Source organism: Acinonyx jubatus, chromosome D1 (genome assembly GCF_027475565.1).
Source record: "Acinonyx jubatus isolate Ajub_Pintada_27869175 chromosome D1, VMU_Ajub_asm_v1.0, whole genome shotgun sequence".
In the NCBI taxonomy this organism is placed as follows: Eukaryota; Metazoa; Chordata; class Mammalia; order Carnivora; family Felidae; genus Acinonyx; species Acinonyx jubatus.
Window position 1 is genome coordinate 94,513,607 of NC_069390.1, and position 288,358 is coordinate 94,801,964.

Below are 288,358 nucleotides of genomic sequence, written 5' to 3' on the forward strand. Positions count from 1 at the left end.
AAAGGAAGCTGTACTGCTCTATGCGACCACAGGAAAAAGGAACGTGGCTGAGTCTAAAGGGGGCAGGGTAAGGGGTGCCTGGGTGGTTCAGTCGGTCGAGCATCCAACTTCCGCTCAGGTCATGATCTCACGGTTTGTGTGTCCGAGCCCCCACGTCAGGCTCACTGCTGTCAGCCTGTCAGCACAGAGCCTGTTTGAGATCCTCTGTCCCCCTCTCCCAGCCCCTCTCCCACAGGTGCTCTCCCCAAAATAAATAATAAAATATTTTAAAGAAAGAGAGAGAGAGAGAGAGAGGAAGGAAGGAAGGAAGAGAGAAAGAGAAAGAAAGAAAGAAAGAAAGAAAGAAAGAAAGAAAGAAAGAAAGAAAGAAAGGGTAAGACTCCTCAAGGCTCCCATCCAGTTGAGAGCTTAAGGACAAGTGGGCAGGACTTATCTAGTTGAGGGGTGCGTTTCGCATTATAAGGCCCCAGTGGGGGAGAAGAAAGCATTTTGAAGGAACCAAGGGAAGGTCAGTGCGGCAGGAGCCCTCAGTGCAAGGGAGAGAGCGAAACAGAAGATGAAGCCTGGAAGGTCAAATCCATGTCCTGGGAGGGGAGCAACTCAAAGGAGCCTGAGCAGGAGTGATGAGGTCAGACCTCGAATCGATCGGGGGTGGGAGGAGGACATGAGAGACATACCCAATCTCAAGCACCTGGAGGACACTCACCTGGAAAAGTGCTGAAACGTGGAAGATGTGGGCTGGAGCTGTGGTACCGCGGCCATCAGGGAGGGACAAATCATCAAAGACTCGGGGAGGATGAGATGGCATAAGCAGAGGTACGAGGGCAGAAGAGTAGGGGCCCAAGACAGAGCCCAGAGAACTGACAATGGACGCCCAGCCAGAGGACACAGGTGCCACAAACCACAATGACCAGCAGGGCCTGGCAGGTGGGAAGAGAAGCAGAAAAGTGCTCCACCTCAGAAGCAAAGGAGGCGTAGAGACCACTTCAAGGCGGATGCAGTTGGGAACGGCACCCCTTCTATCTCAAGGTTCTAGATCCGTTCACGAGGCCGGTGGGTGGTGATGATAATGAACGTCTAATGTGATTGGGTACGCTCTAGACCCTGTTCTAAGCACTTTGCGGGTGAATCATCTGACCCGATGCTCCAACAGCAACAATGGGTCGGAGAGGGGAAGCTCTGCTCTAGATAGATCACCCTGCCAAAGCCAGAACTCACAGGGGACACCCAACTGCCATCCCAGCATTCTTTCCCCCTACTGCCTTTTCACTGGCCTGGCTTGCCTGGCTCTCTATTTCTCCAAAATTGCCCCTCGGGGCTAGGGGATCCAAATTCTCTCTACCATGGCATATGATATAGGCTAACCTATTTCAGACTTTGGACTTCCGGGTCTCCTCCCTGGCCGGCCCTGAAGCCAGCTGACTCTCAGGCCAGAGGAGGAGACAGCTGCCATGCACGCCCCCAGGGAAAGAGCATCTATTCCTGCAAATGCCTGGTACAGCTGCCCTCCTGACCCCTCCCCGCCCTTTATTATTTCTTGATTATTCCACAGTTGGTCACAGAACTTCTGCAGGAGTTATGATCCCTGCTGCAACTTGTGGGGGGGATGGATAAGGGGAACATCTCCAGCCCAGCCCCCTGCAAATTCTCTCCCCTCCCTTGCCATCCCATCCCTCGGGTTGGCACCCTTCTCTTTGCTTCCCGGGCCTTATATAGTCATGCGGTTTCACAAGTACCAAGGCAGACTGTCAGCCAGCACCTCTAACCGCTCCGCTGCCAAGGCGATGGCTGAGGCGAGCTGCAAACTCCCGAGTCTGAGCCAGACACCAAATATATCTATTTTCTGCTTCTCGAGCAAGGCACCCGAGACGGCCTCCGGGGCCCTGGGTCCCTTCCCACCGGTGCCACAGGCACTCCACAGACGCTTACAAGGAGACCAGGGTGCCAGGGTGCGCGGGCCTCAGCACCTAGCACTGGGGGAGTCCGGGGTACGCGGCTGGCTGTGCTCGGTGCACGCGGCGCGAGCAGGTGCTAACCACCGCCCTCTCCCTCTCCGGGCGCGCGCAAGGCTGCAGTTCTTTGTGTCTGCGCCTCACCGCTCGCTGTCTGCGCTAGACTGGGTGGGGTGGGGGAAGCCGGAAGCGGCAAATCAACGTCTGGGTCTTGAAAATTGCCTTGAAGGGTGGACATTTTCATTAGAAACCCCTGCACACTCGGAGAGAACGAGCCTGCATGCGCAGCAGCCTTTTCCTCCCCGGCCCCGCCCTCCCCCGCCGCCCCTCCCCGCCCCTATCGCCTCACCTCCCCCTCCTGATTCCTCCACCAACCTCCTTCCTCCCTGGTCATCTGGATCTCGTTGTTCCTGCATTTTCCCCAGCTGCCTGTCTGCATTTGCAGCCCTGCACGTGCACAGACACACACGTGCTCACGGCACTCCCACCCTGTAGCCCCTCACCGCGACAACCCAACACCTTTCAAAGATTCATAAGGCAGTTCCTAACCTGGCTCCAAGACCCCCTTAACAGAATGAGCCCTTTATTCCAAAGAGCCTTGGGTATAGTTAACCGCAGCGAGAGGAGCCACCAGGAAGGGCTGTATTTTCGTACGGGAGAGTGGGTGGGCAACTTCTGCGGTTTGGGATATTTTAGTCACTTCCCAAAGAATATACTATATGAACAATCTATTTCTCCACTCCGAGGGCTTCCCTGCGAGAGGACTGTTAAAGGGATCAGGAAACACAACTTATGAAATGTTTTCCCCTCGCTTCACCTGAAGACCTTTCAGTACATTTAATTACTGTTCATTTTATATTGTATATATTCACCAATGTGCTGGAAACACGCACACGCACACACACACACACACACAGGCAAAAATCCGGGACATTGTCGCTTTAAGAAACTAGACGAAAACACCTTAAATGAACTCTGCAGCAGATGAAAAAAAAAAAACAAACCAGAGAGAAAGAAAGAAAGAAAGAAAAAGAAAAAGAAAAAAAAAAGGCCCTTCTCTGGCCCTTGCTGCTTTTGCCATTATTCATGATGTAATTTTTCAGGTGTTAGTTTGGCAGAGAAAGATTGGAACAGGGCTTGTTGCTAGGACATGAATGAAGAAGAGGAATCCCATTGGTTCTCTGGAACTCCGCAGGAGCCAATGAGAATGAAGGGGTTGGAGGGGGGGAAAAGCCACCCCCCCCCCCAAAAAGACTCTGGCTGGACTATTATTGTATTTGCTATGTTAAAGTAGAGTGGGGTACTGTAAATTTACGGGAGGGTTGTTATTTTTTTTTTTTTTGGTCTATTTTTTTAAGTTGTAGGTGGGTAGTATTGTCCGATGGACTAATGCTGAAGAATGAGCACATTAGAGGCAGCTTTGTTCACACTGTCCTGGGTTTCACTAATAGCTCACTGTCACCGGCAGTCTGGAGCAGTATGCAAACGAGACCAGGCGCATTTCACACCCTCACCCTGCCACACACCGTTCAGGAAACGTAATTATGCTAGGGCTTCGGGGTGGGGGGAGGCTTTGATGCGTCCTCTAGTCCTGATCACAATCGGGTGAACCCCAAACAACCTTTTGCAATGTAAGTGAAACGGACGCCGCGTGCGTAAAGCAGGGGCTCAGCATGTTCCCTGCCTAAGGCTTGGGAGACGCCTCCCAACACGCTGCCCTGGCATCTCTGTGGGTCACAGCAAGATCTGGCCCAGCGAAACCTCCGGTTCTGGTAACAACCACGTGCGCGCGCGGAGAGGCAAAGAATGTCACCCCCGGCTTTCCAGACCCGGGCAATAAAACGTTCACCCACTTAAGCCGTTTGAGTCTCAGCCTCCAGGCTAGGAAAGTGAGCAGTTCTGTGTGCCAGTCATGCTCAGCTGCTGGGTTCTAGAAAGTTCCTTGCAAACTTGGGCAGGAAGACAAGCTTTGATCCCTGCAGGCCCCCTCTTTCCCTCCACTGACCGTGTAGAGTTGACAATCATCCACCTCCCTTGCCATATTCCATTGTCTGGGCTCCGGCTGTAACCCACACCTTTTCTTTAATAAATGTGCAGGGTTTGGGCAGGGTGACTTGAAACACACATGCAATAAATTGACTTCTTATTGGGTTATAGACCTGGCCAGTTTATTTACACCCCGGAGGGGGCTCAACCTCTGCCAGATTCCTACCTCAGAGATTCCGTGGCTGGAATCCAGCAACATAAAAGGATTTCTCCTTGTAATCGGAGCACTTCCTAAGACCACAGGCAGTTTCAACCAATTAACATCTCTGATTGCAGTAGAAGATTTTAGGAGACCCAGAAGGACCAAGAGGGTTTTCAACCACAAGCCTTTATTGGATCCATGGCAAGAATTGATCCGATTATCAATTTCTTTCTTACAGATTTCTGTTGACTTCTGAGCTTATTGGAGATTTGAGGGGATGGAAGGTGGGGCATGAGCAGAAAATGGGAGGAGATAAAACAAAAAGAGAGACTTTTTAATCTGCCTTTCTTTTTCTTCCAGCCAAACAAACGCCAGTCTCTGCTCACGTCCACCCCTCAGCCCTGATAGAAAACACAGCTCCCAGTGCAGACCCTAATTGCACCCTTCAGGTGACAGGTAGCGTGTGTATGCTCCAGTTCAAAGCCGAAGTCGGGGTTGAGTAAATCTGATTTCGGTCAGCATTTCAAAATAAAAGCATTCAACCTTGAGCCCCAAACAGGAGGCCTCCTTGCAGCCTTTTACCAGGAATCCTGAGAGTTGTACTTCACACAAGGTCTCCACTCAAACCTCACTTTGTCCTCAGTTCTCATAAAGCCTCACACTGCTTACAAAGCCGCCCCGCCTGAACCAAGCGGAGGCTCCAGAGAATAGTGCCAGGGAGTGCAAAATGCATGGCAATGATGTTGCAGGCAGCCAGCCCACACTGGGGAGTGGGGGGCCAAGCAGCCACCAAGGGGGACATACTGGTCCCAGGACAGATGAAGGGAGGTCACATGGTGACTTCTCTCTCTATATCTTAACATAGGAACCAGTTAAGTGCCCTTCTCCATTTACTGGGGAAATGGATACAAATCATAAGGTGTCCGTTTTGTGGGGAAGAGAGAGAGAGAGGGAGAATTATGGGGCAAGTTGAAAAATCAATATTATAATACTGTCATTTAAGCGCTACAGATTGTATTCAAAGCCAGGCTCTAAATTTAAACCTCTAAATACGCAACTTATGTATTATTAACTCTGTAGAAAAGCATCGTCACTGCTTGGCGCAAAGAACTAACAAAGGTCCCCAAAGTTAGGTGATCTGCTTAGTTAACCCCAGTCAGCCTGGGGCAGGAGCCAGGAGGGGACATCCCCCACTCTCCACCCACAAACAAACTTCAGAAATGAGCACATTTTCATTGCCAGTGTGTGAACTATAGCTAATTATGTTTTCCTGCAAGGGAAGCAAATTATATTGATTGTACAATAAAAGCTATTGTCATTCCCAGTATATTCATCATGACTCAGAAAGATGCAAAAATATTGACTTGCTCTAAATAGCATTTTACTTTTGTCTCCAGACAGCAGTTTTTAAGGCACGGAATGACCAGAGATAGCTTTGTTAACCGGTCACGGTCAGGGAGTGTGACAAAAGAGACAGGAGTTTGGGGTATAATCTCACCCATCGTATGAGAATGACAGAGTGCTCTAAGCAGAAGGACGCACATCTCAGATCTCATGAAAGGGTTAACCTGTGCTATGACACGTATTATTTTTAAAATTTCTTAAAACTCCCGGCAGTACCTACAGTAACAAGAAAATAAGGAAGGAAGCCCACTGACATCTCTGAAAAGAAGGTGATTAATTAAAGTAATTAGGCTCTACTGAATTATTAAAATACAGAGTCTTCTGTAGGGACCATCAAAAAAAGGCGGAACATTTTTGCAGTTCAAAAATTAAAACCATATTCCGGTTCATTAGCCGAGACGGGAACTCACACGTTTTAGCCTACAATCTTATTCACAGATGCGTAAGTGTCTAATATTTCACACCTTTGCCATGGCTCTTGTAAAAATTAAAAAAAAAAAAAAAAAGAAAGAAAGAAAAAAGAAAGAAAGAAAGAAAGAAAGAAAGAGAAAACAACAACCTGACTTCAATTATTTTATGGCTTGTCGTGCAGAGACCTTTTGGAAGAATGACAACGAGACTTTCGGGTTTACTTTAAAAATGCCCCCAGGCTTTGAAATGCCAGGTGTCTTAAGGGCCTGTACTAGAATCGGGCTGGGGACAGTGAAGGGCACTAGGGCTCCTCTTAACACATTCTTCGGCTGTGTCTTCAAAGCAGTCGGTGTCTCTTTCCTTCCTACTAAATGGGTCTCCTTGGCCTGACTTTCAAATCTCTCTTATTCACCATCAGTGGCCCCTGACCCAAAGGCCCTTTATTCCTCTCCAATGGGCCCTCGTCCCCTCATCTCTCAGAACTCAGCTTCGGGTACTTCTCCACAAAGCCTTCCCCCCCTCTTCTCCAGCATCTTCACACTCGGGCCTTAGGACATTCGTGATTTCATTGCCAACCTGATTATGTCGCTGCCCTGCTTGAAACCCTTCAATTGCACCCTCTGCCTTCAAGATAAACGTTCGGGCACATTAGCCTGGTGTCCATTGCCCTCTGGGATCTGGCCCTGGCCTATTTCTCCAACCAGTGCTCAGTGGTACCCACTCTGGAGCCGGAGAGCCCAGAGGAGGACCCCAGCTCTGCCACATGCCGGTGCGGCCTTGGCCAATTCCTTCTGTCTTTGAACTTCAGTTTCAACAAAGGGTTATTGAGATGATTGAAAGAGTTAACGGATGTGACGTGCTTAGAACTGGGCCTGCTATATACTTGGTGCTCAGCAAGTATTTCTTATTAACATTGTCATTAATGTTATTTTTCCTCGTCACAAATCCTGCCCTCCTGCTCACTACCCTACTTCGCTTTTCTGCGAATATCCATGGTTCTTAAAGTCCATCAACCCCGGGGGCGGGGGGGGGGGGGGTGGGAACCACTCTAATGCCACATTCTCCGGAATCGTGTCCTGGATTCAGCCCCCAAAATCTACCCAGCCCCTAAACTTCGTCAGCACTCCATCGTCATCTCTCTGATGCCGTGTGGCACTATCTGCTTTGTGTCACAGTTTTGCACAGTGATCGAGGGTAGGGGCTCTATTTTTCCCCACCTATGGCAGAAGCTGTTAGCGGTCATCAAATATTTCATGGGTCCTGTATTTCCCAGTTTCCCTTTCATGACCTTAAGGTCATATGACTAGTTCAGATCAACAAATTATGAACAGAAGTGGCATATGTCACTTCTGGGCTGAGGGTTAAAAGCCAGTGTGCCCATCCACCTTTCTCTTCCCTTCTTTGGAAACCTCAGAGCTCACATGTCCCCAGAAAGTACAACTACAACATGGAAAGCTTCCATCCGTGTGGGCCTCCAAACACACGACTCCTGACCACACTTGTTGGGTGTGTTTGTTACCTGAGCAACCAATGGAAACCTATGTTGTGTTCAAGCTCTGGAATTTGGAGACAGTTGTTACTTCCGTATAGCATAGCTTATCCTGACTCTTATGCCTCCCCACCTTTTCAATGCTTGATAGAAGAGATTTAGCACCCAGGAGATATTTAGTATTCAATGCCGAATGAGTAACGTATGGATTCTTCTTTTTTATAAATGTGTCCAGTAGTGTCATGTGGCTCAATCCAACCTCGAGCCTTTTATTTGGACTCATTACCTCAAATGCAAACTCCTTGTGGGCTTTCTCTGTTGGACAAAGGACCTAGCATAACACTAGACGTGTGCTTAGGAAGACTTGGTGATTAATCAAGGGTCAGCCTCGGTTTACCCATTCACCAGAATGCACTCCGTCTGAGACCACAGTTTGGTAGTAAGAGTTCCAATGATGGCTCACTCCTCCAGAGCTATTTCTGACTCTGCAACTGGTCGGGGGACAGTGAGATGATGGCTGAGCTGTACAGTGGCCGTCGCAGCTCCAGGACCATAGCTCTCCAGGGGAGATCGAGGACAAAGCTAGTTTCCAATGTTTTTTTAACCCTAGCCTCATTAGTCAAGCTTTCATTAGGGCTTTTGCTAAGTGGTTTGTAGTGTCAGCATTCAATTTCTAAAGATGAAAGTATAATGAATACATTTCTGGAAAGTACCCCTTTTTTTCCCTCCTTTGCCCACTCTAAAGATTCTGATATACACCAGATGGGCAGAGATCTAGCTGGGCGCCATTTTCCACCACCTTCATCCCAGAAGGATGAACCAGGAATCACATGTGACTCCTCCCACCCTGTGGTGGGAATGTGAAGAGCCAAGTTCAAGTCCCAGATCCACCTTGGGGGTAACTCATCATTTCTAAGTCTGAATTGCCATCTGCAAAAAAGGGGAGGAAAAAAGACTCCTCTCTCTTTCCTTCCCCCTTGGGATTGTAAGGGATACAATGAGGAAATGCATTTTCTCGCTGGCTTCTTAATCAAGGCTCCTGCTCCCTAGCACATTCACACAAACGTGCTGGACAAATCTACCTTCCAGAGCTGTCACCCAGGGAAAGACTAACGTACCTCTAGAACAGAAGCAACTCAGTTCAGAAAGACAAGGGTAAATCTGGGGGGTTCTCTATTGACTGGGATTTCAGAAAAAAAGCATTAGTTAAGAGGAGGCAAATTGGGTCACCTCGGCTGGGGAAAGCTCTCCACTCTGGGATCATGCCATAAAACCAAGATGCCATAAACCCATTAGCCACCTCGCCCACTTGAAAAAGGAAAAAAAGGAAGCTGAACTCCTTTAGAGGGAAGATAGTTGAAGAATAGGCATCACTGGGGTGAGATTAATCAACTAGAGTGGGATCCCTTCCAGGATATAAGAACACTATACACAGCATCGAGGACTCAGGTAATTACCCTCATCCCGACTTGGAAAGGCCACCTGTGGTAGACTATGCCACCGGTCCCAGGCAACTCTCCACTGCCCTCTTAATTGGTTTTATCTCGTGCCAGTTACTCTCAAAGCCTCTAACTGCCGGTTTGTCCTGTGGGGGCACTGCCCGCGAGTGGACAGAACTAGGTGAGAGGTGCCAGGACCACCAGGCGGTCAGACTGCTCTGAACCCCTAAATGGGCGAATTCGGGACATCTCAGAGCAGAAGGGCTGGCTAAAAGGCAACCGAAGGCGACCTCAGCCAGGAGAGACGGGTTCATAGGGTCACAGCTTAAAATGCAACGAGGAAGCAAAGCTGGCCTTTCGAGCCAGGTGGGAGCCAAGGATGGTAATTAAGAGGTAAGTGACGCCGGAGCCAGTGGGCTGGGAATCAGCTAAGCAGATGGTGGGGGTGGACGTGCCGTTGCTTTCCCAGCCAAGTGCCCTTGTGCGCAGATGACATTGCTGCTTAAGTGTCCTACCAAGGCTCCAGCTCTCTGACATGGCAGCGCAACAGCCCTGCGTCCTGCCGTATGGAGACGTGTCCTGTCACACCCGCTCCTACACGTCGCCCAAGCGCGTTAGAAACGATGCGGATCTCCGCCATAGCGGTCTCTGCCTCCAGGGCATTTTATTCTCCTGCCTGGCCTTTGAGATTTTTTTTTTTCCATTCATTCCATTATGAGCAAGTACTGATTATGTGCCCAGCTTTGTGCTACGTATATCCTGGTGATTCTAGAAATAACTAAGACAATGCGGCTCCTGGATGGCTCAGTCAGTTAAGCGTCTGCTTCTTGATTTCAGCTCAGGTCATGATCTCGTGGTTCATGGGTTCGAGGCCCGCATTGGGCTCTGCGCTGACAGCATGGAGCCTGCCTGGGATTCTCTGTCTCCCTGTCTCTCTACCTCTTCCATTCATGCTCACTCTCAATCTCTCTCTCTCTCTCTCTCTCTCAAAATAAATAAATAAACTTTAACTAAGACATGATTGCTGCACCTAAGAAATTCAGTCTAACCAGAGAGACGGACGGGTAAACAAATACATTAAGGTGATGCAGTCTGTGAGAGAGAAACTTCACACGTCTGGCCACTGATTTTCTCTGAACACCATCTTCTCTAAGCTTCGAGGATCCACATTCACCTGGTTTTCCTCCGAAATCAGTTTCTACCTACCTATGTTTCCTTTACTGGATCCTTCTCCATATCTCTACATTTCAAGAAGCCCCAGGATTCTTCTGTGGTTCTCTCCCCCTCCTTGGGTGACATCTAACCTTGCGACTTTAGTACCGTCTACATACTGACAGTTCCCAAATTTATATCTCCAGCCCAGACTTTTCCCTTGAGCTCCATTTCATATATATACAACTGCTCACTGGCATCTGTATATGGATGCCTAATAGATATCTCCAGCCTACTTCCTGTTTACCTATCAATTCCCCTCTCCCCAGCTGTGCCCCCACCTCCCTCACCAAAATCGCTCCCTCAGTACATGACAGGACATCTACCCAATTGTTCCAATAGAAAACGCACGAGAATTCTGGCTTCTGCTCCGACTGCGATCGTCGTCATCCAGTCCATCAACAAATCCAGAATCAAATCCAGAATTTGCTGCCTTTTACCACGTCTTCTGCTCTGATACTCTCATAGTGGTTGGGGGACCCTACCCGCAAAATATGCACATATGCAAACTTTTCCCATACAGTTTCAGAAATTTCATAAAGAGAGACAGTTGTCAATAGGTTCCAGGTTAAGGACCCACGTCATTGACAGCTATAAATGAGTGTTTATATCTGTTTAACAGTTTTAGATGTTAAGCTACTTAGGGACAGGAATCCTTCATGTAATTATCTCAGTAGGACACCTGGCACAGTGCCTCCTACAGCTAATCCCTTTATTAAATCTTTTCGAATATAATATGGAGAACAAAATTAACCACTCATCCAATAAATATTTATTGAACACATACCATGTGCCGTGCCCTGTACTGGTTGCCATGGGAATACAAAGATTTGAGACAAAATGTACGGAGAAAGGGAGTCAATAACACAGAGAAAGGAGAAGCCAGTTCTAGCTTTAGGGTCCAGCATTAGCAAAGATGCGGAGGTGGAATAGGGCAAGAAGGATTTGTTGAAAAGCAAAGCAGTCCAGTCCGGCTAGAGCAAAGGGATTGGTTCCCCCAGAGGCTTAGTGGAGCCACGGTTGGGAGGAGAAAAGTGGTAGAAACAATGCTCAAGCAATACCTTTGTATGGCTGAGTTGGCACGAAGGACAATTTGGCGCTATTCAAAACCCATTACATCATCGAAAGGTGCCAGGCAGCCTTCTTTATTGCCCCATTTTTATGTTGGAAGAAGGAATATGGGTTAGGTCAAACCCCTTAGAGAGCACTGGGCATTGAGATACTGCATAAGACCCCGGGACATTGGAGAACTTATGTGGGGCATTGGAGCATTGCGGTACTCAGGCCACTGGGCATTAGGGTACTTGTAGAGGGCACTGGGCATTGGGGTGTTTACAGAGGGCATTGGGACCCTGGGGAACTTATGCACTGGGGTACTCACAGGGGGCATTGGACCTTAGGGTACTCGTAGGGGACGCGGGGCACTGGGCATTGGAAACTTTCACAGGGCACTGGGTTATCGGGTACTTACAGAGAGCACTGGGGCATTGAGAAACTTATTGGGGTACTAAAGCATTGGGGTACTTACAGGGAGCATTGGGGTCCTGACAGAAAGCACTGCGACGTTGAGGTGTTTAGTCATGGGCTAAGTGTAAGTGTTTCACACGTGTGTTTCATGGCCTTCTAGCATGACTGTAAGCTCTTTGAGGGTGCCTATAACAATAATGGCTATCATCAGCGCAGTAGTTAAGAATTAGGAAACACTCTAACATGCATTATCTTACTTAAGCCTCAAAACCTCCCACTGAAAGAGCTGTTATTCTCTCTACAAACAAGTAAGTGATGCAACCAGTATTTGAGGATGGAGCCCCCTTACCTCTAGCAAGGAGTGCAATGCTTAGACACCCAGCAGATATTTAATAAATACAACTTAAATCGGTGGGACAATGGATGGCAGAATTAATAGCGGGAAAAGTGGCTTTTGGGAAGCCTCTTCATTATAGCACAAAACACAGAACCTTCTAGAGTCACAGTAACTCAGGAAAAGGCCCCCGCAGGAAAGAACTCTGGAAAACCTGAGCAAAATTAACTTCAGACTTAGCACTCCCTTTTATCTAAGGGGGCCTTTTATCTAATGAAGCCTCTTCATTATAGCACAAAACACAGAACCTTCTAGAGTCACAGTAACTCAGGAAAAGGCCCCCGCAGGAAAGAACTCTGGAAAACCTGAGCAAAATTAACTTCAGACTTAGCACTCCCTTTTATCTAAGGGGGCCTGAGAGCTCATAGATAAAGCTGACCTAGCATCTTCTTTTAGACACTTTGAAAACTTTCCTTGCCCAGCTCCCTTTCAGTGGGTCTTTACCCAGTGCCCACAGTTTCAACTCTCCATTCTGATGGCTGTGGACCCTTGGCACCAGAGTCGAGGGAAGAGAAATGTACTCAAATAATGAAAATGGGGGCGCCTGGGTGGCTCAGTCAGTTGGGCGGCCGACTTCGGCTCAGGTCATGATCTCGCGGTCTGTGAGTTCGAGCCCCGCGTCGGGCTCTGTGCTGACAGCTCAGGGCCTGGAGCCTGCTTCAGATTCTGGGTCTCCCTCTCTCTCTGCCCCTCCCCTGCTTGCTGTCTGTCTCTCTCTCTCTCAAATATTTCCTGGGATCTCCCTCCCCTATGCCAATTTATCTAATAGAATCTGTGGATGAAATCAGGTCTGTGGTCCTACAAGAATTGGAGTAGAGATGGGATGTGCAGATCTAGAAAGCCTTGAGGAGAAGAATCCATGTCTAACCTATGATACCATGCCCCTGTCGCACCTGGTATAGTGTCTTATTCATGAGAGTTGCTCAATAAATAATCACTGAATTTCACTGAATTGAAATGAGCCAGAATGGTTCTATGAATAGCGCTCAGAAGAGGGTGTGGCAATGTGATTCTTTGGTCACAGACTTAGTCATTTGCCGGGGGAGGATTCTTGTGCTTCTGGTTTAAGGAGATGGAACCCAGAGTCGAGAATCCCTCGCTATCGTAGGGCCAAGTCCCTGAGCCCAGCCAGATCGCCCGTGTCCATTCGTCATCAGTGGAATCCGCCCCCAAAGCCACTCCAAGTTTCCCTACGTGGGATTTAAGCTGCTCTTTGATTCAGCATGAAACCTGTCTTTCCTACAAGAATCTCTTGTAGGAGCGCGGTCAGCTCGGCCCTGCAGCATGAAAGTAACTGGAGACTCATCTCCTACCCTCCAGAGAGAGGGGGTAGGGAGATAGGAGGGTGGGGACAGGGATGGAGAGACTATTTTGAAAACAGTAATCAAGGAAACACCGCCAGGACAAAACACACAAGCCAACACAATTACCCGCCATCTGTTATACGGACTAAGGATAGTTATTTAGTGATCGGAACAGACCCCATGGTTCCTGGCCTGGTCTCTTCGTGGAAACTGCTTTGTGTTCTGAAGTTGGTGCCTTTGACTCTCTACACACAGTTTACTGGCGTGTGAGACCGTGGTGACACGGCCATGCCCCTGTGGATGTGATGAGAATGCACTTCCCATACAGGCTGGACAGGAACACTGCTCTAGCAATCTGGTGATTTAATTAGTGTTTGCCGTGTATTTGCTGGATCTGCCGGTGAAAAGGGCCACATGTAGGAGCAAAGTTATTATGATTATTATGGTTTATGACTCAACTCCTTTCCCAAGCTCCGTGTGGATACATTTTGAAATCCCACTGTGATTTCAAAGGCAGAGTTGATCTCTTTTACATGCATCCGATAAACAGCTTCCCACTAGAGACTCTCACTGTCTTAGGGGGCCATATTTAAAATTCGCACTAATACAAATAAACACAGAGACGGCGCTTCAATACGGTAGACTCTCTGTGACCTATTTATGGCTGTCGGCTTCTACGCAAATCGTCAATTCTCAATTAGGCACTCAAATAAGGAACTAATGGGGCAGACGCCTGACTGGATGCGATCGAAAGATACTTTTCTTTCTGCCCATTCGTTTACCCACTCATTTTGCAGTAAGCGTTTGCTGAGCACCTACTAAGTACCAGGGAGTGTGCTAAGGCATGGAGATTCAAAGCCGACTCAGACAAGGTACTTGCCCTTCAGGAACTCGCGATCTAGAAGGGGAAACGGACAAAGGAAACGCTCGCAGCACAATACGATAAGTGCTGTGGACAGCAAAGTTACCCAGATTGGCTCTGAGAACATGGAGGACTGGCTGTTGTCGAGACTGGCCTTACGTGCTCCCCACAACAAGGACGATGAGTGTCAGTGAGTTTCAAGAATGGGAATGGAAAAGGCCAGAGCACCTAATTCTATCCGCAGAGGTTGGGGGAAAATTTTAGAGAGGAGTCATGTATGCTGGTTTTAAAGAACCCACAGGCCTCTGCTATAGAAAAATCATTAACTAGACAGCTGAGTTGTCGATGGTTATACAGCAGACAGCTGTGGATGCAGAATAAAGTATATGTTTGGTTGCTCTCACTTTGAGAGAGCCATAGTTTGAATTTGTTTCCTACGTGGGATTTAAGCTGCTGTTGGATTCTGCAGGAAACTTTTCCTTCCTACAAGACTCTCTGGTAGGAACATGGTCAGCTTGAACCTGCAGTATGAAAATGGCTGGAGCTCATCTCTTATCCTTCAGAGAGAGGGGGGAGGGGGGTAGGAGGGTTGGGGGCAGGGACATTCAAGGCCACCCATCATCAGACAACAACCAATCTCTAAATCCTGGTGTATCCCTTCACCTGCCAACGATCTTCCGGTTACACCGGACTAATCCCTGTTCCCCAAACAATCTCAGGCTTGTACTTTGCTTCTATTGTCCCCTCAGCCCGAAATTCCCTTCTGGCCCTTTCCCTATGGACACAGTACACACCTCTCTATGCCGAACCCAAACACTGCCCCACCTGGGAAGACATCCCTCACCACCACCACCACCCCAGGGAAGATGAGCCAGTCTTTGTTCTGAGCTTCCCAAATGTATTACTTACACCTCCACCGGCCAGCCTTTCTGTTCCACCTTTGATTAAACACAGTGATTCACATGCCTCCTTGCCCATTCTGGCAAACAGGAAGTGGTAAGTAAAGGGCAAGCCCCTCGAGGACAGAGAGACCTCCTTTTGTGTCTTGCTTTCTTATTTTGGAAATGTCCTATCTACAGAAAAGTTGCATAACTACTCAACAAACACCAATACGCTCCAGCCTTGATTCATCAATGATCACATCTAAACAATCATCAGTCGTCCCAGTATGCAGTCTACACGTAGATTTCTCCAATTGTCTCAGAAGCGTCTTTTATAGCTTTTTTCCCCTTGGATCTAGGACCCAGTCAAGGTTCACACACTGTATTTCATTATAATGCTTCTTTGGTCTCTGACTGAAGATGGGAAGGTCCCAGAGAGCGGGGCCTGATTGCCGCATGGAACGTCAGAGCTGGAAGAGAAGCTGAAGCTTCCTTTCAAGTTTACCTGGTCACCATGACGATATCTGGATTCTCTGTCTCTCTTGTTCCCAATGACTTAGGGGCAGTTCGCTCAACCTTTAAGCATCGAAGATCTCGAAGTATTCAAGGCAAACCTATTCTCAGAAACCCTATTTCACAGGGAGGACCCAGTGACTGTTCCTTGCCTGGGCAGGATGGAGTTACTTTGGAGGGTGCCTGTTGCCTCCCGTGAGGAAAGACCGAGAAGCAAACTGTGTGTAGTCCTGGGAAAGGGTGGCAAGAGGAAGGCTTGGAGCTCGGGGCTAAGACAGGTAGGATGCCCCACGCTCGCCTCGCCTCTGCCATTTTACCCAAACGTGTCACTGAACATTAATAGGACCCGCTTGCCTCACCCATAAAACCAGATCATTTCGGACCCGTTGTCACCATGAGAGGCATTTGCAGGTGTGAATCCCTCTTGGAAACAGAAGCGATAAATGAGGGAGATCGGTGAGGGGTGGTTCTCATTTCTAACGGAGCGTAAGCATTTATTTAAACCAGAAAAAAAAAAAAAACACCTGAAAATTCCTCAGGAAGCATTTGTTCTTTCCAAATTTCTCAGAGGCAACAGCAACACAGGTGTGTGGTTGCTGGAGAGCCACACCGAACGGGAGAAACTGCCTAGAGGAGGTGGCTTGACTCAGTCCCTCAAGATTTGAAGATTGAGGAAACGCTCAATCACCACGGAGGAGCCAGAGGTCTTATACAGAAATTCCAGGTTTAGACTTGAACTTGTGTGACCTTGGCTGCACCCCTTAACTCTTGGGAACCTCATCTGTAAAACAAGAGAAGTTGAAATAGAATTGCAGTGATTTATTATTATTATTATTATTGTTATTATTATTTTACGTCTGGACGTACCTTATAATCATCTGGTTGGGGGAACAGTGGTTTAAAATTACGATGCCCATCCCTCACCTCGTTTCCATTCTGATTTCAAAAGCTCTGGAGTAGGGGCCAGGTGATTCTTAAGCAGCCAGGGTTAAGATCCTCTGGATAATAGGATCTGAAAAGCTGATACTCCAAAGTGAATGAAGTCAGGGTGGCAGCGAGAAGGAATATTGGAATTGCCTAACTGTCCCTGCCGTAAGGAGTCCGGGGTACGTATTGTGAGCACCTCGCCTGCTGGATCATTCCTCCAAAGTGAGCGTCCCCTAGGATCGAGGCGCACTCTTACCACGGGCACTCAGCATGGCCCCAGCAACCTGTGGGGACACATGTATTTTTCTAGCCGGAAGGAAAACGGCAGGAGGCTTGGATCCCTAAACATTCTGGAGGTGTTTGGCCAGCTGTGCGGAGGTCCCACCACCCTTCCTACGTGTAATCCAGGCAGGGGGGTGGCCGCCGGAGGGGGGAGGAGGGGAGAGAGGGCCCAACCACATCCCCCAAAATGGCCGATCAGTCCGCCTGCCTGCCTGCCTGCCGCCAGCGCCAGCCACTGGCTCCCGACGCGCAGGACTAGAAGCATCTGCCAGACGGGTGCCGGCTTTCGATCAGGACCATGTCAGGCCAGAGACCTGCGGGGAAACGGCCAGGCTCCCTGTTGTTGGCTGGCAGGCAGCTTGCTGCAACCTTGCGAGAGGAGCTAGAAGAATTTGTGCACGGGTTCCAAAGTGGGGTGCGAGCAGGGGGAGGAGGCCTGCCCCACGGGGACTCTCTCCTGACGCCAGAGTCTTCCATCTCAGCTAGAGGAGGCAAGATGCCCTTTCCTAGCTGGTCGTTGGAGCGGATTCCGGGACTGCCTCTGCCTATTTTGCTACCCCGCCCCAGGGCTCAAAGAGCCTTTCAGCCTCAGCTGACACATTTGAAAAGCCCCGAGACCACCAGAGAGGGTCCCCAGCGTCCCCAATGTCAAGCAGCAGGGCGTGGCGGTGCCTGACGGCAGCGGGGCCGTTTAGAAGACACTTGAGGATTCGGCAGGTCCACTGGCCAGGAGCCTTAAGGAGGGCCTCTGTCTTCTAACTGGGTTCCCCTGGGGCCTTAGGCTGGTGTCCTTAGGAAACCTGGTCTGCGTCCTCAGCAGGGAGACTCCCGGGCACCCCTCAAAGCTGTGTGTTAAACTAGGGCTGCCCCCCACCCCCTTCCTGAGCAGCCGGGCCCAGCAGCGGACAGATAGTGTGTGTGTTATGTCTGACAATGGCAGCTACGTGACTTGAGGGGCTCTTCTCTTAGAAAACCAAATGCCCACCAGTTTTGCTTATTTGCTCTAACGTTCAAAGAGCCCAGAGGTCCCTTCCTAGTTCAACAAATAAATCCAGTTCCACTCTAGCGGGCTCCAGCCCACAAAGTTCTATTGTTACGCCTTCCCTGAATTTCCCCTTTTCGCTCCCTCTCGGGCACCCCAGCCCCAAGCAGGCTCACCCTTCTTTCGTCGTTTTTTTTTTTTTTTTTGGATAAATCAAGCTCTTTTTTTTTTTTTTAATTCTTTCAAAGGGTACGGAATGTTGACACCCCCTGAAACATGCCTCTGATGTCTGGTTAGACTTCAGACGGCTGTATTTGAACGTGTGCTGACGCAATCGGGCAGATTGGGTTAAACCAAATATTACAATTGCAAGAACTCATCTGGAACTAATAATTTTGAGGCCACCGAAAGTAAAAGGGCCCTGCTTTGGGGCTGGCCAGCGGCGGAGGCCAGCCCGGGCCAATGCTGCCACCTGCCGTGGGCGCAGGGAACAGGGCGCGCCGGCCCGGCCTTCCTGTTTTGTTCAGGACGCACTGGCTCCCACGCAGACGCGTTCGCCAGCCAGCCAGACCAGGGCTATTTTAAAAAGCTAGCGCCTCTCCCCAGCCCTTGGGGTAAAGATAGCTAGTCTGGCTGCCCTGGCTTTTCTCTGGAAGGGGAAAAAAAAGACAACCTCCCAATTACAGGGCCAAGGCGGGCTACAAAGCCGGTTGCAGTTGGGGAGCTCGATTATACATGTGCCCCCTTGGATTAAACAGATCATGTGTCAGTGGCTCACTTAGGAGGAAGGCTCGTTGAAGAATTTTTATTTTGCGGGCGATGAGGAGAACGCACAACTCTGGGTTATGTCGGCACACTGCTGAACTGCAAGTCACATGCCAGATCCAGAAATGATGAAAACATCTGTTTTCGCTTTAGACCAGCGAGGCTCTGGCCGCGGGGAGGGGCGGGGGAGGGAAGGGAACGGCTCTGCTCACCGGCGCCATCTGCTGAGCCTGGTGTAGAAACGCGTGCGTCCCGAGCACAATGCAGGTTGCCGCTCACCCGGGGAAAGGGGGAGAGCAACAGGTGGGGGGGGAGGGGGGATCTCTGCCCCGGCGATCACTCTTCGTGGAGGACCGTCCCGATTTTGCCCCGGGGCTTGTGCACTTCCGTATTGTCTCGGGTGTTCACAACAAAGAGCTTTGTCCCTGGGGACTGCTCTGGGGCAGAGGAGGAGGAGAGAGAAGCAGCAAATGAATTCCCAGGTTGGGAAGGACGAGGTGAAGGCGGAGGGAGTAGCTCGTTGGTGGTTTGCAGACAGTAAAATTTGCTGTTCCTTCTGGCTGAAACCTACCAGAACAAAGAAACCGCACCGCGTCTCTAGGAAAACTCCCAAGCTGCGCTTCCCCCAGCCATCCCTCTTTCCTGCTCCGATGCCTTTTACTCAGCATGTCTGAGAATGTTCCAGTATTCACAGAGACCATTCTGGTCAGGCAGGGCTTGGCCAACCCTTTAACGTGAGATCCACCCAGCCTCCTATGAATGGAGCACCGGGGATGGATTCTGAATATAAGAGCCATACTGACAGCCAAGCCACAGCCTTCTTGCAACGTTCAGCAAATATTTACTGCCTGCCTGCTAGGTGCCCAGCACTCACTCAGCGCAACTATTTGTCATACAGTAAAAAAAAAAAAAAAAATACAAATATGTCAGAGGAAAATGTATGTTGAATGTCAAGGGAGCGTTGGAGACAATGACAGCTGTGAGTTCAGAGGCAGAGAGAGGATTCCAGACACGGATCCGGCCCTTTCTCAGGGTTCGGGGGCATTTGTGAGAAGTCTGATTCTCCCAGCTACCCCTCCTGTAGTCTAATCCCCTAAATAACCGCTTTCAGTCAACCTGCTTCAGCCTTAGCCTCTCTCTCCCAAGACCCAACAATTCAGTCCTTCTCTGTAGTTTCTGGGGAGCTCCTTGCCAGAGGAAATCACCACTAAGGGACCATCCAAACTCTATCCTATAACCCACAACCAGAATTGGGTGGGTCCTGTACTTGACTCCCTGGGTCAGAAGCAAAATTCTGAGACAGACCCTCAGGAACAGTGCTTTCCCAAATTCACAGGCCGTGAGGAGTTAATCTAAAGGAAAAAGAACTTGGTCACATGGAAAGGTCCAGGCTGGCAGATCTTGTTAAGTCCCTTTACCTCCCTTTGCGTTCATCTGTCGAACATAGCCTGAGCTCTCTGCTGGCCACTTCTGAGGTTCTCAGAGAAGTCTACTCATTTGACCTGAAGTCAATCTGTCCACTCATTTTTGCCCACCTAACCAAAAACTCCCCAGTTCAAAGGGAAACTGAGGTTCTCTATCGGAGCCCATTTCCTTCCGTTCTCCCGTTTTACCCCCACATAAGTATAGCAAGAGCTGGCCTCTGGGTGGGTCTGAGAACCGAACTATCATCTAAAGGATGAGTCAGCAAAAAAAAAAAAAAAAAAAAAAAAAAAAAAAAAAGATTTATTCCCATTCTACAGCTGGACAAATAATATGAGACCCAGCTCAGTCCTTATGGATTTTGACATACGCTAGCTGTACCCCCAGTGCCCACATCGGTTTTGATAAGACGCAAAGTTCTTCCATTGTTAGCATGTAATCTTCAAAGCTGCCTCCAAGTCCGCCCGTCACCTGCACTGCCCTGCACAAGGTTCTGGAAGATTACTAGGTCAGGGGAACCATGCAAATCAATACAATCAATTTCAGGTCTTGTTTCAGTCCCTAACGGATTAAAATAGGAGACTTCATTTTACTCCGGTCTGGTATTGATCTGCCCTGGAGAGTTTTGATGAATTTTCTTTGTTTTATAAACTGAGGAAATCTGGCCACTGACCCATATGTCTTTTCTGGATCTTTTCCCTGACCCTTTTCCCCATTTCTACCTGGTTTTGCAACAGGTCCGTATTTTGATCCCCAGGGGGCTGGAGGTGGAATTTTTCGTGCTGCATTGACATCTTTGACCTCAGAAGTTAGGGTCACTTGTCAACATGCAGCAAAATAAAATCTCTGAACTAGACTCAGAACAACAGGGGAGGAAAAAACCCTGACGGCAGGAGAAAAGAGGTGGCATGAACATCAACAGTTGTGACTTTGTGCTCTAGTAGGTGGAAAGTGCCAACCTTCCACACGGTTTTTCCAGTCCTACGTCAACTCTCTTTCCCTCATTATAAAAAGAAATTCTGTGGCCCCACTTCACTCCGTATATCTTGGTGTGATTCTCTCCACGCAGAGAAGTAACCTTTGTTCAAAGCTCTGCTCTCCTAAGCTGTGCTGAATTCTGCAAGATCACTCTCCACATACAAGATTAGCACCTCCTTTCCAGCTCCAAATAGACTATAATCCGAAAGCTGCTCTTTTAAATAGAGGTTTCTTTTATGCTTAAATTCCTAAATAAAAGGGACATCAATGCTATTGCTACTCTCCCCAGTTAAATCCGATTTGCAAGAAATGCCGCATGCTCAAAAATCTGGGTGTGAGCTGAAGCCGGGGCTCCGGAGCACATTTGGGATTCTCCAGTCATTCTCTATCTGGAGGGCCCTCCAGTGGCCAAAATAATACCTGATATAAACAAAGACCAAACAACAAACAACAAAGGCAGGGGTGGATGCTAGGCTATGTCTAAAATGCTGCGTGTAAGCCCCACGTTTTGCCCCACAGGGGTGTGTCTCATTTAAAGAAAGCCAAGACAGAATCTCTGCTCACGGAAGGGAGATGTTATTTGCATCACAAAAGGACCCTTCACTTGATAAAAAGAGGCAGGTTTGAACTCCATTAAATGACAACTCCCTCTCATGTCTTTAAGATTCTATTGAATTTGAAAAAAACAAAAAAAACAACAACCAGATTGACACAGAAATTTCCAGAATGTGTCTGTGCATAAAACGTCGTATGTTTGTACTCGATCGGCACTACTCAGCCCACCCCTCCCACATTTCCATCTCAGAAAAGCTCATAAGCGCTTCGACCATAAGACGCAGAGAAGGTGGACGGAGGTCAGAATGCGTGATGGTGAGATCTGAAGGCTCGGGGTCATGGTCAAGATCCTCTGAACCCAGCGTTGCCTCTCTGGACTTCTGTGAGAATAACAGGAAGTGGCTCCAACACGCTTCCCTCTGGACTTGGAGGACACTTGTAGTGTTCTAGAAGATGTCACGAGAAGGTTTTCCCCACTAGGCAAACTCCTACTGGTTCCACGTGACCCAGGTCTGACGCCAACTCCGCCCAGATGCCTCACCCAATTTCCCCAAACATAAGGCTTGTTTCAACCCCTCTAGGTTCCGTGTGCCTCTGCCCAGGTCACAGGTCTTGACAAAGTTGATGCCCTCTGGCCTGCAGATCGTGGATAACCTGGTGCCTCCTTTGTCTCAGGTCACCCTTGCTTAGTGTGGGGGCTGCTGATTAGATGTAGAATAAGAAGGGCTGCTCCTGAGAGTAGAGCTCCTCTCCCTCCATTCCCTGCCGATGGGGCCAGCGATCCCTCCCCCAAGCCCCCCACCCCGACCAGGGACCATAGCATGCCACAGCCAGATGCCGGGAGGAGCAGAATGGGGGTCTCTCCCCCAGCAGCTCTGGGAAGCACAGAGGGGGATGGCCTCCTAGCTAATGCTGTTAGTCACGGCATTTGACGTGCATTATCTAATGCGCCCAATTACCTAATTTAATCCTCACAGCATCCCTGTGAGGTAGGTGCTAAAGGATCCTTATTTACAGGAGAGGAACTTTCAGTGCAAAAAAGAGGTTAAGACACACCCGAATCTCCAGCTCCCCAGTCCGGATTTGAACTCAGACTGTGATCCCAGAGCCCAGAGCCTTGACTACATGTGTTTCTGCACAAAGAAAGCGCTGAAATTCTGCGTGAAAGGCTTCCTGGTGCCCAGGAAGTGCTTGGCTGACATTGGTCATGGGTTCCCTCTTGTGGTCCATGGTCCCGTAGCCAGAATTGCAGAAGCAGGCTGCTACCTCAGCTCATGGGCTCTCCCTCTGAGGGAGGACCTATATGACCTGCCCCCCCACCCCTACTCCACCCCCCCCCCCCAAGTTGGACTGTTGTTCTTGAATTTTTCGTTTGCTTTCCTTTTACGTACCAAAGACGCTGTGTGGCAAAGGCCCCTGTGTGGCCAATATCCACCCTCGCCTTCCTCCTTCCAACAAAAGCCCTCCGTCATTGGAAATGGCGACGAGCCAGGGACAAATGAACTACCTTTCCCAGACTCCTTGCAGAAAGGGAACATGACCGTTACTTGTTAGGTGGAGGTGCGGAGAAAGTTCTCTGAATGGAGCCGGTGCAGCTCTGAGGTTCTTTTCTGTCCGCCCCTCTTCCTCTTTCTCGCTGCCCGAACCTCGGACGTGATGGCGAGAAGAGGACCCTGGGTACAGACTGCAGGCCACGAGGAGACCCAAAGAGAGAAAACCAGGCAAAGGACGGCGGCGCAGAAAGCCAGGACAACCCTGGGTCTTTCACGGCTGAAGCTTCCACGGCAGCACATGAGAGCAAACAAACGTTTCACACCACGACCGTGGGGGATTTGGGCTGTTCTCTGCTGTACCTCATACTCATGGATTCATTCTTCGAGAACAGGTTGACTCATGCCTTCACTCAACCAACAGATTGACTAAGTGTCAAGGAATGTTCAAGGCTCTGTGGACATACAACGAAGGAGGAGCCCCAGTCTCAAAGATTCGGTATTTTCTGCCTTTTCGCCTCCACGCTGCCCCACGTGTCACCAGGACCCAGGATGATGGATGATGGGGGTTTTGCTCCACAATGGCCCACCTGCTTTTTGGTGAGATCCCCGGGCCTCACTCCGGAGCTCCCCACTCCAGGCTGACCGCCAACAGGAGGAGGTTGAGTTATGTCCCTGAAATGGAGAGTTCACGTTCTGTGCATCCTCTCCCACCTGGGGGGGGGGGCACTCCCACAGCCACTTCGGGCCTGTTCATATCTTTGTGCGAAGAGCCAACCCACCTGAAATCAGAATGAGCGAGGACCCAAAAGATGGCTTCCGTCTGGCCCTTATTCAGAAAGTTTGCCACATCGTGGAGATACGTCCACACTCTAACGTGCGCAGTAGCTCTAAGGAATATCAACTTGCGTAGCTGTCTTCTCCTTCCTGTTTCCCTCCCCTCTGGGACCACTGGGGCTCTGAATACGGGAAGTGCTAAAAAACCCCACTGTTGATTCCACACTTGGGACCATCCAAAAACCAGTGTAGTGGGGGGTTAAGACTCTCAGGGTCAAACAGACCTCTGCTAAAAATGGGCTTTATTTTCTTCTGTGTAAAATGAGAGGAGAGTCTCTTCACTTCAAGGCGTTTTAAGATTAAATGAAATGGTGGAGTCTGGCATACAATTAGTCCTCGGCAAATGGGAGATATTATCCACTCATCCATCTGTCCACCGAGCAAGCTTTTCCAAGATAATCAGAGCAGTGTGGTAAATGTGGGTAACAGAAAAGAAGTAGACGATATGGCCTTTAATTTTAGAGAACTTAATCTTGCCATCCCAGATAGAAGTTATGGGACTTTTTACCAAGTTCAGACGGCAAAATGGATTTCCTTTCAAAGGGTTCCAATGGCCAAGGATCTCTGCAAACAGAAAATTCATTGTCTAATGAATCCTGTAATGTGATTTATCTTAGCAATAAGCCATCTCATGCCTGAGGCCACGTGTATGTGTCATTTCCTCACATAGCCCTCCCTACCTGGAGATTAGCAGAGAAGATCTGCTCTGTAAATTAAGAATGGCACATGGCAAGAGGCTAGCCTGGACCCAGGGATATATTTCTCACCCTCTATCCTGCTGGGTCCCCTGTCTCCAAAGTTGACAAACATTCAGGGAAGGAGTCCATCGTGACCCTCCCGGGGGTCCTGCGGGGGAATGATGCTACATTCACAACAGGCCCCCTGGGTGTTAGGATGTGGCTGATTTCACCAATGTTTCCAGGGCTAAAAGGTGAGGTGAGGGGAAGAAATCCCACCATGGGGTTCAGACCAAAGAGGAAAGGGCACCTTGTTCGTTTATGTTTTAGAGGCTAATGTTCAGTATCAGTTAGTATGAATTGTAGATTTCGGGATGAAGTGGTTAGGATAGATGTATCTGCACTCCATTATCTCTGCTAAAGGAAGGGAGTTGAGAAGCCCTGGGAAAATTTTAAAAGGTGGGCTATTCAAAATTTTAGTCTCTGGGTTTTGTAAATACAAAGATTGCCTACTTTTCATATGTTTTGCTGACATTATTACAATCAGCCTTCATTTAAAAAAAATTTTTTTTGAAAGTTTATTTATTTTTGAGAGAGAGAGAGACAGAGGGCAAGCGGGAGAGGGGCAGAGAGAGGGGAGACAGAATCCGAAGCAGGCTCCAGGCTCCGAGCTGTCAGCGCAGAGCCCGACGTGGGGTTCAAACCCACAAACTGTGAGATCATGACCTGAGCCGAAGTCAAGACGATTAACTGAGCCCCCCAGGCGCCCCGGCCTTCATTTTTTGAGTATAAAAGAATAAAAAGCACAGTGTTAAGTTACAGAACAGTATCTGGGTCCTGGCATCCTTTTTCATTCACAGTCCCTTCCATTTAAGGAAGTCTACATGTAAAAAGCAATAGCCACGAGGAAACAATGCATCACATAATTAATACAACCTAGGTAAGCCTCCCATGACACACTCTCCTACCCCCGGTAGAGTCTCTCTTAGAAGCTGAATTGGAGCCCCTGGCTTAGGCTCAGAATCAAACTGGAGCCTCCTGCCTCCCCCAGTGTCGTCATGAGATGCACAAGAACAGGCTTGACTTCAGACTTTTAGACTAAGGCTGATTAGCCAGCTGATAAACCCAACTCTGAGGCAAGTCACATCACATTCTCCGCCTCAGTGTCCTCTTGTATGAAATCATTGAGATCATCTACACAAGACTCAGGACGGCCTCGCCACGCAGGGGCTCCATCCTACGTTGTGCCAGAGGGCAAGAATCCTATCTGCTATATTCTACACTGTTCTTCCAATGGCCAATACAGGACCTCAGACGGAGGACGGGCTCAACAAGGACTTCCTGAATGAACGCTGCTCTAGGATCCAGGAGCCAAGTAGGTGCCTCACTGACCAGGAAGGTTTGCATCTTGCCAGCCGGGAGCTTGAGACCTGACATTAATCTTTAATTTCTTCAGGAACTGTCCCAATCCTCAGAATTCTCTGTCTTCCTCCTGCTTGAGACCTCTCTAGCCTGGAGAGGGTAGATATTTGTAAGGGATTCCAATAGGGGACTCACGCCACATTTTTTTTTTTTTTTTACCGTCTAGCTCTGCCATTATCTACACGCTGCAATTTAACACGTAACTGTCTTGCCATTTAACACATTCCTTTTCCAGTTGAAGTGGAGAAAAAGTTCACCCTCCGACACTAAATCCCTCCAGCACGGTTCCCAATTCCCTCTTTTCCTTCCCTACGCGGGTCACGCAGACATAGGCAAACCACCTAGGCTCTAGCCATCTTCAGACCATTCCCTTCTCTCTCTTAGAATCCAGACACATCCCTCTTGGCTAGCCAGATTATTCTGTACCAAACATGCTTAGTGTGACAACCATGTTTGCAAACCATCTTCTGCTATGCATCTGTCTTATGCTCTCCTATGTCGGTTCATGCTATTTCCTTTGGTGGGAGGCATCGATGGCTGTTTCTCCCATGTTTGGAAACTAAACGGTGAACGGGGAACCCTTAGTGAGCCAGAGATAATGAAGTGACAATTCACCGGTTCCACATTTCTTCGGAGTAAGTCTCTATCAAAACTGGTTGCAGGGACAGGGGCGCCTGGGTGGCTCAGTCAGTTAAGCATCTGACTTCAGCTCAGGTCATGATCTCGTGGTCCGAGAGTTCAAGCCCCATGCCAGGCTCTGTGCTGACAGCTCAGAGCCTGGAGCTTGCTTGGGATTCTGTGTCTCCCCCTCTCCCTGCCCCTCCCCCTCTTGCACTCTCTCTCTCTCAAAAATAAACATTAAAGGGGCGCCTGGGTGGCTCAGTCGGTTGGGCGGCCGACTTCGGCTCAGGTCACGATCTCGCGGTCCGTGAGTTCGAGCCCCGCGTCAGGCTCTGGGCTGACGGCTCAGAGCCTGGAGCCTGTTTCAGATTCTGTGTCTCCCTCTCTCTGACCCTCCCCTGTTCATGCTCTGTCTCTCTCTGTCTCAAAAATAACATTAAAAAAAATTAAAAAAAAAACCAAAACATTAAAAAATAAAAAAAAATAAAAAACCATTAAAAAGTATAATCCCCAATAGAGTGTTATTTAAAAAGGTAAACTAGCTGCTTAAAATAAATCCGAATGTAGACATATCCAAACTGGGCTATCAGAAGGGACACTTGGGAGTGGCTGTGTGAAATAACTAATAACACAGACTCTGGAGCCGGGCTACTTGGGTTCAAATCCCAGCTCTGCCCCTTACTAGCTGGTGTGAACTTGGGCAACTTTCTTTATCTTTCTGGGCATCAGTCTCCTTATCTGGAACATAAGAATAATAATATCCTCCTTAAACGATCGGTGTGAGGTTTAAATGAGTTAACGTATAAGAAACCCCCAGAACAATTCCCACCGGAGCGCAATTTGGCTTTGCTACTAACATTCATCGTCAAGTCCCATCGTGGCTACAGTGTATTTGGAACCACCTTTGGGGGCAGCGTATTCAGGGTCTTAAGCACATCCACTGGAATCACTGCAACGTGCATACGTTGGGATACAATTTCGTTCAACGGTAGTGCTGACTCTTGGGAGCAATCAAGCTATTGGGGGTTCGGAATGAGGTGTGCATGCGAAGTCAAGAGCGTGATGCTCCTGCATGGTTCACCTACCGCCTATGAAGAATTCCATAAAACCCACATGCACACACACCCAGACAGTCCAGCTCCGTCTGAGGCTTCATCAATCCCAGGGCAATAACAGGTTCGGCCTCTGCTAGTGAGAGGCTGAAAACGAAATTTTAATTATGAGATCTTCATTCCGTCGATGCCGAGGGCTTTCCTGACTGGTCTCCAACCAAGGGGCAGGTTTCCTCAAAAGCTGATTTACATTTAAATCCAAGCCTTTTTTGTTGTTTTTTTTTTTTTCTCCCTCAAAGTTTGCTGATGCCAAGTTTTAAGTATGAAATGTCATTGTTTTCATACAAATATTCCCAAACATTACCAGTTGTCATTTTGGCATTAAATAAGGTTGCAGCTCTAACAATGGTACCATTAGCATTTTTAAAAGCGTTAACATCATTGTTCTTCTGTAAATTATTGCAGGCTCCAATTACCCTACACAGAATCTTTAAAAAAAAAAAAAAATTAATGGGGCACCGGAATCAAAGCCAGTTAGGGCTGAATGAAAAGAATGGCAGTTACCTGTTTTTGCTGGGACCATAATGGTCTCGTGCTAGCCCAATTATCACCCCACTGGAACATGTTGCAATGGTGTGCCCCACCGTGTACCTAAATGACAGTGAATAAGACGTACGTTAAACATTCCTTCCCCAAGATGCACGGGATTTTGATAAAATCGAACTGGGTTGTCACAAAGGAAAAAGAATTCTCTGTGGTTCTCAGCGCTGGATTCTTTACAAAAACATTTTCCAATTTTTCTTTTCTTAAAGAAAAGGTTTCACGGATCTAGCATCTTAGGGAATATTGCGTTTCACATATATGATTTTGCGAAGAAACTGAAGTCTATCTCGCCATGTCTCCAAATGTCATCCGTAATCTTCCTGGGGGAAATCCTTTAAAATTGTATTATCTGTGCCCTTAAATTCCCTAACCACATAGTATTACTATTCTAGACCTCTAATACTGAAACCAAAAGGGCAAAGTAGCACGTGAATAAGAAAATAAATTTAAGAATGGAATAAATCCAGATTCAAATCTTGACTGTTTCCACTTACCACACGTGAGATCTCGGTTACTTCCCCTGAGACTAATGTAACTCACCTTTTAAAACACAGATTCGTATCTAAATCACAGGATCACTTTTAAAATGGCAAAAAGCTGTTTCTAGAGTTTAGCAGTGAGGGGCAAAGCATAGGGGTTCAGTAGAAGGGCCCTGTTATAATGCTAATCCAGTGAGCTACTTAATGTATAGGACTGGCCCTATGGGGTCTATCGGGCTTTTTGGTAAATGGCCTCGAGTTGTCGTCGAGAGTTCCTTTGTAGAGGTTTTTGGGTAGTCTAACTGTAAGGTTCTTTCTTAGTTTTTCTTTTAGAGTCAGGCTATCTGCCTTTAGCAGTGCCTTTCCATTTTTAATTTGCTGTCAACTGGGGAACGAGACATAGCTGACAGATGAAGTCAGAATTCGGGGGCTACCCTGAGGTGGTCCCCCAGACTCCAAAACAACGCCCTCCCAGAGTTAAACTTTAAAACCAACATATAATAGGCAGAACAATCTTACAGGTGCAATGGCTGTCAGGCCACGATGATTTTATTGTAACCCAGTCAGGGTTCATTAACATCAGCTATATAATGTTTTAGTGAAGGGGTGGGGGGCGGGGAGCTTGCTTCACCCACAAAACCCAAAAAAAGAGGAGTCAGTGGCAGATATGGGCGGTGCCCAAGCCCTGGTGGAGGGAACCTTTGGCGAAGGGACGTCAAGGATCAAGACCCCACTGGCAAGACTTTCCTCGGAAACGGACAGAGTTGCAACCCAAAGGTTTCAAATACTAAGTTCATATGGGGTACGTTATTCTTGTATTGGCACGCCAATCATTTGTTCGTTCATTCAATATTTATTGGGCAACCCCTATTCTCACCTGGGTCCCTCCCATTTCCTTTCTTCTGAGTCCATGTTACTAAGCAACCTCCTAGTTGTGTCTGGCTTCCTGGGCAGAGGGCCCTGGAAGGGGGAGAATGCACTGGCCACGCTAACATTCTAAGTAACAGGACTGCTTCCCGTGATGAGCTACTCAAGGGGCATTATTTTGTCGCAGATCAGTCTCAGGAGCTTGGTTAAAGTGCACCTGCTCACAAGAGACGAACTCACTAACGTGTTGACAAATCATCTAAACCTGGAGACCCAAGGGCTAGGTCACAACCAGGTAAATTCACCGTTGGGATTCCTCTGGGTGTGACGTGTTAGACTGTGTTCTGACGCTGAACGGTAACGGGGGTGGGGTGGGGGGTGGGGAGGCAGCGTGTGGGGTCAGAAATTCTTGGCACTGGAGGCTGGTTCCGCCATTCATGCTCTGGTTTCCCGAAGCCAGGTGCTTAGCCTCTCCGAGCCTCCATTTCCTCTTCTACACAACAGAAGGACAGTCCTTCGGGGTTCTCTTTTGGCTCAATGTTTAAACAAAAGCGACAAACCAGCAGATCTGTTGGGTTAGAAACACCTGCCTCCCCTTCTCTCCCGTTCCATGTTCTCCAGGCCTGACTGATGGGCCCACCTGCCATTCATTTACCCATCAGAGGGGCTGGCAGCATCCTTCGCACCACCCCACTGCCCACGGGAACCTCCTCAAAGTGCTCTTTGACAACACAGCACATCACACTGCTGTGCTTTCTTCTCATAAGACTTGAAAACTGCCTTCTTAGCCAATGGTGTCTCAGCAAATGTAGTGACAGCTTTAAGGAAGTCACTGCCCCTGAGTAATTCTATTTACTGCGAGAACAGCTGCCTTGACGTCTCCCCGCTCCTCGGCCAACACTAAGGCGTCGTGTTCTTCAAGGATCCACCACACGAGACCACCGTGGTCATAACAAGATTATCCCAGGCCTTCGTGTTCTCTCGTCTATCCCATACACATCCTTCCAAACCAGGCAAATCAAAAGGGCGTCCGGACACTGTACAGACCATCTTTATTGCGCTCAAAAGAACTCAAGACACGCGTAGACAGTGGGTTCTCATATAGGTGTCTCCTTCACCCAGTTAAATTTTTATTCAGTGAAAAAAGTTGACATTGAGACAAAAAATTATCGTAAAACTGTGCAACAATATAGTAAAATCTTCAGCATAAATTGGTGATTTGGAAACGCATCAAGGCAATCGAAATCATAAATGCCTAATGTCACCTTGGAGAGAAACAAGTATACGCTGTTTCACTTTAAATGAGAGCAGAGTAGGCCTTTATTTTGCTTCCAATGCTTTCGATTTTGCGTAAAGTTTCTAATAATTTGTAACAAGAGTCTTTAGATGAGAGATGACATGGAATATCTGAGAATAATGTTCCCTCAGCATTCATACTTATTCCATTTGCGTTATTGTACATGAGACAAATACCATTCTTGGGTTACTTGGCTCTGAGGATTTAATTCCTAACACAGCTGCTCAAAATCGGTGGGCAGAAACATACGCACAACCTATCCTCCCTCAACCCACGTTCAATGGTGGTTCCCATTCCGAGAACGTGCTCATTGTCCATGTACCCGACTGCGCGTACCTCTTGCTATCTATTCCATATCTCAGTCTTGCATAGAAAGTAGTCTATATGAACTTAATGCACTGGCTTTTATTACACAAAAATTGTACCTGAAACGCAGCACACACTCCAGTTAAGAAAAATAACATGCTAGGAATGTCAAGATACAATCTCAACAAAGTGAAGATTCTGCACAGGATTTGAGGGTCAATTCGGAAAATCAATATGGAGATGGTATTCGGTTGATTTATCTCCCGGACCCCTTGAGTGAGGGGTCTCCCAACTCTGCCGAAGGAAGAGAAAAATCTTCTCGGAGATTCACCATGATCCCCTTAGTAGGAAAGTGACCACCCAAACCTACCAAGATGAGGTTTCTGCCCTTAAGGAAGTACCGGGACTATCATAAGATGGAGTGACCGCCAGGTGGATGCTTGAAGGTAAGATTCTCCCAGGGGAGGTGGGTGGTTATCTACAAGAGCCTCACCACACCATCGCCCTCCCCAGTTCCCCCAGAATGGCCGCTATCTGAGAAGGGTTACGTTCCTTAACAGGCTGAAGCGTAGCTTAATCTAGTAGGCCAGGATGATGGGCAGGAGAGAGCATGTAGCTCTGTGTCCCACACCTGTTCCACCCAAATATCCCCAGAGATACTAGCAGAGATGGAACCCCAGGAACCTCTGTCCCCAAAGTCCCAAGTTTCCACCAGTTTCCCAGCATCATAACCATGTACCCGGTATGCCGGGGCAGCCAGGAGTTACTGGAACTTCTCACCTGTCTGGAAATGCCTGCATAGACGTGGCTTCTCCCCAGACTCCTCTGCAGAATTCTACTCTTTGTCATGTCATCCGCATGGACCCGTGTCTCCTCAGGCTCGAGGGGCATTCGATACCCATAGGGGCAAAGTCAGCTTCCGGAGAAAACTCTGTACACAGTGCCCCTGCCTGCCAAATTTTAGCGGTCCGTTCGTGGTCTGTCGTGGTCCACGGGCATGCGGGCTGCTGACATCCTAACGTGCGCACTGGGAGAGAAGAGAACTCTTTTCCTGTACGGTGTGAACTTTTGAGGTGGCATCTCCAACGAGGTACAAAGCCCCTTCTTCACAAACAACCAGGGGCTCCAACTGGTCACAGTGAAGACAATGATCTGGTCACGTTCAAAGGCTGCACATAGTTTGCGTTCTCATTTCCTATGGTCACTCCAACCTCTGGACTCCTGCAGACAGCGTATAGACACCACAACCCCACAAAGCTACGCGGAGGGAAGGAAGAGTGGGTGCTTCAAAAGTTCATAAAAATATACAATTTGCACATAGCTGTATCTACCTAGCTTAGTCTTCAGAAACTTAGCTCTTCTGTGTATATAAAATACTCTAGCCCTAAAAGGCTGCTTTTTCTCAAACAGCACAGTGGCGTTTTCCGAGGAGAGGGGTGATGGCCAGTCTATACAGTACTGTGCACTAAGCACTGGGAGGCGCTGGAGACAAGAATTGGAAGCTCAGGTATATCTCAAGTTGCCAACTGGAGACACAGGCCCTGTAAACAAAGGCCTGCCTACAGAATAACTGGAAATAAAGCCTCAGAGCCTTTTATATCAGCTTTCACAAATGCCACCAAAAGTTGGCCGAAAAAGAGAAGAAAACATACTTTCTAGGGGTTCAATTAAATGACTTGCCTCCCACCAGACTGTTCATCTTTTAGCTACTAAAAGAGCTTCACTTAAAGGGGTGGGGGTGGGGGGTAGGCCTTGGAGATCCGAACAAAACCCCAAGACAACACGAGATAAAACCAAAGAACTTCCATTCTTTGAAAAAGTAACAAAGGAGAGAGAAAGAAGGGAGAAAATGTGGAAGGAGGCTCGTCATGACCACCACGTGTTAAAATAAAAGGGAGCCTTACCCACGCAACATGCTACATGTCTATAGTTTAAGACACTCCTCCCTGAAAATATATACATGTATAAATTAAAACTTTTAGAACGAAAAAAATGGAATTGGCTCTTTGTTTTCCAGACGATCACTAGCTAGAGCGAAACTATATTATCACCCAAGAACGATACTTTTGGTTAAAAGAAAGCAAATACTTGTGAGAAGGTGATGTAAAGCATCCCAGAGGAGATGGGGTTTTTACAAAGCTCGCACGTAAAGGACACACATTCAGAAACATGACTTTGGACTATCCCCAGAGCTCACTGCTTCTCGGCTGAGAGGTTCTGCAGTGAGGTCCGTACGGTAGGAGTCACAACAACGCCGGACATTGGTGCCTACGACGCTAGGTCTAAAGGGCGGCCATCAGTCCACAATGGATTCCACGTACCTATCAAGTGGCCATGAACTGAATACTAGGGTGGCATTTAAAGGCAGAAGAAGAAAAAAAAAAAAAAAAAAAAGCTCAGCTTGTTCTACAGAGAGAATAAACTCTAGTTTTGTTCCACCTGCAAACTGGATAGAATGGTCTCGGATTTGTCGATCTCCTGTATCTCTGTTAAGAGCGAACAGGACTCTTGAAACTGGGCAGGGGTATGGGGGAAGCAGGTGGAAGGAAACAAAAAAAAGAGAGAGAGAGAGAGAGAGAGAGAGAGAGAGAGAGAGAGAGAAGGCACTGACCCAATTCAAAATGACTGCATATATCAGTGTAGATTTTTAAAGACAGTAAGTGGCCACCTCAACACAAATACAAAATTTTACATTCGAGATTCTTCAGTGGTGAGTAAAAACAAAAAAGCCAAAAAGGACAAAGCAGGTACTATGTCTGCCAGTGTATCTATCATGGCACAGACCTAGGATTCTCCCACAACCCGGGTGATTTTTTTTTTTTTTTGCAAGGGCCATGACACCGGGGTGTAATAAAGCAGGGTTATCGTTTTTGTAGCTGTGAAAGGCGCATATAGTAAGACTCCCTTGGCGTCAGAGAAGAAACTGCTGTCTGTTTGACTGAAACGGAGCAATGACTCAATGCGCTCTCCTGCCAAATACCATCAGGTGACACACGAGTGACTAAAAATGGATTGCTTCCGGAGTGGCGACAAAACTACTGTGGCTCCCCACCCCTCGACCCTACAAGGCGAGGGGTTCCTGACGGGCAGTGTTGGTGTCAGATGACCGCTAAAGCCTTGCCTTATACAGAGTCCCAATAAATTAACAAAGTAACAGGAAAGAACCTTCCCCTATCACACACACACTTTCATGTAAACTGAATCTGAACGAAATTTAAAGTTTGAGCACACCTTCAAGGAGGAGGGAGGGATCCCACCCGTCACCCTCTCTTGAAGTTTTTCTATTAAATACATTTCTGTGTCTTAGAAAAATAAAAAGAACGGCCAGTTTATTGAATCAAAATGATCTCACAGACTTAAAAGCATGCCCAGCAAGCACAGCCCTGTAAGACTACATTAATATGAAATTAAAGCAATTTGGTTACTAAAATCAACCTGGTTGGAAGTTCACAGTTGATGACTACAAAGTGTACTCATTCCTTTCTTTCCTTTTTTTTTGTTTTTGTTTTTTGTTTTTGTCTTTTGTTTTTGGCCCATATAAAAATAACATATTGCAACTCAAAGTGCATCTTTTTAAAATAAACCATCAACTATCTTTATCAAATAAAATATTTACACCATTTGGTTTCTAGTGAGGAAAAGCTCTTTCAGGCTATCACCATGGGGACGTCGTCTGAAAATCCAGTTATCATAGGAGCATCTTCGTCATCTTCCCCTAAAGGCAAAACAGTCGGTCCTTGGTAAGTTCCAGAGCACTTGCACCCAACCCCGACACCCACCTCTCCGCCCCAGCCTCCCCCAACACCGTCGCGAGCCCCAGCCTGGAAGATTGGTACCACGGCCCTCTAGGCACAGGGGTCTAAGCCGAAACCGAGCTCAGCTGACCCTTGACGCTCTTGGGTCACCTTCTCCCCGTCCATGGGTGACCAAGCTTATTTTAGTGGTAGCTTGAACTTAACCAAAGAAAGAAAGGAAATCATTAAGGAAGGAGAACCTTATGACCTATCCAAAAGTCCAACGGGTGACTTAGGTTCCCTAATTGGAGTTATCCACACCCTGCAACAACACTGTGAGCTTCTTTATCTGTTTTCTCCTCTGAACCCACACTGCTCTGAGGCAAAGGACCTCAGAGGGGTTGAAGCTATCTGAGGGCAGCTTCCCAGACTAAAGGATGTCCCCTCGTGGCCCCCGGTACAATCCTGTACAACCAAGTCACGATCCACCTTCAGTGATCACCGTGTGGTACCATTAACTTCTTTTGCCCCCAGTAACGGAAGCAAGGAACCCGCCCCATTCACGCAAAGCAGACCAAATACTTGTACTAAGCAAACAGGAAACTGAGAAGAGGAGGGAGCAAAGCTAATATCAAATGATCAGTGATCGGGGAATATACAAATACCTTTATAAACAAAAAAATATTATAGCTGGTTTACAGGGAAAAAACTAGGTATGTAAAGTCACAGTCCACATGTCTGCGCTCAGGGACGACCCCAAAACACACCTAACTTATTATATCAAGCGGTCCACTAGCTCTACAGTATTTCGTAATTATAATGAGCACGTAGACGTTTTAAAAGAGGTATTTCTTTCTTTTTTTCCATACCACGTTATGGGTACGTAAAAAGCAGAATGACTGGGGAGGTGCCCCTAGCGATCGGAAAGGGGCACAGCCAGATGGAAAAGGCTTCTCTGGACAGAAGTCAGTTGGGAAGGCGTGACGCCTGATCTTGACCGGGCTCTTCAAGGATGCCAGACCTCCGGGTCCAGGAAGGATGGAGAGGGGTTGGGAATTCCTGAAAACCTGCTGACACCTCGGGGGTATCGAAAGCCCAGGGCCTATCGATCGACCCTTTGGTACTTCCTACTCAGGCCACCGGCTTGGAGGGGGTCCGCGCAGGGAGGAAGAGCCAGGGCACCCGCCCCACTTACCCAGGTCGTCCCCGGAGGAGAAGATGGCCGAGCCCAGCCTGGAGCTGTAGTGGCTGTTGGCGAAAGCGGTAAAGCTGCTCCGCAGCCTCCGGTGCTTCGTGTACAGGACAGCAAACCCCACCGCCAGGCTCAGCAGTATCAGGAACAGGATGGGTACCACCACGGCGGCCACATCCGTAGACCTGGCCGCCTGGGCCGCGGACGCACCCGCACCTGCCAACGTTAAGACAGCCACGCATGAGCCCCCTCCGCAAAGGCAGCAGAGCCGCCCACCGAGAAAGCGGGGAGTTTGCCGAACGGTTACCCGAACCGCCTGCCCAGTGTGATGAGTTCCTGCCCGTGACGGCCGGCTGGGTCCCCACGCCGTGCCACGAGCCGAGAGACCACGGGCCTTGTGCATGCAAATACGGTAATTACGTTAGACTCCTAATCACTGCCTTGTTGTTGATTTAGATAATCTCCTGGAAGGGAGACCTTTGTTGGGGTAGCAACACTGATTTCGTTAGCGTTCTTACTTAAGACCACTCGCTGGCCTTACATAAGAGGATGTGAAATCAGACCACTAATTAACGAGGTTGCAATTATTTCCCCCTACTTGGCACCGAAGTCACTCTGAACTGCAATTACCTGAAGCTCCGTCGAGTGATACAAACGAGATCCCTTAACTGCAACACTGACTTAACAGCTCATGAAGTTTTATGAGGTTTTTTTACCTTACTTAAATAAGAGAGAGAGAGAAAAAACCCTTCCATATATGTTTAACATTTTAAAAATCCACTTGGCAAAGCCATTTAGGTGTCTGTAACCTGACAATGATGCCCACTTCCCACTATCTTAAACAAATTCTCACTTTATGATGATGTATAGATAGATTTGTACCAATAGGGCCCGAGGGCAAAGCCATCCCCCTGCTGGGTTAGGGCCAGTCTTAAAAATCCCTGGGGAGGGGGCGCCTGTCGGTTAAGCGTCTGTCTTCGACTCAGGTCGTGATCTCATGGTTCGTGGGTTCAAGCCCCGTGTCGGGCTCCGTGCTGACGGCTCGGATTCTGGAGCCTACTTCGGATTCTGTGTCTCCCTCTCTCTGCCCCTCCCCTGCTCGTGCTCTGTCTCTCTCAAATAAACAAACGTCCAAAAAAAATTTTTTTTTGTAATTCCTGGGGAAAGTCTGAGTGAGGCAGGAAAATGGAGCTTGGGAGTCCGTTTTAGCTAAGGAAGCAAAGTGGACCTTCCCTGTCCTATGAAGAGTTGAGGCAGTTCCCTGGTTTGGGGCAAGGTGCTGTGGCACAGGCCTGTGCCTCAGAGGGAAGGCTCAGTAGCCACCCAGGGGTTCATCCCAACAAGGTGCTCAACCAGATGGGCCAGAGAACAGCCATTTCTTGCGAGCCTCATCTAACAACTCAAGACGCATGTCTTTAAATTCTTTCGTTATTGACCTACGGGGAAAAGCCGTAGCAGAATCTTACTTCATACGTCCCAACGTAACCCCAGCTGTGAAGTGGTAAACTAGGGCAATGCTCTCGCCTGGAACGGTGAAGAGGAACCAGTGTGGCAGAGGAAACAAGAATGAGTGGGCCCTCACCTCCCCCACCCTGCTTCTGTGGTGGAAAATGGAGGCCTCACTGAGAGATTCTTTCTGCTGGACGATCTTGGTTTTATAAAGGCAACAGCTGTTTTCCCCCCAGAGTCTATTTCACAGTTGCTAATTGGTTTTGCTTAAAAAGGAGGCTCTATTTAGGAACTGCTAGGTTAACAAGACTTCTGTTGTGTGTTTTCTGTAAGACCTTCTCAGAACCTCTAATACGCTATGATTCTCCAAAGGGGACACGGTCTGCAAGGTCGTCCTCCCTCAGGGAGGTGCCTGGGAAACATGACATGACAGAACGCACAACAACTCTAACGCAAGACTTTGGCTTAAGCATCGGTGAGCTCCCGGCTGGGAGTAAATGGAACTGAAAAGACCAGTGGCAAAACGTTGGCTGAAATGCTGACCAAGCTACTACGATACAAGCAGCATTTCTGTGCAAATGAAAGGTTCCTCTCCCCTGCCCCACCTCTGCCCTCGGCATGACCCAACACTGGTATCTGTGAGTGTTCTTTAAGACAAGATGCCAGGCCAAATTCAGGTTCTGATCTGGACTGGCGGCTAAGACGAAGGGGGAGGCTATACAATCGGTTACTCTATGGGAAGGAGATTATCTACTACTGACTTGGAAGAATCCCAGGGAATATTAGCATACTAGAGGCTCTGAGAAGTCCTGCAAACAACAAGCAGTAGCACTCACACTAACCTAGTGTTTCCCAAGCAGAATCTCCTTTTTTTAACAAAACCTACTGCTAACCTATGCCCTTTTCTAGGCTCTACATTCAGAATTTGGTCACACGGTAACTCCAGCTCCTCACCCCATGCCTGGCTCGGGAAATATTTGTTAAATAAATCAGTGCCTGATTACACGGATGCACAAATGACTTTTTTGAACTGAAAGAATATTTTAATTTTTTTTTAACGTTTATTTATTTTTGAGACAGAGAGAGACAGAGCATGAACAGGGGAGGGGCAGAGAGAGAGAGAGAGAGAGAGAGAGAGAGAGACACAGAATCTGAAACGGGCTCCAGGCTCTGAGCTGTCAGCCCAGAGCCCGACGTGGGGCTCGAACTCACGGACTGTGAGATCATGACCTGAGCCGAAGTCGGACGCTTAACCAACTGAGCCACCCAGGCGCCCCTGAAAGAATATTTTAAATGTGCGTAAGAAAGACACGTATTCATCAGACCACGCCACATCCTTCATCTGTTTCCCCAGAGGTGAAGATGGAAAGTGGCCACACGAGCGACTCACCAGACCCCAGTTCGTCATACAGCAGGACAGCAGGCTCCCCACAGATCTGGCTGCCAAAAAGGCATCTTGCTTGCACAGTGAAAGTGTAATTATGACCCAATTTCAGGTTGGAAATTTTAAAGAAAGTGTCAGTAGTATTCCCAAGGTAAGCTGAGATATTCATGGCTCCATCCAACATGTGTATCTCATAGCCCTGAAAACAAAGACACGAGAGATTGTGCAGGAAGTTAAGTAAGGAATCTGACAGCTTCTATTACCGGGTCCAACTTTATGTGAGCTCCTTATTGCAGGCTTTTATAGATGCGAAAGCACTTTGGGTTTCTTACTAGATCTTTTTACATTACCACTGAGGTACTGGATTCAGAAAATGACAACTTCCCCATCCCAAATAGCTACCACGCCCACTTGTGAGCTGCAAAGTGGAAAAGTATAGCCCTAATAAAAGCCATTTTAATAAATATTTTGGTACGCATTCAAAGTTCTGGTCAAGAGTCCACTCATCTCAAGCAATATGAAATGCAACAAAGAATCCGGACAATTCAGCAACAGCTTGCTGTAATGTAATGGGATTTGACTCACGATAAATCCGGGTCGTGGTGGGACTCCAGCAGCGGGGCTGGAAAAGTCAGGACATTTCTGGGGAGAACAGTGTGTGGGAGCTTCCTTGTCAGCCCACAGCTCACTCCCCAGCCCCTCACTTTCTAGCTCTTCCAGGCTGATGGTGGCCCCAGAACAACTTGGCCTTGACTAGAAAGCACTTCAAAATTAGGGTGGGGACAGAACAGACTCCTGGACTTCTCTGATAATCTCCCAATATTCCAGTGTCAAACCTATCAACTCCCACCCCACCAGCACCAAAAAAAAGACCTCCTCTCTTAGCTCTATCCACATATTGGGCCCCACTGCATACTCACGGACTCTTGGTCCCCATTCCATTGACCTGTCTATTCTCTGAACTCTAAGCCAGGGGGAGAGAAGAAGGATGCGCTATATGCTTATGCCAGAACCCTCCACTGGGAGTCAAATACTGACCTGTCACCTCCACCTAAAAGCTGGGCCATGAGGCGGACCACTGGCTGCCAAACTGGGCCTCCCAACACCCCCTCCCTGGAATCCTGTCCCTCCATTCTTCTTTACAAACTAGCATTGATTGCTTCTATCTAGCACGTATTTGCTGTAGAGAGCGTGCAACATACATAAAGGTGTAAAGAAAAACATTCAAATGATACAAACGTCGGTCATTCGCTTAATTAACTATTAAACATCCTCTTCTCTTAGACACTAAAGTTATTTCCTCTTTCTTGCTATCAGAAATAAAACAAGGCCCTCAACAGAGCCTTGTACATAAATTCTTTATGCACATCGTTTCCTGAGAATAAAATCCTGAAAGAATTGCCGGGCCAAAGGATGCGAACGCTTTTTATTTCTGACATGTATCACCAAAGTGCCTTACAGAAAGGCTGAACCAGTTTGTATTCCCAGCATGCTAATCTCCCCAACTACGGCTCATTCTGGTAATACTCTTCCCCCCCTGCCAAACTTAGCTGATTTAATGTTGAAAGGGTCCTATCTTTGTTGTTCAGATCACCAGTGAGATTGATCCTTTTCTCTTTTGCCCACTGCTGCTGGAGTTTTTACTGTGTTGCCGGTACCTTTTCCAGAATCAGAATATTAGTCTTCTGAACTGCTTTGAAAGCTTTCTTTATATTTGAGTTTATTAACCATGTATAGGTCCCGGCGGGGAGAGTTGTGAGGATTTTCAAATTTTACTCTGGCTTTGCTTCTGGCATTACAGGGTGACCATTTACAACCCCAGCGCCCTTTACCGACGCTGTGCCGCGAAAGAGCCACAGTGGGTTTGTCGTGTCTCTGTTCAGCTCGTGCTTTGCTGACAACGGGGACAAGCCAGGTCCGCTCAAGAACCTGTCCACCCTCGGGTGACAGATCGGCAGAGCTACTCGCCCTCCTCCTCCCTCCCATCTCCTGTTGCGAATACAGTCATGGGTCTGCCAGTGACAAAACAAAACAAAACAAAACAAGTCTTTTCTGTATGTTGACGGACTATCTGCAGGTACTTCTTGCTCCCTCGGACATCACCGGAAAGAAACCGCGATGCCACGGCACGGATGTAGCTCAGTCCCCGGCACTGAAGCCACGGCCCTGCTCTGGGACTGTCAGAAGGCACAGGGAGGGCTTGGCCCATTCCCCTGTCTTGCGGGGGGAAAACAAGTTCAGGAATGAAAGGTGCTTAGTGCAGGGAGGGCTCTCTTGAACGGGCAGGATAAACCTCTGAGTAATTAGCGAGCCCACAGAAAATGGCCCTTTTGTTCTCAAGTTCGCTCCCGTGCCCTTTTCCTTCTCTCTCCCCCTATTGACGCGCCAGCGGGCTGGTAACGAGCCCGTCTCTAAAGCTGCATTTCAATTAGACCCCCAAAGTCATTGTGGAGGAGGGAGGAACTCACCCTGCTTTCATTGAAATGCTTTTCCTTCAAAGCTAGACTCTTCCAAAACAGAAGGACGTGGTCGTTTTCTGTTATGATTTTTAAGGCATCAGGTGCGGACAATGAAACTGAAAATTAAAGATTCAGCAGGATGCGGTTAGTGGCTATGTATTGGAATCGCTGTTCTCTCTGGTCAGAGGGAGATTAAATAACGCCAACTTGAAAGGCTAGCTCAAGGAAGAAACGGAACCCATGTGTTGCTTAGTACAGAGCCTCACACAAGGCAGACGCTCCCTAAGTGGCATCTCTCTTGTTGCCGTTATAATACCTTTGGCCAAACCTGGATAGCACCTACTCTAGTGGCCCTCAGAGCCACAGATGGCCAAAAACAAATTGGGTCGGGGAGAAAGGGAGGGGGTGGGATGGACCACGGTTCCAGAGCCTTCCTGGACTTCTGCTCTGGTTGCAGTCTGCTTTCCTGTCTCCCTGGTCCCGCCCCAAGGCCTGAGGAGCCTGACTGCTCAGTGAGGGGCCAGGGACTGTACCCGACAAGAGAGCCCTGGAGTGACACTGGAGTCAGGCCCTGACCCGCTGCTCACACCGCCAGCCTAGTGGGGCCTCTGTCGCGGACGTTCTGACACTGTCTGCTGCTAGCCAGGTACCTGAGCTCGTGACCTGCTTTCTGAACTACAGTCTGACGGCTGAGCCAGCTCTGGACTGGCAGCAAGCCCCCTTTAATACGCTGCCCAATTCTTAGTCTCCCTCCTTGGCCGCAAGAAACCACTGTGATTTCAGCCTAGGTTCCCATCCTCGGCTTTCGTGGCAACTGCTGTTTCACTTCCTACCTCTTTGGGGCATTCCTGCCCTTGGCCCCTAAAAATGTCGAAACCAGCTAGGCAGAAGGAGAGCGAAAGCGATGCAGGATACGGAGAATGACAGCCGCCCCCCCCCCCCCCCCCAGGCCACCACCCTGTAGCCCAGGCCCTGGAACCCTGCCCTGCCCGCCAGGTGTGGATACCGACACTTCCCGTGCAGATCCTGAGAGATGTTGTGCGTCTACGGGCTTCCTAGCAGCCCTGTGGGTACCTTGCTGTGCGAGAGGGCTCCTCATCTCTCTCCTGTTTACCTGTGGTGATTTTTATACTGGAATCTTTGCTCATGTTCCCCAGTTGGACAATGACGTGGTATTTTCCTCCAGGTTGCAACTTGTTAAGGGTGTATTCCACAGTACTGTTGCGGGATCTTATTTTGTAGCTTCTATCACTCTTCCTTATCAGATCTTTAACCGCAATTGCATACAACTAGAACAGGAAAAAGAGACCTTAAGGGTAATCAGAAACTTGGCATTTTTTAACTCTTTGCAATTCGATGGTGGATGACAGCACATAAGCGCATCAGTGGCTGCGACCCAGAGCAACGATGTTTTGAGCCCCACAGTCTGACTCTGCTCTTTGGAAAGCCTTTGGGGGTGGCCAGGTCCAAATCTGGAACAGGTATTTGTTCCCAGAACTGTGCACAGAATTATCAATTCAACCCAAAAAACAAGCCTAGGGAAAGTTACATTTATTGTGGCATCAGCAAATAGGTTGGAACAGGCAAGAAAAGTCCAAATTGAGTGTTCAGAGCATCTCCTCAGCTGTGATGGTTTCGGGATGCTGTCAGAGGAGATAAAAGGACAAAACGCTCTGCTTATTCTCTCCCCCCGATTGCTTCTTACATATATGGAGGCAAGAGGAAAAGACAGGGCCATGTGGTAAGTGCAGGAGAGTCCATCACCAGGAAGAAGCTGAGAGTCAAGGAAAGCCTTAGCAACGGAGCATCTAAAACCATCCACCCCAGGGGCGCTCAGTGGGTTAAGTGTCTGACTTCGACTCAGGTCAAGATCTCACGGTTTGTGAGTTTGAGCCCCACATCTGTGCTGACAGCTCGGAGCCTGGAGCGTGCTTCGGATTCTGTGTCTCCCTCTCTGTCCCTCCCCCACTTATGCGCCCCCTCTCTCTCTCTCTCTCTCTCAAAAGTAAATAAGGGGTGTCTGAGTGGCTCAGTCGGTTGAGCGTCCATACGACTTTGGCTCAGATCATGATCTCATGGTCCGTGAGTTCGAGCCCCACATCGGCTCTGTGCTGACAAGTCACAGCTGGAGGCTGCTTTGGATTCTGTGTCTCCCCCTCTCTCTGCCCCTCCCCACTTGCGCTCTGTCTTTCTCTCTCTCTCGACAATAAACAAACATTAAAAAAAAATTTTTTTAATAAATAAAACATTTTTTAAAAATTAAAAAAATAAATAAATAAACCACCCACCCCTGGGATGACGGAGAGGGCAGCCTGGAGCAAAGGAAAACAGAAGCTGTTTTTCAGAATTAATGCCTCTTCTTTTAGACCAGGGGCCAGCAAACTTTTTTGTAAAGGTTCAGATACAAAATACCTTCAGGCTTTGAAGGCCAAATGGGTCTCTACCAGAACTATTCAACTCTGCCACGTGTCACATGAAAGCAGCCACAGGGAAGATATACACGAACGGTAAGAGTTTGGTTCTAATAAACTATTTACAAAAGCAGGCAACGACCTGGATTCGGCCTGCAGGGATTTGTCTGTCAACCCTGCTTCAGAGGATCAGGGGAGGGAAGGGGAGAAGTCAGAGAAGAAAGAGGGACCAACCAATATGGCAGCTGGAAATCACGGAGAAGCAACGATTAAGAAGAGGCACCTACAAGGACCCCATCTTTGGCCGGACAGAAACGGGGGGAGAGACCTCCTGCTGAGCTCCCGCCACCAGGGCTGGCTTTCCTGGTCCCATCACAGGACCCCCTCTCCGCTCCCAAACCATGCCAAGAGCACACATGGCCGGCCGAATGCCCGGCCCGCTCACCAGGTCCTGGTCAGGAGAATCATACGGGGATTCCCACTTGATGACAGCCGAGGTTTTGCCGGTGCGAACCACATGCAGGTGACGAGGTGGGAGCCTGTTGTCTGGGATCATCCTTACCACAACGTAGTCGGAGGACGGCCCTAGGTAGGGCACCACCACCCGGACCTGAAACAAACATCCTTGGACGCACGCAGTCTGTGCTAAGACTTTTTTTCTCCCTCCCCCCACAAAACAGTGACACACGTACCCAATTATGATTCAATCATTGCAAAAGAAGACACAGAATGTAAGAGAACTCCCCACCCATCCCAGATCTCTAATCCATTTTCCCAGAAGTATCGCTGGAAATGGTCTTAGGTGCTTCCTTCCCGGTGTCCCGTGCACACGTCCCCTGCACACGTGTGCAGATCTACACACGCGTGCCTCCTACACATGCGTGTCTACGTGCGTGTGCGTCTAGGTAGCCTCTTCTTCTTAATTTTTTTATACAAATGAGAAAATGTTACACGGCTCGTTAGGCTCTTCGCTTCTTGCCATTAATAACAGAGCCCAGAGATGTCTCCCCCTCGGTACGGGGCTCTCTGTCTTTTGAAGGGTTGCCCTGTAGTTCATTGCAAGGATCAGCCATGCTCTTCTTAACCAGCCTTGGCAGCCACGTGTTTCAAACCTTCTGCTGTCACCAGCAAGAGCGCACCAGACACCTTTCTCCAGAGATCTTGGCACACATGACACAAGTATGTGGGCTTAAGTTCCTAGAAGTGGAGTCGGACAAAGTGGTGTGTGTTTCTGTTCCTGCTGCGACCCATCTGCCGAGTTCGCAATCCCCCACCGGCGAGCTGTGGTGGGTTAAGGGGTCATTTCATTCTGTTTTTCAAGCAGGAACTTGATGCTGCCACAGAAGAGGAACTACCCTCTCCTCACACACTCAGATCCTGGAGTCCCGCATCCAGCTCCCCCGGTCTCGGTCTGAGCGAGGCGCCCAGGATCTAAGCCATCCTTAAAGAACAGAAAGTCCTCTGGACCCCCTGGTACGGGAACCTTACCAGAAACAAATACTGCTCATCCCTCCTGACAATGACTGTTTTGTTGTGGAGTGAAGTAGTCAAGCTCTTCGGACTGCGATACAGGTCAAGGAAGGATGTAGCGTAGAAAATGCCATAAACCTGGTCAAGAGGATGGAAGAGGACATCAGCTCGGTGGCCAGTGACTTCATTCTCTTGAAATCCCTAGTTTATGCCCTGCTGCAGGGGAGCTTAGAAGAGAAAAGTCTTCACGTAGCATGTATTTCATCGGCATTTACAGAGAAGGCGCACTGGGGCTGGCAGTGAACCCACGGCCACCAAGATGAACACGGCGGGTGCTCTCTGTCCTCCAAGAGCTCATTTTTTTTTGAGGAAGGAGGAGCAGAGAAGAAAAACAGACACGATTATAAATGACAAGCTGCCAGTACAGAACAGGGGATGCTACGGGGAGCGACTGCGCGAGGAGCCGCGGAGAAGGGGGCGGTGGGTCCCAGAGAGCAGGGGGCATGCTACCTGAAAAGCAGGGATGGAAGAGGGGAGCTGAGCGGAAGTGCTGATTGGGGAGGAAGCGAGTGCATTTGTAGGGGGAGGTGAGGAGGGAAGGCAGCAGGGCGGACATGGGGCGCTGCCCAGAACACACCCATTCTTCATCTCCCCCTTAGGAGAATCCTGGTTCTTAGTGAGAATTGCCACCTGGAAGAAAATCTGCACTTCCCACCTCCCCGGAAGCTGGGAGGCAAGGTGACAAAGTTCTGGCCAATGAACTTTAAGCAGAGATGTCACGTGGGGCCTGAGTGAAGGGCTCATTAACATAGGGGGAGGAGCCCTTCTTTCAGCTCTCCTCCCACCTGGAACCCAGATGATGGTGCCTGGAACACAGATGATGGTGTGGCTCCAGCCCTCCAGGACCTTGAGGTGACCTTGAAGATGGATGCCACGGGCAGCCTGGGTCCCGGATCAAACCGTGCTGCTGCTGTACAAACCCAGGCCTGCCGAAGGACTCCACCTTCCCTGTAAAAGCCACTGTCACTTTCAGCCCTGTGATATGCAGCCACTCTGAACCCCGGCTGAGGTGGGTGGAAAACTGGGAGTTTAAAGCAGGGACGGGGGATTTGATGGGCTTGGGGTAGGGGATGGCCTCTGTGGGGGTTATAACGGGGAAGGGGCAGTAAAGTGCCGAGGAGGTTTTCTTTGTCAGGCAGCATGAAAGCACGCATGGGCAGGTAAGACGGGGGCTTGAAGAGAGCTGTACAAGTCTGGAGAGGAGGTGGGGCCGGAGGGCACGGCCCAGGGACGTGCGCAGGGACTTCTGAGCCCCAGAGAGCTGTGCATTTTCTCGAAGCTGCTCAGCAGCCAGGGCCAGAGAGGGGAAAGCATACAGGGAAGGGGAAGGGAAGCCCCAAGGGGGTGATACGCTGGCAGGAGGTGAGGAAAGAAAGAATTGGGGGACTCCAGGGAGTCAGAAGCAAAGCAAATGGAACAGAACAGGAAAAGGAAGGTGCTCAAAGCACAAGACGGGAATGGGGGTGGGGACCTCCAGCCTCAGAAGCAGGCCTGGTTTCCACAGGACAGGCCCGTGGCTGCTGGGGGTGGGGCGGCGTGGGGCGGCTCCGGCCAGGGGCCAAGAGAGGGCTCCAAGAGCCAAGGTGGCCAGGGTGAAAGAAGGGCCCCAGAGATGGACAGCAGCTGTGCAGTTCCCACGGTGGAGAGGGCAACCGTGGGTGACGAACTCGCGTCCTCAGTGGACTGAAGTCGGGAAGAAGCGGAGAGCTCGCGACAGGTGGTTTCACTGGCCTTCTCGCCCTCGGAAAGCTACGCGGAGCAAGGACGAGGCAGGGCAAGGCTACTTCTCAGAGTCCACGTGTAATCAGAGACCCTGAGGTCAAGTAACGACTCCAGGTGCCATACACTAGGCCCCACACTGCGAACACGCTTGGGTGCGGCAAGGTGGCCGTTGCCTCGGCTGGGTACGCAAGCGAGAAAGGCCCTTTGTGCAGAGAGGCTACTTCGAGGGAAAGGGGGGTCCCGGGCGTGGCTCTGGGCGTCTCATCTCTGCCCCCGCCTCCGAATCGGGCTCTGGAGCCACAAAAGAGCAGAAGCTGTCACACGAGCCAGACCTGAGCTTGCTTTAGAGCTTCAGTTCTGGCGAGCCTCCTCACCCCTCTGGGCCTCAGTTTCCTCACTGGTAAACTGAGAACACGGACCCTAGGGAGCTGATGAAAGGATCGAGTGGGAGAAGGAAAAAGGGTTCTCGGGGTGTCTTACTTCCCCTTTCTTCAAGGCCGACCTTACAATTACGTGCAAACCTTGGTTCATTCCGCATCGCCCAGTCCCGCTCCAGATGCACCCTGGAGACGCCCTCAGAAGACAAGACTCAGGCTTCCATGCTCACCAGTCACGGTGAGGACTAAGTCTCGCCTACAGATTTAGTTCTATGGGCTTCTCCCTTTAGCAAACTCAGAAACCCTTCAAGGAGCTTACAGACTAGTTAGGGAGATAAATAATGCATGGAAAATGTCAACGAGGATAAAGCGGTATCTAATGAGACAGGTCTCTGAATGGCACCAACTATACACTTCTCCAGAGTTCTTACGGGAAAAGCATCAAGTAGAAGACAGTGGGATTGGACTGCAGACCAGAAGGACAGAAGGACTCCAGGAGGAGAAAGAGCATAAGCCAACAAGGTACAGACGCAGGAGGGGGTGAAAATGTGCCAAGAACCTTGGGAAGACCCACCTAAAAGCAAAGGGGAGGTATGGGGAATGAAAGCCACATTCAAAAGGAAGCACAAGTCTGATCATAGTGAGTCAAAATGCATACATAATGACAAAAAAAATGACCTATGTAACGTGCAGCAGGGACATTGGGATGAAGGGGGAGGGGGGAGGCACATGTGGGAGGAGCAGCCCCGGGGGCCGGGGCGCGGGGGCGGGGGGTCACATAGGTGGGGAGGAGTTGGAGGGTCTTGTTAGTGCTGCTAACATGTCACCACGCCCATGAGCCAAGGTGGGTCCCCCATGACAGGAACATGACCCCCTCTTGAAACTCACAGTCTATTCAACAGCAAAGAGCATGCGCATTTTCTCTCGGATGACAGGCCAAGGTGTGGAAAGGGATGCTGGGGCTGGGATGGCAGGTGCCTCTAGAAGGTAATCCAGAACTGACCAAGAGAGCGGTCTGTGTTTGGGTGAGAAACGAGGAAGTGGTAACAGAGGAGAAAGCCCTCAGGCTGCTGCCTAGCCTCCCATCAGGGCAGGGTCCATAGTGACTCTGCAAAGGTCACCCTGGCTGACTTACCACATTCCTGGGGCCAGTCCAGGTGCATTCCACTGCAGTCTGATTGATGGCCTTGGCTTTGAGGCTAGGAGCAGGTGGGCGGACTCCTTTGGTCATGACATGCTCGAACGCCAGAGGGCTATCCCCTAAATCAGTCTTGGCCCAGGCAGAAATCTCATAAGATGTATGAGCCGTCAGATTGGTAACTGAAAACAGGGACAAGAAGACGTCAGGAGGGAGCTGGAGGCATCAGTCAAGAATCTGTGTCTTGACAAACCAAGAAAGAGACGCTTGACTACAGAGAACATACCGACATCACCAGAGGGGAGGTAGGGGGGTGCTGGGTGAAACAGGTGACAGGCATTAAGAGCACACTTATTGTCGTAAGCACTGCGTAACGCACAGAAGTGCTGAATCACCATATTGTACGCCTGAAACTAATGTAACACTGGATGTTAATGACACTGGAATTAAAATTAAAAATTTCCTTAAAAAAAAACAAGAATTTGTTACTTGGTATACAACAACCTATTTTTTAAGCGTTTTTAAAAAAATCTCTACCCAGTGTGGGGCTCAAACTCATGACCCTGAGATCAAGAGTCATATGCTGTTCCGACTGAGCCAGCCAGGTGCCCCGATGCCCTATTTTTTTAAGGCAATCTCTCGGTTTAAGTGAGCCCCACATGCTGTAGGATTTTCCTCATTTTGCAAGTTCATCCCAGCGTTAGTTACTGATGACTCCTACAAATAACACACTTGCATGGGTGCTAGGTAGTTTGTTTAAAGCTGACCATCTGAGGGGCGCCTGGGTGGCTCAGTCGGTTGAGCGTCTGACTTCAGCCCAGGTCATGATCTCGTGGTTGGTGGGTTCGGGCCCCACATCGGGCCCTGTGCTGACAGCGTGGAGCCTGGAGCCTGCTTCAGATTCTGTCTCCCTCTCTCTCCGCCCCTCCCCTGCTCATGCAGTATCTCTCAAAAATAAACATTTAAAGAAATTTTTTTAAAAAGCTGTTTCTAAGAATATTTAATGAGACTAGAAAATTCTTACAACTTTACGTTAAGTGGAAAGGGCAGGATATAAAACTACAGCTGCCCCTTGAACAACACAGGTTTGATCCTGCATGAGCCCACCTGTACATGGGTTTTTTATTTATTTATTTTTTAATATTTTTATTTATTTTTGAGAGAGACAGAGACAGAGACAGAGACAGAGCACGAGTGGGGGGAGGGACCAAGAGAGAGGGAGACAGAATCCGAAGCAGGCTCCAGGCTCTGAGCTGTCAGCACAGAGCCCGACGCGGGGCTCGAACTCACGAACCGTGAGATCATGACCCGAGCCGAAGTCGGACGCTTAACCGACTGAGTCACCCAGGTGCCCCTGTACATGGGTTTTTCATAATCTGGTACTGTAAATGTATGTTGGCTCTTCCCTATGATTTTCTTAAGAACACTTTTTTTCGGGGCGCCTGGGTGGCTCAGTCGGCTAAGCGTCCGACTTCAGCTCGGGTCACGATCTCGCGGTCCGTGAGTTCGAGCCCCGCGTCGGGCTCTGGGCTGATGGCTCAGAGCCTGAAGCCTGCTTCCGATTCTGTGTCTCCCTCTCTCTCTGCCCCTCCCCTGTTCATGCTCTGTCTCTCTCTGTCCCAAAAATTGGGGCGCCTGGGTGGCGCAGTCGGTTAAGCGTCCGACTTCAGCCAGGTCACGATCTCGCGGTCCGTGAGTTCGAGCCCCGCGTCGGGCTCTGGGCTGATGGCTCAGAGCCTGGAGCCTGTTTCCGATTCTGTGTCTCCCTCTCTCTCTGCCCCTCCCCCGTTCATGCTCTCTCTCTGTCCCAAAAATAAATAAACGTTGAAAAAAAATAAATAAAAACATTAAAAAATAAACAAATAAAAAAAATAAAAAAAAAATTTAAAAAAAAAGAACACTTTTTTTCTAGCTTACTTTATTGTGGGAACACAGTATATAACAGATACGACATACAAAATGTGTGTTAATTCACTGTTCATGTTACTGGCAAGACTCCTGGTCGACAGCACGCTGTTAGTAGTTAACTCTTAGGGGAGTCAAAAGTTATATGCAGATTTTCAACGGGGTCAGTGCCCTCTAACCCCCGACTGTTCAGGGTCAATTGTATTCAAATGAAGTCCATTTCCTTGTTTGTAAGACAGAAAAGAACAACTACACTTACAGCAGCTACTATTCCCAGGATTCAAAAATAAAATGCTTAAAAAAAAAAAAAAAAGCATTCGGCAGGGTGCCTCGCATCTAGCTAGCCCTAATATATTTCAGGCAAGACGGTTACTGCTTCTGATTCTGCCAATTTCTATCGGTGCGACACTGAGACAATGAGATCATAGCCTCAGAAATCAGAAAGTTGCAGGTTCTAAAGCTGCCACCTTCCGAGGGAACTACTTTATCTCTGAACCTTGGGTTCTCACCCATGAAATGAGCATACCCCATAGATTTATTGCTGGGTTGTATAAAATGCCTAGGTTACAGAGAACGCCTAGGTAAATGCCTGCGCACAGTAGGTGCACACATATAAGAGGGACTGGGGTACCTCCTTCCCTCCTCCCTTAGCTCAGGTCACTTGTCCATCCATTCAACAAACATGCCCTGAACACCAACGATGCACCACGCCCTGTGGACCTCGCATTAGCAAAGCAGGAGCGAACCACGCCAGAGAAGAGGTGCAGGTAACTCACTCCCAGAACTTTCTTTTGGAGCTAAAAAATCATCGGTAGAGGGTTAATCTAGCTTCTTTCCAGTTTTTCCTCTTTGAAGCCTCCAACTTCCATTAAGAGCCAACAGAAGAGCCACCAAGCTAGAGAAGGAGGCTGACGAGCCAAGTGGACCCCCCCCCCCAAAGCAAGGGTCATTTACAGTCTCTTCCCTCTGCCCACCCAGAACAGCAGGCAGGGGAGAGCCTCCCTTTCCAGGCGGCCCCCACACAAACTCTGCCACCAGGAAGTATCCACCTCCTTTCTCCTCCCTGCCAACTAGCTCCAAGGTGTTACCTTTGTGCGACAAGATGTTCCCCCGGAAGTTCAAAGTTATCTTCTCTTGTTTGTGGGTGTCAAATGCCCAGAAGAGGTTCACCACATAGCCATTCACCTGCCGAGAATGAAGAAACAGGTTACAGGAACAGTACACAGTCAAGGGAGCACAGCAAACGCAAAAGGCACCCCTTGACGATGGTTGCTTTCGGCACCTCCTTTCTTACAGCAGACAGGTTGTTTCTTTTGATCTTTAGGCTGGTTCCAAGTGTGCGATCACTGAATATCTAGTTACCTGGCACCTAGTTCTAAAACCAGGGGCGCCTGGGTGTCCCAGTCAGTTAAGCATAAGACTTCGACTCAGGTCACGATCTCATGGTTCGTGAGTTCGAGCCCCATGTCGGGCTCTGTGCTGACGGCTCGGAGCCTGGAGCTTGCATGGGATTCTGTGTCTCCCTCTCTCTCTGCTCCTGCCCTGCTCACACTCTGTGTGTGTGTGTGTGTGTGTGTGTGTGTGTGTGTGTGTGTGTGTGTGTCTCTCTCTCAAAATTAGATAAACATTAAATAAAAGGAGGGGGGTGGGTGCCTGGGTGGCTCGGTCGGTAGAATGTCTGACTTTGGCTCAGGTCATGATCTCACAGTTTGTGACTTCCAGCCCCGCGTTGGGCTCTGTGCTGACAGCTGGGAGCCTGGAGCCTACTTCGGATTCTGTGTCTCCCTCTCTCTCTGCCCCTCCCCCCACTCATGCTCGGTCTCTCTCAAAAATGACTAAACGTTAAAAAAAAAATTTAAAGGGGCGCCTGGGTGGCTCAGTCGGTTAAGCGTCCGACTTCGGCTCAGGTCATGATCTCGTGGTCCGTGGGTTCGAGCCCCGCGTCGGGCTCTGTGCTGACAGTTCAGAGCCTGGAGCCCGCTTCAGATTCTGTGTCTCCCTCTCTCTCTGCCTCTCCCTGGCTCGGGCTCTGTCTCTCTCTCTCTCTCTCTCAAAAATGAATAAACATTTAAAAAAAAAAATCCAAAAAAAAAAAAATTTAAAAACAAACAGTAGACTATGTAGAATATAAAATATGGGCTTGATGAAATCAAAAACACTGATGCAGAATAAAAGGACAAGAGCCAGCTCACAAAGGCAGAAAAAGGAAAAACTTTAAAGATAATTACGTTATGGTAATTAAGGATAAATCTCAGCTCGGGCGATCCTTGCAGTCAAGGCCAAGAGGTCGCTACAAAAGGGGCTCCCTTTGAGCTCTTCTTGTCTAACAGGAGCAAACCTATCCGTGTATCAGGAAAGCCTACCTTTTCGAAGTCCTGAGTTCATAAAGGAATTTGATCTAAAGACCTTAAATATGGGACACCAGCCAAAAAACGCGTGCAAGACCAAAAACTGTCATACAGACAGGGTTTATATAAAGGCCATTTCTTACACCAACGGTCTCTGAAGCCAAGGGCATGTGCCCCCCAAACTGTAGTCCCGTAAACGGCACAAGCGGCTCTGAAGGCTATTTGTCCCCCACCGCTCCACGGACAGGGAGGGAAACGAGGCAAAACACACAAGAACGCTACGGAAGGTGGACCTCAGCTTGGAAAACCACAGGCAGGCAGAGAACCCGGGTGGAGCTGGCTTTGCAGACAGGCCTCGCAGAGCGGACGGGGGCGCCGGAAGGGGAGGGGGCGCGGTGGCTACAAGGGGGCATGTTTCTAAGGCATCCGACTCTCTCTTCCCCTGTGGGAACCTCTGCATTAGTGCTTAGCACCAGGAAATCCAATAAAGCTGAAAATTACAGGGCATACATATTCTGTTAACACCAACTCTTTATTTGCATTGTAGCTGTGAACCATTTAATTATACGGTTTAAAAAAAAAAAAAAGGAAAAAAAGGCACCGGGCTGAGGCAGAACAATTACGTGCAAAGACTCACGTTGCTCTTCGTCGGGGGAAGGAACCGACCTGGCTGTGGTATTTTGGGTTTACTGGATCAAATCACTCGCTTTTCTTCATCTCATTTGGCCCATGCGGCACCAGCTCCATACAAAGGAGAGCCCCACCCGCCGCTGTTTGGAAATTCCAACGTTACCTTGACGTCACTATCCATGGTCAGGGTGAAGCTTAGAGAATTCTCACTGTAGCTGTCAATGCGGATATCTGGTGGTGGGATCACTGAAAACAAAAAGGAATTCAGAAAGAGAAAGCACGTGACGAAAAGTGAGGAAGGCAGGGCCGAACAGTTTTCAACTCGACAGACAAAGCGATCTTTTTAGTTGGGGAAGAAAGGGCATTTCTTGGGCTGCTTTCACTCGTCTCTTTTACCGCTGTCATCCTGCAGCTGAGGTTGGGGCCACAGTTGCCCGGCGAACACGTAACCCTCTCGGCTCAGCCCGCTCTCCTGGCAATCAGGTGGAGCAGAAAAGTTCCACTGTGTAAATGCCCCCAAACAGCCCAGCGGCAGCCTGAAACGTGCGGGGATCACAGAAAGCGCCACCTTTATTGGCAATGAGGAGGTCTCAGCGGCCTCACGCCCTCTTCAAAAGTTGAGAGCAGGCCAGATCGTAAGGCAGAAGTTGTAAATGCACGTGTGGCAAGACGGAAACCACGTGGCCTCTGGAGTCTGGCAAACCCGAGTTCAAGTTCCCGTTTTAGACACTTAACGACTGTGTAACCGGAGGCAACTTACTTCCCTTCATACTAATGTTAACTCAACCAATGTGCCTTTTCTTTCCGTGTCCAGTAAAGTCTCACCTCGGACAGAGGAAGGAACTAGTAAGTCACTGGCATTCTCAAAAAGGCCAGAGCCCAAGCTGAGAACTGGGGGCAGGGAGGGGTGTGTGTGGGAAAAGAAAGTGGCAGAGGGAAAAGACCCCTCTCAGTGCAAGTGATGAGCATGGTCCTTGACGTTCAGAAGGCCTGTCCACAAGATGGCGGATGGTGCTCTGCCAGCCGTAATCCAAAGGGCTTAGTGGGATAACTATTATCAGAAGACAGTATTTAAATGACAACTTGTATACTTGACTGTCCTGTGTGTTACGTCACGAGGACACAGGATCACGGACAGAACGCAACACATACTTTCTGATTCAGCACACCGTGACCTCCTGCACGTGCCTGAACCAAAACCTGTTATGAGCTGAGGCTCACCAACAAAATCACACAAAAGAAGTTTAAGACACTTTCCAAAGCAGGTGTGATTTGCATTGAGAGAATTCAAGGCACATGTTTTATTGCTGACCTTCCAGGGTCCCTTCTTTTCCATACGTACGGCCAGCATGCTTTGATGGGTTTTGTAGAGGGAAATGACAACACAGCAAAAACCCTAGGGGAGTGTGAACTCAGTCCGTTTTTTTCTAATTACCCAAGAGCACCCTGCTACAGAATGGCTGGCTTCACTAAGTTTGCCTTCCTCTTGCCCTGATCTCAATGAGCCCCAATTTTAAAGGCAACCAGATAGTGACTCTCCATAAACCACAGCCTGTTTCTCACTGGCACAGGCTCAGGTTAAAGCTCCCCAGTCGTGTCCCATAGGACGCTTCTGTCCAGAAACAAAAGCCGCGAGTGCCAAAGCTAAGATCAGGAAACCGCCGAGGAACATGAGGCTGTAATCCGCCTCCCCCAAGTACGCCAGAAGCCTTCATTTTAATCGCTTTAATTCATTCCTTCCTCAATTATTTCATTGGCTCGCCCTCAACACCAGGGACACGAGGGCGGAGGAAACCAAGCCGGGCCCCCCTGCCCTCGCGAGGACACGTGCATGCGGGACAGGGCAGCGGGAGCACGCGTCTCGGCCCAGGGGGAGCAGAGCAGCCCAGCGGTTAAAGGCACAGGCTTTGGAGCCAGGAGGATCAGGGTCTGCTCCCAGCTCTCTGCGATTTACTGACCGCATGGGAGGGGACTTTGCTTCTTTCTACTTCCTTATCTGTTCTTACATCCGTGACGTGGGCTGATATATGCCGAGCAGCAGGTGCTCCCGAGTACCCGGCTCTTGGCGGGCAGTCAGCTATCACCAGGGTCAACTCTGGCGCTAGGAACTACCACCTACACACGGTTTGTCAGCGCCGCTGGGGAAGACACAAGGGTCAGCCTGGGGATCTTACAAACACCATAAATGGACACGGACAAAATCCTCTGTACCCTTGGCGAGAAGGAAGGAGTCCTTTGATTTTGGATATTGTGCATGAGTATAAGAGCTGGGCGCGACGGCCTCCGGAAATCCCTCTTGTACGTCTGCATCCTTAGAGATGCTCGGCTCAGGGGTAGGAGGACATTCAACAGGCACCTGAAGAAACTTTGTAGCTAAGGGAGTATGGAAACACCTGGAAATGTGTGCATGTTGGGCAGAAGGAGGATGCGTGAAGATTTCTCCTCTACGCTTCTCCGTTTCCCAGTCATACTGTAAGTTATTTCCGAAGGGTTTCTCTCTCCTCTAAATCTGCGAACGCTGGAATCATTTACCTTTGCCTTTGACGGTGGTAATGGATTTAGAATCGCTCCAGTTTCCTACTCCACGGCTAGTCACCGCAGCCACCTTTTCAAATCAGAGCGTGAATTAGTAGAAGATAAAGGCAGTACACCATACAACGAGGGTCCCCAGTGGGCTACGGGGCTGAGACCCTGGCAATGAGGGTGGCAAACGTTCTACACAGAGGGATCCGGGACACTCAGAGGCCCCAGCATCTGAAACAAGGGGCTAATAAGAGGAAGCTGGGCAAAGGGGGTTGTGACAGTGCAGACATGACGGTATTCGTGTGGACTGATGGACGTCAAGGGCAGGGGTGGGGGGGTGCGTGTGCGCGTGGAGGCGTGGGGCCATTCAGACACACAAATGAAAAAGGGTAATGGGGAAACGATCAGGGTCATGGAGTCGGTGTGCGCCCTTAAGGGACCCAACAAACATGTTCTGCACAAAATCTCTCTCTTTTCTAAAGGTATTAATAACATATTGCTTAAGATCCCTACGATATTGGCTTGTAAATGCCAGTGACCATAGCTCTGTACCACCCTGCAGCCAAAGATCAGCAGAAAGGTGGCAAGCGTAGACGTATGGGAGCTGAAACGCGAGCAGAAAATCGGGGCGAAAAGCAGGTAAAGCTGCATTTACCATAAATTCTTGGTTATCTGAGGGAAGTCTGATTTCAAGTTCTCTGTGGCACTGATTTAAGAGACTGAAAAAAAATGATGCCTCCCCCCGCCCCCCCCCCGGAGCAAGGGGCTGGGTTTTTAGCAGACTATTCGTAAGTCGTTCATAAAGGCATGCTCTAAGGCCGCCCGGATGGCCGAAACGGGTGCTAACACTCACTCGGACGGTGTACGGAGTGTTAACCAGTAAATTCTTTATTTCCGTGACGTTACTGGCAGCCCTCTGGGACGCCCACATCCTGGAAGCATTCCTGCTGTATTCCACCTGAAGCGAGAAGAAACAATTATCAGCAGGGTACCCAATGGTCTGGGACATCCTGATACCTGACGAGGAGGCAGGAGGAGAGAGGGAGGTGATATGTAAAATCCTCTAACAGGTGGACCGCTATTTACCAGGCTACCCCAAATCAAGTGCTCGTCACACAGAACACCCCGCTCTGCTGGCAGACCCAGAATCTCCTGTTCCCACAGTCGCACGTGAAGATGCTTACAATGTACTCTCGAATGAGGCCATGCGTGTGGGCGGGAGGAATCCAGTGGGCCACAATCACGCCTTCCTCTTCCCTGTGGAGCGACAGCTGGAGACTGCGAGGGGCGTCTGGCACTAGAAGAGAGTCAACGCAGGGTTAAAGCCCATCTGCGTGTTGGGTGAATGGGAGGAACTTCCCTGAGACTGACCACAAAGACCAGAAAGAATCTGGAGCCAGCATTGGCAAGAAGCCACCAGGAAAGGCCGTGAGCTTGGCCTTGGCATCGACAAACCTTTCCTCTCTTCTGGAATGTGAGGTGTGCTGTCCACACGTGAGATCACGGCTTCGTTGGTTGTGATGTAGGCGTGAGGCTCACAAGGGCTGCAGGATAGAATCACCTGCAGGCACTGGGCGTTCAGTGCTGAGATCCTAACCGCCAAGCACAGCACCTGCTGCCTCGACTTCTCGTACAACCCTCGTACCACGGGCATGACCACAGAGGAGTAAGACTTTCTAACGGCGCAGAACTTCTGCACCCGAAAGAATGGGATCACCTTCAAAGGAGGCTCTTTAACTACTTTCCTTTAATTACACGGGCACGGCCGAGACATTTCTGGATCTTTTCTCTTGTGACTGCCTTCAAGAGCTGGGTGAGACGCCACCATACATGAAAACCAGCTACGATACCTTCTGGGCAAACTTCATTCTGACTGCAGCGTACTTATCCACGTGGATAAGCCAACAAATCCAACAAATGTTGAATATTATGGGCCCTCCCATCCCCCCTTACACACCCACACACAGGCGGAAGATACTATCTGCAAACCAGAGGGACAGAGGCCTCAGAAGGAAAATCCCTGCCAGTACCTTGATCTCGGACTCCCAGCCTCTAGAACTGTGAGAAAATAAATTTCTGTCGTGGAAGCCACCCGGTCCACATCACTCTGTTATGGCAGCCCCAGCAAACCGATGCGGTGAGCATTCATCAACAATCGGTGGCTGGCAAGCCCTCCAAGGGCAGGACTGTGTCTCATTCACCCGAAGCTCCCGTATCTAACCTAACACCTGAGCCATACTAGGTGCTCAGCTAATTATCTGTGGAAAGAAAATCAATGAATGGGGTATTTCAAAGATCGCTCCGGGGCGCCAAGAACTTAGCCAAGGTCCTCCTCAGCAGTACCATACTGCTGCCTGAGCCTCCGTTTTGTTTGGCCAAGCAGCCTGCAGACGTCTTCCACTGACACCAGCCCCTCACGCAAGCGTGTGCCCCAGAAAGCAGCCTGCAGAGCCACAAGCAAATCTGAGCTCCTGACACGACTGATCAACGTGTGATCAACGGTCTCCCTTGCCTCCCCGGACCTTCCCCGGGTGTGCTCCACAGAGCTTTACCCCCTGTTTTTGGCTTGAATGGACCAATGCGGCCTCAGCACAGGAACCCCAATGTACTGCACCCGGGAGCCCTAAAAAGGGCATGTGCCCAGGACCCGCCACTCTCTCTGCCTCCACCCTGCCTTCCCCTGCCCATGTGGCCCCTCGGGTGTGCTGTGGCTCTTCCTGGGGAACCTGCGAATGATAAACCTCTCTGTTTCGATTTTCCTTTGTGGTCTTCCGTGGACCGTCTGGCACCCCAGGGGCTCTACTGAACAAACGTTAATTTAACAAAGTCGTAACCCACACACGCACTTCCTTGCTTTCTGTAGGCTCATCTCCTAGCTGCCCCACCCTAGTGCTGGAATCAATGGATTCTTCAAGGAGCCCTCCTTGAAGGTCTTCCTTTTTTGAAGAATGGCACAGAAGCCCAGGTCTTACTGACAGGTGCGTTCACTGCTACTGTGGAGTCCTCTCTCCGTCTGGGCCTTCTCAGCTGACAAAGCGTGCAAATATACGCGTGTATACCAACCCGCCTAGATACGCCTATCTGAATCTATTTCACATGTCAGCATCTGCACGGACATGAAGACCAGCGTGAGTTCACAGTGATGTCTCCCACCGTAATCTAAATGTCAGCACGGGCACTGGCAAACAGACGTTCACAAAACCTTGGGAAAGAGGATCACTGGAATACACGCACAGTCACCCAGTGTCAGCCACCGTGAGAGGGGAAGAAGCAGGGAACCCTCTAGGACACGTGAGTTTCGGCAAATTTCTTTACCACTTAGCCTCAATAGCCTTGGCGTGCCTCATGGTTTCACAATGATCTCACGATCCCGAGTACCGGGAAATACCTGGAGATGGAAGGTAGGGACGGGAACAAGATAAGAAATGCAAAGGAGGCAACGGTGGGCACAATCTGAAATTAACTTCTTAGGGTAGAAAAACATTACGTGACATGATAAGGAGAATACATACATGGTCAACCACTCGGGTGGGACCATAAACTTTCGCCACAAATCTTCTGCATGTGTGAGGCACATTGTAATTATGTTCCCACGTTGCCAAGCGTCCTTGAGAAACTCTGAAAACCCCACCTAAGGGCTTGTGCGCTCCATAAAAATTAACTGTGACACTCACATCCTTCCGGCGTCCTCAGAGTCACAAAGTCGTTGGTGTTGTGCACCTTGCTCAGGCACTGCACTTGGACTTTAACCTGATACGTGGTATCTGGCTTCAAGACTTTCAATATCATGCTTGTTTTATTGCTGTGGGTCTCCACAGTCTTCCATATGCCCTCTCCAACCACCCTGGCCAAAAGAATAAAGATACCGTCACGTCAAAGCAGCATGGGGTTGCTGGGATGCCTGCCTCAGGGAGCGGGGAGTCACGCCGTGCTCACCACAAGGGTTTTACAGAACATCCAGTGGTGGTAAGGACACGGTTTTCTTCTCCCGAGGCAAAGACGGGACCCACCTGTAGTAGACGTTGTAGACACAAGAAGCGGAGGGCATCTTCTTGGGCCGTATCCAGGTCAAAGTTACATTCCCAGAGAAGTCAGCTGTCCACTGGAGATTCTGTACTTTGTATACAGTTAGTTCATCTAGAGAGATGGAGAAAAAGGGATGGAAAGTGGTATCCTTGGATTCCAAAGGACCCAAGAGGTCCTCTGATTTTTAGGCAGACCTATCATGATCCACATTGTCAAGCCACTGTCATCATCTTAAGACATTCCAGAAAAAGAGTTCAAACCTTCCTACACAACCTCTCTCGGGGTCTCCTAAATATCCGGTCATGAAATTTTCATTATATTTCGCCTCCTTGTCTGCACTGGGGTAAGCTGTTTCTCAACAGAAAATACTGCAGGTCCAGGGACAATGTCATAGCACGATCCATTGCCGCTACAGTAGACTGAATGTTTGTGTCCCCCCCCCCCCCAAAATTCATATGCTGAAACTCAATCCCCAACATAATGGTATTAAGAAATGGGGCTTTTGGGAGGTGTTCAGGCCATAAGGATGGAGTCCGCGTGAATGACATTAGTATCCTCATAAAAGCGACCCCAGAGAGCTCCCTCACCCCTTTCCCTGTGAGAGGGCACACAGAAGGCGGCCATCTATGATCCAGGAAATGAGCCCTCACCAGACACGGAATCTGAGGGTGCTCTGATCTTGGGCTTCCCGCCTCCAGAGCTATGAGGAGGAAGTTTCTGTTGCTTATAAGCCATTCGGTCTGTGGTGTTCTGTTACGGCAGCCCAAAAGGACTATGACGATTTCTAGACACGTTCTACACAGAAGGACTGAGCTCACCCCACCACAAAGCCTGAGGCTCTGGGAGCATGGTGCACCCACACGAGGTGGGACGTCCACAGAAAACAAATCTGAGACCAGTGTTTCCCTCACGGGGATGAGTTCAAACTACCGCAGAGGCAGGACAAGCCTCACTTGACCGGGTGCTCCAAAACTGGGCAAAAAGCGGTTTCCTCTTCAGACTGAGGAGGCTCCCAAGGGTTCCTGCTGGAGTGGGGGAGGGGAGAGCTGAGGCTGAGCCCAGGGCCCGAGGGGTGGCACTCACCGCTGCAGGCCCTCTCGTCACTCTCATCTGAGCAGTCCAGGAAGCCGTCACAGCGCTCGGAGAGCACGATGCAGGCCTCGCCGTCCTCACACTTGAACTCCATGCTCATACAGGTCAAGGTGCTGTGTGTGGCTGCAACACAGGGGAGGGCTACGTTGTGGTAACGGTTTGTCGTGTTTAGGAAAAGGGATCTGCATTCTCCAAACTAATCAGCTTCTGATTCAAAATACGCCTCTGGGGGCACCTGGGTGGCTCAGTCGGTTAAGCATCCGACTTCAGCTCAGGTCATGATCTCACAGTGTGTGGGTTTGAGCCCCGCGTCGGGCTCTGTGCTGACAGCTACGAGCCGGGAGGCTGCTTCAGATTCTGTCTCTCTCTCCATCCCTCCCCTGCTCGCTCCCTCTCTTTCTCTCTCTCTCAAAAATAAGTGAACATTAAAAGAAAATTAATAAAAAAATACGCCTCCGAGATGAGGAGTGGTAACCCCCCACAATGGCACCATGATGCCTCTTTGACGGTAACCGCTGGACCCTGCCTTCAGGAAGAGCAAAAGCTTTGAAGTCAAGTGATCTAGAGTGCATGCAGTCATTTACGAGCTCCACAGCGATTCACCAGAATTGGCCAGGGTTGAATACTTCTGTTCCAGAACAAGGACAAGTAATCCCGTTTTCTACCTGAAACACCGCATCGACCTCTGACAACCACACCTTGAGACACAGGTAGAAAGAACGGATAAGGTTCTCACGAGAGAACCAGGATGGCAATGGGAATGGATAAGGGATCGACAGAGATGTTGCTAGAGATGAAGAGATCCAGGGGTTGAGGCGGGGTAGAATGTCGTAACAACCATCCTCAACTGGCGAATTAAAGATGGCATGTCTCTAGTGTGGAAGTATAGACTGCAATTAGCTACGCTTTCAAAAGAGCTCTCTACTAGAGTAATTCGCAATGAAAGAAAGGAAATGTGAGGTTTTTACAAACTATAATCCCCCTTCTCCTGGAAAACCACTGTATTATAGAGCTCTGTTATATGCTAAGTAGAAACTGGTTTGCTTTGGGGAAGTTGCAAGGGGGGCTTGGTTACAAATAAAACTGCATTAGAGCATTTAGAAAATGTCTGAGACCCACTAGGGTAAGAAACTCAAGATGGAATTCATCCTTCCATCTATCCATCCACCTACCCACTCACCATCCATCTACTCATCATCCATCCATCCACCCACCCACCCGCCCATCTAGACACCCATCTATCCACCTACACACCCACCCATCCACCCATCTACCCCTCCATTTATCCCTCTACCCAACCATCTACCCATCCAGTGAATATTCACGGAGGGCTACCAAGAATCAGGCACCGTTCAAGATGCTAAGACTATGGTGATGTGTAAAACAAAGGACCTAACCTCAAAGAGCTTACTTTCTATTAAGAGAAACAGCAAACAACTCTGGTATTTTAGATAGTGATTAACAACTACAAAGAAACATAAAGAGAAGAATAATAACAGAACGCTGGGCAGGGGTCATTTCATATAGAACGGTCAAGGAGAAACCCTGTGAAAGGCATTGTTTTAAGAGACTGCCAAGATCCCCAACACAGGATTATCCCACATGGAAAAATATAATCAAACAACAGCCTATTAAACATGTCTCAACATTTTTAAAGTGGCAAAATGTAGGTTTTAGAAACTGAGAATCTAGTTGCTATTAATCTGTGAAGATTCCTAAACTGATAACTCAACAAATGATTAACAAGCACTTAGAACAGAATGCAGTGGCCTTCCGGGGCCAGCTTTTCTGAGAAGAATCATGCCATACTAATCTCATTTCCTTTTTTTTTTTTTTTTTTAAGCTTATTTATTTTGAGAGAGAGAGAGAGAGCATGAGCAGAGGAGGGGCAGAGACAGAGGGAAAGAGAGAATCTCAAGCAGGTCCTGTACCACCAGCCCAGAGCCTTGATGCAGGGCTCCAACCCACGAACCATGAGATCATGACCTGAGCTGAAACCAACCATCTCAGATGCTTAACTGACTGAGCCACCCAGGCACTCCTCCTTTCCTTTTTTGATAGGGTTCTCGGATTAATGGATTGAGGAAAATTGGAGACGAAGCACATTTTTATTTTAAGGCTCTTAACTAGGCAACATCCTTATGAATAAGGCCAATTTGGAACAGGTTAAATAAACTTATTTAAAGAACACCAACGAGGGGATGCCTGGGTGGCTCAGTTGGTTGAGTGTCCAACTCTTGATTTTGGCTCAGGTCATGAGCTCACCACGCATGGGATTGAGCCCCGTGTTGGGCTCTGTGCTGCCAGCGCAGAGCCTGCTCGAAATTCTCTCTCTCCCTTTCTCTCTACCCTTCCACCCCGCTCCCCGACTTGCGTCAGCACTCTCTTTCTCTCAAAATAAATAAATAAACTGAAAAAGAAAAAAAAAAAAAAGAAGATCAATCAATGAGTTAATCTCACCCAGGAGGAAGGTCCTATTGTACTTCTCTGTTAATTATTTTCAGTGTTCATCTTACCGTGTGTTTGTTTCATTTGGGCCGAAACGTTCCTGCTATCATTTGGGGGAGTGTGGGATTAATCTGCCCTGTTCTTTTCATGTCCCAAAGGCCCACCTGCATTTTACACTATTCCCTATTTAGTGTCTCCCTCTGAGACTACTCACGGCAGTTGGCCTCGTCCTGGCCGTCCTGGCAATCCTGGTGGCCATCACAGCGTTTCCAGTTGGGGATACACTTCTTTGGCTGGCGGCACTCGAATTCAAATCGGTCACAGCGCCCACGCTGAGTGGGAGTAGAGGCAGCAGTGACATTTGCTGGAAGAAGAGGTTGTTGTTGTTTTTTTTTTTTAAATTCACTTTGCAGTACGGAGGGACCCGGTCGGCAAGAGCAACCAACTCGACGCATTAGGAAATTTAGGAAATGGCAGTGCTTTGGGAATTACGATGGGGGCCTGGAGACAAAGGTGAGCTCTGGATATGGAAGGTGGATCGACCAGACGTGGGCATCTAACTTTGGAAGCTGGATGTAGACAGAGAGTGGTAAGTGACCCAAGAGACCAGATGAGGCATACCTGAACTGGGAGAGAAGAGGGAGAAAGACAACAAGGGAACAGACTAAAGATTCCCAAGTCCCCTGCTCCTACTAACCCCATGAGACAATCACCCCGTACGTCACTCCCACAGAAGACTGGAGGATTGTAATGTGCAGGGTAAAAAGGGCTGGTTAAGCCTAGCTAAGAGCAAGAATGCTGTACTGAAGAAAGGGGTTAAACTCACAGATTGCTGAAGGCGAGGACCCTGGTCCTCTTCCTCATAAACCGTGGCAGTGACACCTTTATTCTCTAGGCAGTAGATTACTGTAAAAACTCTCCTCTAGGGCAACTGACCAGCCTCGGGGACAAACCCTCAAGTAACCCCAACTCTTGTTGGGGATCAGGAGTTCCCCAACAAACAGCCCAAGCATGAAACTCAAAGCTGTGGGGAGTCTCTTGGCAGTGTTTTCGTCCCCAGCCTTAAACACAAGCAAACACCCCAGGATTATGTGGGCAAAACCTTTGGCATGAAAGACAGAAACCAGTGCGGACCCTCTTCCCTCCTAATAAAGAAAATCTGGAGGAAACCGAGATTTTGTAAGAAGAAAACTTCAAAAAATAAATATCCTTAATGCGCTCAGAATGAAAGAATATAGATTTCTGCGTGAAAAAAGATGCCACGAGAAAGGAACAGTACTAGAAATTTTAAATCTCTTAAAATTAAAAACCATGGTAACTGACATGGAAAACTCAGTAGTAGAGCTGAAAGATAGGGTGAGTCTCCCAGAAAACAGAAAAAGAGAGAGAGAGAGAGAGAGAAAGAAATTTAAAAAAATAGAAAAGAGGACCACGTCAGTAGATCTAATGCATGAATGACACGAGTTCCCGGAAGAGAAAACAGAAAAGAAGATACCATTAATGGAATATTTCAAGGAAAACTCTCCAAACTCAAATACATAAATTTGAAGAATAAAAGAGCCTATCAGCGTCCATCCACCACTCTGGATGGAAAGGAAGCTGCATCAAAGCACATCGTTGTGAGATTTCAAAACACTGGAGCCAAAGGGAATACCTTACAAGCTTCCAGAGAGTTAAAAAACGAACAAACAAACAAACAAACATGCAACATGTAAAAGATCAAAATCAAAATGACTCTGAATTTCCCAAGAGCGGTTCAACGGCAGGGGAGCCAAATTCTTAAGGAGAATTACCAACAACATAAAATTCCAAACCCGGACCAACAATCATCAACCACATCTGAAGACAGAAGAAAAACACTGTTAGATAAGCAAGACCTCAATGATACCTCCCACGTTCCCTTTCTTGAGAACGTTCTAGAAAATGTGCTCTACCAAAAAGTGGGATTGAACGGGAAAGGGAGGGGAGGGGAGAAATCTAGGATACAGAAAATAGAAGCTCCAACATGAGAGAAGTAAAACAAGTCCTTAGGATGGAGAAAACATGTCCCACAAGGCACCTGTGGCCCAGGCATCGACAGCAACAGGCACAACAAATCCAAGCAGCAAACTCAGGGGACATACACGTTGAAGGCTATCCTCTCTGTGTCGTCGGCCACTGTGCCACCACATGCATCTGGCAAAACTACCAGAGGGTGTACTCCAACAACACAAGGGAGTAAACCGAGAAAAGCAAAACACGAGACCCAGGAAGCAGCGAATCTATACCAGGAGAAAGGCAAAGAGAATCCCAAGGAGGGCAGTGAAGGCCCAGGGGAGGGGCACGCAGGGGGCCTGGAGACCCCTGGGCCCAGAGAGGGAGATCTAGGCCATTAGAAGGAAAATCGCCCAGAGAAACTCTGGGGCTGAGAAATCACTGATACGGTGACCTTGGGGAGAGTTACCCTCAGAGGTCATGAAGAGAGAGACAGCGTTAGCAAACATCACACGATAACCTGAGCTAACAAACACGACAACAAAAACCAGGTACTAACTCTGGGATATTGGGCTCATTCCATGGTTTTAACTGGGTTTTCAAAGGGGCCTCTCCTACCCCCAGAACCACTCTGCGAAAACAGGGTGCATGAGGAAAAGCAGTAAAATATGAGGCTAGAAAGCCAGGCCAAGGCACATCACAGCACTACTGCCTGGACAGTGAGGGGGCCGCTAGAAAGTTCCAAACTGGGGAGGACAAGATCATGCATCAATATACGGCCTCTCAGAAGGTAAACCGAAAACGGGAGAGACACAAGACACCGAGACCAGTTAGGAGACCCGCAATAAAGAAACCAGATCTGAGAGCTGGAGACAACCTGAATTAAATTTGCCCTGATGACGTACATGCAAAAGAAATCACGGAAGTTGAATGGAAAATCCAAATAGGAATCTGCTCACTGGATTAAGCAGAATTTGCTAGAGTCTGTTAATACCCTGCTCACAGTTCCGATGATCGAGACACTCACTAACCAGATAGCTGGGTCTTGGGGGCCAAGGACAGAGATTTAAGAAATATCTTTTTTTTTTTTTAATTTGTTTTGAGAAACGTTTTTGGGACACTAACTATTTGCCTATTACTGTAATCGGCAAAGTGGGGATTCCAAGCGGTATGCAGCACGATCCCCAAAAATACAAGGTCCACAGAATCGCTTGGGGAGGAAAGATTCCCACACGTGAAATGACCAGGAAGCAGCACATGACAGATCATAGTGAGGGATCCAAAGGACAAAGGGTAAACGTGAGACTGGAAAAGAGATCAATATCAACTATATCAATTACAGGACTCGGTGAAAGCCCCATGGTGGTGGCCTCGTGACGGAAAATGATGGTGTACTTGTTCCAAGAATCTCAAACTTTAGTGAACCTACAGGTCACATGGGGAGCTCCTGAGCTCCACACAGAAATCCTAATTCTGTATTTTTTACAAACACCCCAAGTGCGGGGCGCCTGGGTGGCTCAGTAGGTTGGGCGTCTGACTTCAGCTCAGGTCATGCTCTCGCACCTCGTGAGTTCGAGCCCCGCGTTGGGCTCTGTGCTGACAGCTCAGAGCCTGGAACCTGCTCCCGGTTCTGTGTCTCCCTCTCTCTCTGTCTCTCCCCTGCCCATGCTCTGTCTCTCTCTATATATCTCTTAAAATTCAATAAACATTTAAAAAAATTGAAAAATATATTTAAAAAAAAAACACCCCAAGTGATATCCTTACAGGTGGTCTTTGTTCCATACTTTCTTTGATAAATACGGAGGGCGTATCAAGGTCTCTTTTAGCTGCAAAATCCATGCCTCCCTTTGCCGTGATGGATGGTTTCATGGGGGGTGGGGGGGAGTAGGAGGAGGACAAGGTCAAGGAGGACAGAGGTCTCTGGTGAGGCAGAAACCCTGCTGAAACACTATCAGCAGAGAAGAAGCAGGTCTTTCCAGAGAGGATGAGAAGGAGGAACCCAGCTTGGCAGAGGTGCGAAGCAATGGCAGGCAAGGAAGGGCCTTGAAAATAAGACTTAAGGACAATAAATTTCATATATTGAAAAATAAAAAAAATAAAATAAAATAAAAAAAATAAAATATAATAAAAAAAGAAAAAGAAAAGAAAAGAAGACTCAAGGGTTGGAATCTATCTTTGGGACAAGAGGAAACCACTGATGATGTTAAACAGTGAAGCAATGGGATGGATGAGTCTTAAAGGAGGAAGATCAGTGTTGACCTAGAAGTTTGCTAGGAAAAGGATTTGCAAAGCATGGCGGACAACTGTCTATTTTCTCATTATAAACTGAATATGCAACAGAATCCGGTTGAGGAAAGAACACAGCACCCTTACCTCTGTCCTGCCTGCAGTTAAGGGCATGCACTAGACAGGGGGTCTCAGGGTTTACCCCCGCCTCCAGCAACATGGTTTACTGCCCACACCTTCAGAGGCCTCTCTGCGTTGGGCCACTAGATGGCAGTGCTTACCCTCCTTTAGTAGGAGGGCCTCCAGCTAGTGGGCAGGAAAGTCGGACTCTCCCCCGGAGAGTGTTGTTAACCCACACAAATATTTTCCCTATAATTCCCATTCTAATTTCCTGTGCAGAAGGAAGCAAAGGTGGCCCAACCACAGCCAGGGTGGGAAGCAAGGCGGCTGGCCTCTTCGTGCAGGAAGATCAAAAGGCGGTTATAGGAGACAAGACACTCCAGTCACAAGTTCCACAGGTCTCCCTGCTCTGGAGGTGAGCAGCAGCCTGGCCACCGAGCACAGGGTCCCAGGAGGCAGGGGAAACCGAGCCCGGCGCCCAGGGCGCCGCGCCCAGGGCGTACCCCTGAGGCCCTGCTCCACAGAAGCAGGTGCCCCAGGAGAGGGCAGGGCCGGCACTCACCAGGCGAGGGGCAGGCTTCCTCGTCTGAGCCATCTGCACAATCTCGGTACCCATCACATACCCAGCTGTCCATCACGCACGCCCCACTGCTGCAGCGGTAGTAATTGGGCAGACACGTGGAGGGCCCGGGCGTCGGGGAGGGAAGAACGTGTGAATCTGAGCAAAACACAAGCAAGCGAGAAAACCCAGAGTGTTACAGGAAGCCGTGACCTCAAACCGCACATTGATACTGGGGCATCAGAACGGACGGCGATCTTTTCCCTTTGTTGAGGCAGATGCACCTATCCTATTGTGCTCGCTTTGGGCTAATATTCGAACGAGTTTGCTCTTACTCAATAGGGGCTCAGTGCCTTTGCAGGCTGACGGAGGGCAGGTGACTCGGAACGCACAGGGAGGGTGAGAGAGCTCATCCCACGGAGGCTGAATGCTGTTCTGGTGAAAAATCAACTACAGCACCCCCCGAGACCCAGTTCGGACGTGAGAACGCCAGAAGGGAAGGTAACGAGCTTGCTTGCGTTCCACACCAGTGCTTCTCAGATGTAGTGAGGCACACTCATCACCCGCAGGCCTTGTTAAAATGCAGATTCTGACTCAAAGGCAGCCTGGGGTGGGGTCAGACACTGCATCTCTAACAAGCCCCAAGCAGATGCGGAGGCCGCTGGTCCAAAGACCACACCTGCAGCAGCCAGGCTGCAGAGCGCTTTCCGGGGCCTGCAAAATACCTAGAAACCGGAGAAACCAGCCACACTGGTTTTCAAAGTGGGAGAGGACAGAAAAGAACTCAGAGAGTTATTACCCAACCCCCACCCCGGATCACTGAACCGGCCTGAGAGTGAGGAGACAGAACGACATTCTGTGCAGAAAGGTGGAAGGCAGTGTGCTGGTGACTCCTGGGCATGGGGCTGCCTCAGGACCCTTACCTCCACAGTCCTTCTCATCAGACCAGTCCTCACAGTCATTCTCCCTGTCACACTTCCACCTGTTGGGGATGCAGTGGCCATTCTCACACTGGAACTCGAAGTAGCGGGAGCAGTTTGGGGCTTCTGTGGGGTTTTCTGGGGGAGAGGAACCACACAGTCAGTCACTAGCCCGGCACCAAATGTGGACATAAAGGCCAAACAGATAACCAGGTCCCAGGGCAGCCTGCACAACCCTACCAGATACGGCGGGCAGCCAAAAAGATACATATCCGCAAACAGAAGCCCGTCTTCCCGGATCCCAACTCGTGCTTCTCTGAACTAGGCTTCTGTATTTTACAAATAACGCCCGACTTTTTGACACTTTACCAAAGGGATGACCTAACTAGTGACGATGCCCCAACAAGGACAAAGACTCTATTAAGTTGCAGAATCTGTTCACTTATACGTGGAACTTAAGACACACGACAGATGAACGTAGGGGAAGGGAAGGAAAAATAAGATAAAGACAGAGAGGGAAGCAAACCATAAGAGACTCTTAAATGCAGAGAACAAAACCGAGGGTCGCTGGAGGGACTGTGGGTGGGCGGATGGGCTAAATGGGTCGGGGGCATTAAGGAAGACACTTGTTGGGATGAGCACTGGGTGTCACGTGTAAGAGATGAATCACTGGGTTCTACTCCTGAAGCCAAGACTAGCCTGTATGTTAACTACCTGGAATTTAAATTTAAGGAAAAAAAAAAAAAACCCAAAACTGTGAAATCTGAAATATTTACCATAATTCCTCTACCATATTCCTTAGACATAACGTGAACTTCCCAGCTGGGGAAAGAGAAGGAATGGGCATAAGCATTCTCCCCCCGCCCTGACCCCGACCCGGCCCCCGACACTTCCTGGGGGGCAGGCTGCCCCCTCAAGACTCGATTCCTTACATGGAGACTCGCTCGCCAGCTGGCAGGAACGAGTGCTGAGGACGGAGAAGGCAGAGCCTGCGTGGGATTGTGTTGAGCGTGGCCCTCCTTGACCACAGGAGTCGCCATGACCCGGAGGCTAGGGACAGGAGGCTGGAAGCCCGAGATCTTACCACAGTTGGCTTCGTCAGAGTAGTCGCCGCAATCGTCCATGCCGTCGCATTTCCAAATCAAGCTGACGCACACTCCATTTTGGCACTGGAAACTGAACTCATCGCACACCTTGTGGAACTCAGGGTCTTGGGCTAGGTAGGGAAGAAGGTTCCAGGTTACTGCCACACCGACGAGTTCGAAGGAGTGCCCCCACTTGGAAACAAGAGGGAAGGGCAAACGTCCTCCTCCAAGAGACAGACCAGCCACCGGGCACCTTGAGAGCAAAAGCCAACCGATGGCCTCACCCCCCACCCCGCCTGCTCAGACGGTGACTGTACTCGGAAACGGGGTCTTTGAAGAGGTGACGAAGTGAGGGGCGCCTGGGTGGCTCAGTCGGTGGGGCGTCCGACTTCGGCTCAGGTCATGATCTCGCGGTTCGTGAGTTCGAGCCCCGCGTCGGGCTCTGTGCTGACAGTTCAGAGCCTGGAGCCTGTTTCAGATTCTGTGTCTCCCCCTCTCTCTGTACCTCCCCCCACTCCCACTCTGTTTTCTCTCTCTCCCTCTCTCTCAAATAAATAAGTCACATTAGGAACACCTGGGTAGCTCAGTCAGTTAAGCGTTCGACTCTTGATTTCAGCTCAGGTCAGGTTATGATCTCATGGTTGGTGAGTTCGAGCCCCACGTCAGGCTCTGCACTGACAGTGTAGAATCTGCTTGGGATTCTCACTCTCTCTCTCTCTGTCCCTCTTCCCACTCGTGCTTGCTCTCTCTCTCTCTCTCTCTCTCTCTCTCTCAAAAATAAATTATTAAAAAAAAGACGTGACGAAATTACAGTGACATCATTAGGGTGGACCCTAATCTACTAGGACTGGTGTCCTTATAAGAAAAGGAAAGCAAGACATGGGTAGGCACGGTGAGGAGACCACGTGAGAGAGAAGGCAGCCATCAGCAAGCCATGGAAGAGAGCCTCAGAAGAACCAATCCTCCTGACATCTTGACCTCAAACTTGTGGCCTCTGGACGGTCAGAAAACACTTTTCTGTGGTTTTGAGCCACCCAGTCTGTGGGCTTCTGTGATGGTGGCCAGAGCTGACTAGAAGGAGTACCTACCACGAGCAGGGCCCTGTTTTAAGATGGGGGCTACAGGGGCACCTTGGGTGGCTCAGTCAGTTGAGCGCCTGACCCTTGCTTTCGGCTCAGGTCATGATCTCACGGTTTGTGGGTTCAAGCCCCGAGTCGAGCTTGGGATTCTCTCTCTCTGCCCGCCCCCCCCCACTCGCACTGTCTCTGTCTCTCTCAAAAGAAATACACTTAAAAAAATGGGGCTACAGCAGTGAACAAAATAAAGGCCCTGTTCTCGTGAGCCCACATTCCGGCAGGGAGAGACAGGCAGGCAAATAAATACACAGCGTGCCAAGGGCTGACTAGTGCCGGGAAGGCCACAGGAGCAAGATAAGGACGCTACAGAGCGATGGGGCGTGGGAAAGGCCTGTCGGAGAAGGTCCCGCTTGGGCCAAGACCTTGGACCTTCGGCGTCTCCCCCTTATATGTATACCAATGACCAAAAAGCAACACTTCTGAAGCCACAAAGGTAAGTCTTTCTCAGGAAGGGCAAGATTGGGCACTCGAGCAAGACCTGTAAACCTGAGTGGCCCGCTCCCCCCAGAGTGTCTCCAGTGGCTCGGGCACCTCCCCATCCAGCCCACTCACAGCATCCTGCGAACGTCGCGTCCTCGTCTGAGCCGTCGCGGCACTGGACGATCCCGTCACACACCATCGAGTGGAAAAGGCACTGCTGGCGGTTCTTGCAGACAAAGTCCATGAAGCGCGTGCACAGGGGCTCTGGAAGGGGCCCGGGGAGGGGAGAAGGCGTCAGCCTCCCCGGCCCTGAGCAGATGCTCCCGGACGCGCGCGCATTCGGGACACAGTCACCAGAGGCATCATTTATTGCGCACTTCCTGTGTGCCAAGCCCTGGGTGAGAGCACCTGACACGGAAGTACATTAAACTCTGAGGACAATGTTATGAGAGATTTTACTGTCCTGTTTTCCAAATGAGACCAGAGGGGACGGCAACATTCAACGTTTGGCCAAGAGCACACGGTTAATGAGAGTGGAGCCAAAATGGACACCCAGGCCTCTCCGACATCAATGCTTGAGATCTTCATCACCACACAGAACACGGACTCTCGGGGCGCCTGGATGGCCCAGTCGTTTGAACGTCCGACTTCGGCTCAGGTCATGATCTCACGGTTGGTGAGTTCGAGCTCCACATCGGGCTCTGTGCTGACAGCTCAGAGCCTGGAGCCTGCTTCAGATTCTGTGTCTCCTGTCTCTCTCTCTCTCTCTCTCTCTCTCTCTCTCTCTCTCTCTCTGCCCCTCCCTGGCTTTGTTCTCTCTCTTACCAAAATAAATAAATGTTAAAAAAAAAAAAAAAAGAAAGAAAGAAAGAAAAAAGAATATGGACTCTCTACTACTTTTTCTGTAAAGGACCAGTGTTATGGATGGAATTATACCTCCGACGATGCGTATGTTAAAGCCCTAATCCCCGGTGTAACTGTATTTGGAGACAGAACCCCTTTCAATTGCCTTTAAAGAGATCATTAAGGTTAACGGAATTCATGTGGGTGGGGCCCTGGCCCAGTGTGGGCGGTGGCCTCCTAGGAAGAGACACCAGGGATGCAGGTGCAGACAAAATGCCATTGAGGACACAGCAAGGAGATGGCCTTTGGACTTGAACTGCAGCATCAGCCTGTCCCTGGGTCTCCAGCCTGCCAGCCTACCCTGCAGATTTCAGAACTCACCAGCCTTCAAAACTGCATGAGCTGATCCCTGAAAAGAAATCTCTCTGTATATGACACACACGTCCTACTGGTTCTGTTTTCCTTGAGAACGGGGAGCGGCACAACCAGGGGGCAAGCTCTCAAGGTTCTGAGAGTCATACAGTCTCTACCACAACCACTCCACTCTGCTACAGTTGCATGGAAGCAGCAGGAGTGTCTGTGTTTACAGAAAACTTCAGTTAATACGACAGGCCACGTACGGGCTGGCTTTCCACCCCCAAGGCCCGACTGCCACCCCTCCACTATTACATCAGTTCTGAGCCTGGACTGTCCATCACAAACACCCGGGGCACTTTTTAAAGGTCCTGATGCTTACGGAGCGCCCTGGTGGCTCGGTCGGTTAAGCGTCCCACTTCGGCTCGGGTCACGATCTCACGGTTCGTGACTTCGAGCCCCGCGTCGGGCTCTGTGCTGACAGCTCAGAGCCTGGAGCCCACTTCTGCGTCGCCCTCTCTCTCTGCCCCTTCCCTACTCATTCTCTCTCTCTCTCTCAAAAATAAATAAACGTTAAAAAAAAAAAAATCCCCACGCTCAGGCCATGCTCCAGAATTACATCAGAAATCTAGGGTTGGGAGGGATGGACCCAGGCAAAGCATACTCAGGCAGGAGCACCAGTGACCCGCGACAACCTCTACGAGTAGAAAGGAAACGGAGGGTAAGAGGGTCCCCCGGCCAAAAATGGTACCCGAGAGACAGTCGGCAACACAGGAGTAGGAGAAGTAAGCATTCAGTTCCAAACAATGGGCCAATCCCCAAACACACTGCGAAGAAGCGACAAGGTTCGCCAAGCTACAACCTCTTCCACGATCGCCCCGCCGCTGCCGGGAGGGGACTCACCGCAGTGCTGCTCGTCGGAGCCATCCGAGCAGTCCCGCAGACCGTCACAATGCTTGCTGGAGGGGATGCAGGTGCCGTTCGGGCAGCGGAAGCCATTACACTTCTTCTCTGAAATGCAATCCGACAAGGGAGGGAAATGACGGAGAGGAAACAGGCAGGCATGCACACCCATCGTGGCGGGGGGGAGAAGGGGACGGGTCTGTACCACCCCTCAGGAGGGTGGGAGATGGGCAGCGGCTGTCCCGATTGCAAGTGTACATGCGCCTTGAGCCGGCGATGCCGTTGGAAAAACGCCATCTGCCCACACAAGTGGAAAATCGGGTAGGTATAAGGCTATTCACCGCAACACTCTGCAATACCCTGAGGACCACGTACGCGTCCCTCAACAGGGGACTCTGTAAGACCTTGTTGTACGTACAACTGGAGCACCAGATTGTTACAAAGGGACTGAAGAAGTAGTTAGTACTCTGTAAAAATGTGTCCTAGATACATGGTTGTGTGAAAAAAAAAACCAAGGTGAGAAACAACACACATAGCATACGACTCGTGTAAAACAGCACAAGAATACACACTATATTTAAACGTGCACATACGCACAAAAACATCCTACAAGGGACTCCAACCAAAGTTTCCTACACGGACAGGGTGACAGTCCGGCAGATGGGGAGAGAAATGTTTACCCCCACACCTTGTGATACTTTTTTCCATTTTGAACCTGTTACCTACTCAAAAAACGGAGTATATATTTTCAAGAAAAGCTTCGGTGAATGAAAAAAAAAGGAAAGGAGTTGCTGAATCCTGATTATAAACCCTGGTCTTTTAAAGCTCTCATAAATCACCATCTTAATTCTTCAGGAATTCTAAGCCAAAGCCCTTTGGACAAAGTCCATCCTAGAAATGTTAAGAATCTTAGGTTTTACACTTAGCAGAGAATTCTTAGTATGAGGTAACCCTTTCTCATGAACACAGAGCTGCTGCTGGCCACTAGGCTTAAATGTAAGTTCTAGCACGTGAGTCACAGGCCACTGCAAACCCAACTCTTAGGAGAATGGCTCCGGGAGGGTCATGTGTAAGGCAAGAAAATGTGTTTTCATCCCCTAAAAAGCCATCATGCCTAGGAAATTATTCTAAGGACATCAAACAGAAACAGTAAGTGAGTACCATGAGTCAGGGAAATATTTAATGCCACTAACTATAAAAGCTTTCTATAAAAGTATAGAATTAAAATTACACGAGACAAACTCCCATTCATTATTACATTAGTGAAAACAACTAAAGAGATAAAATGAAGATCAAGGGAGACTTGGGGAAACATACACTATGTTACTGATAGAGATGCCTCTGGCATAATCACTCAGAAATGCAATATGGCGACACTTAATGAGAATCATGAAAACACATCAGAACCCTTGACCCAGCCATTCCATACTGAGAAAACATATCATAACGAGTACCTTCAAGAAAAACTAAACCTTCGTTTCCAAAGAAGTGAATAATTTCACTACGTATAACAGTGTAAAATTAAAAACACGCTAATGCCCGACCAGGAAGCAACCAACTAAATCACGTCAGAGAAATACAAAGTGAATATGCATCTGCCATGAAAATGCTAACTACAGAAAAATACAGATAGAGGCAAACATCTTTGTTTAATATGGTGACATGAGAGGAACAGAGTATGTGACGTGCAATGACTACCATCCCATGAAGATCCGGAACGTATGGTGTATAATAACAGGAAATATATAGATATATTGGTCTCTGCCCCTGGTTAGTGGCACAGAGCTCTTAAACCCGTACCATTTCCTAGGTGACAGGAGTGTCCTTTGTTCTAATGGGGCAACTCTGGGTAGACTCCTGTGTAGCTTTAGGATAGGGGCTGATCACCAGAAAAACCATGCCATGACCAGAGGCTTGCAACTTTGAACCCCACTCCCCATCCTCCAGGAAGGGCCGAGGGCTAGAGACAGCTAATGATCAGTCATGCCTATGCCGTAAAGCCTCCATAAACATCCACAAGTATGGGGCTCAGAGAGCTTCCAGGTTGCTGAGCACAGAGAGGCTGAAGAAGTGACAGGTCTGGACAGGGCACGGAAGTTTCACATCCCTTTCCTATACCTTGCCCTACACGTACCTTCCATCAGGACGTTCATTCTGTCCTTTTTGAATCAAGTAGGAAATGTGCTTCCCTGAATTCTGTGAGCCATTCTAGCAAATCGATGAACCCAAGGGAGGGGACGTGGGAATGTGGATTTATGGCCGGTCGGTCAGAAGTTCAGGTGGCAATTTGAGGCTTGTGACTGGCATCTGAAGTCGGGGGCGGGGGGGGGGGGCGGCGTTGGGGACCAAACCCTTCCCCTGTAAGGTCTCACACTATCCCAAGGAAGACAAAGTAAGGAATGAATTAACTGTGGGACACCCAGCTGGTACTGAAGAATTGCTTAGTGTGGAAAACACACATTTGGTGGCCAAGAAATGTTGAAGTATTCTGTGAGCAGAATATTGAGAGCAGAGGAGAAACACGGGGGATTGGTTTCTGACAGACGTTATAGAGAAAAGGATAAGGAGAGGGAACCTTAACGATATTTGGTATAAAAGAGGATTTCATACATTGTGTTCGTGTCATAGCTATTTTGTGAAGGTAACTGATGACCTCGGAATTCTCTTCTAAATCACTTATGCTGAAAATGTTCTACCTTCGGGGAAGGGTCCATTTTACCAAAGGACCATAACAGAGAACTCCCAGTCATAAAGTACGCTATTTATAGAGAAACCGTTGGCTGAGTTCTGGCAGGACCCTGGCAATTTCCGTTCTTGGTGACTGCAGTTAGCACTCTGGGTGCGTTCATTGGTTTCCATCGCTTTGCTTCAAAGTTGCGATGGAAAAGCAATGAGGCCAAACGGCTTGCCTGACAATGAAGACCGTATCACACACCCCTTTACGTCCTGCGCGATGCCATATGGAACCTGGGCGGGCTTCTTCGGTTGTCAGAGTGGGCAGAGAGAAACAGTGGAGCAGAACTCCCCGGCCCATCTGTGGCCTCTTTTCCCAACCAGCAGACACCGGGGAAGCTCCAGGGGAAGGCTGGAGCGTTTGCATTTACCGCACTTCACGGGATCCTCATCAGAACCATCCTGGCAATCCATGTCGCCATCACACGCCCACCGCTGGGGGATACAGTGCCCGTTGTGACACTGGAAGTTGGAGGCTTCGCAGGTGTGGTAGATGGCTGCCGGCAAAAGGGGAGAGAGAGTGCGTGAATGTCGCCCTCACTGCCGCTCCCCCACCAACCACCCAGGGCTCACTAAAGAGACACCGCACTGGGTCAAAAGGTACGCAAGGGGAGCACCCGAGCTCCTCCCTGGCCAGGAGCTAGGCACCTGGGGCCGCCCTGAAGGTGGGGGGGCAGCCTCCTGATGAAGCAATCGCTTGGCTCTGTGGGTCTGGAAATGTTATACAAGTGCAGATGTACACGTTAAAAACAACAACCAAAAAAATCATTCGCTTTTCACAACCACCTACGATGTAAGGATTATTCCCTGTCCACAGGTGAGGAACAGCCTCAGAGAAATGAAGAAACTCGCCCACGTTCACCAAGACGATTAAGTAATGGCTCCAGGGCTATCCCAGCCCACAGCCTGTGCTGCCCCTGCTCCGTCTTGCCACTTCATCTTCTCCCATAAACCCACCCACTCATGCAGATTCTGTGGGACACGGAGGGGCGGCGGGTGCTCAGGAGACTGGCCCTAGACCCGGTCCAGCCACCGTGCGGGGGCCTCAGTCTCATCATCGATGCTGACACGTAAGGACCCTGGTCAGCTCTGACAGGCTGTCATTTTATAATTCTAAACCAACTACCCAATTTCAGATGGGGAAAACCTCAGCTCCAAAGGGCACAGAAGATTTATCCAGGCTCACAAAGAAAAGGTCCCAGGACCTCCCAGACTCGTCTTTCTCAACAGTCAGCAGTGACATCCACCAGCCAACAATAAATACGTGGTGTCCCCGACAATCATTTCAAAAGAGGCAAGTAGAACAGAGCTATTGTTATAACCAAATAGCCCTAGCTGCATACGTGGGCTGAGGCCACCTGGAGGTCCTTTAGCAACTTCTCGAAGCCCTGATCAAAGGCTGGTTCAGACGCAGACTGGGTGCCTTGAACCCAACCAACACGACTAACCACCTTCTCCATGAGAGTTGCCCTTCCTCCACTGAAACAGAAAGCCGCTTGTGTCTGTTCGTGGCCGAATGAAAGCCAGGCCTGGCCTTTTTGACAAGTGACATAAAATAATACCACTGAGATAGATGAGCCCTCTGTTAGTTGAACTGTGTGGACAGGATGTCTGCGCAACCCAGGAGGCAAAACAAACAAAAGTGGGTTACTGAGTGCATACTGTAGTTATTTATTCAATCAAGATGGTTGGCAACTGCTACTCAAGGGTTGGGAAAATTGGCTTCCAACGCCCTCGAGAATTTCTACTGAATTTGAGGCTATTTTTTTTGCAGCAGTCGGAAATACAAAGAACCTGATCTTTCAAGCCACTTTAACACAAGTGGTGGTCCATTATCTGCTGTCTTCCTCTCTCTCTGAAGAGCAAGGATATATGCGTAGCATGCAAACAGGTCTACAGGAAGTCTCAATATTTTACAACCTTTGGTACAAGGAATCCATTAAACATCTTTTTTTAAAATATACTTATCTGGTAAGAGGAGTAACAGGGCACATGATTTTTTGCCCCAGTAAACAGCCATTGCCTGGAATACTTCTTGATCTGTTGGTTTTCCAAGTCTGACAGCCCTTGAAAATATTCCTCAGCAAAGCCTTGCTCACTTTCATAAAATATGCTGTTGCCTAAGCTCATTACCATACTGATCTACTTGTTATTATTCAGCTTATGCATTTCACTTTTAATTGAAAGCAATTTCAGAGTGCTAATGGAGTTTCCAAATGACCATTCTGGGAGGCATGTCTGAGATCTCCAAAATCTATCACAGGAGCTGCGCTCAGAAAGACTCATCAGTTTGCACAATTTCATTTTAAGTGGCCAGGTATGAATGCAATGCTTAACACATTCTCTTTTTCTGAATGTTCCCACCTCCTGAGTAACTTATTAGCTCTCTGACAGTAAGTGTCTAGTAAATAATACGTGTTCAATTAATACTTTTTTTTTTTAATCACAGGGATAGAAGAGACGGACTTTAATACAGACTAAAGAACTGGGGAAGAAAAATAGGAATCCTTCACACGGCAGGATTCACTGTGACTATAAGAATGGATGGGCTAATGGGGTAAATGACCATGAAATTAGAGCATCCTGGTTTCTAATAGAGGCCATTATCCCACACCTTACTCTCTGACTTGGACAGATCTTCTATGACTCAGCAGGACCCTCTGGAATACCCGATTGAAATTATTAACCAAATACAAGTGGGGGGCAGAAGGGACGAATGAATTAATGCAGTAGGAAAGCACTGCCACATTCAACACACAGCACTGGACTATTAGGAAGAGAACGAGGGAACACAAATGAGAATATCAATATAACTTCAATGATTAGTGAAATAAAAGTAATAACGTAAAGCATAAAGAAAAGAACCAGACAGAAATTCTAGATATAAAAAATATAGTCATGGGGTGCCCAGGGGTGGCTCAGTCAGTTAAGTGTCCAACTTCGGCTCAGGTCATGATCTCACGGATCGTGAGTTTGAGCCCCACATTGGGCTCTTTACCAGCAGCACAGAGCCCACTTTGGATCCTCTCTCTCTGCCCCTCCCCTGTTCTCTCGCTCTCTCTCAAAAATAAGCTTAAAAAATGTATATATAGTCATGGAAATAATAATAGCTCAGTGGATTTGTGTAACAGCCCATTAGATTTAGCTGAAAAGAGAACTGTTGAACTGGAAGAGAAGTCTGAGGAAGTAACTGAGACTATAGATAGTCATAAAGAGTCACAAAGAGACAGGGGATACAAAAACAGGAACCATGAACAACAGGAGGGCACAGTCCAACAAAATGGTTGACAGTAACTGCTGAAGACCAAAGCAGAGAAAGTAGCAAATAGAGCTGAAAAGATGGCTGTAGTTCCCCAGAATCGACGAAAAACAAATCCTCAGACCCAAGAAGGAACACAAGCCCCAAGAGCAGGACAAATAAAAATAATTCCACACCTAGATGGGGGAAGCTGCACACCAGCCACAAGACAAGCGAATCAACAAGAACCTACAGATAACTCGAGAGGAAAGAATGTCTGATTGTTGTTTGAACACATCACCCGACAGGAGAAATCAAATCAACACAGAAGAGGCCAGAAGGAAACAGAATGAGTTCGTCAAGATACTTACGGAAAATTACCACAAACCCAGAAACCCAGATCCATCTGAATTCAGGATTTGAGAGCAGCAAAATAAAGACACGTTTATATAAACAAAACTTAAAAGAGTTTACCCCTCACGGACTCCTGCTGCAAGAAATGGAGAAGGATGTACTTGGAAGGGAGGCATCAGATACAAGAAGCAGTGATAAATGGTTACTAAAATATAATAGCAATGGCTAATATTAGGATTTTTAAAATGTGAAACTAAAATACTAAGTATTTACTGAGTCTGTTAGTCTTGGGACCATGTGCAGAGACTGGAATCCAGGCATTCTGAGGAGAGGCGGATGTAACTAGAAAGACACACGAGACGTCTAAGCATAACCGCTAATACAACAGAAATCAAGTTTAAGTTCAAAATTCCATTCAGGGAGGTGGGGAGAAGGGAATAAAGGAAATGCAATCCCATGAAAGGAAAAAGCAGGGGGGGAGAAGAGCAAAGACCTTGCACGCAAGCTGAGGCCAACAGGAAGTCAGTCGACCCCGATCTATTTTCCCTGGCTTTGCAGATGACTTAATTTGTTAGGTCAGGAAATGAAGTGACACGCCATACATCCTAATGAGCTCACAGCTGACCGCCATCGATTCGGAGATGACAGGGAAGGAGAATCATCTTTAAATAGCTTTGGAAGAACAGCCATGGGGACAGGGGAGCAGGTGAGGTGCAAACACGCTACATTTTCCCCAGACAGCCCTGCCAGAAAAAAATCAGAGAGGAAAATCAGGAGTCTACGGCGAGCCCACCCATAGAAACGGGTTGATAATTCATCCCGGAAGATCAGCATATGCTGCTGAAACACAAAATTGACTAACGCGGTTGTGCTAACAAGATGTTCAATCATTTTGCAATTTACAAACTGCAATGCCCAAGTGCACCCCTCTAATTTATTACCCAATCATCCACCCAAACCCACAGCTTCCAGACAGCACTCGTGGTTCCTGGGCTGACGGCAATTCCTTCACGGACCTTGGTTTTTCCTCCTTCTGCAGGCCATGCTCATGTTTGGAGAGAAGCATTTTCCTGCAGTGCCCCCAGAACAGAGGTTCAGACACTGACAGATCACACCAGAAAGGACAAAGGGCAAGTTCAGGGTAAGTTTGCAAGGGGACAGAATTTGGTAACATCACAGATCATCCTGTGGGACGATAGGGCATTTGAGGAGGACCATGTACTCTTTAAGGCCACAGGAGGTCGCCTCGAAACTAAGATGACTACAGAAAAGCAGTTGTGTAAATTACCAAATTGACAAAAGTTCCCTGAACAGGCACTCTTCCCAGGGGCTGGGCAGTGGGAGAACACAAAGGGGTCAAGGTCATTTCTGCCCTACAGGAACCAAATCTAAACTAAAGCATCACGACACAAGTTGTCTCTATTTACATTTGGGATCTGATCACATAACCTTCTTTTTATTTGCTTTTACACACTCGTAGGCATGCTTCGAGCTCCCAGATGCTGGGCAGTGTAGGAACCGGTGGGGCACGTGGGGGGCGAGGGAGATTAAGACAGGGGCCTTGGAAGTCCCGCCACAAGAGCCATGATCCACACCGCATGAATGACAAGTTAATGCAGTTAACAGTGAATTGAAAACCAAAGCCAAGAAGCAGATCTGCCCTCACCACGACGAAATGGGTACGTGAAACCACCTTAGCCCCATCACTGGAGAGATTTAAACGTAGAACTGAGTGAATTTCAAGAAGTTGCAGAGAAAATTTACTCATCAGGCAGTGGGATCAGTCTTTGTTTTCCCCCTCCACAGCGTTCCCAATTCTTTGTTCTCCTCCACTCCACCATAATGTAAATGGGCCCCATTCATTCATTCATTCACTCATTCATTCATAAAAAGTAGTATAATGAACATGAGTGAACCCATCACTCAACAGAAGAATTCAAACATTCCCTCCACATCACACCGCCCAGCCTTTCTCTCATATCCTCATGCTCTTTCCAACTTTATTTTTCATAAAATCTTGCCCCAAACGGGTGCACAGTACACTTTAGGCTTTGACTGTTGGGGAATTCTCTGATGCTCCCCATTCAAAAACCTGAGCTAGGAGAGCCTGGGCGGCTCAGTTGGTTAAGCGTCTGACTTCAGCTCAGGTCGTGATCTCACAGTTCATGGGTTCGAGCCCCACGTCGGGCTCTGTGCTGCCAGCTCGGAGCCTGGAGCCTGCTTCGGATCCTGTGTTTCTCTCTCCCTCTCTCTCTGCCCCTCCCCCATTCATGCTCTCTCTCTCTCTCTCTCTCTTGCTCTCTCTCTCAAAAATAAATAAACATTAAAAAAAAAAAATCAAAACCACGAGCTAGTCCAGTGCTACCCAATGTAGGGTCCCCAGACAAGGGACCAAGTCTGTCAACTGTGTATTAACGGTCAAGAAGAAATAAGCTTGAGCCAGAATGTGAACCGACTGTATCAGGATACCCGTTTAGTCAATCCTTTTTTCACAGCAAGACCTTCTCCATGAAGAAAGCAGGATGTTGGTTTACCCGTCGGCACAAGCTCATCACAGACCAGCTCTTTGAGAAGCAGCCAATTGGCTGATGTCTACGGTCCAGTTCTCAGAGCCTAGAGTCTACGATCACGTAGGGCTGCGAGGCTAACCAGCGCACATACAGACAAGTGCCGTTCAGGGAGAGCAGGAAGTACTGACCGGTGCAGTTGGCTTCATCAGACCAGTCTCTGCAGTCATTGTCCCCGTCACACACCCAGGAGGAACGGATGCACATGCCCGAACTGCAGTTGTATTCGTCACTCCGGCACTGGTGCATTTCTGCAGGAGAGACCACAGACACACAGCCTCGCTCATGATTCCATTCTGGCGCCAGAGCCCCTAAGGGTTAGCAGGGCACACGTTATCCGCATTATCCCCAGTTATCCAGACATAGCACGGGCTTGCACCGGGGATTTGCAAGGCCGCTGAGGATTGATTCCAGCTAGCGTGCTGCAAATGGGGTACGGGTGCCCCGAGATACTCCTGCTGCTGGTTGCCTCCAGGAAAGAACAGGGTTATTCTCGGCGCACTCTGCAAATATTACCACTGTCTATGACTGCTGCCATGGGAAGGTTGGGGGCGGTGCTCTAGTTGTCCAAAAAGCAGAATTCTCAAGAAACAGAAGCCTTCTAGTATCAGCCTGTGGTTTCAGAAAGGGGGTAGTGAGAACTCCAAGGGGGCTGATTAGGATGCGATGCTCAGATAGGGGAACGTGAGGTCAGTGCCGAGCTCCCGAAACACAGGAAACTGGGGAGCTTCTGTGGGCAGAGCTCCAGGGATGTTGGCCGGCCGGCTGTCTCTAGAAAGGTGGGGTCCTGAGGCAAATGAGCCCGTGCAGCCTGGCCAAGACTTGCAAGCAGGCTTCCCTGGCAACACCATTTACAGGCCCTGGGACTCTCCTTTAAAACAGAACTTTCAAATGGAATTAAAAAAAAAATTTTTTTTAAGTTTACTTAATTATTTTGAGAGAGACAGTGAGAGCGAGTGGGGGAGGGGCAGAGAGAGAGAGGGAGAGACAGAATCCCAAGCAGGCTCTGAGCTGTCAGCGTGGAGCCTGACACGGAGCTCGAACCCACCAACCGTTGAGATCGTGACCTGAATCGAAACCAAGAGTCAGACGCTCAACTGACTGAGCCTCCCAGGCGCCCCTGAAATGGAGTTTTAAAAATTCTACGTGGGGCGCCTGGGTGGCTCAGTGAGTTGAGCATCCGACTTCGGCTCAGGTCATGATCTCATGGTTCATGAGTTTGAGCCCCGCGTTGGGCTCTGTGGTGATGGCTCAGAGCCTAGAGTCTGCTTCAGATTCTGTGTCTCCCTCCCTCTGTCCCTCCCCTGCTCACACTCTGTGTGTGTGTGTGTGTGTGCGCGCGTGTCTCAAAAGTAAATAAACATTAAAAAAAAAAAAAGATTCTATGAAAACAGAGGTAGCCAAGTCTGAGTTGCCCTCATTCAGGAGACAAGTTGAGGGTGAAGTTGGGGATTCAGATATTTAAGAGGACCTGGCTCTGAGGATGTCAGGGACTGAGACCCCAGGGTGGACTCAGGAGACACTAGCATGAACAGGCTCATGAAGGGAGAACCCGGCCATCGGATGGTCAAACTTGTGCCCAGTGAGTGACACCACTGGGGTCTCCTTCCTACCAAGCTGTGCCCTTCACCCCTGAGGGCGCTGAGGAGGAGACGGGAGAAATGCAGGGAGAACAGCACTGGATCCCGAAGACTGCTTTCCAGAACTTTCTATGTTTACAGAGATGAGGGAAAATGACGTGATCCCACAAAATTCCTCAGAGAGCCAGGCTAGGAGCATTTCCCCTGCTCTCCTCATTCCAGTCCCTGGGGTCAAACTGCCTGCTGGTGAAAATAGCAGGCCCCATCTGTAAGCACCGGCACAGCCTGACCGGACCTGCCCCGTGGGTGGGCAGAGAGAACTGGCACGGCCACACCAACTCATCACAATGTCTGGGGTCAGCGTCTGGCCTCCGTTCTCACTTCCCTTTCATGGCCAGGATCCCTCCAATCTGGTACACTGTGTGCACTGTGTAATGTCTCCTCCTTGCACAGTCAGCGACGCCGAGTTGGGTACCAGAGCCATTCACCTAGACAGGCCTCGTGAACCGGGCAGGGCCGGTGCCGGGCAGCAGCGGGGGCGGGGTGGGAAACAAGGCTCCGGGTTCCTACTCTGACACAAACTCATAGTGTCACCTGAAATATGTCCCTTCGGTCATTTAATTGGAAACTGAACTTGAACTAGAGAACTCCTTATCACGCCTTGCAATTCCAACACGCTAATTTTTCTAAATGTAAAAATCTCCATTCGGGAAACAGATGTTCAAACAACGTTCGTACCATCTGCTGGGCTTCTAACAGATTTACTGGGTTAGATTGGTTTTAAAAAATGTTGACAAAGGTATTGATCTGTGTGTTCGGGAGGCTAATCTCACAGCCACCCAGATGTGTGGGCCGAGTCTGTTCCGCATACAGCTGTTACGAACCGCCTAAATTCATTTAGAAATCTTCCTCGCTATCATACCCATGCTTACAGCGCCTCTGCAAGGCACAAGCAGCGGCTGTTATTTTTTGAATGAATCACTCCTACCATGGTGGTCATGCAGCTGGACTATCATAAACCCAGAGACGCTTTCAGAAATCCTGCATCAGGGCGCCTGGGGGGCACAATTGGTTAAGCGTCCAACTCTTGATCTCAGCTCAGGTCATGATCTCATGGTCTGTGAGTTCGAGCCCCGTGCGGGGCTCTGCGTTCGTGGCACAGAGCCTGCTTGGGATTCTGCATCTTCCTCTCTCTCTGTCCCTACCCTGTTTGCACGCACACTCTTTATTTTTCAAAATAAATAAATAAACTTCTTTAAAAAAAATTTAAAGAAAAGAAAAGAAAAGAAAAGAAAAAAGAAAGGAAAAGAAATTCTGCATCTATAACCCACAACAGCCCAGTGAGCAAAGAGAGTCACCCTGCTCAGGAACGGGGCTCCTGGATGTCGTGTCTCCTTACCACAATGACTTTCATCGCTATTGTCTCCACAGTCATCCTCGAGGTCACATTTATAGGAGAGGGGGATGCAGGTCCCGGACTCCTGGCAACGGAACTGGGTATCCAGATCACAAACGGTAGTGGCTAAGATGGGAGACACAACATACTCGTTAGGAACAATTCATTCCCCCTACCAAACACAAACATTTCCCTGGAAAGCCAACCAAGGGGGGGAAAAAAAAAACCCATGAGAACCTGAAATTTACAACCAAGGGAGATCAGAGCGTATCTTTCGGTAGACAGCTTCCAGATGGGAACCGGGCTGGGAAAGTGAGAAACCACCATCCAGCTGGGAGAGAGACTGATGGGCTGGACTACCTCCTACGATCCGCTCCGACACGGAGGGGTCTTCCTAAGTAAGTGGCAGAAACACCTTCATCTAGAAAAACTACCATTAAGAAGCCCGATGTCGCACAAGAAGCTGGCACCTCCTCGTCTCGATGACACAGGGAGTGTTGGGCAAGGATTCTGCAGCGGGCATGCGGTCCCCGTTGTCAGGCTTCAAATCCTGGCTCTGCCTCTGCCTCAAGCAATTAACTTTAACCTCCTTGAGCCCGTTTCCTGCACAGCAGGAAGAGGATAAGGTGATGGGGCCAAGTGCTGTGATGACAGAAAGACTAGATACGGATCTCTCGGTTCTGTTATCTACCACTTACTTATGTAACCTAACCGTCCTGTGCCTCTGTGTTCTCCATTGTAATGTGGAAATCGTACAATAACTACCCTGTGACAGGCTTGTGAAAATAAATAAGGAAACAGGTTTGGGACCAGAGCCCATTAGATAGGCTGTAAAATAGAAGAGGCTCCCACCAGATGTCACGTCTCTTCCTTGTCCTTCCTCTGCCCGACTGCATCCGAACAGGTACAGATTCCTCTCCCTCTTTGGAACAGAACTTATTTGAAGGTGAGCACAACCCCCTGACCCCAGCCAAAGACCCTCCAGGAAAGGCTGCTCTCGGAAGCAGCTGACACACAAGGTAGGATGTGACAGAAGAGAATCCTGGGGCGGAGGGTGGGGCTGTGCCGTGAAATGAAAAGCCAGCGCTGCCGTGACACATCCCCAGCAGCTCTTATTTGAGGCTCCATTTCTTCTCTGTAATTGAGCTCATGGTGGGAGGCAGAGGATGAATGCAAAAATGACAAGGCTGCAGGGGATTCATGTCAAAACCCAGAGCGCCTGACAGCTACCCAGCACAGGAGTGTGTGTGCGCAGGAGGGAGATGAACTGACAGGATGCCTCCCTGCCACGCCCCCTGGCAGCGGACGGGATGTTGCATTTCACTTCCCAGACAGGACTGCCCAGCCACAGCCTGCCCCTTTCCTGCAGCCCTGCCCTCGGCCGGGGCGCCTCCACCATCAGGATAAGCGCGGCTCTCCTCCTCCTTGATAAGGGAGCCGCTTGAGCAGGCACAGACAAGCACCACTCTCTTGGGTGCCCTGTCACCCCTCCCCTCTGCCACATCTGACTGGTCGGGACTTGGGCCAAGTGGAGTGAATGGAGAAAAGAACAGAGCAGCAAGTAAGTCCCATGGTCCCGGGAAGGTCAATCCCAGCTGACGGTGACACCAAAGCAGGGCGGGTTCAGAGCCAGCTGCCAACTTGACCCAGAGGACGAGTGTGAACTCTCTGGAAGCCTGTGAGGCCCGTGCAGAGCTCACGGGCTGGGCGGGAGAGCGTCAAGTCCTGAACATGGAGGGAGGTCCTTCCCTCCTAACGCTGAACCAACACAAGATCTCGGCTTATCTGTCGAGTAGACACCAAAACCCAGGGTAGAACCCTCATCACTGGACACAAGGTCATCTAGTTTAAATCTCTCTGCTTCCACCAAGCCTAATCATATCTTGGCAATCTTCACCCAACGTGCCAATTCTAAGAAGCATCTCCTCTCCCTCCCCATTGTGTAATAAAGTCCTTTCCAAGGTAGGCTCCCCTGTTGTTCATGTGGACAGTTTTTAAGGAGCTTTGGCTCTCCCCCCACAAACACCACACCTTCCTGAGACTCTGGTAGAGAAGAAAAGAAGAAACACACAGATAGCCTAATGTTTTCCCAAACCTGCCGTTCAGTAAGCTCTTCCCCCTGGGTGTGAATGGCAACCACTGAAACCAAGGAAAAAAATCATTAAGAAGAGGTTTAGTAAAAACCTCCTGTGAGCCAGGAAGGGCAATACGTAGTTTTGTCAGTGAATTGACTGCTCCTGAGGTTACTTTCTGGATGGAACAGCCTCGGAACCTGGCACAGGCCCCTTAGGTGGCCGGCTAAGTACATCCATCAGAGGCCAGAAGAGTATATGGAGCCAGGAGGCACCCATCGACCTCTTCTTACAGCACAAAATGGTCAACGAGCTTCTGGATTTCTCATGGGGAAATATTTGAAAGAGAAGCCTGCGGATTAGTTTCTGGCTTGCCTGCTCCTGGTCTGCTTCCGCTCCAGTGCATTCTTCCTAGTCCTTATCTTTCCAAATACAAAAATCTCATCATGTCATTTCAACGGTTCCCAACTGCTCCTCTGAATTAAGCTCACGGGCCCTTGCTGCTCTGGGGACCATCCCTAGGCCAACTCTCCATTCCTGTCACCGATGCCCCACACCACGCACTCTGACCTCTGGGTTTTCATACCTGTAGTTCTCTTACCTACCACGATATTCCCTCCACCTCTGCTTGGTTCACCTCTACCCACCCTTCTTCAGGGCTCTCCATAAATACCTACCCAAGTTTGATTTGTGTGCTCTTCCTGGATGCATATGGCACGTCCCCATCACAGCACTCATAGGCTCCTCTGTAACTGCCTCTCTATTTTTCCAGCTCCCCTACAGACTGTAAACTCCTGATCCACCTGTCCACCTGATCACCTGAGGCCAAGCACAGAGCCAAGCACAGAGCCTAGAACAAAGGAGTCCTCAACAAATACTTGCTGACTGAATGTCTGAACGTATTACTCACTGTCAGAAGGCAAAGCACCTCCTTACAAGGTAATGTCGAAGCTACTAAAAATTAAAAACTGGAAGTAAATCAATTACCCATGATATGTAGTTATTTGTTTGTCTTTAAACCTTGCTAAACACAATCATATATTTTAGTTGTTACCCTTAGAAAGTATACACTCTTTGGAGTGGATGTTTCCATGCACACCTATCAACAGCCCCGCATCTCATTTTTTTTTTTTAACGTTTATTTATTTTTGAGACAGAGAGAGACAGAGCATGAACGGGGGAGGGGCAGAGAGAGAGGGAGACACAGAATTGGAAGCAGGCTCCAGGCTCTGAGCCATCAGCCCAGAGCCCGACGCGGGGCTCGAACTCACGGACCGCGAGATCGTGACCTGGCTGAAGTCGGACGCTTAACCGACTGCGCCACCCAGGCGCCCCAATTTTTGGGACAGAGAGAGACAGAGCATGAACAGGGGAGGGGCAGCGAGAGAGGGAGACACAGAATTGGAAGCAGGCTCCAGGCTCTGAGCCATCAGCCCAGAGCCCGACGCGGGGCTCGAACTCACGGACCGCGAGATCGTGACCTGGCTGAAGTCGGACGCTTAACCGACTGCGCCACCCAGGCGCCCCAATTTTTGGGACAGAGAGAGACAGAGCATGAACAGGGGAGGGGCAGCGAGAGAGGGAGACACAGAATTGGAAGCAGGCTCCAGGCTCTGAGCCATCAGCCCAGAGCCCGACGCAGGGCTCGAACTCACGGACTGTGAGATCGTGACCTGAGCCGAAGTCGGACGCTTAACCGACTGAGCCACCCAGGCGCCCCAACAGCCCCGCATTTCAAACCAAACCAGGCATCATCAGTCAATTAGGACGATCACTCTAGAGCCTGGCAGTCAGCTGATATCCGCCGATTGGAGTGGCATACAAAGTAAAACCTGTTTCCAATCTCTGAAAAGGTTGAATTTACTGATCAAGGAATGTCACCTGGTCAACAGCTTTATCACAGTAGTAGGGCCACAGTTACAGCCCAGGCCGCCCCACGCCCCAGGCAGCTCAGTTTCAGCCACGCGATGCTTCTTGGTCAACCCCTTGTAGTGAGCAGTTCCCTCACCTGTGGGGGATGGGTGTTAAACAATAACCTGTATCTAAGTGGCAGTGGAGACATGTTCTTCTCTGTTCTCCAAGCCCCATCAGCCTAAACGGGCATCGCTGATCATGAGGGGCCATCTGGGGTGGCAGGTCCCCACCTGGGAGGAGCTGACTGGCCTCGCGGGTAACCACAAACGTGTAACATCCCAGACGCCCGGCCAAGCTAAGAGACTCACGGCAGTTTCTCTCATCGCTCATGTCGCCACAGTCGTTGTCAAAGTCGCACCACCAAATGCTGTTGATACAGTTCCCGTTGCTGCAGCGGTACTGGTTACGGAGACAGGTGTTCTCTGGCCGCCGGCAGCAGGTAGAAGAGGAAACGAAACCAATATTATTCTTACTGCTGGACCGCAAGACTCTTCTCTTTTGAGTTTCCGCTTTTCTTCCTCAAATAACAGGCCTTAAATGGCCAAGGGGGGGGGGGGGTGCCAAGCTCACCTGCATTACGATAGAGGCCTCCTTATTTCCTCTTTCAATTACAATTAAGGGGTAAGAGGGAGCTAGAGAGGTGCCGGGGGTGGTTACAATAATGAAAAAGGACGTGATGGTGCAGGTTGGGTCCAATGGGTAGATAGCAGCCCATCAACGTTATAAAATATTAATCATCCAAGGAACTGCTTAAGGGACTATGTCTACACAGTATGAAAACATACACAGTCAGTATAGTTATAGCCATCTGTATTCTGTACATACTATTATATATATTCATAGATCTTCAATTTTTCAGTCAAGTAGGTACCAAAGGATACACAATACTCTGAGGTTTTTTTTCTACCCGTGACACACAGGAGAAAGAAAAATGTGTTGTTTGGTAAACTGAGTCTAGAACACGTGATGACTGGCCTCTTGTTTGGGTAACCAAAGGCATTCTAATGGAAAATATAGAAAAGCCTTTCCCTCTCCTCTTGGTTAACTTAGCGTTAACTTTGTTTCTTTCTGAAACAGATATAAGAGGACGTCCAGAGCCTGAAAGAGAATCTCCCGGGTCTAAGAAGGGCAGGGTCATCTTTTTTCCATTTATATTTCTTTTTTTTTTTTAAGTGTATTAATTTATTTTTAGAGAGAGGGAGCAAGGAGGGTAGGGTCAGAGAGAGAAAGGGAGTGAGAGAATCCCAAGCAGGCTCCATACTATGAGCACAGAGCCCAATGCGGGGCTCGAACTCACAAACCGTGAGATCGTAACCTGAGCCGAAACCAGGAGTCGGACGCTTAACCGACTGAGCCACACAAGCACCCCTCCATTTGTATTTCTTATGGAAGAGGGACCCCAGGGCCGCTTCGTGTGTTCCCCTGCCCAGGACTAAGAGGCTGCTATAAGGAGGGAGGTCGTGATTACAAAGCAAATATAACCTTGGGAATGAAAATAGCAGGGGTTCGGACGCTTCCTGGCAGGGCCCCCTTCCAGAGGTTCCCCTCACTGACAGTAATATACAGGGCCAGACTGCGGAGGTGATAAGGGCACAAATTAGACAGGAAAGCAAGACGAAGACAGGTTTTCAGAGGAAAAGTTTTAGAATCTATGTATTCACATTCAAAGAAAGAATGGATGGGGTTGTTAGAGCCAGTTGGTCACGGCGTGAGGTAAAGCCTCAAGACCCTCTGCGACGTCATTCTGAACACTCTGGACGTTTCTGGGCTAGTGTTGGGGGGGGGGGGGGCGGGCAGGGTGTGGGAAAGAGCTGCTGCTGAGCCCAGGTGAGCTGTGAAGGGGTCCGACCAGTCCTTTCTCCAAGTCAGGTTTGGTCCAACTGCCAGGAAGCAGGAGAAGTTGAGAACCCGGATGTGGAGGGGTGGATGAGGAAAGGAAGAGGCAGAACGAAGGGCGTCTGGATGGCTCAGTGGGTGAAGCGTCTGACCTCGGCTCAGGTCATGATCTCAGGGTTCGTGAGTCTGAGCCCCCCGTCGGGCTCTGCACTGACAGTGCGGAGCCTGCTTAGGATTCTTACTCTCTCCTCTCTCCCTCTGCCCCTCCCCTACTCGCTCTCTCTTTCTCTATCTCAAAATAAGTGAAAATAGATAGATAGATAGATAGATAGATAGATAGATAGATAGATAGATAGATAAAAATGAGGCAGAAGGAGACAAAGAGGGGAATCCCACTGAGGACTGAAGTACCACAGGCCTCAGCCCCTGAGCCGGGATGTCTGTATGTATCCAGCGGATTTGTTCCTTACCCTCGGCAATTTCAATAACCCAGCAACGTGGGGAACGCACAGCACTGGGAGGGGGGAGGAGGAAGGAGGGTAGAAAAGAAGAAGGGACGCACCTTCTTTGACGCAGGTGCTGTTCTCCCGCTGATAGCCCTGCGGGCAGTCGCACATCAGGTCCCCGGACGGGAGGACAGTGCTGGACACGCCCTCCGGACACCGGCAGCTCTTACTGTTGTTGGCCCTGGGCAGGCAGAGCAGGCTGCACGGCCTGGACACACAGGCGTTGCTTCCTGGAGAGAAGGCAAGCGGCGGCCACATCCGGGTTAAAAAAAACATCGAACGGGATACTGACATCAACACAACCTGCTCGTCGTACAGACACACGACGGCGCGGAGCGCAGAAAGAGAGAAAGGGGAAGGGCCGAGTGCGGGGGCTCGAACCTCGCCGCCAACCCCTGCTCAGGGCCAGGCGTCCGCTGTTCCTCCTGGGAATTTGGAATTGGGGTGATGGAAAAACAACAGAGCAACTGGGGAGCCCGAGCCGGGAGAGAAGTCACACGGCGTGGGTGTCAAAGGTGAGGCAGGACAAACCAAACCCCGTGCAGGTCAAGGCTGTGCAGAAACAGACTCCAGAGAGGCAGACGGGAGAATACGGCAGACTTCCAGAGGGGAGGGGAAGGGCCACACCAGGGTCCCAAAGGGAGAAGGAGAGAGAGAGACAGAAGTGGTGTCTTTACAATTTCCTGCACCTGTCCCCACAAGGCTCACCTCTGTTTCCTCTCTTTGGGTTCCTTACAATCTCCCTTTATGCTTTCATTAGCACTTTTTACTTGAGTTAGCTTGACTGGGTTTCTGCTCCTCTGACCCAAGAGCCCTTAATGAGAACATGCACCTGAGTAACGACAGGGCCCAGACGAACACCCGGGTCTCTGCTTTTCAATTCCTCTGCGCCTGAGTGCAGCGGCCGAGCTGAATAAAAAGCCAGCCACGGTGCCCATTAGCCTCAGTGCTATCTGTCATGCAATAAATCCACACAAGGATGAGTTAACATCGATCTATCCCTATTTCCAGTCTTTTCTCTGGTTCAGCTTTCCACAGAGAGGGCCAGACGAAAGTCCATAAAATCCTTCGCTGCATTCTGGGGAGAGAACTTTTGTGGATGAACAATGATGGGAAAGGGATGTTCCTACCCTCCACATCCCTCTGGCAAGGCGGGAGAGGATGCACACACCACTGGGTAAAAGCTGGAAACACGATACAACTATGGAGCACCATAAAAGCCACATAAATTATGAAATGTAAGCGTGTTCTTTTGGCTGTGACTGTCCATCATCAAACTCGGGGGGAAATACACATAAACGCTCTGATAAAACTCAGCTGATGACAGTCCTTCAGCTGTGCTATCTCACGGACAGACAAACGCACCACAATCACATCCAGGTACCCTGTTTCCATGCGGGAAGATTTTAGCCATGTCATTGCCTATACTGACCTGCAGGTTGGAAAACAGGGCTCGTTAATGACGACTGGTATTAATATGGGTGATGATACGCTCAGTGGCTTTGGATGTGTTGGCACTTCATCAGTGTTTAACTAGCACACGCATAAAAATAAAAGTCACAATGATATAGCAACAGTGTTGTTTAGATGCTAAGGACCGGAGAGTACGAAGCATTACCAAAGACACGAAATACATTCGCAGAGGAGAATCCATATGATGAAACATTCAAAAGGGTTCTACAAATATTTAACCAACTCTAAAGGCAGAGTTTCCACAGCAGAATAACCGGTTGACTAGAGCAGAAATGCCAGAGATCAGTTCACCCTGATCTGTTCCATGAAGAGAGATTATTCCTTTTTCAGAATACACATGCTCTAGGCTACAGGGAAGAACACAGAGCTACCACTAATGCAAAACAACTCCAAAACGATCTGGAACATGTTCTTTGTATTCAGAGGACAACACAGCATTCAGTGTTCCAAGAAATGGAACGGTAACAGAATACTTAAAAAAAAAAATACTCCAGGACAGGATGATGTTTTCACATGGGCTACGTCTGTAAAAGAACACGACTAACACTTTCACATGTGGAGCAAAGGTTCCTACCCAAGGAAGCAAGAGCCAGAAGCACCGAACGCAAAATGGGGTTCTAAATTTTTTTTTTAATGTTTATTCATTTTCGAGAGAGAGCGTGAGCAGGGGAGGGGCAGAGAGAGAGGGAGACACAGAATCAGAAGCAGGCTCCAGGCTCTGAACTCTCAGCACAGAGACTGACTCAGGGCTCTAACTCGTGAACCACGAGATCGTGACCTGAGCCGAAATCAGACACTCAACCGACTGAGCCACCCCGGGGCCCCCAAAATGGGGTTCTAGACAGAGATGTATACGGTCTGAGAGGCAGTGTCCAGAGGCAAACCCCAAACCAAGCAGACCCAGTCACTGACCCCAAGAGGTACACTGGGCAGGAGCTTATGGGGTGCTACAGAGAAGCCGGGAGAGCATGGAAGGAGTAGTCAGCAGAATTCCACCCCCAGAACATGGCCACAGACTCTATACAGGAGGCTGCAGTCTTGCATGGGCAAGGAAGACAATACAAAGACCATCAATCTGATATAAAGAGTGGACAAACGGCAGTCATCATCTCCAAAGATGTGCCCTTCAAAGACCAAACAGCCCCATGATGCCTTCATTGGGCAGATTCAGAACGTATTCAGATCTCCTCTTTGGAAAATTCCTCCAGAACCAGTTTAGGACACAGAAATGCTATTATCTTGCTTAATTATCTAAACGTTTGACAATGATCGAATCAAATCCACCTCAGAGAGTAAGTGTTTGCCCTCACTACAGATATTTAAAAGCCTTAGATTACTGAGACTCTGAAGGACCATTCCATGAGCTCCAAAGTATTTTAATCCATTGCAAAATCAACTGAAAAAAATCAACAGCCTTGTAAACTAAGCTCTTTAAAGAAAAAGCACTCAGGGCGCCTGGGTGGCTCAGTCGGTTACGCTTCTGACTTCGGCTTAGGTCACGATCTTGCAGTTCGTTGAGTTCGAGCCCCACGTCGGGCTCTGGGCTGACAGCTCAGAGCCTGGAGCCTGCTTCGGATTCTGTCTCCCCCTCTCTCTGCCCCTCCCCTGCTTGTGCTCTCTCTCTCTCAAAAATAAATACACATTTAAAAAAAGAAAAAGAAAAAAGCACTCTTTGTGGGGAATAAATTCCAGTAACCCTACATGAAAACTAACCAGGGACAAAGATCAAGAAAGGCGTCTGGTTATAACCAAAATCGCCCAAATGGACAAATGCTCGGAGTGAACAAATTTTTATCACAAACAAGAATCAATCAACATCTAGGACTTCCATATCACCATCATATACCAGGGCACTGCTATTCCAACAACAGATGATAGAGGGAGCAGAGCCTAACAGTTTCGTGGAAGTCAAGCTTGGAAGTGAATTAGGCCACGGTGCAAATTCTTACCACTTAACTATACGTATGATAGAGAAACATGAACCTGACTTTCATGCTCTCATCTACAAAACAGAAATATTAATAGTACACAGGATTTGGGGAAGGTTAACTGAGGTCATTCAAGCCCACAAAGCACATTATTGTGATACTGATAACACAGGAATACCTAAATAAATGTAGGTTATCATCTCGATTATTATTTTACACTTGGCTAATAGTCCTAAGTGTGCTAGGATCTGACACTAAAAATAATAAAGACTGACTAGCACCAGGGGTCACGAATGTGCAAAACAGGGTCCAAAAAAATCAGGCAGGTTAGAGCAAACAAGTTCAAGGCCAAGAGGCACCTGCTGCATACAGGCAGTGCTGGCAGCCAGATGTCATTTCAAAAGTGCTCAGCTACCCTAAACTAGCCCTGAGAGATCACAGACTTGCTTCTCCGGCCCTGTGTCTGTGGGCAGGAGGCCGGCTGCAAGGATCCTGCTCACACAAAGGAGAAAAAGGAAATCCGAAAGGCAAATGGAGGAAGGACCAAAGAGAAGGCAGCGACCGGTCCTGAGGCTGCAGGCCCGAGTCTGTGTGCTACCCACCGTCACACATCTCCGTCCAGACCCCAGCCAGACTCCCGGAATTACTCTGGATGGTTTAAATGAAGGGGGCTCGTTCAGGCACAAAGGGGAAATCATGCCCAAGGTGAGGCTCACAGGCCCGTGTGCACAGCCCCAGGAGACCACCTATGCATATGCTTAGACCACAAACTCGCTCCCCCAGCACAACACCCCCACCCCCCCCGGGACCTCGCGGTGACTGCACATCAGCTGGAATGAAGCAAGTGACCAGCCGAGACCGGGGAGGGGAGAGCCCAAGGGTCAGCGGTTCATCTGAACGCTGCTGTGTGCTCACCAACACGTGCTTACAAGCGCTTGTCAAAAGGCAGACTTGCTTTCTAGAAGGAGTGCTAATCCAGAGGAATGCTGAGGACTCACTGGGCTTGCTACCCACGCCCATCAGCAGGGGTGGGGGTCCTCCATCAGACAAAGGCCCTGAGTTTCAGCCCCTGGAGCTGAGAAGCAGTCCTTCATCTCTCCCTGTTTTAAAACAGGCACCATGTCCGAGAAGAGAGTGACCCCTAGGTTCTGTGGCAGAACTGGAACAAAAGCCCGGCTCCTAAACCAGCGAGGGACCTTTGAGAGAGCGAATTCACAACATCTGAGATGTCATTCCCTGATCTATGATCCATGGATCCCAGTACCGCCCCCGCCCATGTCACAGGTCAGTCGCAAAGGCAGGACAAGAATACAGACTTACATTCCCAGCATTCCGTATGGTTTCCTAAGGGTGTTCTCAATGCTATCTCCACTGGTCTCCCCCAAATAACAAGGGTATCTATAACCGTATTATTTCCCTTTGACAGTCTTCTCTTAGCACAAGGCCAGCCAAAACCCACCAAACAATGTCAACATTCTAGTTCAAACCGGGAAACCTAGCAGTTTGTCAATAGAGGAGAGTCAGCAGACCCAGGGTGCTATTTAATCCTGCTGAGAAAAATAGGGTGCTTCTTAAAAGAACTATTCTTCCCGGAGCATCCTGCCGTCTCTTCTGGAGAGCCAACCATACGGGTGGCATACAGACGGAAAGGGCAGGAAATAAGGAAGGAGGCTTTCTCCAGGACCAGCGGGTCACAAGCACCGGAGCAGCTCTTGAAGCCTCCGCCAGCAATCTTTAACACAGCTACTGCGGCGCCTGGGCGGCTCAGTCGGTTGGGCATCCGACTTCAGCTCAGGTCATGATCTCATAGTCTCTGAGTTCGAGCCCCGCATCAGGCTCGGTGCTGACAGCTCAGAGCCTGGAGCCTGCTCTGGATTCTATGTCTCCCTCTCTCTCTGCCCCTCCCCTGCTCATGCTTTGTCTCTCTCTGTCTCAAAAATAAATAAAAACATTAGAAAAAAAAAAAAAAAAGACAGCTACTGTCTCCATCCACTGGCAGCTCTTCCTTTTCCATGACCTCTTTCCACAAATACCGAGCCCTACTAAGTGCCAGGCAGTGGCAAAACTGTTGAGGACAGAAGGGAAAAAAAAAAAAAAGAAAAAAACCACAACCCCCTTCTTCATGGGCCTTAAGAGTTGCAGGCGGGGCGCATTCATTAATGCATCATATATGTAGGCGCTCAATGAGCAACAGGTCATCTGGGCAACCGGAGAACAAGACACGATCCCATCAGGAGGCAGCAACTGTCTGCACACCCAGCACGGCGCTGGGCCCTGTAAGGTTGCCAAGTGGGGATTAAGCGCCCGCTGGGACTCTCCAGCTGCAACAGAAGCCACACCACCAATCAGTCAGGGGCCAAAGGCAGGGGAGGGGGGTGTAATTACCCACCAAGTATCACACGCTAGGCAGGCAAAAAACACGCTGTCTTCCAGCTGTTTGTGTACCATTAGAAAAGAAATTAAGATGTCATTAGGAAGAAATTAAATAATGTGCATGTTGTCGTGACAATAAAGATTCAGGCTGCCAGATCCCGCCTGAGCAGGGATTGCCCACACCCAGCCCCTCCTAGAGATCCACGAGAGACAGAGCGAGAGAAAGATGAAGCGGGGCACACTGCCTTACCAGTCGTCTTCCCCTTGTAGAAAATCTTCATGTCCATCAGCCCCGTGAGCTGGCTCGCCAGAATCGCCATCTGAGAGCCGGTGTATTTGGAAGCTCGGAAGATGCTGAGCTGCGACCAATCATCCCAGTAGATTTCATTCTAAAAAAAGAAAAAAGAAAACCGTGCTCGTTAGCGTAGTTCCTTGGTCTCCTGTTCTGGACCCTCTGTGAGAACAGGGGTTCGCCCGTGCGGGGCGATGCTTGACGGTCACTGGTGAATGACCAGCCTCATCGAGATTCCGCCGAAATGCAAGGCAGCGGTTTTATCCAGACCTCACCAAAGAGCCGCACAGAAGGAACCGCCCGAAGGAAACTATCCGATGAGCAATCAAGTTTGCCCACGGTCCAGCCCTTCGGTTCGAAATCTGCTTCCCAACGTTGGGGAGAGGCGACCATTCTGTTTTCTAGAGTCGAAGCAGGAGTGACGGGCAACGCAGGTGGTACAGAGCTCATCTGAAGCCATCAGGGCACGAGGCAGACAAGCCTCACAGGAGATGACACGGAGCCCAGACTACCGGCACTCAAGGGCAAACGGGGATTTTTCCGTGAAACAACCTCAAACTTTAATCTTTTGAAATGTGAACAGTGAGCAGCCCGGCAACTGTGACATCCGTAAAGGATGTCAAGGAAAGGAAACTGTAAAGGAAACTGTCTCAAATTCAGAAATGAGCCGGTTTTCTAGAAGTAGACAAGCATCTCTATAAAACAAGAGCAGCTCTTCACCTCGGTACACTCTTCCCCAGCTCTAACAGACCGCCCAAGGTGGGAGCAAAGGAGTCCCCACCTTAAAGACGGCGATGGCGTAGGGGTGGGGGAGGTTGTCCAGGATGACGGAACGCTGCTGGCCATCAAAGGTGATCCGCTCGATGCAGTCCAGGTAGGCGTCTGTCCAGTAGATCCACTGGTCATCCACAGCAATGCCGTTGGGCCACTTCACATCCTCTGACACGAGACGATGCACAGCAGAACCGTCCATGTTGCTCCGATAAATTCCTGGCTTCAGGTCTCCCCAGTCAGTCCAGAACATCACCCTGGTCAAAACCGGGAAAGAATGCACATCACATCAGACCTGGGGAAAGGTGGGGGGGGGGTGGTCACATGCTACCCCAAGGAGGTAAGAAGCCCATCGACAAACATAAGTCCAGTTCGTTCAGCATTATTGTTATAATCTGTAATTGTGAACTTAAGATACTTAACTTCTTGACCCAGGAATTCCTTTACTGGAATTTAAACAGATATAATCAAGTTACGTGACTGCAATATACAAAGCTATTCATCACGGCATCATTCTTACTAGCAAGTGCGTATATGTATACATACGTGTACACGTATATGTGTTATGTGAGTATAGATACACACACACTTTTAGGTGGATATATATGTATACGCACCAAAACGTCAATATACAGAGAAAGTGACAGACTGTGGTATACACAAAAGAGTATTACGAAGCCTGAAAAACCTACAAGCGCTCACATGAAAACGTCATCTTCAAACCACGTTAAATATTTTTAAACATGCAGAACAGCAAATGTCCTCCGATTCTGACACACAGGCGTGTACATGTGTTTTAAGGATATATGCTTGTATACGGGTAAAAGAGAATTCTGAAAGCTACACAAGAAACCACTAATCATGGCTACCCCTAGGATGCGTGAGTGAGAAGGGTTAAGAGTGAGAAAGGAGGAAACAAGTAGTTTTCATGTCATAAACTTCTGCTCTCGTAACGTTTTTAATCAGGTACATATACATATTTTTCTCTTAAAAAGCAGATCGAATTCTGTATCATAAATATCAGAAGGACTGAAAACCTAATCCAGAATTTCCTTTCAGCTATGTTTCCTTAAGTTAAGAAATTAATAAAAAGCACCTTTGCATTTCCCAGGTGCTTACAAATTGTTAGTAAGAGAACCCACCCAAGCTTGGGGGGGGGGGGTGGGTGGGTGGGCACAGGAAAAAGATGGACGGGATCAAATGTTTGCATCATGCCTCAAACTCCAGGTAAAGATCCTTAGGATATCCAACCAGGCCTGACCACGTCTAACCGAGAGACTTGCTTTCAATAATACCCTTCGTTGGAGAAAACACCCCACAGATGTGAGACATCTGGGTGCAGAGACTCTGATGCTCAGGAACGGAAAGGGAGTAGAGTCACCTGACCAGATGACTGAGCTCTGGCTTCAAAACTCGAAGTCAACAGGTTATTTCAACCATAATCATCAGAAACAAGTTTGTGTCCAGCAGTTTGCATTTCCACGAAAATCGGTCTGCTGTAGCATCTGACACATGCTGACTTCCTCTGGGGCCACACTTACCCATCTTGGGGCAGGAGGACCAGGGCCCGGGGCCGATCAAGCACAGAGGAGTTGACAATCGTGAGTCGGAAGTCACCATCTGGATTAGCTACCTGACAAAAAAAAAGGGGGGGGGGGGTGGTGGGAGCCGAGTGGGTGGAAGGCCAAGATGGATGTGAGCTCCTTGAAAGGCCCACATCACAGTTTCCCATGGGGCTGCTGCCTACAGACACGCGCCTCTATGGCTGCCTGATTCCCCTGCAGGCGCCATCTGGGAAACTTCCTGGCGGAATGAGCTGTTCCCTCCTCCGGTCATGGGACAATTCTCACGTGGTCTGACAGAGGAGCCACACGGCCGCCTGTGCCCCAGGTCTGGGGCGTGAAGATCTGCACAAAGCAACCCACCTACATCACTCCAGGCTCCAAAGCCACCAGTGGCTCTACGTTGTCCACAAAACAAATCCTCAAAGTTCCCGCCTCACGATGAAGTGTCTCCACACGGGTGCCTGGGTGGCCCAGTTGGTTAAGCTCTGGCTTCAGACCGACTTTGGCTCAGGTCATGCTCTCACAGTTCGTGAGTTCAAGCCCCGTGTTGGGCTGTGCCGACAGCTCGGAGCCTGGAGCCTGCTTTGGATTCTGCATCTCCCTCTCTGCCCCTCCCCTGCTCGTGTTCTCTCTCTCGTCTCTCGAAAGATGAATAAATGTTAAAAAAAAAAATAAAAACAAAAAAGGAGCCTCCACAGACCGTTCATTTTCTTTCCTCCATATTCTCTCTCTTCCACGTCAGCCCCTACAACTTTGGTGGGACTGGCCTTCTCGTGGGTCTCCAAGCCTGACGTACTCCTCGTCCTCGTCTGCTCTTACCATATCCCCTCCGGGCCTGTCCTCTGCCCCATAATCAAATCGTGTCTTTCCTTCAAAACTCACCTCCAGGCCCACTTCCTCGGCTTAACGCCTCTGACCTGCCTCGAGCAACGAGCATCGGCACTTCCTCACCATTCTGCACAGACGGGACCTGAGTTGTATGCTGTGTAGGGGCTTACGCTTTACTGCATCCTTCCAGCACCTGGCAAAGTGCTGACCACACACATTAAAGAAAGGAGAGGAAGGGCAAGACAGATGCACTACTCAGTATGTCCAAGGCACTGGGCACCTTCTTGTTCACTTCCCCCAGCCGCGCTGTGGGGTGGACGCTAATCACCCTGTCATCAGGGCTCCGCTCAGGTGTCACATCCTCAAGGCCTTCCTGCCCACCTCGTGGCATGCCGCCTGACTGTGCAGTCACACGATCACACTGCCCCCGCCCCCCCGCCCCCGGACATTCTCTGGAGGACGCATCGCTGACGGAACTGACAGACTTCTTTCTTCATTAGTTCGCTGCCTCCACGAAAATCTAATCTCGATCACAACAGGAACCTGTGTCTCGCCTACTGCTGTCTCTCCACCACCTCAAACCATACCTGGCACATAAGCACGTGAGGAAAAAGCACCCGTCCAACCACTGAATGGATAAACGAACCTTCGTATCGCAGACGAAGCACCCGAAGCTTCGGTGGGTAAGAAACTGGCCTGAGTCACTCAGCTTCCAGAATGAAGACCGAACCCAGGTCTGGCTCTCGACTTCGCGGGTCTCGTCTGGCAACTTCTCCCGACTCTCTGAGCCTCCCTGCCTCTACTGCACTTCCTGCGCCACCCGCGTGCCATGCTTCCACATCGGCAGTACAAAGAGGGCTGGGGACGATGGGCCTCAGCCGTGACGTCCAGGAGGTGAGCGTGCCTATGAGACCATGACTTTGGTGCTGTCGAGGCCATTCCTGACCCTCGCGTTGCCTTAGGTAGCTAAGGCACAGACAGGTAAAAATGGGATAATAAGAGTACCCGCTGTTGGGACGCCTGCGTGGCTCAGTCGGTTAAGCGTCTGACTTCGGCTCACGTCATGGTCTCGCTGCTCGTGAGTTCGAGGCCGCATCGGGAGCTGTGCTGACAGCTCACGGCCCGGAGCCTGGAGCCTGCTTCAGGTTCTGTCTCCGTCTCTCTGCCCCTCCCCCACTCATGCTCTGTCTCTCTCTCTCTCTCTCTCTAATATAAATAAAACATTAAAAAAAAAAGTACCCACTGTTAACAGGGTTGTTGTGGGCAGTGTATCACATAATTCATGCAAAGTGGTTCCAGTGGGGCTTGGCACCCAGGGAGTCCTCGTTGCTTTTAATACTAACGATGGTGATCATGATCGTGACGCTGTCTTTATACCTCTGGTCGACAACAGTCATACTAGAGCAGTGATACTACGGCACGATAATCATGCTGTGGCGTTACTATGATTATCATTATGGTTACTCCCACATGCTGCCGTTAGCCAAAACAGAACCATTCAGGGCACCTTCGTGAAATCTCGGTCAGGTGGGTCCAGGCATCCTGTTCTCACACGGGCCCTTCACGGCAAAGGGCAAGAATTCTGAACCTTCCCCCTTTTCTTCCCTTTCCAAAGGCTCCGCTGGCCCATTCTCTGGAATTCTCGAAGAATCTCCAGAGAAGTGGGTGGGACACACTAGCTGCCACCTCGGTGTCAAACGTGACTCCAGGCCCAGGTGCACCCCCTGCTCGCTTAATTACGGACAGCATGGGACACACGTACCTCAATCTTTTTAAAGCCAGAATCCACCCAGTACAATAACTGGCTGAGGGGTTCAAAAGCCAAGGCCTCTACGGTCTCCAGGCCGGAGTTGATGATCACCTCTTGCCCTGTACTCCCATTCAGACAGAGGCGCTGAAGAGAGAAAAAGAACAAAGCCTGTGAAACGTGCAGACGACCCCGCGCCAGCTCGGTTCCCCCGATGGTAACCGTTTCCTCAACTGGCTTGGCTGGCAAGGGATGCGAGGTTTTAGATGAGTCAACTTTCCACGTGAGCAAAGCCGGTTTCCGGTCAAAGTATTCTAGAACATGTCACCGCTTCCTGTTTTCAGCAGAACACCTAAACACAACGTAATCATCTGTATGACTCTGCATTAGCGTTACGAACACTGGTTACTGAACGATGCCCTATCACAATAATGAGGTCGGAGATTACTGAGAAGCAGGATTTTGTTTGCTTTTCAAATACATGAAGCCAGACTGCTGTTATCTCTGAGTTCTTGGGTCAGTTTTCAGAGGCTCTCCTCCCTTGGGATAGCTCCACCCACCAGTCCCTCCCAATGCCCATCCCCCACCCCCCATCTCCACCCTCCTCAAAACCCGGGCACAGTAAAATTGGGTTGGAAGTCCCGAGAAAGCTTGTTGGAATTGCTTTTCTAAAAAGGATTAAGTGGGCAATGAATAAAGATCAAATAGCTCTCCTTTAAAATGCATGGGTTTGAGTGTAGATGGCTATCTATCTGGCCTGTGTGGGGATCTTTAGAGCTCACTTCCCAGTTCTTGACTGTGTTCGGAATAGCTCAAGTGGATAATTACGTGGACTGCAGAGAAGTCAAGTATTACCGGGTCATGGCTTCGGCAGAAGGACGCTTAAGAGGCAGCTGGTGCGATAGTGACTAATAATCCTACGCTGCTAGTCCTAAAATCTTCCCAGCAGGAAAAGTGAGGCTTCCCTTATAAGCCAGACTGCCGACTTGGGCTCCCTCAGTCCTTCCTACAAGGACAGAAGTAGGCAGGGCAAGAAAATGCTCAAAGAGAAGACTGAAAATTCTCATCAGCCGGCCCTGAAATGAGTTACCACGTAAAACCTCTAATACCCATTTCTGATACCTGTTGGGAATTAGAAGTGGGCCATTTGGAAAGAGGCTTATCGGGACTGGGCGATCACGAGGCGTAGCCCCCTCGAGCAGACCGAAGGGTTGACGCACCTGGATGATGTCCAAGGCCAGGTCAGACCAATACAAGCAGTTCTGCTCATAGTCAAAGTCCAGGGCCACTGCGGCCCGCAAGCCAGTGAGAGGCAGCTGCTCCGTGGCTCCTGAGGCCAGGTCATAGCGGTGGATGGACTTCCGCATGGCGTACAGGATGAACTCATTCTCCTCTGCACAGACACACAAAGCAACAGAGAGGGTGGGCCTGGGGGGTGCTGAGGAGGTCTTGGCATGCCTCGCCTGTTCTCTTCTCATGCCTAAGCCTCAGAGCCACAGGCCCGTGGCGTGGCAAAGCACGGGAATCGAGATGTGGGAAGCAGAATCGCCTTTCCACTTGGGACAAGCTACTTCAACCCCTATAAATCCGTTGTCTTGTCTGCAGACCATGTCCCTCGTTACATTTGCTCTTTTTTATCTGGGTGCCCCAGTAGGCATGCTCCAACATCCACGCTTCTGAGCTCGACCTAGAAGTCTTTCAAGTTACACATGAGAACATGACGACCCCACGCAGCATGCTCTCCCTCGTCACAGGACTGTATCACACGGCACCGTAATCATGCTGACTGGAGACCCCTCGTCACGGAGACTCGTAGCTAATCTGTTTGCTCACCCATCCAACGTTATTCACAATGACACAGGGGCAATTATATCAACCTAGTGTGTTTCCAAAACAGTAAGACTACATTTGTTCTCGAATACTTAACGAAACGTCTCACCACGCGATCATTCCCGAAGATTCTATCTCTACTTAACAAATACTTACACAGTGTATATACCACCTTCCGGCGTTTGTTTCGTGGGCGTAACAACCGCCTGATGGAAGCATGACTGTTAGCTCGATTTTATACGTGAGAAAACCGACAGCAGAGAGGTTAATGCACTCAAGGTCACCCAACTCGGAAGAAGAGCCATGGCTTGAACTTGAGCAGTCTGGCTCCAGGACCTACATTTTACCCACTATACAATGCTGCCTCTTACAATGGAGATGCTCACGTGGTCGTTTTTTGAAGACACAGAAATAGAGGCCCAGAGTGTTTGAGACAACTTACTTAATGTCAGACAACCAGTCACTGGAGGAGCTGGTATTCTCTCTTCTTCTACTTAGGGAACGGCCTAGAAAATATTCAGATTTTTCCACAGCGATGGACACGAGCAGCACAGCCCCGTCCACGTCTAACGTGTCCATTTGGACAGTATGCTGTGTGTGGGACCAAGACCTGAATCTCTCTGCCGCAGGCCTGCAGGGTGACCGTTTTTCGCTCTCTCTGATTCCCTTCATTCAGTGAGTTCACGTGGACTAGCTGCCTGCTTCCCAGCTAGAAGATAGATAATGCATCCCCCCAAAAAATCTACCTACAATTTTGTTTTAAAGATTATTTATTTCGAGAGACAGCACACAAGCAGGTGAGGCAGAGAGAGAGGGCGAGAGAGCATCCCAAGCCGCTCCACACTGTCAGCACAGAGCCCAGCGTGGGGCTTGGTCTCATGAACCATGAGATCGTGACCTGAGCCAAAATCAACAGTTGGACACTTAACACCCAGGTGCCCCTACATACAATTTTTAATAAAGGTTAAGTTTGCCTACTTTTCCTTTGGTCTCATTTTACTTCAAAAATATCTAAGCCGCCACCACGGGGTAACTAATCTCTTCTTCTGGTTCTCAAAGAAAGCTTCCCACTGTAATTCCCAGTGAAGGGGGACGTTTAGACGAAAACTGCCAAGCCCGTACGTGACAGGGAAGTCAAGGACTCTCGTCGCAGCTGCCACAGGAGGTCGTGGAGGACACGTTCACAGCAGCAAGCTTTCCACCCCGCATCTCCAACATCTGCAAACCCCATGCTGGGGCTCTGGTTTTCCTTCTAACCACCTGATGCCCTTATAGCAGAGCCTGAGTCCAGAAAGACTTGCCTTAGGATTAGGGACAGAGGAACATTTCCCATTTCTGGTGTTCAGTGCTTAGGAAAGGAACAGAATTCTTGACCAATCCCAGCCTAGGAAGAGCCTAGACATCTGTGTTATTACAGTCATCATAAAGGAAGGAAGACGACTTCATTTTTAAAAAGGGTGCCCAGGGGTGCCTGGGTGGCTCAGTCAGTTGAGTGTCCGACCTCAGCTCGGGTCATGATCTAATGGCTTGTGGGTTCAAGCCCCCACGTGGGGCTCTGTGCTGACAGCTCAGAGCCTGGAGCCTCTATCAGATTCTGTCTCCTTCTCTCTCTGCCCCTTCCCCGTTCATGCTCTGTCTCTTTTTCTCTCAAAAATAAACATTAAAAAAAAAATGATGCCCAGATGCCCAGATTACCTCAATCTTTACAAAGATGCTGTGGTTCCCATCAGCCCTAGGAGACCATCCTTTCCTTTCCTGGTACGCCCCTGCCTTCTGTGCCATGCGTCTTTTTTCTTTTTCTTTTTCTTTTCTTTTTTTTACATTTGGGAGGTGGTCTACACTACAAATGTGCTTTTTTTCTACTTTGGTCCCTGTTCTATTTTCTCCTCTCAGCAAAGAAAACAGCTCTCTTACCAGTTCAGATGGTTTTCCACACACTGTTTTGTCCCTCACAGAAGTATCTTCAGAAACGTTTATTATGAAAGTATGCACTCCAGCCCTTGAGAGCAACCACTCCAACCCTACTAACCCAAACCCTCATCAGTAACAGCTCTCGTGAGGAGCATATTTGAATATTATCTGCTCATTTGCAGGAATCTGCTGAAGCCGTGTTCTTTTGAAGTCTCCACAGCGAGGGATGTTAATGACTCTGGTAATGATGGAAGATTAAATTAAGGGACTAATGAGCTTAGCATGAAAAACACCGGGGCAAACGCTGGCAAGCGGTGAGCAATGGAGGGGGGCGCTCTGCCCCGTCTGCGGAGGGCCATGCGCTTCTCGTGATTCAGCGGGGTGCCGATGGCTGTTCCATCAGACCCCACCACCACCACCACCACCACCACCACCACGGGTCCAAGCAGCCCCAACCATCCACCTTCACCGAGAGGTAAGAGCAGGAGGAAGGGCTCACAGGGAGTAAGGAAGTTCTGCAAGAACAAGAACTGGAAATAGGAGGGAAGAAAAAAGAGGCCGGGAGGTGAACTCTTTGCAAGGGGATCATCGTTTCCTGCCTGGGTTGCAAATACCTGTGCCATCACCGCTCAGTCAACTTAACGCACGTTTGGACCACACTGTCCCCTTACAGCGCGAACACTCGCTCCAAAGAATGCTTTCCCAATGAGCATGCATAATGGTCACCTAAAATAATGCGAATGACACTCATCTGCCACTGGGGCGATGTCCAAGGAAGGGCATGGGGCTTAAGAGTCTGAATTTGAACATTGTCCCTTACCAGATGCGTGACCTCAAACAGGTCGATTCATCCTCTCCTCTGAACATGCTTCTTCGTTAAAAAAAAAAAAAAAAAAAAAGCGGAGCTCATGATAGTGTCTGCTTCATTGGGTGGTGATAAGGGTTAAAATGGCAACACAAGGAAAAGTACATTAAATGTGTGAAGCTCCATTCAAGTATTCGTTATAATTATTATCATAAAAATTAAGATAGACCGCTTCGCTACTTCCCAAAGAGCCATAGTTTCTTTATGTTCCAACTCTGACAAACAGACCAAGGAACACACACAAGACCCTCGCCATGCCTAGGACACAAGAGACGCCGAATAAACATTTTTCAATGAGCAAAAGGGATTTCCCTCAAAAAACTACTCTCTATTCCTATGCAAGCATAAGGCTATAAATAAATTTGGTTTGGATACCAAGGTTAGAGGAAAAGGGGAGGTCTGTGATGCTTGTAATTTCTATGTTTTTCTACCACTGAGTTAGAAGGGCCACAAGACTGGACCAGTGTGAGATCATAAGGACACTACAGTGACGTCTCAAGAACTCAAAGGCAAGAAACCACCTCTTACCTGCCAAGGGACACGGGACCAGTTCTCCTTCCAGCCGTGTTTCAACGTCTCCTCCACTACAAGTGTCCCCAGAAATCTTCCGATAGCTGTCACCCCCCCCGCCCCAAGAGCAAGAGGTCAGACACATCCAAGAATAGCCATTAAGTCTTCATACCTGGAAACCTATTTCCTATCCACATCCATCTCTTCATTTCCCTATAGGACAAGAAGGATGTTTCATCATTCTCAATTGGTTCTGCTTATAATTACACCGGGAAGCCCAGATAACAGGGAAGACTGTCCCGGGCAAGGGTACATGTATCCCTTCCACGAAGTCCTATGACGATGTGTCCTTGCTGAAGTTTATGACTTAACATATAGCTAGAGCTACAGAGAAGCTTACGGGTTTGCATTTTTTTCTCACAGAGGGTAGAAGCGTTTGTAAACATCCTAATTCTAAATATTGCCCAAGCTACCTGAGACCCGCTAGGAATCCAAGCAGTGGGAGTATGAAAGGAGCCCAGGTGGCTTTCTCTGCTCTCTCAAACCCAGTGCAGACATGTCCCCAGCACGTTGGGGTACGTACCCTCTTGTTCTCCTGTATGTAGAACCCACAGGACAAGGCACAGGAGGGGAGTATGACTTCCCAGAAAACTCAGGATCCGGAACACAGACCTCTAATGCCAGATCTTCACTCATCTTGAAGCCAAAGTCACTGCAAAGGCAATCGGGGTTTGTTAGGGCCAATGGTTTGTGTACTTGGGGCATGTCAATACGAACTCTTGTGACTTGTCCCATACCGCCTACCAACTTACTGTAAGTTACTAAACATGTCCCTTTGAAGAACACTCCCTTTTTTATGCTAACACACTTTCAATAGAAACTTTGTATCAGAACCAGGACTGGCTAACCGCGATCATATGCCAAAAACAGACAAAGGCAATACAAATCATTACACCAGAAACAAAATAATATTTCCTTTTTTTAGCTGGATCTAGCTCCCCACCCAAAGGCCCTGGGTCTGCCCTCTCTTTGTTAAGAGGGACCAGCAAATGTTAAAGAGTTACCAGCACTCAGTGATACTTTCTCCTTGACATGCTGACAAGCATTAGAAAGGAAATTTAAAAGAATCACCTTTTTTAAATGAATGATTCAATGTTATTTAAGATCATGTCCATGCACTACCTAAAATCACCGTGGGTGTCTCATCCTGTACTTTAGGACACAACACTTTGGCCCACGAGACCTTCCACAATTTGGGGGCCACATCTCTGCCAAAATACTCAGCTCGGGGGCGGGGGGTGGGTGGGAGGAGCTGGAGCAGGAACCAGGGACACTAGGTCTAGTCCTGACTCTGCCCTTTACTGCAGTGAACAACCCCAAGAGGAGGCAGTTACACTATATACGTCCCAAAGCCCGGCCCAAAACCGAAATTCGAATTCAAAGAGATTCTCCACGTTGACATGCTCTACTCGAAAGGCTTCCTTTACTCTATTCAGACCAATGAATTACTTATTAAACACTTTCTCCACGAGAAGTGTTAACAGGTACGGGGCTGAGTGGTTTGTGGGTTCCTTATGCCACAATCGACATTTAGCAATTTGTAGGAATTTTTCAGAAGGGAGAGTTTTATTACTGTGTGGAACACGTCTCATTCATTAAATCAGGTCATTTTTACCGAACGGCTGCTTACGATCTTTTTGGGGGCTAGGTGGAGCATTACCTAATTATTTACTTGCCTCCAATGGCAAAGCACCTGTTCTTAGGCTTCTGCAATCTGTAGGTCACAGCCTAATAGGCCGTGAACACACGTTGGGAGGGTTAAGCCCAGCTTCTGAAAGAAACTAACTCTGAAATCAAGGAACATATGGGCCAGTGGCTGGGCTTCCCAGAGAGGTCAGAAAGGACCGTCAGAAGCAACCAGACTTTCACATGTAGCTGTCACTTGGCAGCTGAACTAACGCACGGAAACTATAAGCTCACTCATTCTCCTTTCCCCTCCTACAGTCCTCCCTCAGACCATCCCGTCCTCACTGCCGCGGTCCAAGGCCCCCAAACGTTTCCAGGAGCCACACAGTCCAGCCAGCTCCTTTCTAGCAGCTACGCGATCAGAGGCCTTGAAATCAATACATCCTTTATCATTTTCATGGGTCATCACCCTCACGATCTCATCTGGCCGAAAGCCCAACTCTGTGAGAGGCAAGACAGGTGGTTTTCCCCGTCCAAACTGAACCCTCAGCCCCTAGTGGGTTTCCACGAGTCAGCCGGGATAAGCGTGGGAGACCAGTGGGAGCTAAGCCAGTTTACCAAGAAGGCACACCAGCCTCTGGCTGTTGGCTGTTGTCGTTGTCGTTTTGGTAGAAAGGGAGCAGATTTTAGAGAAAAAGCACAGCAGGGGTCTTTAAGAAAAAAACCCAAAACAAAGGAGAGTTGTTAGGGTTTCTTGCATGTTTATTATTTCCTTCTGTCTTGAAGTAGTTAGAGAGGATAAAAGAGAGAAGAGAGAGAGCCTTACAAACTTTTCCATGATTAGGGCCTCTACAGTCAGGGGACCTCAGGCCAGCAAAAGCTCTCAGATTAGAATTTACAATTTGGGGGCATCTAAGAGAGAACACAAGGTAGCAAAGGGGCACCGAACGGACAACCCTGGGAACGTCAAACAGCTCTGTGGTTTTACACTGCAAGGCTCTATGCCGTTATCTCAGAACCACACGGCTTTCAAAGAGAATGCGCGTCCTGTACGGTCTAAAACCCGGCTGTTCAAAGGATGGGCTGGCAGATTAGCGAGCTCAGATCACCCAGAGCAGGGCACCAGCTACAGAGCCCCAGAACTGGAGTCAGAACTGGCATTTTAACAAGATCCCAGGTGATTCCTACGCACGCTCGAGTTTCAGAAGCATGGGTCTAGGGCAGGAGTTGGCCAGATCTGGTTAGCTGTTCTTGTAAACAGAGCTTTCTGGGACCACAGGCATGCCCATCCACCTACGGCTGCTTCTGTGCTCCCACAAGCAGTCGCCAAGCCACCATCATGGACCGCAGGGCTCGCAAAGCCTACGACATTTACCCCATGTCCCTGTTCCAACCTCAGGCTAGAACATATCAGAGGCTTCTGGCTTTCATCGAGATAAGTGTGGCTTCCTAAAGCAAACTTTAGCTGTTCTGAGAATGGCAGTGGCTGAGAAGTGAGTGACGTGCTTAGTTCGATACCCATGCTCTCTACTGACAGCCCCGCCCAGCCTGGGGTGATTTCATGCTGGATTACAGGCACCAGGGACTGCCTACGGGCTCCCAGACCCTATGTGTTTTACTGCTAGAATCATCTTCCAAAGCTAAGCTCTGCTCTGATCAGCGACTCTCCTCAAAAGCCTTCAAAGACCCTCTGCAGCTTACAGAATAAGGTCCACACCCCTGTCTCTACCCTTACCTACCAGCCTCAGTTCCCCTCACTGACCCCACTTGATACCGACAAGGCCTCCAAACCAAACCACCAATGACCTCCCCACCACCCCTCCGCCTCCCCAGTGCTGCCACATCTTCTCAGAATGCTCCCGTCCACAAATCCAGGCGTTTTCATCTCTAACAGTGCCTCCTCCAGGAACTTCCTGATTTCCAAGCCCCAAATCAGTCTCCTCCTTCCTGCCAACAATCACAATAAAAGCACCCCTTCCTCCTCCAAGGTACGTGCGGCTTTCCCTCCCTGGCCACAGTTATCTGTGGGCCTGTCATTTCTTCTGCTGTCACCATTCTCAGCCCTGCCTTGGGTACTTTGCTCCAGGACTGATGAATATACAAATATATATGCACTGACATCCCCTCACTGCAAATAAAGAAGTACACTCCCAGGGGCACGTGGGTGGCCCAGTCGGTTAGGCGTCTGACTTCAGCTCAGGTCATGATCTCGCGGTCTGTGAGTTCGAGCCCCGTGTCGGGCTCTGTGCTGACAGCTCAGAGCCTGGAGCCTGCTTCAGATTCTGTGTCTCCCTCTCTCTCTGCCCCTCCCCCGTTCATGCTCTGTCTCTCTCTGTCTCAAAAATAAATAAATGTTAAAAAAAAAATTAAAAAAAAAAAAAAAAGAAGCACACTCCCTACAGGATAGGGCTTCTAAGGAAAAGGAGTTTCTTACACAGGAACCTTCAGTGTGTTCCCTTTGGAAGCCGCCCTCCTAGAAATAAATCCCAGAGTGATCCATTCCTAAATAAACTATGGCAGCTTCCCTAGGATGTAACTCCTCTCCCACATTTCGTAGCTATAAGAATTAAATGGAATAACCTATATAAAAAGTGCCTAGCACCATTCTTGGCACATCAAAAATTCTTAAGAAATCTTTATTTCTGGGGCGCCTGGATGGTTCATTCAGTTAAGCGTCCGACGTCGGCTCAGGTCATGATCTCACCATTCGTCGGTTCGAGCGCTGCATCGGGCTCTGTGCTGACAGCTCAGAGCCTGGAGCCTGCTTTGGATTCTGTGTCTCCCTCTCTCTCTCTGCCCCTCCCCTGCTCACACTCTGTCTCTCTCTCTCTCTCTCTCTCTCAAAAATAAATAAACATTAAAAAAAAATTTTTTTTAATCTTTATTTTTGAGAGAGAGCGACAGAGTGTGAGTGGGAGGGGCAGAGAGGGAGGGAGACATAGAATCTGAAGCAGGCACCAGGCTCTGAGCTGTCAGCACAGAACAGAGCCAGACGCGGGGCTTGAACCCACGAACTGCAGGATCATGACCTGAGCCAAAGTTGGACACTCAACTGACTGAGCCATTCAGGCGTCCCAAAAAAAAAAAATTTAAAAAAAAAAAGGAAATATATATTTCCTATGATTGCCTTCTTTCCCTCAGGGGAACGGACCATGCCCTAGTCTGTATGTAGCACTGCTGAGTAAGACACAACCCAGTCCCCAGGCATCCAGGAAGAACCCACCATTCATAGTCCTCTCGGGTGCAGGAGCAGTTGGACACGACCACGGGCCGGTCAAAGTCCTCTCCGTTAAAGCACGTCGCGTGGGGAGTCCTCCGTTTGAACACAGTCTTGTGTCCCAGCAAACACTCGTTGCCCCGCTCATCAGACGGTGACCACAGCTTGTAGTCATTCTCCGTGCAGGGAACCCCTGAGGAAAAGGAAACGCGGCATGAAGCGTCCGAGGGACACCCACATGGGCCTTCCTGTCCTCCCCGCCCCTCAGCCCAGCCACCCACGTCCAGCTCATCCCGGTGCTTCTCAGCGGGCACACAGACGTCGGGAACTGTCCCAAGCCTCTGATCACCTTGCTCTGATGCCAGGAGGCACCCAGGCAAATGAAAATGGTACCGCCTGAAACACAGACGTTCGTCTGAGAAATCTGGGAAGAAGCAAGCCACCTTTGGCACTCTCTAAACTTCTGAAATATTTTAGCAGATTCTGCAGTGCCTTCTAGAAATGGGTATCAGAGGTGCCTATCCCCCAGGGAGTTACGCCGAATCGTTGGTAGATGGTGTCACCCAGGGGTGTTGTCTCCTGCCTGCTTTCAGGGGGGGTAGGGTGGGCACACCTGGAAGGAATGGCCCGAGAGCAACAGAGTCCGCTGTCACTGCTTGGAAGAAAGTTCGTGGAAGATTCACGGAAGGAGGGGCTGAGAAATGGTAAGACAACCTGGACGGTCACTCCATCCACCTGTACTCACTTGGAATTTAAGCAGAGTGGCTTCTACGGGAATTCCAAAGTATACCTATGTCTATACTGGTACTCTGCGTCTTTTTTATAGATGTGTCAGATTGCATGCTGCCTGAAACTGATGAACAGCCGTCAACTCAATGCCATTCAAATCAGCAACTACTTATTAAGCCCTGGCTGCAAGGCTCTCCCCGGCTGTTGAGTGGGCGGAAAATACAGAATGCACAAGACAGGTTCTTCTTTCTAAGACCCTTGTAATCTAGTCGATGGGGAATGATATAAACAGGGTGACAGACACAAGTTTTAATTAACGGCGTGAGGGGTGGGCTTATGTTCTGGACACGGACGAGAGGCGGGGTGGGGGTGGGGGGGTCCTCTGGCTGGGATATTAGCGGCCAAGTGCATTGGATCCTGAGACGTGAAAAGGATCCCGACTAGGAGAAATGGAATGGGTAGCAGAGGGGATGTTCCAGATAGTTGGAATGATGTCGGCTGAGGCAGAAGGGGGAGGAAAGAGTAGGGCTGCAGAGGGAACGGGGGAGGAAGAAAGACTCTGGATTACACTTCTCCCTGCTTACTTACACATCCTGTGCCTACACTAGCAGACGGCAGATGAGATCCTAGACGGCTGAGAGGTCCCTGCATCATGGGCCACACCGCCATTCACACGGGAGTCACCCGCTGAGTCTGTCAAAGCAGAACTGCTGATGTGGAGGGATGTTTTTCATTTACTCACCTGTTCAACGCACACACACGCAGACCTACTATGCGCCAGCGACTAGACAGGAAGTGAGGATACAAGACATAACACCTGCTCCTACTAAGAACTGTCTGAGTAACTACCTCTGTATTTCCCAACCGCTTACTGCATACGTGTCCGTCTCCTTCAACGGCTACAGACTCTCTCGAGTACAGAGTGTCGAAGCCGATGCCCTAGTCAACAAATATCTCCATGAAGAGGGCCGAGGAGGCAGTGGCTTACCCAAGGCACCCGTGGCATTGACCTGCAGGATCAGCCAGCTGTGGACATTCTCCTTGTTGGAGCCAAAGATGGTGAAGACAGTGCTCTTCTCGCCGGGTTCTGTGAGGAGCCCGTACACAAACACTGGGCTCTCGGAGAAGATGAACGTTTTCCAGGTCTCCCCTTCGTTGGTACTGTATCTGCCAAGGACGAGTAAGAAGATTCTTACTTACAGTTAAAGTCTCTAGGGCAAGGGCTTGGTTTCCAGGTAACATTCACTAGTGATAAGAGCCAGGACTCTCTGGAGGAACAGCCGGAGCAGGGAACCTTCAAGGCTGTGCCAGAAAGCAAGGACGTGCTAAGAGACTAACGGACTCAGTGCAAAGGGACACAGCAGCCAGCTTGATGGAGCTCCAACTGGCCAATTTGGGAAAATCTGAACATAAAAACAGAAAAATGACGGTAACAGATTATACACCCAATAGAAATACGACAGGGGTCTCCGAATGATGCTGAAAGGAAGAGAAAAGGGAAACAGGAAGATGTTTTTCTTATGTTACAACGCTACCCGATACATATTGAAAACAATGACAGCATGAGAAAAGCGACCATCCCATAACCCGCACTGTAATGACCGAGTCAGGCAAAGAAGACCACTGAATGCCACAACCACATGGTTCACATGGGGACCACGGTGTTCACATCAACCCACAGATGAATCATTCACTGCAAATGGGGAAATGCAATCTTACAATGGATTAAGAGTCACAACTGTCACCAAAATTAGCATCACTAACAATGGGACAACCTGACGTCACGTGCCTCCCGGATAAAGCGTTGAGAATATCATCTATGTGCCGTTCTGTACAACCGGACAAATCCAGAACGTGGGACAGTCTCCATGGCCACTGGTCTGGATTCCTCCAACACAAAACTGAGGCCGTGAAAAACTTAACAAACCAACCAGGAAAGGTGGAAGGCTTGTTACAAAGAGACTAAAGAGGTGTTAACGACCACACGCAATGTGTAAACCTTGACTGCATCCCAGACCGGTGGGGGAAGGCAGCTGTAAGCAGCTTGGGACAACAGAGAAAATATAAATACAGTGTGTAAGGGACACTGAGCTCATGTGAATTTCCTTAGATGTGAGAATGGCATTCTGAGTGCATAGGAAAATACCCGTACGTATTGGTGATACATGTTTTAAATATTTAGCTGTGAAGGGGCACGATGGCTACAACTTTCTTTCAAATGGCTCAGCAAGGGGCGCCTGGGTGGCTCAGTAGGTTAAGCATCCAACTCTTGATTTCAGCCCAGGTCATGATCTCACAGTTTGTGAGTCTGAGCCCCGCATCAGGTTCTGCACTGACAGCATGGAGTCTGCTTGGGATTCTCTCTGCCCCTACCCCGCTCATGTTCATGCTCTCTCTCTCAAAATAAACAAATAAACATTTTTTTTTTTTAAAAACTCACAAATGACAAAAGGATAGACACATGGACAGACAGGCAAGTAGGATGAATAGATGACAGAAGTAAAGCAAACTGGCAAATGTTAGCAACTGGTGATTCTGGGCAAACTTCTGTGGGTGTCCTTTATACAATTCTTCCGCCTTTTCCCGCAGTCTGACAGATTTTTAAGGTGGAGGAAAAATATGTCCAGAGAAAAGTCTCCAAGGAGGACTTGTTCTTGCTACAGCAGAACGAGAAAGCAAGCTCTTTAAAGAAATAGGCAGCACTGACATAACTGTGTTGATTTTTCATGATCTTTTGTATTGAGGGGGAGGGGAGGCGCAGAGGGAGATGGGGAATACCTAACACTTGCTTCGTCTCCCAGGAAGCTGGCCAAGATGCTCAACATGAGAAACGCTCAGTTAGAGCTCTCTTCAGCGTCAGCTCTCGCTTCTCTCTTAAATCCTACGTGCAAAATTTCTCTTTCTTTCACGTTTCCTGTATTTTTGAGATTTCAGTTTTGCTTCCTCAAAGAATGCTTGACACAAATCTTTTCACAACATCATACAATCCAAACACTCTCTCCCAAATCGAGATGACGACAATGGGTACTTCTGCAAGAGGCCACGGGTTAAATGGGAGGTGGGGAGCGGTGTACAAGGCAACATAAATAAAGAAGGTCAACGAGGACCAAGTGACTCCCCTACGGATCTTCCAAAGAGGAGAAATCCTCATCTGGTTGAACTGCGTTTGGTTGAAGCTGATTTTGAAGCAGATATAGGGATAAGTTAACTCATTCACTCTCCTTGCACCAGTGTGATGAGCTAACGGCTGAGTATCACTTTTAAAGGAAAATGAATGGGAAGAGCTGGCCTATTATCCAGACAGGATGGGAGCTATCAGGGATAATGTTGGAGGTCCATCCATTTGCACACTGCCCCGTAATTCTATTTAGGAGCTCCTTGAACCCCCGATAACCTTAGGAAATGAAGCACCCCATTTCTTGAGAGGTTCCCAGATGACTGATGGGATGACACTTTGATGAGACTGATAAGCAGGTACATGGCCAAGCAGAGCCTTGTATTTGAGAATAAACTGCGCATTTAGAAAACGGTGCTTTTTCCGAGTTTCGGGGAAGAAGCAAGTCACATTACCACTGCAACAGTTAGGGGGACATCTACTCAAGACCAGGTTCTGATCCCCTAAAGAACAACATGTATTGATGGGGTGAAAATGACAACAGCCTTGCAAGAAAACAAACCAAGTCACCTGTGTATTCCTACAGTCAGGAAAAACCATCAGAGTCCTAACCTTCAGGACTGGAGGATTCAAAATGTTCAGATAAAAATACACACATAGGGGTGCCTGCGTGGCTCAGTAGGTTAAGCGTCTGACTTGGGCTCAGGTCATGATCTCACAGTTTGTGAGTTCGAGCCCCCCATCGGGCTCTGTGCTGACAGCTTGGAGCCTGCAGCCTGCTTTGAATTCTGGTTATCCTTCTCTCTCTGCCCCTCCCCTGCTCATATTCTATCTCTCTCTGTCTCTCAAAAATAAATAAATTAAAAAAAAGTTTTTTCAATGTTAAAAAAAAAACACACACATAATCCCAGGGTCAAAACTCTCCAGAGGATGGGAAGGTCATTTAATATAATTAATGTAATAAATTTGTAATATAAATATAACACAGATACACTAAATAAGGGAAGTGGTAATATTCAAGACATTAATGTGTGGCTGTACGGAAAGGTCCTTGATGAACTCAGATTTTTTTTTTTAATTTTTTTAACGTTTATTTATTTTTGAGACAGAGAGAGACAGAGCATGAACAGGGGAGGAGCAGAGAGAGAGGGAGACACAGAATCTGAAACAGACTCCAGGCTCTGAGCTGTCAACACAGAGCCCGACGCGGGGCTCGAACTCACAGACCGTGAGATCATGACCTGAGCTGAAGTCGGACGCTTAACCGACCAAGCCACCCAGGCGCCCCGATGAACTCAGATTTTTAAACATGTTCACAATAAGAAAAGAGCCATACAACCAAAGGCAAAAAAAAATTAAAGAGCAGTACTTATCTGCTAGTTAATTCCCGTTATAATTCTGATGGCAAGTAATCTGCAGCAACCGTGAGCAAACAAACCCAAAATGAGTCAAAGATTATGCTTCAAATTATAACAATTAGTGATAGATTCGTGAGTCAGTGGGATGGTGGGTTGGTTGCCTAGTAAATTCTACAAAGTATTAGCAAGAAATTCTATAAAGAACCAGAAAGGGATCATCCTTTTGATGGTCACTGGTATAAATAGTAACAATAGAAAGAAGAAAAAAAAGGCAGAACCACTCAATTTCTATTTTGGTTGTATCTTTACCAAGAATGATCTTCAGACTGGACAAGGCAGGAAAAAAAAGACAGGGATGTTAAAAGAAAATGAGTACAAAAGAGAGAACATTCTAGAGAATAGAAAAAGTTCAAAATATGATGGCAGATAAGAATCTCTAAAAGAATCACAAAGAACAGAGACTCTTGAAGCCCAGAGGAGGAAGAATAGTTTTACTTTCCTAAAGAACATAAAAATGGGGGCGCCTGGGTGGCTCAGTCGGTTGAGCATCCGACTTCAACTCACGCCATGATCTCGTGGTTCATGAGTTCAAACCCCGCATCGGGCTCTGTGCTGACAGCTCAGAGCCTGGAGCCTGCTTCAGATTCTGTGTCTCCCTCTCTCTCTGCCCCTCCCCCGCTCGTTCTCTGTCTCTGTCTCTCTCTTAAAGAATAAATAAACATTAAAAAAAAAAAAAAGGAACTAAAAAATGGTTTCAAGAATGGAAACAGCTGATCTGAGAGACCTTAGAAAAGAAGGAAGTCAGAGCTGGGACTCACATGGTTTCACACCCAAGTCACAACACAACAATCGAATCCCACTTCCTTTTCTCAAGGTAATCCTTGATTTGAAGAGGGCAATGATAGAGAACGTTCTTTTTTCATAAGGATCTCCATGGACCACACAGCTAGATAAAATTCACCGCTGGGAAAACAAGTCCCGGTGTGCTGACTGCTGACATATGGTGTGAACCCAACCCTAAATGAGATCGCTCGTTTCCACACTGCTCCCTGCTTTAGTCAAAGACATGAATAACAATATGGAAGGTCAACCCATCAAATGTGCAAAGCCTACAAGGCTAATTGGACTGGTAATGCAATTAATGCCCAAACAGGATTCAAAACACTCTTCTTATTACATCAAAAGAATAAGCAAACATGAGAAAAAAGTTCCACATGTTGTTTCAAAAGCCTACCTGCTCAGACACAAGATGGAGTAAATCTGGTCTTAAATACCGTATGATTTCGCTTCTATGTGGAGTTTAAGAAACAAAACAGATTGAACACAGGGGAAGGGAAGGAAAAATAAAGTAAGATAAAAACAGAGAGGGAAGCAAACCATCAGAGACTCTTAACTATAGAGAACAAATTGAGGGGTTGCTTGCTGGAGGGGCGGTGGGTGGGGGATGGGCCAAATGGGTGACGGGCACAAGGAGGACGCTTGTTGGGATGAGCACTGGGTGTTACACGTTAAGTGATAAACCCCTAAATTCTACACCCGAAACCAATACAACGCTATACAGAAGGAAAAAAAGTAGTGACAAAACTATTCTAAGTCGAGATAATGCATTCCATTATTTGCATCAATTACCTTGTTTAAATTACCACGTTAAAAATACTGTGAGGCGTTTCCACAGATGAGAAAACTGAGTCTCCATAAGATAAGTAATTTGCTGAGGTTACCCAGCTAGTGAAGGGTTATACTGCCTTTATCATGAAGTTGCAATACGATTCAAACTGGCTTGGAGGTAAAATTAATTAATTAATTAAAAGAATGCGTTATTTCATGAATGTGAGCAGTCCAATGGCACAAGTCCCCTCAGTACAGCAAAGCTGTTGCTGGGATTCAGTCTGTTTCCTCCCCCCCTTGATCATTTTTCCTCTCTGTGGTCTTCATTCTCAGGCTGTTTTCCTACACGATAGCAAAGAAAGTCACGGGCATCCTGGGTTATGTCTGTGGAGACAGACAGCTACGTACTCCCAGAGGTGCAAGGAAAGGAAAGTATGCTGCATGTTTAACTACCCTAGTTTCCTTCTGGAGTTTCCATTAATGCTGAAGGTGGCATTTCCACCCTACACGCACCTATTCAAAATAAAATCTCATGGCGTCTGGGTGGCTCAGTCGGTTGAGGGTCCAACTCCTGATTTCAGCTCAGATCAAGATCTCACGTCTCATGAGTTCAAGCTGGGTCCCACCTTGGGCTCCGCACTGACAGCACAGAGCCCACTCCGGATTTTCTCTCTCTTTCTCCCTCTCTCTCTCTGCCCCTCCCCTGCTTGCCCGCATGCTCACTCTCTCGCTCTCAAAGTGAATAAACTTTAAAAATACCACTACTACTACTGGGGCATCGGGGTGACTCAGTTGGTTGAGCGTCTGACTGCGGCTCAATCTGTGAGTTCGAGCCCCGCGTCGGGCTCTGTGCTGACAGCTCGGAGCCCCGGAGCCTGTTTCCGATTCTGTGTCTGCCTCTCTCTGCCCCTCCCCCACTCGTGCTCTGTGTCTCTCTCTCTCAAAAATAAATGAACGCTAAAAAACTTTTTTAATAAAATAAAAGTACTACTACTAAATATAGTCTCAAGTCAATGATATTACAGTAGTGTCGTATAGTGACGGATGGTGGCTACACTTGTGAGCACAGAACATACAGAGATGCTGAATCACGACGTTGTACACCTGAAACTAATGTAACATCGTAGGTCAACTATACTCAAATAAAAAAATTAAAAGAAAAAAAGAAGAAGAAAATCATGCCTTTAATAAAATCCATAAGAAAAAAAAAAGATCTCTAGGTTTCACGGTGAAACTGAACTTAACCTACCGATAGAGATCACAGCACAGATAGGATCTCAAAAATATGATGCTGAATAGCAGAAGCCAGATAAAAAACGCAGGAAATTCTGCTAGCCGCAGAAGTAACCTACAGTGATAAAAATATAATCGGACCATCAGTTGCCTCTAGCTGGGGTGGGGCGGTGGTATTGGAGGAAGGGGCACAGAGGGATTTTCTGGGGTGATGGAAATTTTCTGCACCTTGACGAGGCATCCTCCAGCACTGACTAAACGGTGGATTTACAATCTGAGCATCTCATGGCGTGTAAATTGATATCTCAGTTTCTACAAGATGATTTAGTAGAAGCTAGAAAGGTAGGGAGGCGGTCAGAAGTGTAAAAAGAGTCTTGGGTTCTCACTGGCAGAAACTGGGTGTCCAGAGCTGTGTTGGTGTTCATCCCTGCATGTTGGGGTCAGATCTGGGCCCCACATTTGAAAGCACTGACATCGTGAGGTGGGCTAAAGGAGACCCGGATGGTGAAGGGTCGGGACCCCACAGCATCAGAGGACAGGAACCGGAGCCACCTGCCACGGAATGGGTGACACACAGGAGGACAGGGAGGGGCCTCAGATCCTGAAAGGTGTTCAGGGGAAGGAGGAAAGGGCCTCTGTGTGCGTCTCCTGGGGGCAGAACTAAGCCTACTCGCTAGAAACCAGAGAGAGGAGAATTGGGGCTCTCTCCGACCTGAGAACCTCCATTCGTAAAGGAATAAATGGATAAAAATGGTGAGCGAATGGAGACATGAACAAACTGTCCCAAAGTGAAATGGGAGCCCCTCGTGATCTGGTAAATTTGCCGTGTCTCAAACTATTCAAGGAAAGACTGGTGGACTTCCATAAAAATGCTTTCAAGCGCTGGCGGAAGGCCAACCCAGATGACGGACTACGTCCAGATTCCTGCTGGACATCTCCCCTTGGAGAGCCCAGAGCAATTCAGCCCACCGTGTCCAAACCCACATTCCTCTGATGGCCTTTCAGGGCCTGCTCCCCTCACTTTCCCCTGCACCTCTACGAAGGGTCTGATCAGCGTCCCCCGTCATCCTAGTCAAAAGCAGTCCTGCAGACGTTGTCCCCCAAAATGCTCTGTCCCCCCACCAGCTTCCTCTCTCACGTCCACTCTTGCTTCTTTAACGTTCATCCTCCTCAGCTGGCCAGAGCCATCTTTTCCATAACGTGAATCTAGCCCTGTCATTCCCCTACTGAAAACCCTCTAGGCGTTTTTAGGACCCCCGACTTTGAAAGGCAAGTCTGATCTCTCTGGGGAGGCATGGAGGTCCTCCGGCCCCCAGCCCCTACCTACACCGACCTCAATCCCCATGTCTCACGGCCCCCTCCCTGCAGTCTGCATTCTATTACTACTCGAGCTTACACCTTCCACCCTGGTTCATGCCGGACCTTCTCTGGCCAAGGTCTTTCTAACCCTGAAATGGCACACCAACCTCGCTCAAGCTTCCTCTTCCTCCTCCTTCCTTCTCCTGGGCTTCCTTCTCCTTCCTTCTCCCTGGCCCCCATTCTGTGTTCCCACAGCACCGTGTGCTCCTTCTACCTTACCCCGTACTCTATTTTCATGACCTGATGTTGTGAGCATCTTCGAGCAGACTGCCCTTTGTCAGAAACGAGCCCTCCTCCTCACTTTCCCGCCCCTGGCAGCTGGCACCTTTCTTGGCACACAGAAGGGGCATTAATTAACATTTGCTAAAGGAAAGTAAATGAACTGCACTGTATTTTTTGAACCCCATCACTGAGTTTCTTAACAATTAACAGGTGATAACACCGGCTTCACTATAACCCAAAGGCCGAAGAGACCACATGAGGGTTAAAATGAAGCAGGTAGGGATGGCTCTCTCTGCAACCGTCCCAGTAAGTGGTACCCCCCCCCTCATTAATGCTGCCACAAGCGTGCGGGCTAACTGCCATCTCCCACATTCTGGAACCAAGGGGCTGCTTCCAGAACTCAGGTCCAAAAAAGACAGCTGCACTGCCGGATGTAATCTTTGCACTGTCTTTTCGGGGCTCCGGGAGGAAAGCCCTATTCAATCAAAAATCTCCTATGAGAGGGGCGCCTGGGTGGCTCAGTCAGTTAAGCTTCCAACTTCGGCTCAGGTCATGATCTCACGGTCCGTGAGTTCGAGCCCCGCGTCGGGCTCTGTGCTGGCGGCTCAGAGCCTGGAGCCTGCTTCAGATTCTGTGTCTCTCTCTCTCTGCCCCTCCCCCGTTCATGCTCTGTCTCTCTCGGTCTCAAAAGTAAATAAACGTTAAAAAAAAATTAAAAAAAAAAAATCTCCTGTGAGGAAAGACGCTTTTGGGCGAGTCCAAAACATTATTAGTAAACTACCAAGAATAGCCTTTTGTTGGCAGGTAAACCTGCCTAGAAGAAATGGAAAATGATTTTGTCCTTCATGATCAAGTCAGCAAACCTGTGTTTGGGTTTTTGTTTTGTTTTGTTTTGTTTTGTTATCAGAGTGGAAGAACACAGCAGCCCCTTCTCTGACGAACGCACCGATTATACACAAGAAAACCGTGCATCCCCTGAGCAGGTTCACGGTGACAACGTGCTGATCGAATGAAGCTGAATCCCCAGAAGGGGTTCTTATTTACTCATTTCAGACATGCAGACACAAGAGCAAAAAATACAGGGTTCCACTTCTTGCTCTCAGTTTCAATTAACAATAACAAAGGTAACAGCCTCAGAGGAGAGTCCAGGCAGAAGCTGAACAAGTAATGGCCAACTCTTAGTTATCTGTGCTAATCAGGGAAAGAAAGACGTGAACAGTTTAAATTTTTTTTAATGTATATTTATATTTGAGAGAGAGACAGGGAGAGAGAGACAGAGCGCAAGCGGGGAAGGGGCAGAGAGAGAGGGAGACACAGAATCCGAAGCAGGCTCCAGGCTCTGACCTGTCAGCACAGAGCCCGACGCGGGGCTCAAACCCCCCGAACCGTGAGATCGTGACCCTAGCCGAAGCCAGACGCTTAACCGACTGAGCCACCCAGGCACCCCAGATGTGAATAATTTAAAAGAACCACCATCAAAACAAGACAAAACAAAAACCTAACTCTTACATTAAGCAATGTTCCAACCTCTGTCCCTACTGAAACTCTTACGAGAGTTCCTGTTGTTCCTGATGATGGCTTTCTTCCCTAAGGCTTTGTGTCAGGAAGCTCCCTTTCGAAACAGGTCCTTCCCCTGGCCTCTCTTTGTAGCTGGCTCAGAGACATAACAGAGCCACAGTGGGCACAGGCAGCTCCTGAATGATGCCTCACTCGCCTCTGCATCCTCCATACCTAGAACCGCGTCTGGTTCATTGCACGTGTGCAACAAATGTTCGCGTAATTGATGTGAAATGATTATCTAACAGAAATATGCTCGAGTTCCAGCTTGGGCCCTAACTACTGACAAGTCACATTATTTCCTTATGTGAAAAGTGAGGAAGGTAGACTGGGCTAGCCCTGATGCCTCTGGGTTGCCCATATCTGGGGGACCAACCCCCACCCCCTGCCACTCCTACTTGAGTTCCAGCCATTGCCATTTAGGCAGAGCACTGTGGGAGCGGTCCCCTGAGAGCCGCGCACCTGCCACAGTCCTGCACCCCTTCTGGTTTTATAACTCAGTAAAGAGGGGCGCCGGAGTGGCTCAGTTGGTTAAGCGTCCAACTTCAGCTCAGATCTCACAGTTCATGGGTTCGGGCCCCGTGTCAGGCTCTGTGCTGACAGCTTGGAGCCCAGAGCCTGCTTCGGATTCTGTGCCTTCCCCTCTCCCTGCCCCTCCCCTGCTCGTGCTCTGTCTCTCAAAAACAAATAAATGCTTAAATAAATCGGTAAAGAAATAGGCAATCTTGCAAGACTAAGTGTGCATGACCTATTTATTGAACAATCAAACACTGACTAAGCACCTGCTAGCCTTTACAGAATAGAAATACTGAGCAAAAGACCTTGTTAATGAGTTGAAAAAGTCAGGCATATAACGAAAGGGTAACTAGCGAGGGACGTCCATATGTGATCAATGCCCAAATAATAAGACAGCCAATAAATGCTGCGAGACTCAAGGAGAGTGATCACGGTGGTCGGGGAGGCCAGACTTGAAGGGGCCCAACACATCGAGACCTGCAACAGAAATCCTCTGTTTGTGCTCAGGTATCACAGTAAGTCGACACTGCAGTCTGAGGATATGTACTAACTATAGTATTATTTCCTGCTTCTCTTCTGATGAAGCTGATGGCACAGGGTGACAGGTCAAAAGCAAAGAAGCAGGAGAAGCAGAAAACAAAACAAAACCACCACTACAACAAAAAACCCAAAAACCAAACCAAAACAAAACAAAAACCTCTGAAAGCAACATACTAAGTAAATGCCAGGTGGCTACAGAGATTTAGGCCAAGCTCAGACTGATATTCGGGACACATGCACCTGTCACTAGGAGGCCTGAAAATATTCTCGTATTTGCAAGTGATTTATTTGAGCCACCCATACAGATGCCTCCAAACAACCCGGAGCAATACAAAGGTGCCACAGTGCCCACAAACCCTCAAGTCCATAACCCCACGGTCACTTTTAAGTGTCTGGGGAAGGCACGGTGATTTTCTGGCAGCAGGTTTATTTTCCTGACCGTGCGCTGCTCCTGCTGGTGCAGCAATGACACTGCGTTCCCGGAGCACGGGTGCACCGACAGATGGTGTGAGAGGACCAGTCACGCGAACGGCTTCCGTGAAGCCAGCCCGGAATGCAAATGGAATCTGCAGAGAAGTTAACCTAGGAGAACCAGAAACTGACTCTACGATCGGAATGCCACTCAAACAATGGCATGGGATGCACAGGAAGCCAAACTGTGTCCCCTACCATAGGTCTCACACAGCAGTGCCCCAACCGTCACACCGTTTGTTGGCCTGGGGATCTTAGTCCTGGAGGATGGACTCCTTCCGAGTGAGGGGAAACATCTTACTTTAGAGACTCAGTACCCGGCACGATTCAGGTTTGTTAAGCGCATGAGATGCGAACTGATAATTGACGGATAAATAAATAAGTGGACGGATAGGTAAATAAATGGCAGCTCAAATGTGGGAAGCACAGCGCTCGGTGACTGTCCTCATGGGAGCAAACACGAACCGGAATGCGAATACAGTGCGGCGCACGAACAGGGCTTCTGACTCTTGGCTCGAGAGAAGCAGCTGACCAGGGCCATACGGACTGGAGAACAGCCAGACGCCAGGACTTGGCTTCTCTCTGCTTCTTTGAGGCCAGGCTCCTCAGCACAGGGCAAATTCACCACAGGGGAAACCAGATGCTAAGGCCTCTTTTTTCAAACCACCCACCTCTCTCTTGCTGCTGAACCCTGTTTCTAAAAGGAGCAAAGGAAAAGAAGGCTTTCTTCTTTGCATTAAACAAGATGATTAGTGAGGCCTCTCCACCCGTTAGTAATACATCTTGTGGGTTCAGCTCAAAACTGGGAGGGCGCCTGGGTGGCTCAGATGGTTAAGCGTCCAACTCTTCATTTTGGCCCAGGTCATGACCTCACGGTTTGTGGGTTCAAGCCCCGTGTCAGGCCCTGTGCTGACAGAGAGGAGCCTGCTTGGGATTCTCTGTCTCCCTCTCTCTCTGCCACTCCTCAATTAGCATGTGTGCATGTGCGCTCTAGCTCTCCCCCTCTCTCTCAAAATAAATAACCTTTCTTTTAATTTTTAACATTTATTTATTTTTGAGAGAGAGGGAGCATGAGCATGAGCCGGGGAGGGGCAGAGAGAGGGAGACACAGAGAGAGAAGGAGCTGTCAGCACAGAGCCCGATGCGGGGCTCAAACTCACAAACCATGAGATCATGACCTGAGCTGAAATCGGATGCTCAACCGACTGAGCCACAGGCTCATTTTTTTAAAAACAGGGAGAAGTGACAGCCCGTGTGCCCTGACGTAACGTTAACAAAACTAACTTTTGCCCCAACTCAGACAAAAATAATCAAAGTGGTTCCGATAAAAGCAGACTTACGCAGGCAGAGTTTACAGACCCTTGACATTTTTGCTTTTCAGAGCAATACATCTGCAAAGAGTACAGAATGCAATTTAACATGAGTACCAGTCCGGCCTGTCACTAACAGATGTGGGAATCCTCGGCAAGCTACCTTACCTTACTAAGCCTCAGTTTTCTCATTTACAACATGAAGCAGTTAACCCCAAATGTCCCTTCTAAGTCTGTTCCTATGAATCCAAAACCCAAATGGATCACAGCAGAAGTCAACGGATTACCACGTAAAATGCATTCTGAAATGACTACTCAGGTACTATTATCATTTATCGACTGTTCTCATTATCACTCATTCTATGTCACACACAGAGCAAAGAAAGACAAGTTAAAGTCCCTAGTTAATTGTTTGGTCATTATTAATTTACATTTATAGAGAGCTGTCCTTTGTAGGCTCAATAAAATTATTTCATCTGTTCCTTATGATACCCCCTTGAGATAGGAAGGGCAGATTATCATCCCCCTATTAGAAATGGGGAGTTATTACGCTGAGGTCATAAACTGTGCCATCAACAATCTAGGGCTGTAGAGAGATAATCCGCTTATACTCACAGACTTAAATTTTGGGGAGTACGTTAAAAGAAAAAGCTTCATCGGAAACACTTACTTCAGCTCATTGGTTTCCATGCCCTGGGCGATGGCCATGATGATGCCGCCATGATCTCCCCAAGTATAGTAGTGAGGTCCAGGAAGTGCCTAAAGAGGAAAAGCCAGCGCTGATGCCACCGCTGTGGAGGTGACTGGGCAGAAACCATGCACGCCACACAGGCACACACATACACGGGCACACACATGAAAATGCAGCAGCAACACCAACCACTTGAATACAATGTTTTGGTTTTCAGGGCACATTCACATCCATTACCTCGTTTGCTCCACATGACCCTGGGATAGGACAGCAAGTTCTCATATCCTAATTTTTTTTCTTTCGCAAATGAAGAAAGCAGGGTTCACATTAAAGGGGCTGACTATAAACAGTAGAGGCAGGAGTCAAACCCAAATCTACTCTCACCAACCAGAGATTAAAAATTAACCAACTGGAGGGGCGCCTGGGTGGCTCAGTCGGTTGAGCGTCCAACTGCGGCTCAGGTCACGATCTTGCGGTTTGTGAGTTCGAGCCCCGTGTCGGGCTCTGTGCTGACAGCTCAGGGCCTGGAGCCTGCTTCGGATTCTGTGTCTCCCTCTGTCTCTGTCCCTCCCCTGCTCACGTTCTGTCTCTCTCTTTCTCTCAAAAATAAATAAACATTAAAAAAAAATTTAACAATTAACCAACTGGAGTTCGAATTCTACCGTGATTATATAAACCCACGGCAGTCCATCGTCCCTGCCAATTACAACTGAGAACTTTGAACAAGATACAAAAATCAGCTGCCCAAGGATGCTGAAAAGTAAACAAAATCAGGTGGCTTGTGTAGGGGACTTAAAAACCTGAGAAGCTACCATAAGGTTGGGGTTCCCTGGTATGGCTTTGCCCCAAGGGAAAGTCCCAGTCGTGGAATACCTCAGTCCCAGATGGATGGTTAAACCTTCAGGAGAAACTGTTTCTGCCTAAGGAATCAGGAAACGAAGCCACTACAGGCCTGGGAGAATGTGGATGAAATCCCAGAGGGGAAAGTGTCAAGCAAGTAAATCCTCTAATTCTGTGTATATGAACTCATGCCCAACCCCTAAACTAAACATGTGTGCAGCAGGACCTAAACCAGCACAGCAAAGGTTTAGCGAACGGAACTGAGATTTTAACTGCCACCCTCAGAATACAAAAAGGAAGCTCAAGTCTGAATCTGAGCAGATTTACTACATGCTAAAACAAAAATATCGACATTCCTCCAGTAGATTTTATTCCACGCATCTCATTCACATGTCCAGCACACAATCCAAAATTAATCAACATGCAAGCATACCAATAAAACGTGTCCAATTCTCAAGGGAAAAGACAATCAACGGGGCCAACACCAAGATGATTCAAATGCCAGAATAACCGAAGACTTTAAATAACGATCATAACTCTGTCTCATGAGTTAAAGGAAAACACACTTGAAACGAACAAAAGACATGAATTCTTCCCAGAGAAGTGGAAACTCTTTTTTAAGGAAAGAATTTTAGAACAGAAAAATCTAACATCTGAAGTAACAAATTCACTAATGGGCTCAACGACAGAATGGAAATGACAGAGGAATTGGTGAACTTGGCAATAAATATAGAAGAGTAGAAATTATGCATCCTAAAGAGCACACCAGGGGCGCCTGGGTGGCTCAGTCGACTTCGGCTCAGGTCATGATCTCACATCTCGTGAGTTCGAGCCCTCTGGCAGGCTCTGTGCTGACAGCTCAGAACCTGGAGCCTGCTTCGGATTCTGTGCCTCCCTCTCTCTCTGCCCCTCCCAGCTCGCACTCTGTCTCTCTGTCAAAAATAAACAAACATAAAAAAACATTTTCAAATTAAAAAAAAGAAAAGAACACACAAAAGAAGATTGAAAAGAAAAAAGCTCCACAGACAGGGAGGACAATAATAAAAGGTCTAAGCATGTGTAACTGGAGTCCAAGAATAACAGGAAAAAGGGACTAGAGCAGGGAAAAAAAAAAGAAAAAAAAAAAAGAAAAAAAAATTGAGGACATAATGGCTGAAACTTTCCCATATGTGGTGAAAAACATACATTCACATACTCAAGATCAGCATACCCACACAGGACAAACGCAAAGAAAACCACATCTAGATATGTCACAAGAAAACTGCTGAAAACCAAAGATAAGGAAAAAAACATTGAAGCATTTACACAAAATGATGCATTGCATACAGGAAACTGGAAACTAAAATGACTACAGATTTCTCATAAGAAACCAGGGAGGCAAGAAGATAGTAGCACGTCTTTAAAGCACCGAGAGAAAATTACTGTCAAACCAGAATTCTATATCCAGCACACATATCCTCCAGGAAGGAAAGCGAAATACAGAGATTCTCAAATGAAGGAAAACCAAGAAAATGCGTAGCCAATAGGTCTGCTCAACAAAAAATGCTAAAGGAGTTTCTTGAGGCCGCAGGGAAACCTATCAGGGGCTTACAGGGATTCTCAGGAATGAAGAAAGGGCAAAAGAAATAACCTGGGTAAATATGAGAGACTGTTTTTTTCCCCCTTGAACTCTTTAAAACTGGTATTAAAACTGGTATTTAAAAACAGGTAAAGCAAAACAAAAGCAAAAACACTGTCTTATAGCGTTTAAATGTATATCGATGGGATACACAGAATAATAACAAAAAGGTCAGGAAAAGAGAAAGGGACTTACGTACTCGCAAGGTTTCTAAATTTTAGGTTAGGTGTAACATTATGTTAAGAGCAATGTTAATTCAAAAAAGACCATGGTAGATTAAATATACATGTTGTCATCCTCAGAGTAACCGCTAAAAAAATACAAAGAGAGGCACCTGGGTGGCTCAGTTGGTTAAGAAACTGACTCTTGCTTTTGGCTCAGGTCATTATCTCATGGTTCCTGGGTTCAAGCCCCATGTCAGGCTCCACACTAATAGGGTGGGGCCTGCTTGGGATTCTATCTATCCCTCTCTCTCTCTGCCCCTCCCATGTTCTCTCAAAATAAATAAATAATTTAAAAAATATAAAGAAACATAATAAAAAAGACAGTACCTAAATAAAAGTAGAATGCCAAAACTATCTAAATAATATTAAAAAGGCAGTAAAGGAAGAACAGAGGAATAAAAAATAAAGATCATATATACATACATAAAATCCTGGACCTAAATCCAACTATATCAATAATTATGTTAAATGGTAACAGTCTTGGGCACCTGGGTGGCTCAGTCGGTTAAGCTCGGGTCTTGATCTCAGGGTCATGAGTTCAAGACCTGCATTGGGTTCCACACCCAATAAATAAAATAAGTAAATAAATAAAATGGTGAATTTTATGGTATGTGAATTACATCTCAACTTTAAAAGGGACCATTAAAAAATATTCTGAACTGAGTGACAGCAAAATTATAACATCTCTAAAATTTGTGGCCATAGCTAACACAGTATTTAGAGGAAAACTTACAGCTTTAAATGTTTCTATTAGGAAAAACATCTAAAATCAGTGACCTAAAGTTACACCAAAAAAACTACAAGAAAAGCAAAGTAAATCCGAAGTAAATAACGTTAAAGACAATACTAAAGAGCAGAAATCAACAAAAGAAAGCACAGAGACAAAGCCAAAAGCATGTTCTTTAAAACGATCAACAGGGGCGCCTGGGTGGCGCAGTCGGTTAAGCGTCTGACTTCAGCCAGGTCACGATCTCGCGGTCCGGGAGTTCGAGCCCCGCATCAGGCTCTGGGCTGATGGCTCAGAGCCTGGAGCCTGTTTCCGATTCTGTGTCTCCCTCTCTCTCTGCCCCTCCCCCGTTCATGCTCTGTCTCTCTCTGTCCCAAAAAAAAATAAATAAACGTTGAAAAAAAAAAATTTAAAACGATCAACAATATTGACAAACCAGTAACTAAACTAATAAAAGCAAAATAGAAAAAAAAACACACACAAATTATCAATATCAGGAATGAAAACAGGTTATCACCACAGATCCTATAGACATTTAAAAAAATTAAAAAATAGGGGCGCCTGGGTGGCTCAGTCGGTTAAGCGTCCGACTTCGGCTCAGGTCACGATCTCACAGTCTGTGAGTTCGAGCCTCGCGTCAGGCTCTGGGCTGATGGCCCAGAGCCTGGAGCCTGCTTCCGATTCTGTGTCTCCCTCTCTCCCTGCCCCTCCCCCGTTCATGCTCTGTCTCTCTCTGTCTCAAAAATAAATAAAAATGTTAAAAAACAATAAATTAAAAAATACCTTGAGTCATTTTAACCCAATAAATTCAATAACTTAGATGAAACTCACCAAGACAGACACAAGTCGTAGAAAATCTGAATAGTTCTCTATCTGCCAGAGAAACTGAATTTCTAACCAAAACATTCCCAAGAAGACTCCCAAGAATAAAAATGTGCTACTAAAAATAAATTTGAAAAAAATTCAAAAAATAAAAAATAATTTAAAAAAACAGAAAAAAAGTGAAAATACATTCACTGGTTAATTATTCAAGAAAAAAAATAACACCACTTTTACATAAAAGAGGAATCACTGCTCAACTTGTTCTATGACACCAGCCCAACCCTAACACCAAAATTTGAAAAGACATTACAAAAAAAAAAAAAAAAAAAAAAGCAGACCAGTATCTCTCTTGTGAATAATGTAAAAATCTGTAACAAAGTATTAGCGACTCAAACCTAACCTTATATAATAAGGATAATATATCGGGGCGCCTGGGTGGCTCAGTTGGTTGAGCATCCGACTTTGGCTCAGATCATGATCTCACGATTCGTTAGTTCGACCCCCTGCGTCAGGCTCTGTGCGGGTAGCTCGGAGCCTGGAGCCTGCTTCGGATTCTGTGTCTCACTCTCTCTCTCTCTGCCCCTCCCCAGCTTGCACTCTGTCTCTCCTTCTCTCAAAAATAAATGAACATTAAAAAAAATTTTTAATCAGGATAATATATCATAATGAAATCGAGTTTATCCCAGTAATTCGAGATTAGTATAATAGTCAAGAATCAAACAATGTAAATACCATATCATATATGTGATGGTACGATAATGAAAAAAATTACGTACTTTGGTCTTCATGCCCAGCTCCTGGTCAGAGCTCTTAAAAACCTTGTAACTTCCTGACTGATGGGAGTGATGTGTATCTTATATATCCTATATCCCTTAGAACTTCCTAGATGATAGGAGAGTCCTTTGTTCTAATAAGGTGACTCTTGGTGGACCCCTGGACAGTACAGGGGCTGGCTACCAGAAAAGCTAAACGTGATTAGAAGCCTGAAATTTTCAGCCCCACCCCATCCCCTGGGGAAAGGACAGAGGGCTGGAGAGTCTAAGTTCATAATCAATCATGCCTAAATGATGAAGCCACCATTAAAAAAAAACATCCCTGGGGCTCCTGGGTGGCTCAGTCAGTTGAGTATCCGACTGACGTCACGATCTTGCAGTCCATGAGTTGGGAGCCCCACGTCGGGTTCTGTGCTCACAGCTTGGAGCCTGGGGCCTGTTTCAGATTCTGTGTCTCCCTCTCTCTGCCCCTCCCCCGCTCATGCTTGCTCATGCACGCACTCTCTCTCTCTCTCTGTTTCAAAAATAAATAAATGTTAAAAAAAAAAAACACAATTTTTTTAACAAAAATAAAAATTAAAAAATCCCCTTAACTGAAAGATGAGAAGAGCTCCCAGGTTGATGGAGACATCCACATACTGGGAGGCTGGCATATCTCACCTCCATGAGGACAGAAGCTCCTAGCTCAGGACCCTTCTGGACCTTGCCCTATGTACCTCTTCATCCAGCTACTCATCTGTAGCCTTTGTAATATCCTGCATAATAAACTGATGGATGTAAGTAAATATTTCCTTGAATTCTGTCAGCCATTCTAGCAAATTATGGAACCCAAGAAGTTTGCGGGGCGGGTGGGGGGGGGGTGGTTCATAGGAACATCCTATTTATAAGCTGCTCAGTCAGAAGAATAAGTGACAACCTGTACCTTGCAATTAGCATGAGAGGTGAGGCGGGGTGGGGCTCAGTCTCATGAGACTGAACCCTTAACCTGCGGGGTCTGTGGTGACTCCAGCTAGCTGGAGTGTAGGACTCAAGTGTAGGACATGACTCAAGTGTAGGACATCCAGTTGGTGTCCAGAGAATTGCTCCTTGTGAGGGGAAACTCCCCCAACGTTGGGTGTCACCAGTATTCTGAGGGGCGCCTGGGTGGCTCAGTCAGTTAAGCATCTGACTCGTGATTTTGGCTGGGTGATCTCACAGTTCATGGTTTCAAGCTCTGAGTCGGGCTCTGTGCGGACAGTGTGGAGCCTGCTTGGGATTCTCTCTTTCTCCTTCTCTCTCTGCCCTTCCCCTGCTTGTGATCTCTCTCTCTCTCTCTCTCTCTCTCTCTCTCTCCCTCAAAATAAATAAATAAACTTTCAAAAAATGGTCCTTCAAATCTCTTTTTAAAAAGTATTCTGGGACACCTGGGTGGCTCAATCAGTTAAGCATCCGACTCTTGAATTCCGTTCGACAATTAAGTAATGGCTCCAGGGCTATCCCAGCCCACAGCCTGTGCTGCCCCTGCTCCGTCTTGCCACTTCATCTTCTCCCATAAACCCACCCACTCATGCAGATTCTGTGGGACAAGGAGGGGCGGTGGGTGCTCAGGAGACTGGCCCTAGACCCGGTCCAGCCACCGTGCAGGGGCCTCAGTCTCATCATCGATGCTGACACATAAGGACCCTGGACAGCTCTGACAGGCTGTCATTTTATAATTCTAAACCAACTACCCAATTTCAGATGGGGAAAACCTCAGCTCCAAAGGGCACAGAAGATTTATCCAGGCTCACAAAGAAAAGGTCCCAGGACCTCCCAGACTCGTCTAACTTTCTCGACAGTCAGGAGTAACATCTATCAGCCAACAATACATGGTGTCCACTATAATCATCAAAAAAAAAAAAAAAAAAAAGGCAAGCGGGACACCTGGGTGGCTCAGTTGGTTAAGCGTCTGACTTTGGCTCGGGTCATGATCTCATGGTTCATGGAGTTCAAGCCCAGCATCGGGGTCTCTGCTGTCAGCGAAGAGCCTGCCTCAGATCCTCTGCCTCCCTCCCTCTGGCCCTCCCCAGCTCACGCGTGATGATCTCTCTCTCTCTCTAAAAAATAACAAAAAACATTTTTAAAAAAATTTTTAATTAAAACAAACTAAAGTAAAATAGGTACAAGATGTGAACACTGCACAGCATGATTTTGAAATAGCCAATGAGCATATGAGAAGAAGCTCAGCATCATTAGTCACCAAGGAAAGGCCAATTAAGACCATGATGAGGGGGATGCCTGGGTGGCTCAGTCAGACTGAGCCTGACTCTTGATTTTGGCTCAGGTTATGATCTCATGGTTCATGGGTTCAAGCCCACATCGGACTCTGTGCTGACAGCATGGAGACTGTTTGGGATTCTGTCTCTCCCCCTCTCTCTGCCCCTCACCTGCTATGCTCTCTCTCTCTCAAAATAAATTTTAGAAAATAAATTAAATTTAAAAAAATTTTAAAACACACAATGAGGGGTGCTGGGTGGTTCCATTGGTTAAGTGGCCAACTCTTGATTTCAGCTCAGGCCATACATAGTCTGACAGTTCATAAGTTTGAGCCCCAAAGAGGACTCTGCATTGAAAGCAAGGAGCCTGCTTGGAATTCCCTCCCTCTCTCTCTGCCCCTACCCTGCTCATGCTCTCTCTCTCAATCCCTCTCTCAAAAGTAAATAAACATTTTTTAAAAACCGTGATGAGAGATCACTGCATACTCATCAAACTGTCTAAAATTAAAAAGACTGACCATACCAACTGTTGGCGTGGACCTGAAGCATTCAGAACTCTCACACACTGTTGGTGGAAATGTAAAATGGTACATCCACTTGGAAAAACAATTTGGTAATTCCTTAAAAAGTTAAACATAAGACCCACTAAGCTGTCCAGTCATTCCATTCTGAGGTATCAGCCCGGAAGAAATAGAAATATGTAGCTTAAAAAAAAAAAAAAAAAAAAAGCACGTGATCAAATGTTATAACCGCTATAATTTATAATCGGCAAAAACTGTAATGCCCATCAACAGACGAATGGATAAACAAATTGTAGAATATCCCTACAGTGGGACGCTAATCAACAACAAAATGGGAAAGAGCCCTTGATACATGAAACTGCATGAATACACCTCAAAATCACCATGACGAGGGACAGAAGCCAGGCAAACGGGTGGCATATTATGAATCCATTTATATAGAATTCTAGAAAATGCTAACTAATAATCTGGCAGGGACGAGGTCAAGAGAAGGATGGACTGACTGCGAAGGGGGAAGAAAGATACTTTGGGGAGGGACAGAAACGCTTGTTGTCTTAACTGTGGGGTCGGCGACGGTTTAGGGATGGTGACCAATTCTGATCAAACCGTACCCCTTCCTATGCAGAGTTTACTGTCCTCAACAAATAAAGGTAAGGAAAGACGGCACAGAAAAGAACTCGGGATCGGGGAATTCACGCTACTCATGAGTACCGGGAGGGGAACGAGAAGTACGGTCACCAATTTTCTGGGCAACCTCTACCCACCGCATCTCTATCTCACACTTCCCCTGTCACCACCCATGCCCTTCAAACCCCCAGACTGTCCCATGCAAACACCGCCTGAGCGCACTCAGATGCCCACTCGCACAGACGCAGTCTCAACCCTCCTCTCCCCTCCTTCCAAAAATAAGATCCCTTGTGCAATGGCTGCTCTTGGCGGGCATGAAGCATGCCTGGAAGGAGGCACAAGAGTGGCCCCAGCATTGGCCACATGACACTGCTTCACTGGAGAAGGAGCAAGCCACTGCTTTCTACCCTGAAGGAGAGCACTCGCAGATGTTCAAATCCCAGAGGACACCGACATCAGAAGGTCCAAAACAAACCACAAGCCTATCCGCTGAGGAGAGAACACCCCGTTTCAAAAGGAAGGTCTGGCTCCCCAGAAGAGGAAAGCCAGCTGTTTAATCCTTCCCAAGGGGGCGGCACAAGGATGCCCCCCACACTCCAAACTGTTCACGCTTTTTGACTCCTGGGCCTGAACGACATCTTTCACCCGAACACGGAGTTATGTTCTCCACCATCCTGGATGGTTCTTTATTTCTGTGCACACACGACGTCTCGGTCCCAGATCCCTCAGCCTGAAGGACGGTAAGCCCTACCTCGTAGGAGAGAGGTGCTAGGTCTCTGTAAACTGTACAGAAGCCAAACAAACGTCGGGTATTATTAATGCTTCACATAGTACATATTTAAATATAAATGTGTACAGGGTGCCTGCGTGGCTCAGTCATTAAGCATCTGACTTAGGCTCAGGTCATGATCTCACGGTTTGTGAGTTCAAGTCCCACATCGAGTGAGCTCAAGCCTCTCATTGGATAAACACGAGCCCCACTTTGGGTGAGCCCTGCTTTTCTCTCTCTCACTCTCTCATTCCCTCTGCCCCTCCTGGGATTCTCTCTCTCTCTCTCTGCCCCAGTCTCCCCCTGGATCACTTGCACCCTCTCTCTCTCGCTCAAAGAAAAAACAATAAAAATAAATAAAGAAGTAAATATGAACGTGTACATATCACATTCCCCAATAAGAAGCACCGTGAGGATGCTGGCTCTTCTGAGAACGCTACATCCCTCCTGACATCATGCGGGACGTACTCAAATTCTTGCCCAGTAGTCTGTTGCAATCTCCTGGTGGCTCCCCACACAGGCAGGAGAGTGCCCCTGAAAGCAACCCCTTGGCATGGGAGGCTGCTGAAAGCGTTGTTTTTCGTTTGTTTTTTTTTTTTAAACAGGTTTGGCAATTCTCTAATGTCCAGGGCTGGATGAACATTTTGGGACTATAAAGCGAGTTCTACTTTCAGAACTAGTATGATCAGTGCCTAAGGACCCAAAGTAGCTTTACGAACTTAAGGTAAAAACAGTCTTCTGTGGCACCTGGGTGGCTCAGTCGATTGAGCGACTCACTTCGGCTCAGGTCACGCTCTCCCAGTTCACGGGTTCGAGCCCCGCGTCGGGCTCGGTGCTGAGAGCCCAGAGCTTGGAACCTGCTTCGGATTCTGTGTCTCCCTCTCTCTCTCTGCCCCTCCCTCACTTGCACTCTCTCTCTCTCAAAAATAAACAAACATTTTTTAAAAGTTTTAATAATGAAAAAAAGATACAAAAATAAATAAAACAGCCAGCTTCACACCAGATACCCACCCCGTCCTTTGCTGACAGGGTCTGCAAACGTTATGCTGAGTACCCACCCCATGCCAGGCCCTGCAAACTGGGCATTGCTTTGTCCTCTTGGGATATTTAGTTACATTTACAAGGCAGGGGGAAGAAAAGGTCTGTTTTTGATTCAAAGGGCTATCTTTCGGCAAAATCGCGAGCCCACATTACAAGGTGTGGACACAAGTCAGCGCAGCGGGCGCTCACGTGTGGCTCTGGGTTCCCCTCTTTATTTCGTAGTCATACTTGGTGCCATTGACCTCCACCTGAGGCCACAAGTGTTCCTGAAATGCTGAGGCCCAATCGTGTTCTCAGACAAACAAGAACACGGGCTGAGGCTGGGGGAAGGGTTGGGGTCGGGGGGTGGGGGGTGGGGGGGGAGGGTGGAGCTGACCTCTCGCCATCGGGCTCCGGCACTGCTGGAGATGTACACGTTCGTCTTGCTTGCCAAGTTCTTTCCCACTGACCCTGAAATGCAAGAGGAGTAATGACTTTCAACTTCAAGAATATGTCAGATACCCGCCTTGCCCAGCTAGGAATCCGAAGTGGTATTTAGCGACTGAGAACGTCTCAAAACCACAAACGGTACCTGCCGCGGCAGGTGTCCGTGGTCACCGCGTATTCGGCTGCGTGTAACCAAAGAGCTCAGGGCCTAAGTGAGAAGCAGCAACGCAGACCTACCAGTGGCAATGATGAGCCCGGGAGCGGACTCCTTGGACAGGATGGGCATCCTCCGGAGCTGAAGGTTGAGCAGCTGGCTGAGCCGCTGGGCCAGGTGGAGGGAACAGCCCTGGGCGAGCTACGGGACACAAGTTCCAGACCCCATCAGCACGTGACAGGATGCCTCCCGCTCCCCCAAAACACGGAGGCCCGTGTGAAAACACTGCAACCACACACAGCGAAAAGGGAATCTGGCCCAGAGGAAACCAGAACTCACGCCCCAGCTGTCCCCACACCATCCCCCCTCCCACCCCAGGTGGATGCGATTATCCGAACCACACAAATGCCTCCCGCTGAAGAAAAGAGAAAAATAAAATTAAAACATTCCTTCGGAGACTCTCGGAGAATGGCAATTAGAAATCAGTGTCAACTCAAATGGATCGAAAGCTATCACTCCCTCTAGATTACCCAGAGATAACTCTCACGTGATTTGGGACCGAAGAGAAATGAAATGATTTCAGGGCACTCGTTGTTTAAGTCAGGAGAGATCAATTGCAAATAGGATTTACGCAACGCCGTCAGAGGAAACACCAAGGATCAGAAGTCATAAAGCTCCCAGGTGTACAACACATGAGATCTAAAAATCCACATGAAAACAATTGTGATGCAGTCTGCATTCGTCCAAAGAACCAGCCCTGCGATGAACGTCCACTGCAAAACGAGCTACTCAAACCCGCCTCCACCACTTCACATTCGGATTTTAATAGTTCTGCAAACAAAGCCGTTTGCTGTGTGGTCAGGCCTGGTTCCCTTGGCCAGAATGTGCTGGTCGAATGTCATTCGGCCACGTCTGGTGTTCTAGACGGGGTAACTCTTGGGTGCGCTCACGTTAATAGGTAAAAGTTGACATGGTCTGCAAGATACGCTGGTTTTTATAAAAAAGGATCTAACAAACGTCCACCTTGCTGGCATCGCAGTTTCGCAAATGAAAACTGGAGCAAGTTAGGCTGGGTCTCAAACAAAGATGTGCCGACCAGCCTGTTCTTTCAGCACCTAAACTCACAAGCAGAAACGAAAAGCTCGACCAACTGTTGTACAACTCATAACTAAACAGATCAGTCAGGGGAATAAGCGGAGTTTCAACAACACCATTAATTCTATACAACTAGGGCTCAGACCCCCAGCGGACACTCAAAAGCAGCCCACCCCCATCCACACAGACTCACGAAACACTCCCCAAATCTAGAAGACACTCCTGAATAAAGAAGCACCTGTATGTTTGTCTCTTATCTACTTCTACCCTGCCTCTTCCCCAAGTGAGACTCCAGGCGGTAAGCCGAAACCTGTTGCCAAATAGGGAAGAGTAACCGAGAAGCCTGGGGAAAGCAAGAGCCTCCAAAACAAATTTCCCAATGGCCACAGATACAGCATACAGTAGAGTCGACACAATCGTGGACAAACAAAATTCAAAAACCCAAAAGACCAGGTGACCGTCTAACTCTTACGGTTTTTCCAAGGACTGCTGCCACTCGAGTTTTTCTGAGTTCCTTCTGCCCACCTACTTTACATACCCCAGATCCCTTGTGCAAGGCGAAAGTGGAGGTGTGGGATGTCACATAAGGCCAAGGAACTCAAAGCCAAGAACGCACTGTTCTTCCAAGAGACAAAAAGGAGCCACCTAGGGGAGGGGGAACCCTTTAGTGAGACCAACTAATACCTTTCATATTCTCAGCTTTTCAGATGGAGCCACTGATTGGGAAAATTGTAGAATCCTAAGTTCTGTTCAAGAAAGCATTTTTTTTTTCAAGTTCCACATCAATGTGGGACTTTCAATGTCAGAGTTGCCACAACTTTTCTGGTTCACAACATAATTAGTATCCCCATGAATTTTTTATAGCAGCCTCAGGCCAGAAGAAATACCAACACTTGTTTTTTAAGTAGTTAAGGCCAAGCAACTTAAATAAGTATACATGTTCTAATAACTTAGTAGCAGCTCAAAAAGACATATATATATACATATGTATATATACATGGACACACACACACACACACACATATATACATACACACACATATATACATATACACAGAAAGAGAAAGAGAAAGAAAACAAAATTTCTATTTCATTCTTAAATAACCACATTTGCTTAATACGGGATATGTGCACCTGATGGGTACTACGTAACTTCTCAAAGTTTAGAATCATACCAATGTCATTTCCTGCTCCACCCTGATTTTCCCACTTGCTTTTTATCTTATCACCTGCTAGAAAATCCAGCTTCACCAAGGAACGATGCCTCCCAAAGAAATACAGCATGAAGTAATGTTGAAACTAGGAACTAACTCAAGACAGCATTTCACAGGGTGACGAACAAATATCACGTTGTCATGTGTTTCCCTTAAAAACTTAAAAACATCCCAGGTGCCCCTGGGACTTCACCACGGCAGCTCCGGGTGCCTGGGTGCTGAGTTTGGGAACTGTAAGGGCAGATCGCCACATAAAAATTTGTATTAAAAGCCCAAACAAGATGAAAGCATCGATACCTCACAATTGATTTTTTCTCCATATCCTGTGAAGGCTGGAGCCTGAAGAAATTCCCAGGTGCCACCTTTGTCAAAGGTGATGACTGATCTCATGTTCTCCTCATTCATAGAACCGTTTATCAGAGTAGCAATGTAGACTCCTTGTAACCCTTCCACTCGGTGGAAGTCAGCAAATGGCTCATTTGCAAAATACCTGCGTAAGAGAAAATAAACAGCTGCGAACCAGAATTGACACTTCCTTGGTATGTTTTTATTGTAAATAACATAAAAGTTAACTGTTTCAAAGGACAGAACTCAATGGCATGAAGTACACTTGCAACGTTATGTTGTACCAGCATCACTATCTGGTTCCAGAACCTTTCCAGCATCTCAGAAAGAAACCCCATACCCATTGGCAAGCACTCCCCGTCTCCTTCCCATCCCAGGTCCTGGCAAGCCCTCGCCACTAGTTAGTTTTCCTCTCTCCAGGTTTGCCTATTCTGGATGTTTCATTATCATCGGAATCGTGCAACATGTGGCCTTTTTTATGGTTACTTTCCCATGTTTTCAACATTCGCCCATATTGTAGCACGTAACAGCATCCTGTCCCTTGTCACAGTTGAATAATCTGTTGGTTTTCTGTGTTTTTTTTTAATGTGACTGTTTTTTAACCTTGAAGGCCAGGATGCTGATCCCCTCGGTAGGGAGTTCAGAATGCTGAGTACAACACAGAAAGCTGATGAAAGGGTCCCACCCAATTCTTCACTAACAAATTCACCGCAAATCCTCCAGTGAGCCTCGGCCAACGGAAAACAATAAGCTGGTCTTGCCAGACGCTAATAGAAGAGCTGGGGCTTTACCCCAATCTGCAGGAATACGGTGTTACAGCTTACACAGCCTTACACTTTCAACTAATTATCCAACACGCTGATCGGACAGAAGCCCATAGGGTTTCTGTCAGAAAGCAGAGCAGAATCCCTACCCAAGGAGGCCATATGCAGAGCGAGGCTGGTTCTAGAAACTTGAGGTTCTACTTGGTAGCAGTGATGCAGAGAATAAGCCCTCCCAGGCCTGAACTGCCATGCTAGGACACTGATTTCACTGGAAAGTAGTTCTGCACTGAAAAGGTACCACAGGATTCAAATGCGACAGATCGCGGAGAAGCACTAACCAGATTTCACACGTGGCTTTCAAAACTGGAAGTGTGCCCTTTATTTAGAAGGGTTCTGAGCCACTGGGCTTTGTTTAAACACAAAACAAAACAAAACAAAACAAAACACAGAAGTGCTTTCTTCCATGATCTGCTGTATAAATCTTGAGCTGGTTGGGTGCTTGGCCTCCTCAGACAGAAAGAAGCAAGCTCCAGGCTCTGAGGCAGACGAGGAAATTTTTGAAATTTTTTTTTTAATGTTTATTCATCTTTGAGACACAGAGAGAGACAGAGTGTGAGCGGGGGAGGGGCACAGAAAGAAAGAGAGAGAGAGAGAGAGAGAGAGAGAGAGAGAGAGAGAGAATCCGAAGCAGACTCTGAGCAGTCAGCACAGAGCCCCATCCAGGACTCGAACTCCCTGGTCGTGAGATCATGACCTGAGCCCAAGTCGGACACTTAACCGACTGAGCCACCAGGTGCCCCTGAAAAAGAACATTTTTAAAAAGCACTGACAAAGCTACCTCAGGGTGAGAGACGGAGCACAATCCTAAGTAAGATACAGGTGTTGAGACCACATATTCTGACATGTGGTTTCCTTAGGTCTACTGGAGTTATGTTTTGGTTGCTGCTTTGGAAATCGGTTCAAGATCTCTCATCTACCTGCTCTCTGCCTCAGCAATCCGGTGTTGGATTCCATCATCATGAAGCTGCCGTCAGCTCCCCTGGCTTCCTTCACGCATGTGGGAGGTCTGGGTTTCTCTCATCAAAAGAGCCCTGCTTGTTCCCTCTGGTCATTCCCCCTGGAATTTTGGGCTCTTGGATCCAAGCAGAAACCTGTCCTCTGTGCCTCACACGCTCCCCAGACTGTCCTGTCGGCTCCCCTTTGGCCCTGCGACAACTCACCTCTCCCCGAGCGCCCTCTGTTCATCCATTTTCCTACATTTCTTCTCGTTAGCCCTCACAACAGCACCTGCCCCTGCTCCCCGGCCACGCACCAGGGCCACTCGACCACCCTCCCTGCAGAACCCAAGGCCGCCTCGCCCTCATCTCAGGTTCTCCTCAGTTGCCCCCCCCCCCCCAGGCCTGACATCTCCTCTCCACACCTGTTCCTCCACCCAGACATCACTTTCCATGACATTTCTGCTCTGCCCATCCCCCCAGTGCCAGGGTCACCCCGTCAGGAACTCCTTCTCCAGTTCTCAAAGCAAGTTAGGATCGGTTCTTTGGCACTTTTCCTATTGCGTTCAAAGAACAACTCATTTCAAATACCACAGAAGTGCTGTGTTTTGTTTTGCTTTGTGTTGTGCTGTTTTTCTTAATCAGCCTGCCCACCTAATCCGCTCACTCACCCTCAGCCCATTTCATCTTGCTGAGATGGAGAAGTGGGTGACAAAACTGGACTCAAAGAAGCTTATCTGAAGATCTCCAGTCGTGAGATAAAATCTGAGGAGAGCGACCAGAAGGCTGAGGCTGTGTTGGTCTGTGAGTGTATACATAAATCTGTTTCCAATTTCCGAACTGGATCGTATGCTCAGGCAGGGCGGTAGTGTGACCTTTGTGACCAAATAAAGGACCGTGCGTGTATATGACAGGGACATATGGTCACATAACTGAGCTTACTGCCTCCTGGGGAGCCGCTCTCCTCGGCTTCTGGCTTCAGCTCTGCCCTGAGATCTCTATCCGGATCACCTGACGAATGTGGAAGATAAGGAAACCTTCTGCAAGCTGTGATTTACCTGCTCCACAGCCAGAGGCTCTCAAAGGTGAGGGGGCAAAAAACCCAGAATCTATAAAAGGCCTGAGGAATAATGGCTTATAGTTTTAATTATAATAAAAGGAAGGAGGGGCACCTGGGTGGCTCAGTCGGTTGAGCGTCCCGCTTCGGCTCAGTTTACAATCTCATGGTCCGTGAGTTCGAGCCCCGCGTCGGGCTCTGTGCTGACAGCTCAGAGCCTGGAGCCTGCTTTGGATTCTGTCTCCCTCTCTCTCTGCCCCTCCCCCCACTCACTCTCTGTCTCTCAAAAATAAACATTAAGGGGCGCCTGGGTGGCGCAGTCGGTTAAGCGTCCAACTTCAGCCAGGTCACGATCTCGCGGTCCGGGAGTTCGAGCCCCGCGTCCGGCTCTGGGCTGATGGCTCAGAGCCTGGAGCCTGTTTCCGATTCTGTGTCTCCCTCTCTCTCTGCCCCTCCCCCGTTCATGCTCTGTCTCTCTCTGTCCCAAAAATAAATAAACGTTGAAAAAAAAATTTTTTTTAAAAATAAATAAAAAATAAACATTAATATATATATCAGATATATATGTATCTGATATATATGTAACGGGTAATACGTAAGCTAATGTTATGTGAATTCCACCTCGATAAATTATTTTAAAAAGAAAACAAAAAGGACACAGGAACCAGGCCAAAGAGCCTGCCACTGACCAAACCAGAAAAAATCTGAGGCTGAATCATGGTAGGAATGGTTTAGAACACATTAACACACACTGAATAATAAATGACTTGTGAATTTATATTGGGGGGCGGGAGGGGGGGCGGAAAGTAAGGCATAAAATAGGACACACCTCCAAAAGAGCCGAAACAGCGAGTGGAAAAGCACTATCAGAGACCACATAGAAAGTTCTCCCCGTGGGCATCCAACAGGCACAGCCGACCTGGTGAGTCCAAATCCGAAGTCTTGCTTTTTTCCCCCAACACCTGCCCTTCACCCAGCCCTCCCTGACTCCCTGACTCTGCACCAGGCATCATTCTGCCAATGGCCCAGCCCAGGCAGCAGTGGGCCCTTGATTCTCCAGAGCCGGGCAGCAAATCTACCAGCAAAGGATCAGAATTTGCCCATTTCCCTCATCTCCGCCACTACTGCCCTGGGCCCAGCCCACAGCAATCCCCACTTGGCCCGGATTTCTCTAACACTGCTTCCCAGAATCTTCCCATTCTGCTTCCCAGAATCTTTCCAGAGTCTACGTTGCACACAGCATCCAGACGGCTTCTTTCAAAGATAAGTCACAGGAGTGTTCACCTGAAATTATTGATAACACTGTCCACTTATGTTTCGTGTGCTCTCCTTTATATAATGCAATTCACAGTGTTTAAAATGGTTTTAAAAAATGTAATGGGTTAAATCAGACCATGTCCATCTTCCGGTCAAAACCCTCCACATTCCGCTTAGAAAGAAGAAAAAGCAACTTCTCTGCATGCTCTCGAAGTCCTTCTACAACCTGAGCCCTGCTCTCTTAGATCCCATATCTTGGGTTCTCTCCCTCCTCCTCCAGCTGTTGGATCCACTCTGGCCTTCTCACCGCTCCTAAAATAAACCAACAGCGCCCAACCTCACAGCCTCTGTGCATGCTGTTCCCTCTGCCTGCAGTGCCCTTCCCCAGGTACCTGCCTCTTCCCTCCCTCACATAACTCAGGCACCTGCTGAAACGTCACTGTCCTAGAACAGCCTTCCATGACCAGCCTATACGAAACAACACGCTCACAATCCCGTCCTCTGAACTTACTTCACTTTGCTTCCCAGCACTCCCCATCACCCCGCAAATCACATATCCGTCTATGTTCTGTCTTCCCCCAGTGAGAACAAAAGCTCCATGGAACAGGGGCCCTGTTTTGACTTTTCGTCACTGGTCACGTGATCTCACTGCGGTGCCTGGAACAAGCTCTGGCCCAGAGCAGCAGTGTCCTTGTTGAGAGAAGCGGTGACTACATCAATCACCAGCCTGATGAGAGACCATGGACGGCAATCCCAAGCCCTCTGACCTGGTGGTCGTGGCCTCAGAGCCAGACCTCGCTGCCCTCCAGCCAGCTTCACCAGATGGGTCCCTTTCCATAGACACCCACAGAGTAATGTTTGCAATTACAGTAAGAAAAAAAAAAAAAATGTCAATTAACCTGAGTCACTTGGAGGCCAGGCCCCATGGCTACCCACACCAGCCTACCCATGACAGCTTGACATTTTCCAAGTGCTTCTTCCCACTTACTCAGAGACCACAAAGCCAGACAACTGAAGGACAGGAACCCAGGGAGGGGTTGACACATGCTCAGCCTTGGCATCACATCCAAATCCCCCCGAGGGCTTTTTAACATCTTCATACCCCAGGGGCGCCTGGGTGGCTCAGTCAGTTAAACGTCTGACTCTGGCTCAGGTCGTGATCTCGCTGTTCCGAGTTCGAGCCCTGCATCGGATTCTGCGCTGACAGCTCAGAGCCTATTTCAGATTCTGTGTCTCCCTCTCTCTCTGTCCCTCCCCCACTTGTGCTCTGTCTCTCCAAAATAAATAAACATTGCCCAAAAATTGTTTTAATCTCCCTACCCCAGCCACACCCCAAAGTGGTTAAACAGCACCACAAGCCAGGCATCGGGCTTTCCAAAAACTCACCAGGTGAGTCCAGATGCTCAGGTAACGTTGAAAAACACCCAACGTGATGGTGGGGGCTGCGGCGATGTAAGAAAGCAGGGGAGGGACTCATCATCTTACCTCACCAGCGTGTCACTGCCCGCCCCTCCTGGGCTGTAATACAGCACGTTCTCCAAGGACAGGGAGAATTTCAGCCCTTCTGCCTCCGAGATGTACAAGTTGGTGCGGCTGTTACTATGACTGACGCACACAAATACCTGGTCCTCGGAGGCATCTGCGATGTAATATTCCTTTGGAATCAAGAACCGAAAAACGCACAAGTCAAAAAACACAGCCGCGTAGTGGGCTTTCCTTATGGACGCTAAAGTAAGGACTTCCAAATGTCCCAAGGACAGGCGTAGGCCCGGAGCCCATGGACAGCTTCCAAAGCTTGGTGAAGGCTTGGCCAGCTTTCTCTGTCGAGGGGCTGAGGATGCCCTGTAGCTGGAGTAAGCCCCTTACTGGCAAATGGGGCACGAAAGAGTGGGCCGCCGGACTCCGTAAATGACCTTAGAACCTCTTTGTAGTTAATAATGTCTCCTCCCTCTTTTTCCCAGGAGATCTATCATTAGTACAAAGCACGATACACATTAATGTGCATTTCCTTTCCTTGCATTGTCTCTAAGGTACCAAAGGAAGGCGGAACCCATAAAAAGCAAAGAATTGATAAGAATGTTCTCCACCTAAGCTACCAGCTGCCACCACGCCCGCTGCTAGAGGCAAGGCCTTCAAATGCCACCTCCCGGAGCGCCTGGGCATCTCGGTTGTGTCCGACTGGTTTCGGCTCAGGTCATGATCTCAAGGGACTGAGCCTGGTGTTGGGCTGTGCACGGAGCCTGCTTGAGATTCTTTCTCTCTGCCCCTCCCCCACTCGGGCACATGCACTCTCTCCCTCTCTCTTTCTCGAAATAAATAAACATTAAAAAAAAAAAATGCCACCTTTGGAGCCTGGGTGGCTCAGTCGGTTGGGCACCCAACTTTGGCTCAGGTGTTGATCTCATGGTCTGTGAGTTCAAGCCCCACGGTTGAACATCCGACTTTGGCTCAGGTCATGATCTCACAGCTCATGAGTTCGAGCCCCGCATCAGGCTCTGTGCTGACAGCTCAGAGCCTGGAGCCTGCTTCAGATTCTGTCTCCCTCTCTTTCTGCCCCTCCCCCGCTCATGTTCTGTCTCTCTCTCTCTCTCTCAAAAATGAGTAAACGTAAAAAAAAAAAATTTTTTTTAAATGCCACCTCCTGCCTGTGGTCACCTCTCTGATGACCCCGGGCGACGCTGATCGTCCCTACTGATCTCTACGTGCTAACGCACACATGCGGCAGTCAAGCGTTTGACTACATATGATTTCCTCCTCAGCTCGATTCTCTGCATGTCCAACCTGTGTGTTTCTAAAAGGGTGGGACCCAAATCTTATCCTGTTTTGGAACCCGGCCATCTGTAAGCAACACAGCAGGTGCCTCATCAATAACTGTGGTCACTAGCTCCCCAATCCTTTAGTACTGGCACACTGAGCCCACGGACTCCGGTCCCAAACCTCCCTGCCAATCCCTCTCCACATAAAGCAAATGAAGGGTCCCGTTGAGTTGTGCTTCAAACAGGGAAGAGGGAGAAAACAGACCAAGATGGCCAAAACATAATGGTTCATTCTAGAGACCCATCTAGCAAGTGAATGCAGGGGGATTCCATCCAACGCCTACCCAGAAGGACATTCCTCCAACACCCTTCCCCCGAACCCTACATGGGGACGATACACTTCTTTCCACCCCCAAGCGGACCCTACTCACATTAATAGGATGTCTTGTGACAAACTGGGCCGCTCGCATGGGCTTCCGGCCAAAGGAGACCCAGAGCTGGACAGAAGACGGCTGCGGACTGCCCAGGAGATGCTGTCAAGGAAAAGGAGGGGGGAAATGTCAATTGTGCCACGTTTCGGCCTCTCAAAATAAGCGAAGAAGGAAAACGGAGAAGTCAGGCCCCTCTATTTCTACCAAGAGCACAAAACACAGTGTGACTGCAAATGCACATTTTTGCAACGTTTGTGTTCAGGCCACGGCTCAGGCTGCATGACCTTCATCCCAGACAACTGGTCTCCGACAGGTACTAGATACTCCCTAACACCAGATAAGGAGGAAGGGAAGATGGTCCCGTGGCTGAACCTAGGTTTGGGAGTGGGGGTGGAGGCTTAACCCCGACAGCTCCCCAGTGCAGCACAGGGAGAGGTCAGCCACACACCACGCATATAAAACCTATTCCCTGGGGCGCCTGGGTGGCTCAGTTGGTTAAGCATCCAACCTCAGCTCAGGTCATGATCTCATAGTTCATGGGTTCGAGCCCCGCGTCGGGCTCTGGGCTGACAGCTGAGAGCCTGGAGCCTGCTTCCGATTCTGTGTCTCCCTCTCGATCTGTCCCTCCCCCGCTCGCACTCTGTCTCTCTCTTAAAAATAAATACACATTGGGGCACCCGGGGGGCTCAGTCAGTTAAGTGTCCGACTTCAGCTTAGGTCATGATCTGACAGTTCGTGGGTTTGAGCCCCGTGTCGGGCTCTGTGCTGACAGCTCAGAGCCTGGAACCTGCTTCAGATTCTGTGTCTCCCTCTCTCTCTGCCCCTCCCCTACTCAGGCTCTGTCTCTCCCTCTCTCTCTCTTAAACATTAAAAAAAAAATTTTTTTAACTTATTCCCTGTTCTTTCCCTATTTTCAGGTTACAGATTCTAAAGGTCAGAGGATTCATTTAGATTACCCTATTTATACCCCTATAAATATATATGAATACACAGATGTCAGTGAAACACACCCTTTTATACTTTATATGTTATTACTTCCCATTGTGGTTGTACCTTAAAAAGGAGCCACTTTTCAGGCTACCTGGGCGGCTCAGCTGGTTAAGTGTCTGACGCTTAATCTCGGCTCAGGTCGCAATCTCACGGTTCATGAGTTCAAGCCCCACATGGGGCTCTGCACTGATGGCGTAGAACCTGCTTAAGATTCTGTCTCTCCTTCTCTCTGCCTCTCACCTGCTTGTGCTCTCTCACTCTCTCTCTCAAAAGAAATGAACAAACTTTAAAAAAAAAAAAAAAAAAAAAGAAAGAAGCTTTTTCTCAGTGACACCTGGCTTTAACTTGCACAGAGTTGAGGAAATCTTCCCTGCTCCTATTTTTCAATCTTTTAACACTTCTCACTGATGAACGTTTTTGCCAGGATGTGTTTTCTTGGGTAGAGCACCGGGCATTTCCACAGGACATTGGCCACAACGCACTGTGTTTTAGAGACACCAAAGTGCAGCTGTGGAATCTTGAAAATGTGCATGAAGTCACTATCAGGAATTCACTCAGTTTCTCCAGGTCTCAGCTTATTCATCTATGAAAATGAGAAGCTGCTCAGCATCAGGACTTCTCTGTCGACGGGATTAAATGGTCCAGGAACCTTGTAAACACGCGAATAGTTTGTGTAGATGCTGTCATTTATTCTACCAGGAAGATACACACTTTTTACCAGGTTCTCCGATGAGTCAATGATTCAATAAAGGAGAACCACTGTAGAGGCTCAAGGTGGTTTTTTTTCCCAGCTCTCAAAGCACGGGACTGAGCACTGACAGCAAATGTCGCACGTCTATCCGGACAGAAATGGAGACATGCCCTCCGTGTGGACGTAACCACGCAGATGACGACTGAGCTCAGCGGAACGGTGGGATTCCCCAGCCGGAAGGGGTTAATTTGGCTTCGTTTACCTTTGGCTATGTTGCCACTGTTTATTACAGACTTTAAACTCCTACAGAGTAAGAAACATACCAATTACTCTTAACTGTAACAACTGAATCCCCTGTGCTAATATACGCCCAATAAACACCGCTGGAAAAGCAAGCCGCTGGACACGAAGTTATTCTTGATTCATCGGAGCCATATATATACTCGTATGTTCAAACCACACCGAACAAATGGTTGAAAATAGTTTGTTTTACAGAAGCCAGGTACGGAGGCGCAAAACACCGCCTTTCCAAAATGGCACACTGGAAACCATGTTAATGGCTTGTACTCCGTATGGGGCCACGGGAAACAACAGGATCGTTAAAAGCGCAGAACATATTACCTGAACGAGGAAACAGTGCCCAGCAAAACCATTAGGCATAAATTCCAAAAGCCCTCCTTGAGTCCATAAAATTTTATAGCTATTTATAAAGGTCAGAGGATTCATTTAAGTTACCCTATATAAATCCCTATTAATATACATGAATACACAGATGTCCGTGAAACACACACTTTTATTTTATGCTTTATGTTTTACTACTTCCTCCTGTGGTTATACCTTAGAAAGGAGCCACTTTTTTCAGTGACACTAGGGCCCATCATCAGGTAAGCATTCTTTTTTTTTTTTTTTTAATGTTTATTTAATTTTGAGAGAGAGGGAGACAGAGAGTGAGTGGGGGAGGGGCAGAGAGAGAGGGAGACACAGAATCTGAAACAGGCTCCAGGCTCTGAGCTGTCAGCACAGAGCTCGACGCGGGGCTCAAACCCACAAACTGTGAGATCATGACCTGAGCCGAAGTCAGATGCTTAACCAACTGAGCCACCCAGGTGCCCCCTGTAAGCGTTCTTAATGCGCGCTGTTGGTCAGCAGAATTGAGAATTCATACCAAGCCCAGTCTTACTCCATAAATGCAGTAAGTCACAGAATACAAAGGTCACAAGAAACCTCAAAACACATCTGTCCCACTTCCTTCTGGGACCATAATGATTCCTAAGCCTGGACATTCTGGCTTGCTCCTCAGGTCCTCTTAAGGAGTTACCGTAATACTTTCCTGCCACCAAGAAACACATTAACAATGAAACTGTGGCACACTATGGATTATCAGATAGATGATCTAATACTTTCCTTAATGAACCATGGGTTTCTGTGGTTGTTGAGTTTCTCTTTACCACAATTGTAGAAGTAAAACGTGCTCCTGAGAAAGAAATATCCAACAGTACAGCCGGATATAAGGTAAAATGCAGACACTCTCCCTCCCCTCATTCTCTCCTCCTACTCTGCTCCCCAGGGTACCCAGTGGTAACGGGCTCTCATGGGTGCTTACAGAAGTATTCTGTGCCATCATGTCTGAAAGCATATTTATATAGTGACAGACCCGGCTACACTTACCCAACACCCATGATTCCTTTCTCCTTAGCACCAGGACCTTGACTGCCACCCCAAATAAACCACTAGGGTTCTCTGCCTTTTGCGTAATCTCATGTGGCCATGTGACTGTGTGCTAATCGATGGGTATAAACAGAAATGTGGTATTGGGTTTCTCGGAAGGCTGCTTAAAGGGATGGAATCAGCTGGAAGGGGTCCTATTTTGGCCTTTCTACCTGTCCTCACTCTTCCTAACTCCCACAAAGACTTAAAGGCTACTACAGATGTCCCGGACCAAGAGGGAACCTTGAGAATGGAAATCATTAGGCAGGTTGGTGGAAAAGGAAGAGAGACGGCTGGGTCCCCCATGACAGCAGGGCACCGACATACCAGCCCTAGATTGCCAACCTCGAGGCAGCACTGATGCGAGAAAAAGAAGCCTCTGTCTTCATTAAGCCACTTTCATTTCTAGTCTGTTACCAGTATCCAAACACAATGCAAACTGGATACATGCAATTTTATTTTCTATATACAGAGGAGATTGTGATAGAAATACTGTTATGCAATTCAACTTTTTTTCGTTAACAGAGGCTCTTAGACATCTTCCATTTAACAGCTCACGGGCACTGGTGTTATCTCCAGAAGTACTTTTTGGTGACTATGCTTGTATATATTCCCTTTTTCAGAACTACATAAGAATATATGTAGGATGCCATTCTTAAAGCTCCTAGGTCAAAATTTTCATTTTTGACAGAAGAAATAGCCTTCCTGAAAAGCCCACAGTTAATGCATCTCCCAACACAAACACTTTCACCAGCATCCGGGGTTACTTAAATGTTTCAATTTAATGCCAATATTATAGGGTCTGAGAATTTATGATTTTTTTTCACTTAGTGTTTTCATTCTGACAAGGAAAAATAAATGCGTATCTGAATAATCTGAATTTCAGAGGGCGCACTTGCATTCATGTTTGAGACTAGGTCAAGAGCAAAAAAAGGAGGGGTGCCTCGGCAGCTCAGTCGGTTAAGCGTCCGACGTTGGCTCAGGTCATGATCTCGTGGTTTGTGGGTTCGAGCCCCACGTCAGGCTCTGTGCTGACCGCTCAGAGCCTGGAGCCTGCTTTGGATTCTGTATCTCCCTCTCTTTCTGCTCCTCCCCCACTCATTCTCTCTCTCTCTCTCTCTCTCTCTCTCTCTCTCTCAAAAATGAATAAACATTAAAAAAAAAAAAGCAAAAAAAGGAAATGAGACATCAAGGAGAAAAGAGCAAGGAAAGATCTAAATAAATGATGCATTCTTGCTGAGTAAAGGCCAAAGGATGTCACAGTGAGCTATTCAATTCAAAGTTTCACATAGAAAAGTGGCCAGAGAATGAGGGACCCCAAGGCACATGGTGGACACCAATTCAGAAGCTCTCGGGCTACAGCATTTACGACCACCTTCTCCTCCGGAGCAGTAACAAAGTTTCAGGGAAACATCATCGTCCACGTTAATGTTGTTTATCCTGAAATATTTACAGATAAGAGTTTATATATATTTTATACATATATTTGAGATTTGCTTTAAAGTATTCCAAGACACCCATGAAAAGAGATTAGCAAATGTAATAAAGCAAACATCGCAAAAATATAAATAATACTAAGGCCGAATGACGGCACCTGCGGAGGAGATCCTATCGGTATAAACTGTTCTTTCGTGCACATTCGAACACGCCCACAATTACAAAAAGTTTCACGAAGCTAATATTTATCAGAAGCATGTCCGGCATGTCAGAGGAAGAACTCTCAAACTCCGCTCATGTCCGAAAGGTAGCAGGAACGCTGACAGAAAACTCTCCACGTCAACTTTCTCAGAGTTCTAAAAATTAAATAAAGGCTCACCAAAACACAAGGGGCACTTACTCAAGAAGCGTGACTGAAGCACAGCGATAGAGATGACTTCGTGGCCTCAGTCCTGTCCCCTTCTCTCTCTGTGGTAGCCGTGGAAACCTAAGTGTGAAAACCAGCAGCCTAGTGGTCCCCAGAGAGCACAGACGCAAGAGTACTCCCATGGCTTGCTTCAAAACTGCATCCCCAGGCCTTCTGTTCATATCACCTGACTCCGCTCACTGCACAAACACACCTACAGCCAGGTCATTTACGGAAAACAGTGACAACTGGCAAAGGTTTAACACCACAGCTGCTGGAGAAGCATGACCACTCGGAGCTACCGAAAGGCTAACTAAAAAGCGTGGAAGGAAAAACGGGGGAAGCAGATGCCTGTAAGAGGCTCTGATAAGGTGCGAAATATCCCGGGGCATCTACGAGTTCACACACACGCATCTGCGAGCTGTGAGTATGATGAGGGTTGAAGTGAAAAGGGCCTGATCTTTCGCGGCTGGCTAGTAACCTTGGGCTCTACAGGAACAGCAGCCGAAGGCCAAGGCAGAGTTGTAGATGGCACTGAAAGCAGGCCCCCAACCCACGCTCAGAGGCCCTTGGCAAAAGCTACCGGAAAGTTCAAAGAATTTAAGAAAATCTCTAGCGGCGCCTGAGTGGCTCAGCTGGTTATGTGTCAGACTCTTGATTTCGGCTCAGGTAACGATTTCACAGTTGGTGAGTCCGAGCCCTGCGTCGGGCTCTACACTGACAGTACTGAGCCTGCTTGGAATTCTCTCTCTCCCTCTCTCTCTCTCTGCCCCTCCCCTGCTCGTTATCTCTCTTTCAAAAATAAATAAACATTAAAAAAATCTCTATTCAATCATTAGCAGATCACTAAGCCTAATTATCAAACATTTCATAGACCTCCACAACGAAAAATACAAACACTACAAAATGAATGCAGGGAGCTCACAAACAAAACAAAGATAGGCAAGAATAACAATAGCAAAAGGCAACAACAAAAAAATCCTGCCTTGAGGGGCTGCCACATTATATCATCTAAAATGTCTTACTTTCAACCAAAAAAATGACAAGACAAGCAAATAGTAAAGTATGCCCCCCCACACACACACACACGCGCGCGCACACACACACACAAAACAGTCAGTGAAAACCGTTCCTGAGGAAGGCCAGATATTGGATTTAGAGACAAAAATTTAAATCCTTATCATAAATAAGTTCAAAAAAATGAAAGGAGGGGCGCGTGGGTGGCTCAGTTCAGCATCCGACACAGGTTTCGGCACAGGTTCATGAGCTCAAGTCCTGCATTGGGCTCCATGCTGACAATGTGAAGCCTGCTTGGGATTCTCTCTCACCCTCTCTCTCTGCCCCTCCCCTGCTTGCTCTGCCTTTCTCTCAAAAATACATAAACTTAAAATAATTTTTTTTCACTGCTAGGAATTTACCCAAGGGATACAGGAGTGCCGACGCATAGGGGCACTTGTACCCCAATGTTTATAGCAGCACTCTCAACAATAGCCAAATCATGGAAAGAGCCTAAATGTCCATCAACCGGCAAATGGATAAAGAAGATGTGGTTAACATATACCATGGACTACTACTTGGCAATAAGAATGAAATCGTGCCATTTGCAACAAGGTGGATGGAACTGAAGGGTATTATGCTAAGTGAAATAAGTCATTCAGAGAAAAACAGATACCATATGTCTTCACTCATATGTGGATCTTGAGAAACTTAACAGAGGGCCATGGGGGAGGGGAAGGGGAAAAAATAGTTTCAAACAGAGAGGGAGGGAGGCAAACCATAAGAGATTCTTGGATACTGAGAACAAACTGAGGGTTGATGTGGGGTAGGGGAGAGGGGAAAGTGGGTGATGGGCATGGAGGAGGGCACTGTTGGGATGCACACGGGGCATTGTATGGAAACCAATTTGATAATAAATTATATTAAAATTTCTTTTAAAAATTAAAGGGAACCATGTCACAAAACTTAAAGGAAAGTATGAGAACACTATCTCACCAAAGAAAGAATATCCATAAAGATATAGAAATTATATAAATGGAAATTCTTGAGTGGAAAAGTACAATAACTCACAAGAAAAAAAAAAATCCCCAGAGGGGTTCAACAAGAGATTTGAACTGGCAATGAACCTAAAAACACATGAATTCTGATCATCCTCAATAAACCCAGATGAAATCTGACAATATTATACTAGGAAAGAAAACAGTTACCAAAGATCACATAGGATAAGATTCTCTTTACACAAAATGTCCAGAACAGGCGGGGCGTCCAGTGGCTCAGTCGATTATGCACCCGACTCTTGGTTTCATGAATTCGAGCTTCAGGCTTTCCAGGGAACCTGGTCGGAGTTCTCCACCCTCCCCCACTCGCGCTGTCTCTCTCAAATAAATAAAAATAAAACTTAAAAAAAAAGTTCAGAACAGGCAATTCTGTAAGGCAGGAACTAGATATGTGGCTGCCAGAGGCTGGGAGGCAAGGAGAATAGAATGGGGGTAAGAGGGTGATGAAACTGTTCTGGAATCAGGTAACAATAAGCATTACCCAGCCTTGTGAATATACTGACAACCTGTACATTTTAAAAGGGGGAATTTTATGGCATAGAATTATATCTCAATAAAGGTGTTATAAAAAATTAATTTTAAACTTCTTGGTATTATAGTTTTATTTACAATCTGTAAATGTGTTTGGGTTTTACTGCCGCGCTTAAGTTATAAACATTAAGTGCTTATACCTAGCGTTATGTTTACGCGCACTGAAGTAATGTTATGATTAAAATAATTTGTCGATAGCTTGGTTTTGGACAGTTATCCTAAAATTCACGCCGCAACTATGGTCAGCTAACTTCTCATAGAGAAGCCCACAATCCTGAGACAATTCCTAAGTTTTCTCATTATCTCTATCATCCTTAGAGACTTTAAATTAGCATAATGAGCATTAGAAACTGGTTTTGAATAGTGAAATTAGTGGTTGGTTGGTCAGAATAGCGAAAGTACAAATGAGCTGTCTTGGGAGATCAGCAGCATGCAAGATATTTGAATTGGCGATAATATCCTAAAGATATACACGTTGGCATGAACAGGACATAACAATTTAAGGAGGCCCGTAACCTCAACTTTTAGGGGTAATGCCTATGACTTATCAAGCTAGAGGATTCCAGTTGCCTGATGCCAACTCAAAGGGTAACAGAATCTTGCCTCCACAACAAGGGTCGGTTTTCTGTAAAGATCCATAGAGAAATATTTTAGACTTTGTATGCCATCCTGCCTCCATGCAACTAGTCAGTTCTGCCACTGTAACATGAAAGCAGTGACAGACAACATGGGGGCAAATGAAATAGCTGTTTCAATAAAACTTTATTGACAAAAACAAGGGAAGGGCCATAGTTTGCCAATCCCTGCTCTAGAACATTGTGTCTGCATCACCTGTAAGAACAGAGGAAATACCATCAAGCCCATACAGAGTGGGTCTTTGCTTACTGATACACATTTGTGCCAGAAAGGTCTGAACCTGGCTTGGACCATGGTAAGCTGGTGGTGAACCTACAGAGGAGCAGCTAGCTGTCACCCACCTCCGACATTCTGGCAACTGTTGATATCTACCGGCAAGAACCTAACAGCTACAGATTGCCAAGTTAACAAACCGAAGTTGGTTTGCAGAAGTATCTCGATGCTGCTTTAACGGCCTATCATTGTGAGGTGGACTATGAAGACAAGTAAGTGAACTTTGCGCCAAAAAACAAGGAATAAAAATTAAACTTAGGTTAAAAAAGATATGAAAGGAGGGGCAGCTGGGCGGCTCAGTCGGTTAAGCGTCCGACTCTTGGTTTCAGCTCAGCTCACGATCTCACGGTTTCCTGAGCTGGAACCCCACATCGGGCTCTGCACTGACAGCACAGAGCCTGCTTGGGATTTTCTCTCTCTCCCTCTCTCTCTGCCCCTCCCCTGCTCACACTGTCTCTGTCTCTCTCAAAAATAAATGAAAAAATAAAATAAATACGTAAACTATAAAAATACATACATCAAAGGGCATCAGACCAAAAGCACATATGACGTAAGATCCAGGCCAACAGGGCACCAAGGGATGCTGAAGAGTCAGATACCAGCTTCAGTCCAGAATCCAGATGGCTGTCCCCACGTATTCTAAAAAGCTAACTGGCAGAGAATTGTAATCATTCATGGTACTGGAGAAAAGCAAGAGAGTTAATCATCCAAGACCAATTTTCTGTGGTTTTCCAATTAGCTCCGTGATTTGATTTGAATCAGTTTAATATTAAGGTCACTCAGAATTCCCCACACCCAGGCAGCCCGAGTGCTAAGTACACCCCAGATAAGAAGTTATACTTGCAGACCTCAACACTCCCACTGATAGGGTTATCCAACCAAGTCCAATGTTGTTTATCCACATGGCTCAACAGTCTAATGTAATAAGAAGGAAGGAATTCAAAGGAAGAAAATACTCATTTTATCATCCACTGCCAGTTGTGTTTCTTCCCTCATCAACCCATCCAATCTACAATGTTCCTTGGACAACAGAATGGACTATTATCGAAAGCATCTGCAGACAGAAGGCCTCAGGGAAGAGCTTCTCGAATGTTGGAGATTCTTCGGCAGCCTAGGAATGCTCAGAAAATAATGCATTTGGGTCCTGCCATCCGCATTTGGAATACGTGCCCCTGCGTGACGGTGCCGTGCGTGCTCCTAAGACCGCCATTTGAGAAACGCTTCCATGGGGTGGCCGACCTCATCTGCCTCTGACCTAGAGCCTCGAGCTAACACCACTGACCTTGGAACCTGGTGGCTCACCATCAAGCCATGCAGAGAGCTGAGAGTTGACAATGAAAATACCGATCATTTAACACCCCCTGCCCCACCAAAAATAATCGACTGGCCTATGCTTTCTAAACTAGACAGGCGAAGATGGCATTCATTCAACTATTGTACGCTTGCTCTGGATCAAGCACCGAGCAGCATGCTGGGTACTACATCAGTGATGAACAAAACAGACACGGCCTCTCATCTGACCACTGGCCAGGACTAACAATAAACTTGCTGCCAGCAGTCTGCAAAGCAGCTATGTCGAGAGAGAACAGACATAGTCGTTAGGTCCGCGTGGAGGGCACAGAAAGTTCCAGCTGGGATATAACTTCAGCTCTTGGGTGTGAGATCCAGAAATAATAGGGGTGAGAGGGACGTAAAATAGCGCTCCACCTCAGCCCCAACTCGGTCAATAGAAGGACATTAAAATCATATAAATAAATTCAGGCCCAAGGAACTCACACAGGAAAGATCCAGGAGCCCTGAAAGACTGGGAACAATCCGGGACCTCAGGAGGGCCAAGAACATGTCACAAGGAATCAGTTCTCAGGCCTGGTTTCTCACCCTGAGCTCCCCTCACCACACCTCTGCCCAGGACAATCCAAGGGTGCCTGCCTAGTGGCCACTGTGCGTGTGTGAGAGAAAGTGACAGGCAAGGCAGGAAAGGAAGGACCAACAAGTGACCCAATGCAAACAGCTTGACAGAAGAAAAATTGCCATAATTTTAGTGGTTTCGCAGGGGCGCCTGGGTGGCTCAGTCAGTTAAGCATCCGACTTTGGCTCAGGTCATGATCTCACACTCCGTGAGTTCGAGCCCCACGTCAGGCTCTGGGCTGACAGCTCAGAGCCTGGAGCCTGCCTTGGATTCTGTGTCTCCCTCTCTCTCTGTCCCTCCCGTGCTTGCACTGTCTCTGTCTCTCAAAAAAAATGAGTAAGTGTTTAAAAACATAAAAATAAAACCATTTTGCAAAGTAGGTAATGGGGACTCTTTCTTGCCTCTAGCCCCCCACATCTTCTCACCGCAACCTTTACTCTCTGCTTTCCTTGCAGGGGAAGCCCTCTCTCCACCCCGAAGTCCTCCCAAGGTGGGGTGGCCTGCTTCTGCCAGGCCAGCTACCAATCATACAAGTAAGTGAGAACCTGGAGGAAAATATTACACCTGATCTTAGTCCCTAAGGTCAGTGTGATGGAAAGGAAAGTGCCTGCCAGCGGCCATGGTCAGAGCCTGAGGTCAAGAAGGGAATGGCCGCCATTGAGAAAATAAGCTTATAGCACTCCAGAAAGAGCAGCCCAGCCTGCTCTGGGTCAGGGCAGGTTCTTCCTTTACACAAGGGCAGTACGGTTGCAACCTACAATTTGACACAGCGGCAAAGCAAGCCCTGTTAAATAATCAACTCTGCGTTTAAATGAGCAAGCCCTCCATTCCAGCATCTGGCTCCATCCAACACATCAAATCAAGGGGACGATTTTCCCAAAGGCTGAGAAGTTAAGCTACTTACTGACAGCTGGAAGCTTAATCACTGCTTTTCTTCGAGTATTAACTCCCACTAGCCAGTGACTACACATTCTATTAGCCATGGAAATTAACATGTGTCCAGAATTCCCAAAGACATCACCCTAATGTGAAAGGAATCAGGCAGCGAGATGAAAGAAAATCACCACTGAGCCCCACCTCTCCTTTCTGTGTTCTTTTAATTGGGATGTCAAAGAAATGTGTGTTTAGGTTTGTGTTTTTTTTTTAATTTTCTAACTGTTTATTTTTGGGAGAGAGAGAGAAAGAGAGAGACAGAACGTGAGTGTGGGAGGGGCAGAGAGTGGGAGACACAGAATCCGAAGCAGGCTCCAGGCTCTGAGCTGTCAGCACAGAGCCCGACGCGGAGCTTGAAGTCATGAACCGCGAGATCATGACCTGAGCCTAAGTCGGATGCTTAACCGACTGAGCCACCCAGGAGCCCCATCAAAGAAGCACGTGTTTCACAAGGAGGCTTTGCTACCAGGAGACAAATTCCAAGGTCCCACAGACACCCTGAGTGGTTGTCTAAGCGTCTCCACCTCCTCCAGCCTCCCGGGACCGTCCAAGCCTCACGGGAAGGTTCATCTACGTCCAGTGCCCCTCAGTCGAGCTCCCGCGGGCGCCCCAATCCAGTCTCTGCTTGTGTAAACTCACCTGCTGGATCACAGCATGCCAAACCTCAGAAAGGAAACTCAAAGGGACTTTATTCCTTAGTGCCTTCAACTTACCACCACCTTGGTAGCAAACATGTACTTGTCCCGGAGCTGAAAGTCTCTCACTTCCTCCAGGATCACTTCCTGGTTCTCCCGCGACTGGAAGAAGTCTGTACTTCGGAACACCGTGGAGTAGCCAGAGGGCTCGTGCCGCTCGACGTAGATGGTGTTCGGCTTGTCATAGGGATCAACACCCCTAGAGGAAAAAGAGCAGTTGCTACCATCCCCATTGGAGAAATAGAGGTTCTTCTGTGCAGACAGCCAACAGGAGTTGGAGGGCATGAAAGTGGGGTCTACCCAGGATACTCTTTTGTCAAGGTTTTCACTGCTCTCTTTAAGGCGCCCTGGGTTTGGTTCCAGGCAAGCCTTGGCCATGCTTGAGAAGAATGAAAACAAGAAAAAGTAAAAGGCGGGCTATTTCGGAATCAATAAGCAATGGACTGCTTGAGGCTGTCAGGGGGTTTCTGGCCCCAAGTTATGAACCCCAGAGAATGAAAGACTGTGTGTCCCCAGGACGGTACGTGCTCAGAAGAACAGCTCTAGAAGAAACCACATGAGGAACCAGTGAGTCTAGCCTTGCTAACGGACCCTGCCCTTTCTGTTTCTGTCCATCCTGTGCTGTTGTCACCCGTCCATGCAATCGGGAATCATCCAACCAGTGCAAAGTCACGTTCCGTGAGGGTCCTTCACAAACTCTTTCCCACACGTACTGATCTCGCCGAGGTCCTTCAGAAACACAGAGCTCATTGCTCCCCCACTGCCCGTGCTCTGTCAACAGAGCACCCCTCTGCAGGGATGCTCCCTGCATGCACTCTGATCTGCACTTCGAAATCCTATTCATCTTCTGAGGTCAAGTTCAAGGCACCTCTTCCAGGAAGCCCTCCCCGCCAAAGCTCTCCACCCTTCTCCCAATCCAGGCAATGTATCTGCGCAGTGTTCAATTTCAAGCCTTTCATATGAATTTTATCTGAGTTTCAAACAAAGGTACAAAGCTGCTTTGGGTGGGTGGATTTTGGAATCACTCTTGTGACTTGACACAGTGGTGCTTCTTACTCACAGTGGTGCCTTTTATTCACTGTAATCTATTGTTCACCATAACGTGTCTGAGCCTCCTAGAGAAAGTACAGATGCTTTAAAGGCCACGTCTTAGATTTCTTTTTGTCCTACAGGGCTCCCAGCTGACCTGAACCTTGCTGCATGCAACCTGTGGACCACGGTACAAAGGCTATTTAAAAACTGTAACGCTGACTAGATCAAACTCCCTCGAGAAGAATCACTGAACCGGGGTCCCCCCCCACCCCAAATAAGGCCCCAAACAACAGCTGGAAGGACGATGAATCTGCCCCAGGTTTCCTAACTCTCCCAAGACCCCAGGCCAGGCAGACCTTTCAACATGTGGGGGAAATAACTAGAAGAACCGGGACGAGAGCTTCACAGGGAGGACGCAGTGATGGCCAAGGAAAGGCAGGACTCGCTTCTGTACCTGTCTTTGCACAGGGCCATATTCACAATGGCTCTCAGGATAATGAAGTCTCTGATATAGACTTCCTTTAGAGACGAACTGTCAAGAGTATGTGCTCCAAGAAAGAAAGAAAGAGGGGCACCTGGGTGGCTCAGTCGGTTAAGCGTCCGACTTCGGCTCAGGTCACGATCTCACTGTCCGTGGGTTCAAGCCCCGCGTCGGGCTCTGGGCTGACTGCTCAGAGCCTGGAGCCTGTTTCAGATTCTGTGTCTCCCTCTCTCTCTGACCCTCCCCCGTTCATGCTCTGTCTCTCTCTGTCTCAAAAATAAATAAATGTTAAAAAAAAAGAAAGAGGGGCGCCTGGGTGGCGCAGTCAGTTAAGCGTCCGACTTCAGCCCAGCCAAGTCACGATCTCGCGGTCCGGGAGTTCGAGCCCCGCGTCAGGCTCTGGGCTGATGGCTCAGAGCCTGGAGCCTGTTTCCGATTCTGTGTCTCCCTCTCTCTCTGCCCCTCCCTCATTCATCCTCTGTCTCTCTCTGTCCCAAAAAATAAATAAAAAACGCTGAAAAAAAAAAAAAATAAAGAAAGCAAGCAAGCAAGCAGGGAGGAGGAAGGGAGGAAGGAGGAGATAAGCAAGAGAGAAAACAGAAGACTTGACTTTGGCCCCACAATCCAGAGTCTCAGCAGGGCACTGGAGAAGCCAGCAGCCTTGGTCCCAATGTGGGATCATCAGACGCTCTGCTCCGGGTGCGTATGTGTGGGGGTGCTGTGGCATGTTCTCTGCTTTTCCACAATTAGAAGTACTGATTAAAGTACTTCCTCTACCCTAGAGGATATGCAAATTAAAACAAAGCTGCTAGATATTTTTTAAAAGGCAGAGAGGAAGGGACCTTGACTCAGATTATTTTGAGACAGAGCTCACCTCTATTATTCTTTCCTAAACAAAAGCAGCAGGCAGTATCTAGAGATAGAAAGAGCCAGGACCCTTCTCCCAATTCTCTTTCACAATCCATACTTGGACCTCCCGTTTCCGAAAGCCAGGCCACCGACAAGCTTCCGCTCCTTTGCCTTCCGCTACTTCCGGTTCTCTTTGCCCTCACTGGAATGAAAATGCAGAGGCTTGCTCCCATCTGTGAGCGCGGTCACCTGGCCTCACCCGGCCTCACGGAACACCCGTTCGTGATGCTCTACCGGCAACCTCTGAGTCCCTCCCCCATAGCCCTCCCACTGTCCTGTCTTGCCCGTCTCCAGCTCTGGATTACATAGATCATTGGTCTTCCTGACTCTTGCTGCTCCCAGGCTGCCACGCGTTATTGAACAAATGTATGTGCCATTATTCGCAGAGAGGTCAGATTACGCTCTCACATATTATGGGAAATCCTAGGGGGAAATCCTCCAAATAGCCTGAAATTCCCTGACACCAGACGTGTGATTATCTAAAATAAGATAAGCCGGTCCTTTCCCCTAAGGTATCTGCATATCTGCACGGAGGCAAAAAGTACAACATACAAATTCCCAAGCGTGATGTTCCTTTATTTGGTCATCCTGCTGGTTTGCCCTCTTGATATACGGTTACCTAAACAGATCAAAGGGCAATGCGTCCCTTTAAAACTCAAGCAAAGCAGGGGCGCCTGGGTGGCTCAGTGAGTTAAATGTCCGACTCTCAATTTCGGCTCAGGTCATGATCTCACAGTTTGTGAGTTCGAGCCCCACATAGGGCACCATGCTGACAGTGTGGAGCCTGCTTGGGATTTTTTCTCTCTCCCTCTATCTCTGCCCTGCTCGCTCGCTCTCTCTCCCTCTCAAAATAAGTAAATAAACCTAAATAAATAAATAAAAATAAAACTCAAAGAAGGCAAAAGAAAGCTCTAGTGGTATTCCTGGGGTAGAGGTTATACTTGGATAAGATTGTGGTTACAAGTTCACTGAGACACCACAACCGCTGCCCAAGGAAAGTAACGAAAGGACCAGAAACAGCTGCCCTCTTTGAAAAGGAAGTCCAGGGGCGCCTGAAGATACTCAGCTGGGAGACCCCTCCTTCCGTCTTGACTGACCGCCTTCGCCAAGGAAGCAGTACCAACTCGAAGACATTCCTCTTCAAATAAAGAGCTAACGGAAGCACAAACAGTATGTGCCACTCTGCGTTTAGTGATAACTAACACTACATGGAGAGGTCAAAAAACAAATGATAAACCGAGAATTATAAATACAAATGAACATACATGTGTGATATGTCATTTCACAAGACTAACAAATATGTAAAGAGCACCTGGAAATCAATAAAAAGACTAACCGATCAATAGAAAAAGAGCAAAGGGCGTGAACAGACACGTCGTCATAAAAAAAAGAAATAAAAATGACTCTTGACCAGGTTAAAAGATGTTCAAACTCATTCACAATAAAATGCAAACTAAGGGTAAGCATGTCTTACCTAACATACTGGCTGTGGAGAGAGGCACCATTCTATGTGGTTGAGATGAGAGCAAAATGTGGTACTCTCTATAGAAGATCTGGCAATCTCTACCAAAGTCACAATCTCAATGCTTTATTCACTGGGGATATAGCTGTCTACAAAATTGACCAAAGCCTCTGCCCTTGTGGAGCTTTTTTCTATTGAGAGAAAGACAAATGATAAGCCTAAAAATCTTGGTAAATGCTACGCAAGAAAAGAGCAGGGTACAGACAATGACAGGAGAGGAGGTGCAGTTTTAGTAGGATCCTTAAGATAGGCCTCATTTAGAAAGGGTTATTTGAACAGACTTGAATGAAGTAAGGGAATAAGCAATACGTATATCTTGAATAAGAGCTGTTTCGGCAGGGAGGAAAGTAAGTGCAAAGGCCCTGTGGTAGGAACGTACTTGGTATTAACCTGAGAGAAACGTTGGTGCATATTAAAAGGTTCAACGCAGAGAGAGGAACAAGATCAGACCTGTTTTTAGGAATATCAACCAGGCCATGTACTGAGAATTAACTGCAGAAGGACAGGAGTGGCAGCAGAAAGACCAGGTGGACAACTGATGAGTGACAGTGGTGGCTTGGAGTAAAGTAGCAGCCACATAGTAGATCCTGGATATAAACCGAAGGAAGAGACGACAGGATTTCCTGGTAGGTGGGATGTGACACATGAAACACACATGAAATCAGTGACGACTCAAAGTTCTTGCCCTGTACAACTAGAAAGTGAAATGGGGAAGATTACAGGAGCAGCTGACTGGGGGCAGTGAAGGTCAAGTATCTATCTGGGAAGAATCAACTTTGAACCGGTGGAGTGACCCACTGACCCAGCACATCCTTCTCTGGGAACCTTTTCTGCACATTCGCCCACGCGGGGACAAATCCATGTATTCAAGGCTGCGTCCCGCATCCTGCAACTGTGAAAGATCAGGAACAAGTAGGACTAGAAACAATTGTACTTCTTGAAGGGCGGCTCTGTTGACTTCACTCTCCCTTCCCAAAACCCTACAATGGCTCCGCGACGCTTTCAGAATTCAGTCCAGGTTCCTTTACCAAGCACTGCAGATTCGGATACCCACATCCCTTCCCCCAAACTTCACCCCCAACATACGGTCCAAAAGTCAGACTCGGTGCTCTCCACCCGAGACCACAGTGTCTCATCTCTGCCTCGGGCCATTCTGTTCCTGCCTGGAATCCCAGCCCGCACACCTCCACGCCCTCCGGCGACCTCCAGCCTGCCGCACACATCCTCACTCAACAGCAAGCTTTTCTATGGAGCTGTGGCCTTCCCATCTGGAAAGAACTGTGTCCCTCCTCTGGCTTCTCCTGCTACGTCCATGACTTCTGTGCTTCTTTCCAAACGTGTTCTGTGCACAAAATGTCTTTTCTTACCTCCTAAGCTGCGGTCTCCTTAGTAACTCTGGCCATAAATTATTCAACATCTACCCTAAAGCATCTAGCATGTTTTATATTCAGCAAACGCCAAAAAAAAAAAAAAAAAAAAAAAAAAAAAGTTATGAATGAACAAGTGAATGAATTTTCTATACAGAAAAATCCACACTTCTGTTATCATGCTCGAAGAGTGAAGGTCGTTAGAAATTCTAATCCATGCAAGTGCTTGGAGATTCCCCTGGGTCCCCTGATGGATTGAAAAACGCAAAAGCTCTGCCACTTTTCTCACAAATAGCCTTCCTTTCTCATCCCCCACCACCTCCCACACTGGGTGTATTATACTGGCACCTCTAATTCCCAGGTCTGGAGCGTGCATTTTCTGAACCACAGGCTTTGCATTTCAGGTGAGGGTAGGTGTGCCCTCCATGAAGGAGCCAGGACTCAAAAAAGGTGATTATGTAATTCTAACTCCTTCGATGGACGACTTACCAAGAAAAGGATTTCACGTGTTCCTGAATCAGGATCCAGGTCTGGCCAAAATCATCCGACTTCCACAGCTGTAAAGACCAAAAGGACAAGAAGGAATCAGGATCGAAGCAGCACCCACCACCCGAATGGCCTGGCCCTCAAACGCCACCTTAAATAACACTTTGGCTGTGAAGACAGGGACAGAGATCACCAGGGCCAGCTCGATTACTCCAAATACAAACAAGGGCAGGGAGGGAAGTTCCTCCCCATAGTTACTAAGACCTCAAGAACTACAAGAAAAAAAATGACTGGGGCTTATCTTCCATTTACAGATCATCAGAAATTACAGTTTACTCAAGACTAGCCCTCAGGTAGAGTAAAAACAAAAGGATTACACTCCATTCTTCCCGCTTAGGAAACAGTGTCCTTAAAAACCGGTAAGGGCTAAAATGAACAAATCAGGAGACTCTAGATGCTGGAGAGGATGTGGAGAAATGGGAACCCTCTTGCACTGTCGGTGGGAATGCAAACTGGAAAACAGTGTGGAGGTTCCTCAAAAAATTAAAAATAGATCTACCCTACGACCCAGCAATAGCACTGCTAGGAATTTACCCAAGGGATACGGGAGTGCTGATGCATAGGGGCACTTGTACCCAATGTTTATAGCAGCACTCTCAACAATAGCCAAATTGTGGAAAGAGCCTAAATGTCCATCAAGTGATGAATGGATAAAGAAGTTGTGGCTTCTATATACAATGGAATACTACTTGGCAATGAGAAAGAATGAAATCCCGCCATTTGCAGCAACATGGATGGAACTGGAGGGTATTATGCTAAGTGAAATAAGTCAGTCAGAGGACAGATTATCATAGGTTTTCACTCATATGTGGATCTTGAGAAACTTAACGGAAGACCATAGGGGAAGGGAAGAGGGAAAGAAATAGTTACAAAGAGAGAGAGAGGGAGGAAAACCACAAGACTCTTAAATACAGAGAACAAACTGAGGGTTAATGGGGGGCGGAGAGGGGAAAGTGGGTGATGGGCAGTGAGGAGGGCACTTGTTAGGATGAGCACTGGGTGTTGTATGTAAGCCAATCTGACAACAAGTTATATTCATAGAAACAAACAAAGAAAACCATAAGGGGTCGTGGTGACTAAAGGAGAACAGAGAGAACACTGGCTAGGCACAGAGGCAAAGAGCACCAAAGGGAAACACCTTGAATACAAAGGATACGGCCATGAGTAATTAACTTGCCGATCTTGATCTTTGCCAAAGCCCATGAACTTCCAAACACCAAACCTGAGCCCCTCTGGCCCTGGTGACCATGTATTATGAAGCAGGGGCGCCTGGGTGGCTCCATCGGATAAGCATCCGACTCTTGATCTCAGCTCTGGTCACGATCTCACAGATTGTGCCAGCAGAGCAGAACCTGCTTGGGATTCTCTCTCTCTTTCTCAAAATAAATAAATAAACTTTAAAACAGAAGAAGAAAAAGCAGCAGCAGCAGCAGCAGCAGGGGACCACAAAAAAACAATAATCCACCTATACTGGTAAACTGACCCAGCCTTCCTTAGGTTACTCCCTAAGGCAAGTAAGTGTAAACAGATCATGTTTTCGTTAAACAACCAGCAAAGAAAGAGAAAGGTTCCAAGGTTCCTCTGAGCAAAGCCATTCAAAAGTCATCATTAATCCAAACCCACAGGGTCTACAGGCTTCACAGGATTAGACCAGACCAATGCTGCCGATTTGGCAAGTTTCAACCTTGAGATATAAATCCTACAGGGGCTCTCTCCCCATCTTGCTTTCCTTCAAATCCAGGTTCGAGGAGGAAAAACCACACACATTTATATTTGCATATGCACGCACACGCACAAAGAAGAAAAATTTTAAATTTAATGGTCATTTCAATTAAATGGTACAAAATCAGTGTGTTTACAGTAGAAGATGGGAAAGGTGGAACAGAAATTCACTAAGGGGTCCCAGCAGAGCTCAGACTCCACCCTTCTTTAGCTGGCTCTCTCTGGTTAATTTCTAGAGCTTCGATTTACCCCTAAAACCCACAAAAGTGCATCTACACCAAGAAAGGCACGATGTTTAACAGGGCCTGCCAAGTGCTTGGCGTCACCCCCTGGCCGGGATGCATTCTGAAAGTGCCAGGGAGATCTAGTTTTCCTTAGCCATGGGAAGTGAAATAATAGCTACAAAGGCTAAGCTTGGGGGAGGAGGGAGGGAGGGGCCGGGGGAGGTCACTCAGAGGCCACACGATCCACACGGGCAGAGCAGAAAACTCGAGAAGCCCCACCTGACTATGTTCCAGAAGCTCCCTTACCTGCTTGTTGGGGTGAGACCTGTCAAAGCCCAGGAGAAGGTTGGAGGCTTTGCTATGCAGCAGGAGGTCGGCCGCCCGGAATGGGATGGAAAAGCCTTGGAGGGTGTTGCAGAAGTCAAACGTGATCCAGAGGTACTGGGCATAAGCATCTGCAAAGATGTACTGCAAGAGGGAAAAAAAAAAAAAAAGGCAAGTTCAGAGCAGACCTGGCCAGGGCCACCCACAGCCCCGCTTCTCACAGCGCATGCGGTGCTGGGGGCCTGTGGGGCCTCTGTGCGGCTTCCTCGCCATCCCCGGGCCAGGAGATGCCGGTGCTTGCCAAGCAAGGCTCAGGGAAGGAAGGGGTGCGGCACGGGCTGGGACAGAGCCAAAGACTGCTCTCCTTTAACCAGGTAACGGCGCGAGTCAAGCCTTCCTTTCTTTTCTCTCAGCTGACTTGGCCATTCTCCCTCTCTGGCAGGTCACTCGGTCACAATCGGAGGGTGGCTACCGGCAGCGGGGACACAGAAGTCCTGCTCTTCAGACCTGCTGCACACAGACAGGACTGTTTCTACTACCCCTCCGTCCTCTGAGGAGCTACGGAGCATGTCTTCCCAGGAAAATCCCTAAAGTCACACCCATCTAGGAAGATGAGCTTCTCCTTGACACGAGGCCAGGTGACAGGGCAGCTCGGAGGACCGTGCAGCCAGTGGGGCCGGCAGACTCACTGTGGGGCACGGCAGGAAACAGCCTGGGGGAGCAAGGGCGGCACCCTATTTAGCCCCTGCACAAGCCGGACTGTGGAGTGACGGCCAACCCAAAGAGTCCTCGAGGGGAGGGGCGCCTGGGCGGCTCAGCCGGTCGAGGGTCCGACTTCGGCTCAGGTCGCGATCTCACGGTTCATGAGTTCGAGCCCCGCATCGGGCTCTGCACTGGTGGTGCGGAGCCTGCTTAGGATTCTCTCTCTCTTTCTCTCTCTGCCCCTTCCCCACTTGCACTCACTCACACTCCTCTCTCTCTCTCTCAAAATAAATAAATAAATAAAGAGTTCTCGAGGGGAAGGGACAGAGGCAATTCAACCTGACAAATGTGCATTTAATGTTCACCACGGACCAGATGGTACGATGCCACGGTGAAAACACAGAATCCTTAGGGTCCGGAGTGGCAGAAAGAAAGACACAATCGTGGATAACTATAACTCGAGGGAAAATGTAATTCAGTGAGACACCATGGACAGAGTCCTACGAGGAACGCAGAGCACAGATTAGTCCCAGTTTGGGAGACCAGAAAGGACTCCAGGGAAGAGCCGGCCCTTGTAAAAGGCAGGCAAGACTTACACAGGGAAAGAACATCCCAAGTCTGAGGCAGTTTGCGCTTGGGTACAAGGGCGGGCGGAAAAAAAAGTCCAGCACGGACTTGAGGGCCTGAGGGAACGGATCACGAAGCACAGACGGTGGCAGGCCTTGAACGCACAGGAGAGATCTGAAGGAAAGCCTCCCTGCTCCCACAAGGGCAAGGGCGGCTCAGAGGGTCACCGTGAACCGGAGCAAGAGGGACCCAGCTCCTCGGGCGCCAGCCAGTCCCCGAAATCAACAACCCAAAGGAATCCGTTCAAGCACACGCCCCCTAATTGGCTGCATCTGACCCAGATCAATCTTCTGTTCAGAATCCTTTTGGTGCTAACAGCCCAGGCACGTCCTAATGCTCTGCATTCGCTTGCACGCTGCTCCTGCTCCTTTCCCTTTGGCTTTTCCCTCCCCAATTCCCAAGAACACGCTCTATGTGTTTTTCTGTTTCCTCCACAGCATCTAATGCAAAACTCCAAAGTCTGCAGGAGCCTAATTAAATCTAACCAGAGAGGCTAGTAAACGTTTTGAAACCAAAAACTACCATAAGCAAATGCAATGTTGTAACAACAGTCATGATCCTAAGAGGACCATCATGATTTCTGGCACGAAGGCGTTCCCTAGAAGTAACAGAGCCCATCTTCCTGCTCCGAAACCATCTTGGTTCCTAAGGTAGGGAGTGTTCTCGGTTTAAAAAGATTTCTGGGGCACCTGGGTGGCTTGGTTGGTTAAGCATCTGACTCCTGGTTTTGGCTCAGGTCATGATCTCGTGGTTTCGCGAGTTGGAGCCCTGCATCGGGCTCTGCGCTGACAGCACTGAGCCTGCTTGGGATTCTCCCTCTCCCTCCCTCCCTCTCTCTCTCTCTCTCTCTCTCTGCCCCTCCTGTTCATGCTAGCTCTCTCTCAAACATAAACTTTCAAAAACTAAAATATAATATAAAAATAAATAAAAAGACTCCTCTAGAAATCTACTCCATGGCTTCGACAGGTGTCACATTTAAAAAATCTAAAAATTTAGATTATCTAAAATTAGCTTATTATCTAAGCTTATTAGATCATTATCTAAAAATTAGCTTATTATCGTTCCTGATAACAGCTAAATGCGGCAAGAACAGGGATGCCTGGCTGGTGCAGGTGGTGGAGCACGCAACTCTTGATCTCAGGGCCGTGAGTTCGAGCCCCACGTGGGGCACGGGGTTTACTCTAAACAAACAATCCAACAGAAGGTGTCAGGAGTACTCAGCGTGCGCCAGGCACTGAGTTGCAAACGTGTGCCTGCCTTACCAAATTCCATCCTTCTGGTACTCACGGCAAGTCAGGGCTTTAGCTATTCGTGTCATCTCCTTTACTGACGAGGACACTGAAGTGCAGAGAAGTTCACTGGCCAAGGTGACCCAGGAGGCAGCATCTACCTCGGTGTCTGGCTGGTTCAGAGCCCGTCCCTGAACAGTCCATCCACCAAGCCTTCCCTCTCCTGCTCCAACAGAGGCAGCATTTCCTGAATTTCATGCCGAGGTCGCACATTGTTCCCCGGGGCTCATTCCTGCGCCTCCTCTCTTACTCTGCTCCTCAAGCTTTTGCGGGCAGCTCCCTTCCCCCGCCCCGTGGCAACGCTGAATCATGCCACGCCTGCACGCCCCACACCTGACCACCCCATCCTCGACTCCCCTCCTCTGGCACGATCAGACGTGTGGTGACCTTTAATCTACGGCCTCACCCTGACTGCTGCCCTCCTCGGCATCTCCCCTCTAATGCGCCGAGGTATTTCGCCGGGTCCAAAACCGAGCCCTCCCACACCTTCCGGCCACGTCCCCAGCTCTGTGCGTGCGACCCCGTCCCCCGGCCCGAGTTCTCACCATTACGGGTGGCACTCCACTGTCTTCCCTCGGCCCCCACTCCCAATCAGCCACCCAGCCGGCCACGTTTTCCTTTTTACACTCTCCGCTCTCCTTTTTTTTTATCCCCGGTGCTGCCAAGTGTGGCCCACTTCCTACTGGTGGAGCCCCCGAGCAAACCGGTGCCGGGCACTGGGTTTTGGTCCTTCTCATGCCTTCTAGGGCTTGGCAGGGTGCGAAACGCTCAGCGGGTGATTCGAGGTCTGGCTGAGCAACTGGGCAACTTCATGCCTATATTACCACAACGGTTCCCTTCCCGGCCCCTCTCTAATCTTTCCCCTTCTAATGCATCCCGCATATTGCCAGGACACACATTTCCCTATAAGACACTATTTACAGCAAGCCCCCTTACTCAGACCCTGCTATGGCTCCCTACTGTCCTCAAGGCCAAAAGCCAACACGACCATCTTCAGATGAGCACCTGCCCGATACCCCAAAGCACCGCGGTGCAAACGCTCCACCCGAGAAGTGAATCTCCCCACCGCCTGCACAGAAACCACATACGCCGGCCCCTTGAAGTCTCGGCCCGTGGCCTGTTCCCCCTCTTCGACTCCCGCCAACTCCACGTAGCTACTGGAATCATGCCTGTCCTTGAAGCTCCATTTCCAACCCCAAGTACCCCGTGAGGCCTTTACTTCCCTGATCCAACCTCGCTGAATCCCCAGCCCCACACACACCCGTGGGTTCCAGCCAGCACTCGGGCACGTGTGGCTTCACGTGGTTACATAACCGTGCTGCGTGTGCACGTGACAGGAAGTACAGCACATCCTACTCTGCCTTTGGTCCCCAGCCTGCCTGGCTGTCAAGTCTGCCCGAGGCCAGCCCCACAGATCTGCCAGAAGAGCCGACCTGACCTACCAAGTGCTTCCTGGGCGATGTGATTTCAGGAGCGTCCTCACGCATCCCCACCTTCCCCACCCTGTCGGCAGTCACTGAATATTCAGCCCTGGGCTTACAACTATGTTTCTTCGTGGAGTGCCTGGGTGATTCAGGCAGTGAAGCATCCAGATCTTGGTTTGGGCTCAGGTCGTGATCTCACGGTTTGTGAGTTCGAGCCCCGTGTCAGACTCCACGCTGACACGCGCAGAGCCTGCTTGGGATTCATTCTCTCTCTCTCACTCTGTCCTCTCTCTCTCAAAATAAACTTTTTGAAAAATGTATTAAAACAAACACCTATGTTTTGTCTTTAAAATACAGAGTCTAGAAACATAAACTACAGAAGGGGCGCCTGGGTGACTCCGTCGGATAAGCACCTGACTCTTGATTTTGGCCCGGGTCACAATCTAACGGTTTGCGAGTTCAAGGCCTGCATCAGGCTCCTTGCAGACAGTGCGGAGTCTGCTTGGGATTCTCTCTCTCCCTCTCTCTCTGCGCCTGCTCTGCTCTCTCTCGCTCTCTCACTTTAAACTTAAAAAAAAAAAAAAAAAAAAAGCTACAGAATTCACCTCCATGTTAGCACAAGTGATTCTCTCCAGTTCTGAGGGGAGGAACCAAGAGCACAAAGACAGGACAAAGGGCACACAGGAGGCAATGAAGGAACATAACTCCAAAAGGGAAAGAGAGAGGACCAGCTCTCGAGGCCAGGAAGCCTGGCTGCACACTCGGGGGCCTTTTGTAAGGAGCCCCAGGTGTATGCAGACACTGCGTGGCTGACCTCAGGGGCACTGTGAGGCCAGCAGCACTGGCGGGTGGCCAGGGCTGTGCACTGCTTCAGGGAAGCAGCACACAAGGCTGAGAAGAAGGAAGTGGGGCTGTTGGCAGGTACGAAAATAGACCCAGACACTCACATGACCCCCCGAGCCATTCCATCTCCATCATGAAGCAAAACCACTGGACCACAGCTGCTCGCCTACCCAGCACCTCCTTTCCCCTTGCACAGGTACACAGCCCCTCAGGCTTCCACGTGGCCCTTGTGTGACATCCTCACCTTTGCAGGCAGCTGCTGATGGTCATTTCAGCCATTTCAAACCATACTCCTTGACAGCCCCCCTAACATCTTCACACAGGGGACGTGCCTGGGCCCCGCACCCAGGACTTAACAGTAAGGCACCCAGCCTGCGTGATTTTTCTCAGGAAGTGGTGGGTCTGGTGGGGCAATCTGCCTTCCAAGGGACAAAGGCAAAAGTAACAGAAGTAACGGGCACAACGAGAGTCACGGTTTCCTTCCTGAGAAGTCTGGGGAGGGGTGACCACCTTCTTTGGGGAACTAGAAACTCAGCAGAGAAGGCTGTGTCTCCAACCCACTCAGTCTGCTCCAGGCTCGGCCTCCACCCGTCACCAGGTTCTCCAAGAAGGCGGTTCCTCTTCTGTTTCCCCACTGACTGCAAAGCACGTCCCTCTCTCCCACGAGAAACCCAAGCTGTACCACCTTCCAGGGAGGGCATGCCCCGCGGGCATGCCCCGTCCCCCCGGGCACCTCAAACTCCCTGACAACCACCCCTGGAGTTCTCTTCCCGCTCGCCCCAGCACCCTGGCCCCTGCCCTGCTCCTTCTTCAGACCTGTTGCTTCAAAAGCCCCTCTCCCCCCTGCACCAAACCATCTTCGAGAGCCCAGAACATCATCCTTCCTGTCTTCTGACTACTGAGACGTGCATGCGGGCCCGGCAGCCGCTCACCACAACCCATGACAAGCAGGAAGGAAGTCAGAACCTGCTTGCAGACCTCTGTGCCCTTGCAGTGGGAGGCGAGGAGGGGGCAGAGAGAGCTGAAGAGGAAGATTCCAGAGGGACAACAGGGTGGTTCCAAGGCCACAACTGCAGTGAGAGTTAGCTCTGGGGCGATGTGTAAAAAGTCATGGTAACAGGCACAGCCTGACAAAGTGAGTAATCTGAGAGTTATTTGATTCCCAGAGGCAAGAGGGGGGCATACAGATCTCTCCGTGGGAGATGTGGCACAGCCAGCAAGCTGGACCCTGGGGCAGGGTTCCTCACCTCACGGAAGTCAAGCCCTGGGGGCAACAGGGCCCATCCAACTGTGGGAGCCCCGAGCACCAGGGCTGCCTGGCCAAGAGCAGTGGGCAGTGTGGTGCAAAGGGCCGGCAATCTTGTCTACAGAGCCAATTCCCTCCAGCACCCCTTCCTTGTTTCTCAGCGCGGAGGGAGTTAGGGAAGAGGTGAGTTTGTTCCTAACTGCTGCTTTTCTTCAAGATCAGGCAGGACTGATGGGAACCACGACGTACCAGTAATAATTATTTTAGTTTAAAAAAAAAAAAATAGGGGTGCCTGGGTGGCTCAGTCGGTTGAGTGTCCAACTTCGGCTCAGGTCATGATCTCACAGTCTGTGAGTTCGAGCCCCGCGTCGGGCTCTGTGCTGACAGCTCAGAGCCTGGAGCCTGTTTCGGATTCTGTGTCTCCCTCTCTCTGACCCTCCCCCGGTCATGCTCTGTCTCTGTCTCAAAAATAAATAGACGTTAAAAAAAAAAAATTAAAAAAAAAAATGTTTTTAGGGGCGCCTGAGTAGCCCCGCAGGTTAAGCGTCTGACTTTGGCTCAGGTCATGATCTCGCAGTTCATGAGTTCGAACCCCGCGTCAGAAAGCTCAGAGACTACTTCAGACTCTGGCTCCCTCTTTCTCTGCGCCTCCCCACCCCCTCTAAAAAATAAATAAACATTAAAAAAAATTTTTTTTTCATTGTTGCTATACCCATTAGTAAACAGCTGCTTCCTTGAAACCCAGGAGTGGTCCCTCCTAAGGGTCCAGGCCACTGGTCCTGTCCCACAATCCAGCAACTAAAAGGTTAATGCCTGGCCCAGCAAGTGTGGCCTTCAGGACCCAGCTCCCTCCAGACTGGGTCTGTTCTGATTGGTCAGTGCCATACCAGTGGCTAAATATTTTGAATACAGGAAATGGGAGAAGCCAGCGCTGGGGGGTGGGCAGGGAGGAGGTTTAACCTGGCCGAGATGCCTATGGATCTTGTTCCTTTCTGGATGCACAAAAAAGTTCGGCTCAGGTCATGATCTCACGGTGCGTGGGTTCGAGCCCCGCATCGGGCTCTGTGCTGACAGCTCAGAGCCTGGAGCCTGCTTCGGATTCTGTGCCTCCCTCTCTCTCTCTGCCCCTCCCCTGTTTATGCTCTGTCTCTCTCTGTCTCAAAAATAAATAAAACATTAAAAAAAAATTTTTTTTTAAAAAGCAGCAGCTATGCTTACCTCAGAGGTTTCTGAGCATCCTTAGAAGCAGAGGTCTTAACTCTGGAAGTGAGCTAGGACTCACCAGGGTGGGGAAGAAAGCAATCAAATACAAGTCTCTGAGCTAAAGCTCCCTAACCTTGCAGGCTGCCTGATTCCTGTCCTCCCCACCTCTGCAGCCGCCTCTCTGGGACCCGGGACAATCTCAAATCAATGCTCCCTCCAAATCTAATTGCCTGGGGTTCTGCTGCAGAAACAAAGCCCCCAGGCCAGCCAGCTGGGAAAACAAATCAGGAGGCACAGCAGGTCTGCAGCCTTGGTTTTCTCTCCTCCACTGGTGCAGGTTTGGGGGGAGGGAGGGGCGCGCATGGGTAACGCGTTTGCCACCTGTGAGTAGGGCAGCTCATTAGCTGGAAGATTTTCTGCGCATTAGCCCGACAGGTTTGTCTAGAAATCCCGCCTGGCAGGCACCTGGCCCGCCTGATTATGCACAGTTCCACCCTGACAACCGTGTTCTCCCAAGGTTGGCAGAAAAACAGTCACTGCCGAGGTGCAAACAGATGACAAGGAAGTCCTTCTGCCAGCCCCCCTTTAGCAGAGCAGTCGTCCCGGATGGAATCAAGCCCCAGGAAGTCACGACGGGTGGGACAGCGCTTCCTTACACGCTTGTTGTCCGCGGGGCTGTGGTAGAACTGTGCGATCACGGCTTCGCTGCTGTTTCCCACGCCGAAGTTCAACTTCTCGGAAATTTTCTTGAACGATTTTCCATAGTCATAAGACACGTACACCTGGATGAGGGAGGAGGAGAGGGCAAAGAAGACAGAGCTGGTGAGAAACGCCGCAGAAAAGACCCCATCTGTGAACATCCCGCCCTGGATCCCAAGTGTGGGTGAGAGGCCCCCGGTGTCACGAAACGACAGAAGCCAAGGGATGACACACACAGGAGAAGCGGGGCACCTCTCCGTCCAGTCACGTGGGGGGGCGGACGGCAGGGCAACGCCTGCTACACAGGCTCCTTTCTGCGGCCAAGACACGACCCCCCTGCAGGGGGAGACCCACGGATGGCGACGAGGCTGACCTCCTCCCCACGGCCGGGTCAAGTGTTTAACAAATTACATCCAGCGGCAGATAGAATGTGGTTGTCTGGGGAGGGGAGGGACTGGGAACTTGTTTTGCCATCTGTCGAAATGTCCCCAAAAGGTAATCTAATCCTTCAATCCTCTGCTGGGAAGTTCTGTTCCTACAGCACCGAGGAAGATGAAAGAAAAAAAGAAAAAAAAAAAACCCTCCCGGGCCTCTGCAGAGTAGCCCCAGAGATGAGAAAGAAAGCGCTGAGTGATTAAATATGCAGGGAGGTTAAATGCATAGGCACCAGATCCTTGGCCCAGTTGGCCTACGCTGGCTAATGCTACATACAGCTCGGGACAACAGCCACAGGAGCCGTGCCCGTGCCAGCGGTATTTTCTTCTCTCCTGCTTCCGGGTCTCTGGCTACCCAGTAACCACAGTAATAAAACAGAAGAATAACTGTCGTTCGCTGTGTGCTTACGAGGTGCCAGATCCTGTACCACCGTCCCGTGAAAGATCTCAGGTAGCTCTTACCACAGCCCTGCGTGGCAAATGCAATGATTAAAATCACTTTACAGATAAGGCATGGGGGGGGGGGGGGCTTACGTGATTAGTCACTTGCCAAAGCCACAGAGATAGTAAGCAGCAGCGTGGAATTGTGATCCAGGCTGCTTGCCTCCAAAGCCAGAAATCCCAAAGCCACTACACCTGGGGTAATAGATGGCGGAAGAGAAGCCGGCAGGTATTTTGCACCTAGACTTGCTACCTATGCAACGTGAAATTAACATAATCAGAGGATTCAAAACAAGGCTGGCTGATGAACCCAATATTAAGAATACTTAGTGAGCATTGGGGTAAGCGCTGAAGAAAAATGACAGGTGCATCCCAACAACAGCAGGAAGGACTGGACTAATCTCATAAGGGTATTGCCACCAGGCCCATTGATGCAACAGCAAACACGGTTTAAGGATCTGACAGGAGGCAAGGACTGTGCTAAGCACGAGATATACAGAGACAGGCCCTTTACACACGATGTAAGCATACAAATATTTGCAAACAATAACTCATGGAAACAATGAACTACACAAGGCAGGTACAAAGGAACGGAGAGTAGGGGCGCCTGGGTGGCGCAGTCGGTTAAGCGTCCGACTTCAGCCAGGTCACGATCTCGCGGTCTGTGGGTTCAAGCCCCGCGTCAGGCTCTGGGCTGATGGCTCAGAGCCTGGAGCCTGTTTCCGATTCTGTGTCTCCCTCTCTCTCTGCCCCTCCCCCGTTCATGCTCTGTCTCTCTCTGTCCCAAAAATAAATAAACGTTGAAAAAAAAAAAAATTCAAAGGAATGGAGAGTATATACAGGGCGTTAATATTTGTTAGATGTCAAGGTTAGAAGAGCACAGATAGAGCCTGTGCCCATATCTGGGCCACCGTGGAAGAAACCCTATTACGAACACTCATGTTTACACATGTGTGCTCCCAACTACCAAGCACACAGTAAGGGGCCACCATAAAAATGGCTTCAGAAATGCAGCAGGTTGAGAAGTTCGCAGATAATTTGAGTGGGTAAAAAGATAAAGTAGTTCTTTCTCACTTCCGTTCTCCTGACCCACAATGGACACTGAGACTCCCCGTTAGGTTCCCATGTCACAAGTAATAAACTAATGGCTTCTCAAAAAGGGAACTCAACCCCCTCCAGCTCCAACATCCCAAAAATGGATAATCCCCTATGTGTTACCTCCTCAGAAGCACACGTGATGATAAGTCATATTAGGGTAGCATTTTTCAGTATATGATATTCTTCGATATAAATTCTTGCTCAACTTTAAAAATTCTGTGGGTTAGCCTCCCTCGGCATACCCGAAACATCACAGGTACTCGGTAAAGATTTCTCGCATTAGTAAGTGTCATTATAGACCACAGAGCGAAGTAAATGAATGGATCCCATAAATGAATAAAAAAGAATGACAGCAATGAGTCAGTGAGTGAATGAAGAATTATTTCCATTTAAGAGATCACAAAGACTAAGACTCAGAGAAGTTCACGACCAGCCCAAGGTCATACAGCTAGTAAGTGACAAAACTTAACGGGTTCCTCCAGTCCCGGTTCCAGTTGTCTTTCCACTCTTGCAAGTTACTCTTCCAAGAGAACGTTCTCTTCTACGTACTTACGTCGCTCTGTTAAAGAGGAAGATCATACGCTGAATCTCCAGGCCGAGCAGTAGAAGTGCAGAAGAAGGGATAAAACACCAACTTTAACAAAATACAGGTCCTTTCTGGGATTCTCAGCCCCATTTCATACTCAGAGGTACAACAGCCCTCACTACCAAAAAGCTCTTCCTTAATACACACCTGCAAACAAACCCCATCTCTTTAGGACTTATACTTCTTAGAAGTTAAGACTAAGTATGTGAGGGTCCCTCCTACACCTCCAGGCTCTTGTAAAGGACTCATCAACCTTTCTTCCTTTCTCCAGGTTGAACAATCCCAACACGATCTTTTTATCCTTTTATCCTGTCCTTAGAATTCTTTTTTTTTTTTTAATATTTAATGTTTATTTATTTTTGAGAGACAGAGTGAGAGCAGGGAAGGGACAGAAAGAGAGGGAGGCACAGAATCCGAAGCAGGCTCCAGGCTCTGAGCTGTCGGCACAGAGCCTGACACATGGGCCTTGAACTCACAGACCGTGAGATCATGACCTGAGCCGAAGTCGGACGCTTAATCGACTGAGCCACCCAGGAGCCCCGATCCTGTCCTCATAATTCTTATTTCTATTGGATTAACCTAAACACTAAGCTCCATAGGGCAAAGCCCAGGCTGAGGGCTGTGCACAGCTATCCACCCTCCTCCACCCAGGAAGCCCGAAAAGGCCTCTACCAGCACACAGATAATGCCAAGAAGGCTGACGGCCTCATGGTCTCCGCACTGCACCCCCACCGGTACATTCTGGTTCAGTCTTGCCCCCAGGTGGTACCAGGCTGCCGACTCACTGCCCACTATGATCTCCAGGCGAATCCGGGCAAACACCCTGTGCCCACTCATCTTGTGCATCTACAGCATGGTCTTTCTCCAAGCACAGGTTTCTGCACTGATTGGTCCCCTCTGACTTCTCTAAGGCACTGCTCCCTAAGGAACAGAATACAACGTGGGGTGCCTGGGTGGCTCAGTCGGTTAAGCATCGAACTTCAGCCCAGGTCATGATCTCACAGTTCATGAGTTCAAGCCCCCCTGTGAGTGCACAGCCTGCTTGGGATTCTCTCTCTCTGCCCCTCCCCAACTTGCGCACACTCTCTCTCTCTCTCTCTCTCTCTCTCTCTCTCTCTCTCTCTCAAAAATAAACACACATTAAAAAAAAAAATTGCCTTTTGAAAAGAAAATACTCCTGGCTGCTGATTCACAGACCACACTTTGAGGAGCAAGGTTTTGCAAGCACTCTCTCATTGACAGATGAGAAGACCAAAAGAAGGTTAATGACTCGGCTCAAGGTCAGACTGCTCATGAACGGCAGAGCCAGGATCCAAACCCAGGCAGGCTGATTACAGAGCCAGAGCTCAGCCACACACCAGCTCCACGGGCTACCAAGTTCTGCCCTGTGACCGAGCTAGCAAGTACTGGCCCCGCTCCTCGGACAATGCTGGGGGACACCGATCATGTCGCACCACTCTGGGCACAAGGGCAGCAAGTCCTACCATTGCTAAAACCTTAGCTGGTGGATTCTGATCTTCCCTCGGACACTATCTCTGGAGAGCTCTTTGGCCAATGACATTGCACCGAGTGCGTCGTAAACTATGTCAGGACGGGGCAGAAACAAAGAGGGGGAAAGGACGAACAGAAACAACACCTAAACACCGAGTGTTTCCTTTCGTCGACCAGACTTATCAGAGAAAAGGACGGCATTCAGCTGTCATTCCTCATGCAACTTGCTACAAGTTCATCAGGACAGTTTTTTGTTTTGTCTTGTTTTTTTTTAATCTGTTTAAAAGCAAACCTTCCGGGATTTCAGATCCAGCCCTTTTGTATATGCTGAATATGTATGACTTGGCCGTTCTCTGACACGTCCCTCACTTGGGCAGGCTCTTTCCCTTCTGCCCTGCTGACGGGGCCTTATGAGCCGTGTTCCCAGTCTTCTTTGAAGAAAGTCTGGATCACTCCTATCCCGGCACCACCAACTCCAGCCTCTGAGTCATTATTTCTGCATTAACTTTTCACATCAGAACATCTCACTGCCAGCTGCCAAGGCTTCAACGTAGCCTGTACACAGACAGGGGAAATCTCTACCACTCCTATTTATGACCTCCAAGCATTGCGTTTCCTTTCCATTGAATCTTATCACGTATTTCATTACAGAATAGTTTATCACTTGGACTGTTCAATGGCTTCTTGGGAAGATACACCCAAATACTTAGCGTGAGAACCCGGGTTTGGGCAGAGTGGCAATTCGTGGGGTGACCGGCCATCCCGGTCCACCTCAGACTGAGGAGGCTCCCAGGATGTGGGACTTTGGGGGCCGAAGCACAGACAAGTTGGCCATGCCAGAAACACGACACTCTCACACAGACAGCGCGTGATCGGGCCTCCTTAGCCGCTGCTCTCCTCCCACAGACATGCCGAGCGACCTCATGCAGGCCACTTAATGTCTCCAGACTCCTGTCTGTCCAGCAAGGGCTTTTACCTATCTTACAAAAATAACAATAATAATAATAATCTAGATAAAGAATGTTTTTAATGTGTAAAAAACCCTAAGGAGGACTTCTCAACACAGTAGGGCAGAGAGCTGTTTCCTGTGAGATACATACATCCGCAGGTGCCTGTGGGCCTCACGGGACCGACGGCATCCATACGCTGCCATCTGTGTTTGCAAACCCTGATCACACTTACAAAGGGGCCGAAGCCCCTGCCCCCAAGTAAGTCCAGCTGTCCTCCAGAGCACTACACCCAACCTGGCTGTCAATACAGTGGTTTCCCACCCACCCCTGCCCAGCAGCCACCCTGGGCAAAGCGATGCATCACAGCCCTTCTGTTGCCCTCCCTGTCCATGGCTGCCTCACTTGTACCCACTAGGAAACAGCCCCCAGTGCTTCCTCCAGTCACCCACCTCGGAGCTCAGGTGACCCAGACAGCGGATACCCAGAGAGGGACCTCACTGAGACCAAATCTATACTCAAGAATCACAAGTGTATCCTTCAGGCCGATGGGACAGTACCAGCAAATTCAGCAGGAGGTTTCCTCTGGCCAAGGGGGCACAGGAAACAAAGCTCCACACTGTGTTTCTTTGTCCACAGATTTACCCTGTGGTGTGGTGACATCGGTCCCTGACCCAAGGCAGGGGCTGTTCCTCTTCCAGCACGGGGAAGTCTGGAGCGGGGGCCGCACTGCTGGGACTCAAGGACGAGCTCTGGCCCTCACATACGTTGTGCTTGACCCGCCCAAGTTATTTGTGAAAACCACACATGAGCTGCCAACTTGTAAGACTCAGCAGTTTTCACAGAAAAAGCCCGATCTCTGAGCTTCTCTCGGAGATCAGATCTGGCGACGCCGGGCCCTCCATGGCAACCAGAGCTGGGGCCGATGACAGCAGGCCCCTCCAAAGCACGCAAATCCCTTCTACTTCCTCGTGTCTCTAGGACACGGAGACCAAGGATCAATCACCATGTTCAAATTAACATACGGGGGAATGCCTCTTGAACCTGTATCTCTACCGAAGCGGGAAAACGACCCACAGGGTACGAGGAGGCCACACACGTCAAGAAAAACGGGAGAGATCGTTTTTCTCGGGGGGACATAAGAGTGTTGTAAATGTGGAGGCCACCCACCTGGTCTCTCGTGGGCCTTTGGGTCTGTGACCCCTGGTCTCACACATCCAAAGCACCTGGACGATTAAACGCTACCGAAAGCCAACCGTGGAAAGAATCGGAATCCACACCGCTCACCCAACCGTAAGGGGTTCCCTCGGGCTCCGCGGCAGACGCGCAGCCCCGCCCGGAATGCACTTCTCGCATTTCGTGGAGCAGACGCAACGAGCCAGATCATACCCTATCACTTCACAAAAGTAATCACACATCCCGTGGATCTCATTGCAAAACTGACCGCACTGCCCTCTGTTCGACCAGCAAGGGGGTATTTAGTACCTTCTAGAGTCTCTCCCCTGTTGTAAAACGTATCCCCATCCCTTCTCTAATTACCCGCTGTTTTCTCTGGCAGGATAACCCCACCAGATTCCAAAAGGGCGTGCTGGCGGCACAGGAGTGTGCAGAACACCACCAATACTTACGTCACTGCTCCTGGGCCTCGCCAGTGCCAGGCTGTCCCGGGCTAAGGCCACGATCACGTTGCTTTTCTCTCCGGCCCAGTGCACCACCATCTGATTGTGGGAGTCATTCAGGCTAACCTGAAAGAGGTCAAACCAACAAAGGCATTAGGACCCATGAGGAGCAAAGGCCGTAATGTTCTAAAGCAAGACTCCTCCTTTGTCACTCACAAATAGCTAAGGTTCTTAGATCTGGAACACTGGGCCAGGGCGGCCTATTTTTCCACCAATGCAGATGCCACCAGACACAACTTCCCCAAAAAAGAAACACGAATTCCTTGCTATTATAGATATAAATGGATTGCAAAAAAAAAAGCAACTTCTTCTCAGGCTCTCTCTGGCATCACCAATGACTTCGCTTATTCTTGTCTTCTGCGTAATCAATCTCTGGTCACTTTCATCCCCAACCCATACACAGGACGTGCACCCCCTAAGGCTTAAAACCAAAACACTGGAACATCTTCCTCATTCAGAAAAAGTGCTAAGGCCAGAAAGACCACAGGCTTTCAACTTTTTTTTTTGAATATTTTATTTATTTTTGAGAGAGAGACAGGAGTGTAAGCGGGAGAGGGGCAGAGAGAGAGGGAGACATGGAATCCAAAGCAGGCTCCAGGCGCTGAGCTGTCAGCACGGAGCCCGACGTGGGGCTTGAACCCACAAACTGTGAGATCACGACTTGAGCCGAAGTCGGACGCTTAACCGACTGAGCCACCCGGGGTTCCCCGAAAGACCACGTGCTTGCAAACATCTGTGCCACCGGGTGCTCCGGCTGGCTGGCCTAGAGGGGCCACTGCTCACCCTTAGGGCCTAACAAGGAGGAACAAGAGAAAAACATCATGGCACCGTTTTATTTAATTAGTTTTAGAGTGTCCCAGGCAAGGAAATCTTTTCCAGGACTCCCCAGAAATGACCTTTGGATTATTGCCAAGCAGTAGTTCCCAGACTCCTGGATTCTGTAAACCAGTAAATGAAAATAAATTAGAAAAGCCAACAGACGATTGGTTGGCCAACTCTGTTTTGCCACGTAGGGACGTTAACAAAAACAGCAGTCAGAGCCTGACTTGCTGGTCTCTGAACCGGTTTTTTCTGCTTCCTGAGGACACCGAAGACTGTTGCCCAGGCTGCCTTGCAGTGGGGTGTGGCCTGGGACTGACTGAAGGTGGCAGTGCCAACTAGCCCCAGCCCCCTCCCAGCCTTCTGCCTCTTCCTCATCTGCAGGCTCCGTCCGGGACTCCAGAGCCCCAAAGGAGAGTGGAACCACAAGCAGGAAGGAGCCCACGTCCCCGAGGAGAAAGCCCTCCCCTAATCAGTCACACTCATTTTGAACTCCCCACAGTTGGGCAACCCAATGACACCCCTGGGACTGCCAGGACTCGTCCGTTATGCAGTTAGCCCTCTTAAGCAACATAACCACCATCTACAATCACTGCCATTTTTTAAAGGAAGGACAGTTTCACACCGAAAACAGAGTAAGGATCTATCTCAGAACAAAGAACAGTTCGTCCGAGAGTCCCACTTTATGAAAAACCAACTACGTTACTTTTATTCATCCTACTTCACCAGACACCGATGGATCGTTCAAGGGCTGGCATCTCCCAACCCCCGAGCTAACATTTCACCCCCTCCGTGTGATGAGCAAACCAAGGATCGTACTAACAAAAATGCCGTGAGCTCGTGTTAATGGTCAGAATCAGGGCAAACCACCGCCCGCCTCCCCCCCACCAGGCCCCAACAGTCAGGAGAGTGCATGCTCCCTCTTGCGGAGCAACGTCGTGGAGAAGCCTCTTGCTTCTCCAGCCTCAGCTGTCTTGGGCACGCGTAGAAGGATCAAGATCCTGGGCTCTGGGTAGTCTCTGCAGAGCCCACTTATACACACACCCCACCACCCTCACCTCTCGGGCTGATGAAAAGTCCAAGCCTGAGCTGCGGTGCCCTCTGAGCTGTCTTCCTATCAAGGTTCTGCAGCAGAAAACCCTCCCCTTCCCACACCTCCTTTCTCCTTTCTGTTCCTTACCCCGCCACCGCCCTAGCTTTCCCCACCCCCTCCTTGAGGTGCTCCCAGATGTCACAGGGGAGACAGAAAACAACAGTGCCATAAACCTGGCAGACAAGATGACAAAGGAGCTAATCCTTAACTACTTTGCTTTGGCTCTTGAGCGCCCGCGTCTAATTTGATCTATCGGAAATGAGACCTCTTTCAAGAAAAGACCTTTGATATGTTTTTAGGAAAACATGTCATTCCAAAATGTCCCTTCTCATTCCCAGAGGTAAGTCCAGGCGACCATCAAGCGAGAGGTACAAATAAAAAAGGGAAAGAAGTAAATAATTTAACCCAGAATGCTAGAGGGGAAAAGAGCAGCTAAGATTGGAATCTCCACCAGTAACTCATGCCTTACCTCCAGCCTTCCTGTTCCCCCACCTCTCCCCTTCCAGCTCATGCCTCTGGGAAGAATCTAGAAGCATCTACAGATCAGAAGCCCACTAGCACAGGTGCCCTCGGAATTCAGGCTACAAGCCTTTCCCCTCCAAAAACATTCCCACCCTTAGAACCAGAGGGGAATAAACACAGAACGTACGCAAACATCGATACAATAAAGGATTCGGAACCTACGAGAATCACCCAAGTTCTCAGGGTCGGGGATGAAAGAGCCCACCAATATTTAACTTGAGCAACCTCAGCACGGTCCCCTGTGGCAGGTGACAATCAAATCACACTGGGAATAGGTGACAAAGCCTTCAGTGAGGAGAGTAGGAAAGAGGTCTCAATGCTCCTTGCTGAAGTCTTTCTACTCAGAGGACATAAGATTTATGAGGCCCCCTCCACCAGTCCTAACAGAGGTGAAGGGGTGAGAGCGGCACAAAGGACGAGCATCACAACGTCCAAGGGCTTTCTTACAAAGGAAGTCGAAGGCAAGCCTGGAGAAACACCTTAAAAAAAAAAAAAAAAAAAAGACTTGATAAATGAGACACAGTTAATTGGAGCTGGAAAAGCAGCAGGGAGGGGCCGAGGTCTCCCCTCAGAAAGCAGAGAAAAATCGCATGCCAGAAAAATCTCCCCACACAGAAACAGCATCATCAACAACCAACAGCACTTGGGAGGTGCTTCAGCACCCCCCGCACCCCCGCTAGGCTCACAGACAGCTCTTTCAGGCCCGAGAGGTCACCTGATCAGGGGCTCCCAAACCCAGCTGACAGAACCCACCCCAGACTCTGGGATTCAGACCCCCTGACTGGGGCCCAGAAATTCATCTTTTTAAAAGACACGCTCCAGGCGTCCATAATGCAGCTTCTTTGGGGAGCAATGAATCTAGTCCATTCCACTCCTAGGACCTGCGACCAAACTCGTGGTAACTAGAAGACTCACTCTTTGGAGCGCCTGGGCGGCTCAGCCGCTTGAGCGGCTGACTTTGGCTTCAGGGTGTGATCTCACAGTTCCCAAGTTCAAGCCCCGCATCAGGCTCAATGCTATCCGCATAGAGCCTGCTTTGGATCCCCTGTCCCCGTGTCTCTCTCTCTGCCCCTCCCTCGCTCATGCTCACTCGCAGGCACGTGAGCGCTCTCTCTCTCTCTTTTTCAAAAATGTATAAACGTTGAAAAAGAAAAAAAGACTCACTCTTTTTGGGAGGAGGCCGTCTTTGGGTAGTCTGGAGTAGTTGTTACAATTCTATGATCCTATATATGGCACAACGTGGATAAACCTCAAAAAAAGACTACACTAGTGGAAGCAGTCAGACACAAAAGGTCACACATGGCATGAGCCCATTTACATGAAATATGCAGAATGAGTAAATCCATACAGATAGAAAGTAGACTGCTGGTTGCCAGGGGCTGGGGGGAAAGGGAAACAGGAAGTAACCATTTACTAGGTGAGGGGTTTTATTTTCGTTTAGAGCGATGGAAACGGCTTGCAATTAGACAGGGGTGGTAGCCACATAACACTGTCAATGTCCTACACACCATTGAACTACTCACTTTAAAATGGTTGATTTTGGGGTGCATGGGTGGCTCAGTCGGTTAAGCGTCCGACTTCGGCTCAGGTCATGATCTCACGGTTCGTGGGTTCGAGCCCCACGTTGGGCTCCGTGCTGACAGCTCAGAGCCTGGAGCCTGCTTCGGATTCTGTGCCTCTCTCTCTCTCTACCCCTCCCCTGCTCATGCTCTGCCTCTCCCTGTCACAAAAATAAATAAAAACATGGGGCACCTGGGTGGCTCAGTCAGTTAAGCAACCGGCTTCGGCTCAGGTCATGATCTCACGGTTCCTGAGTTCCAGCCCTGCGTTGGGCTCTGTGCTGGCAGCTCAGAGCCTGGAGCCTGTTTCGAAAGCTGTGTCTCCCTCTCTCTCTGATCCTCCCCGTTCATACTCTGTCTCTGTCTCAAAAAATAAACAAACATTATTAAAAAAAATTAATTAATTAAACAAAAACATTAAAGCATTAAAGAATAAATGCTACAAAAATTAATAATAAAATGGTTAATTTTATGTTATGTGAATTTCACCTCAATAACTTTTTATTTTATTTTATGTTTTTAATGCTTTTACTTATTCTTGACAGAGAGAGACAGAGCACGAGCAGGGAAGGAGCAGAAAGAGAGGGAGACACAGAATCCAAAGCAGGCTCCAGGCTCTGAGCTGTCAGCCCAGAGCCCGACGCGGGGCTTGAACCCACAGACCGCGAGATCATGACCCGAGCCGATGTCGGATGCTTCACCAGCTGAGCTCCCCAGGCACCCCCACCTCAATCATTTTTTTGTTAAGCCTGTATCGGTGACCTGTGAAGAACATCATACTTCCGAAGTGCTGATCTAATACCTAGAACTCCCACTCTTAACTGCTTTTTCGACTCATCTCGTTCTTTCTTTCCTGCTACCAAAATATGCAGTCAGAATGAGTCATAGAAGAGGCAGGCTGAGGAGTGGGTCTCTGGCCAAAGCAATCCTTCAAAGGGCCGTCAGCAGCATCCGCAGAGCCGCGGCATCCCCACAGTCCTCCTGGTCCCTGCTCCCAGGATCCCCAGTCCCCTGCTGGAGAATCAGCCTCAAGCTAGCATCCACTTCCAGCTCTCAACAATCCTCAGGACCCCCGCACACCTCAGTGCAAGCCACCCCCACGTTGTCTCTCAGCCCCCTCCGCCCGGCCCCTGGGGTGCCCTGGCGTTCGGAAGAGGTTAAATGATTTGCCTCATTATTCAGAGTGAAAAAAGGAATCTGGTACCGCCCCAGCCCCAAGCTCTGGGTTGTTATAAATAGAAAGGAGGACAAATAAATTGCTTGTTGTATGGAGGCCCTGACCGCTCCGGCCTTCCCCTACTGATGAAGGCACTGGGGCCTACTAGGTGCCAGGCATTCTTTGAGGCTCGTAAATGGTTTCTTCCCCCATCAAGAGGACACACAGCCCCTCTGGGGGAAATCAGTGTTGCAAGTCTGACCGGTGCGAAGAACCGTCAAAATACATAGACTCGCTGAAGCTTATTCAGGAGGATGGGGGCTGTTAATGGAACAGGCCCCATGTCACCTCCTTTCATTTCTTCTGCCATCACCTCTTTCAAAGTGGTCAAAGCCAAAGATCGGGATGTCCTAGACGGACACCCACAGCCTGTGGTCCTCACCACTCCTACACAGCTTCTTTCCAGCTCGAAGGATGAGGAGGACAAACAAGACAGTCTGGTTCACTCCTCCGCCTCAGCAGCAACGAAATTCGAAGAAGGATTTTTTAAATTCTACAATGAAGGATAAAGCAAATACCCTGTCCTTCAATTTCGAGGACAGGAGGCTGCTAAATCCCCTGGACTATAGGACAGGCCTGAGGAAACCAAAGACAGACTCCCGAGGCCCAAGAATAACAAGGTTTTGTCAAACCATCCATTTGCATGACCTAAATGCTAGGTGTGCAAATGGCCCCTCCGTGTCCTGAGTGTCCCCTTTCAGGACGGTGTCCTCACTATATTTAGCAAAGCTCATTATCCTCCCTGGGCGCTCCACCTCGGAAGGAGAGCTACGATCTAGTTTAAGAACTCCCTGCAGAGAGCCCCTGCTCAGCTCACACATTTGACTTCTCTGTTGGCTCAAGACGCTTCAGCCACAGAACTCATAAATGACTTTGCTGATAAATTCAGCTGCCCACTTTACAGATGAGCAAACAAACAGAGAATAACTCTGGGTGAAAAAAACGCATTTCATTACCACCTCCTTCACTGGGGTCATGAGCTCGCTTTAGAAAAGAGGTAGGTATGGGGCGCCTAGGTGGCTCACTCGGTTAAGCATCCAACTTCGGCTCAGGTCATGATCTCGCGGTCCGTGAGTTCAAGCCCCGCATCGGGCTCTGTGCTGATGGCTCGGAGCCTGGAGCCTGTTTCAGATTCTGTGTCTCCCTCTCTCTCTGACCCTCCCCTGTTCATGCTCTGTCTCTCTCTGTCTCAAAAATAAATAAACGTTATAAAAATTAAAAAAAAAAATAGAAAAGAGGTAGGGAGGTCGGTAGGGGGATATCTTTTGCTTTCCCTCTATCAAAAGGGTAATAATCATATTTTCAATGACTTACAATACCAGTTCAGAAAGATTGACCTGTATTTCTGACTGATCCTTGGCTAGAAGAATCTATCCACCACTGACCTATCTGTGGCACCCCCTCCTGGTGAACCCCACTTTGTCATTTGGCCAATAGCAGCCCCGCTATTCCAGGAGGGCTCCCTATTAAAAAGAACCTGTGAGGGGCGCCTGGGTGGCTCAGCCCATTGAGCGTCTAACTCTTGATTTCAGCTTAGATCATGACCCCAGGGTCCTTGGATCGAGCCCTGTGTTGGGCTCCACACCGACCATGGAGCCTACTTAAGATTCTCTCCCTCTCTCCCTGCCCCTTCCCCTACTCTCTCTAAATAATGAATTAATTAATGAATTCATTAAAATTTCTAAGAAACTGTAAAAAATCTGTCATGAAAATTAGCAGCCCCTAATTTACCAGGTGGTAAGAAAAAGAAGAAAATATCAGGCCAGAAAGAACCTCAGAGAACATCTAAACCAACTTGCACATTTTGCAGATGAGGTTAAGTCCACAGACAGAGTCAGAGGTGCTGTTCCACAGGCCCCCAGAGCAGGGCATTACAGGGAGAGGCTACAGCGAGCCAGCTCAGCAGCCGGCACAGGCTGCTGACCCCCTAAGCCAGGGCTAACCACAAATGAGGATTCGCCTAGGAACCCAAGCCATTTCTAAAAGCTCTTTAGAGGATGGCTCTACAACATGCACTTACCTTGCCCTGCCTCTTTGGTTTAGCAGCTTCACCACAAATCGCCCTCCACCTCGTTCATTCATAAATGTTTACTGAGCACTTACTATACAGCAAACGCCATGCCAGGCGTTAGGAAACAGAGGACTTCTGGGAGTGGGGCATAACCTCAGGTCAGGGAGAGGATGTGAGTGCCCAGAAGGCGTGACTTACAGTGGGGACCACAAAGATGAAGAGAAAGATGTTAGGAGAAACGGGATGGAGGAGAAAGATCCACACCGGGGGGGGGGAAGAGCAGAGCAAAAGCCAGGAGCTGGGAGGGACACGGGAACCGTCCCATTTGAAAAGCTGGAAGAAAATGAGTGCAACCAGGAGAGCCAAGGGGAGGGGAGAGTTCTATGAATCTCTAGGTTTTACAGGAGGAAAAGAGAGTTCACAGCAAACAGGCTGTAGATCCCTGGCTGCAAGCGAAGCTTTCGCTGGAGTATTTACAAGAGGCAAATGTGCCACAGTAAACTAGAGACAAGTCAGAGGCTTGGTTTTCAGTCTTGGTCTCTATGGTTTTAATAGCGGCAAGACGTTTGGTACGTCGCTATATCTTTCTGAGCCTTCAAATACCCATCTGTGAAATGAGAAGAATTCTTATCTTCCTGATTTTATGGAGCTGTTAGAAGTATCAAACAGGAAAAAAAGGGGGGGGGGGAGGCATCAAACGAGACGTTACCCGTGAATACGCTTCATAACCTGCAAAATGCTAAAACGTTATTTCCTCTTGTTGGTATGTTATTTACACCAAAATAAGCCATTCTTCACAAAATGGCTCTGTATAAAAAAATGAACATCAGCATCACCTAGGCTGGAATCCTGAGGCCTCAAGGGCCAACGATGACATCGTACATAGGACAATGATGAAAACGCCACACGCCTGAGCCTAGCTCAGAGCTCGCGGCCAGGAAGCCTTCCTCACCGCAATGTGGGGTAACCCAAGCTCCCGTTCCCGAGGCTCCAGTGCAGAGGTGGCACTGATTTCTAGAACTTTCCTTGCCCCAAAGGGACCACATTCAAATCATGCATCAAGCTCTCACCTTACCGGTGGCTCCTTTACCACACTGGGGAAGCTGAGAGAGAGGAGAACACATCCCATCCAGGGATGTGATCCAGGGTAATACGAGATGCCCCCTAAGCTCACAGGAGGGCAAGGCGCCCGTGGGAAGCCCCCCAGGCATCTCTCTGCGAGCTCAACGCCCCAGCTCAGAGCCAACCAGCCTTTCACCCCTGTCCCAGCCCAGGGGACTAAATATATACAGATGAGGTAAGGCATAGGTGCACTGTCTCCTGTGACGCAAAGAACTGAGCACAGGTTTCAAACGCTTCCCGTCTCCCCAAAAGCTCCCACGGTGTCACCGGCTGCTCTCCCACCTCCACTCTGTCCCCACACCCTGCTGTCAGCAGGTTCCTCTGCGGGGATCCTTAGGCAGGCCAGCACTGGCCTTTCTTCCCAGGTCCCCGGAGCAGACCCTCATGGAACTGCCTTGCACACAACCCCTGGGCTAACGAGAAACAGGGTCCTCCACTACCTGGACCACTACCCCATATACAACTCATCTCAGAGGCACTCACTTGAGTGTCCACAGTGACAGTCTCCAAACCAGCCTTTCATCCAAGGCTGCCTTGACAATTTTTTTAATGTTTATTTATTTTGGGGGGGGGAGGGGTGGTGGACACAATCCGAAACAGGCTCCAGGCCCTGAGCTGTCAGCACAAGCCCGACGACGCAGGGCTCGAACTCACAAACGGTGAGATCATGACCTGAGCCAAAGTCGGACATTTAACCGACTGAGCCACCCAGCCTCCCCGACCCAAGGCTGCTTTGAACCCTGGCCCTCCTGGTTCAATGAGATCATCCCAGCTTTTCCCGATTTCTTCTGGGCACAGAGGTTTCCTAAGAGTTCAAATCCATCACAACACTCCTCAGCTGCCCCCCCACCCCCCCACCCCCCACCCCCGCCCCTGCCGCCGGCAGAGTGAAATGGATCTCACCCCAGCACCAGCTAGCGTCTTAAATTCAGGATCCACTCCTTGGCTCAAACCCACATTTATTTTACGTAAGAATCACCCTAGCCATCTTCCCCCACACTCTGATCCACAGTTATTTGGGGAAGGAAAGTTTCTACTGAACAGGCTAGTCTCTTTTCTAAAACACGGAAGCCACGTTACTTTCTTGATTTAAAAAACCAACAAGGGGGCGGGGGGAGGGGGTTGAATAAATAATAAACAGCACGTCGGCCCCCGCGCGGCGCAAAACGCCTATAAGTACATCTTTTTATTGCCCTTGTCTGCCATTCAGATTTGGGACATAATCACATCAGCCTGCCTTTCTGAGAATTCGTAGCTGTGTTTTTAATCTAATTCCGGGGACTGGAGATAAATCATCGTGAAGGGTCCCGATTTTCCGAGCCAAGAGCTTGCAGCGGCAGGAACAGCGATGGCATGCTAAGGTAAGGGGCCGGCCGGGAAGGGGGGGGTGGGGGCCCACATGCAGTGATGAAGACCACACGCCCGTGATGTTTGTCTTCGTGCCAGCCTGCAGGGTCGCAGGGATGAAAGACAGACCCAGCTACGCGGAGGTAAATCAATAAGCACACAGGAAGCGGAGGGCAGGGGCGGGGAGGAGACGGCCCCCCCGGCGAGGCACGGCTTGCATCTTGCACCGCTCAACAGACACGCATGGTGTGTGCAACACCACCCCGGCAAAGCCCGGTACGAGGGAGCTGGGTGTGCAAGGCCATGTCACAGGTGAAGGCCCAGGGGTCAGCCTTCACGACCCAAGTGGCTAATGCCCAGAGGGGCCCCCCTCTCAGAGGAACGCTGCATCCACTGCACGCCCCGTGGCCGCTGATGCGTCCCGACCTGGGGAAGAGAGGCCACTGTCTCCCGACATCCAAGTTGGCAGTCGGCGGCCACCGAATCCTGGCTTTAGGCTACAGCCCTCGGCTCTTGCTTTGCTCCAGCCATTTGTGGCGGAAACAAGTGCTGGCCTCTGCTGTCACCACGGCTTCTCTCCTGGGTGAGGCAGAGGTTGCCCAGTACTGCAAAAGGCAGGCCTCCCTCCATCCACTAAAGCTGTGCCTTCTAAGGGGCGCCTGGGTGGCCCAGTCGGTTGAAGGTCCGACTTTGGCCCAGGTCGTGCTCTCGCGGTTCATGGGTTCGAGACCCGCACCGGGCTCTGTGCCGCCAGCTTGGAGCTCAGAGCCTGAAGCCTGCTTCAGGGTCTGTGTCTCCCCCTAAATAAACATTTAAAAAAAAAATTTTTTTTTTTTAAAGCTATGCCTTCTAAAACAGTGGCCAAGGGCCACATGTGGCCGTTTCAACCTAAACTTAAATTGACTAAAAGTAAGTGAAAGAAAATAAATTCAGTTCTCAGTACTACCGGTCCTGTGCCAGTCGACACGCTGGACCACACAGACACAGAACGTCTCCGTGGCCGCAGGAAGGGCTAGCAAAGAGCACTGTGTGTGAAGACCGGGCTAGCAAAGAGCGCTGTGTGTGAAGACCGGGCTAGCAAAGAGCGCTGTGTGTGAAGACCTGCCGTGGGGCCAGGAAGACAGGGTCTTCCGGCTCTTGGCTGGCAGCAGTGACATGATCATGGACGTCACCACTGTTGCTAACAATGACCCCGTGGATAGCAGAATTTTGTGCTTATTTTTGACTCCCCACAATGGTCCTGATCGTTATGAAGTCCTATTTCTAGGGGACCCGCCCCAAAATGCACAAAGCATGCCTCGTGTGACAATCGAGACCTCAAGGTCTCACAGTAACATGAGAGACAATCCAAATCTTGATGCTGATCAGCCACCGACCCTGCCTTCTCTGATTTATAGCATCATCAGCCACTTCAATGCCAGAAGGCTGCCCATGCCACTTCTTCGAAGGCCCCAGGTCCACAGGTCGATAAACCAATCAATTAGGTCGAAATTAACTGTGGCTCATTTTAAACTGAGGGAAATTGATTTTTGCATCTACGTGGCTGGACTGAATATGCCATGTGCCAATGGATTCGGGTGTACCTAGAGAATACACGGGAAGGTTCTATGCGCAACAAAGTGAACGCCCTACCCCTAAGCAGCCCAGACCACTTATGAAGAAATACTAGCCCTCGATTATTCAAACCAAAATGTAGCGAGCTCTCCTTTACTGCCATTACAACTAACTCTTTTTTTTAAATGTTTTGAAAAGTTAACGTAATACCTCAGCTTGAAGAGATTTCTGTGCAGTTATCTCTCAATTATCGGCATCTGACTTGTTGTCGAAAATTCCATACGCCAAACTGGCTTTCCCTGAACACGTTTATGCCAGCCATTTCACAGATCAGCTACTCAAGAAAGCAAACTCATTTTAATATTCACCTAAGCAAAATTAACCAGGAGGGTAACCTGGTGCCTTAAATGAAAATAAATAAATACATACAGAGCAAAGGTAAATCGGTTACTTTTTGGATTACCTCCTTTCCAGGTTATTAGAATGTTCCCGTGTCTGCCCATGACTGGCTCCATCTACCTCCGGCCCTGGGATTGAACAATGGCAACACAAAGATGGCTGTCACCTCTAAGGAGGAACAGACCCAAACATGGCAATGAAATGCCCTGACAACATCCATCTTTGGCTGTGGGATATTAGTTTGCTCTTAGGACCTGCCTCCTGGATCCCGGGTCCCAGAGCAATTTATTAAACACGCCACTGACTTCATTTTGCAGAATATAAAGAAAATAGTCTCAAAACGAACATGAGCAAAACCAAGATCCGTGATGTCTACGTTCTGACGTTCTCGCGAACCTGGGCTCTTCCCCTCTAGGGAACGGCTCTCCAGCAGCTTGCCAAGAAACAAGAGCTACCATGCCGCTCTCCCGGCCTGCAGGAGCCCTGAGTGCAACGAGACCGCCTTTTCCTTCACCTGGCCTGGTGGAAAAGTGACAACCTATCTTACATTCTGACACTGCACGTAAGTCCCTACCTTTTAATAGTCATATACCATAAAGAACACCTTGGAGCCACAGCGAATCTCATTGCTCAATGGTATCAGCGGCTATGGATAACAGAAAGCCATCGATATTGCAAGTTCCAAATTTTCTGAACATACATGCCATACATGTGGGTACAATGTTTCTGGAAAGACATACAGAAAAACTAAGCACAGTGGCAGCACATAAACCGGGGACGCGAGAAAGAGGGAAATTTACTTCTCGCTATATTCTTGTAAACATGTATTACCCACTGAAGGCTAAATGAACCCACTGGAAGGCTTTTCATTCTCTCTGTTTACTTCTCCGGCTCCTCGCCCCTCCCCCATCCCTTCTTCCTCCCATTCCTTCCACCTCCCACAGCCTCCGCCCACCGTGCCCCAAGATGTACAAGCCCCTGATGAACTAAAGGGTGGCCAGAGCCTGAGCAAAGAGCCGCCCGCAAGAAGAAGAGATGCCAAGTGGAACCAGGAAGTTTTTCAAGGTCACGGCCTTTACCGACCCAACCCAACACCCCAGGCCAACTCTTCACCTACATAGAAGGCCCCGTGAAACAACAAATGCTTTGCCTTCTCGTCTTTTGGAAGCAAACAGGTCAAGCATCCTAACGTCAGAATCAACCCGCCGACTCTTTCCCAAGCAAGTGTATCATGCAAGAATCTACTCCAAAGAGATCTAAAGCCGTAAGTACCCCACCCCCAAAGGAGGCTCTTTGTCCCAGGGTCTTGTGCTGTAACAGACACTTTATTTTCAGTCTCAAATCAGGACATTGAATACTCCCTGGCCTCTAAAAAGCAGGAATTATGAAGAGAGAGCTCACTGGAAGGAAAATAAACCTGTAAATCCCGTTAGGCTTTGCGCTTCATTCCAAAGGATTTTTTCCCCAAAACAATACCATTAGCAATAATACCATGATAGCCCTAAAAGGGAGGCTTCTGTACGACAGAATCCCAGCTCTTTGTTCCACATAACCCCCAGGACAGCACAGCAAAATCAGGACTTCACTACCCTCACCACGGAGAGAGCCAACCCACTTTCCCTCTCCGTTTGTGGGCTCGCCATGGTCCTCCTCCTAAATACCTTTCCTGTAACTTGGATGTGCTTCCTACCCTCTGGGCTCCTCCTCTTCCAAGCAGGCAGTCGGTCCACAAATATTCATTAAGGGCTTCCCAAGTGCCAGCCACAGAGAAGAGAAAGGCTTGGTCCATGCCCTCAAGGAGCAAACAGGGAAATGAGACAAACAAGCAATTATAACACAAGGCAGTAAGTGCTGCAACCAAGTTCAAAAGAGCTCTTCCCACTGGCGCCTGCCTGGGAATGCTTGGAGGTGTTCCCCGGATGCCGAAGAAGGGAACAGGGGCTTTGCGAGCAAAGACAGGAGTGGGAGAAGACCATCTCAGGCAGAGGAAAAGCAAGCATGACGACACAGAGGCAGGGAGCAGGCGTCAAGTCTGGAAGAAAGTCAGTGTGGCAAGAACGATGGAGGCCCCCGTCTTCGACTTGGCGCTTTTGCGGCGGGGCTCAACCTCGGAACTCTGAACTTGGGACTTCGACTGGGCCCTTTTTTGGCGGGGCTCAACCTCGGAACTCTGAACCCAGAACAGAAAAGTCCTAATATCTGACAGCAACTTGTTTTCACTGCTCTTACCATACTTTATTATTACAAACATGCCCGTAAGGGATCACGACAGAAACCACTCTCCCACGTTCCAGAACATGAGGAGGAATATCGTCACAGGAACCACGCCTAGTTTGCTCCGTAGGTGAGTGGAGCCGGAGAAAAAGAGAACCAGCATTGCCTCCAACACAGTGCTCTTTCTCAGCTGCAGGCCAGCTATCTCCCTGCAGAAGCTCTCCTTCCCCTGTTCCCGAAGCCAGCGGCCTCAACGTCACCCCTACAGCTTCTCCGGTCAGACAGCTTCAGCTTCCAGCCCTAATCTGTGTTGCCAGGCATCTACTTAACCTCACTCGAAGGTCAGAGGGCAAGAAGCTGCAGTGGCTGAGCCCGATGACCCTTTATCCCTCCATCTCCCATGCCCTCCCGTATCACACAACCCACTAACATCCGACCTTAGGGTTGTAGCTGCTTTATTGTGTATTTTTGCTCCTGTCCAGCACGGTCACACGCCTGGATTTGCATCTGCTGTATCTACTCCCTTAAACTGAAAACTTTCTGGGGTGGGGGGGTGAGAGATGAACAATGTCCTGCCCTCCCTCATTTGCACGCCCGTCTCGATTTAGAACTGCACTCTCTTCCACGGGCCACTGTGGGAAAATATTGCAATTCCTCAGGTTAAAAGGAAGGGGAAAAAAAATAGTTACAAACAGAGAGGGAGGGAGGCAAACCATAAGACTCTCAAATACAGAGAAAAGTCTGAGGGTGGATGGGGGGTGGGGGAGAAGGGAAACGGGTGATGGGCTTGAGGAGGGCACTTGTTGGGATGAGCACTGGGTGTTGGAGGTAAGCGATGAACCACAGGAATCTACCCCCCCAAAACCAAGAACAGACTTTACGCACGGTATGTTAGCCAATTTGACAATAAATTATATTAAAAATAAATAGACGTTTAAAAAAACCTGAAAGGCGAGGGGAGGGGAGGAATGAAGTGAACTTGGCTTAGAGCTAGAAGCAGAAGGGACATATAATTTATAGTCCGCATCCTGACACTGGAGAGTGAAGGCAGCGCTTTCATAACCAGCACAGACAACTTACAAACTAGGTCTGTCCCAGGGAAAACAGAGGCGAATGGTCACCCTTGCTAGAAAGGTCATTCCAAATAGATGAGGGACTCCGGAGCTCCAAGAGGGGCGCGCCAAAGCCCTTCAGTCACCGACTCTTGTGTTTTCAGCCTGAAGGGGCTGTGCCAAACATGCTTGAGACAGATAGCCCAGTACCGGGAAGTTCTTCCTTCTACCTAACTCAGATCCTTAAAGATTCGAGTTAATCCCACTTTTATTAACCTCGGGGCCTCAGAGAAGAGAAAAACACTGCCCTGGGCCTTCGTGGTAGGAATTCCTCATTATGAGTTCGCCTGCTAGCTCTCCATTCCTCAACTGAACCAAACTCCATCTGGTTGGCTCAGAAATACAAAAGCGGAGGGTTTGAGAGTCATTCACAATGAGAACACGGTTCATCTTTAACTGGCCCCCCATCCCCAGGAGCCCTCACACACCAAACCCCAGCAAGAAATGGCACCTGTATGCATATTTTTGAGACTAAGAAGCTCTTTTTTTTTAATGTTTATTTATTTTTGAGAGAGAGAGAGAGAGACGCAGAATGCAAGCGGAGGAAGGGGAGAGAAAGTGAGGGAGACACAGAATCTGAAACAGGATCCAGGCTCTGAGCTGTCAGCACAGAGCCCGACGTGGGGCTCGAACTCATGAACCGCGAGATCGTGACCTGAGCCCTGAAGTCAGACCCTAACCGACTAAGCCACCAGGGCACCCCCTAGGAAGCTCTTCCCTCAGCCAAAACTATAGCTGCGGGGGACATGAGCTCCAGAAAGAATGGACTCCCACCCCTCCCCACTCCCAGCCCCCACAGAGCTGATTCAAGACAGCAGAGCTGGGTGGCTGTTAAGACTCAATGAACAAGGCAGTATCTCTTGTTTCCCCTCCCCCGCCCCCACCCAACATGGGGTGCTGCTGTCCCAGTTGAGAGCAAGGACCTTGCTGTTTTCTTTTCAACATACAAAAAGAAGTTTCAGATGGGGGTGGAGAGGGGAAGAAGGTCGGGACCCACAAACGAATCAAGCAGGCGGGCTCCGGCAGCCCTTGCCCGCAGCAGTTACATGCCCCCTTGGCACACGCTCTTTCCCAGGGACTGATGGTTGATGGAAATCAGATGCTCCCACCCACTTGCCACCATCCCAAGCCCCTCTGGAGCCGTATTTTTTTTTTTTTTTAATTTTAGAAAGCAGTTATTTAAGAAGCCTTGTATAAAGAGAGCACAACTATTTGATCACCCAAAGGTCACCGGGACAATGCCAACAAAAAACGAAACAGCAGGCAACTCTGCCCCACGTGACCTTGGGCTAGTCACTTCACCTTTCTCAGCTTGTGTTTCTTTATCGACAAAATGGCACAATCAGTGAGGTGGTTTATAAGGTTCTTCCTGGCTTCAGGGGTTGAATATTTAACTCTCTGTATTTCCTGAAGACATGGCTAAAGAAAATCAGTGAAGGGAGGCAGAACTCGGACTCATCTTTTAACTTCTACTTTAAATGGGAACATTTTGACTCTAGAAATCGTGCAATTTGCCATCTCCTCTGGCCCCACTTTCCCCCCACCCCCACCCGCACCCCCACCCCACCACTGACCTTCCAGCTCTGATGTCAACCTTAACCACACAGGGCTGGGAGTCTCGTGAGGCAAAGAACATGGTCAAATTAATTTCGCCAATGCTGATACTAACCCCCACAAACTCGGTTTGCTATTCCTAGCAGTAAGTCTGGCCATAAAAGTGAAATTCATGTTACTTATGAGCTAATAAACCCATTGCCTGGATAGACATAAATCAGTTACTGAATAATGCCCACCAAATTCTTGCAGTCTTTCAAAACCCCTAAGTGTCATGAGTTAATATCCCTGTCCAAAAATAAAGTCAGTATCTCAAAGGGGGAGGTGGAATGGATAGACCACCCCCCCCACCCCCCCGCAACCAACAACAACAAAATTCAGCCCTTACACAAACACACAGACGCACGCACACCCCTTGCTCTGACCACGGCAAGATAGTCAGCTTTCAGGTTTGCCCACCTTAATTGTGGTGCAGAAACCCCCTCCCCTGCCTGCTCTGTGTAAGTATCCTGCAACTGCAGGGTCCTCGCCTCCACTGCCAACTGACGATACACACTAAAGAAACCCCGTTTTTCAGCCACATGTAAAATGAAGCTGCACCCCTCCTCTACCTGCTGGAAACTACGCCGGTGTGCCCCCACCCCGGGGAAATGTGCACCGCACCCCGCGAGTTTACCTGGCAGACGTTTGCTAAAATCGACAGGAAGAAGGAAAGATCAATGCAATTCAAGTGCTGACGGTTGTACTCGTGCGAGGGGAGGAAAACACAAATGCAAGCCGGGAAGTCCCCAGTGGTGCCTGCACCTGGGAGGCCACCGCAGAGGATGGATGCGGGGCTGAGGAAGTGCGGGGAGAGGAAAGAGCCGGAGGAAGGCGGGTGGCCAGCCGCTCACCTGTCCGTACACCTTGATGGGCTCCGGCTGCAGGGCAGCGCTCCGTCTCCTCCGGAGCGGCTTCTCGTCCGCCCCCCGGGGCCCCCCGCGCGCCCACAGCCGCAGCTCGCGCGGCTCGCCCTGCACCACGCGGAAGCCCCGGTCCTGGGGCAAGGGCGCGCGGCCGCCGTGCAGCGTCTGCGTCCACACCTCGCACAGAGCCCCGGGCGGCAGCAGCGCGACCAGGGTGAATAGGAAGGGGAGTCGGGACTCCCTCCTGCTGCTCCGTGTCGCCATGTTCGGGCGAACGCTGCCGCAGGTGGCGCCGCCGCCAGGAGAGAATGTGCAGCGCGAGGCCGGGACGGCGGCTGGGCCGGGGCCGCGCGCGCCGCTCCCGGGGCTCCAGGCCGCCCGCGCCGCTCGGGGCCGCCCGCTGCGCCCGCCGCCGCCGCCGGGTCCCGCTCGGTTTGGCGCGGCGCCGTCACGTGTGCGGCTCGCAGCCGCGTCCCCCCTTCGCGCACTTTCTGCGCTCGGCGGCCTCGGCGCCACTCGGGCCCCTCCCCCGCGCGGGGATGGGGAAGTCAAGGCAGCGAGCGCCCGCGAGCGTGCGTCCCCTTGGCCCGCCGGCGGGCGCACCGAGTCGTCCTCCCTGCGGCGGTCGAGAGTTGTGTGGGGCTCGCTCGTCTTCCCCGGAGTTAGTTGCCTCCTCCGCAGGGTCGCGTCGAGGTCGCCCTAAACCGGTCTCCTTCCCTGACTGCACAGCCCCCGGTCCTGTCTCGCCGCACGACCACCTCCCCCGGCCCCCCGCCGCATCCCCACCTCGGCGGGAGAGCCCGGAGCCAAAGAAAACGAGCTCTGAGAAGGCAGAACACGGCAGCCGGCAAATTACGGTCCAGATGAACCCGCCCCCATTGTGAAATTCACACGGTTTCTACTACTCTGGGCATCAAAACCTATTTGAAGTGGCCACAGCCCTCCATCTAGCTCAACTGCCCAGGCCCCGAGCACAGTAAATACGCGCCGGCACAGAGGCAGTAAGAGCCAGGGACCATCCCAAAAGGGGACAAGCACGCAGTTATACAGTGGTTCCTTGCACACGTGAATGCCTGTGCCTGACACTGGGCCCCGGCACAGCGGCTTGCCTGTGACCCTCCAGGGTGACCAAGCACTGAGCCACCCTACCTACGCTGCTGCCAAACGGGCACAATATGCCAGTTCTCTCAGCCTGCGGCCAACACCTGCCGCAAGCCTCTAAAGCTTGTCACTGGGGGTGGGAGGGGACAGACACTCAAAAGAGGGAGGAGGACACAGGTTACAGCTCAATTCAGCTTAAAGATCCAGACCCTCTTTGAACCAGGAGATACAGTTCCTGCTGTTGGAACTATGGAGGCACACCCAAGGTAAACATGGATTTGCGGGTTCGTAGGAGCAGTCAAGACCTAATCCGCTGTGGCCTCCTCTCTTCCATTTTATATTTCACTGTGCTCAGGTCTCAGACCCTGGGTTTTGATAAGACTAAAGACAGAAGGAGCAAGGCTAAAAGATGAGGCCGCTTCTACGGTCGTCCAGTCCTTGGTTTAGAGGGAGCAGGGGGTGATCGGTTCAGTTCTCCCAAAATGCTCCTTGTTCTCAACAAACCACAGTAGCTTGATTTCTCCACCCTGCCCTAGAGTCCTCTCCGGTTAGCTTAACCGAGGCCCCCCTCCCCTGCCAAGCATCACCCTCCCAAAGGAGGGACAGCCTTTCCTCACCTCCTTAAACCCAGCATTCTGCCACCCTCCCCACCCCATGGCAGACTTGCTGGGGACCAGGCCTCAGGTTCTGCAGTCCCCTACCTCTTCCCAGCCCATTTTCTCCCCGAAGCAGGTTCCCCCCCAACCCCATCTTTCCGTCCATCTCAATACAATCACAGAACCACCTGGTTCTCCCCACCTAGCAGATCACTTATCCTCTGGGAAAGCCACGGAACCACTGCCAGCTCCCACCCCCAATCTAGACCAGTGATGTCTTGTCAGGGCCACCTTACCAGAAGCAGACCACCCTGTGGCCTCCCCAGACCAACAGCAAAGGCACTGCTACCCCCATTTAACCCCCAAGGATAAATGAGCGGAACACAGCTCAAGTCACAACACCGTGCAGATGATTCAATTATTGTTTTTTTTCCACGTACATATAACGAGAACTTCTCTACAAGAACAAGTGTCAGAGTCCCAGCAGCATGAGGATGGCAGCAGAAAACAGAGACACGGGTCCCTTAAGTGTGGATTTGAAGATAAGGAGCCGCTTTTCCCACACAAAACTGCCGGCTTGAGGCTCAGATGGCAATTTGCAAGGGCCAGCTACTTGCTGATTTTGATTCTGATATGCAACTTGGATGCAGGAAGCCTGGCAAGAATGCTCAAACATGGTTAATGTACTCCTTGAAAGTCCTCCTCTGTGGTCGTTATCTACATTCCAGGCCGTTCTCAGGTGGATAATCGGCAAAGCCAGAGACTGTGTATGCCCCGTAACCACAGGGCACGATGGAAAGCACACTGAATTTTGAGTTAGGAAATCTGCTTTCTAACTTGGAGGACTTGGCCGAATAAATTCCCCAAGCTTCAATTTTCTCATCTACAAAAAAAAGGACCTTAATCCGTATCTATCACACAAGACTGCTCAGAGTATCAGATAGAATCACATAGATAAAATAAAATAACTACGGTTGTAAAGGCCGCAGAAAGGAGTATTATGGACAAGTGGCATTAGAGACATGCATTCTAGTCCTGGCTTTGCAACCAAGTGACCATGTGATTTTTGTTCTGGTCATCTCGCCTGTCCGGGCGCTGGTTTCTTCATATGCGACATGAAAAGAGGTTTTGCAGCCCTGATTGTTCCCTGCCCGCTTCAGGACCCCCACCTGAGCATGAGATGGGAGCAGCCACAGGTGAGGCCACCTACGAGGGGCTGGAGCTGAATTGTGCAATCGAGCCGGGTGTTCTGCCTAGCTTCAAAACCGGATCTGGGTTGTAAACACGCCACCACTTCCTCCATGCCTCCAAAACAACATCAACGTTGGGGTGGGAATGTAGACAGAGGGAGGCAGTACTCTCATCACCCTCTGCCCCAACGTGTACGGCCTCGATCTCCATGCTGTGCAGTATCACAAGGAAACTCATCAGGCGTAGGAATACTAGACTTAACGGCTGCGTAACAGAGTCTTGAGCCTGTGGTCAGCCTTTAAGCTGCCCTCCTCTGTCCTGCCCATTCTAGGCCATCCGGAGCTCCGGCTGGAGATAAAGCTAGGCAAAAACCACCCAGAGGTCTTGGCGTCCCACATTTTTATCCAGATGGAGTCACATTTAAAATAGTAACAAGGACAGCCATGAGGAGAAAGGAAAAAAAATCCCGAAAGCCTAACTGAACTTCTTTCTGTTCTCTCTTTCTCCCCTCATTGCCTTCGCAAATGCCAGAATCTGTCTGCTCGCCCTCCCCTGCTGCCCCCGGCCTACCCAACTCCTGTCCCTCTTTCCAACACCTGTACCCAGCATAGGTAGGTTACAAGCCCTCACACTAAGGTTCTAAGTCCCCCGCAGTCTTTGATACTTCCTCTCTGGTCACATTACTTAACCTCATCTTCCTCTCAAACTATAAGCAGCAGGAGGCCAACAATGGGCTTGTCCTGCTCATGTGTGTTCCCAGTGCCCAGCGTAATCCTGGCACATAATGAACGTCCAGTGATACTTACAGAATGAATGCAAATGAATGAGGGGAGGGATGACCCCCCCCCCACCTTTGCTTGTGGCGAGGGTTTGGGGTGGTTAAAGAGCCAATGTAGCTGAATCTTAACCTTTTCTTACCACCACCACTCCCCCCACCCCCCCCCCACCACTTCTTTCTTCCAAAGTTGGCTTCTCTGAGTCACAACCAGACCCCAGAAGTCACCGAGACAGAAAAGGGACTCTCCCTGCCCAACATTTAGAGTGGTCAACTTTATCCCCTTACCCATCACGTTAGCCAAATAACTATCGTTCATCTCACCATCCAGGGTAAGACAGAAGTACCCCCCGTGCTGTTGTCAGAAACTCCTTTCGTTAAGGCAAAGTCCGGGATAATTGATGGAGTTAAAAATACGGTGCACCCAGAACAAGTAACTTAGATTCTCACTCTAGAATAAATTAACTTCAAAGAGGAGGTTCTGGAAATAGGAGTAACTTTTGCAGAGCAGAAGTTTACATTTGCATAGCATTATAACAACATCATCTATCAAATGGCGTCTCCCAGCAACCCGTTGAAGTGGGCCAACGCAGGCATTACTGACATCCCCATTTCACAGATTTTGAGAATAAAGCCTCAGGAAGGAAGATTACATCACTGGCTCAAAGCCACACACTTTGTACGAGTTAGATTCAAACCGAGCCGCTCTGACTTTTTCTGCCACCATCTGATCTCCCTGAGGCAGAGAGAAGAGCCGGTGTATCAAGTCCAGGGGTGGGCAAGGCCGTGAGAACCAGCACAAAAGACAGAAGGGCTCAGGTCCTCTCCCCTCTCACGGCCCAGCCCTGCTTCAACCCCCCACAGGCAGCTTGTGGCGCTCATTTGCCTTTCTCCCACCTCGGGCCCTCGATTGGGCCACGTGGGGTGTTACGTTATAGTGCTCCCAGGTCAAATCCTGTTTTCTATACTCCTCTAGAAAAATGTAATGAGGGATTTGCTTGTGAATTTTCAAATGGGGTATTTTGTTCCCGTGAAGGAGTGCAGGCTTTAAAGGCTGCCCTCAACCTCTGGGTCCACTTTTACCTAGGGGTCTTGCCTTGATCTCCCCGCAACTCAACTTCTTGAACCTCTGTGACAAGAAAAGTGTGTGGTGCGAAAACATAGAAAAGGTCATTATTGTTATGTAGACTCCGGGATTAAAAACTCCTGGCAGGTCTGCTGAGGGACCCTGGGAAATTATCTCCTTCTCCATGAATATAGACTGGGACGCCCCTTCCCGGGTTTGGGCAGAATGAGAAGATCTAAAACTGGAGATTCTTTGAAAACCTCTGAAAAATTGCATATCAAAGACTTCTATGTCCTTCCCTTGGAGCCTTTACAATAACTAAGGGGCGCCTGGGTGGCTCAGTCGGTTGAGCGTCCGACTTCTGCTCAGGTCATGCTCTCACGGTCCGTGAGTTCGAGCCCCGTGTTGGGCTCTGTGCTGACAGGTTGGAGCCTGGAGCCTGCTTCGGATGCTGTGTCTCCCTCTCTCTCCAAAGCCCTCCCCCACTCGCACTCTGTCTCTCTCAAAAATAAACATTAAAAAAAAGTTCAACTGAGTAAATTTTAAAGATCTCCTTGGCTTTATCTGATGATTTATGAACCAGGCAGCATCCCATCCAACAGAAAGGAGCTCCAAAGAGCTGTACAAAATAAAAGAGATACAGGCAGAGGGGGCAGGAGGAGGAAGTTATTCACAAAAGCAAAGAATGGATTACTTGTGGCAAGGTCACCTTTCTTTAGGGGACAGCAGGGGTCTATCAGGCAGATACCTTAGAAGTGCTGACCAGGTAATTCCAAATTGACTGGTTTAAGAGTCCATTCCTGGAGGAGACTGAAATTATAATTAAGTCTAAATTTGGTGGCATGGGGCTTAGCACAAGTGACTCCATTTGGAGCCTGTTGTCTTTTTTTTTTTTTCTTTTTTTTTTAATAGTACTTCCCTCCTTTTCTAACTTATAATTAGGTTTTTTGACCTATCCCCCTGTCTGGCACTTAATAGATTATAATAGGTTACAGAGTGGAAATGAATGGCTGGGGGGGATGGAATGATTACTGCTCTAGGGAGAAGGAATTTCCCCATCCCAGTGGCCACAACAAAGGATACTAAAAACATAGCTGAGGTTCCTGTCAGCACCAAGTGAGTCAGCCTAGTGAAGAAAAGTGAGTCCTTCCGTTGTGACATACTTTTATGTGTGATCCGGTCATTGCCGACCGCCCGATGATAGGGAAGATAGGGAACAAGTATCTGGAAAGGACCCAGCCACTACCTGCCAGGAGCTTGAAGAAAGTGAAGACGCAGAAACAAAAATAGCAGAAATAATGTGCATATGGTGTTAAATTAAGTAAGGAATTAGACTGAAGTGGCTAATTCAGTCTAAGTTAAATTAGACTGAAGTGGCTCTAATGCTTTGGTGGCCGACGTGAGCAAACTGAGACCTAAGCCTGTAAATACATCAAGTTTAAGAAATCAAAACCTAGGGGCACCTGGGTGGCTCAGCCGGTTAAGCATCTGACTCTTGATTTCGGCTCAAGTCATGATCTCACAGTTTGTGGGTTTGAGTCGGGTTCCACACAATTAGTGCAGAGCCTGCTTGGGGTTCTGTCTCTCTCCCTCTCTCTCTGCCCCTCCCAGCTCATGTTCTCTCTCTCTCTCTCTCTCTCTCTCTATCTCTCAAAATAAACAAATAAACCAAAAACAGAAAAAGAAATCAAAACCTAAGGATAACCCATCATAAATAGCCAACCAGGCTTTAGGCTGGAGCCAATCAACTAATTACCTTTTTTTTTTTTTTTTTTTTTTTGCTTCTGCACCTTCCCTATATAAGTATTTTCCCCGGCTCCCAGGAGCTCTCCTAACCACTTAACGTGTTGGTGCTGCCCAACTTGAGTTAACTTTTGTTCAAATGAACTCTTTTTTTTTTTTAATTTATTTTGAATGTTTATTATTTTTGAGAAAGAGAGAGCACGGGCAAGCAGGGGAGAGGCAGAGAGAGAGAGGGAGACGCAGAATCTGAAGCAGGCTCTGAACCCTCAGCACAGAGCCCGAAGCGGGGTGGGGGGGAGGGGGACTCAAACCCAAGAACCCCAAGATCATGAGCTGAAGTCAGACACACTTAACTGAGCCACCCGGGGGCCCCCATTTTGGCTCCAAAAACGCTTAAAATCTGTCCTATACCCCGGTTTATCTTTTAGCAACAGAAAAGGCTATGCTTTGAAAAAAAGCTGATCAAGGGGTTTGGGGAAGGTGAACTGGGGAAGGGTTTTCACAGAACAAGCCCTTTTGAGCAGGGGAGTTTCAAGCGTGTGTCTTTGGACCTGTGGGGACTGGAGGGGGAGGCTGAAACTGCCTGTTTCCAAGAGGAGCCGGAAGTTATTTTATGCATCTGAAGAGAATGAGGAAAGGCTTCAAGGGCAAAGGGTGGCAGCGAGGCAGGGTGTGGGCTCAGATGGGAAGGGTGGTGCCACACACAGGGAGGCTGGGAAGGCCAGGGGCAAGGTGTAGGGAGACCTTGAATGCAGTGCCTCACTGCCTTTTGTCAGCACCATTGTACAGGGTGGTCTGGGGGTGCCGGGCAGGCAGGGAGGCCTGAAGAGTGTCCTTTAATCACCCCTTTCACCAGGACCATGGCACATGCTCCAAACTGTCATTTGGTCCATCTACCTCCTGAGGCACCTGCTTAGCACATATGGGATCTTTCCCAAGGCACTATGGATCCTACTCCTCTCTGCCTCCCATCCCTAAATCCGTCACAATTGAAATTCTGGGTGGTGTCATCAGCTGAATTAACACCTGTTATAATCATTCCCACCAGACTCGAGACTGCAAGCGCTTTTAATGAGGCCCCGCATAAAAAATTTTCTCTGAACCCTTAAATTATATTAAATCCTCCACACCAACTACGTTATTGAAATGGTGATTAGCGTTTGGATCATACCAACAGATCTGCTCAGAGGCAAACACCTTCTCATCTGGGGTTTGACACAATGCCAGAGTTAGAAAACTGCCTGACCACCTAAACCTGAGCGCTAAGTGAAAAATCCTCTCTCTTTCAGTGGGTATTTAAACAAGAACTCCAATGCTAAATTAGCAGTGGATTTTTTTTTTGTATGAATTTTCTTTGCATTCGAACATTATGTAAATGAAAACCCCAACGAAGTGCAAATTAAGACTATTCTTAATTCTAAAAGGCTGCTATTCTCTGATAATGACGCCATGGAATACCTCACAGTCTGCCAAGCACAGTGTGTGGTTTCTGCCCCCCCCCCCACCTGCCTTAGTCACCTGGCAGCAGGGGGACACCCACTGTGTCCCTTTTTCCCTGCCCACTGAAGTCAGATCTGACCCTACACCTCTCCTCCTTAGGATTTTATCGTGCCGGGATCATTTTATCGCATAAAGGTAACAAGAGGTCGATGCGCGCTTAACCCGCTTTGGGGAGCAGCGTGGGCAGACGTAAGGCATTGGTTTGGACATTCGGGAAAGAGCTCACCTGGCTTTAAATCCCAGCTCTTACACCAACCGGCTGGATCATCTCAGGCACCTTCTCAGAACCTAATTTTCTTCCCTTATGAATGAATTGCCAACCTTGGCAGGTTTAAAGGATTAAATGGGTTGGGCTCAAACCCTGAACAAAAGACTTGTCACTAAATGAGAGCTATGGTTATTGTGAAGAATTCAGGTCAGGTATCGTTGCCAAATGAATCTGGGCCTTCGGCAATTGTCAGTGTTTTATTCGGGGTTCTGTGTGTCCCTTCGACCTCACCCCCAGGTGACACGTTGCTCTAAAGCAAGTCTCCGATCCGGCTCTCTCACACGCACGCGGGTTCTCAGCCAACACAGACAACACACACACCCAGGTGGTCAGGCCCTGCTCTCTGGCTTCTCTCTCTCTCTGGCTTCTTCTTCTTTTCCTGCAGGAAAACCAGGGCCCCAGGAAAACGCAGCAGTGTTCTGAGGCCAGGGAGTCTACCAAACTCTTGGGCCACATCGGGCAACAGAGTTGCTCTTTAAGCAGAGGTACAAAAGACCAGACATCCCCGGGGCTGGAGTTAGCATGCCATTTGGATGCTGGATTCTTCTAGCTTGTCCGTGCAAGCCCATTCCAGCCAACCACCTTTCCGATACTGCACTGATTTCATCAGTGAAAAACTATTTCTGATATGCTAATTAGCGCATCATCTGATTCAGATTTAAATAATGATATTGCAAGTTCTTGGCGGAGGGAGCCTTCTCTGGAAGCATGAATTCCTGCCCCGGGGCGGCGGTGAGGGGGGGTGGGGGGCTCAAACTGCTGATCACAGAGCACGGATTCTTGACTGGGACCCTTCAAATGTTAACTATATGTCCCCCACCATGGATTAAAGTTAGTTTATATACATGTACATGACGCTGTTTATGTTGAAGTATTTAAAAGTCAGTTACAGACAATATAGCGACTACGAGTAAGGAAAAGCTTCCAGCATCCATGGAACAGGAGAGCGATGTGAACGATTGTGATTTTATAAGAAATACATATTTGGTCTTCATCCCATTTCTGGCACACAGCTCCTAAAACCCTTGGAATTTCCGAAGCAATAGGAGCAGTAAATGTGTCTTTTGTAATGCATAACAAACCCCGTTCAAGCACCCCAAGAGTTCATGTTAATGAGATGACTTTTGGAAAGCCCCTAGGTAACCTAAGGACAGGACAGGGCTGGTTGCCGGGGGAACCATCCATCTAAAGTTAAAGGGTTGGAACTCTCAGTCCCAACCAGTGCGGGGCTGAAGATCAAATCAATCCCCAATGGCTAATGATTTAATTAATCATGCCTATTTAATGAAGCTTCCATGAAAACCCAAAAGAATGGGGTTCGGCAGCTTCCAAGTCGGTGAACACATGGAGATCTGGATGCACCCAGAGAGGACAAGGAAGTTCCACACCCTTCCCCCATACTTCGCCCAACGCGTCTCTTCCATCTACCTGTTCCTGAATGGCATCCTTTTGTAATAAACCGGTAACCTAGTAAGTGCAACGTGTTCCTGAGTTCCGTGAGCCAGTTAAGCAAATCTGAGGAGGGGGATGTGGGGACCTGCAATCTACAGCCGGCTGGTCAGAAGCACAGGTGCTACAAACTAGACTTTTCGATTTGCATCTGAGGTTGGGGGTAGGGCTCTCTGAACCCTTGACCTGTGGAATCTGCTGCTGTCGCTCAGGAGATAGTGTTTGGACTGAATTAAACCCCATTGAACCACCGGGCATCACAGAATTGCTCGATGTGTGGAAAACCCACATAATCTGTGTGTCGTAGCAGTGTGTAGTGTGAAGTAACATATATGAGGAGTGTTTCTCCTCTAGAACTAAAGATCCTCCTTCAAGGGCTACAGTCAGGCCTGTAATTTACTAAAGGTACTTCAGCCTAGACAATGAAATACCACTGTGTTAGTTTGAGAGCACCCTAAGGCAGTCATTTGCCCTAATCAGAAATTCATGCTAAAGGAAGGGGGGAGGGGAGGTGTCAGTTCGCATCCTAATCAGAAAGCCCATCCTGGGAGGTAGCTGTTACAAATGTTTTAGTTATTCTAATCTCAATCAATACAAGTGATTTTTTTCTCTCTTTTTTTTTTTTTTACTAATCAGCACACACAAAATGTTAAAAATGGATTTTCATTAGTGCCTTGCTAATTAGCTTAATGAGCATTAAAAATAGACTCTCCTGGGGCACCTGGGTGGCTCAGGTCCAACTTCGGCTCCGGTCATGATCTCACGGTTCAAGAGTCTGAGCCCTGCGTCGGACCCTGTGCTGTCAGCTCGGAGCCTGGAGCCCGCTTCAGGTTCCGTCTCCCTCTCTCTCTGCCCCTTCCCCGCTCGTTCTCTCTCTCTCTCTCTCTCTCTCTCTCTCTCTCTCTCTCAGAAATAAACACTTAAAAAAAATTTTTTTAAAGGGGCTAACGTTAGTGAATTCAGAAGTATTCAAGAAAATGGCTTGTCACACATATTTTATAGACACACCCATCCATCGCATGAACAGGCGAACAGGTGTAGGGATACAAGTCCTCTCGCCCCAGAGACAGCAACAGAATCGTGTTCTGTAAATGGTCCTGTGTGCTTGCGTCTTGGGGATTCTCGTTGCCTGTTTACAGACCATAAGTTTAACTGAATGTTGCCGCCGGAATGTTGTCTCTGCACCTAGCAAAGCACATTCAAGTAAAGTATGGTGAGCTCTCCTAAAAAAGAGAGAGACTTAATCTGCCCTGTTTCTAATAAATGATCAATAAATGCCTGCACGCATGGGAGAATCCATCGGGAGGTTTGCTGTCATTAAAATCTGGCAATGAGGGAACTGGCAGGGTGTTAGTTTCCTTGGGCCACCTTAACAAAATACCACAGACTGGGCAGCTTCAACAACAGAAATGTATTTTCTCACAGATCTGGAGACTGGAAGTCCAAGATCAAGGGGCAGCAAGGTTGGTTTCTTCTGAGGCCTCTCTCGTTGGCTGGCAGATGGCTGCCTTCTCACTGTGTCCTCACATGGCCATCCCTCTGTGCATGGCCACCCCTGGAGTTTCTTCCTCTTCTTCTAAGGACACCAGACATATTAGATGAGGGCTCGCCCTAAAGGCCTTATTTGAATGTAACCATCTCTTTAAAAACCTTGTCTCCAAATATGGTCACATTCCTAAGGTACGGGGAGCTGGGACTTTAATATATAAATTTGCAGGGGGGCACCATTCAGCCCATAACAGGAAGTAACTAACCTGTATACCTGCTCTACCTTGGCAGCTACCCTTTTCTATTAAAAAGAACTGATGATGAGGCAGAACCGAACTGACTGAGGTCAGTTTTAACGTGTGGCTATAGAGTGGTCTGAAAACTAGGGTGAGGTTGGGAACAGCGGGTCACACGATGTTCTCATGAGTTGTGATAAAACGTCAGCTGCAGGCCACGGAGACCCAAAACGATGCCCTTACGCAGACAGCTGAGCTCTCACCTTAGATGGTGTGCCAGCCTTGCTCTTGCAAAGTTGTCAGGAGTTCAGGCTTCTTCTGTGTTGTGGCCCTGCCATCCTAGGGGACCTCCTTCGTGTGGTCCACGATGGCTCACAGGCAGAGGCTCATTCCCGACAGTGGGAGGGAGAAAAGGCACAAAGCCGAAGTGCACACATCGCTTCTGCTCACACCCCCTTTGCCAGAGCTTGGTCATGGGGCCACACCTACCTGCAAGGGACGTCAGGAGGTAGGGGCACTGTTGGAACATCTGGAGGCCCACCTACAAATCAGAGGTTCTCTTCGCCGAGAAGAGGGCTGAGAATCCCCGGCCAACCTCCAGTACTGATGCTCTGGTTCTAAAAACGTTGAAATACTTGCATATCCATTGGCAAAGGGTCACTGCTCTAGCCTCTGAGCACCGCCCCCAACCTCCACTGTCCCAGTCCCCATGGACTTCCCCTAGGATCCAGTAAATAAAAGATCGATTAATGCTTGGTCCGCCACGGGCCCTCCAGATCCTGCCCAATGGCCTGTGTCTTCTCTTCTGAGAAGTCACTGCCCTTGTCTTACTGATTTTTTAAATATTTCAAATATACCTGGCGAGAGCAATGTCTGGAAATCATATTTTATGAAAAAGTTGAACAACTAGGGATATTTAACCTAAAATGGAGGTTTGGCAGGAACAGCTCAACCATCATCTTTAAATGTTTATAATAACAACCACTACCTTTAAACATTCTTTAGTGTCTATCATGTGCCAAGACCTGAACTGGGCTCGGTGCTTTATATGTACTTTCTCGGATTCTCAGAGCAATCCTGTAGGGTGGAAATTATTTTCATTTCACCGACCAAGGCACTGAAGGTCAGAGACATTGAGTTGCTTGTGGAAGACATAAAACCAGGGTCAACAATTAAACCCCTGGATGTCTGGCTCCAAAGTGGGAAGCTTTCTCCCCGGTGCTATGCTGCCTCCTCTGTGAAACAGGAAGTGAACGTATTCACATGCCTCCATAGTAGAGCAAGACTAAGACATTACAGGAGAGCTGGGAAAGTTAAGTTCAAATTTAAAAAGAACTTCTAAGAATCGAGCTATTCAAAAATGAAATGTATTGATGGGTTGATAGTAAATTTTTAACAGAAATGTAAAGAACCGAGAATAGCCAAAGCACTCTTGAGAAAGAACAAATTTGAAGGGCTTATACCACAGGATTTCAAGACTTTCGGTACAGCTATGGTAATTAAGACAATGTAGTGTTGGCATAAATAGAAAAAAATAGGGGCGCCTGGGTGGCTCAGTTGGTTGAGCGTCCGACTTCGGCTCAGGTCACGATATCACGGTCCGTGAGTTCGAGCCCCGCGTCGGGCTCTGGGCTGATGGCTCAGAGCCTGGAGCCTGCTTCCGATTCTGTGTCTCCCTCTCTCTGCCCCTCCCCCGTTCATGCTCTGTCTCTCTCTGTCCCAAAAATAAATAAACGTTAAAAAAAAAAAAACTTAAAAAAAATAGAAAAAAATAGAGAATCGAGAACTAGAATCACATATATAAACTGAGATGATTTTTGACAAAGGCACCAATGAAATTCAGTGGAGAAGAGGAAGTCATTTTTAAGTGGTACTTGTATAATTGATATCTTATATGGAATTAATGAACCTCAGCCCCTACTTCCCATCACACACAGAAATTAATTTGAGATGGGTCATAAACCTAAACGTAAAGGCTGAACTATAAACTTTCTAGAAGAAAACACAGGAGAATATATTTGCAAAGATTGGCACGGACAAAGATGTCTTAGAATACAAAAAATATATAGCAATAAGAGAAAAAATGATTTAATGTACCTCATTAAAATTACATTTTCTGATTATCGAAATAATTGTTAGTAAAAAGAATAGGCAAGGCACACGCTGGGGGAAATACATATCTCTGACAAAGGACTCAAAAACAATAAAGAACTACAAATCCATAATGGTACAACCACTTTGGAAAACTGGCATTTTCTTACAAGGAGTCACCTATTTTGTGATCTAGGAATTCCAAAAGAAATGAAATCTTATGTCTACAAACAGCAGTATGGGAATGTTCACTGTGGCGTTATTTCTAAAAGCCAGAATTTGGAAACCATGCCTATGTTCAGCTGTAGCAGAATGGATACACAAATGGAGGTAATTTAATTCATATAGTGGGATACTGACCAGCAGTGAATACTAGTAATACACACAGCAACATAGATGAATCTCAAAAATATTACATTATGTGGGGAAAAAAAGCCAGACAGGAGTACACGCACTGAATAATTCTACTTATGGGAAGTCCAGGAAAGGCGAAATTAATCTGTGGGAATAGAAATCAGAATTGGGTCTCCCTGGGGGAGGAGGGAGGCAGGATGGTTAACTGGAAAGGATCATGGGGAAATTTTCTGTGTGATGGCAATTTTCTGCATTTTGATCAAGCCATTGGACACACAGGTATATTTGTCAAAAATGTCTCAAACTGCATACTTAAGGTATGTGCGTTTTACTGTATGTAATTATACCTCAGTTGAAAAATAAATTTAAAGTTAAAAAGGACGGAATTAGTTGCCTCTCCCAGGATTGTGCTCCTTGGCATTGGAGGTATTCAAGCTACGTTAAATGCTTGTTGGAAATATGGCGGAGGGCTCAGATGTGAGAGTTCAGATTAAGTCATTACAGAAAAGAAAACATAAACTCAGGTTTCGAGACCCTGATGTACACGGTATTGAACTAACTAATCATCTATTTCAGAAAAGACAGTATGTGTCTTCACCTTCCACTTTCGGGCACTCAACGTGGGTAAAGAAATTTGTGTTCCTAAAATGCTGAAAACATCTTTCAATGTTTGCATGACTTTCTTTTCTGAAATTCTTCCTACGTCTAGCCTTATCTCAACTTCCCTCCTGACACCCAAGCCTTTAGCCATTCTATGTTCCTGTACCTTAGAACATGCAGTGTTTGCACATTTCCTTTGTTAAACAACCTCCCCTCCTCCACTTACTGTCAACTTCTGACCCTCTTTGAAGATTCTATACAGAAATGAACCACACCGAGAAGACTTCTCTACAAATGCTACTCCCTGCCCTTTGAGTTCTCCGCCCATCTTAGACTTAGCTGCAACGTTGCTTTTACCCTAGGCTAGATGATGCCAACGTTCCCTCCAGCTCAAAGATTTTAGCTCTTGGAACATGGATTCCAGACTCGAAGACTGAAGAGAAATAGGCAAGCCTTCAATAATAGCATCTTCATCAGGTTCTACGTGAGGGAGATCGAATGAAAGAAAGAGACATGGGGCAACTATAGCTGATCCCTGAACAACGAAGGGGCTAGGGATGCTGACACCTTGTGCAGTAAAAACTCTGTGTGCTCCTTCCAGCCCCCCCAAAACTTAACTACTAATAGCCTACTGTTGACCGGAAGGAAGACTTACAGATAACACAGTCGATTAACACGTATTTTGTATGTTATGTGTATTCTGTACTGTGTTCTTCCAGTAAACCAAGCTAGAGAAAAGAAAATGTTATTAAGATAATGATAAGGAAAATACATTTACAGTACTGTACTGTATTTAAAAAAATCATGTTTAAATAAACATTTTAAAAAATCTAAAAAAAGGGGGGTGGCGCCTGGGTGGCTCAGTCGGTTAAGCATCTGACTTCAACTCAGGTCATGATCCCAAGGTTTGTGAGTTCAAGACCCACCTAGGGTTCTCTGCTGTCAGCGTGGAGCCCGCTTTAGATCCTCTGCCTCCCTCCCTTCGCCCCTCCCCCGCTTGCATGCACTCTTTCCGAAAAATAAACATCAAAATATTTTTTAAAAATTAAAAACATGTTTAAGAGGACATGCGTTGTTCAAACTCATGTCGTTCAAGAGTCAACTGTACAATACTTTAAATTGGGTCAGAAATTGGGGCACCTGGGTGGCTCAGTTGGTTAAGTGGCTGACATCGGCTCAGGTCGTGATTTCACGGTTCACGAGTTCAAGCCCCAGGTCGGGCTCTGAGCTTGGAGACCGCTTCAGATTCTGTCTCCCTTTCTCTCTCTCTGCCCCTCCCCTGCTCATTCTCTGTCTCTCTCAAAAATAAATAATAAAACATTTTTTTAAAAATTAAAAAATAATCGAATTAGGTCAGAAGCTACAGTATCAGCTGACTAGCAAGAAGTAGCTGAGACTGTGGAACTTGGGTAAAGCTGGAGACAGGCAGCTTTGGGGCTGGATACAAAAGGACTAAGCTCCATGGTTGCATGAGAATGGGTCTCTGTGCACGTGCTGGGCACGGGGGTTTGAAAGGAAAGGATTAATAAAAAACTCGAGGCTAAATACAGAAGCTAATATTTATGGAGTACTTTCTCTGGTGCCAGATTCTATCCTGAATACTGTGTTTCCATTAATCTTATTTAATCCTCATTATAAGTCTCTGCAGAGAGGTTAAGTGCTGTGCCCGAGATTTTGCAGCCAGTAAGTCAGAGAACCAGGTCTCATTTCTGGGTCTCTTTGACTCCGAAATCTGTACTCTTCCTCACTGGGCTCTAACTGTACCCCGGAAAGAAATTGCCCAAGTCCTCTTACCCTGTCTCTTGTTCCAGGAACCTCAACCGATCCAAACTGACAATCTCCTTCCTCGTTATTTTTTAGGTTACCTGAAAAGAAGCGTCTACAGCGTTCCCAAGTAACCTGGTCTGGGGTCTCTCACATCTTTATCCAGGGTGCTCATCTCTGTATTTAATCTGCGTCCCCTCTTCTCTTGTCTTATCATCAGCACATGAGCTTGAGGCTCCAGTTATAATTTCAGTGGAAGAAGGGGGATGCGGAAACTGCTGGGGCGTCTGAATTCTGCCAGGTTTCCCTACCAGCGTGGTCTAGAACCACATAAAGGTGGCCGATGGAGGGACACGACGCGTCAAAAAGAAAACGCGTATCAAGGAGACTGCGAAATGGATTCCTTCTCACTAAGGTGTAAGCACAGGAGACCACGGAGTCTATCGTTACCTGAAACTGTGGTCTAGCCAAGGAGAACGCAAGGCACCACGTCAAGTAGTGGAAACCGTAGCAATGTGACGCTGAGGTTTTGCAAGAGTCTTCTCCTCTTGGTCACTTTTGTCTAAATAAACTCAAAACCGTGTCAGATAGACTCAGCCCTTGCTGGGAACCCATTTCTCCATCCTCTCTTCTTCCTCCTTAGTAGCGCATGTGACTGTATGACAGAGTAATGTTTGCTTTCGAAAACAGTGCCCTGAGAACCCAGGATACAGGTCCCGCTTGCTCAAGAGCCTGACCTCAGTCCTCAGAGCTGCAACCCCAAATGACTCAGACCACTGAGCTGGTGAGTGGGAGGTTTTAAAGCTATGGTTTCAAGAGCTAGTCGCAGGCAGAGCACACGTTGAAAGCCACGTCACTAACTTAGCAGCAATTAGGTTTTTCTTTTCATCTCCCCATTTTTTCAGCCAGGTGTAAGAACTGAGACTAGAGCAGATGATTTTTACAGCGACGAGAGCAGAGAGAAACCAGCAACGCACAGAGTGTTAACCCAAGAGCCCACGGCTGAGTAAGACGCAGTGGGACATCCTCGTCGAGGTGAGCTGGATAAGAACACACACGAGTAAACGAGTAAAGGATGAGCCGTGTGTGTGTGCAACCCCTGCGTCAAGTGGTTTCTCAGGAAGGATGAAGAAAGGAAACTGAACTGAGCCAACATGTTGACACTTTATCTCACCGGACAGCTTAAACAAACACGCTAGTTCCAACATCTCTTTTGGTTGCCTGTGCAGCAACCACACGTACTTTGCACAAGTCTAGAAACGGGAGCCAGAGTTTCTGGCTGTTGCTTAAACTTGTAACCTTTCCAAGCTTACCTCGGGGCAAGATATCTACTGAGCAGACCGGCGGTGAAATTTCCCAAGGAAGCCTTTGGCTTGAACAACAAACGGGGCCACCCCAGAGGTTGGTTCGAGGTGCGAATGCCGCGCTAGCCTTGAGCTGGGGGTGGCGGGGGACCTTCAGCACTCTGCACTCCATGGTGCCCGCCGATTAAGGAAGAACACCAAAGGAGACCAAAGCTGTAGGCTGGTCCCACTTGGGTCCGAGGCCATTTTGGACTGACACGACTGGAAGGAGGATAGAGACCAGTTACTTAGGCTGTTTCAGGGACCTACGCTTGGGCAGGCTTGGAAATTCAGTTTTCTCAAGGCACATACACTGATGTGGGCCATCATCAACTTCTTGGATGTTGTCCTTTTGCCTTTCAGACAGTCCCCACCCCCTTTTCACCCTGTCCTGTGCTCCCACATGCTGGCAGATTCAACAGAATCCTTGACCCTCTGGCTTTGGGTTGGCTTTGAGGCACTGAAAGGAGATCACAGTGTAGCAAAGAAAGGCAGTCGGGGGGGGGGGGGTTATTCCCCCCAGTCTCTTACTTTCCAGGTGGCTGTGGGTTAGCCACGTTGCTCTGATGAAGGCCCAGAGTGGGTGGGCAGTCCTTTTCCATACAGCTCCCCTCCCTGGGTTCCAGGAACTGCTTTTTTATGTACCTTCAAGGGGACAAGAGGAGGTCTAAGGGTTTCCTGCTGTGATTAATGCAGAACACTGCACTATTCCTTGCAGATTTTCCACACTTTGTAAATCGTAGCTTTATCAAACTCTCCTTAAAATATCTCAGAACACTTGTGATATTCCATCAACCTGACTTTCAATCAACATCCGTCAACTGACAGCATGGAAATTACGATGAGAATAACTGTCCCTAAGGTAAGCTTGTATGCTGCCTATGGTTTTATCCTCTGGCTTCATTAGCTTGGATAGTTGCAAAGACAACTTTCAAAAGCTCTTAATTTTATCCTGTGTGCCCTGCCTCCAATTTGAATAAGCTGCCTTCAGACAGATGATAGTATTGGGTAATAATCTTGTTAAATATGTATAGGTATTGGATATGCCTGATTTTGTTTTACTCTGTGAGAATATAAAACTATATTAGAACAGTAAGATAGTGAGAGTAACTAAATATTAATAGACTATAGTATAGTGATTCCAAGTACAGGTTTTAAAGGCAGGCGGATAGGGATTCGAGTATACCACCACGTGGCTGTGTGGCCTTTGGCAAGCTACCTAACTTCTCTTGTTTGTTTGCTTGTTTTTTCATTCATAAAATAGTCATAGTAACTGTACCTGCTTTTTATGTTTGTCGTGAAGACTGAATGAAATATTGGACATAAAATAAAGGTACAGTGAGCACTTAAAAATGGTAGATATATATATTTTAAGTTTATGTATTTATTTTTAGAGAGAGAGAGAGCATGAGTGGAGGAGGGGCAGGGAGAGAGAAAGAGAGAATCTCAAGCAGACTTGACATGGGGCACAGAGCCTGACATGGGGCTCGATCTCAACGAACCGTGAGATCGTGACCGGAGTCAAATCAAGAGTCGGATGCTTCACCGACTGAGCCACCCAGGAGCCCCCAAAATGGTAGATATTATTACCAATGGTAAAATCCTGTTAAATTATTTTCAAGTATATCATTATTTTATCTCATTGGGTTGTTATAAAGGTGAAATGAGCTAATATCTTTTAAGTGCTTAGAAGGGTACCTGGCACATAGCTAAAAGTGACAGGAGTGTTAATTAATACTTAAATAATATTTAAGTGTAAACACCTAGGTATAATTTGATTCCTTTCTCTCTGCCTTTTAATTATTCTCAATCTCCTCGCAAACTACTTTTGGATTTCCCTCCAGGCTTAAATAGAAAATAACCTTCTAAGGTTACCCTGAAATTTCTCTTGTAGTCAAAAACCTTCCTGAGCACATGACTTCTTTTTTTTTTTTTTAAGTTTATTTATTTACCTTGAGAGCAAGAGAGTATGTGCACACACATGAATGGGAGAGAGAGAGAGAGACAGAGAAAGAGAGAGAGAGAGAGAGAGAGAGAGAGAATATCCCGGGCAGGGTCTGAACTGTCAGAGCCGGATGCGGGGCTGGAACTCATGAACAGTGAGAGCATGACCCGAGCTGAAATCAAGAGACGGATGCTTAATGTACTCAACCACCCAGGCGCCCCTGAAGTTCTGATTTCTAAGCATCGGGTCTGCTTAGGATCAGAAGTGATTTCAAGCCAAATTTTGAATATTTCGTTCCTCACACTCCTGAATGAGATCTTAGCTATCTTTTCGCCATGGACTGGCTGGATCAAGGTGGCAGGGGGGTAGGGGTGGGTGCTGTTCCTATGACTCCCTCCTCCCGTTTGTTTAATTTCCTGGGACAGCTCACAGAACGCAGGAAAACAGTTTACTTGCTAGATTATTGGTTTCTTCGAAGGATATTGAAGGATACAAATGAACTGCCAGATGGAGATACATAGGGTGCGATCTGGAAGGGAGGGATCTGAGCACAGGAGCTTCTGTCCCCGTGGAGTTTGGGAGGCACCACCATCCCAGAACATAGATGGGTTCTTGTTCACCAACACAGAAGCTCTCCAGACCCCATCCTTTTGGGGTTTTGTGGAGGCTTCATTAGCTCAAATCATTAGCTGTTGGTGATTCAGCCTCTAACCCTTCTCTCTTCCCCGGATGTCAGGGGGTTGGGGCTGAAAGTTCCAACCCCCTAATGACCGCGCGGTTGCTCCTCCGGGCAACCAGCCCAAATCCTTAGGGGCTTTCCAAAATCACCTCATCAACATAAACTCAAGGATGGTTTAAAGGAGCTTGTTCGGAATACAAAATACACCTTTGCCTCTCGTATTGCTTATGAAATCCCAAGGGTTTTAGGAGCTCTAGAAGCCAGAAATGTGGATGAACACCAAATGTACGTTTCTTATCATAAATCACAGTATTACATTCCTCTAAGCAAGAAGGCCGAGAGGTGACCTGAGTTCGACCCCAGCCGGGTCTTGGGGTTCAAATGACAACATAAGGACCACGGGTTGTCACCACCTCTTACTTCTGCAGGCAGCTAGTTCTGTTGACTCCGGACAGATTTTCTCCAGGTGACAACGAAGGTGATCTCTGGTTCTCCCTGGTTTATATCCTCCTTAGAGGTAAAGAGAAGAGAGAAAAACCTTCCCTCCCTAGCATATCATTCAGTCCATATCAGTCCCTGAAGAGGACCGTAGTGAGGTCACATGCCCGTCTGTCTATATCCAGGATTGTTTAGCTGTAGAGCGATGTGCCCACCATAGTCCCATGGTGTGGAAAAAGCCCTTCTCAGAAGGTAGGCTGGGAGATCAGCGATCCACAACAGCCTCCAACTCCAGTTGGCTGGGACATTTTTTCTAAAATCTCCAAATGCAAAGCTGTTTTAACACTCACGGAGCTCAGTCTATATTTGGTTTGGGAAGGGGAGCACTGTGGGTTTGATGACCTCGAAGGCAGGTCAGAGGTCATCCCTGCCTGCCCGGTCACTCTCAGAACTTTTTGTACTTCCTGATGGACCACTGGTTGATGGTGATAATCTACCTAGCGATTATAATCTAGATGTAAAACAATGAAACGGTCATTCCGTTGCACTGCCTCCCCAATTAACCCTCCTACCTCCACAGATAGTAGCTAAAGACGCACCTGTGAGACAGAAAAAGAAAGGGTCTTGGCACAGAATAGGTCACGAGCAACAGTCACGTTTATCTTTTCATACTCTCAGTTCCCCAATCTGCTTTTTCTTTCCGTTGGGGTAGAACCAAAAAGAATGAGAAGAGGTCCCCAATATCTATTCATCACTCCTCTGTGACAACTCCGCGATGCCTCCTTAGTTTTCAGTGAGGGGGCTTTTCTGACAGCTGGCTTTTATAATTCCTTCACTAGATAGTTTCAATTTAACGATCAATTTTTAAAAATAACTTTTGTAGGCACCCTGACATTTCAGCCATTTAAGCAGAACATAATAGAGTTTTCCAAAGAAATAAATGGTGATTTCTTTATACAGCTTCTCCCATTCAAACACATTCGCAAGTATGGTCCACCTGAAAAGCTACAACTAACCATCATAGACATGAGGTTCTCATTTTCCTATTCCCAGAATCCCTGCCCTCCTTTATCAATACTCTTTCAAAACCTCATACAAATGATTCCCTCCAGAAAGTCTTCCTTGATTCATCACTGCCAGATCTAATTACATATTTTTTTCATCATCTAAATATTCATTATAGGTATAGTTCTAATTAGATTCACCTTCCCTTGTTTGTCTATGGATTTAAAGTTTCAAGAGTCTTGGGTTGTGAGTATAGATAGGTTCCACTTCTCCAAGTAGGTGACAATTCATGGGCAGAGGTTTTCTCTTCTGTGTCCCTATAACCATCCTTTCCCATCCCCCTGATCCACAGGACCGCTTTAAGCAAAGACAATGGAGGAACTTAGGTGTAGCAAATGATCCTGGAGTCTGCAAAATGCCAGAGCAGAGGGGAGATTCTAGCTCTGTTATTTACTAGCTGTATGGGGGAAAAGATCAATATGTAAAAGCTTAATTTTCTTACATGAAAAAGTGATAATAAATTCTTGAGGGTTTCTAAAAAGTGATAAATAAGTTACGTATTCAAAAACATTTAAGGATGCTTGAGGATCCTTTAAGAAGTATTTGTTTCTTTAGCGATATGATTGAAGAAGGTACTGAGTCTATGAAATAACTTTCTCATTTGTTGTTGATACTTGAAATGCTTTTCCAGAAGACCAAATCCTTTCTGCCAAATTAGAAATAAGAATAAAGGGGCGCCTGGGTGGCTCAGCTGGTGAAGCATCTGACTTTGGCTCAGGTCATGATCTCACGGTTTGTGAGCTCGAGCCCTGTTTTGAGTGAGCACAAGCCCCTCTTTGGGCGAGCCCCGCTTCTTTCTCTCTCTCCCTCTCTCCCTCTGCCCCTCGTTCACATGTGCCCTCTCTCAAAAGAAAGAGAGAGAGAGAAAGAAAGAAAGAAAGAAAGAAAGAAAGAAAGAAAGAAAGAAAATAAAATTGCAATTGATCTTGGAGCAAGTAACAATAAACTTAAGTATGTGATAAATACATGACCACATATCCTGTCTGCTCCTTCCCTTACCCCGGCTTCACATCATGAACTGGTCAAAGTAGAATGTCTCACTTAGCCTGTGGTACACCTCAGAATTCTCCACACAGGACTCTAGGCAGACACTAGCAATTGATTGGAGTTTGTCCCCTCATGCTAACACATACATCATTGACACTGGCTACTTTCAGAAGGGCAGAATTTGATATCAGGAAGAGGGTAAAGGAACACTCACTGCTGGATGGAGACATTAAGAAAGGGCACCCAGAGAGGAAAAAGGTGCAAGTTCTCTGGCCTGATACACTCTCTAAAATGTTACCCTTGGGGCGCCTGGGTGGCGCAGTCGGTTAAGCGTCCGACTTCAGCCAGGTCACGATCTCACGGTCCGTGAGTTCGAGCCCCGCGTCGGGCTCTGGGCTGATGGCTCAGAGCCTGGAGCCTGTTTCCGATTCTGTGTCTCCCTCTCTCTCTGCCCCTCCCCCGTTCATGCTCTGTCTCTCTCTGTCCCAAAAATTAAAAAAAAACAAAAAACAACAAACGTTGAAAAAAATAAAATGTTACCCTTATCCAGAGAGGTATTTCCCAGGGCCCAGCTGAAAGGACGGCCCCATGGACTATTAAATAAAATAATGAGTAATCGTAAAGTACTTGAAGCAACAAGACGATATGATAGAATATAGCATGAGGAGACCTACTGGGTCTGTGGAATGCCTCTCTAAGGAGGTGACATTGGACTGACATCTAAAGAATGGACTTTGTGAACCACCCATGCAAAGAAGAGCGGAAGAAGCAAGTGGGAAGAAGGTTCCAGGACAGAATAAACTTGGGATCCTCAAAAGGTTGCATGGACCCAGCAGGGCGTGAGTAAAGTGAGCAGGGGGAGGAGGGTGACAAAGGATGAGTTTACAGGGTGAGCAGGGCCAGACCACACGGAACTTGGGGGCCGATAATAGGAAATCTGGGGAGATATCCAAGGGCTTCTAGGGTACTTACCTGATCTTAGATAATTTTTGAAAGCCCTCTCTGGTTACTGTGGGCAAACTGGGTGGGGGTGGGGATGGGGGTGGGTCAGGAATTGAATAGGAGAGACAGGTTAGGAGGTTGAGTGAAACAGGATAGTGGCTTAGTCTGGGCAACCTATGTTCTGGGGGTTGACCACGTAGGACTTGCTCATGCACCCAGCGTGGGGGGACCAGGAGACGACAGGAAACGTGGCTCCCAGTTTCTGGATGGTGGTGCCATTTACCCAGATGAGGGCTAACAGGAGGAGAGCTATGGAGGGTGGGAATGATTTTCTTACAGAACAAATTTGTGTGTCATTCGGTGGCCAGTTTCTCCTACCCAGTGGGAAGTCTGGGCATGGAACTAAGAGAAAAAAAATCCGAGAGAGAGAACAAGAGGGAATGTACGCTTTTATTTGGGCCATTCATGAATTCATTCACCAGATGTGTATTGGGCACAATCATGGGCCAGACCCTCTTCTAGCTTTTGATTGCCAAAATTCTTGTTTTCACGGCATTTATATCCTACTAGGGGGGAGAAGGGGTATATGTGCACAAAAATAAGTATATAATACAACAAGTGGTATTACTGGTGATAAATGCTATGTATACAAGGAAGTAATGCAAAGGATAAAAAATGAAGTGTGTGTGTGCGTGTGTGTAAGGGGAATAGTTTGGCAGTTTCTATGTGGTAGCCAAAGCCTCATCGACAAAGGTGACATTGAATTGGAAAGCTGAAGGAGGCGAGAAAGGAAGCTACATGGATATCTGGGGGGTGTTCCAGGTAAAGGAACAGTAAATGCAAAGGCCCTGCTTGTTGTGCTCCAGGAGCTACAAGTTGGCTTGTGTGGCCAGGGTACAGTCACAGAGGGGTAGTGTGGTGGGAGTAGAGATCAGAGAGGGGGTGGGACCAGCTCTTAAAGGCCTCACAGGATAATTGTGAGACATCTGGATTTGACTGCAAGACGAGGAGCACTGGAGCATGTCTAACGTTACTGAGGACCCACCAAAGATTCTCCTTTGCATGCCTTGTTCTTAGTAAATGAGGGAAAGTTTTATCCCTGGCAAGTTTATGGCGAAGGATAAAAAATAGATCGGGAATATAAAGACGTAAGTGCGCATATCGCTACTAGCAAAGATTGCCTACAAGAAAGATATCGACATATCTCTTACCCAAGCCATTTCATCCTTGAGCAACTTGGGATACAACCTTGCGGCTGGCAAATTCTGCTACAGGAGGGTGTGCTATAGGGAAAAAGGAGAGTGCCATTTGTCTCTCTCAAGGGTTCTCAATGGCCAAAAAGTCTTATGCAACCGTCTGCCCGACCAATCAACCAACCAACCAGTATTTATTGATCTTCAACCACATGTACAGAGCAATGGATTGGGTGCTATGAATATATAGGGATGTAGAAGATTCCCCTGCTCTGTGCGTTCTTAGATTCTGTATTTGTCTATTTGGCCTGCATCAATGACAGGGCCAAACTAGATAGCCAAAATTGTTCGCATCTTCCCTGTGATCCAGCTTCGGTAGAAACCTCAAAACCATATTACAAACCTTCCAACCAATCCTGAGGCCCTATTCCCAACCACCTCCTTACCTGACTCACACATCAAACCAGTATTTCCCCTGCCCTAAATCAACTCAGGTACTAGACAACCAGGGACAGTCCCTATGCCCCCAAGGCTCTCTGGAATTATTCAAACAAGTCAGTCCTCAGCTGTTTACCTTGTCCTCTCATATCCTTACCGCAGAAATCCCAATAAAGGCTGTGGCCTCTATTTCCCCCCCTACTCCCCACTCCCCACTCCTGCTTCTGTCTCCTGACCAAAACTGGTGCTTCACCACGTGGCCCTGGGTGGCATGGCATGATCCCCTTCCCTTGGGAGTTGTAAGTAACAAAACGTCTTTCGAAGGCATTGACCTCTCTGTGTTGTCACTCAGTCACCTTTATAAATTAAGACCCGGTTGCAAATCATCTGCCCGAAACATTTTCCTCCCGTCTCCCTCTTCTTTGAGTCCAACATTTCCTTCCCCTTGTTCGTTCCCTAATGTTCTCCTTGTCATGACTCACATATGGTTTCTTGGCTTGTGCAGGCTGACCCGTGTGTTTCAGGCTTTCGGAGCCTTGGAAAATGGATATGGGTTGGTTCTTGGTAGAACCATTTGTCTTTCTTGAAGTTCACTGGGTCTTGACACTGCACCTTGTAGATTGCAGGCTCCCTCTTATCTGCCTTTGGGCACTGGTTTGATTCTCCTTGCTTTTGATCGTCAGTCCTTAACACAAATCTAGACTATCTTCAGGCCACTGCTCAGTCTTAGAGATACATTTCCACTCTATTCAGTGCCTGGGAGAAGTCATCATGGCTAATGTCTGCACTTTAATGCTCCCTCTTGAGCTATGGTTCATCCAGCTAAGTCATGCTTTAGTGATAATTAGAAAAGAGGTGACCGACATGGGGATTAGATTCGAGGCTTAGTTTGTCTGGGAGATATATTTTTTTTTTACTGCTAATTTATATGACAAATCTGGGAGGCACTCTTGGCTCGCATAATTTATTTTACTGGGATGAGAGGCTGTGTTTTTCTAACTCTTCAGCTGAGTTTGCTGACCTGTATAAAAGTCAGCAAAATCCGATAATATTGTTCAAGCATCCTTGTAGAATCTATGCTAAATACTAGCAATTGAGTTCAAGAGGAGAGAGTCGGTGTCCTTTGAATATTTATATTGCAAAACTGACACAAACATGAAACAGTTTAACATAATACCATGGAATGTGCTCACGTGTGGTAATGATGCATTCACACTTGCTTCCTAGCTAAACTTTTAACAACTAAGCGCTGAGCGCCCCCTCCTACCAGACCTGCTGAAATACACTAGTATTGCCTGTTGCTCGCCCAGTAACGGTGAGAATATTCAGCGACAGCTTCCCAAGTCCTAGGCTTGGTCCTCCAAATGTTTTTACCCTGGACTTCCCTCTTGGTGACTTGTAGCTTGGTGTTTTGTTCCGATATTAGGTTTCAACTGGCTAGAACGTGTTAAGGAGCTTGGTTCGCCACAGTGTACTTTAACTGAGCCTCTTCTTATCCTTCAGATATCCTTAAGAGGCCCTTCAATGACATGGAAAGGCCATCTGGTTTTGTGACACGTAGCTGCCTGCCTCCCTCAGGAGAGCTGTAGCCGCAGCCTGAGCCCCTCCGTCTTTCCATAAAGCCAGTTGGAGCAGATCTTAACAACTTCATCCTACATTTTATAGGTCAATTAGCATTTATCTGAGTAATTAACAAGGCCACTTCCCCACTGTGCTAAACTTCTCAAAATCATACAAAACTGGACCTACAAAATCCTTAATCTGACTTCCGCATCCTGGCACAGAGCTCGGTGTCATAGCCACCCCGTGTGGGTTTATCCTTCAGGGCGCAAGGGGAAAATCATTCTGACCTCCAGGAAAGAAATCTCAAGACAAGAAACCGAGGTTGGCAGAGAGAGATGCCATTGGTGCAACCACCAGAGAAAAATCTCAGGTTGCCAACTTCAGCTCTACAGGGAAATGGGGACTGAAGCCAAAGAGAGACAGATTTCAACGCCGTGTCAGCTGACATCTAACATGCAGTCATTCATTTGAACTAGGGCTTGAATTTATTTCTATATATTTGTGACTTTGAAGATCCAGTATCAATCATGGTGCTATTTCTCTTGGACGTGGGGCAAAAGGACTTGAGAGGAAGGTTGCCCGTTACTACAGTAACATTTCAGGGAGGGGAGGCTGGAAAAGAGAGCAATATGTTCCCACATTTGGAGACTTTCTCTCCTCCTTGTAACTGCTTTTTCTTATTCCTGTATGTAGGGATTTTGCAAATTAGCCATGGGGGGTGGGGGGGGGAGCCTATTTCTTACTCAGCTATCAACTCGCACTTTGAAAAGAGGGAAAAGGGGCGCCTGGGTGGCTCAGTCGGTTGAGCGTCTGACTTCAGCCAGGTCACGATCTCGCGGTCCGTGAGTTCGAGCCCCGCGTCAGGCTCTGGGCTGATGGCTCAGAGCCTGGAGCCTGCTTCCGATTCTGTGTCTCCCTCTCTCTCTGCCCCTCCCCCGTTCATGCTCTGTCTCTCTCTGTCTCAAAAATAAATAAAAAAATAAAAAAAAAGAAAAGAGAGAAAAAAAGGGCTTTTACTAGTTTGACACTAACGAATTTATTTTTCTTTGTTTATTGGTAGATGACAGTACTTTTATAGATCGCGTATCTCCACCGTGGATCGCAAGCTTGGGGAAAAGCATTAGCTCTGTAATGGTTATAGCCCTACGGGAGCCGCGCCCATGAGTCTGTATGCAAATGAGAATTGACATCGCCTCCCTTAGCCTGGGAGGTGATAGGCACTCATTCCCAAGGTGCTGCAATTGCTCAACTGATTTTGGAACTTTGCAAGGTGGTGGGGTGGGGGCGGGGGAGAGGGGTGGTTTCTAGCTCTCTCCGTGTACTGCATTTACTTTGGATCTGGTTCCCAAGTCACCCGCACATCCGTAGGGATATTTTACCATCCTCACGCTTCATTTTTAAAGTTTTTTTTTTTAAAAAAGAATTGTTTCAAGAAGTTTTTTAAAGAATTCTTTTTTAAGGAATGATTAAGGTATAATTTACATATAATAAAACTCACCCATTGTAAGTGTGCATTTTCAATGATTTTTAGTAAAGTCACAGAGTTGTGCAAAAGTCACCACCATCCAATTTTTAGGACACCTCCATCACCCATTTCCACCCTTAGCCCTGGCAACCTGTAGTTGACTTTCTGTCTCTATAGACCTGCCTTTTCTGAGTATTCCTTATAAATGGGATCATACGATGTATGATCCTTTGTGACCAGCTTATTCCACTTAGCGTGATGTTTTTAGGGTTCATCTGTGTGGTGGCCTGTATCAGGACCCCATTCTTTTTTGTGGTGGAGTTATTAGTCACCGGGTGGATATATCATAATTGTTTCTCCATTCATCGGTGATCCACACCTGAGCTGTTTCTAGTTCAAAGCTGTCTGAGCATTCACATACTGGTCTTTGTGTGGACTTGATTTCTTCTTTATCAGACAATACATCTCTGGTTTATCTTGCCTCTACCCGCACTAGCTTTGCAACATTGAAAATATTCAAAAGAGGGGCGCCTGGGTGGCTCAGTCGGTTGGGTGACCGACTTCGGCTCAGGTCATGATCTCGCGGTTTGTGAGTTCGAGCCCCGCGTCGGCTCTGTGCTGATTGCTCAGAGCCTGGAGCCGGCTTCGGATTCTACGTCTCTCTACCCCTCCCCTGCTCACGCTCTGTGTCTCTCTGTCTCTCGATAATAAATAAATGTTAAAAAAAAATAAAGAAAAAAGAAACTATTCAAAAGACTATACCATGGGATCTAGAGGTGATGCCCAAAGAAAAGATTTTTCGAAAATTCTTTCTACAGACAATACAACTGGACTAAGAAGGAATTGTTCTGAAGAAGAGCATATTCATCTGATATATAGGCTCAGGCGTATTGGTTAGGAAATAGTTAATCTCATGTGTATGGCTAAATGATACCACACTCCTGTGAATTTACAACAGGTTAGTTCACACAGTACTTTGCAGATAGTAGCTGCTTAATAAATACTGCTGATTGGTTTTTAAAACAGCCCTCAGTAGTTCCCTTTGGAAAGTGAAGTTATCAAAACCTTTTATTTTTAACTGTTTTTCCATTTTGTGTAAACAACCAAAGCCCTCTGAGAGAACAGGACAAGCTATCTGAAGAGCCCCAGGTCACGATTATCTCCTGGGCAGCCTTGCTGACCTTTTTTCAGCTCAAGGAGGAAGAGGAATTGTTCTGTGGGCTTGGAGAAGCAGGACGCATTTTTGCTGGGCCAGTGGGAGCACGTGGTCAGCCAATGCGTCATGTCTCCATGAGAAACCGTCACAGGAGACAAGCTTTCTCTTGGCAAGGGTCTCCCCTGCCCCCTTGCTGGCACATTTTCTTAGAAGGTTGACTGGCTTCCATCCAACATTGGCTAACTTCCTCCCACTGGCTCTCTTGCACGCTGTTCCAGGCCTGTGTGGTCAGATCTGGGCTGTTAACTCAACAGATTCCAACCGCAAGGAAACTAGAGCCACTCCGTGGTCCTGCTTGGTGACATTTTAGCTGTCTTATTAGCTCTGGACAGCCACTAATGCATATATGCCTTTTGGTCTGTGGGCTCTGGGGTGGCACTTAATGAAAGCCCATCTTTGATTGGACAAATGAAGTGTCCCTCTCTGGGTTTCCCCAGTGCTCAAGAAAACAGTGCATTAGAAATGCAGGGCAAATGTCTGCCCACAGCACATGCCTCTTCCCAGGGAGCACTGCCAAGGACAGGAGAATGACAGGGTCTTTCAGCCAGGTTCTCCCACCTCAGCAGTCGGCACTGGTCCACTTTCAAGTGGTCACAAGTTGTTTCCGTTTGAATTTTCAAAGCACCTTCTTACACCTATGAACTCAGCACGGGTTTTAGAACCTAACAAAAGATGTACTTACATGACCCTAATTCTTTTCCACCACAAAATCCTAAATTTCATTTTAGTACGTATCAAATAAGCATTCAATACACTCAACATTTTATTTCATTACTTGTTTACCTTAAAAAAAAAAACGTATCTTATCAACTCTATTCTTACATCGTCGTTGTCTCTACTTTTCCTCTATTTGAATTTTTGGCTCACCCACTGTAGGGCACATCTGTTTCTGTTTGCCCAGCAACTTTCCCTTCTGGGAGGAATATTCACCTTCCTCCTGGTAACGCTCTGACCCACTCCTCCAGCCGTGTGATCCAAGTAGAGCTTTCCTCGTCTGACCTGGACCCAGAGGTAGGCAATGACCCAATTTGACCAATCAGAGCCCTTTCCTGGAACTTTTCCAACTGGAACTTAAGGAGAAGAGAGAGGACTTATTGTTCTTTGATCAACATATGCTCGTATTTGCTTAAGCTACTCTCAGTTGGGTATTCTCACTTGCAACCAAAAGCCTGACTTAGATACATACTTCTCTCCAACAATCTTAGCCAGTCTTTCTGGTCCTAGAACCTTATCACGCACTTTTTAATCAGCAAATTAAAATAAAACAAAACACACACCATGATACTTTTGTTTTGCCCTATTTCCGTTTCATAACCTAAGGATTTTGTTTTTATTAGTTTTAGGTTATTATTATTATTTTTTATGAGGCAAGAAGGGATTATGAGGGCCCTAGGTTTGTTGTTGTGTGTGTGTGTGTGTGTGTGTGTTTATTCTCAAGTTAGTTAACATACAGCATAGTCTTGGCTTCAGGAGTAGAATCCCACTTTTTTTTTTAACCTTTATTTATTTTTGAGAGAGAGAGAGAGAGAGAGAGACAGCGTGCAAGCAGGGAGGAGCAGAGAGAGGAAGACACAGAATCTGAAGCAGGCTGCAGGCTCCGAGCTGTCAGCACAGAGCCCAATGTGGGGCTCGAACTCATGAACAGTGAGATCATGACCTGAGCTGAAGTTGGACCCTCAACTGACTGAGCCAGCAGGCGCCCCTAGCATCTCACTTTTTAATGGCTCTGAGGTTAACAAGACGGAACAGATGAGGATAGGAAGGCACTTAGAAACTGCTCACTCTGGAGCATTGCAGACGACTGGGTGTTCAACTAGAAGAAAATCCAAACAGCCTCTGGGAAAGGTGTGGTGAAAGTAAAGTTAATTGCAATTACAGTAAAACCTTGGTTTGTGAGCATAATTCGATCCAAACACATGCTTGTCATTCAAAGCACTTGTATATCAAAGCAAATTTCCCCATAAGAGATAATGGAAACTCAGATGATTCGTTCCACAACCCCAAAATATTCATATAAAAACGATTACGATACTGTAATATAATGAAAAATAGTAAAGAAATACAAGATATAAAGAAAAACAAACTAACCTTCACTCACCTTTGAAAACCTTCATGGCTGGTGTGAGGGAGACAAGAGAGGGGAGGGTTTAGTGTAGGACGACTTTCACTACCACTACCGGAATCACTGCTATCTATTGGCTCAACGGAATCCTTTTCTTTTCATGCAAACTTAATAAGGAATCTATCCAATGACACTTGCTATTGCCTCCTTCTGAAGATTTCCTGGAAATGCAATATTGCATTGTCATTAAACAGATTCGTCGCTTGCACTGCTACAGCCTTATTCGGGTGGTGCTTTTCTACAAAATTTTGCACTGTTTCTCACATTTTACGCATCTCCCTGATCTCACTTGAAGTGAGGGTTTCCTCTGCCTTTTCCTTCTCCTCCTTTGGCAGATGAGATGTACATGTAGACTTATAACAAAATCGTGCAATTTCGGCCACTCGAATACACCCAAATACTTCTCGGTGATTTCCTTCTTAACTTCCACCGTAATCCTCTCCTTCTTCTTACCGCCTTTCTTTTCAGTCTTTTTCTGCACGGGGGGCCATTGTATACGCTCCCATGGATGTTGACTACAGTACAGTATTAATAAACTCTTGTTATATAGTGTATTTAATGTAACTGGCAATAAGGCAGCAGAGGAACGGTCTATAAGCTGGACCTAGAATGAAGTAAAATATTCCTAAGCTCACTCTTGTATGGAAAAGCAAAGGACTGTCCATTGATGCTTCGAAGTGACAACAAATACACTAGTGCCAGCTGTGGGCACCCTCTAATGGTCTGAAAAATCACCAGTTTCTGCCAAATACTGCAGCCTGAGACCCAGCATCTGAGCATGGGAGATGATTACCCACAATCCCACAGAAAAATAGAGACAGAGAGAGAGAGGGGGAGGAACCATTGGCTCAGGTGAGATCATGTGATGTTCGGCATCACGTACTACTCATAAGAAGACATCGCTCATTTATCAAGTTAAAATTTATTAGAAATGTTTGCTCATCTTGCGGAACACTTGAAGAACAAGTTACTCACAACCCGAGGTTTTACTGTATTTGAAAAGCTGTTATGGGCAGAATGGATAAGAAAACAAGATCCATCTGTATGCTGTTTACAAGAGACCCACTTTAGACCTAAAGACACCTTCAGATTGAAAGTAAGGGGATGGAGAACCATCTGTCATGCTAATGGTCAACAAAAGAAAGCCAGAGTAGCCATATTTATATCAGACAATCTAGACTTTAAAATAAAGACTGTATCAAGGGATGCAGAAGGGCATTACATCATAATCAAGGGGTCTATAGACCAAGAAGACTTAACAACTGTAAACATGTATGCACCAAATGTGGAGGCACCCAAATATAAATCAATTAATCACAAACATAAAGAAACTCATATCGATAGTAATACTTTAATAGTAGGAGACTTTAACACCCCACTCACAGCAATGGACAGATCATTTAATCAAAAAATCAACAAGGAAACAATGGCTTCGAATGACACACTGGGCCAGATGGACTTAACAGATATATTCAGAACATTTCATGCTAAAGCAGCAGAATATACATTCTTCTCCAGTGCACATGGAACGTTCTCCAGAATAGACCATATACTGGGACACAAATCAGCCCTAAGTAAGTACAAAAAGATCGAGATCATACTGTGCATATTTTCAGACCACAACGCTATGAAACTTGAAATCAACCACAAGAAAAAATTTGGAAATGTAACAAATACTTGGAGACTGAATAACATCCTACTAAGGAATGAATGGGCTAGTCAAGCAGTTAAAGAGGAAATTAAAGTATACGGAAGTCAATGAAAATGATAACACCACAACCGAAAACCTCTGGGATGCAGCCAAGGCAATCATAAGAGGAAAGTATATAGCAATCTAGGCCTTCCTAAAGAAGGAAGAAAGATCTCAGATACATGACCTAACCTTACACCTTAAGGAGCTGGAAAAAGAACAGCAAATAAAACCCCAAACCAGCAGAAGACAGGAAATAATAAAGATTAGAGCAGAAATTAATGCTATCTAAACCAAAAAAAAAAAAAAAAACCAAAAACAAAAAAACCAAAAAACGAAAAACAAACAGTAGAACAGATCAATGAAACCAGAATCTGGTTCTTTGAAAGAATTAACAAATTTGATAAACCACTAGCTAGTTTGATCAAGAAGAAAAAGGAAAGGACCCAAATAAATAAAATCAAGAATGAAAGAGGAGAGAGAGATCACAACCAACACAACAGAAATAAAAACAATAATAAGAGAATATTATGAGCAATTATATGCCAATAAAATGGGCAATCTGGAAGAAATGGACAAATTCCTAGAAACATATACACTACCAAAACTGAAAAAGGAAGATATAGAAAATTTGAACAGACCCATAACCAGTAAGGAAATTGAATTAGTAATCAAAAATCTGCCAAAAAACAAGAGTCCAGGGCCAGATGGCTTTCCAGGGGAATTCTACCAAACATTTAAGGAAGAGTTACCACTATTCTCTTGAAACTGTTCCAAAAAATAGAAATGGAAGGAAAACTTCTAAACTCTTTCTGTGAAGCCAGCATTACCTTGATTTCAAAACCAGACAGAGACCCCACTAAAAAGGAGAACTATAGACCAATTTCCCTGATGTACATGGATGCAAAAATCCTCAACAAGATATTAGCCAACTGGATACAACAATACATTAAGAAAATTATTCACCACGACCAAGTGGGATTTATACCTGGGATGCAGGGCTGGTTCAATATCCACAAAACAATTAACGTGATTCATCACATCAATAAAAGAAAGGACAAGAACCATACGATCCTCTCACTAGATGCAGAGAAAGCATTTGACAAAATACAGCATCCTTTCTTGATAAAACCCTCAAGAAAGTAGGGCTAGAAGGAACATACCTCGAGATCATAAAAGCCATATACGAACGACCCAACGCTAATATCATCCTCAATGGGGAAAAACTGAGAGCTTTCCCCTAAGGTCAAGAACAAGACAGGGATGTCCACTCTCGCCACTGTTATTCAACATAGCATTGGAAGTCTTAGCCTCTGCAATCAGACAGCACAAAGAAATAAAAGGCACCCAAATCAGCCAGGAGGAGGTCAAACTTTCACCCTTTGCAGATGACATGATACTCTATGTGGAAAACCCAAATATTCCACCAAAAAGCTGCTAGAATTGATTCATGAATTCAGCAAAGTTGCAGGGTATAAAATCAATGCACAGAAATCGTTTGCATTCCTATACACCAACAATGAAGTGACAGAAAGAGAAATCAAGGAATCGATCTCATTTACAGTCGCATAAAAAACTATAAAATACCTAGGAATAAATCTAACCAAAGAGGTGAAAAATCTATACACTTGATAACTATAGAAAGCTTATGAAAGAAATTGATAACACACACACACACACACACACACAAAAGAAGAAGAAGACACACACACACAAACTACAGAAAGCTTATGAAAGAAATTGATAACACACACAAAAGAAGAAGAAACACACACACACTATAGAAAGCTTATGAAAGAAATTGATAACACACACACACACACAAAAGAAGAAGAAGAGACACACACACACACACACACACACAAATGGAAAAAAATTCCATGCTCTTGGATAGGAAGAACAAATATTGTTAAAATGTCAATACTACCCAAAGCAATCTACATATTCAATGCAATCCCTATCAAAATACCACCAGCATTCTTCACAGAGCTAGAACAAATAATCCTAAAATTTGTATGGAACCAGAAAAGACCCCGAAAAGCCAAAGCAATCTTGAAAAAGAAAACCAAAGCAGGAGGCATCACAATCCCAGACTTCAAGCTATACTACAAAGTTGTAATCATCAAGACAGTATGGTACTGGCACAAGAACAGACACTCAGATCAATGGAAAAGAACAGAGAACCCAGAAATGGACCCACAAACATATGGCCAGCTAATCTTTGACAAAGTAGGAAAGAATATGCAATGGAATAAAGACAGTCTCTTCAGCAAGTGGTGCTGGGAAAACTGGACAGCAACATGCAGAAGAATGAACCTGGACCACTTTCTAACACCACACAGAAAAATTAACTCAAAATGGATGAAAGACCTCAATGTAAGACAGGAAGCCATCAAAATCCTTGAGGAGAAAGCAGGAAAAAACCTCGTTGATCTTGGCTGCAGCAACTTCTTACTCAATACGTCTCCTTAAGCAAGGGAAACAAAAGCAAAAATGAACTACTGGGACCTCATCAAAATAAAAACCTTCTGCATAGCAAAGGAAACAATCAGAAAAACCAAAAAGCAACTGACGGAATGGGAGAAGATATTTGCAAATGACATATCGGACAAAAGGTTAGTATCCAAAATCTGTAAAGAACTTATCAAACTCAACACCCAAAAAACAAATAATCCAGTGAAGAAATGGGCAAAAGAAATGAATAGACACTTCTCCAAGGAAGACATCCAGATGGCCAACCGACACATGAAAAAATGCACATCACTCATCATCAGGGAAATACAAATCAAACCCACAACGAGATACCACCTCACACCTGTCAGAATGGCTAACATTAACATCTCAGGCAACAATAGATGTTGGTGAGGATGCAGAGAAAGAGGATCTCTTTTGCATTGTTGGTGGCAATGCAAGCTGGTGCAGCCACTCTGGAAAACAGTATGGAGGTTCCTCAAAAAACTAAAAATAGAACTACCCTACGACCCAGCAATTGCACTACTAGGCATTTATCCACGGGATACAGGTGTGCTGTTTCGAAGGGACACATGCACCCCCATGTTTACAGCATCACTATCAACAACAGCCAAAGTATGGAAAGAGTCCAAATGTCCATCGATGGATGAATGGATAAAGAAGATGTGGTATATACATACAATGGAGTATTACTCGGCAATCAAAAAGAATGAAATCTTGGCATTTGCAACTACGTGGATGGAACTGGAGGGTATTATGTCAAGTGAAATTAGTCAGTCAGAGAGAGACAAAAATCATATGACTTCACTCATATGAGGACTTTAAGAGATAAAACAGATGAACATAAAGGAAGGGAAACAAAAATAATATAAAAACAGGGAGGGGGACAAAACAGAAGAGACTCTTAAATATGGAGAACAAACAGAGGGTTACTAGAGGGGGTGTGGGAGGGGGGATGGGCTAAATGGGTCAGGGGCATTAAGGAATCTACTCCTGAAATCATTGTTTCATTATCTGCTAACTAAATTTGAATGTAAATTTTAAAAAATAAAAAAGAAAAGCTGTTATGGGAAGAAAGAAGTACAGTTTTTTGTCATTTTGTAGGGGATTAATTCCCATGTTTGGCATTAGCAGAGCCGATTTCTGTTCTTTATAAAGAGGAAGTATTTTCTTTCTTTTCTTTCTTTCTTTCTTTCTTTCTTTCTTTCTTTCTTTCTTTCTTTCTTTCTTTCTTTCTTTCTTCTTTCTTTTAGTTTTTATTTATCTATTTTAAGATAGAGAAAGTGCGAGCAGTGGAGGGGCAGAAAGCGAAAATCCCATGTAGGCTCCACACTGCCAATGAGGAGCCTGATGCAGGGCTCAATTTTCCAGAGTCTGTGGTATTGAAATGGAGATGGAAAAATAGGGGAGAGAGGTTGGGGACATGGAACTCTGCCTGCAACGAGACCAAGGCTCCATCTGAGATAGGAACCGCCCCTTATCCTGTATCCTGCCCTAACTTCATTCATTCAAATTATTTAAGTGGTGGCTGGATGATCTTGTCTCCCGGGGTGGTAGTTTTCTCATATGCAAAATGGGAAGCGTGGACCAGCTTAGAAGTCTCCAGACTTTCCTACTAGAGATTATAGGGGGAGGACTGAGAGGAAATCCCAAAGGTTGGAGAATTGAGAAAATGCAACCTCCGGTATTGTTATTGCAGTTGGGTTCTTGAACCTGAAACGAGGCCAGACCCAAAAATCAAAGGCAGGGTGGTTACAGACAGAGGTGAGGGGAGACACTGCTCTACCAGAAAGTACCTAGGCTGGCCACCCGTAGCAATGGAGAGGCCCTGCTTGTATAAAATTCCTGCCCAGGTTCCCCCTCCCAATATGCTAATGAGGGAAAGAAAAAAAATGCTTCATCCTGATTGATTGGTCGATAATGCAACTCAAGCAGCTCATGGGTGAGTTTGGAGCTGGACCCCTCTGTTTTAAGTCCGGCTCGTTCACAGCGCCCATTCTAGCAGCATCCTGGATTTGCTCTGATAAGAGCAGCCGTTTAGCTATAGCAGCCAACAGAAAGCAACCGGGATGCACGATGTTGTTTTCCTTGGGGCTTGTTCCTGGTTCCTAACTGCCTCAGGATTCCACGTGCTTTCCAGCTCTCTCTAGCCATTGGGATTGCCTTATAGCTAGAGAAGTGCATGGAGGGGAGGGAATGGTGGAGAATGAGGGGATACGTGCAGGTCTGGTAACATAATTTGCAGGGCCCTTTGCAAAACGAACATGTTCAAAATTAACGAGACTTTCGAGACAGCAAGAGTAGAGCATCAAACCAAGTACAGGGCCCTTCTAAGTGGGGGACCCTATGTGACTGTATAGGGCGTATGCCCATGAAGCCAGCCCTGAATATATGATAACACCCGTATCAAACGAACAAATATAAAACAATAGATTTGAGGCTCTTTGTATAGTCCATTTCAAAACTCTCCTTTGGCTGTAATAGACGATAGTAGAATAAAAAAGAAAAACAATTTGAAGCTTCCCTGAACATCTATATACTAAAAAACTTTGTAATTCTGTAAGTAAACAATAGAAGAAACAAATAAATATCCAACAAATTTCTCTGAATTCCCTAAAATTGGAATGATTGCGGGTTTGGTTTATTACGGCAATCTGCTTCCGAAGAAGGCTGCCAATTAAGGGGAGTTGCCTGCATTGTTTAAACACACATTTTATCTCCGTTTGTCTTTACTCGGAATCAAACGCATCCATTTATGCTCTCTTCTGGGATTGGTGTCAGTGAACCATTTTTCTTCTCTGGTTCGGTCAGCAACTACTTATCATACCTTAAGTACTTTAACTGCCCCACACTGTACTGAGTATTTTAAGTTGTGGGAACAAGTCCACGGCTAAGGATGGCTGGTGGGGTGGGGTGAAGAGTCATCTAAAAAGAAGGGAATATCATGAGTCAAGACGCGAAGGTCAAAACCTTAAGTGAGTCACTGGGCGACCTTTGCAGGCCATTTGGCTGTGGGGCTTTGGAGTGGCCTGAGCTGTTGGTCCTGGGCCAGGATGCTTCAAAACCTTATTTAAAATGTCTGGATCCGGTGGCTCAGTCGGTTGAGCATCAGACTCTTGGTTGCATGACTCATGACTCAGGTCATGATCTCACGGTTCAGATCAAGCCCCATGTTGGGCTCGGCGCTAATGGCACAAAGCCTGCTTGGGGTTCTCTCTCTCCTTCTCTCTCTTCCCTTCCCCCGCCTCAAAAATAAATAAACATTTGAAAATAGATAACATAACATATCTGGATTCTGATGAAATCCTACTAAACCCAAGTTACCAGGAGATTTGGGGAATGCTGGGGTTGATGGGGTTCATTGTTTATAAAATCAGGAGTGCTGGTAAAAGAAGGAAATTTAGCATTCAAAGCTTGGAATCCTGAGAAGCTCCTGGTCGACATTAACCACCTTTACTTTGAGTGCACATCAGGTAGGACATCAGTCTGGCCGTAAATGTAAGCAAGCTATGTTAGATGGGAGCATAACCATCACTGTCCGCTTGTATCAAGTGTGGCTTCCTTCGTGGCATGAATACGTGTACCTGGAAGATGGAAGAAAAAAAAGTTCTTCAGTTGGCTGGAGAATCCAGTGTGGCTGGAGTATAGGATGTATGTGTGGCAGAACGTGGGAGGTGAACATAGAAAGGAATCTCGGAGCTAATAGTGGATGGCCTGTGAATACCAGAGGAGTTTGTCCTTGATCCTACGAACCAGAAGGAGTTTCCCACCAGAGAAGAGCCGAGAGCTGCCCTTTTAGGAATTTGTTAGTCACACCTGGCACTAACAAGTGGTAGCTATTGGTAGTATCCTATTACTATGTAATAGCTTAAACAGTATTTAGAAAAAGTAACCACAAATAATGTGCAGCAATGCCATTTCCCCAGTCTCCCCAACATGGTGAGTCATCTGCCATCATGGTCTCTCTCTCCATTATGTAAGCCTTTCAGTATGTTTTTTAAGTTTATTTATTTCGAAAGAGTTTATTTATTTTGAGAGAGACAGAGAGAGCACGAGCGGGGGAGGGGCAAAGAGCGAGGGAGAATTCCAAGCAGGCTCCCCACGGTCGGGCTCAGGGCTCAAACTCAGGAAACTGGTGAGATCATGACCTGAGCCAAAACCAAGAGTCTGATGCTCAACCGACTGAGCCACCCAGGCGCCCCCATTCAGGCCTTTCAATTCTCAATAGTTCTCAGTGCAGAGATCATGCATGTCGCTCATTAAACTGATCCCCAAGGATCTTTCTTAATACTGTTATAATAGTTTGAAATGTTATCTCCAGTTGTTTATTGCTAGTATATAAATATTCATTAGAGGTTTGTTTTTTTTTTTTTTTTTTTTATGTTGATACCGTATCCTCTGACCTCACTAAATTCCCTTATTTCTTTTAAGTTTGAGTTTTGGGGGTAGATTTTTAGAATCATTTTCCAAGCGCATTATCATGTTGTCTGTGAATAAAGGACTTTTACAACTTTCTTTATAATCCGTAAGTCTTCTCTTTCTTTTTAAGATTTTTTTTTAATGTTTATTTATTTTTAAGAGAGGGAGAGAAAGAGAGAGAGACGGAGTGTGAGCAGGGGAGGGGCAGAGATGGGGGAGACACAGAATCCAAAGCAGGCTCCAGGCTCCAAGCTGTCAGCACAGAGCCAGACGCACGACTCGAAATCGTGAACCGGGAGATCGTGACCTGAGCCAAAGTCAGCCGCTTAATCGACTGAGCCACCCAGGCACCCCAATAAGTCTCCTGTTTTGTTTTAAAATTTCTTTCCACACCTTTTCCACTAGCTAATACTAATAGAATTGTAAGAACAGACAACCTTGCTAGTTTCCAGTCTTTGGGGGAAAGCCTTTAGTTGTTTACCATTAAGTATGATGTTAACTATGGGTTTTTATAGTTGCCCTTTATCAGATTGAGGATGTTCCCATCTTTTTCTAGTTTGCTGAAAGTTTTAGCTGGATTTTGTCAAATTCTTGTGCTGCATCTATTGAGCTAATCTTATGATTTTCTCCTTTATACTTTTTTTTTTAATGTTTATTTTATTTTTGAGAGAGGGAGAGAGAGAGAGAGAGAGAAAGCGTGAGTAGAGGAGGGGCAGAGAGAGAGAGAGAGTGGGAGACAAAGAATTTGAAGCAGACTCCAGGCTCTGAGCTGACAGCATAGGGCCTGACATGGGTGTCAAACTCATGAACCACGAGATCATGACCTGAACCAAAGCTCGTGCTTGACCGACTGAGCCACCCGGGCGCCCCTCTCCTTTACTCTTCTAACATGGTAAATTACATTGATTGATTTCTATTGAACCAACTTTGCATGCCTGTGTACAACCTACTTAGTCATGACTTATATATTGCTAGATTCAGTGTGCTAATATTTCATGCAATGTTTTTTCTCTTATGTCTGTGAAAGTTACTTATTTGTCATTTCCTTTCATTGCAGTGTCGTTCCTTATTTTGGTGTCAGAGTAATTCTGGCCTCATAAAATGAATTGGAAAGTGTGCAAAATGGGTATTCTTTTTTGTTTAGATCACTCGATGTTGTCTATAATGAAACGCCAAAGGCTCTGTTCATTTTTTTTTTCACTTGTTTTCTCTTGGTGACCCCCACCTCCACCTTCAGTCTCTGTTTCCTCCATCTTTTCTTTCTCCGTCTAATGCTACAGTTTGTAAACAAATCCCACGCAGAAAGCTGTAGTGAATATGGAGCCCACCTAATGTGTTTTTATTCTTCAAGGGATCAAATCCCTCCTATATATCTTGTCTAAAGCTTGAAAAGTGTTGCTTCATACATTTTGTTCAGATTTATCATTGTTTACAATATAAAAATGAGTTTGACAGCTGTACCCTATCACGGTCAAAACCACAATCCAATATTGTTGTGTTTTTTCAAGCTTGCTATTGACTGAGCATTTGTGTGGGAGGATAAACATTTTACATGCACTTTCTCATGTGACCATCACGCAGCTCTCTGGCACATACTATGGTGTTATCGATTGGTAAATGAGACTTGACAAGGTTTAGTAACTTTTCTAAGGTCACAGTCTTTTTAGGGGGTATGTTCAAAATTTGAATTCATCTCTACCAGAATAAAAACCCAAGCTCTTAACTCTTATGTAATCGTGTCATTCTGTAAAGATTAAATTAATATACATTTGAAAACCTCCAAGACCCACGTCTGGCAAGTAGGAGAAATTCGATGAATCAGTAAAGCAGACCTATTCAAATTTCTGGTAAAGCAATACACAAGTGTTGTGGAGTAGCTGGCCAGTCATTTGCCTGTTTGATTTCACCCAATTCTCCGTTTTTCTCTTTGCTGCTCACTATTGCAAGAAACTGCCCTCTTCCAGGTTTCCTTCCCCTCTGGATTCAAGAAATAATAAAGGAACTTCTTCAGGATGAAAGCAAGTGACCCCAAGCAGTAATTCAAATCCATGCAATGAAAACAAAGAGCATCAGTAAAGATAATTATGTAATTTTATTTATTTAAAAAAAATTTTTTTTAACATTTATTCATTTTTGAGAGACAGAGCATGAGTGGGGAAGGGGCAGAGAGAGGGAGACATAGAATCAGAAGTAGGCTCCAGGCTCTGAGCCATCAGCCCAGAGCCCGACGCGGGGCTCGAACTCACAGACCGCGATATCGTGACCTGAGCCGAAGTCGGCCGCTTAACCGACTGAGCCACCCAGGTGCCCCAAATTATGTAATTTTAAAAGACAATATCAATGCCTCTGTGTTCTTTCTTCTCTTAACTGACTTAAAACGCACTTGTATAAACTGGTATCTATCAAATTGTATGGTTGGGCCTATAGCATATAGAAATACAATGTATTTGACAATAACAGCACAAAGGAGGCAGGTGGGAACAAAGCTGTACTGTAGTAATAAAATGACACCAATGGATGTTCTGATCCACAGAAAAAAATGAAGAAGGCCAGAAATAGAAAATAAGGCTAATATAAGAAACTGTATGAATATATAACTGATCTCTTTTCTTTTATCAGCTTTTTAAATAGACATAAAGTTATATAAAGTAGTCATTACAGCAATGTATATTTGGGTTTGTAGCACGTATAGGTGCAACATGTATAACAATAATCCCCAAAAGTGAGGAGGAAGGAATAGTTCATACAGGAGTAAGTTTTTTTCGCTGAAATTAAGTTAATAAAATTAGTTCTGATAAGTTATGATACATATGGTAAGCCCTGGAGCAACCACCAGCAAAATAACTCAAAGCAGTATGGTGAAAAAAATTAAAGGAACTGAAATGTTAAATTAAAATATATTCACTGAACGTAAACGAAGTACAGAGGAACAAAAAAGATATGAGACGGGCGCATCTGGGTGGCTCAGTCGGTTAAGCGTCTGACTTCGGCTCAGGTCATGATCTCACAGTTTGTGAGTTCAAGCCCTGTGTCAGGCTCCATGCTGACAGCTCAGAGCCTGGAGCCTGCTTCCAATTCTATGTCTCCCTCTTTCTCTGCTCCTCCCCTGCTCACTCTGTCTCTCTCTCAAAAGTAAATAAACACTAAAAAAAATTAAAAAAAAAAACATATGAGACGGATGGAAGACAAAATGTAAAATAGCGGATGCAAATCCAACTGTATCAATAATAACACTAAATATGAATAAACAATCCAATGAAGAAGCAGAGATTTTCAGATTTTATTAATAAAGCAATACGTATCAATGTGCATCTACGGGACAGATACTTGAGATTCAAAGACACAAGTAGGTGGAGAGCAAAAGGACGGAAAAATATATGTCATTAAGACAGAAACCATAAGAAAGCTGAAGTGGCTATAATACAATCAGGCAAAATAAAATTTAAAACAAAAAAGCATTACCAGAGATAAAGAGGAACGTTTTATAATGATAAAAGCATCAGTCGATCATCAAGGTACAATTACAATCATTGGTCCACCTGAAAACAGACCCTCAAGATACATGAACCAAAAACTGAAGAACTAAAAGGAAAACAAACAATTGAATAATAATATTCAACATCCCGCCTTCCATAATGGATAGAACAACTAGTCAGAAGATCAATGAGAAAAGAGAAGGCTTGAGAGCAATCCTATCAATGAAACTGAAAGGGCGGGCCTATGCCAGCCGACTCCATCTTGTTCTGTGTCTTTCACCTTGACCACACCTCCTCCCCTTGATTAACCCCCCCCTCACCTGCCTAACAGGACTTGGACCCTACCCCAGCCAATAGGCTGAGGCCATAGCCATTACCTCACCAACTGCCCCTAAGCCCCAATAAAACCTTTGTCCTTTTGAAACTCGCTCTCTCTCCCTGGTATCTCACTGCTGTGTGGGTGCACGTAGGGGACTGAGTTCGAGCTAGCTCGAATAAAGGCTCTTTTGCTTTTGCATCGGACTCGGCTCCCTGGCGGTCTTTGGGGATCACGAATTCTGGGCATAACAAAACAACCCTAACAAACATCCATAAAACAGTCGATCAAAATTAGCAGAAAGCACATTCTTCTCAAAGTACATGAAACATACTCCAGGAAAGCTTATATGTGAAGCCATAAAAGGGAACTCAACAAATTTAAAAGTATTGAAATAATAACCGTATAGTGTACATTCTCTGACCACAATGGAATGGAACTAGAAATCAGTGACAAGGAAATTTGAGAAATTCACAAATATGCAGAAATTGAACTATGCACTCCAAGTAACGAATGGTTCAAAGAAGAGATCAAAAGGGAAATTAGAGGGGTACATGGGTGGCTCAGTTGGTTAAGCATCCGAGTTCGGCTCAGGTCATGATCTCGTAGTTTGTGGGTTCAAGCCCCGTGTCGGGTTCTGTGCTAATGGCTCAGAGCCTGGAGCCTGCTTGGAATTCTGTGTCTCCCTTTCTCTCTGCTCCTCCCCTGTTCATGCTCTGTCTCCCTCAAAAATAAATAAGCATTAAAAAAAGAAGGGAAATTAGAAAGTACTTTGAGGTGAATGAAAATAAAAACACGACATTCCAAAACTTATGGGATGCAGCTAAAGCAATACTTGGAAGAAAATGAATAGCTGTAAGTACCTATACAGATTCAACACAAACCCTATCCTACTTCGAACTAGCTTCTTTGCAGAAATTGAGAAGCTAAACTTATTGTTCATATGGAAATGCTAGGGGCCCAGAATAGCCAATTACAATCTTAAAAAAAGAAGAACAAAGTTAAAAGAAAAACAAAGACTTATGCTTTCTTATTCATAATAACCCCAAAGTGGAAACAACATTAATGTCCATCAACTGATGAACAGATTTAAAAATGTGAAAGAAGCCAGTCACAAATGACCGTAGATTATGTGATTGCATTTATATGAAATTTCCAGAATGGGCAAATCCGTAGAGACAGAAAATAAATTGAGGGCTGCCTGGGGCTGAGGGACTTGGAAGGGAATGATAATTGGCACAGGGTTTCTTTTGGGGGTGATGAAAATGATCTAAAATTTATTGTGGGGATGATGGAACAACTCTGAGTTTACTGAAAACCATTGAATTCAAATGAATGAATTATATCGCGTATAAATGATATCTCAATAAACTTATTATATATTTAAAAATTCTATATATTCATTTAAATCTTTATTGGGGGGGAGAGCACAAGCTGGAAGGGCAGAGAGAGGGGGACAGAAGATCTGAAATGAGCTCTGCGCTGACAGGCTGACAGCAGCAAGTCCAACGTGGGGCTCGAACTCAGGAACCACGAGATCATGACCTGAGCCGAAGTTGGACACTCAACCAACTGAGCCACCCAGGTGCCCCTAAAAATTATGTATGTTTAATGTATTTCTATCTATCTATCTATCTATCTATCTATCTATCTATCTATCTATAAACTTAGAAGATACACAGGAGTTGACTTAATGTAAGGCATGGGTAGTGTTTATGTAGGACATTTCAAATGATAGGGTCCCTTTCCTCAACCACTGTAAAGGTCCATTCTATAGTATCTCTGTATCTTAGTAACTGTAGCATCTGTAGTTAGCCAAGCTCTACTACACTACTTCCAGTGAAAGATCATTCTGCAAACATTTGTTGACATATATGCTAAGCTCTGAGATAACTACAAACTGGACAATTCAGGAATACGGTGTGTTAAGCATTTAACAGTGCTACAAACAAGTGGCAAGGGGATCCGTCTATAGCAAGGGCACCAAACCCAGTCCTAGTAGTCAGTGAAGTTTTCCCAGAGAAACTTATATCAAAGCCCAGGCTGAAAAGGTAGTAAGACAAAGGAGGGAAGGCAAGGGGCAAGGAAAACGATCATAGAAAAAAAGCATAAACTAAGGACCCTGCTTGTTGGGAGCTACAAATCATTGAAAAGGGATGGAGCATAGACTGGAGCATGAGTTCAATCACCAATTGTCAATGATTTCATCAATCACGCCTATGGAATAAAATCCCAAAGGGACAGGGTTCAGAGAAAGCAGGGTCTTGGTGACAGATGGAACAAGAGAAACAAGCAAGGGCCAGGTGATGAAAGCCATCTGTATTGGTCTTCTATGACTGCTAGAACAAGTCACCACAAAATGCATGGCTGAAAATAACACAAATGTACTACCTTATAGTCCTGAAGATCAAAAGTCCAAAATGAGACTTTTGAGGGCAAAATCAAGGTGTTGGCTGCATTTCTTTTAGAGGCACCAGGGGACAAGAACGTTCCTTGCCTCTTCCAGCTTTGAGGGGCTGTCTGTACTCCATGAGCTGTGACACCCTCCTCCACATTCAGACCCCATCACTCAAAACTCTGTTTCCATCTTCTTTTCTGACTCTCCTCACTTCTGCTTTTCTCTTGTAAGGACGCTTGTGATTACGTTGGGCCCACCCAGATAATCCAGGAGAATCTTACCATCTCAAGATCCTTACGTTAGTCAACTTTTGCGAGGTTCCTTCTGCCATGTAAGGTAACATTCACAGGTTCTAGGGATTAGGATAGGGGCATCTTGGGAGTGGAAGGCATTGTTTTGTCTATCACACCATCTTAAGACTTTACTTTTATCTTAAATATAATGGGAAGCGATGGAAAGATTTTAAGAAGAGAAATACATAATAGGACTTAGGTTTAAGAACTATCATTTCAGGGGCACCTGGGTGGCTCAGTCGGTTGAGCGTCCGACTTCGGCTCAGGTCATGATCTCGCGGTCTGTGAGTTCGAGCCCTGCATCGGGCTCTGTGCTGACGGCTTGGAGCCTGGAGCCTGCTTCAGATTCTGTGTCTCCCTCTCTCTCTGCCCCTCTCCCACTCATGCTCTCTCTCTCTCTTTCTCTGTGTATCAAAAATAAATAAAAAACATTTTTAAAAATTAAAAAAAAAGAACTATTATTTCAGATATGATAGGAGAGATATAGAGGATATCCCAGGGACTGAAGGGGAGGGTACTGATTGGGAAGCTTCTCCAGCAATTGAGGCCAGAAAGATGGCAGCTTGATTCAAGGTAGTAGCAGTAGGTATGGAGAGAAGTGGCTAGATTATAGAGATATTAAGATAGTAACTGACTGGGGCGACTGGGTGGCTCAGTCGGTTAAGCGTCCGACTTTGGCTCAGGTCACGATCTCGTGCTCCGTGAGTTCGAGCCCTGCGTCAGGCTCTGGGCTGATGGCTCGGAGCCTGCTTCTGATTCTGTGTCTCCCTCTCTCTCTGCCCCTCCCCCGTTCATGCTCTGTCTCTCTCTGTCTCAAAAATAATAAAATAAACATTAAAAAAAATTTTTTTTTAAATAAAAAAAAGATAGTAACTGAGTAGAAGCATGATACTGTGATTTATAATAGGAAATACATATTTGGTCTTGGTCCCCATTGCTAACACTTAACTCCTCCAAACCTTGGAATTTCCTAAGCAGTAAGAATAATGGAAGAATCTTTTGTTATAGTGTTTGGTCTTTTGTTCTTGGTTCCTGAAATAGCTCCACAGCCATCACGATGACAAGAGTGTCTTGCTATTTATAACAAACCCCTTGCAATCATGTCTGAGTTTACAAGTTCAATCACCAATGGTCAATGATTTCATCAATCATGCCTATGTAATGACGTGCCCATAAAATCTCAAAAGGACGAGGTTCAGAGAGCTTCTGGGTTGGTGAATACATAGACGTTCTGGAAGGTTGGCATGCTCAGAGCAGACACTCCATGCCCTTTCCCCCATATCTTGCCTTACGCAGCTCTTTCATCTGGCTGTTCATCTTTGTTCCTTATAATAACTTTTATAATAAACTGGTAAATATAGGCAAATGTTTCGCCTCGAGTCCTGTGAGCTGCTCTAGCAAATCCTAAAGAAGGTGTATGGGAATCTCTGACCTATAGCCAGAAGCACAGGTGACAGCCGGGACTTGTAACTGCCATCTGGAGGGGGGACAGACTTATAGGACCGAGCTCTTGACCTGTGGCATCTGATGCTAACTCCAGGTAAAGAGTGTCAGAACTGAGTTCATTGCTCAGTGTTGGAAAAAACAGTGCGATAAGAGAAAAGAAGGACTCAATGATGACCCCCTAGAGACCACTGCTTAAAAAGTATCTCTATTATTACAACCATCTCTCCAGACATGTCTTGATGCATATGTATACATACAGATGTAGAAATAAAAATAATCTTTCACCAAAAGGATCATGAAAAAAGTATCTCTATTATTTAATCTATAGGGTACAATAGTATAACATAGATCCAAATATGTGGCTTAACCAGGTAGAAATTTTACAGATGGAGTTTCTCTCTTAGTTAACAGTTCCAATAGTCCAAGGCTGAGGGGCACCTGGCTGGCTCAGTTGGCTAAGTTCCAACTTCAGCTCAGGTCATGATCTCACAGTTCACAGGTTCAAGCCCCCATCGGGCTCTGTGCTGACAACTCAGATTCTGCTTTGGATTCTGTGTCCCCCCCACCCCGCCCCTCCCCTGTTCATGCTCTGTCTCTCTCTCTCAAAAGTAAATAAACATTAAAAAAAAATTCAAATAGTCCAAGGCTGAGGAAGGGGTGTTGAGTATCAATATTGGGAACCCAAGTTCCTCCCATCGTTTTTGCTCTGCACGTTTACCCACAAGATTGAAGAAGACTCATCATGACCACATTCCAGACCATGGGAAGGGAGACAGAGGAAGAGGGCACACTCCTTTCCTCTTAAAGGCATCAACGGGGCACCCGGATGTCTCAGTCAGTTAAGTGTCTGACTCTTGGTTTCGACTCAGATCATGATCACATGGTTTTGGGAGTTGGAGCCCCGTGTCAGGCTCTGCACTGATTGCGGAACCTGCTTGAGATTCTGTCTCCCTCTCTCTGCCCCTCCCACACTCGCACTGTTTCTGTCTCTCTCAAAATAAATAAACTTTAAAATAAAATAAAATAAACTTAAAATAAAATAAAATAGGCACGAGCAAGTGGTGGCATGCATCATATCTGTTTATATCCCAATGATCTGAACCTAATTGCAGGGCCATACGAAGCAAGAGTAGAAAATATAATCTTCAGCGGACAGCCAAGGGCCCAGTCTAAACTGCTATGACCAAAGAAACAATGCGAGAACGGAGGCTGGAGAGACAAGGGAAATGTCTCCAAGTGATCTGGTTGTTAGAAAGTTCTATCATCGTTGAGCTGACCCTGCCTCCCTGACACTCACCGATTGGCCCTACGTCTATCTGACCCGGGAGTCAAGCTGCATATCAGTCTCATTTTCTACATGAAAGCCTTGCACGTATTTGGAGACAACTGTAATTTCCCCCGAAGTCATTTCCAAGCTAACAATCTCAGTTTCCTCTTTATTTCTCACATGGCATGTTTTTCAGATTCTCATGACCTTGTCCAATGTAACTCTGTACACCCTCTGGTGGAACTCGTTATGCAACATGAATGAAATGGGACCTCCATCTTTCCTGTTCTGAAAGTGTATTTCAATTAATATAGCCTTTGATTGTGTTTTAATAAGTGAATCTACTACTGACGTGTGGAGTTTGAGATCAGTGAAAGAACACAACTCTCTATCTCAGACTTCGGTCAAGTAAGGTCCCCATCTTATAGTCACACAACGATTTTATGAACTTTCACGTACTACCCTGTCTATATATCCTTATTACTTTTCATCTTATTACTTTTAGCCCAAGGTTCTAGAATGTCAATAGGATTTCAGCTCCTAATCTATTATTACCGATAACTTCCAGCATGGATTAAAAAAAATTCTAAGCAAATTAAATAGCCAAAAGAGGGGCGCCTGGGTGGCTCGGTCAGTTAAGCTTCAGACTCTTGATTTTGGTTCAGGTCATGATCTTGCCATCTGTGAGTTTGGACCCCACACTGGGCTCCGCGCTGACAAGGTGAAGCCTGCTTGGGATTCTTTCCCTCCCCCTCTCTCTGCTCTCAAATTGTAAGTAGGCTATTAATAGTATATTTGAGCACAAGCTTGCGTGCTCTCTCTCAAAATAAAAAAAATAAAACAATTATCAACTCTAGAAAAAAACACAAAAAGTTGTACAACAAAAGAGGCAATGATAGTATACTATTCTTAATTCCTAGTAGTATTCTATGAGTATCCTGTCATGAATAGTAATGAGTGTTATTTACATAGCAATAATGATGTAAGTACTGAACACAAACGAATAAAGATTGAGATGAAAAATAATGCAAGAGATGAAAAGAGAGGAGTGTAGGAGCATGAACTCCTCACCTTCTAAAACAGAAGGATAGATATTAACTAAAATTGGGGAACCAAGATGTAATAGTATAAGGAAATTCTTTATAAACACAGCAATAAATCCTAGAAGAAATAGCTTATCATTTGAAAGTAGATGGATCTGAGGAGTGGGGCTGTGGACACGAGGCAGGCAGGCAGGAGGCAGCTGACTTTCCTTGTTTCCATTCAGTACCAGTTGACTTTTTTTCTTTCTTTTTACTATGTGCATTTATTACTCTGTTAAAAATAAACATTAATTAAAAAAAAAGAAACAGTTTAATTCGACCTGCTCCATAAGCCCCAGACTAGGAATCTATTAATTACTTTTTATGTGTCATTATCTAACATTTTAGAACAGGAAGGGGAAAGATGCCATTTCCTACACAATATAACACTGCATTTGGTATGGAGTTATCACTTGTGTCAGGGAGATAAATTTAATCACCCCTTTGGTGTCCTATTGTTACGAAGTGACAAAGTTAATGCGATTTGCTCAGTACACTTGTTCCATTATTAATGTGTCACTCAGAATAAGGCTCTAATTTTGTGAAATGACTGAATTTTTATTCTAGCTTTTGAAATCATCATTTCTGTCAGTTTACTTCCAAAAAAAAAAAAAAAGAAAATAAGAAATTTGAAAGAGAAGTAGTTCAGATCCAATTCCCTAAATTGTCTTAGCTCACGGGGAAAAAAACAACTTTTCTGGGAGAAAAATTCAGTTTCATTTATTTCTCCTAAAAATAATATTTCTTTTTTTTTTAAGTTGATTCATTTATTTTTGAGAGAGAGTAAGTGAGCTGGGGAGAAGCAGAGAGAGAGGGAGAGAAAGGATCCCAAGCAAGCTCTGTGCTTACAGCGCAGAGCCCCATGTGGGGCTCGAACTCACGAATGGTGAGATCGAGCCCTGGGCCAAGATCAAGAGTCGGATGCTTAACTGACGGACCCACCCAGGTGCCCTTGATATTTTACATTATAAAACCCAAGTGCTAGGAACCTTAGTGATCATCTAATCCACACTCTTCATCTGTCATTTAAGTAAACTGAGGCAGGGAGAAAAGTCAGAATATTAACCATATTGTAGTGATGCTAAAAGGAGACAGTTTTTTTTTTTTTTTTTTTAATGACCCAATTTTCTGACTACCTATCTTATTTTGGTACTTTGGGTTTCGGTTCAGGTGGTAAGAGAGGCTGGAGCCTGTCTTTGGTTCGCCCCAAATGTTATATGCTAAGTAGTATTCATTCTTTAACACATCCGATATTTGACTTGTCTAGTGTATGCAAGACTTGAGGCACCTGGGTGGCTCGGTTAAGTGTCTGACTTCAGCTCAGGTCATGATCTCGTGGTCTGTGGGTTCGAGCCCTGCATCTGGCTCCGTGCTGACAGCTCAGAGCCTGGAGCCTGCTTTGGGTTCTGTGTCGCCCCTTCTCTCTGCCCCCCCCCCCCAAATAAATAAACATAAAAAAAAAAGGCAGTGGATTAACTAGTGAACCTCATTCACTCTTTTGAGAAACAGAACATGGGCATTTATAGAAGACCTGGGACGCTTCATTCCTTTGCTGGCCTTTGCTGAGTGTACAAACACCCCATGCGCCCAGGTAGATCAAGGTGTTCCTAGCAATCTGCACATGCCCTCCAGCCTCTGGGGAGGACAGCAATTCCCCAGAGCAATAGACCATTTTCCCCCCAGATGAACTCCCATTCATTCAAAGCAGCTGCAGCTGTGTGGGAAGGGTAGGTTTTCACAAGAAGTCCCGGATGAGCAAAGGTAGATGTATGCCCTTGGGATCTTTGCAGCTCTTTCTCTCTTTGTGAGCATGCAAACCAGCCGAAGCCAGCTGCCTGTGATAAAACTTCTCTCAGCCATTACAACGGGTAGTGCAGAAGGAGGTAAAAAATGATCAGATGGACGGCGATGCACTGAGCGATGTGGAAAGTGGAAAGTAATTCCTGTGATCTAAACTTGCTCTTTGCGGTTATTACCGTGTTCCTGCGGAAGCACCATGGAAAGAACCCATGCTTTGGGACCAGACAAATCTGGGTTCAAGTCCCAGCCTCACACCTTCACCCAAAGGACAGTGCACACATCATGTGAGGGCTCTCAGCTTGCGTTCTTCCCTTCTCTGAGGCGATGATACTGTCCGCCTAACGTGCTGTAGGTATGGAAAGCTTCTGAAACACAGCAAGCATCCAATTAATGGGAGCTATTACAGTGATGTTTGTGGAACACCAGCAGGATTCAGCGTAAAGCTTGTAGATTGGGAAAATGTCATCACGATTCGTTGGGGGAAAAAATGTATTTTTATTTTTTCTTATTTTATTTTTTTCCCCCCGAAGACGTGATCATTTTCCTAACTCTGCTGGTGCGCTCTCGTTCCTAAGCAACTTGCAGGCTCGGCCCAGATTTCTGGCAGGGGTCTCTGAGTTGTCGTTGCCAGGAAGAGATCATGCCCCATTTTATCACCCATCCCCAGGGCTCTATCACCTAGACAAATGAACACCCTGCATGAGCTGGGGACCAAGAGAGGGTCAATACTCTTTCTGCCTGTGAAGTACTTTTTGATGGTCTCTACTTGGCATTTATCCTAAACCGAATCAGTATATAGCATTGTTTAGTTACCTGTCTTCCCTAACAGGCGGCAACCCGCGCTTACCATGGGATAGAGAAACAATATCCAGGAGACCCGAAGGCGGCGAGGGGTCCCCGGGGCAGGGAGAGGATCTTGGACTGGTTCTCGAGGGCAGGAAGGGCTAGGGGACAATGACATTGTTGCTCAACTGGCCTATAAAGTGAAACTGTCCTGAACCATCTTAAGAATCGTACATGGAAAGAGAAAGAAAGCAGACATCCAGAACCTGTCCATAATGGGATACGAAGGGCATTTCAGCTTATCCAGGTGTGGTGGTCTTTCCAAGCTGCTGAAAGTGCCCCTGCTACTGGGAACCCAAGGTATTCCTGTGCTCTCATCACTGGTGATGCTGGCATCCCCAGCTCAGAGTGCACTAACACCCCCCCAAGGTCAGCCCCAGAGAACAATTATGGTGGCTCTCTAGCATTCATGAGGGTCCTGGGGGCCTCTGGGCAGGGGATTTGGAGGCGAGGACTTGAAGCACAGGCAAGATCGGTATCCCCTCCTGCCTTGATGGAGACCTAGGCTGCGGTCCTGGACCCGCTTAGGACACTTGTGCATTAACCCCCACCACGCTTCTTCTTGGGGTACACGGCCCCTAGCACTTTGGGGACCATGTCCACATGGGTCCAGTCTCAGGAGTAGATGCCCTCTAGACTCAGGGCCCCTTTCCATATCTCCTCCTCATTCCCTTTTGTCTCCTCGTTCTCCAAAGCGCTTATTCTTCTCATTCACTTTTATTTTTTTAACCATAAAAGGGCTCAGTGGTTCCCCGAAAGAGTTTGATGGTTGATAGATGGAGTAGAAAGTCTGTACAGTCCTTAGCAACACCCAACACTTCTTTGCCTTCCCTGTGGGGTTGGGAAGGACCCAATTCCTGGAAACACAAGTTGATTTTTTGCCAGGGTAAAATAGTATTTCCAGCACTTTCTGATGAGTCATCATCTACCAGGGGTGGACAAAAGGACCTTCGGCTACCGCTGGCAAAACGTAAACAAAACAGAAACTGACAAGGAACCCCCATGCTGTAGGCTCTCTATGGGCCACCCTGCAAGCTGAGAATTTGGTGATACCTTGCATACATTTATATAAATGCCTCATCCCCCCCATCAGAAGAGGGCAAGGAAATGTGTCTTCTTGTCTTTTCTATCCCACGTCACTTAGCATCGTACCTTATACCTAACAAACGCTCAGTCTGAAGGCCCTGCTCCTCTCTTTATTGCTGCTGTTTCAACTCTTGCTCATAGTCTTAAGTCCCTTCACCAGTGTGTTGTGATCCCTGACATACCATCCTATATCTGTAGCCCTCTCCAAGAGGCCCCTGTAAGAAAATTAAACATCTCAGCTATAGTCTGGACTGTCCAGAGCAAGGACTGTAACAAGGCCATATTATCAAAAGCTCTGTGTAGAGATTAATACCAACCCATTAATCTGTACCCTTATGGTTACTCAAGCAGTTATAAACCCACCTAATTGTTGGCTTTAACCCATATTTCTCCATCTTGAGCGCACGGATATCAAAGGAGACCTTGTTAAAGGCGGCTCGAGTTCCGAAACACTTCGTCAAGTATAGTTCCGAGGCCTACTAGTATAATGCATTAAGTAGCACGGAGTTCTGTCTGCAGCACTGTAACAAGATAGCAGTTTATGTTTCTCTCGTGTGAAAGTCCAAGCTGGTAGGCTGGCTTTGCTCCAAGAAATTATCAGGGACATAGGCTCTTGTTTCTGAAACACTTCCGGGTACTGCCCTCATCTGCATGGTTTAAAAGGACTTCCTTATCGACATTTTAGCAAATAACATGCGTCTTCGGTTTAGGGCATGACTCAAAAAGGACATACCTCACTTTTGCTCATATGCACAGCCAGGACTTGGTCACAGGGCTGGATAATTCATTTCTATTTCAGGTAGCTCAAGTAGGCTGAATAATCCCTATAATCCCTACCCTGCTCTCCCCCACCCCCAGCCACCAGCCAAGACACTCATGTCCTAATCTCTAGGTCCTATTGATTATCTGATGTAGCATAGGGACTTGGCACACGTGATTAAGTAAAGGCTCTCAAAATGTGAGATGATCCTTGATTATCTACAGGAATCCAATGTAATAACAAGGGTCCTTGTAAAGGGGAGACAGGAGAGTTAGAAGGCAGAGGATCAAAGAGAGACAGAGAGACGTTTGAAACTGTGCTGGTGGCTTTGAAGATGAAGGACGAGGCCACAAGTCAAAGAAAGCAGGCGGCTTCTAGAAGCTAGAAAAGGCACGGAAAAAGATGGTCTCTTAGAGCCCCCAGAGAAATGCAGTCCTGCTCACGCATTTTAGACCTCCGGCCTCCAGAACTACAAAATATTAAATTTGTGTTGATTTAGGTCACTAAAGTCTTGGTCATTTGTTATGGCAGCAGCAGCAGGAAACGAATACAGCAGCCATTTACTCTGCTGAAATAGCCCTTCCTGTGGAAAAAGCTAAGAAAAGATATTGGGGGATGGTTAGCAGTCTCTACATGACTTTTTCTCACAGTGGTCTTAACACCTGTTCCTAAAGATCGCTCCTGCCTCTTCAAGTTGCTCGCAAACACTCTTTTGAAAATCCCGTGGTTTATCTTGCTGGGGCTCATGGTCAAACCCACGGGCCTCTCTGGTGCCTCAGAGGTAACCGGTGAGGGACCCACCAAGTCACTCATGCTCAGTCTAAGCTGCAAGGGCTCAGCAGCTGACGTTGTTTAAAGCGTTAGGGCGGTCCCCCGGTTCCTTCATGCATCTCAGATCACCGGTCCCCATCTATGACTAGTCCCTTGCCCTTTCAGTGGAGAGATCACTCTCCTTGAGACAGAATCCAGAAACGACTCAGATGCTGGAGGAGTTCTGCTTTCTTAACGGCGCCCGTCAGCAAGCAGCATGCCGTGAGCGCTCAGCAGAACTTTGACGTCCTGCCTTAAATGACTGTTGAAGGTACTAGATCGCCTCCATGGGGTTTACGGAGGCCAGGGCCGTTGTGGCTTTCTGGCCCAATCAGAAGAAGGCAAAGGATTCGGGCTTCTCCATGGGCCTCTTGGCATGGCTTCATTGCCTTCCAGGTATCAAGTGCCCACGTTTCTGGGCCTCCAACCCTCTCAGGCCTCTGCTCCCCACAATAGTTCCAGGGTTGTTCAAAATGATGTATCTGCTTACCTTAGTTCACCCAAAATCCATAGCTTCTTCTGCGAGCTATTTGCTCCCAGAGAAACAGCCTTTGGGACGACAGCCAGCATAATGGGGAAATCAAATAATTCTGGGGATTAAAGTTTCCAAGAGATGAGCGCATCTATCTGTTTTGTTCTCCTCACCTGCTCTGTGTTCTCTCTGCCAACAAGCTCACTCTGCCCCAGATTCATTGGCAGTCAAGGCAGGAGCCAACTGCCTACCAGAGGCGGCCTCGTTAAAATGCACTGCTCTTGCTAATTAGGAGCCAAGGTTCTCCCACGGTGGGCTTGGCCTGGGTATTGCCATTATCTTCATAAATAGACTCTTTACTTTGCAAATGGTGCTGTCATAGCCAGGCATTCCCGACCTGGCAAATGCTCTGCGCATTCTTAAGTGGCGGAGGGAGTGTGTTAGCTCGAGAAGGCAGAGGCATTCATGCTGAAGCAGGGCTCTGTCCTGACTTCACCCCGCTCTGTCTGGGCAGCAGGCAGTCAACACAACGGCTGAATCTGAGTGCACAACCACGATGTGAAGGAACCATATGGCCCAGATTTTCTGGGAGATCTTCTTTCCCGTCATTTTAATCTTTACAGTAAAGGCGACTTGTTAATGCATAAACTGCATAAATATTTTTTAAAGGGCTCTAGTCGTTTTACCTTTTAAATGGCTATATGGGGCGCCTGGGTGGCTCAGTCGGTTGAGCGGCCGACTTCGGCTCAGGTCATGATCTCGCGGTCCGTGAGTTCGAGCCCCGCGTCGGGCTCTGTGCTGACCGCTCGGAGCCTGGAGCCTGTTTCAGATTCTGTGTCTCCCTCTCTCTCTGCCCCTCCCCTGTTCATGCTCTGTCTCTCCCTGTCTCAAAAGTAAATAAAACGTTAAAAAATTTAAAAAAAATTTAAAAAAAATTTAAAAAAATAAATGGCTATACCTACCAATAAATTCACAAATCAGGGGCGGGGTGGGGATTCAGATGAGTTCTTGGTCTCCTTATGTAATCTCTATGAGAACGAGTTTGCTTATTTAATTTCTTTCACCTACAAAAACTCTACTAGCCTGTCTCATGCTTACCTGTACTCGTTCTTTTGCAAGGCCTATTCTGATTCCCTCAGTGAAACGTAACCTCTCCCTTTTCTGCATCGTCAGCGTATGTGTTTATCTCTCTTTCACGCCACCTGTTTGTGGAATACCGACTCTCTGTCAGGTCTGTGCTGAACACACATGATCTCTAATCCCTGCAGTGAACTTGCAACTTAAGTGTTACCCCCATTTTGCAGATGAGAAAACTGAGGCTCAGTGCCGTCAAGAAATGGGTAACACCCATTCACAGAAGTTCACAGTGAACTTCTCTTCTTACTAGACTGCAGACTCCTACAGGGAAGAGCCTGTCTGTCCGTCATCTTGGCATTTCCTTTCTGCCCGAGGCACTCAAGAGTGGTGCATCAAGGAAATGAAGTTCTTGGTTACCATTTAATTAGGGACATAAAACATGCCTTCAAGAGGGGCGCCTGGGTGGCTCAGTCGGTTAAGCGTCCGACTTCTGCTCAGGTCACGATCTCGCTCACAATCTCGCGGTCTGTGAGTTCAAGCCCCGCGTCGGGCTCTGTGCTGACAGCTCAGAGCCTGGAGCCTGTTTCGGATTCTGTGTCTCCCTCTCTCTCTGACCCTCCCCCGTTCATGCTCTGTCTCTCTCTGTCCCAAAAATAAATAAACGTTAAAAAATAAAAATAAAAAAATAAACATGCCTTCAAGAAAAATAGCTGTATTTGAAGACCGTCTAAAAGGATACTTGGTACAAGTAATATACCGACTGCTGGTGAACCTCCCTTCTGCAAAACTTACCCATAAAAGGTTCTATGGCCGAAGTTACAGGGCAAGCTGTTAGCTTTCCCCCTAGTGCTAGTGTTATAGTGAAAGAAGCACTTTGCAAACTTTAATCTGCGCCTGAACCACCTAGGGGGATCTTGTTGAAATGAATATTCAGTTGCTTGTTTGGGGTGGAACTCGAGAATCTGCATTTCTAAATAGCCCCCAGGTGATGTCACCGCTGCTGTTCTGCTGGCCCCACTTTGAGTAGCAAGGCTCTAGGAGACTGAACCATAAACTATAATTGGGGGAAACTGGAAGAAAAAGAAGCAGGGGTGAGGGGAGGTGTGGAGGTTAGAAACCAGAAGGGTTTCAAAATGGGTGAAAAGTGCCTGCCCCCTTACCTCTCCCTGCATTGTGCTCTTTGCCTGGAAATGCCTTGTACATTCTTTCACTGACAAACGTTTATTTATCCTTTGAAACAGTTCAGAGGTCATTGCCAGGAAACTTTGCCGAACGTCCAGCCTGGGCTAGTGTACCTCTCCTGTGTGATCACGATAATCCGTGCATACTTCACTCCGGTCGGCTTCCCCACCCTGATGTGGGAAACAAAGGCAGAAGGAAATGGCAGATAAAATTAAATTTCCTTATAACCTGCGGCCGGTTGGCAAATAAGTGAGGCAGGCCGAGCAAAACGTGTCTCCGGGACTCCCTACTGTCTTGATGCTAATGATTGGCTAGAGGGAAAAAAAACAACCTTGGGTTGACAATAGCTAAACCTCCCGCAATCTGTGAGTCTTCTTTAGCATATGAAAATCTCGTGGGCAACTTCCCCTTGACTTTACCTCCCCCAGCTCCCAAGAATATAACCAGTGTCTCTTCAGGGTCCTGAGGCAGCTCTTTTTTGCCCATGGGTCCTGGCCCCGAGCTTTAGGAAAATCACCTTTCTACACTGAAGACATCTTCAAGAACTCTTTCTTGGCTGTCGGCTCCAGACCCCACAAACCCCACCATCACCCCAAAACCTCATCAACCTGACTGTCCACGCCTTGAGGTCAGGGACTGTGCATTAAAGGTCTGACACCTGATGGTCGCTCTTTAATGAGCTGAATTTCATGGAGACTGAGGAGCGGGTAATGAGAAAACATGGCAGGATTTTTTGTACCTCAATACCCTGGATTTGTCGTCTCACCTCTTTGAAGAGTGAAGAGGTGGACACAAGGAGCAGCCGGCAAAAATTTATTAGAGTATACGATTAGGAAGTAAGAATAGTAGGAAATCTCTCTTTACAGAGAGGGGGCATTCGATGGTGAAGACCTACAGATTATAGGCAAGGGTCCTTGTCTCATAAGGTTCTTGTCTGCCTTCACTTCCCCCTCGTTTCTTGTCAGGCTCGACCCTTATTGGCTGGATGGCTCTGGGTACTGGGTTGTCCAATCCTGATTGGCTCGTTTCCATTGTGTGAGGAGTCAGACTGGTCATACTGTCCCTCATGTACCATGAGTTTTATGGTTTACTTTTTTTAGTCAGGTATTTTGATTGTCAAATTCCCGAGGGGAACCTGAGGGGGAGTAGGCGGTGACTGTTACATTCTTAAGGGGAACCTTAAACCCGAGGGGGGGGGGTTGCTGTAGTCTGAGGCTCCTAGCGTTGTTCCAAAATAGGTGTTTTCCCCCACCCAGGGATCTCAGGTTCTATCCTTTCCCTCTCTGCCTATTTTATCCTATCTTGTCCAATCATAACAGTAACGGTAGCCTACTAGAGATGGAAAGGAAGCAAAGCCAGGACAGCAAAGAAGTTCTGTGCCAGTCATCTGCTGTCCCAGTAAGGCTATGTAAGAAACAACCAGAAAACTCAGTGGCTTAAAACAAGAGGCTTGTATTCAACTCATGAGGGTAGGAGTCGGATGGACAGCTTTGATCCCAGGTTAATCCTCACGTGTCTACCCTCGGCAGATTGGCTCTGCTGATCTTGGCTGGGCCTTCCCGCACACCTGGAGCTCCAGCTCAGGGCCGTCACCCCAGCCGCTAGGCCAGGTTCGGGCTCACGTCCGTGGCAGTCCTCCAAGAGACAGAGTGAAGTGTAGGAGGTCTCCTGATGCCTAGGCTCGCGTATGGCACAACACTACTTTTGCTTCATTTTAATGACCCAAACTAGTCAAAAGGCCAGTCCAGGGTCAAGAAGGGAGGAAATAGGTTCTATTACTTGAAAGGAAGAGTTACAGGTCATAGAGTAAGCACGTGACTGCATGGGGCAGCGTAACTGGGGCCATTTTTGCAATCAGCTGCCATAATTTTAGATTGACTCAGACTCTTTGACTCTTAGTAAGAGTATGCAAATTCCAGGGCACGCCACTAGTGGATCGTGACCTTAATGCTGTCACCTTCTGGAGACAACTGGGCTGCAAACCATAGCCACTCTTTATTATTTGCACATCAGTCACCCAAGGCAAATGTTCTTTCCCAGACTGGCTTCTTAGCGGTTTCCTCCCACTGTCCAGCTGGTGTGTGTTCATATAACTCAGGCTTGGTCTAAAATTAGGGTGAGCAAAACATGATTAGAGAGGCGAATTTGTGGCAAAAAAAAAAAAAAAAAAAAAGTGAAATTGAACCAGAACTAAACATAAATACCTTTACATGTAGCTTCATTCAGATTACCTGTTCCCGCAATCAATGCAGATCCTTAAGAGTTGTTTTCCCTCCTATGTGGAAGAAACCAAAGGAACAAATAAAAAATTAAATTAAAAAAAAAAAAAAGGGACAAGCGAAAACCAGACTCTTAAATACAGAGAACAAACTGGTGGCTGCCAGAGGGGAGGTGGGCAGGAAGATGAAGGGATTAAGAGTACACTTATCCCGGGGCTCCTGGGTGGCTCAGTCCGTTGAGTGCCCGACTTGGGCTCGGGTCATTATCTCACAGCTCGTGAGGTCAAGCCCCACACTGGGACTCACCACTGTCAGGGTGAAGCCTGCTTTGGATCCTCTATGAGCACCAAGAAATGCATAGAATTGTTGAATCACTATATTGTACACCTGAAGCTAATGTAACGCTGTATCTTAATTATGCTTGAATTAAAAAAAAAAAGAGTACGTGCGAACCCTCCCCTCCCCGTCTTAGTTCTCCCCAGAGGCAAACAATGGTATTTTTTAAACACGTCCTCCCAGAAATGCACATATAATCAGATATAAACAAATGCATACATATGTCATCTCCTTGCTTCTGCATTTTTGCATTTATTTGTTTCAATTAACATTACACTTACAAAGAGTTTTCCAAATCAGGGCATAAACACTTTCTCATTCTTTTGTTAGGGCTGCATAATTTTCCATCGTGCGGCCATATCAGAACTCCTGTCCCCGGTCCCCTACTGACAGCCACCTCATTTGTTTCCCTTCTTCTGCTATTGTGTGACCTCAGCTCTAGAGGACCTGAGCGAGCACAGCAATGGATTCCAGACTTCGGCCCTGTGAAGGGATTGGTGACAATGGCTGCTCTATTATCTTCTGATTGGAGACTTTGTCTTAGCTTGTAACCTTGCCACGTGAAAAACAAACAGAAAATTCCATGAAGACCTTCCGCTTGGCCTGTGCCCAGCATTTTGGGAACTTTATGTTCTCAGTGACCTCCAGAGGAAGGCGTCCGGGAGAGTGGGGAGCCAGCAGGCAAGGAGAATATGATTCAAAGTACAGTCGGCTCTGTTGCATTTTTAAAGGGCTGTTGAGAACTGCTTAGGAGAAGGCCAGTTTGCTCAAGCATCTCTCCGTGCTTAAGAGCTTTTCCACATTACTTACCTCTGCTTTGCTCCCGTCAGCACTTTCTGTCCTGGAAGCAAGTTAGAGATGTGCAGAAACGGAGTTCGGATAAAACTTCAGTACAACGGCCGTGGTAAACTGGATGCTTGGGGATCCCAGAACCCCTCGGGGTAGTCTAAATGCCGCAGTCACCATCTAAGATTCAGGAAGGCCAAATGGGTTCGTATCTTAATTTGTCCAGAGGCAATCATGTATACCAATCGTTTCCAAATGCCAGCTCATGCTGCCTCAGAATCACCCCTGTGGGTTGTTTAAAAAAAGAAAAAAATATTGCTGGGCCCCACCTCACAGACCCAAGGAACCAGCCTGTCTGGAATCTATAACAAGCTGCTGGGTAACTCGGAAGCCTCGTCAGGATTGGGAACTCTACCAAGGCAACAGTGCAGATCAACATGACTGCATTTAGAAACCAGGAAGCTCAGGCCTTACAGACTCGCTGTGTGGGACACACCAAATGTTCCGGCACCCTATCAGCCTGATGCTCGGGCGTGGAAAAGGCTTCACATTCTCTCTGGCTTCAATGGCTTCAAAGGCGAAACTCTATCCCTCTATCCCTATCCTAGCTCCTGGCCAGTCCCGTTTCCGACAGGGGACCCTGAATGTCACTTTGCAATGGTGATCTACAGAGAAACATGGGGTAGGGGTAATGCGGAGCTGAGGACAAGTCCGGTGATCCCCTTCTGGCTCACGTGGATACACGCAAGTCATCATGGCGCCCTAGATGCCCTGGGATTGATCAGGCTGACAAGGAAGCTTGTCTGAAGAGGGATAGTAGATATGAGGCTGGACCACCGTCCCAGGCAGGGAATTACTGCCATGAGGTGGTCCCACCCAAGGAAGAGCAGCTGATTTTTTTTTTTAAGTTTTTTTTTTAATTTTTTTTTTTTTTAATTTAGTTTTGAAGGAGAGAGTGTGAGCAGGGGAGGGGCAGAGAGAGAGGGAGACAGAGGATCTGAAGCAGGCTCTGAGCTATCAGCACAGAACCCGATGTGGGGCTCAAACCCACAAACTGTGAGATCATGACCTGAGCTGAAGTCAGATGCTTAACCGACTGAGCCAATCAGGTGCCCCAAGCGACTTTTCCAAGGGAGTTTGAACTCTGGGGCCATTGGGTAGTGTTGGTGAGAAGGGAGGGAGGTAGATTCAGGTGCCCCTGTACTCCAGAGAGAACTGTCTTGTCTTTAAGTCCAGGATCAATCTGGGAAGCTCTGCTTTTCCTAGGGGAAACTTGGCCTCCTCACCCTCTCAAGGTCCTCATCATTGGTGGCCATGGTCACCCCACATGTGTGGCCATTCACGGGGTCTCAGGTGGGGCCTGTGCCTGACTGCAAAGGGGGTTGTTGATTCTGGGGGGGGGGGTGGACCATCAGGGGTGGCGACTCTCTGCTAGACCTAACTTGCCCTTTTACGTAGGGACGACAGATTTTTCTGTAAGTCTGTATACCTGTAAATTTAATGTCAATGCATTACGTGTTTAATGTCCAAAGCTCCAACCAGGATTCTAGAAGAGCAGACCAGTAACGCTTTGCTATTTCAGGATGTACCTGTGCAAATAAATCCTCTTTTAAAAGTCAAAATCTGTTTCTCAAAGTCTGAACAGTGCTTTGTACATAGTTGGTTCTCCGTGAGTGGATGGTAAATTCATGACGATACATCAGTTATCATCCTGAAATTAACTGATATCTACATATAAAAAGATACCCTCTTCTATGGTCGAAGGGCACAACAGTGTTCTTATATTTTTCAATGAGCCTGAGCCAATACTAGAATGTTTGCCCCCAGTGACTTGTAATCATCATTCATGCTTTGAAAGTGTGCCACTTCCGTGAAGGAATAAATGGAAAAAGGATTCACATGAAAATGCTTTCATGGATTAAGGAATTTTAGGTAAATACTTCAGAGGGAACAAAACCCCCTTTCTAAAGCCCCTTTCTCTAAGTATCAATCCATGTCTAAGCCCAAGGCAACTGGAAGCACCTTTACTCCTACACACACCCTATGTCCTTATAGTTGACACAGAGCTTCCCGAACTGGGGCTCCAAGCACAGGCCTGAGCAGTTACTGCTGTAAAGATTTTGATCGATGACAAGCTTTTTGTCTTCCTGAGTTGGATTCAAAAGAGATCTGGGGAGACGAGGCAGAGGGGGAAAGGAGAGAAAAGACAGAGGAACCCAGAAGGAAGAGAGTTCGAGGTACCTGCGAGCACCATTGCTGTCATTGCCTCCAGTACCTCAGGGTTGTCTGGGACTTGGGCACAACAGAACAGAGAAGAAGAAAAAGAAAAATGGACCATTTTCTCCATTCCTCCTAAGCATCCGGAATCTCCTTTCTGCTTGTAGAGCCAGAAGTAGAGGGCTTTCTCCTGGAATTTTCTCTATCCATATCTGCTTCTTGCTTCCAATTTTGGGGCTGCCTTGAGTCCAAGCCAGGAAACATCAGGGAGAAAAAGGGGGGCGGGCAGGGGTAGGGCAGACAATGCTGGTTCTCTGGCATTTCCCATTCTGGGCTTTCCCAATCCAACTGCTATCACTTATTTTTTAGAGTCCTCAAATAGCTACCCTGTGCATTCTTGCTGGTTTTTAGGGCTGCATTCACTCGGAAAGAGGGGTGGAAGGTGCCCATCATATCTTCAGTCCTTCTCTTTTGCTTTGCAGGGATTCCGTCTCACTCTGCTTAACAGACTGTAAGCTGATAAACTAGGGTTTTAACCTTTATTTCATTCTGAGATGAGTTCACAAAGGCAAGAGTCACCAGGGAAGAAGTTTATCTAGTAAGGAAAGTAACCTAAGTTTGGTTTCTTAACTTTTTAGATCACTTCGCTTCCTCTTCAAGATCATGAGCAAGAAAAATCAAAGCTACAGCCTGATTACCATGCAGGATGTGCACCTGCTGAGAAAAAGGTCTACAACGTCTTAAGGTACTCAGAGCACAAAGTAAGCACGAGACCTTAAGGTCAGAGTTGTAGTTTAAGAAAATAGGCTATATGGTCCATACAGAGAGGTCTTTCATACACGCCTCGGGATTTAACTGCAAGAATGCTAACAAGCTTGCTTTCTCAAAGCTTTTTGAAAATATTCATCCAGTTGCCAAGACCAGGGTGTTCTTCATCAAGGACTTCCGAGCAGATAAGATTTAATTTGCACTTCTGTTGGCCTTGTTGGGGAGGGTGAATTCCAGGGAGTGATGTATGTTTTCTGTAAACTCAGCAAGCCATTGTTGAACAGAATTTCTGCAGATATTGTCAGTGGGAATATAATTTGGGTCAATGAATCATAAATTCTATTTTGGTAATTTGCCGAAGACAACATCGAGAACATAGCTATCCCAGTGGGGGAAACTGGAAAGAGACATTCATAACTTTAACAGCATGGCAATAGGGCAGGGAGGGGGGCGGCAAGAAGGGAGACACATTCTGCTTAACAGATTGCAGACTTGTTTTCAACCAATTAGTCACCGAGCAGGTAGGATACTCTTTTTCCTCCAAGCACTGGGGGTGGCTATGAAGCAGTGACCACGGTCTGCCCAGCCACAAACAAACAGGAACATGACACTTGGGGTAAGTCCCCTAAGGTTCTCGGGTGACTACCTCTGTTCAGTTGATCAACCCATGAACTTGTCCCTTGGAACAAATCCACAGACATTAAATGCGACAGCCTCGTGTTGCTGGTGTCCTAGTTTCTGTAGGTTACAGAAAAAGAGCCAGTTCACACACTGGCTTTATCTTTCCTTCCTTTTGCTTCACAAACTCAGGTGGAGCTATGGGTTCAAGGAGACTCCGGTGGGGGGAGGAGCAGTGGAAACGAGTGCCAGGAAGAATGAGCTGTTCCTTAGATGTGGCCTTTCCTTAACACATTTTTTTTTTCAGTGTAGGCTCCACCCCCAGCGTGGAGCCCAACGTGGGGCTTGAACTCATGACCCCGAGATCAAGATCTGAGCTGAGATCCAGAGTCAGCCACTCAACTGACGGAGCCACCCGGGTGCCCCTCAGTACAATTTTATCTGCTTTATTTAAAAAAAAAAATTTTTTTTTTTACATTTCTTTATTTTTGAGAGACAGAGAGAGATAGAGTGTGAGTGGGGGAGGGGCAGAGAGAGCGAGACGCAGAATCCGAAGCAGGCTCCAGGCCCTGAGATGGCAGCACAGAGCCTGACGCGGGGCTCGAACCCACGAACCGCGAGACCATGTCCCGAGCCGAAGTCGGACGCTTAACCGACTGAGCCACCCAGGCGCCCCTACAATTTTATCTGCTTTATAAGTGAAGAGATGGAAAGACTAAAAATAACAAAGAAACCCCAAGTCATCCTTATTCATCCTAGGAATTAAATCGAGGACCCTCGGGGCGCCTGGGTGGCTCAGTCGGTTGAGCGTCTGACCTCTGTTCAGGTCATGATCTCAAGGTCTGTGGGTTCGAGCCCCACATCGGGCTCTGTGCTGACAGCTTGGAGCCTGGAGCCTGCTTCAGATTCTGTCTCTCTTTCTCTGACCCTCCCCCGATCATGCTCTGTCTCTGTCTCAAAAATAAGTAAACATTAAAAAAAATTAAAAAATAAATAAATCAATCGAGGACCCTCAACCAGAATGCCCTTCTTCTTAGCTCATCAGGGTCCTGGAGGAAGAGACAAATCGTACCTGAGGGCGGATGTAAAACCAAGGTCAGACAATTCTGCGTTTACCCTCTGTTGGCAGCCTCCTCACCAATCAGTCCTCAAGAGCTTTGCTCGAGTGAGAAAGCTGCCCTTTGTTTCTGACAAGGACAAACAAGAAAACTGGAGTTTGCAGTAGGAGGGATTTGGATTAGATGTGAGGAAGGATTGTTAGACTCCAAGTGTTGTGAGGCAGAGGGATGAGTTATGAGAGAGAGAGAGAGAGACAGAGAGACAGACCTGCTAAAGATTTTAGAGACAGCTCTCTTCATGGGGTGATCAAAGTCCTTCCAGGAGGACCAATGAATTACCTGGGGAAGGGAAAGAGAAACGACCTTCTTTCAAAAGAAGCAGTGGCTGGGGTGCCTCGGTGGCTCAGTCAGGTTGAGCGTCCGACTTCGGCTCAGGTCATGATCTCACGGTTCGTGGGTTCAAGCCCCGCGTCCGGCTCTGTGCTGACCGCTCCGAGCCTGGAGCCTGTTTCGGATTCTGTGTCTCCTTCTCTCTCTGCCCCTCCCTGACTTGTGCTCTGTCTCCCTCTGTCTCTCAAAAATAAATAAGCATTACGGAAAAATTTCAAAATGAGCCCTGGCCGCCCCCCCCCCCCCTCACTGGGGAAGAGCTATGTCCGTTTCTTAAGGGGGACAGAAAACCACCTCCCCAAGTTGAAAAGACATTCTTAGTGACAGAACAAGAGCGGCATCCCGGAGCGAGGCTTCCCAAACCCGGCTGCCTGTGAGAATCACTGGGGACTCCGGGAGCCATCCCAGTCCAGTTAGATCAGAAAGTGTGGGTGGTAGGGCACGGGCATTGATATTTCTTTCAAAGCTTCCCAGGTGATTGGAAAGTGCATCCAGGGTTGAGGAATGCCACGTGAGAGGTAGAGCTGACAGTCTGTACTCTCTTTGAGGTCTTTCTAGTGGTCCAAACATTCATTTGGCTGGACCAAGGAAGTACAGGGTGTCTCCTTATAGGTGTTGTGTTTTCGATTTGATTCGATTGCTGTGGCGGAGGACCAGGGCCCCGGGCATTACACTGTGAAGGCAGGTGCCGCTGTGAAGGCAGGTGACACAAGGGAGCCACTTTAACAGCCTTGTTTCAAGGGCCCAGGAAGACGGCACCTGTGACTCAGTGGCCGGGAGGCTCCCTACAGAGAAAGGGAGGCTGTGATTCTGTGCTGGAATAAGGGTCTCCCGGCTGCTGAGTACAAGCTGCTGGCTCATCCTCAACGATCACAGGGCAGAATGTGTAAAATTCCCCAAACACGGTGAATCAGTCGTCTGCGGTAGAAAGGAGACACATCGTGAAGCCTAGCGACCGAGTACATAAAGGCAGCAAAGTGGGGCACCTGGGTGCCTCCGTCAGTTAAGCGGTCCGACTCTTGATTTTCGGCTCAGGTCACGATCTCACGGTTTGTGGGTTCGAGCCCCAAGATAGGCTCTGCATTGACAGCTCGGAGCCTGCTTGCGATTCTCTCTCTCTCTCTGCCCCTTTTCCCTGCTCATGCTCGCTCGCTCTCTCTCCCTCTCTCTCTCTCAAAATAAATAAACATTAAAAAAAAAAAAAGAAAGGCAACAGAGTGCAGGGGTTAGGAATTCCAGTTCCGAATTCGGACTTCCCTAGGTTCAAGTCCTGCCATATACTGACTTCATGCCCATGGGCATATACTTAATTTCAGTTTTGGTTTTCTTACCTGTAAGATGAAACCAGTAATGGTAACTGTCTCCTATCGTTGTGGTGATTCAGGGAAATGATAAATGTCATAGCTGGCGTTGCGTTCAATAAAAGCTGCCCGCGTTTAGTTTGTTGGGGGGGGCGTTTTGCCCGCAGTCGCTGCGGTGATAGCGGGGAGATGGAGGTTTCCTGGAAAACAGGGCTGTGGCATTGGAGACCGAGGAAGAGGTGGGAGAGAAAGGCATCAGGCGGGACACCAGGCTGGTGCTGGCCGCTGCTTTTCCAGGCCATGGGGCACCCTCGCTGTGCCTTCACAGCCCCCGTACTTGGTAGGGAAGGAGGGCACCCCTACTCAGGGTGGCCCTGTATCTGCTCAACTTTAAGAGCAAATGAAGTCAGGAGCACCTAGGTGGCTCAGTCGGTTGGGCATCTGACTCCTGGTTTCGGCTCAGGTCACGATCTCATGGTTGGTGAGTTTGAGCCCCGCGTTGGGCTCCGTGCTGACAGCGTGGAGCCCGCTTGAGATTCTGTCTCTCCCTCTCTCTCGGCCCCTCCTGCATTCTGTCTCTCTCTCTCTCTCAAAATAAATAAATAACAACAACAAAAAGAGCAAGTGAAGCCGTCACCTGGTCTTCAGGCATAGCATCCCTGGAGATTCTGAGTAAGAAATTTGGGGGTGGAACCAAGGAATCTGTATTTTCTTAAGAGATCTCTGGGCGATTTGGCTGCACAGACAGGTTTGAGACACTTAGTGCAATCTGCTCAGTCCAGTTAGAAGGGGTCAGGAAAGCCCCTCTGCCCGAGCTCGTGGGCTCGCTCTTGTGTTTCGTGGCCAGAGATCAGCGGCTCAGGAGCCCCATGAGACAGACAGCTGTGTGATCAAGTACCTTCTGTTCAAGAGCACTTGGGCCTTGTTGTGAGATCGCAGAGACCTAGCACTTGAGATCGAATTCAACAAGTATACAGAATACTTAAGAGGAAGAGAGGCAAGAGGTGATTTGGGGACAGGGGTGATGTGGGAACAAGAGGGGGCTTTTGGCGACATAAAAAAAAAAGAGGCCATCTGGGAGGCGGACAAAGGGAGTGCATACACCTGGAAGGTGGAAAAAGGGCCCAAGATGAAAGGAGGGAGGGTTCCAAAGACAAGCCTGCTTCCTTCACCATCTAGTTACAACCCAGAAACTGCTGTGGACGGGGCACCTGCTGGATGACAAGCCTTGTGCCAAATAGTTTAACACCCACTTGATTTTCACAGCTGCCCTACAACAAAGGCTGTTATATGTATTCTATACTGTATTCTTACAATGAAGTCAACTAGGGGAAAGAAAATACTATTACGAAAATCACGAGGAAGAGAAAATACACTTATAAGACTGTACTTATTGGGAAAAAAATCTACATATAAATGGACCCGCACAGTTCAAACCTGTGTTGTTTGGGGATCAACTGGGTAAGCTCCTAGAGAAGAGAGCTGGGGAGCTCGTCTTGTGGACAAAGGGGGAATCTCTGAGGGAGTGTATTTAAGCAAGAGATGGAGGGAAAGGATTCCAGGCCTAAGGAAGACTATGCATGATGACTGGAAGTGAGATTGGGGTGTGGCCACTGACGAGCCTGGGAGAGGTTCAGCAGAGCTAGGGTGTTGAGCATGCATGATGTGTTCCTTTTTTTTAAAGTTTATTTATTTATTTTTGAGAGAGAGAGAGAGAGAGAGAGAGAGAGGGGATTCCAAGCAGGCTCCACACCATCAGCGCAGAACCCGACGTGGGGCTCAAGCTCACAACTGTGAGATCATGACCCGAGCCAAAATCAAGAATCAGGTGCTCAACCAAGGGGGCCAAATGTGCCATGATGTGTTACTTTTTTTTTTTTTTTAACACGTGTCACATTTTTGCGTGAATATCTGCCTGCCTCTCTCTCCCCACCAGCCTGTGAGCTCTGTGAAGTCCCTGTCTTTATATGCTCAGGGGCCAGCCCAGAAGACAGCGCATAGGAAGTGCTCAGTAAATGCTGCGCTGAACTCAGTGGTACCAGATCTCCGGCCTCGGCCTCGTCTGGTGCCTTTCCCTTCCCCAGCAGTCTGGTTCCCAGCTTGTGTCCTGAACTTGCTTGAGTCACGGCAATGCTCTTCTACACGAGGAAAAGGCAGCAACATCTGTAAGGACCTGTGAGTATCTTGATGAACCAATCGTTCAGATTGTTGGAGCTACAAAGCTTGTCTACGCAAAACCCTTGGGAACAAGGTGGGATCGTGTGGACATTGAAACCTGCTCTCTTTCCTTACTTGCCGGAAAAAAACTGTAGGTCATCGGGGGTTTTTTAGGTCCTATTTCCCACAAGACCTAGGTGCAATTCATTATCTAATTGTTCTCTCCTTAAAAAAACAAACAACAAAAAAAAAAACCCCAAAAAAACCCAACCTAGTATTTTAAGACAAGTCATGTTTTTTTAAGCCATTAAGTAAATCACATGCTTAATAACTAGTTTCTAAAAAAATCTGTTTTCCTCTAAGGTTCTTCTTGACTTTCAAGGGAATCTGAGAAAATCTGGAGCAAGGCTGTGTTCAGTCCCTCAAGTTGCCCTGCTTCTCTGGAAGAAATAGCCCACGTCCTTTTGCTCCTGCACTCCCCATGTTGGGGGATCCCCTTATTTTTGGACAGTCTCTGGTTTCAGTGGCCAGTGTCCTTCTGCCCCTGGGTCCTACTCACCCTTCAGGAGAGACAGTCCTGGTCAATCCTTCCCTTCAGTACTTTTCCTTGCAGGTGTCCCATGCTTCAGTCACATAAATGACTTATTATTTCACACACTCGCAGATGCAGTCACAGTCCCCTTAGAACCCGTCTACCATCCCCAACTTCCTGATGGACGCACACAGAGGAAACCCAACCCGCTACCAGCAGATGTTTAATCAGCACTTACCGAAACTAATTCACATCATCTTCCGAGGCAGGTACATTATCCTTCCTTTAAAGACGAGGCAGTCCGGTTCCAAACTGTGCTCTTAAGCATCCCATTATGCTGCATTCTGTGAACAATTCCTGCAGCGGAGTAGACAGAAGGTGACCTCTGAGGTTGGAAATTTCTTGGCTTTGACATTTATTAGTTGAGTGATCTTGAGCAGGTTACTTGGCTTCTCTGAGCCTCCATTTTATTATCTGTAAAAGAAGAATTTCTACCTTGTAGTAATGAAGAAATAAAATCAGAGGCTCTCATCTTTTGAGTCAGCTACGGAGATTTATTTCTAAATGTCTACTCTGTGTCTTTCTTCCCAACCCTTGCTTGGTGCCATAAGGCTGAAGTCCCTGAACTTCCAAGGCCTCAAACCCCAAAGGCCACAGATCTGAACGTCCCTGGAGGACCAGTATAGCATCAGAACTCCAGCTATTCCAAAGTAGGCCTGTTAGTCTGGGTCCTCCCAGAAGTAGGGGTGGGGGCAAAGCGGGATTAAATGTGTGAGGACTTGGTTAAAGGAAATGTCCGCATGAAAGAAAGGAGAGAGGAGGCTAAGAAGGACTAAGAAGGAGAGTTCTTTGATCAGGAATCAAGTGTGAGCAGAGGGAGGAAGGTTGGGAAAGGCATCCTCAACTTCTGTGCAGTCTAGAGAGGGTTTGGCAAAACAGTCTGGGAGTCTCTGAGCCAACACTGCTGTCAAGGATGGTCAGCGTCTCTCAAGAAGGGTCTGCCCCATTATCCCCACCCCACACAGTCATTACCTGGGAACAGCCCCTGGGAGGCATGTCCTCTTTGCCCACTGGATGTCAGAATATGGTAGCTGGGGACCTGGTCGGTGATGCTGAGTCCCTCCTAAATCAAAGCCGGCAGGGAAAGGAAAAACATGTACTTCCTTGTCTTAAGGGTAGAGTACCATTTCGCGACTTTCCTAGCAACTGGAACGTTTCTTGAAAATAAAAGGTTGGGAATCTTTGGGTTTTATTGTTGAGTGGTCCCATCTTTAATATTCTAGTACTCTATACTCACAGTCTCAGAGAATTCTAGAAAGCCAGCTGGTATCAGATTTTAGAATTTCCTCTATGTCTCCGTGAAAGGGAGTCCGTGGTAAGGGTCAAGAGGCAGTCACTAGGTCCCTGTTTCTGGGAATGAAGAGTTGGAGCCTCGGAAGCCCTAAGTTAGTGGCCTTGGGTCTACCCTTGCCTGTGAGCCTCAGCTTCCTTCCTGATCACGGGTTTGCTGCATCATTATCTACTAGCGTGATTCAACCTAGCTGTGAATTAGCTAGAATTACCCAAGGAGCTTTTTAATAATACACAGCACAGACCTATTTAATCAGTGTCTCTGGGGGTGGGGCACAGAAATCCGCATTTTTCAAATCTCCCTAAATGATTCTCATGGTTAGCCTGGTATGGAAACCCTGATAAGGCACACAAAACCGTCTATTAAGGAAGACTAGGAAGCCAGGAGGAAGAGATTTACCAGCTGCACTTGAATTCCAAACCATATTTTGTTCCTTGCTTGGGAACTGCCCTACATCTAGGCATTCACCTACACTGGGCCCAATCGTGTGTCTTTCATGGTTCAGTCTCATTAGCATGTGTCATTGCCAGGCACACGATGACAACGTTGGATGGTTCCTCTGCACAGACCTGACCCATGGCACTCCCAGAGGAAGGCAGTCCAGATGTCTCTCTTGCATTGTTTTCAGAGGAATTTTTACTAAAGGTCCAAGTGTTCAGAAAGCTCGTTACCCTCTCTTAGTGGATGAGAGCCATCTTGGTCACGATGTCAGTAGAATGGAAAACCCAGACACTCGTAGAATCAGACACAAAAATCCATCGTGCAGATGCATAGTTAGCTCTCCCTCCCCATGCTCTCCTGTGGTTATACTTCTGCCTCGCATGTGCCCTGCAAAACTGACCTCAGCTCCCTGAGAGCTGACGGCTTACTGCTACTTAATACAGAGATGTTCTCTGGATCGGATGCCTATCCTACGCAAGGGTGTGATTGGGTGTGACCAACCCTTCTGCTGCCTTGTAGGTTCGAGTTCCCGGCAATAGTGCCTGGAAGGAAGGTGCTCGAAAAGGTTTATTGAACAAAGAATAGTTGGTTCTTGTTTTGGGCCATAGCCTCTGCCAATGTGCTGAGCCCTGCTCAACACCAATACCCACCTGGGATTGCAAATAAAGGAAATAGTGACACTGAAAATGCAGTACTTGTTAGGCACAGTGCTCAGTGCTTTCCATGAATCATCTCTTTAATCCCCAACAACTCCATAACGAAGGTACTATTGCTGCCATTTTGTGGATGAGGAGGTAATGAACTTGCTCAGTGTGAAAGGGAGTGAGTACAAGAGTCCATACTCAACCATCAACATCAGAGACTTGCAAAGGCATTTTCTTATCCTCCCTCCTCTTTATAAAAGGCTGTTTTAATCAGAATAATCCCATTCACTGAGAGTTTCTCAAGGGGTCTCTACTGGGAGCCCTCATTTTCCAGGCCCCTTCAAAATCCTTGTAGGTCTGGCTCCACGTTCTCCCCAGCACAACCCCCTGGACTCTCAGCCCTGGGCCCCGATCCACCTGTGCTCCCCCACCTCCTATCCCCTCTCTTTCCTTCTCAGACCTCCTGGGGGCCCTGCCTTCTCTCTTCCTGGGGGCCTGGAGAAGGTGCTGGCCCAGTGAGTTCGGTGACATGACCACCCCCCTGCTTCATTCCTCTCCTGCTCCCTGTGGGCCTTGTCTGTCACCCATGTCACAAGCACTGTCAGTTGGTGACAGAGAAGGGGAAGGACAGTCTTCTTGTGGACTCTAACTTCGTTGTTACTCTTCAATTTAGTGACCTTGTAAAGTTAGTTTCTTTGCAAAACTTTTTTAACCTTTATTTATTTTTGAGAGAGAGAGAGAGAGTGTGAGCAGGGGAGGGGCAGAGAGAGAGGGAGACACAGAATTGAAGCAGGCTCCGGGCTCCAAGCCATCAGCACAAAGCCCGACGCGGGGCTCGAACTCACAAACTGTGAGATCATGACCTGAGCTGAAGTTGGGCACTTATCTGACTGAGTCACCCAGGCGCCCCCACGAAGTTAGTTTTTTTGGATGCAGCAACAGAAGTGTTTCACTTACTTGTATTTACCATAATATAAAACACTCTCTTTTTCTTCCTGTTTTGCCCGACTTTGCTCAAGTTCCCTCAGGATCCACAGGGTCAGTGGATAATATATTGTCCATCTCAACACAGACCCTCTCCCCTGGACCTGGTTAGAATCCCTGACCGGGCTGGCACACAGTGAGGTTCTGCTCTCAGGGCAAGCCTCTTCTGGTCTCCTAAGGATTGACTCTGTGTCGTCTCCCTTCTCTGACAGTGTGTCAGCCCAACCCGAATGCCAGCTGCCTCCCTAGATCAATCCTTAGGTGTTGTCACCCGGAAAGGTAAAGAGAGCCAGTTTTCACAAACGGTGGTGCAGCCTGGCTCTCTGGATTACGACTGAACAGACAAGGTTGAAGTCAGAGGCTGAGGGCTCAGCTCTTGTTGGGCTTGAGCAAGGCGGTGGCAGAAGGAGTCAGTCATTGTCAACAGGCTTTAGAAAACAGAATTATGTGTCTGGCTAGAGAAAGATGAGATATTGGGCACACTCAAGATGCTGGCATTCTGTTGCTGCTCTGCCTTGGACGTGTGATCTGTCAGTCATTCGTTCATGCAGTGTCATCGTCGTCTTCTTCTTCTTCTTCTCCATCTTCAAGCTTATTTATTTATTTTGAGAGAGTGAGAGCAGAGGAGGGGCAGAGAGAGAGAATCCCAAGCAGGATCCGCACCGTCCACACAGAGCCTGATGCCGGGCTCAAACTCAGGAACCACGAAGTCACAACCTGAGCCAAAACCAAGAGTTGGACGCTTAACCAACTGAGCCACCTGGGGGCCCCCACGCAGTACTCTTCTAAGTGCCTGGGCCCATCACCATGAAGGAGCCATGCGTGGCCCTGGGCCTCATGGAGCCAAGAATCAGGGGACACTGACTGTCTCTGTGCCATTTTTGCCCTCCTGAGAATGATGTTGAGTGACGAAAAGCCAAGTAAGTGGCTTTTTTCTAAAATGTTTTGAGTATGTGGGAGATAAACTTTGATTTTGCTTTATCAGTTATCCCTTCTAGTGCCCTCCGGATTGGGACGGCACAACGTCAGGATGGAAATGGAGATGCCGAAGGAAAAGATAAGTGTGTAAATGGTAGGGCTGACTTGTCCCAGATGTGTTTAAATGGGATTGTCGACATAGCCTCCCAGAGCCATGCCATTCTTAGGGTACACTCATGATTCATTCATTCGTTCGATCATTTATTAAACATCCTCAGTATGCCTACTGTATGCCAGGCACTGAGCTAAGTGCCAGGAGCTCAAAGTCAAATAAGACATAAGCCTTGACAGCCTTGACCTCAATAAGCTTGGGTCCAGTAATCGAGACTGCCGTGTTAAATAAGCAAGGGCAGAGACAGAGGGACGTGCACTGTGATGAAGGCACGCACGGGGCGTAATAGGACACAAAAGAGAAATTGGCCAGTTCTACCGGAAGGAGTCAGCATCTCTCGAGCCGAGTTTTGGAGGGTAGATATGAATTCCCTTGGCAGCCAAGAAGTAGGGACATGGGAAAACATGAGCAAAAAACAAGACACGCCAAAGAAGTGACCGGTATGTTTGTAAAGCCAGAGTATGAAGAGTGACGATAGAATATGAAGTGTATAGAGTAGGAAGTGATAGATGTGAAGGGATGATAGTGTTTAGGGGCATAAAGAAGGCATGAGAGGAAACGATCAGAGGTGAGGATTGAGGAGTAGTCAGCAATCAGACCTCAGAAGACTAACATGCCATGATAGGGAGTTTGGAATTATCCTGCAGATCATGTGGAGTCACTGATATTTCTTAGATAAGGAAAGGACATAACCATGTTTGTAGTTTATAAATGTTTTATACATCATAATATACTGTATAAAGTTTCCTCTGGTAACACCAAGGAGAACAGGTTGAATGAGGGGGGCAAGAGACTAGAAGCAGGGACATCATCTAGAGATGTATCTGTCAATTTCTTCAGTTGACACTCACGAAAACCCAATTTAAGCTAGCGTAAGCTGAATATACAGATAAAGAAGGAGAAAGCCATATAGTAGGTTGTAAAGGCTTCAGGGACAGCTGTATCCAGGAGTGCAAACAAGGCCATCAGATCTCTCTCTCCATCTCTGGACTCTGCCAGTTTTCTCTTTTCTTTGTGTGTCACGTTCTGTCACGCTATAGACAGACCATGTCCACATGGTGGGAATGATGGTTGCTGGAAATCTCAAGACTGTATCTTGTTGCAGAAGTGAAAGAGACTCTATTCCTCCCAGAATCCTTACGTCAAATTTCACGGAAGCACTTTGGTTGGCTCCACACGGAACAGAGTCTCCCTGTGGACAGGTACATTGGGCGCCATGATTGTCCAGGCCTTAGTGACGTGCCCACCCCTGTGGACTGGGAGAAGGACACTTCCCTAAAAGGAAAGCTGGTGCAATTATCAAAAGAAGACGAAACTGAGGGCATGTAGGACAGATGAAAGTGCATCAGCCACAACCAGCTTCATTTAGGTAAAAACTCATGAAGAACTGAACTTGTGGACAAAGGGAGAGGTTCAATATCTTTTTTTTTTAAAGTTTATTTATTTCTTTTGCGGGGGGGAGTGGGACAGAAAGAGGAGAGAGAGAATCCCAAGCAGGCTTCTCACTGTCAGCACAGGGCCTGATGTGGGGCTAGAACTCACGAACCGCAAGATCATGACCTGAGCCGCAGTCAAGAGTGAGATGCTTAATCACCCAGGCGTCCATACTTCTTTTTTTTCCTTTCTTTCTTTTTCTTTTTTCTTTATTTTTGAGACAGAGAGAGCATGAGTGGGAGAGGGGCCGAGAGAGTGGGGGACAGAGAATCTGGAGCGGGCTCTGTGCTGACAGCAGGGAGCCCAACGCCGGGGAGATCATGACCTGAGCCAAAGTCGGACGCTCAACTGACGGAGCCACCCGGGCGCTCCTAGTTTCAATAACTTCTTTAAAAAAACCAATTTGTAAAGAACAATTTTCCACATACATCACAGTTTCTGTGCACAGGCAGCTCCTGCTGGCCACCAGAGCTCTAGGGGACTTGGTGCCCTGAGACTACCATGGTCCCTGGCCATTTGGGGCCCCCTGGAAGGTGAGGAGTCACCCCACAGGGGGCTGTTGGGAGGTGCTGACTTCTGGAGGGCAGCTTTCCTGCCAGGCTTGTTGGGAGAGGACAAGAGGAATGGTGTCAGTCCTCTCGGGCCCGGGGAAAGGCTGGTTGGCAAGGATGCAGGAGGCTCCCAGCTGCTAAAACTCTCTCCACTGGCTTCCTGGACTGAGAGTGAGGCGGGGGGGGGGGGGGGGGGGGGGGAGGGGGGGGGCTGCCAAGGACATGACATTTCTCATGCTAATTAGGGAAGGAGGCAGCAGCCATAGCGCCACTGATTTATGTTTCTATGCTGAACATCGGGCTTCATCCGTGGCTAGGTGAGAGCAAGGACCTCTGCATTTGGAACACTCCCGTAGCTGATGCTCCCAGAGCTTTCGAGGTGATCTTCTGTCTTCCCTTGGACACAGGGTACCTGACCGCCGCCCCTTCTCACACTGCCCCGAATGGGCTCTTCTAGCCCCTCCTTCCACCTAGAGCAGGCAGAGCTGAGACTCGGAGCATCTGCGGGAGTCAGAGGAAAAGGTCATCCTCCTGCTCTCATTAGGTGGTTAAACTCATCCCCGACCCTGAACGTCTTGAAATCTGTGGGCATACTAGTGGAAGGAGCACTTTCTATTTGCAAGCGATCCCGATGCCGTGTGCACGCGGGTGCAGAAGGGTTTATATGGCCTTGGAAAGATGTTCTCAACATATTGTTAAATGAGAAAGTTTCGAAACAGTATACGGTGTACCTGATGGCACAAAATAGGAGTACTTACATATGGGATGTAGTTACATGCAGACAAATTATAAAAGAATGTATACTAAAACGTTAGTAGTGCTGGGCCTCCTGGGTGGCTCCGTGGGTTAAGCGTCCGACTTGGGCTCATGGCTCAGGTCATGATCTCGCAGTTCGTGCGTTGGAGCCCGTGAGTTTGAGCCCCGCATCGGGCTCTGTGCTGAGGGCTCAGAGCCTGGAGCCTGCTTCGGATTCTGTGTCTCCCTCTCTCTCTGCCCCTCCCCCACCTATACACACAGCTGTGCTCTCTCTCTCTCTCAACAGTAAATAAATATTAAAAAACTTTTTAAAATGTTAGTAGTGCTTTTCTCTGTATTATAAGACTCTGCGCATAATACATACACACACATATATATGTTTTGAATTTTGGCTTCTTTCATTTATTCTTATTTTCTAATTTTTCTTTAATAAATGTATTCGTTATATGATAATAATAGTACTACTAGCAGGAACAAACACAAGGTGGACTACCCTGGTATCTTTTTAGCCTAAGGCCTGAAAAACAGTCAGAATGGAACGAAGAAAAATCAAGATCATTGCAGTGGACTGAATGTTTATTCATATGTTGAAAGCCTAACCCCCCATGTGAAAGTATTAGGAAGCATGTCCTCTGCAGGTGATTCTGTCATGGGAACAGGTCGAGAATGGGATTAGTTCCCTTATAAAAGAGGCCCAGAGAGCTCTCTCAGCCCAGTTGCCGTGTGAGGATACAGTGAGAAGACGGCCCTCTATGAACCGGGACGTGGGCTCTCACCAGACGCTGAATCTGCCTTGACCTCGGACTTCCAGCCTCCAGCACTGTGAGAAATGAATTTCGTTGTTAAGAAGCCACTTCGTCTGTGAGATTCTATTATAACAGACTGAGACACCTTGAATCTAAAAAGATTCATAGGACTCTGGCTCAGTCCTACTTGGGCTCCTGCGTGTGTCTGTGTCCAATGTGCAAGGAATTCTCAGTGTGTGGACCCATCTTAAAGACCGGTGTTCCCTGAGACTGTCCGTGCAGGGAGCCAAGACAGATAAGGGTAACGAACCTGACACAGGATTTGAGGTGAAGGTGGAGGGGGTGCAAAAGTAGATACAAATATGAGAAGAACTTTTGCCGGCTGTGTTGCCTAGCTGGAATGGCCCACGAACGATATTCCCACCATGGGGCTGTGCCACTGGAGTGAAATAAGTGGAACTCATTCCATTAAAAAAAAAAAAATGTTTTTTTAAGTTAGAAAAAGCCTTCCTATACTATATTACCCATGCAGCACCCAACCCCTATTCCAGGATCATAAACCCCACCACAAAAATTTGAGTTGCTAAGTTTTTTGGAGTCTGACACAGTCGAAAGTGTGAAATACAGCCATCTGGCAGGCCAGAAAGCAAGGGGTTTTGAAATATTTATTTCCATGAAGCATTAGCAATGGTTTTTAACCATGTACTGGAAGTTTTGAGCAGACACACAGCTCGGGGCTCTGGTCAACCAGCCAGGAACCTTTGGCTGAGCTATTTTTCCCCAAAGAGGAAGCAGGTAATAGGCTTAAAGGGAAAAATTAGGTAGGCCTTTTTGTGCTTTTTGTAGGAATCTTAGTTGAGAGAAAAGGGTGCTGATGCTGGGGACTAATAACCCAGGATACTCTTGGAGGCCCTATGAGCTTTAAAAACGTTTTAGAGGGGCGCCTGGGTGGTGGTTAAGTGCCCGACTTCAGCTCAGGTCACGATCTCACAGTTCGCGAGTTCAAACCCCACATGGGGCTCTGTGGGCTGACAGCTCAGAGCCTGGAGCCTGCTTCGGATTCTGTGTCTCCCTCTCTCTCTGTCCCCCTTGCACTTGCACTCTGTCTCTCTCTGTCTCTTAAAAGTGAATGACATTTAAAAAAAAAAATTTTTTTAATGTTTTAGAGAGCTGCGTGACCAAGAGGAGGGGAGGGAATGTCCACCTTAATCAGCGGCATGAGTTTAAATTTGGGGCTCCCTGGTAAATTATCTGCAAGGGCCATTACCTTTCATCAATTACACAATAAACAACTCTTCAGTGAAAAGGGCCCGCTGGTTATGGAGGCAGGGGAGGGAAGGCAATTCTGTGCCCTCTAGACAGTAGTCATGGCCTGGACCCGGGGAGACAGCCTCCCTTTTGCAACCTGCTTGCAGAAATGTTCAGCCCTGAGTGGGCCAGCCCCTTTCCCAGGGTGGGAGGTGGGTCCCCTTATCCATATCTGGTAGAATCATTATGTGCTTTTCCTCTATCTACTGTTGACAGGGGGTGGGGGGGGGGGAGCAACAAAGGCTGAAAGAACAAAGAACAAAGATTTTTTTCCCCCCACATTTCCAGCTGAAGTGGTGAATATTGGATCACTTACATGGGAGATGTTCTTGGGGTTTTTCCAGATCATTTCAAGAAGGCAGGTGCTTTCTGAAAATGAGCATTCTGCTTCTGGGTTAATTTTTGAAGGCCATCTGTGATTGATTTACTAGAGTGCTAATAATATTTTGTTTTCCTTTGTTTTTTCCCCCAAGCATCCTAAACTTCTTCCGTAACCCCGTATACCCAGCTCAGCTGTAGAGAGGCCAAAGTCACACGCTGTGTGGTATTTACAGTTTTATGGGAAGGCTGGTGGTTTTCCCCTAATTCTAATGTTGGGTGTGGGGGGCGGGGGGTGGGGGGAGGTGGGGATCTTCTGTTTAAAACAAAACGGCACCTGAGATTTCACAATCTGTGTTAGGGTTATCTTCTCCACTGTGGAAAACAAAGTCACACAAGGAAAGGGTGGTAGGCTCTTTTCTTAGTAAAAGGTAGTACGTCAAAAATGGCTGTAACATAACAGCTGTCAAAGAATAGTCAGATGCCATGCTAAGCACTTGTCGTGGGTGATCTCATTTACTTCTTATAGTTCTGTGAGGAAGGTACTGTTACAACCACACCTATGGTCTAGAAAGGTTAAGTAACATGCTTGAGTCTTTTTGTTTTTTAATTTCAGTTTTTTAACGTGTGATTGACAAATAAAATCGTACGTATTTAAAGTATACAACGAGATGATTTGATAGACATATACATTGTGAAATGATTGCCACAATCAAGTTAATTAACACATCCATCACCTCAAATAATTGTCTCTTTTTTAGCAGGGGCAGTGGGACAAGATCTACTCTCTCTCCATGGGGCACCTGGGTGGTTCAGTCAGTTAAGCGTCCGACTTGGGCTCAGGGTATGATCTCACAGTTGGTGAGTTCGAGCCCCGCTTTGGGCTCTGTGCTGACAGCTCGGAGCCTGGAGCCTGCTTCGGATTCTGTGTCTCCCTCTCTTTCTGCCCCTCCCCTGCTCACACTCTGTCTCTCAATCTCTTTCAAAAACTAAATTAACATTAAAAAAATGTTTTAAAAGATCTACTCTCTTTGTAAATTTCAGGTATACAATACAGTATTACTACCTATGGTCACCATGTGTATGTTCGATTTACAGGACTCAATCACCTTATAACTAAAAGTTTGTACCCTTTAACCAATATCTCCCAGGGAAATCCCCCAGCCTCTGGCAATGGCCATTCTTCTCCTTTTCTATAGGCTCTTTTTTTTTTTTTTTTTTTAGGGTTCCATATATAAGTGACACCATACAGTATTTGTCATTGCCCAAGCCTAGTGGTAATGTAGGAAAAGGATTTGAACCCAGAACATTCCATACAATAACTTGTGTCCCTACACCCGACACTGTATTCTCTAGAAGGAAGTGGGGAGAAGGAATTTGGCAATTAACCCATCCTCTTAAGAAAAGTATCCTCTAAAAGAACCATGTCCTGTCTTTAACCCGACTCCTACATCAGCTCTGGATATAGAGCCCACACTCTGTGTTCTAGATGAACTTTATTCTCTTTGCACTTTGGCGTATTGGTGTTGACGGAGCTTATTTGCTTAAAGGACTGAGGAATCTCCTGCCAGAGAATTTATACTGAGACAAATAGCAGCCAGAGGAGGGGAAACTCTTGGTGTTGTGTCAATCACTGGGATTTGTCCCCTAATCCCATCTCTGAGTCCTACTGAGAACAAGGAAGGAGCTGATTATCTGGTCTATTTCCAGTTTTCTCTTGACGTTACCATTGTGTCCATGTGGCTTGTTAGAGAAGCTTCTTAAAGCATCACAGAAGTCACCTTTAGGGTTGTTTGTCCCACTAGCCCGTCTTCCCTGACACTGACATTTACAGCCCCAGGCTGGCCCTTGGCAGCCGCATTCCAGCTTTGAGCTGGTGCTCGCTCCTTGCCTCACCCCACCCCTACTACCTCTGACTGTGCAGAAGTGGGCTCTTGACTGAAGCCGAGCCAGAATCCCTTCCAGAAACTAGAAATTGGGACTGAGAGAAGGTTAGTGGCTGGACCTGCACCATGTAAACTTGGGAGTGATTTCCACCAAGTAGATTGATGCCCCAGGAGAGCTGCTCTTCGAATAGAAAAAAAAAAAAAGCAAACCAATTAGTTGCAGAGAGGAGAGCAGAGACAAAGGTAGAGAGCAAATGCAATGGCTTTCCCATCTCTGCTTTCGGTCCCCTTCCTCTGGCTCTTGACTCTGGACATACCCAGTTTTTTTTGTTTGTTTTTTAAGTCATAAAAGTATTTTTGTCTTAATTTTTTTTTTTAAAGTCTACTTATTTTTGAGAAAGAGAGACAGAGTGTGAGCAGGGGAGGGGCAGAGAGAGGGAGACCCAGAATCCGAAGCAGGCTCCGGGCTCCGAGCTGTCAGCGCAGAGCCCGATGCAGGGCTTGAACTCACGGACTACGAGATCATGACCTGAGCTGAAAGCAGATGCTTCACCAACTGAGCCACCCAGGCTCAAAAGTGTGTTTGTCTTAAACCAACCTGAGATGGTTTCTAAACTTGCAACGGGGAATTCTAACTTTTCAGACTTTTAGGAGTTAGGACATGGTACAATCTATCTTTTCTTTTTTTTTTTTTTAAGTGTATTTACTCTGACAGAAGGAGAGAGGGCACAAGCAGGTGAGGGGCAGAGAGGAGAGACAGAATCCCAAGCAGGCGCAGAGCCCCGATGCAGGGCTTGAACTCATGAACCGAGAGATTGTGATGTGACATCACCACCTGAGCCGAGACCAAGAATTGGATGCTGAACTGAGCCCCTCAGGTGCCCAGGACATAGTATAATCTATTAATTCAAGCCATGGTGATAGCTTCGCTTCCCCTGTAGGTACCTTCATTTTGCTCAGTCTTGAGGCAACAGTTTATCTTCTTACCTGTTTCACAAGGTGGGGAGGGATGTATGGGTCAGCGCCACTGCTAGAGAAAGAGCTTAACAGCAAGTGTACGTTTGACAGCGAGCGTGTATGATCTTGGAACGTGATCGACACCGCATCATCTCACTATTTTTTTTTTTTCTCTTCATCTAGCCTACAACCGCGGCTCTGGGGATAAATAATCCAGCTGTAGGGTCCAAAGGTCTCACATCTGATGCAAAGTTTCGTGGCAGAGTCGCACTGTGGTTCCCCTTCTTCCTTCAGGTGCCCGGAGGGACGGCCAAGGGCGTCATGTGGCATCCATATTCATTTCCTGGAGCTGCCAGAGCAAAGCACTGTAAACTGGGTGGTTCACAGGCAACAGAAACGTACAGTTTCACAGTTCTGAGAATAGAAGTCCAAAATCAAAGTGTTGGCAGGGTCAGGTACCCTCTGAAGCCTCTCAAGGAGGGTCCTTCCTTGCCTCTTCCAGATTCTGGTAGCCCCAAGTGTTCCCTGGCTTGTGGCTACACCTCTGCCTTTGTTAGCACGTGGCATTCTCCCTGTGTGTCTTCACACTGTCTTATGAAAGGCACACGTTTGTATCCACGTTCCTTCTTCCTATATCAATACCAGTTCTATTGGATCGGGGCCCACCCTACTCCAAAAGGACTCCATCCGAACCAGTTACGTCTGTGACAACCCTGTTTCCAAATAAGGTCACGTTCTGAGGTCTTGCGGACTGGGACTTCGGCGTATCTTTTTCAGGTAGGGGGAGCAATTCGAATCATGACATCACACATGGGGGTTTGGCAACCTTGAGCTTGACTTGAGACAGTATAAATGTCCCAAGGGGCCTGACGTAGTTGGTCTCTTAAGCTAGCTGATGATGTACCTCAGCAGATTTGGTGAACCGATTGGGCAGCTTGTCAGAAAACAATTTTCATGAGGACCCGAGGATGGGAAGGTATCCTAACAGAGGAAATCACCAGGCATGGTGACCTATTTAGTACAGTTTTTTTTCCCCCTTAGTGGTATATAAAATAATACAGCATTTATTTTTTTTTTAATTTTTTTTTAATGTTTGTTTATTTTTGAGACAGAGAGAGACAGAGCACGAGTAGGGGAGGGGCAGAGAGAGAGACACAGAATCCGAAACAGGCTTCAGGCTCTGAGCTGTCAGCACAGAGCCCGACGTGGGGCTCGAACCCACGAACCGTGAGATCATGACCTGAGCCGAAGTCGGACGCTCAACCGACTGAGCCACCCAGGCGCCCCAAAATAATACAGCATTTAGAATACATGGTGATCTAGCTTCAGTGAGATCCCATAATATAAACTTGCTTTTCCTTTTTCTTTCTCAAAATAGTTTATCCCAGTGACTTTAAATCAATTTCCTTGGGAAATGGCTCTTCAACTGACTTTCAATTTATTATATACAAATGATAGCTTTTGTCAATTGCCTTGATGGAAGAAAAGATCCAACATTTCCACTATCTACCAATCTAGAGACTGTACTTTTTTTTTTTTAAACGCATGAATTCGTGCCTTTTTTTTTTTTTTTTTGAGCATGTATTATATATTAGCTATGGGTATAAACGTGGATATATATTTACGGTTAAAAGTACAGATTGGGTCTTTGTTCTTAAGCTTTTTTTTTTCCTAGGGCAGTGTTGTCCAATGTAAATACGTAATTTTATTTTTGGAGTAGTCACATTACAAACACTACAAGGAAACAGGTGAAACTAATCCTAAGAGTGTGTTGTATTTAACTCAACATATGCAAAATATTTTATTCGTGAGGCATTTTCTATCCCTCTGTATGCCAAGTCTTCAAAACCCATGGTGTATTTTTACCTATAGCACATCTCAGTTAGGACTCACCCACATTCAAGTGCTCAATAGCCACTGTGGCTGGTGGCTACCGTGTTGGTCAACACAAATGCAGGGAGTGGAGACAGATAATAAAGAAGTAAACAGATAAGATCGTTTTAGATGAAGAATATAAAATAGGATCATGGGATCCAGAGTGACTGGATGGGGTTCTTTTAATAAAGTCTGTCTCGGAGAAGGTCATGTTGAAATGTGACCAAATGGATGAGAAGGACTTTGCTATGCTAAGTTGAGACGCAAGAAGGCAGGAATAGTGAGAATAAAGTCTCTGCAGTAGGAAAGAGTATGGAATAGCCCAGGAACAGAGTCCGCGTCTGTGTGGCTGGAGCAGAGTGAGTATGTGTGTGCGTGTGCAGTGGGGGGTGGGGGGTGAGGGCACAAGAAGGTAAGAGGGGCAGAATGGTAAGGGACCAGGAAGGAGAGGTAAGCCGGCACCTTGTGGGCATTGTAGGGACTTTGGAAACGGTGTTGATTTAAATGCCTCATTTCTATGTGAAATCACACTTGCTTCTGGGAACTACCGCGTTCATTCTTTAAGTATTCACAGCCATGTGTTTCATAATGAACTCTGGAATTTTGCTGGGGATTGGTGTCTAGATTTTCCATGTGAAGTTTTCAAAAGCCATCCCTTTTCCCTTGTTGAACGTTAAGACATTGTCCTTAGTATCTCCTATTTTCCATCCATCTCTTGAATGATGCTGAGTTCATACCTGTAAGTTTCTCCAATACACAAGGATATAATCCAGATACGTCTGGAGATGTAAACACATTTTCCTTGAGTAAATTCTTTTTTTTTTTTTTTTTTGAGAGAGAGAGAGAGAGAGAGAGAAAGGAGGGGAGAGGCGTAGAGGGAGAGAGGGAGAATTCCAAGCAGGCTGCACTCTCAGCACAGAGCCTGTTGCAGGGCTCGATCCCATGACCCTGGGATCATGACCTGAGCTGAGATTGGGAGTTGGATGCTCAACTGACTGAGCCACCCAGGGGCCCCAAATAAATTCTTTTTTTTTTTTTTTTTACCAGATTGTCACACATCTTCCCTTCCATGTATCTTTTTATAGTATTCATACTCTTCAGTTCGAAGATACCACTTGATGGAAAAAGCAGAAGTACAATAGCAACTGAAGTAATTCTGCTTTCTACTGGTTGTTAAAATTGTACCATTTTCCCTGCCTCCTTTTTTTGCTCTGTATATAACGATCTTCGCTGGATTTTTTTTTTTTTTTTTTGCATGACTTTCAGCTCAGACAGTGTATTGCTTTCTAAATATCAGTGTTTTCATTACTTCTTTCTCTTTGCATTTATCACAGTTGATGGTGGTACTCCTTCCTCCCATACCCCCCAAACACCAGGGCATTTTGACTCTTTGATTTTCCCGATGTCCAATATTTAAGCCAATCCTAATGTTAGTTAGGACCCTCCATTGAAAGTTATAGGAACGCAGCTCAACTGATTTAAGCCGAAAGAAAATGGACTAGTTCGGATGACTGGGAAGTTCACTGATTTTACGCACGGTAGGATCCAAAGTCTTAAAGATGCTAACAGGACTCCGGGTTGTTTTGTTTTGTTTTGTTTTTCTTCGCTTTGTTTTTTCTATTTGCTTTTATTCCCAAGGAGGCTTTTTGGTGGTCCGCCCCAGCAGGGGGGAAAAAAAAAGTCTCATTTCTGAAAGCACCACGGGAGGAAACGATGTTCTCATTGGCCAAGTTTGGGGTTCACGTCCCACTCAAGCCATCTGGCCTGCAAATGGTAAAGGTGGCTCCTCGAGGCAAGATCAATCTGGGCTGTGATATGAGAAGAGAGAATGGGGCATGACCTAAGTGCAAAATAACAAAGGAACCCTACACCTCCTCCCTCCACGGGGTTGCTGGTATTTGTCCACTCCTCCCCATGTTCTTCACCTCTGTTTAACTGAGTTACATTAGATTGTTGCCTGGTTTGTTGATAAAAAGGCTCTTCGCTAGCCTTCCAGCTTCTGCTTCTCCCACCTAGCCGTATCACA

General features: G+C 47.6%; 1 protein-coding gene, 2 long non-coding RNA genes and 1 other non-coding gene across 6 annotated transcripts; 2 read left to right on the forward strand and 2 right to left on the reverse strand.

The window, feature by feature from the left end:
* Positions 1-30,510: 30,510 nt before the first annotated feature.
* Positions 30,511-201,892, reverse strand: SORL1 (sortilin related receptor 1). Of its 3 annotated transcripts, none has more exons than XM_027036764.2 (49): positions 201,091-201,892; positions 183,625-183,741; positions 176,957-177,082; positions 168,949-169,110; positions 166,640-166,707; positions 160,858-161,038; positions 148,578-148,679; positions 146,876-147,045; positions 141,270-141,462; positions 138,747-138,864; positions 138,460-138,533; positions 127,867-127,955; positions 114,896-115,074; positions 113,185-113,371; positions 108,859-108,987; positions 108,294-108,379; positions 104,380-104,552; positions 103,175-103,306; positions 100,561-100,652; positions 99,030-99,276; positions 98,207-98,345; positions 92,239-92,412; positions 90,149-90,262; positions 85,858-85,980; positions 83,010-83,129; positions 77,091-77,216; positions 73,987-74,094; positions 72,019-72,150; positions 70,330-70,461; positions 69,249-69,383; positions 68,329-68,484; positions 63,661-63,810; positions 60,990-61,121; positions 59,891-60,017; positions 59,555-59,724; positions 57,065-57,177; positions 56,734-56,838; positions 55,890-55,962; positions 53,521-53,603; positions 51,468-51,564; positions 48,472-48,656; positions 45,196-45,315; positions 44,153-44,317; positions 42,411-42,585; positions 41,306-41,412; positions 38,844-39,036; positions 36,008-36,220; positions 34,695-34,793; positions 30,511-32,299 (listed from the first exon to the last, which is right to left on the reverse strand). In XM_027036764.2, exons 1-48 carry the CDS (start codon positions 201,364-201,366, stop codon positions 34,726-34,728), a joined length of 6,636 nt encoding a protein of 2,211 aa, XP_026892565.1. In that variant the 5' UTR covers positions 201,367-201,892; the 3' UTR covers positions 30,511-32,299; positions 34,695-34,725. The 3 variants fall into 3 exon arrangements, with proteins under 3 accessions (XP_026892565.1, XP_026892564.1, XP_026892563.1); XM_027036763.2 differs by having other exon boundaries at positions 30,511-32,335; XM_027036762.2 differs by having other exon boundaries at positions 30,565-34,793.
* Positions 193,131-196,358, forward strand: LOC113593222 (uncharacterized). Its single transcript, XR_003413311.2, has 3 exons — positions 193,131-193,378; positions 195,733-195,879; positions 196,262-196,358. It is a non-coding gene; the product is annotated as an uncharacterized LOC113593222 (long non-coding RNA).
* Positions 201,893-260,693: 58,801 nt separating the features above from the next.
* Positions 260,694-267,881, reverse strand: LOC113593146 (uncharacterized). Its single transcript, XR_003413195.2, has 4 exons — positions 267,626-267,881; positions 262,975-263,235; positions 261,814-261,884; positions 260,694-261,714 (listed from the first exon to the last, which is right to left on the reverse strand). It is a non-coding gene; the product is annotated as an uncharacterized LOC113593146 (long non-coding RNA).
* On the forward strand, positions 267,338-267,422 carry TRNAR-UCU (transfer RNA arginine (anticodon UCU)). The gene has a single exon. It is a non-coding gene; the product is annotated as a tRNA-Arg (tRNA).
* Positions 267,882-288,358: the final 20,477 nt, after the last annotated feature.

What these genes read in the sequence shown, in the direction of transcription:
- SORL1 (XM_027036764.2), bottom strand. Translation starts at nt 201,366, where the DNA reads ATGGCGACACGGAGCAGCAGGAGGGAGTCCCGACTCCCCTTCCTATTC. An exon ending in GTCCTCCTGCCCCAAGATGG is followed by an intron (nt 99,277 to 100,560) that starts GTAAGTGTGGCC and finishes GGTTTTGACCAG; the next exon opens with GGTGATGTTCTGGACTGACT. An exon ending in CAGTATAAAAATCACCACAG is followed by an intron (nt 41,413 to 42,410) that starts GTAAACAGGAGA and finishes TTTAATTTTCAG; the next exon opens with TTTCATTGTCCGCACCTGAT.